General features: G+C 34.9%; 9 protein-coding genes and 6 long non-coding RNA genes across 43 annotated transcripts in view; 8 read left to right on the plus strand and 7 right to left on the minus strand.

Moving 5' to 3' along the window:
- Nucleotides 1–362, plus strand: part of si:ch73-383l1.1 — a 262,319-nt gene extending 261,957 nt beyond the window's left edge. Inside the window, exon 27 of the mRNA XM_087236667.2 lies at nt 1–362. This exon is cut by the window's left edge and continues 549 nt beyond it. Coding sequence (XP_087092793.1) covers nt 1–227 — 227 coding nt within the window. The 3' untranslated portion in view covers nt 228–362.
- A 27,094-nt stretch (nt 363–27,456) lies between these two features.
- LOC147846673 (uncharacterized) lies at nt 27,457–30,744 on the minus strand. The gene is made up of 3 exons (XR_015476193.1): nt 29,124–30,744; nt 27,961–28,003; nt 27,457–27,823 (listed from the first exon to the last, which is right to left on the minus strand). It is a non-coding gene; the product is annotated as an uncharacterized LOC147846673 (long non-coding RNA).
- Nucleotides 27,461–69,209, plus strand: LOC141384472 (uncharacterized). 6 transcript variants are annotated; one of them, XR_015476171.1, is made up of 10 exons: nt 27,461–27,825; nt 29,098–29,226; nt 30,196–30,284; nt 54,476–54,560; nt 55,108–55,198; nt 56,394–56,512; nt 59,381–59,464; nt 62,658–62,813; nt 68,876–68,936; nt 69,027–69,209. It is a non-coding gene; the product is annotated as an uncharacterized LOC141384472 (long non-coding RNA). The 6 variants fall into 6 exon arrangements; XR_015476172.1 differs by lacking the exons at nt 27,461–27,825; nt 29,098–29,226; nt 30,196–30,284; nt 62,658–62,813; nt 69,027–69,209 and adding an exon at nt 32,546–32,644; XR_015476173.1 differs by lacking the exons at nt 27,461–27,825; nt 29,098–29,226; nt 54,476–54,560; ... (1 more) ...; nt 62,658–62,813; nt 69,027–69,209 and adding an exon at nt 32,525–32,644.
- Nucleotides 69,210–70,397: 1,188 nt separating this feature from the next.
- On the plus strand, nt 70,398–94,497 carry lancl1 (LanC antibiotic synthetase component C-like 1 (bacterial)). Of its 7 annotated transcripts, XR_015475727.1 has the most exons (15): nt 70,398–70,458; nt 71,554–71,651; nt 75,369–75,486; nt 76,219–76,426; nt 79,666–79,813; nt 80,455–80,601; nt 81,153–81,335; nt 82,648–82,824; nt 82,981–83,458; nt 83,502–83,794; nt 89,504–89,712; nt 90,029–91,667; nt 91,751–91,895; nt 93,829–93,878; nt 93,977–94,497. XR_015475727.1 is itself a non-coding variant. In NM_001009891.3 (11 exon segments), coding segments are annotated over 9 exon segments (1,218 nt in total). In that variant the 5' UTR covers nt 70,416–70,458; nt 71,554–71,564; the 3' UTR covers nt 91,666–91,667; nt 91,751–92,677.
- Nucleotides 94,498–99,302: 4,805 nt separating this feature from the next.
- Nucleotides 99,303–107,318, plus strand: mylz3 (myosin, light polypeptide 3, skeletal muscle). Its single transcript, NM_131619.4, is given in 6 exon segments — nt 99,303–99,376; nt 99,694–99,724; nt 103,508–103,651; nt 103,740–103,910; nt 106,540–106,617; nt 106,848–107,318. Coding segments are annotated over 6 exon segments (456 nt in total). The 5' UTR covers nt 99,303–99,373; the 3' UTR covers nt 106,877–107,318.
- A 941-nt stretch (nt 107,319–108,259) lies between these two features.
- Nucleotides 108,260–109,912, minus strand: LOC147846674 (uncharacterized). The gene is made up of 3 exons (XR_015476188.1): nt 109,790–109,912; nt 109,653–109,683; nt 108,260–108,440 (listed from the first exon to the last, which is right to left on the minus strand). It is a non-coding gene; the product is annotated as an uncharacterized LOC147846674 (long non-coding RNA).
- A 10-nt stretch (nt 109,913–109,922) lies between these two features.
- On the plus strand, nt 109,923–114,193 carry pcnp (PEST proteolytic signal containing nuclear protein). Of its 13 annotated transcripts, none has more exon segments than NM_001326719.2 (6): nt 109,923–110,007; nt 112,767–112,841; nt 112,914–113,070; nt 113,193–113,267; nt 113,379–113,434; nt 113,528–114,189. In NM_001326719.2, coding segments are annotated over 4 exon segments (309 nt in total). In that variant the 5' UTR covers nt 109,923–110,007; nt 112,767–112,841; nt 112,914–113,001; the 3' UTR covers nt 113,637–114,189.
- Nucleotides 114,194–115,370: 1,177 nt separating this feature from the next.
- Nucleotides 115,371–123,267, minus strand: mxa (myxovirus (influenza) resistance A). Its single transcript, NM_182942.5, is given in 12 exon segments — nt 115,371–116,289; nt 116,372–116,635; nt 118,315–118,391; nt 118,957–119,115; nt 119,336–119,477; nt 119,585–119,707; nt 119,792–119,870; nt 119,998–120,196; nt 120,291–120,429; nt 121,286–121,440; nt 121,510–121,647; nt 122,985–123,267. Coding segments are annotated over 12 exon segments (1,899 nt in total). The 5' UTR covers nt 123,184–123,267; the 3' UTR covers nt 115,371–116,064.
- Nucleotides 123,268–125,682: 2,415 nt separating this feature from the next.
- Nucleotides 125,683–156,621, minus strand: mxb (myxovirus (influenza) resistance B). 2 transcript variants are annotated; one of them, XM_087235255.1, is made up of 12 exons: nt 135,626–135,931; nt 134,873–135,010; nt 134,220–134,374; nt 133,988–134,126; nt 133,714–133,912; nt 132,746–132,824; nt 132,540–132,662; nt 132,317–132,458; nt 130,306–130,464; nt 128,578–128,654; nt 127,802–128,050; nt 125,683–127,717 (listed from the first exon to the last, which is right to left on the minus strand). In XM_087235255.1, exons 1-12 carry the CDS (start codon nt 135,822–135,824, stop codon nt 127,493–127,495), a joined length of 1,884 nt encoding a protein of 627 aa, XP_087091381.1. In that variant the 5' UTR covers nt 135,825–135,931; the 3' UTR covers nt 125,683–127,492.
- Nucleotides 156,622–184,781: 28,160 nt separating this feature from the next.
- Nucleotides 184,782–212,979, minus strand: efnb2b (ephrin-B2b). Of its 4 annotated transcripts, none has more exons than XR_015475503.2 (6): nt 212,504–212,979; nt 203,085–203,374; nt 190,220–190,312; nt 189,763–189,873; nt 186,413–187,960; nt 184,782–186,095 (listed from the first exon to the last, which is right to left on the minus strand). XR_015475503.2 is itself a non-coding variant. In NM_131808.1 (5 exon segments), coding segments are annotated over 5 exon segments (1,005 nt in total).
- LOC147846675 (uncharacterized) lies at nt 198,607–201,684 on the plus strand. The gene is made up of 3 exons (XR_015476192.1): nt 198,607–201,027; nt 201,067–201,198; nt 201,623–201,684. It is a non-coding gene; the product is annotated as an uncharacterized LOC147846675 (long non-coding RNA).
- LOC147846676 (uncharacterized) lies at nt 206,046–212,999 on the plus strand. The gene is made up of 3 exons (XR_015476189.1): nt 206,046–208,618; nt 208,662–209,116; nt 209,194–212,999. It is a non-coding gene; the product is annotated as an uncharacterized LOC147846676 (long non-coding RNA).
- A 2,137-nt stretch (nt 213,000–215,136) lies between these two features.
- Nucleotides 215,137–228,649, minus strand: arglu1b (arginine and glutamate rich 1b). Its single transcript, NM_200162.1, is given in 4 exon segments — nt 215,137–216,085; nt 223,237–223,320; nt 225,643–225,868; nt 228,047–228,649. Coding segments are annotated over 4 exon segments (810 nt in total). The 5' UTR covers nt 228,382–228,649; the 3' UTR covers nt 215,137–215,920.
- A 5,827-nt stretch (nt 228,650–234,476) lies between these two features.
- On the plus strand, nt 234,477–238,520 carry en1b (engrailed homeobox 1b). Its single transcript, NM_001013498.2, is given in 2 exon segments — nt 234,477–235,257; nt 237,725–238,520. Coding segments are annotated over 2 exon segments (825 nt in total). The 5' UTR covers nt 234,477–234,752; the 3' UTR covers nt 238,045–238,520.
- A 12,563-nt stretch (nt 238,521–251,083) lies between these two features.
- LOC141384475 (uncharacterized) lies at nt 251,084–256,894 on the minus strand. 2 transcript variants are annotated; one of them, XR_015476186.1, is made up of 3 exons: nt 256,809–256,894; nt 255,190–255,322; nt 251,084–251,607 (listed from the first exon to the last, which is right to left on the minus strand). It is a non-coding gene; the product is annotated as an uncharacterized LOC141384475 (long non-coding RNA). The 2 variants fall into 2 exon arrangements; XR_015476185.2 differs by lacking the exon at nt 251,084–251,607 and adding an exon at nt 252,254–252,424.
- Nucleotides 256,895–288,358: the final 31,464 nt, after the last annotated feature.

Genomic DNA, 288,358 nt, shown 5'->3' on the forward strand with positions numbered 1-288,358 from the left:
AGATGTACAAGAACAGCTTTGACAATCCGGAGTATTGGCAGCACAGCCTTCCTCCACCTCAAATCTCCCAGGACTCTTCTTCGGCGGTCTGCAATAACAAGTTCCTTTACAAGCAGAATGGCCGCGTTCAGCCTCCTGCGGCAGAAAACCCTGAATATCTGTCTGGTGTGAAGCCGGGAATGGTCCTGCCGCCTCCTCCGTACCGGCAGAGGAACACTGTGGTCTAACGTCCAGGTCTCCATGCTCTGTAGAGCCTGGTTCTTCTACCAGCACCTTAAATGTCTTTCCGTTATCCTCAAAAAAATATTGAATATGAATAATGTAAGCCACTGAACTGACGTTATAAGACAAAACAAAACAAACATTGAAGGAAAAGGTCAACTCATCTCATCTAAACATTCATCCCCATTCACCTCGCCGGTCACCCAAGAACTTTTTGATTTTCCTATCTACAGGTATTTTAATAAGCCTCACACAGGATGTCAATGAAGATCTGAAGCTACACTGATCGAACACTCAGTCCACACTGGAGTTAGCAAACTCAGAGAATCTCTCATCCACACTGAAACAATGGAACATGATGAAATCCTTGTATTGAAGGATCATTGAAATAATACTGACAGGCCAGACATGGGTTTATATTAGGGCTGCACGACACTGGAACCGTATGTGATATTTGATGTTGTTGAGTATTGCGATATTAAAATTTCTTACGATATTATGTTTCTCTAGAAAAAAAAATGCTGTTTTTATTAGCTGTTTTTACCTTATTTATTTATTTAAGAGTATTTAAATAAACATGCACAGGATATTTTTTTCAGATCTAATTCAGACTAAAGAAAAGTAGCTGCCAACATTTGTCTCAGATATTCTGGGAGATTGGGGGAGGGGGGATGGGGTGGGAGTTAAGTCGTGGTCTCACTAGACTTTTTGCGCCATAGACTTCTAAACACAAGCTAGTGCGACAAGATTCGCAATGGGCTATATTAACACAGACTTTTAATTTTCACCCAGGCAGCCCGGCAGCGTCCAGTGACCTGTCTTTCTACTACAAGATTGTCACGTTTAAGATCTGATTTCTTTAAAAATCAGCAATCTTCACTGCCTGTTAGATATATGATATGATCTCAGATCGGACAAGAAGCACTGCTTTAAATTCCATTTCCCCCTGCCTTGTCTTTAATATATGATTTTACCCAAGTATTTTCAATGGAATTTCTGCGCTAGCCTGTTACTAGGGATGCAACAATACAGTTAGCCTACGGTTCAATACATACCTCAGTTTTTTTAACAAGGTTTTCAGTTCATTCGGTTTGGTTCTGATGGCTTAACAAGTGTGTTTCTATTTTGTTACTCTTTGCTTAGGCAATAGGAACAGTAAGAGATTAAGGGAAAAAACTATTAAACGATATATTGCAATTTCACTTAAAAGCCAAAAAAGTGCACTAGTTCCAAGTGTACTGTATTAAAAAAAAAACTCTGAAGGCTCACAGCTTCTGGTAGACTGTGTACAAACTGGGGAACACATAAAATCCTACATTTTGAAAATAAACAAACATGTGATGTTAATAAACATAAATTGACCACCTTAATTATCTCAGTGCTGAAAAAAAGTGCGAGACAGTGGTCTGTGATGTGGATAGAGTGCTTTTATACAGATCCCATTGTTTTCCGGGAATTCGCGATTGCTGAATCCAAAGCAAAATTAACAAAAAGTCAGAAATTTTCGCGATCCTGCAAAATTCTTAATTAATTAATTGCGCAAAATAAACGCAAAAATGTAAATAACATCAAATCCTAAACCATATAATCAAAAGATATTTATTTCAGTTTGCTATTAAATGTTTTACATGACTTATAGATGTTTCATACACAGCGCACCTGATGTATTTAAGTGTCTCTCAAAATGACATCTCACCTGCGCCCTCACAATCGTTACATTACATGGATGTCAAAATAACGTTGTCCTTAGACGCTGCCTAGACATTGAATTTTGGTCACCTGACATCATGACCTAAGTCTAATATTAACGTCTTATGATGTTGTGTGCCTCCTGGTACTGGTCTACGTCATACCCAATACCTGAGCTACCTTAATATTTATTAATAAAGAGCTAATTGGGAGGTTTTTAAAGCAAAAGTCATAGTCAATGGATTGCTAATCGCGAGAAGTGAACCTCACAATGAAGTGTGACTATGAATTATTTCCAAACAATGCTATTTAATCAACTGTATACAGTATATCGCTATATATTTTGCTGAAAACTGAAACATCACAATGTCACATTTTTCCAATGTCATGCAGCCCTACTTCACAGTCCACAATACCGCAAGACAATTGTGTTTATAGATTGATCAACTTTGGAGAAAACTGTTTCAGTGTGGATGAACAGCCAAAACAGAGAGAAAAAAAGCAAACATACACAGATCAGTGCATATTCAGAGTTAATAAAATCATTAATTTGCTGAATTTAGATATTGAGTCAGCCATTTTGAAAGGTGCTGGCAAGTCCTTCATTGGAGAAGACCATGAATGAGAAGTAAAAATTAAAATTTTAAATTTTAAGCGGACGGAGAAGTGAATTAAAGGGATTATGCACTTGTGTTTTATATTTGTCGTGACTGGAACACTTGCACTTTTGCTGCCCATTCTTCATACCGCTAAAACTGCTGCCCTACTGTACACGGACGACTACTGTTAGACTTGAGAGGACTGGGAAATTATGGACAGTTGAGTTCCTCAGCACAATGAGTTGAATGGGAGGCTGATAAAAGCACTGGGAGACATTTGTTCATACTGAGAATACAATAGAATAATCTTCAGTGAAAGTCAGGGGTGGTGATTCCCGTTTAGTTCACCTGTTGAGAGATATGAAGAGCTCATTTTCGGGACGAGCAGCACTGAATGGTTTACAGGGTGTTTACATAATTTACTTTATCAGTACCTGAAGTGAATACGCTTTGACAAAGGGTGTCTAGGAACTTCAAATCTTCTTTGCAGGAATTTTAAACTGCGACTTTGTGTTTTTACTGGTCAAAAGTCTTTGATCAATATCGTTTAAGTCAACATGAAATTGGCCTTATTTGCTTTCTTAATGCTTCATAATCATTCAACACAATGGATTTGTTCCACATCTGAATTTGTTTTACAAATAACCAAGTAAACAATAAAACGAATTATCCTTAAAAAAGATATTTGAAATACATTTTAGAATTAGATTGTATGCCTTTCTACTTCAAATTTTCACATATAAATGTTAAAGGGACAGTTGACAGACTGAAACACACTAGGAAATACATGGAGAACATTGTTGGGGAAGTTACTGTTAAACTTGAAACTAGTTACTCACCAGAATAATTTGCTAAGGAACTGTCAAAAACCAGAAACCAGAAGTTTGCATACACTAAAAAAGGAGCATAACCATTTTTTTAAACGTTTGATTGTAAATCATACTAAACGTTTACTATATTATGTCCGTTAGGCTTACCTAAATGGTTTACATTTGCTAAATGCCAGAATAATGAGAGAATTTATTTATTTATTTTTTATTTTTTTTATTAATTATTTTTATGCAGTCAAAAGTTTACATACATTTGCTTGTTTTTTTTTTTTTTTTTTTTTTTTTTTTTGCTTTTAAACTGTATAACTTTGGTCAAATGTTTTGGGTATCCTTCCACAAGCTTCTCACAATAGTTTGAAGGAATTTTGGCCCATTACTCCTGACAGAATTGTCTCTTGATTGATGAAATCAAGTCTGAATGTGACTTATCTGTGGATTGGCCTTCAGCATTGAGACTTTACTCTGATCTGAGCTAAACTACACTCAAAAAAAATGATGTTTGCTGCTTGTTCAAACTATTAATGTAAACTGAGCTCAAACAACACAATTCTTGAGTTTTTTGGGGGGACGTAATCCAATCCACATAAATTTTGAAAAAAAAAAATGAGGTTAGCTTAATTTCTTCACGTTGGCCCAACAAATCAATTGTGTGGAACCCAACTATTTTTAGTAACTCAACTTCATCAGTGACATTTATAATAAAATGAGCTGAAGCAGTTTGAAATTAACAATTCAAAACATAATGTGGCTTTAAAGGATGGCACGGTTGCTTAGTGATTAGAACTTTCGCCTGACAGCAAGAAGAGTCCCGGTTGGGCCAGTTGGAATTTCTGTGTGAAGTTTGCATGTTCTCCCTGCGTTGGCGTGGGTTTCCTCCAGGTGCGGAATAGGTAAATTGGATGAACTAAATCGGCCGTAGTGTACAAGTGTGAATATGAGTTTGTATGGGTGTTTCCCAGTATTGGGTTGTGGCTGAAGGGGCATCCACTGCGTGAAACATAAACTGGATAAGTTGGCGGTTCATTCCGCTGTGGCGAACCCCTGATAAATAAGGGACTAAGCTGAAGGAAAATGAATGAATGTGGCTTTTACTCTCTTTTCTGCATCTAGTTAACCTGCTTTGATACAATCTACAATTATAAAAAAGCAAGATAAAAAATAAAGATGAATTTATTTAATTACCATCACATTTTGAAAGCAAATTGTGGGTTGAAACCCGTTTCATGTTGATTTTAACCAAAAAAAAAAAAAAAAAGTTTCAGTGACATATTTTCAAGATAGCTCATGTGGACTGCGTTCTAATTCCAGCTAAAGACAGCCAATCAGATTAGTTTTAATCTGCTATAGTTAACACATACAATAGTGCAATTCAACTTCTCAGTCCTGAGCCTTTGTCAAATCTGTAATTGGAAAATGGAATTTGGGCACAACATGATTATTCTTTTGTTGTCTATTACTATTACTATTTATTCACAATGGCTGCTATGCATTTATTATTTAGGGCATTTCATTACTCATTTTCTGAAGGTTTTCTTGATTAGGCAAGTTGGATGCTGTTAAAAAACAAGAAAAAAGAAAAAAAAAAAACATTGATGTTCCGCTCATAAGCACTAACATATCTCAGAAATCTGTCAGTGGTCTGAAGTTGTGTTTTATTTCTGTTGTTGTCTGTCTATTATCTCACACCTAATAACAAGTGTAGCACAAATACAGTACCTGTACATGTTGCCCCTGTAGTTTCCAATCTGCTAGTTTCAAGTTTCTGTGTGGAGTTTAATACTGAATTGTGAAAAGGCTTGTTTGTAGTCGAGATTAACTTCATTTGGTGACATCCTGCCTGATTTGTGACATATAAACAAGAGATATTATGTTGCAACAAAATACATAAGCATTTCAACAGTCCTAAACTGCCAAATATCATAAAGCCTGGTCCTTAGGTACCATTAACATGAACATGTTTATTGATGCCATTTACAGCATGGCCATATTTGAGGTATTTATTTGTGCATTGCTAATATTTTTATTATGTTTTGGTATTCATATATGAGAAAGTGTTCAGTTCGAGTATTATAAAGTGTAAACCCTTCTACAGATTTAGTGTAGTAATTATCTGTAAATTGTATTGTACATTTTAGAAGTAATATTGCAGTTTATTTTATTTTATTTTTATTTATGCTTTCAGAGGCTACATTTATTTGATCAGAAATACAGTAAAATAGCAATATTGTGAAATAATATTGGCATTTAAAATGTTTTTGCTTTTAGTAAATAACATTTCAGTGATAATATTTATAATCTAATTTATTCCAGAAACCCTCATTTACTAAAACATTTCAGTAAAACTTTACTTGAAGGGGTGTTCGTAAGACTGTCATGAAACCTTAATAAGCTTTAATGATGTTAATGAGATTTTATGCATGCTTATGACAAATGTTAAGTGTCATTTGCTCAGCTATGTCATTTTAAATGCAAAGATGACATAACTTTGTCATGACAACTTGACATAAATACTTGTTCAACTTGTCATAAATATGAATCTCATGAAGCCATTATAAATGTGTCATGGGTATTTTTCTGATCACATTTTCAGTGGAACAAACTGTATTTGTCGGTAAAATGTCTCATTAAAAGTTACATTACTCTGTCAAAACAGTGTCATTAATATTTAATGACATTTTAATTACAAATTCAGCTTGTACCACTGAAGTTGAGGACAAAAACATATTTATATGCTGTCATAAAATTCATGACACATTTAAAATGGCTTCATGACAATCATGTTTATGACAGATTTATAACAAGTCTTGGTAATGTCAAAGACAAAAACCGGTTGTGACATATTTGTGTATGTCAAGTTGCCATAACAATGTCAACTTTGCATTTAAAATGACTTAACTAAGCGAATGACACTTAATAATTTATAAATTAATAATATGTTCAAAATATAAAGGAATAACATGAACAATAGAATATCATTTTTCCACAAAAAGAAATTTGTCAGCCAATCAGAATCCACTTGGAGACTAGCAGTTAGAATGGCAGGCAAAATTACATGATTCTGGACTTTTATTATCCAAAAGGCAGTCTTGCACTGATGTGGATGCACTAAAAATGCTGGGTTGTCGCTTGACACTAAGAAATTCTGGGTTATTTAAACTTAAACTGGGTAAAATATGGACTAACCCAAACATTGGGTTAAAGTTGACCCTATCAATGTAATTTTAAAAAAGTTTTTAGAGTGTTTGGGTAAAAATGGACAGACCCAACCTTTGTTTTTGTTTTTTGTTTTTTAAATGCATTTTAAAAGAAAAAAATAACCCATTTGGATTTTTCTATAGTCAATATATTTAAAATAAATTTGTCAGCCAATCAGAGTCCACTTGGAGACTTTATCATTTAGAGTGGCAGGCAAAATAACATGATTGTGCATTTCTATTAGGCAAAGTGCAATCATGCACTGATGTGGATCCTCTAAAAAATCCTAGGTTGTCCCTTCAGTTTAAAAAATGCTGGGTTATTTAAAACTGGGTAAAATTTAATTTAATTTAATTTTGGTCCTATTAATGTAATTTTAAAAAATGAACTCAGTTGGGTTAGTGCTTATTACACTCAGAATTGGGTTAAAAAAAATGCATTTTAGAGTGTTTGGGTTAAAAATGGATAAACCCAAGCTTTGGGTTTAAAAAAAAATTACATTAAAAATTAACCCAGTTGGATTTGTCTACATTTAATTACAAAATATGTGTGTTTTTTCAATGTCCTTATAGTTTTTGGTGTGAACGGATCTTAAAGTTGTTATAAAAGCATGCATAAAGTCTTATTTACATGACTTGTCATGTAATGATTATAAAGGTTTAGCTCTTCAAGTAAAGTGTTACTAACGTTGTCTAATTGTCCATGTTGAAATGTTGTGATGCTCAGTATTTTTCTGTGAAATACTTATAAATACTGTAATAGGACAGCATTTATTTGTCTTTTATAGCATGTCTTTACTGTCAGGATTAATCAATAGGATCAATTGTTAGTAGTACATTCTTTCAAAGAACGAGTAGTGTGTAAAAGGGTTTACAGTTTACATACTAGCTACTTCCACTGAATACTAATGAGATCACATTGAGTGAAATACTTAAACCATATTTCATATTTCACTGCAGGGAAGCATCTGTTTATACAAATTCAACCTTTTTACAGACTGCCGAGAATCACACAGTCCTTGACTTTTAATGACCTACCAAACCATGTGTACATATATGACAAAAAACGTAGTAGGAAAACACACTTTTTTTAACTTACAACAATTTGCGTGCAGTGAAATGTACTGTATTTCTGAGCCATGAGCGTATACAGGCATCAGTTACAAGTGTGTTGTTCTAAAGAAAAGTGAAGCGTATTTTTGTAGAGCTCTGAAAGATTTATGGGAAAGTGTAAATATATAAAGACTGTTGCATCAAGACTTTTTTTCTCTATTTTTTTGTGTGCCATGAAGCGTTCAGTTTTGTTTAACAAGCACTGTCTGTATTACGGTCTGACATTGTGTCAGTAACTTTGTATTCGTGACGTTTGATTTGATCTCAAGTGATGTTCTGTTTTCCTCGGGCTTGTTTCTCCGTGTGTCATGCTCTGTTTTTGTGGATTTTCTTCTCTTGCTGCTTCTATGGTTAGTTGTGGCCCTTTCTTTCTCTCCCGAAGTGCCCATTTTCTCGATTCTTTATCTTCTTTATCGGTTGTAAATATGACTGTTTAAGACTTACAGCATAAGATTAATAATCTACTGTACTTCTGTCAGCCTGATTTTAAAACCCAGTACTGATATTTATCTAGAGTGAATTATCTTTGTTATTTATGATGGACATTTTGTTTTGTATGTCTGCATTTGGTTTGACTGCTTTTTATTATTGGATTTGATCACATGTACATGCTAAGTTTTGAAAGAAATTCTCCAGATGAAGCACTTGCATTTTTACTGATGGTGGTATGTGCTAAGCTAAGTAGAAATGTCTAAGTTCATTTGTAATAGTTATTTTGGACACTGAAGTCACACTTAAGATGAATTTTAGGGCATTTGGTAACAAAACATCACATCAAGTGGCAAATGCATTGATGATAAAATAGAAAAATTATAATTGTTCTATGAAATAATAAAAAAAAAATGTTCATAATTTTTGCAACCCAGGCTTACTCTGAAACTGTATGGTTACATACATTTCTGGAGAGCACCAAAAATGTCCCAGGAGGAGTGTTTTTTTTTTTGTTTTTGCAGTTTTGTTTTCATAAATTCACCAGAGGCCGCTGTTTAGGCTTTTTGAGATCTCAAATTTCTCTTACGAGTGCCGTTTGCTCCTGCTCTTCTCACATAAGTTCCACCAGAGGCTGCTATCGACTGACTGACTGACTGACTGACTGACTGACTAACCCACCCCCCTCTTTCAATAAACCCAACCAATAGTGTTTTCAAAAGCACCGATTGACCAGCCCTCACCCACTTCCCTAAACCCAACCAACAGTTTTAAAAAGCAGTCCAGAAAAAGAATAACTCTCGCTTAATTTTTACTACGTTTTCAGATTTTACCACATTCTCAACATGTTTTTTACTTTTTTGGCTTATAAGATAAATTTTCCTGCTTTCTGGAACTGTTCTTGACTGGTCTCAAACCCTGCTGGTCTCGAACTCCTCTCTGCTCCTCAAGTCTACCGATACATGGCGAGCTACTTAACAAACTGGTAACAGTGGGAAAGTCGTTCATATGGAGGTAAGCGGTCAGCTGGTAAGCGCAAAAAGGAACAACGTCATTGTAATGAAGTTTACGGCTCTTTGGCCGCAGGGAAGAAGGAGGTGGAGAACCGACGGAGCTTTAAAATATTTATTAATAACTAAAACAAAACAAACGGACGACAGCTCCTCACGGAGACTGCCATCAAACTGAAAGCAAAAGTAAAATATGTCCGGGCCCGGTCCTCTCTCGGCTTCCTCTGCCGTCGTTCCTCCTTTTATCGTCCAGAGCTCCTTCCGTGGGATCTGAAGCAGGTGCGCACCGCAGGTGTATCCACTTACGCGGTGGCCTCACTCCGTTCCCACGGCTCTCGGCCACGCCCCCTCGCCACAGTCATACTGCCCCGTAGCGTTCATTTTAAAGACGAAATGCTGCCAAACATACCTCTGGCTACATAATTCAAAATCTCAAGTTTTCAGAATGAGCCTGTTGCATTTTTATGCAGTCAGTCACTTTCTTCCTTAAATATATATATATATATATATATATATATATATATATATATATATATATATATATATATATATATATATATATATATATATATATATATATATAGTGTTTTATTAAATATATACACTGTATTTTTATTTATTTTAAATTTTTTTGAAATTGCTTCTTAACTTGAAACCTTGCATTTTTTGTGTAAAATAAATAAATGCCACTTGGTTTGATGTTTTGTTGTTTAATGCAGTATTCAGATATTTACAAAGACCCGTTCAAACCAAGAACCATACGATATCAATAAGTAAGTAGTTCTTAATATTTTGAAATAGCATGAACAATGTAATATTGTTGCACAAAATGAAAATTGTCAGCCAATCAGAGTGCACTTGAAGACTCTTGCGTTTATGACAGGCAAAATAACTTGATTGTGCACTTTTGTTAAGCAAAATGTAATCATGCACTTATGCGAATCCTCTTAATAATACTGGGTTGTCTTATCAGTCTAAGAAAGGCTGGGTTATTTAAACCCAAACTAAATAACATGTGGACTAGCCTAAACATTGGGTTAAATTAGGTCCTATTAATTTATTTTCTTTAAATGAACCCAGCGGTTGGGTTAGTCCCTATTATAGCCAGAATTGCATAAAAAATGCATTTTGTAACCCAGTTAAATTTGTCAATTTTTTACTTTTTTAAATCTTTTTTTCATCATGGTTATAGTTTTTGGTGTGAATGGGTCTTAAAAGGACAGTTTACCCAAATTAACATTTCTTCATTCATTCACCTTTCATTTGTTTCAAATCTGCTTGAGTATCTGTTTTCTGATAAAAACAAAAAATAGATATTTTGAAGAATGTAGGAAACCGGTACTCATTGGCTACTCATATTATTTTACTATTGATGTCAATGGGAACCAAGGATATTATAGTGAATGAAATTGAATGAAAAAAGCAAAAACTGAAATTTAAAGTTATTTTCGTTAATTGAAGCAAAAACATTTCGTCTTTGTTAATTTATTTAATGCATAATCTTACTGTAAGCCTTTTAGAATTAAACCTATTTACTTTGAACTGCAGGTGTTTGACCGTACAGCACCTCAGAGTCTGTAGCCCTGCTGCCATTGGTCAGGTCGAACCGGTTCTTCTCCAATCATCCTCTTATATTGCTCCTGCGACAAAACCAGTGCACATGACAGCAGCACGGTGACAACATTAAATACAGAGACTTAAAACTGTTACTTTAACACATTTGTGCCCAATAACGGGTTTTATTTCTGCATCTGAACAAATCTTTTTAACTGGATCTTCTAAGTGAACCGGTTGAACTAGTTCACCAAATCAAAAAAGTAAGCACTTTTCCACAAACTACTTAATTTTTAACAAGCCTAATACCCCCTCTGACTCTAAATAATCAAATATATACTTTAATTCAGTTAGAACAGTAACGTTACTCTGAGATTAAATTTGAGAAGCGGTGAATTGATATTCTTGCACATGCGTGATTCAGTGAACCGAACACAAACAACAGTACATGACAGCTTGCTGTGACTGAACTAAACTTAAACTTTAGTGCGGGTAAACCAAAGGCTTAATGGGAGGATCTGGCGAAAAAACAGAAAATCGTAATGGAATTTAAATAAGTAAATGACACTTCTGTTGGGTTGCAAAACTTTACTGCAATACATTTTTCTGATCATGGTGACTACATAATCTTGGTGTGTTGAGTCCTAACATCTGCATTAAATATCTGAACTTCCCATCACTACCTCGTATCTAACCTAAGCAGCCTTGCACACATATTGTACGTAAGGCTGCTATCTTGTGTTGTATTTAAATATGGGTAGATAGATCATAGTGTCCATGTGTCCTCTGAATACAGGTTTCAAAAAATGTATGGCTCAGTTTTTATTGTACAATATTTATTGCTGATTTTGAGTCTTGCACCTGACAAATATCCCTATTTAGAAAAAAATATATTCTGAAACTAAGAAAAACTAAACTAAATGAAATAATTTCAAAATATAGAAACTAATAGAAACTTGTAAATCTGCTTCTAAAAACTAATTAAAACTAACTGAATTTGAAAACAATAAGTCAAAACAAAATAAAAACTAAAACTAATGAAAAATCCAAAACCATTATAACCTTGATGGGTACAAGTTACCATCATTCTTCAAAATATCTTATTTCAAGAGTTTACACTTAGATATTGCTCAACACTATTAGCAGGTTCGACATGCTGTCCCAGGAGAGAACCCTGGGCTTCTGCCTGGTCAATTAGCATGTAAGGGGTTCCGAGATCAAGTAGATCTCAAGAGCTTCTCCTAGTAGGAGATTCTTCCAAAATAAAAATAAGGCAGTATGGTATAATCAGGCTATTTATTGTAGACTTGGATCAATCTGATTGGATTATTGCTGATTACAGATGAGAGAGCAGCTGCGATCAATCATATGATGAGCTCCTCTCGAAATTCGTTTGTAAAACTTCACTTTGTGAGCAGCAAAAAAGAAACTCAAGGTCTGGATGCACAAGAGAGTGAGTAAATGATGAGGAAATGTTCATCTTTAGGTAAACCATCCCTTTAAGTGTGTCCAGAATGTGTTGGAGCTTAGCTTTTGTCGGTCGTGTAGATTTATTTCCTTTCTATTATAACATGAAAACACCTGAAAAAACATTAGGATCAATGGTTCAGACCATTCCCCTTTCTGTTTCCATTTGAAGTGCTAGTGACCACCCTCCACCAACCCGAATGCCAACTGAAAATAATTCACATTTGTTACATGATCCTGTTACAAAGTATATTTTCAATTTAATATGAATAAAGATCAGATGAATTTGAATGAGAGCGTGTGTGGTTTACTGCTAGGAATGCATGATGCAGTGTTTGTTCAAATGCTAAAAAAAGGGGTATTATCAAAAGCTAAATGCTATTGCTTGTGGCTTTTGTCATTAGCGTTAGCATTATGAGGTGGTTGCTGATGCCTTTCATAAATGTTTTTTTAACATGCACATCATAGACTCCAGCGCAAAGTTTCCCCTAGATATGTGTACGAGTATCAGCAAAGTGATCTTCTATTCAACAGAAGTCTTTTGCTGAACTCAGGCTTTCACTGGAGTCATAAATAAAACACAACTGTCCAATGCAGGGATACCTCTCTGAAGTTTCTGAGATTAATACTAATCAGCCAACTGCATGCTGGGTGCTCAATGTGTTTATGCAGTAAAACCGAGCTTGTTTTATCAAAGAAGTAACAAAAAAAGAACGCCAGTTGGTAAGGGTGTTGCCATGTGGTTGCTAAAAGGTTATGCATGGTTTTCAGCATTATTCTGGTTCCTCTGAAAAAACATACCTGCACAATTTGATGCGTCACTCGTGTTTGTGCAGCTAAAAAGGACGCATGACTCTTAAAATGCCCCATTATGCTTTTCCCCCAACATCTATTAGGTGACGTAGTTTGCAGTACAGTGCATGAAAAAGTGTGCAACAAAAATCAAAGTGCTGACAAATTGAGTTATGTGTTGTATCCAGATTCATCCCATTAAGCATTCCCTTTATTAGACCTCTAATAATCCATTCACAGGAGTGAATGAAAACAGAGAGAATCTGAGTACTGTTTTGTTTGTGCTTTGCGAGTGATAAAATTAAAATAATAATTTTTACCCTGTGATAGCTATTTAAAACCCATGTGAAATCAGAATTGACAATGTTTAGTTATTCTTAAAATGCACAATTCATCCATGTACATTTATTTACTGAAAGAAAAAAAGGGTTTGGGTTATCTTCAATCAAAGTCTGACAATTTTCTTCTGGATTTGGAGTGTTGGTCTGTCTCTGATGTTGCAATATTTTTTAGCCACACCGCTCTTATTGTTAGTTTGCAATGAGAGGACGATGCACAAAAAGAAAGCTCCGCCCCCACCTCAATATTCAGTTTCAGTTGGAAGTACATCAACATACTAAACTTAAAGTCTCAGAAAATTCCTATTCATGCAGACTTGCATGTTCTCAGAGGCTGACTGGCCATGGGAGCACCGGGATTCGAAATAATAAATAAATAAATAAGTAAATAAATAAATAATTAAGACTTTTTCTAGAAGAAAATATATCATCATTAATATTGTGAACATTTCCTTGCTCTGTTTAACATCATGTTTAAAAAAAAATCAAAAGGGGGGGTGGCTGGGCTAAAAATTCTGCCTTCAACATATTTATGGTGGTTGTTTTTTTTTTTTTTTTTTTGCTTTTTTTTTTTTTTTTTTGCTGCTTTGTTTTTTCAATAGATCTTCTCCATAGTTTATATACAGTATTCACTCATCGGTCACTTTATTAGGTACACCTTACTAGTACCAGGTTGGACTCCCATTTGCCTTTAGATTAGAACTACCTTAATCCTTCGTGGCATAGATTCAACAAGGAACTGTAAATATTCCTCGGAGAGTTTGGTCCATATTGACATGATAGCATCACGCTGTTGCTGCAGATTTGTCAGCTGCACATCCATGATGTGAATCTCTTGTTCCACCACATCTCAAAGGTGCTCTATTGGATTGAGTTCTGGTGACCGTGGAAGCCATTTGAGAGGAGGCCATTTGAGTACAGTGAACTCATTGTCATGTTCAAGATACCAGTCTGAAATGATTCACGCTTTATGACATGGTGTGTTATCCTGCTGGAAGTAGCCATCAGAAGATGGGTACACTGTGGTAATAAAGGGATGGACATGATCAGCAGCAAAACTTGAGTAGGCTGTGGCTTTGACAGGATGCTCAATTGGTACTAATGGGCCCAAAGTGCATAAAATCCCCCACTCTGTTACACCACCACCAGCCTGAATCGTTTCAAGGCAGGATGGATCCATGCTTTCATGTTGTTGACACCAAATTCTGACCCGACCATCCGAATGTTGCAGCAGAAATCCAGACTCATCAGCAACGTTTTTCCAATCTTCTATCATCCAATTTTGTTAAGCCTGTGCAAATTGTAGTGTCAGTTACCTGTTTCTTAGCTGATAGGTGTGGTACCCGGTGTGGTTTTCTGCTGCTGTAGCCCATCTGCCTCAAGGTTAGAGGTGTTGGGCTTTCAGAGATGCTCTCCTGCATACCTTGTTTGTAGTGAGTGGTTATTTGAGTTACTATTGCCTTTCTATCAGCTCAAACCAGTCTGGCCATTCTCCTCTGACCTCTGGTATCAACAAGGCCCTCAGAACTGCCGCTCACTTGTTATTTTCTCTTTTTTAGACCATTCTCTGTAAACCCAAGAAATGGTAGTGCGTGAAAATCCAGTGGATCAGCAGTTTCTTCCCCAATTCTGATGCTTGGTTTAAACTGCAGCAGATTGTCTAGACCATGTGTGCATGCTTAAAATTGAGTTGCTGCCATGTGATTGGCTGAGTAGATAATTGCGTTAATGAGCAGTTGGACAGGTGTACCTAATAAAGTGACCAGTAAGTGTATATCCATAACCTAAAAAAAAAAAAAATACAGGCAGGAATACTGTCAATAAAACAAAACAATAATTACAACTCCAGCTGGATTTTATTTTATTTAGTTTTTGTTTTCTTTTCTTTGTTGCTTCATTTTGTGTTTTCCTACCATCAATGGAGGAAAGGTAAGATATGTTAAGGCTGCTCCATCTTTTGGAAAGGGGGTGGAGAATAACAACATATTTGCATATAAAAAGCCACACACAAAACCAGCATACGCTTCTAATTAAAAATAGGCTTTAAAGAATTAGGAGATATTAAGTAAGATAATTAAGAAGATATTTATTGATATGTGATCTACTTTTAGCTGAAAATAAAAGACCAATTCTGCTCAGATTTACAATAAATCTCGAAATGTAAAAACTGGAACCGAATATTAAGTAAGGGGGCGTGGGCTTTTCTTTCTTTATCAAACTAACAGTAATAGGGGTGTGGTTACAAACATTGTGACTGAAGAAAATGATCAGACTTTTTCACTGCATTGACTTATTAATGGTTCACCTAATTAATAACAATGAGTGCTAATAAAATAAACATTGTCAATTTTGATTTCACGCACAGACTTTAAAATAGATCTAAGGTAGTCTAATGTCAGGCTTGAAAAGGTCTGACGAGTGCATGTTGTGGAGAGGGAAAAAAGCTTTGGGAAGAAAGAAAATGTGTTTATTTAATTTACGTGCAAAACAGCATCTTGTAGAATGAAGTGTCAGCTCACCAAGACACGCTGTGTTAGATCTACGGGCCACGCAATTATACTAAATCAGTCTGTATCCACCGCTCTGATGACAGCATTGTTGGACAACAATTGGCGTTTAATTGGGGTTGCCACACTGACAGGCATGTTACTTCTTTAACTGTCAGGTGGCTGTGTCATTAAAGCTGTTTTGGACGTGCTTGTCAAGTCTTAATTATCCCTTGACATCTCTGCATACCAGCCTGTCCTCTTTTCCCCACTCTCTCTTATTTGTATTTCGCTTTTGCAGTATATTATGAAGGAACGAAAGCTTTGAGTAACACAATATATTTTTCTAATCAGTTCGTCCCACCTAGTCTCGTTTGTTACAGACAAACTGTCCATCTAGGCTGTATCTGTAGGCTAATAATGCTACATTTGTTCTCAAAGCTAAAAAAAAAAACACTTCAGTTTAAAGTTGCTCTAACTTTATTGCTTATAAAAGTTCAAGTTTCTTAGATTTTATTTATTTATTTATTTATTTATTTATTTATTTATTTATTTATTTATTTATTTATTTATTTATTTATATTTTTGCAAGTTTGTCAAATAAATAAGTTTTGTTAAATACAAATGTTTGAAAAAAAAAAAAATTCTATTTCCAGAGTGCATTTTGATTTCTAACTGTGCCATTTTGAAAAGTATAAAAGGTTTGCTTGTTTGTTATAAGTTTTTTTTTTTTTTTTTCAAAAAATATAAAAAAAATATTTATTTAAATTTTATTTTTTGTTTATTTTATTTATTTATCGCATTATTTATTGCTGTTAAATGCAATAAATGTAATGTTAGGATTTTATTTTTTATATTTCCAGTGTGCATTTTAACTTTATACTGTGCCATTTTGAATAGTCCAAGAGTACTTAAAAAGCATAAAGAAACAACATTTATTTATTTTTTCATTTGTTTTGTGTATTTATTTCGTGCATTTTTATGTATGTATTTTTTATTTGTTTTTTGTTTAAATATTTTTATTTATTTATTTAGTTATTCATTTTAATTTATTTTTATGTATGATTTTTTTATTTTGCGGGTTTGTCAAATACATTAAATGCATCCCATATTTTCAGAATGCATTTTTATTTCATTTTTGTTTTTGCAGGTTTGTCAAATACATTAAATGCACCCCAAGCTCTTTACTTATATTTCGGGAGTGCATTTTTACTTTATACTGTGCAATTTTGAAAAATAAAAGTTTGCTTGTGTTGCAGTTGTTGTCAACTATTTTTTAAAAAGTTCAAGAGGACTTAAAAAAAGCATGTATTTATTTGTATGTTTGTTTGATTATGTATTTATTCTTTTGTTTGCTTATTTATTTATTTTATTTAGATTTTTTTTATTAATTAATTGTTTTTGCAGGTTTGTCATATACATTAACTTTATATTCTGCCATGTTAAAAAGTAAAGGTTTGCTTGTTTGTTGTTTGTTGTTGTTGTTTCAACTTTTATCAAAAGAGTCCAAGAGTACTTCAAAAACATCAGCTTCAGGAAAAATATAATAATTTTTCCATGCCTTGCTTTTGATTAGTTATTTTTTCTTTATTTATTTATTTATTTTGTTGTTGTTGTTGCTTTTTTACTTTATAAGAGGTGGTAGAAGAGTTGCACTAATGGCTCTTGTGAGGTACAAGTCTTGGATTGCATTTGCATTACTGGCACAGTTCATCTAACACACACACTTTTAGTTTTGAATGCATGCTATTTTTCATGCTTTCATGCTTGGTTGATCGGTATGTAGAAGACCTGCTCTCATGCTCCATCTCTGTCCTCAAGTGTTTTGCTCTGGTTGCATATTCAGGCTTCAGTTTTTTTCTGTCCAGCGTCTCACACTAGATAAGAGACAGAGATGGAGAGCTGTAATTTCCACAAAGCTTACGAAGTTATGACATGGCAGCCTGCATTTCCTGTGCTGTAACACTGTTCTCATACACAGGGGTGGATTTAGTGATTTGGGGGAAATTACAGCGCAAGCAATTCCAGCCATGGGGCCCAACAGGCCTAAAAGGCACTTTCAACTTTTATTTCATGTTATTTATGCTTTCATTTTATTTAGCTGTTTATTTGTTTTTGTTTTTTTTTACTTTTCTATATTTCATCTTAATGCAGTCTCCACATTTTAAATGATTAGTTTTCTTCAAATAAATTTATAACTAAAATAAAAAAAATTAAAATTTGACTGCTGGACTACTTAATGATTGAGGGTCGTGGACAAATTTGTGCAGATGTAATAATAATATTTTATATGTATATATTATCATAAATATATATTTTATATTTAATTACATTAAAATTTTATTTGTTTGACTTTCACCTGCCAAAATATGATAGAAAACAACATTATACTTAGTTTAAGCGGCCGGTTACCTTGCTCATTACTTAATTCCAGCCCTGCTCACAGAGATGCATGCCAAATCCAGTCCTTATCAATGCTATTATTTATTATTATGTAACAAAACTAGAAAATAATACACATATCATATCATATAAAATGCAAGTAAATTATCTACTTTGATGTTTAATGTTTTGGAAAATATAAAAGCTACAATATATCTGAAATAATTGTACAAATATAAACAAATGTATTTTTATAAAATTATACAACAGACTTACTCACTTTAATGTATTAAAATATATATTTTTAAAAAATCAATAAAGAATATAATTGACAATCAATTATTATTTCTGAGCAGAACCATGTTTCTTGAATAAAGACTTTAAATCTGTCATTGGTTTATACATTTTTAGAAATACACTGGACAAGATTTGCAGGTCATGAACAATATACCGGAATGTAATTTTGTTCATATACAGGTATTTATACAACAGTTCTGTCTGGTTCTCGAATCTGATTGGCTGATAGCCGTGATATATTTAAGTAATATCAGCACCCTTAAAGCCTCTTTACCCTTTGTGTATCTCACAAAAAAGATGCTTGCTCAGCTGTTTAACTGTCAGCTTATGATTTAAACCAACGCGGAAGAAAGTAGTTCCTCATACAAAAGGGATTTTGAGACTCTCCATGTTTGATTTTGTTTTTATATACATAAAAATGCTGCCAAACTGTTGTATAAACGCAAAATTGGGGCACTAAGGCACTAGGCCTCCCACCAGTGCTGATATACAGCCATATCACACTGCTACTCATTTGTTATTGATCATATATATATATATATATATATATATATATATATATATATATATATATATATATATATATATATATATATATATATATATATATATATAAATATATGTGTGTGTGTGTGTGTGTGTGTGTGTGTGTCTGTCTGTCTGTCTGTCTGTCTGTCTGTCTGTCTGTCTGTCTGTCTGTCTGTCTGTGTGTCTGTCTGTGTGTATAATCTTTTTTTATCTATGCAAACATTTTTTTTAATTAACAACAGGGAGAAAATAAGCTTAATGCAAATAATAATTTATATAATTATATAAATAGTTCACACTACCTGACGAAAGTTTTGCCATCAATCCCAGTTGTAAGAGCAACAAATAATAACTTGATGTCATTTGGAAAAGTGGCCGAAGGTAGATTTCTCAGATGAATAATCTGTTGAATTGCATCCTGATCAAATACTGCTGCAGACCTTTTGGAACTCGCATGGACCCAAGATTCAAACAGAAATCAGTCAAGTTTGGTGAGGGTAACATCATGGTTTGGGGTTGCATTCGGTATGGGGGCAACATCAACAGCTTGAGGTATCAAGACATTTGTGCTGCCCATTACATTGCAAACCACAGAAGAAGGAAAATTATTGCAGGATAGCGCTCCTTCTTATACTTCAGCCTCCACGTCAAAGTTCCTGAAAGCAAAGATTTTTGAAATCCAAGATTGGCCAGCCCAGTTACCAGATATGAACATTATTGAGCATGTCTGGGGTAAGATGGAGCAGGCATTGAAGAAGAATCTAAACAATCTTGATGAATTCTGGGAGTCCTGCAAGAACGCTTTCTTTGCCATTCCATATGACTTTATTGATAAGTTATTTGAGTCATTGCAGAGATGTATGGATGCAGTCCTCCAAGCTTATGGGAGTTGGACACAATATTAATTCTCTTTGCACTGCACCCTGATTTTATATTCTATACTGTACATTATTTCTGTTAAGTGACAAGACTTTTGTCTAAGCAGAGTCAGACCTTACAGTCCTAATTAAATAATTCAAAATCAAGGCATGATGATATTTTATTTTGGTAAAATAATCATAATCTCGAGGCCTTTACTTTTCATATAAGCCACTTCTGATGCCAAATGATCATCTAGAAGTCAAGTTATTATTTGTTGTTTATAAAACTTGGATAGGTGACAAGACTTTTGTCAGGTAGTGTATAATTAAAGAATAGACAAACAGTTATTCATATTTAAAAGCAACATTAAAATAATGAATGTTGATGTTTGATTTTAAGAATAATAATCTAATAAAGTTTAAGCAAACAAGATCTACTGAACAATCTAAAACCAACATCCTTAAACAAAACCACCAATTTCCCAGTATTAAATATATATTTTATAGGAAATCTGCTGATGACATACTTCTTCATGAACTCATTTGCAACCTTTTTCCTGTACAAACTCTGAAAGTGCTGCAGAAGTGGTGATAAGCACAAAGTGATGTGATCTCTTTAATACTTTCTGTGCATTCATTAATTAGCTCATTAATTAAACATTAAATGTAGTCCCTCATCCTGCCGGGCATAATGTTTCCACAGTGTAGTGATCATAGTTTGAGACTGGATGACCATTAAAGGAGGTAAACGCATGCTTCGGTTGCAGTTAATGAGTCCCCTGCTAACTGTGGTTCTCCCCTTGTCTCTGATTTCTCAGTTTCTCGGTGTGAAACCCCATTAAGACCATCACACTTCATCCCACACTGACTTTATCCACATGGGGATATTACCTGTGCACCATCTGAACCCTTACATACTAAAAAGACAGTATTTACAGGTGCTATAGGTTCTTAAGCAAGTGTGGTCTTATAACTCTAAATTTGGCTTTGCGTCACTGACTAACTAAGCTGATTAGTAAATACTGCTGTTTAGCTTTAATTGCTTCAGCTTAAACTATATTCCATCAAGCTCTTTAAGGTCGCAAATATCACAAATGTTGGTATAGTACAGAGGATAGCAACGTCCACCAGCATTTTTTTCAGACTTGTCCACAAATAATAGTCTTCCTGAAAATATTCAGTTTAGACACGCTGTCCAAATTGAAATCTAGATTAAAGATGCATCTCTTTATTCAAGCTTTCACACATTTATCAGCTATAGATCACATACGGCTGAGGCTGGAGGTTAACGAGAAATATTGATATTATTTCTTAAATTTCCCATTAATTGTATTTTATTAATGTCTACCCCCACCCTAAACCCAACTGTCACAGTGATGTGAAAACAGATCTGGATCTGGAGTCTTCCCTATTAGTATAGCTGATTAGCCATGTGAATGGATGACAACAGCCTTATCAGCCTACTATTAGGCACAGAAGACCCTTACTGGTAAAGATCTGTTAGCTAATAAACACTGATAATGCCCATTCAATCGAATGATAAGCTAATGTTCTTACAGGAGAGGCTAGAAAAATATTCAAGCTCTGCTTTATCATTATTATTTTTTTAATTGCTATTTAATTATTATTATTATTTTTATTATTATTATTATTATTATTATTATTATTATTATTATTATTATTATATTTTTATTACTACTACTACTACTACTACTACTAATAATATTATTATTAATTTATTTAATTATTATTGTTATTGTTATTATTATTTTAATAATAATAATAATATAATTTATTATTAATATTATCACTATTACTATTATTATTATTTATTATTATTGTTATTATCACTTTTATTATTATTATTTATTACCACTATTACTATTATTATTATTATTATTATTATTATTATTATTATTATTATTATTATTATTAATATTATTGTTGTTATTTTAATTATTAATATTATTATTATTATTACTACTATTAATATTTTTATTATGATTATTATAATTTTTATAATTAATATATTATTATGTTATTAATATTATCATTATTTTATTTTTATTAATATTATTATTATTATTATTACTATTTTTTAATTATTATTTAATAAACTCTGACTGGGGAAAGTTGTTTTTTATTTGCCTTTTAAATAACAATAGGGGTTCATCCTGATGGTTCATCCTGCTGTGGCAACCAGATTAATACATGGACTAAGCTGAAAAGAAAATGAATGAATGAATGAATGAATGAATGAATGAATGACAATAGGCTTCTCTTTCTTTTTTTTTACTATAACAGATTGCTTTTTAGGGCAACGCAGTGGCGCAGTAGATTGAGCAGTGTGTCGCCTCACAGCAAGAAGGTCGCTGGTTCGAGGTTTCTGTGTGGAGTTTGCATGATCTCTCTGTGTTCGAGTTTGTTTCCTCCGGGTGCTCCGGTTTCCCCCACAGTCCAAAGACATCCGGTACAGGTGAATTGGGTAGGCTAAATGGCCCGTGGTCTATAAGTGTATATAGATGTTTCCAAGAGATGGGTTGTGGCTGGAGGGGCATCCGCTGCTCAAAAACGTGCAGGATAAGTTGCCGGTTCATTCAGCTGTGGCGACCCCAGATTAATAAAGGGACTAAGCCGAAAAAATATATATGAATGAATCAATAAATGAGATTCCTTTTTATTTAATTTTTTTGTAATGATTACATTTTATCATTATTGTTATGATTATTATTTTATTTTTATTATTTTATTTTTATCATTAATATTATTATTATTATTATTATTTTATATTATTATTTTGTTATTATAATTATTTATTATTATTATTTTATTTATTTATTTATTTTATTTAATGGACAAATTCTGACTGTGGAAAGTTGTTTGTTATTTGCCTTATAAATAACAATAGGCTACTCTTTCTTTTTTAATTTATTTATTTTTTTTTATTTTTACTTTAACAGATTCCTTTTTATTTATTTTTTTGTAATGTAATGATTACATTTTACCACTAAATTGTTGTGACTTCACAATTAAATAGAAAAGGAGGCGAATAATTGAAAAAAAAAAAGTCCACTTATTGAGAAAAAAGAACTCTCTGCTTTCAGGCTGGCTACGCTACTGAAGCTACAATCACAAACGACTGTTAAAAACGGCACAGTGTGAATCTGTCTAAAGGTTACAGATGGAGCTGTCCATGGTGCTACCACCTTTGTTTTTAACTACAGCGCTGTCCGTGGTGCTGATAACCCACTATATATGTATGCCACGCAGGCATCCCCATCCATTTAAAATTCAAAAGGCCATAAATTAATGAATACTTATCTGTGCACCCCTGGCCCTGGGTTTTTTCTTTCCAGCTCCAGGCCCTGTTATGTCTAATAATGGTGGAATGCGGCAGGGTTGCACGGCGGGGTGAGCGAAAGACTCTTTGTGGCTGTCAATGTGGGTCCTCTCCTCTATCTCTCAGCTGCAGACAGACAGATAGGGAGCATCACTATGCAGTGTGGCAGAGCTGTTTGTCTGGGGTGGTTGTGACACCCTCCGCTTGGGGGGGGATTTTAATGAGCTCCCCTGGGACAAGCATTAGTCATTTAACATCCTGAGGAGAGCAGGGGCATCCTAATGCACATATACCTGTAACTGTCCAAAAACTATGAGTGGACACACATACACTCGTACATGCTGGCAAAACAGTGAACTGCAGAGAGTGTGTTAGTTTTAGACAAATTTTAGCTCTTCTGGTTCATGTTTTACTCTAATATTGTAAATTTGTATTAAATTAAATAATATTAAATTATATCATATCATGTCATATATATTATATTATATTATATTATATTATATTATATTATATTATATTATATTATATTATATTTTATTGTATTATATTATATTATATTATATTATATTATATCATATCATATCATATTATATTATATTTTATTGTATTATATTATATTATATTATATTATATTATATTATATTATATTATATTATATTATATTATATTATATTATATTATATTTTATTGTATTATATTATATTATATTATATTATATTATATTATATTATATTATATTATATTATATTATATTATATTATATTATATCATATTATATTATATTATATTTTATTGTATTATATTATATTATATGATATTATATTATATTATATTATATTATATTATATTATATTATATTATATTATATTAGATTATATTATATTAGATTTTATTATATTATATTATAGGGCGGCATGGTGGCACAGTGGGTAGCGATGTCGCCTCACAGCAAGAAGTTCTCTGGATTGAGCCTCGGCTGGGTCAGTTGGTATTTCTGTGTGGAGTTTGCATGTTCTCTCTGTGTTGACGTGGATTTCCTCCAGGTTTTCCGGATTCCCCAAAAGTCTAAGGACGTGCTATAGGTGAATTGGGTGAGCTAAATTGTCCATAGTGTAAGTGTGTGAATGAAAGTGTATGGGTGTTTCCCAGTACTGGGTTGCAGTTGGAAGGGCATCCACTTTGTAAAACATATGCTGAATAAGTTGGGGGTCGTTCCACAGTGGTGACACCTGATTAATAAAAGGACTAAGCCAAAAAGAAAATGAGTGAATGATTATATTATATGTGACCATGAGGCACATACTGTACATAAGTGTGAATTTGTTTAAATTGAAATCACATGAAAGCTGAATAAAAAAGCTTTGCATTTATGTATGGTTTCTTGTGATTGGACAAAATCTGAGGGTTAAAAAAATCTGAAGTTACTTAAAGCTAACATGTTTCTCTCTTGAAAAGCTCACATATTTTTGCTTGATTAGATTTCTTTTTTTAATTTTAATTATATATATATATATATATATATATATATATATATATATATATATATATATATATATATATATATATATATATATATATATATATATATATATATATATATATATATATATTTAAGAATTATTATTTATTTTTTCCATAAACCTGTCTGGGGTATGAATAATTGTAAAACCTTGAAAAAACTCAATAAAGACATGTTATACAAAAGAAATAAATAAAATATACTGAGAGCTTTATGAAATCACCTTTAAAGCTTGGCATGCTAAGCAATACACATTACTTGAGTTTCATATATTTACAGTATGAAAATGACTAATTACCTTCATGTAAAATGATCTTTATTTAATGTTATAATAATTCTTGGCCCAGAATCTAAAATTACAATAGTGATTTTTGACCAATGCAATGAATTTTTGGCAACTGTCAAAAATATACCCCTGCAAAATATAAGTCCATAATTATTAAGCAACATAAATTATATTTTTAAAATGTATATATGTAAAACATATGTTGGAACTATTCAACCCCTGATGAATAAAGGACTAAGCCAAAGGAAAATAAATATTATATTATATTATATTATATTATATTATATTATATTATATTATATTATATTATTAATATTATATTATATTATTAATAATTCATTCATTCATTTTCTTGTCAGCTTAGTCCCTTTATTTATCCGGGGTCGCCACCGCGGAATGAACCGCCAACTTATCCAGCAAGTTTTTACGCAGCAGATGCCCTTCCAGCCGCAACCCATCTCTGGGAATTATATTATATTATATTATATTATATTATATTATATTATATTATATTATATTATATTATATTATATTATATTATATTATATTATATTATATTATATTATATTATATTATATTAATTATATTATATTTTATTATATTATAATTTATTATTTAATATTATATTGTTTAATGTGGGTAAATGACTTAGTCATCTATATTCATCGCCTGTCAACAATACAAATAAAGATTCATAATGTTATTTTTGACAGTCAGTTCTGTCAGTTATGACCAATGCAACACCACAAGCTTCAGTCATGCAATATGTAGTCGTTCAGCACATAACTATACACCAGATTACAGAACTGTGCATTTCTGCATAGACAATTCTTTTTTGTAACAAAATACCTTTTTTTGTTTTGTTTCCAATCACAAATGTACAATTAAACGTGCTTCTCAATCTGCCCGTACAGCCACCAGTGATAGGTTAAATGACTAGTGGGGAGAACAACAAGGCCGATCTGATTTTGTTTATCTTGGACAAGCTAATTAAAGTGTCACAATTCATTATACAGGCCGTGCCCCACCTTGTCAGATAGAAAATAGGAATATCAATCATTTTGTGGCCCGGCTCAACCTTTTCCCTCAGCGGATCTCATTGGTGGCTGCCGTGTCAAGTCTGTTCGAGACATCAGTGAGAAATGGGTTTCCCCAGAACACATGTCAATTTTCTTTGCCTTTGTCAGAACACTGTCATGTAAGCGTGACCTCCCATATACCGCAGAGAACAGTGTGTGTGTGTGTGTGTGTGTGTGTGTGTGTGTGTGTGTGTGTGTGTGTGTGTGTGTGTGTGTGTGTGTGTGTGTGTGTGTGTGTGTCATTGAAGGGTCTTTTACCCTTGTTTTGGCATCATGACATTATGGACAGTGAATGGAATATGATGTCGCCTGTTACCCAGAGTGAACTGTCACTTGTTTGACAGCTGATTTTGCTGCCTTTATTATGCATTTTTTTTACCAAAATGTATTTCTATATGCTACAAACAAGCAAGCAAACAGAGTCACTATGAGCGTATGTGCCAGATTTTGTCCAGAGCAGCCGAGTAAATTCATTTTACATGTTTAGTGTCAAAAATGTGCAGACAAAAGCCAAGCCGACAGCTCTGACAAGCTATTAATGTCCACCACAGGTTACAGAGATGTGTTTTGCTGTATATTATTATGGGATGGAAAGGCACCTTTGTTTAGAGAATAAGGCCACACGAACACAGGTATTTTCAAAACTGCATAGTTTAATTAATGTTTGTTTTCATTTTTTAAATGAATGTACTGTATATGCACAAAGACTTTTTTAATAGTTTGAATAGCTAATGTTAAAGGGATAGTTCACCCAAAAATGTAAATTCATCATTGAATTTGAGTAAATGTCATTATTTATTCAACCTTTACTTGTTTCAAACTTATATGAGTTTCTTTCATTCGTTAAACACAAAAGAAGATATTTTGAAAAATGCTGAAAACTATAGCATTTATTTTTCTTTCTACTGACCTTATTCTTCATTGCTGAAGTGCGCTTGTTTTCACGATTGTTTTAGAACTTCCGATTCAGTTGCCTACGGGAGAAATGACTAGGAATAATAAACTGTGGAAAACGGTCAAACTACTCGCTCTACAAACAGGTGTTTGCATGACTGTACAGACAAAATAGAAGAATATAATAAGAAAATATCAGTTTGCAACATCAAGGAGCAAAACGAGCTGTCTTTAACGTCTAAAAATAAATGGAAGTGAATGAGAACAGAAGTCTCGAGCCAAAAAGATTCAAATGACTGCGCCCGCTTGTACGCTGAGAATAAGGTGAAACGCTGTGTCTCATTTCAGAGGCTGCATCAAAGGATGCATTCGAAGTGTGCAGCGTCATCGCGGCACAACGAAGGCTGTCTCATTTCAAAAAAATTCAAAGGCTCCTTCAAACGCAGCCTCAAAATGTATCCTTCGTTTCCCAGGTTTCGCAGCCTCTAACGTCCCATAATTCATTGCGCGCTGCTAACGGCAGGACGCTTTTAAAAGAAAACTTAATTGTTTAAGTTTAAATGTATGAATTAAGTTTAGTTTACTTGGATATCTAAACACATGTTAAATAAACAAAAAGAGTATGACATGCCTTACGAAAGAGTGATTTTAAAGACAGTTTACATGTGTACATGTTTGGATCAAAAGAAATATATTTCCAGCTTTTATAAACCTTGTTTTGCCTTCAGATCGCTTAAAATGACTTTTAAAATCACTTTGAAAAAAGTCAGTACAATTTTTATTAGCACTTATTAACAGCAGCTGTTCCATCCATCCATCGACGATGCAGCTTCTGAAATGAGACACACAAGTAACGATTACAGGTTTTCAGCATTCTTCAAACTATCTTTTGTGTTCAACAGAAGGTTTGGAACACTGTGAGGCAGAGTAAATAATAAGTAATTGTCATTCTTGGGTGAACTACCCCTTTATTGTTCGAGATTATGTTACAACAATAGTTTTATTTATGTCATGAATAATATATCCACAAGAACACGAGTACTTTTTTCCACGCGGTTTCGCTGTTTGTCCACACGAAAACGGAGTATCAGGGGCCTCATGTATCAACGCTGCGTACGCACAAAAACATTGCGTACGCAAGGTTTCACGCTCAGAATCGCTCACGTTTGGATTTACTAACAATGAACTGAACGTGGGAATTTGCGCAGGTTCACGGCAGCTTTTTGGCAGGCGTACGCACATTTTTTGTGCGTGTCTGTTTTATTTCCATTGGCGACTCCTAGAGGCAGTTGTGTTAAATTCTTCTCTACAAAGTGTCTGAGCCTTGCAATGGCAGCTGTATGAGACGGGTTCATCTAGTAGGTATGTAAGATTTCCATACCATACAGTTGACCAGCTAAACATTAAAGCACAATTTGCAGTGGTCGCCTGTTTTCCCAATGTAATCTGAGCGATCTACCGCACGCACATTGCTATAAAGACACTATCTGAAGATGAATTTGCAAGCGTGAATCAGAAACATTTCCATTCAATAAATGTGCAAATAAAATATGATGCACAAACTTATTAATGATTCCTACTAGTCTTTCTCGTGATAAATAGTAGGCAAAATCTGATATGTGGCGGGGGGAAAAAAGAAGAAAGAGTTCATCAGACGCTGGATTCGAGCCGAGTTCATGCTCGAACGTGTCAAAACATGTTCACATGTGTCTTACGAGCGCGCCACTGAGACTGTTTAGAGTGCTGTAACATTTTACAGATATAATAATATTGAATGGAAATGTTACTGATTCACGCTTGCAAATTCATCTTCAGATAGTGTCTTTATAGCAATGTGCGTGCAGTAGATCGCTCAGATTACATTGGGAAAACAGGCGACCACTGCAAATTGTGCTTTAATGTTTAGCTGGTCAACTGTATGGTATGGAAACCTTATATACCTGCTGAACCCGTCTCATACAGCTGCCATTGCAAGGCTCAGACACTTTGTAGAGAGCAATTTAACACAACTGCCTCTAGGAGTCGCCAATGGAAATAAAACAGACACGCACAAAAAATGTGCGTACGCCTGCCAGAAAGCTGCCGTGAAGTTGCGCACATTCCCACGTTCAGTTCATTGTTAGTAAATCCAAACGTGAGCGATTCTGAGCGTGAAACCTGGCGTACGCAAAGTTTTTGTGCGTACGCAGCGTTGATACATGAGGCCCCTGGTGACTGAAAATGAAACTACCTAAAAACCAAGGTGAAGACTTTCTGAAGCTCCGACTAGAGTGTGCTCGTGTGGATACTACAATCGGAGTTTTTGCCTACTAACAAGTGTACGTGCTGTTTTGTCCTTTCTTTTTGGCCAACATGGCTGGGTTCACTTTACAGCGCGGAAAACAGGAATGAGGTAAATACCACACGTTCGCGCCAAACCTATCGCGGGCCACAGGAATCGTATTTTCACGATTGCATTGAATTTGCATTGAAATTGTATGCAATTTACTAACGAAAAATATTCCTGCTTCATTTGGTGTAAACTCAGCATAAAAGTGTCATTATTTCCGCATGTGTGCCCCTTGGCATGAGTCACAGACTAAATTTTTGCGTTTTTATGGACGGATTGTTTATTTTTATATTTTTTTACGAAAGCGGGAAAAGCTGTTTGTAAAAACGTGTACCTTTAGACATGACCTAAGAATGCAAATACTGTGGATATCAGTAAATAACCTAAAATTTCTTCTATTTTGAAGTCACTGCTTGAACATTTTAGAAGTTGAAGGCACACAACATCATCACAAGACATATATTAGGTTTGATTTATCGTAACGTCATGTGACCAAAATTCAATGTCTGGTCAACGTCTAAGAACAACGTTATTTTGATGTCCAATAATGACATCAAATGATGTTGATATGTGGTTTATTTTACTTGCGTTGGAAAGTGCAAGATCCATGTTGAGCCAACATCTTAAACCAGCGTCATATTGACGTCAAGTACTTCATCAGGTATAGCAATCAGAATTCAATGTCTGATAGACGTCATAGTGGTAACGTCAACACAACGTCAGGATATTTAGTTGATTTTAAATTCAGGATATTTAGTTTATTTTAGATTGTGTTGGAAAGTGACCAAAATCCAATGTCAAGCAAACACCTTAAACCTACATCATATCATTGTCAAACACTAACATGTATTCTTCAGATATGGCAATCAAAGTCCAACGTCTGATAGACGCCAAAGTGTAACGTCCACATAACGTCAAACTGTAACATCATTGGTTAAAGATTGATCTTTGATTTTAGGTTGGACATTGACGTTGGCCTGACGTTGGGTTCTGATGTCACCCTGATTTTCATTTCCAAACTAAATGCGACGTCCCCACGACGTTGAGGTAGGCTACAACATCAACCTGACATCATGGCAATGTCTTGTGCATTCAGGGTAACAGGGTAAAGCAAGCAGTTTTAAAGCATTCATTCATTCATTCATTTACATTTCATGAATTACCTATAATTTGCAGTACAGTATAAAAAGCATACAAGATATTTAAAAAAGAGCAATGATCAAAAATTGAAAAAATTTTCAGAGTCCTCCCAGTTACTGGTGTTAATCTGGCAACTTATGGTAATTTCCTAAATTAAGGCCTATTTGACAAACCCTATTTAAAGGGATAGTTCATCCAAAAAAGAAACGTTTCTCTTAATTTACTCACCCTCAGGTCATCCAAGATGTGACTTCATTTATTTAGTAGAATATTAAAGAGGCTTTTAGCTGAATCTTTGTCTTCTGCAGTAATTCATATAATGGCAGTCAATGGTCACCCATTTTTGAGAATAAAAATAAATTCACACAGACAAGATTTCTTTTTTTATTATTTAATGTTTGTGTATTGTTGTTTATTGTTAATAATAGTGTCAATGTTTGACATGGAATATCCTTTTTTGATTGCCATTTTTATTTGTCTTGTTTTACATCTATTATACTGATCAGGAGAAAAACATATATGTATATTCAGGTGCAGCGTGTAACGATAGGTAGTTTGAAAGTCACTTAATTATCACAGTAATCATTTTCAAAGAGTAAAGCATTAATATGCTATGTACTGAATCAGATTTCAGCATATACGAGTAAAAGACAGAAAGTAAAACTCTGACCTCGCCGGAGAAAGTTTTGTGTAACCTTAAAGAGAAATACGCTGACACTTGCCTATAAAACTCAAGCACAGATGTAAGAAATAGGGTCATAAATTGTTTTCATTGATCCTGTCATTGCAATCTTGTAAAACACACTATTTCATAATGGAATTCTTGTTCGTAATCCTTGCTCTTTATGTCTGTAGTCTGAAATGGAGAGATGTCCTTTGAGATTTGATAAAAAGTACAAGATCAAAAAGCTCAGAAACAAATCGTACTGATGAAACAATGTACTGCCACATAAAAATATCTTTCCTTTGAGAAGTACAGAGTTTAAGTGCAGGTAACACGGAGCGTTCGTGGATCATTTTTTTATTCAAAACTGTATGACTAAATTTTTAAAATTACTTTGGTAGACTATAAATCATGTCTGTAAATAAATGTAGACATTACGTAGAGTTATTTTAATGAATACAAATATTTGTGGACATACTTGTTTGCATTTTGTAAATTAATGTATATCCAGAAAGATTTTTTTTAATAATTGAATAGTTGATGTTAAAGGGGTAGTTCACCCAAAAATTAAAATTCGTCATTGAATTCATCATTCAAACCTTTATCAGTTTCTTGCAGGCTCATTCTGAAAACGTATTGCTATATACATTTCTAGAGAGTGCCAAACACGTCCCAGGAGCGATGTATTTTTAAGTTGTTGTTTTTTTTTGTGCCGTTTTTTTTTCTCGTATCCACCAGACGCTGCTGTGTAGCCTTTTTGAGATCTCAAATTTCTCTCGTTTAGTGCCATACATAAATGCTGTTCTCACACAAATCGCTGTCGACTGAATGACTGACTGAGCCACCCTCCTCCTTCCCTAAACCCAACCAATAGTGTTTTCAAAATCACGCATCGATGAATTTGCTCTTCAGTGTTTGGACTCTCAGTAATGATTTTAAACCACACTGAACTGAGCTAAACTGAACTGAACTTAAACAATAAAAACTGAACCACCCTTATCCAGTTACTATGACCATTTATGTGAAACTGCTTTGACACAATCTACATTGTAAAAGCGCTATACAAATAAAGCTGAATTGAATTGAATTGAATTGAATCATTGACCAGCTCACTGCCTCTCCTAAACACAACCGACAGTTTTAAAAGCAATTCAGAAAAACAAAAGCCCTCGCCTGATTTTTACCACGGTTTCAGATTTTACGAGACACTGCTCGCTGCAGAGCCATTTGAGCAGAGCTGAGCTCCAGCGAGGGGGAGCATGAGCTCTCGCTCATCCTCCTATAAGCTGTTTTAATGCATATACCAACCCCACCCCTAACCCTACCCGTGACATCAGTCGTAGAAGAAGTGCAAGAAAGGAGGAGCGATAGCTCAAGCTCCCCCTCGCTGGAGCTCAGCTCTTCCCAAATGGCTCTGCAGTGAGCACCACTTGGATTTTACCACATTCTCACCCTATTATTTACTTGTTTATTTTGTTTTTAGGCTTCTTTTTTTTGTCTGTAGCATCTTTTTTGCCACTCCTCTCTGCATCTCAAGTCTGCTGACATACATTACAAGCTAACTGGACAAACTGGCAACAGCGGGAAAGCTGTTCACAGGGAGGTAAATGGTCAGCTGGTAGGCTTGAAAAGAAACAGCGTCATACTGCCCCGTAGTGTTTGTTTTAAAGACGAAATGGTGCCATACATACTTCTGGCTACATAATTCGTGATGTCTAGTTATGTATATAGGGCTACGTTTTCTGAATGTGTTGGTTTCTTTCGTCTGTTGAAGAACAAAGAAGATATTTTGAAGAATGCTTGAAAACCATTGACTTCAATAGAATGTGTTTCCTACTATAATGGAGGTCAATAGTTTTTGAGCATTCTTCAAAATATCTTCTTTTGTGTTCAGCAGAAGAAAGAAAACCACTTGAGACAGAGTAATTTATGAATAAATTGTAATTTTAGGGTAAATTATCCCTTTAGCTTTGACAGTGGTTATATTTTTTCAATTGCTTTTTTCTCAATTCTCAATTGACATTTTTATTTTTCAAAATAATAAGTTTAGATCGTTGAACAATTAGCTTCTTGTTCACATCAGATTGACATTTCTTATTAATTTACTGTAACTGGATTGCAAATGCTTTGGCACATTTGTGCAAACAGTACAATTGTCTGTCGTTTGGACAAAAACGAATTGCATATGGCTTATTGATCAAATCTGATGAGTCAATTCTCATTTAACCTGTCAAACTCTTCACTACTTCTTAATCATTTTCCATCATGTTAGCCATCACACTCAAAACAATTTATTCAATTATCAAACATTTGTATATGCACATGTTTAAACCGTAAATATCTGATATTGACATTGTTTGTAATGCCTGAATAATTGATAAATGACCTCTAACTGCTGTACAATTTGCATCATTTAAATAAAATAAAGTTCTCAAGTCCCAGCAAACCATTTTGACTTTTGCACTCATAGTTTGGAGAATGTTTAGACTGTTTAAAAAAAAAAATTGTGCCAACGCAATTGAGAAAAACTATAATAGTAACAGCGAAATGCTTTTTAAAATAATATGTTTAATCATCCTTTGTATCCTTTAAATATGCACCTATCTTGAATATGAATTGAAAGAAAATGTATCAACATGTAAGAATAATCCTCTACTTGTCCATGTGCATAAATAAGTGTTTAATCAGTTCTTGTTCGGATATTATTTCATTATCTGAGAGATTCGTTTTACAAGTGTACCACTTGCACTCAAAAGAATTATGTTATTATGATTATAATTTTCATAAGAACATCTCAGTGTTTGATTGATCAGAGAAGAGCATGAATCAGGCTTAAAAGGATAGTTAAACAATGAAAATGAAGAAATTAAAGGAGAATAATTATTAAAGCAGAGTATCAAAAGAGATTTTTTGCTGAAACCACGGCTAATGTAATTCTACAGCCACAGGCAATCTGAGAGTCAGACAACAGATATAGTAAAAAAACAAAATTACAAAATCTGTAGATAAAGTTGTAAATCATTTTCAGCTTTTTTGCACAAACTGATCGTTTCACTTCTCATGATCTTAATGTATCGTCATAAGCACTCCATGCATACCATAAGCCACAGACAAAGACACAAGGCAAGTGTTTAACTACTATTTAAACAACGTATTTTACATAGTCTAGGCCACTACACTGTTTATAATTGTCATTTTCTGTTGTTTATTTCTCATTTTTTTATATAAACAATATTTTAAACTATTAACCATTAATATGATTGATATGATTGATTAATATGATAGTGGATAGAATGTACATATACAATAACTGGCCACTATATTTGGTACACCTGTCCAACTGCTCGTTAGCGGTAATTTCTAATCAGCCAATCACAAGGCAGCACCTCAATGCATTTAGGCATCTAGACATGGTCAAGACGATCTGCTCCAGTTCAAACCGAGCATCAGAATGGGGAAGAAATGTGGTTAGAGACTTTGAACGTGACATGGTTGTTGGTGCCAGACGGGCTGGTCGTAGTATTGTAGAAACTGCTGATCTACTGGGATTTTCACGCACAACCATCTCTAGGGTTTACAGAGAAAGGTCCAAAAATATCCAGTGAGCGGCAGTTCTGTGAGGCGCAAATGCCTTGTTGATGCCAGAGGTCAGAGGAGAATGGCCAGACTGGTTTGAGCTGATAGAAAGGCAACAGTAACTCAAATAAGCACTCGTTACAACTGAGGTATACAGAAGAGCATCTCTGAACACACAACACGTCCAGCCTTGAGGCAGATGGGCTACAGCAGCAGAAGACCACACCGGGTGCCTATCCTGTCAGCTAAGAACAGGAAACTGAGGCTACAAGTTGCACAACCTCAACAAAATTGGACAATAGAAGATTGGAAAAAAACGTTGCCTGATCTGATGAGTCTCGATTTCTGCTGCGACATTCAGATGTTAGGGTTCAACATGAAATCATGGATGTGCAGCCGACAAATCTGCAGCAACTGCATGATGCTATCATGTCAATATGGATTAAAATCTCTGATGAATATTTCCAGTACCTTGTTGAATCTGTGGCGCAAAGGATTAAGGCAGTTCTGAAGGCAAAAGGGGTCCAACCTGGTACTAGTAAGCTGTACCTAATAAAGTGGCCGATGAGTGTATGTGGATACAGTATATTCATAATAACATTCTGCATTTACTAATGCATTATTAAAATATTAATATTATTACAAATTTTATAAAAAATGCATCAACTAACATGAACTAAAATAACCTTATTGTAAAATTGTACCCATGTTTTTCCTGTGGACTGTGTACAGTAAATATCTTATATCTGAGGTTGATGCTGGAAATTGTGCACATTTATTCTACTTTGAAGTATCCATGTTTGTTTCTGGACAGGTTACGAGGCATTAGGCAATTCAGCATGTCATTCTGTGTGCAAAAACACAAGAGTATCAGAGGTTTCCTGCTCCAGGAGCCAATTCAGTTTGAGTTTGAAAAGTCAAAGGTAATAATGATGAAAACCTTGGTGCACTGCACTAACCCAATTTGAAAGCTTTTTCCCTCTTTGTTGTCCTGAAATGATTAGAATATGTTTGAGTTGGTTCAGTTTTCCTCTCTAAAACCCACATTTTACACTAGAGCAAAGCAAAGCAAAGGCAACACATATTTTATAAGGATGTTTGTATTACATTTTTGTAAATCAGCCAAAGGGGAAAATTAAGAGTATGTAGAATTTAGCAATAAGGGAGAGCTATTAAGGCCCTTTTAACAAGACGTAAAATAAGTCTATGAAGTCCGGAGTGCGTATGTGATCTTTCAGCTCAAAATACTCTCAAATAATGTTTTATAACTCTTTGAAACTAACCCTTTTTGGCTTTGATCCTAATTGTGTTCTTTTGGTGACTGTTACTTTAAATTCAAATGAGATTGTGTTTTTTTTAAAAGAGGGTGGAGCTACAAATGCCTATGTGTCAGCATATTGTCAGATTCAAAAGCAAGGCTTAAGTCTTATGCTAATGAGGGAGAGATTGTCACCAATAGGCGGGGCTTAACCCCTTTCATGACACGTACAAATGGAGAATGTCAATTAAAGTGTTTCCGCAGACTGGTTTTATGAACTGTGATTATAAAAAATGTATTTATTTATTTATTTTTTATCATTAGAAGCTGGTTATATTCACAGTCTTTAGAGTTTAAACCCCTTAAAGAGTGATTTTTGCATAATAGGTCCCCTTTAAAGTCTATTTTCCCATCACATATGTCTCTACAAAAGTACTTTTCCTCTGGAATCAGTTTGGAGGCTTGCTCTGTGGGCTGTCAGGACAGTCTGACATGCTGCTCAGGAGGCTCTCACAGCTCTGGGTATTTCTCATGAAACATTTAATATAGTACACTTTGTACTGTTATTTGTGAACTAATTTAGTTGTGAATTGAAGTATAGCAACAAACCAGACCAGTAAGAGCTAGGAGTCATTTGCCCACTTACTGTAGAGTCCAAACAGAAGGTTTAATCAAAAATGAAGGTTATTAAAAGGATTTTTTCCCTTTTGATATGCTACTTATACAAATAGACAGCAAATGAACTCTTTACAATAATGTCTTTGTTGATGTTATTTATGCATAACATGACCTAACAATGGCAATTCAGATATTTTGATAAATATGTATGTTCAGAGTGGTTCATAGTGCAGTAACTACTGTTAACAGATTCAGCCAAGTCTTAAAATTGGCACACACCAAACACTAAATTGGTGTTGCCAAGTATATAAAAAAAATGTGTTACTAACCAGTTGGCTGGTAGCCTTTTTTATTCATTATTACAATGCCCCTGAATGTGATATGTTCCTTATTGTCATTGCTACTTCATATATAGTATTAATAGTTAATATTAAGAAATTAAATGTCCTTGTTTCTTTTGAATTGCTTATACACTTTTTTTCGGAAAATTCGATGTAGCTATCAGAACAGAAATGTGTGAATTAATCATGGAACAAAGGTATTAAAACATTTAGACATTTAAAGGCCCCGTGAAGGGCTTTGAAACATGCATTTTTATTCAATGTTTGACATAATTTCATTCGAAACACAAAGAGAGGGTGGGACATAATGTAGCCCCGCCCTTTTACACAAAAGAAGCCAATAGCAGTTTCTTTTATCACCACTCTTCCAGTGAGAGTGGTCGAGCCCAAGCGCATCAAATAAAAGCATCTTGATGGGGGCGGAACATGTCAGATACTACAGATCATTTGATTGGTTATGATTCGATGACAAATTCAGGTGATGTGAATAAAACCGTTGATCCATTAGACAAACTGCAAGCTTTACATGTTTATATCAGTTTAATATCTACTAAACACCAATTTTGTCACTGTTTTGGAGCACACTAGCTCATAGATATCCTAAAAACTTAACAATACTGACATTTAAACAAACTTTTTTTTAATTTCTTGGGACCTTTAAGGCAATGCAGATAATACAGGCACATTGTAAAAAAAGGTTTACTTAACTTTTTAGTTGGCTCAACTTGCATCAAGTAAAATGCAGTACTTGGGTTAAAAGTTGAGTCAACTCAAATAAGCTGTTTAGCAAGTTATCTTACAAATTTAAGTTGAGTCAACTTTTTAAAGTGTATATAAATATTTACCAATTAACTGAGTGATTTGGAATTGTGGAAATATAGCAATTTGTAAAATAAAGGTTATACTTACTCTGACAAAAGTCTTTTCATCCTATAATAGTTCAGTTTAAGAATCAATTCTCGTTATTAACCATTGGCACTATCTATTATTAATATGTTGACTGTTTATTAGTACTTAGAAAGTACATGTTCTGCGCGATCTTAATCTACGTCCCTAATACTCAATCCTAGCTACTAACCTAATAGCTATTAATAAGCCGCAGATTAGAAGTTTAGTGAGCTAAAAGTCCGTAGGTTCCAGCTAGACTCGATGGTGTTTTAGTGAACAGCTGTTCTGTTCCTGTCAGCGAACTCCAATAATGTCCAGCTACATACCCAACTGCCTTCAGATTCAACAGATTTAGAGTGTTTTAATGGTGTTTTACTTTTATTTTGAATGGATATGAATAGTAGATCAATAGATGAATAGTAGTAAGTCTAATTTAAAGCAATTTCCTGTCAGGTTCATTTAATGAAGAAAAGGCCTAAATACTCTACAGTTGTAAAGAATTTCTGAAATAAAGAATTCATGAGCTTTGAACCTGTCTGTGCATTTATATATATATATATATATATATATATATATATATATATATATATATATATATATATATATATATATATATATATATATATATATATATATATATATATATATAAATATTATGTTTTACATATTTTATACATAAATATATAAATTGTTTAGTTTTTTAATATAAAATTATGTAGAAAAATAAAAGAATAAGAAAAGGCAAAAGAAATGTTTTGCTAATAAACAAAGCTTTATAATAAGCATTTTCTCTAGACAATCAGTTTGGGCCTTCAAAAGATTTTCTAAGAGGGAGGTGGGCCTCGAAGTGAAAAAAGTTGGTAACCACTGCTTTAGGGTACACTTTTGTACTTTTAAAGTTGACTTTTGTACTTTTAAGGTATTGTGAGGTACACGTTTGTAATTTTAGGTATAAATATGTACCTTTTAAGGATCTGTTAGAAACAAAAACTGTACCTTTTGAAAAGGCAACACCCCACTGACAGATTTTATTTAAATTGTTCTTCATGAATACCCTATTCTCTAAGGCCCCGTTTACACTAGTGCATTTTAGTTTTAAAATGGCTTTTTAGAAAGAAAACAATCCGCGTCCACACTAGCGTTTCACCCAGCTCTCCGTCTACACCAAAACACTGAAAACGCACATCACGTGACCACACACACACACTCTCTGGCATGCGCTGCAGCCTATCTACCCAGATGAGAGCTGTGCGCTTCGGAGTGTTTATCAAGGATCTCCCACTGGATCTAATTGCACTATATTTGCTAAACGTGAAATTTAATTCATCTTGTTGTCTATACAACATATTCCCCGACTTTGGTCTTTTGAATCTATTACTTGTTCTCAGGTAACGTGTTTTGGCTGAGCGCAAAGATAAGTTGATCATAAATCTAACCACATTCTGCATATTGAGTAATTGCTTGCCTTTATTTCCTATAATGTATAACCTTATTGTTCGTTGTACTTTTATAATGGCCATTATTGATTATTAAAACTGATATTCAGCAAAAGAGAGGGCATTCATAATTTCAATGAAAATGAAAGGAGGCAGTGATGTTATAGGCTCCGTTTTATTATGTATACGCATACAGTGAAGATGACGCTCATATATGCAGCACAACGCCTCAACATTTCTGCTGTCTGTTAAGTTGTTAATATCAAAATGAAAATAGCAGTTCATCATGTTTTCATTTTATTGTTAAGATAGTGAAACAATGTAGCCAGGATGATGTGAATAAGGTTATAAAGTACACTGTTCCCTTTAAAGATTTACCCGACATGTCCTCGGTGGTCTGTTTTCCATATCAAACTTGCGAAGTCTGAACTTACAAGGAGAGGATGCAGGACTGAACTGTGTGTGTGGGCTACTTAATATTGAGGTAAAGCCCCAATCAGATAGGCGAATGTCGGCAGCCCCGCCTCCGTTTTCAGATGTCTCTGTTTCCCCCATCCACTCTGAGACGGAGCAGCAGCGTTTTAGGATGAAAATGGCCTCTTCAACGTTTTCAAAACGCTCCGTTTTCGGCGCTCACCAACTCCGGCGTAACCGTAGCAAAACTTATGCATTTTCAAACTAGATCGCATTAGTGTAAAGCCTAAGGGGTTCAGAACATCATCACGGGTACAATTAAGTTTTTGTTTACAGTATCGTTCATTAAACTGTTGCAATCACACATTTCGCCGTCTGTGAAACATATGTGTCATCGCACACCTCCAGTTGAGAAAGCACCATGGGCTAAAAGAGTCATTATTGAAGTGAGACTGATCCCACTTACCCCTCAGGTCTCTGTAAAGACGCACTGTCAACCTGCGCAGATTTGCTCATCAGATAAGCGGCTCTGATTCATTTCTGCTGACCTCGGGGAGTCTCAAATGATCCCACTGCATTTCAAATACATTTAGTTAGTTTTTTGTAGCAGATTAATGATTGTATTACAGTATTAACACAAGCTGGCCTGTAGTGTTGACATCATAATAAGTCGTAGGCTGTTTGATGAAGTATATGGCAAGCCATTTAAAGGTCTCGTGAAATTATAAAGTCTTAAGTATATCTATTAGCTATAGTGTGCTCCAAATCAGTGACAAAGTTCACATTTAGAAGACATTAACATCCAAAGCTTGCAGTTTGTCACTTCAGCCTAAATGGATCAATGATTTCTTTTACATCACCTCATACTTCAGTTACTCATCAATTCTTAAGATCAATCAAATGCTCTATAGTATCTGACATGTCCCACCCCCTTCAAAAGATTTGCTTTTGTTTTGATGCTTTTTATCTCAAACACTCTCACTGGCAGAGCTGTGATGAAATGATATGCTATTGGCTGTTTTTTAAAGGGGAGGGGCTTCTATATGTTACACCCTGTCTTCATGTTTCAGTTGAGATTGTCAAACATGGAATAAAAAAAAAGCATTTATGGGACCACTAACTTTCATAAAAACTAGTGTATCAAGTAATACTATTATAATTTTTGTGCCATTTGCACTCTATGACATTGCTGGGGGGAAAACTCTAGAAACCTTTTTTTTTAACGAGCGTTGCTTAAAAAATGCGTTCAGAAAACCTGCGCATGTCCATGTTTGCCAGCTCAGCAAAAAGGCTGGATGATGGTCTTCTCCATAGGGATTACAGGGAAGCCCTGGAAGGAAATCCTGCATCGGTTCCACTCTGATTAGCCGTCAAACATGTAGAAGCACGACCACTATCACACAGAAGCCAGGGTAATTTGCTTTAATAGCGAGACAACCCTGGGTCTGTTCAGAGTAATGAATACACAGAGTGTGCCAGAGGCCAGAGAGCGTGAACAGCCTAGGAAACAGGCCAGAAGGACCTGTGAAGTCAGCCTTGTAAATACAGACTAACATGTATTTCCTACTCTAAAGCATTAGAGAGTTACAAATAGATGCTGTATATAAAAATATATAAAAAATATTATTTAAGGGGCACACAGTAGCTTAGTGGTTAGCACTGTCGCCTCACAGTCGGATGGTCACTGGTTCGAGTCCCGGCTGGGAAAGTTGACATTTCAGTGTGGAGTTTGCATGTTCTTGCTGTGTGGGTGGTCCGGTTTCCCCCATATGGTAGACATTTGTTTGGTGAATTAGGTAAACAAAATTGGCCATAGCTGTTAATAGTTGGTGGTTCATTCCCCTGTGGCGACCCCTGATAAATAAAGGACTAAGCTGAAGGTAAATGAATGGAAAGATTATTCAGTAAGGAAATATTTTTAGCAAGAATCCATGATAAGAGCATCAGTAAAATGGAGACTCTCAGATTGTTTGTTTGAGTTGGCTGAAGTTTGTTATATTTTCCATAATCTAACATCTTCTGTAATTCGATCATGTCTGATGTTTCTCCTTCTTTGACTGAATATAAAAGCAATAACTTTGGATTAGAGTCTAAATATATTATACATATTATAAGACAATGAAAGTGTTTTTTGACCATGCATGCATATCAGCATGTTGATGGAGACCCCCAAAACCAAAATATGACCTTTTATAATGCACAATAGGGGCTATTAAATAACAAATGTCTTAAAATTGCAGCTAGTCCCTTAGCTGTTAAGCAGTATTGCTTTTTTTTTCTTTTATAATCTATTAAATTGCTAATTGTTTATCATCACAATAAAATCCCTTTGGGGGATTTCATTAAACTCTGCTGTTCAAATTAAACAAAACAATAATTAATTATTATTACTGTTGTATTTTAATAAACAGCTGTTGATCTCAATGACACATGATTTCCATATAATTATTATTTATTTATTTAGCAAAACATTTAATCCGAAGCAAAACGCCATTAATGCGAATCAGATCCTTGACCTTGTGATGTGATGTGACCTTTAAGCTGCAAAATGTTTAAACGTACAAAACAACACAGCCTAAAAACAAATATATTTCAGAGGCATTGTGTTTGGCCACTATCAGACAGCCTTGATTTGCAGGTTCGCGCTGGATGATTATGTTAATGCAGTCTCAGCAAGCCCTTCACAGCCTCCAGCAAGGAAATTACACCGCAATGAAATAATTAAAAGGAGTCTTTCTTCGATGCCAGTATTGGGCTCACAAATTATACATGAAACATCAAGCCTGAAAAATGCTGCTTCGGTAGATTTTAAGGCACAAGCCACTGTGCGTCATCTTGCAACGGTTTGACTTCAGTGTGAGGTTTTCCGAAGATTATTAAAATGGTGCAGACCTCTGTGAAATTGTAAGTAAATCTGTCTCCTGAGTGGTTTGGTGCAATGCATGCGAGTGGATATGTAATACCTGGAGAAAGCGTTTGGTTAGCTTTGCCATCAATTTCCACTGGCGTAGATTGCTAACAGAATTAATCCACCAATCACTCGGCTGCAACTTCATAGTATTAGGCCTGTAGAAGTGGATGAGATGACCTGCTGGAGTTCAAATTGAATGCAATTAATGCAATAAATAAATGCAGTTAATCACCAGCATATTACTCTATTCTTAAACCTAACCCCAAGTAATAACATCGTCACACATTCAGTATTAATCCACATTAGCAAAAGTTAAACTGTTTTGAAAATTGATCGCGCATGCGTGTGTGTAGGAAGGGTGTAGCAGTTGATTCTGTTCTATTGTAGAATTCTAGTTCCCCCTCTACTTAGCGTGTCCACTAACAGCATATGCAGACACACCCAAACACATCTGGATGTACGAAAAGCAAATAGATTCTAAAAGTATGTATTTTTCTCGAACTTGAAAATGAAAAGGACTAACACAACTGTAGGCCAGGCATGTCCAAAGTCGGTCCTAGAGGGCCGGTGTCCTGCAAAGTTTAGTTCCAACCCCAATCAGACACACCTGGGCTAGCTAATCAAGCTCACATGCTGTGTTCACACCAGACGCGGAACGTGCGGATAAATCGCGCTATTCGTGCGTAAATATTTGAGGTTACTCGCTTCATTCGCGCGTCAAATTCACTCCAGAACAGACACGGATTCGCGTGATAGGCAGAGCTTCTGTCTGCCCGGTGACTGTAGCTTCGTTGCTAAATGGCTAACATGGACTTTATGAAGAAAATAACAGTGTTTATGTACTTTATGAAGGCTGAAAAACAGCGTTGATACGTTTAGGACCGTGTCTGAGTCCACTACATGCTTTCAGAGGTGCATCCAGCTCTGTGAGCTCATAAACTCCTCCAAAAACTGAACCTGGACCACAGAGGCTTTCAACGGTGCTTCTGACTGAGCCAAGCCCAGTTTGATGACTTGTTGTCGGTGTCGCCTGGAGGATTTCCCCTGGGACACCATCAACAATCACGCCCCCACAAGAGCAAGCTTCTGATTGGTTAACGCAACCTACACGCAATTTTGGGTGTGTCTTCATTCGCGGACACGGTTTGTAGAGGGGGAACTGGAATTCCAGAAGTGAACAGAATCAACTGCTACACCCTTCCTACACACACGCTGCGCGGTCAATTTTCAAAACAGTTTATCTTTTGCTAATGTGGGTTAATACTGAATGTGTGTCGATGTTATTACTTGGGGTTAGGTTTAAGAATAGAGTAATATGCTGGCGTTTAACTGCATTTATTTATTGCATTCCTGCATTGGGCTCTCATACCACCACATAATACTCTCATTCATAGCCGTGGTGGGCTTTTCTCTCTGTCTCGTGTTGAACACAGTTGACCAATCGCAACAGATTGGGTCATCGGTCCAATCACTGCAGATTAGCTTTGTGCTAAGGAGGGGTTTGGGAAAAAATGAATTGCTGAACAATTTATATGGCAGTCGCTGGGATAATTGGGTAAAAATAAATGCATTATAAGGCAATGAAAGTGTTTTTTTGACCTGCTGGAGACCCCTAAAACCAAAATATGACCTTTTTTATGCAAAACAGGGGCTTTTTAATGACTAATTTGAATGGAAACCAGACAGTTAGGACACATCTCTGTCTTATTAATTGCATTGCAGTCCAATAAAAAGATGCATTACACCAACTGAAAACTGCCACCAGTACTCCGCCGTTACTGATCAATACCTATCCGCTCAGCATTTTATGAGGGAGATATTGTGGTAGATGAGCCGTTCCTGAGAGCTAGATCACTGGAGACGCAAGGCAGCGTTCCTATTGCAAACCACTGAAGCAACTCAGCCTCTATCCCGAGCCAGCTGACAACCACCTTATATATTGCAGTCACCCCAAACCGCACAGGCAAGCATTCAATTACAGTCTCACGCAGGTCAGCAGAGTCCAACGCCAAACGCTGCTGGAGGCTTGTCATGTAGACATACGGTGGTGGCGTCCTACCATGTCCGACCTGTAAAAGATGAGCAGCGCAGCATTCACAGATGTGGATAAAGATGGATGTGGTATTCCCAACAATGAGGTGCTGTGAAATGACTTGGATACACATATTCATACGTAGTGACAGTCAGCGATGCAAAGAGAGCTGAAAAATCAAAACTGTATAAAAGAAGCATCACTTACACAAAAAAAGTTACGTAAAAGTATCTGAGGTAAATATTACACAAAGCTTGAGTTAAAAGTTGGCTGTTTAAAAGTCAATAAGGGTGCTTTCACACCTGGGAATCGATTAATTTGTTCTGAAACAGGGATTCGAATTGTTACATAAGCCCCTTTCACACATACAGACCTTTCTTGCCGCTAATTTTCCGGAAAGGTTGTATGTGTGAACAGGTCCTTTTTGAAAATACCGGTAAATTCGTTCTGGCTATTTTCCGGAAAGAGAAGTTGTAACATTACCGGTAATTTGCCGGAATGCTGCGCTGTGTGAATGCAGAAGGAAGATTGCCGTAATAAGCGCGTCCACGTCTAGAACGGGCTGACGTGAGACGTCTGCTTTAGCCAATCACAACAGTCAGACGCATTCACGTGCGCGCGGTTTATGAGAATAAAAGCCTTTGAATATTTTTTCCAGACACCTTTAGCTGCTAGATGTTAGTCAGATAATGTTTCTATGTTCCTTCTTAATGCTATGTAAATAATTATCGATAAAATGTTTATGATAATCCGTTGTTTGCTTACCTTCAAGCTTTGCGTGTGCCCGTGAGCGCCCATAGCGCCAGCACACACACATATCAAAGTGTTTCCCTATGTTTTCATTAGAGTTGTACTCAATACTGATCCATTCGAGGAGTTTGTAATGTAGTCAAATGTTTACAAACAGAAGCGCAGCCGTTTAGAGGTCATTTCTGGTTAATGATGTCAGAATTTACCGGCATTTTGCGATGCATGTGTGAATGCTCTTTTCCGGAAAAATTCCGTAACGTCCTCGCCTGTGTGAACAGCGTTTTTTTTAATATACCGGTAAAGTAGTTACGGAAATTTTCCGGATATTTACCGGTATCACTGTGTGAAAGGGGCTATTGTTGCTCTTTGGTCTTGTGTGGTTTGCTTTTACACGGCAAAGTTTCTAAACGGACCAAAATAGCTAAAACAAGTCATGTGTGAGTAAACTCTCCTTACATTGTGGATAATGCTGTCCCCTCACAGCAAGAAGGTCGCTGATTCAAGTCCTGGCTGAGCGGGTTGACATTTCTGTGTGGAGTTTGCATGTTCTCCCCATGTTGGCGTAGGTTTCCTCCGGGTTTCATAATTCCCAATATCAATGTTTTAAACATTAACTGAGCTGAGCTAAATGGCACTGTTGTCTTATGGTAACTGGTGATTTTTGTTCATGGCATTATTGATGTGCTATTTAATCTATATTTAATCAGTATTTATACAGTTAAAGTCAGAATTATTAACCCCCCTTTGATTTTGTATTTCTTTTTTAAATATTTAACAAATTATGTTTAACGGAGCATTTTCACAGCATGTCTGATATTATTTTTTTTTTCTGAGGTAAGTCTTATTTGTTTTATTTCAGCTAGAATAAAAGCAGGTTTGGATTTTTTAAAAACCATTTTAAGGTCAAAATTATTTGCTCCTTTAAGCTATATTTTTTCCGATTGTCTACAGAACAAACCATCGTTATACAATAACTTCTTTAATTACCCTAACCTGCCTAGTTAATCTAATTAACCTAGTTAAGCATTTAAATGTCAAAATAAATCAGCTATTAGAGACGAGTTAATGATACTATTGTATTCATAAATATGTTAAAAAAATCTTTTCTGCGTTAAACAGAAATTGAGGAAAAAAATAAAACGGGGGCTAATAATTCTCAGTTCAACTGTATATATATATATATATATATATATATATATATATATATATATATATATATATATATATACACACAAAAATATCCATTCATCATTTATTTTCTTGTCGGCTTAGTCTCTTTATTAATCCGGGGTCACCACAGCGGAATGAACCGCCAACTTATCCAGCAAGTTTTTAAGCAGCGGATGCCCTTCCAGCCACAACCCATCTCTGGGAAATATACAAAAATATATTAAACAATAATAATGTTTCAACAAATAAGCAGTAATAAAATATTTGTACAAAAAATAATAGAAATATGATAATAAAATAATAAAAATAGTAAAAGTGTCAATAAAAAATATAGTAAGAAATTGCACGTTTTATTATTATTTTTAATGTATTGTTGTTGTTATTTAAGCAAATAATAAAAAATAAAGAAAGAAACGTTGCAATAACAGGCCTACTACTGAACTATAAATAACTATATTATAGTTTATTTAATAATAATAAATAATAACATTTGTTTAAGGGCATCATGGTGATTTGTTTAAGGGCATCATGGTGGCGCAGTGGGTAGCACAATTAAAATGAATTAAAATAATAATAATAATAACAATTCATTTATTCATTCATTCATTTTCTTTCGGCTTAGTCCTTTTATTATTCTGGGGTCACCACAGCGAAATGAACTGCTAACTTATCCAGCATATGTTTTTTTCACAGTGGATGCCCTTCCAGCTGCAACCCACAAGTGGGAAACACCCACATGCACTCATTCACACACATACACCACGGCTAATTTAGTTATTCAATTCACCTATATTGCATCTCCGGAGCACCCGGAGGAAAGCCACGCCAACACGGGGAGAACATGCAAACTCCACACAGAAATGCCATCTGACCCAGCTGAAGCTTGAACCAGCAACCTTCTTGCTGTGAGCCGACAGTGCTAACCACTGAGCCACTGTGTCGCCCCATAATAATAACAATAATAATTGCAATTAGATGGTTTTTCAACTTATTATTAACTGTATTATTTATTTATTTATCTATTTATGTTTGTTCAATTATTCATTCGTTAATGCTTTTGTTTGTCCGTTCTTTCGTTTGTTTGTTTATTCGTTTATTTAAATAGCAAGAGTGGAAGATTTTTTTCAAACATTTAAAGCTTTTATTTTGGCTGGAAAATCAGCAAAACTTAAATTAAAGCTTTTGTTCAGAAATACATCACAGTAGAGAAGACAGATTTCCATTTAACACTGACCTCAGATGACAAAAATAAACTTCAAAATCTCCTTTTCAATTCCTAAACTTCACTGTACAGAACAATTTACAATATCCACACAATCAATAAATAATAAGTGCAGTATAGCTCACGGCTTCAAACGCTTGCACAAAGGTTACCAGCAGTCGTTTCAGAGAGGGAAGAGCAGTCTGTGTTTTTGGTATTCAGGCTCTATCAGTGGAGAAGCATCTATTGGGAAGAATGGCTCCCCATTAGTATGCGAGTGGTGGACGGCGCCTCATCTGCCGGGCCCTCAGAGGTGTCCCGCGGGCATGCTCATGGTCAACATCCCCTCACAGGTGGAGGAGAAGCTGACACGCACGTCACAACAGGCCAAAGCCCCTCGGCTGTTCAACACATTCTGCAGCACTTATGCAGATTGTCTCGGAGATGTAGTTCAGGAAGGGTCTGCATGAGAATCGTTCATTAGTCGCCTACACACACACACACACACACACAAACCCAAAGTTTGAAAATAAGAGCTCTTTTTTTTACTGGTGAGAACGTGAGTCATGGTGTGTGTTAATGTTTTATGGTTTGCCATTGTTAAGTATTAAAAAAAATAATAGTAATAGTAATAATAAAGTTGTTATTATTATTGCTATTATTATTATTGTTATTATTATTAATAATATTATTGATATTATTATTAGTCGTAGGAGTAGTAGTATTGTTAATATTAATATGCTTAGTAGTAGTAGTATTGTTTTTATTATTATTATTAAAAATAATAATATTGTTGTTATTTTTATTGCTATTATTATTATTATTAATAATAATAATAATAATGTTGTTGTTATTATTCTTGCTAGTAGTAGTAGTAGTATTGTTATTATTAATATGCTTATTTTTATTAATATTGTTTTTAATATTATTATTAGTAGTAGTAGTATTGTTAATATTAATATGCTTAGTAGTATCATTGTTATTGTTATTAATATTAATAATAATAATACTGTTGTTATAAGTATTGCTATTAGTAATAGTAGTAGTAGTATTGTTAATATTAATATGCTTATTATTATTATTATTATTAATGTTATTGTTATTATTATTTGTAGAATTGTTAATATTAATATGCTCGTTATTAGCAGTAATATTATTCATTCATTCATTCATTCATTTTCTTTTCGGCTTAGTGCCTTTATTAATCTTGGGTCGCCACAGCGAAATAAATCGCCAACTTATCAAGCATATGTTTTACGCAGCTGATGCCCTTCCAGCTGCAATCCATCACTGGGTAACACCCATACACACTCAATCACACATATACACTATGGCCAATTTAGCTTACCCAATTCATCTATACCACATGTCTTTGGACTGTGGGGGAAACCGGAGCACCCGAAGGAAAAATGCCATTGAGGAAAAAAATGTTGATTTATTTTTCTATTAAGGTTTATATTATTGGAGAACATGATATTTTAAAGTATGTGTACCAGGTTCAGTCTTGCTGGAATCAATATACAAATTGACCTCAACCTGGCAATTAACAACCAATTTTGCTGTTGATTAGTTAGATCTCTAGCATCTGTTGTGGAAATGGAAGGAGAAGAGTCAGGTGGTGCTCTGGCAAAGAAATATTAAGTGTAAAATTTAACAATGGCTGGACGAAAGAGTTTAATTTCTTGTCTTGATGCCATGTAAACAATGCCCACGCATCTCAGCGTATTCAGTCACAGTGGCAGATTAGCGCAGCTTATGCGCTATAACAACAACCCACAAATGGCTTTCATTCACAAAAAAAGGGGGCATTTTTGGTACAATAAATCATTCATTCATTTTCTTTTCGGCTTAGTCCCTTTATTAATCTGGGGTCACCACAGCCGAATGAACCGCCAACCTATCCAGCATATATTTTACGCAGCGGATGCCCTTCCAGCCACAACCCATCTCTAGGAAACATCCACACACACACACACACATTCACACTCATACACTATGGACAATTTAGCCTACCTGTACCACACGTCTTTGGACTGTGGGGGAAACCAGAGCACTCTGAAGAAACCTTCAATAACGCAGGGAGAACATGCAAACTCCACACAGAAACGCCAACTGACCCAGCCAAGGCTCGAACCAGTGACCTTCTTGCTATTAGGCACTACCTACTGTGCCACGGCGTCACCTACAATAAATCAATATCTTGAAAAAAATGGCAATGATATGACTCCAAAACAAAACACTTTAAATAAAATACTATTTGAACTGCATGTGATATGACCATAAAACAAAACCAAAAAACTGTGAACATGCAAATGCGCTTTAGAAATCATATCAACTATTAACTAAAAGGAATAATCCAGTTTACAAAATCAAACTAGACAAATTTTATTACCCTCTAGTATTAAACCATTTTTGAATCCATTCAGCTGTTCTCCAGGTATAGAGGGAGCACTTTTAACTTAACTTAGATCATTGAATCAGATTAACCCGGTTTAGTCAAAAATGACCAAATTTATTCTTTATTAGGTACACTTGTCCAACTGCTCTTTAACTCAAATTTCTAATCAGCCAATCACATGGCAGCAACTTAGACATGGTCAAGGCGATCTGCTGCAGTTCAATCTGAGCATCAGAATGGGGAAGAAAGGGGATTTAAGTGACTTAGAACGTGGCATGGTTGTTAGTGCCAGACGGGCTGGTCTGAGTATTTCAGAAACTGCTGATCTACTCGGATTTTCACACACAACTATCTCTAGGGTTTACAGAGAATTGTCATAAAAAGAGAAAATACTGAACTGAGACTACAATTTGCACAGGCTCACTGAAATTGGACAATAGAAGAAAACATTGGAAAAACATTGCCTGGTCTGATGAGTCTCGATTTCTGCTGCAACATTCGGATGGTAGGGTCAGAATTTGGCATCAACAACATGAAAGCATGGATCCATCCTGCCTTGTTGGTGCTAGTGTAATGGTGTCAGGATATTTTCTTTACAATTTGGGCCCATTAGTACCAATTGAGCATTGTGTCAACGCCACAGCCTACCTGGCTGGTAATGTTACTGACCTTATCCATCCCTTTAGGGCCACAGTGTACCCATCTTCTGATGGCTACTTCCAGCAGGTTAACGCACCATGTCATAAAGTGTGAATCATCTCACACTGATTTTTTGAACATGGGTTCACTGTACTCAAATGGCCTCCTTAGTCACCATACGTCAATCCAATAGAGCAGTTTTGGGATGTGGTGGAACGGGAGATTCGCATCATGGATGTGCAGCTGACAAATCTGCAGCAACTGCGTGATGCTATCATGTCAATATGGATATCCTCAATATCTCTGAGGAATATTTCCTGTACCTTGTTGAATCTATGCCACCTCGAATTAAGGCATTTTTTTAGGGCAAAAAGGGTTCCAACCCGATACTAGTAAGGTGTACCTAATAGAGTGGCCGGTGAGTGTATATACCTATTTTGTATCCGTAATACACTGTGATATAGCCTGGTTTGTTAGTTCATTGGATTGTATTGCTTTCTCACTACAATCGAACCCCATCCAGAGTTCGTTTCCACCGAGCCAAAACCACCTCATTCAGGCAATCTCAGACCGTTTTGGCATGAATCAGGGCACAATTACCTAGTTCACATATTCTCAAATGAACTGAGCAAAGGGGCAAACGTGCTAGTTTCCAAAACAAACATCTAGATGTGAAAGCAACTAATCTCACATTCACATGCATCTTTTTAAAGATCTATTTGTATTTTTTTAGCAGTAAAACTCCCTTAAAAGTGCACCTTTAAAAATGCACCTAACTCAGTTTCCCAGATCTGGAGCTAAAATCAGAAGAAAAAAAGCCTGAAGTTGATTGTGAGCAATGGCTGGAACACTTAGGAAGCAGACAGCAGCCATGCTGGTTTGTGTCTCGCTTCTCTTCATCTCACCTCCTGTTGTGTCCCGCCACCATAATGCTCATCATGACGGGACCTCTTGACTGGGCACGGAAGGCCAGCGGGAGAGTGAGAAACACTGCTGAGACCCGGACTCTGAGTCACCAGCGCTTCTGTCCAGAACAACAGCATCCGCAGGGGCTGCTTCAATGAGAACCCGAAAAGTAAGGGCCGAGATTAAGGAACTAAACATAACTGAGAGCCAGTGCCTGCTTGTTACCGGCTGACCAATCGCTGGCGTTTGCTTCATGTCAGCAAGTTCTTGTGGACGTGGTTTAACCCATAATGACAACAGCAGAGGTTTTTGGCTGGCGGGGGTGTTTTATGTGGAGCTCGACCCTCGCTGTGAGCCCAGCTTCATCATCAGGAGTGTTGGGCATTTTGAACATCATCAGCACCTCCACCTGCTGCTTTACTGATTATTAGCAGACACATCAATGTAGAATGCTTGAAATCAGGCTGAGGAAAGGGGAAAAGATCAGTCTGAGCATATGGAGAGAGAATGATTAGTCTGATTCATAAGGGAACCAGACATTAAAATCATATTAAAAAAATAATTATGAATTTATAAATTTGTAGTTAATGTATTTTTTTGTAATATATGTAATATCTTTTTTTCTATCTTTGATGGAAAAGCTGGTTTTTCAGTGTCATTCCTGCAGTCTTTAGTGTCATTCTAATATGCTGATTTGGTGCACAAGAACATTTACTTTTGTTATCAATATTTTATTTTATTTATTTTATTTTTTTATTTTTATTTTTTTATTTTATATATATTTTTTATTTTATCAAAAAAAAACTTTACCTTTATTATCAATATTTTATTTTATGTATTTTATTTTAATAATTTTTCATTTTATTATTTTTTTATTTAAAAAACTTTACTTTTATTATCATTATATATATATATATATATATATATATATATATATATATATATCTTATTTTTTAAGTTTTTTTCTTCAATTTTTTGTAAAAACAACATTGCTTTTATTATCAATATTAACTGTGTGTGTGTGTATGTGTGTGTGTGTGTGTGTGTGTGTGTGTGTGTGTGTGTGTGTGTGTGTGTGTGTGTGTGTGTGTGTGTGTGTGTGTGTGTGTGAGTGTGTTTATATTTTGTATTTTTTATTTTGTTTAATTTAAAAAAAATATTTTTATTTCACTTTTTAAAACTTTACTGTTAATATCAATATTTAATTATATATATATATATATATATATATATATATATATATATATATATATATATATATATATATATATATATATATATATATATATATATATATATATATATATATACTGTATATTTTTATTTTATATTATTTTATTTTTATTTCATGTAATAAAACTATATATATATATATATATATATATATATATATATATATATATATATATATATATATATACATATATATATATATGTATTGTTATTTTATATTATTTTTTATTTTATTTAATTCATTTTATATTTTATTTTATTTATTTTATTTTATTGTTAAAAAACTTTACTTTTTATCAATATTTGATTTTATGTAATTATTTTATTTTGTTTTTTATTTAATTCAATTTTTATTTTATTTCAAAAACATTTACTTTTATTATCAATATTTTATTTTATCCATTTTCTTTTCAGCTTAGTCCCTTTATTAATCTGGGGTCGCCACATCGGAACTGCCTACTTATCCAGCATATGCATTACGTAGCGGATGCCCCTCCAGCAGCAACCCATAACTGGGAAACATCCATACACACTAATTCACATACATGCAAACTCGACACAGAAACACCAACTGACCCAGCAGAGGGCTCAAACCAGTGACCTTCTTGCTGTGACTCGATCGTGCTACCCACTGTGCCACCATGACGCCCCTATTTTATTTTATTTTTAGCCCTAATGTGAATTTTTTTTATTATTTTTCAAATATTTCCTGATGTTCTTTTCAACTGAATACAGAACAAACCACTGCTATCCAATAACTTGCCTAAATGACTTGTCTTGCCTAATAAACCTAACTTGTTTAGTTAACATACACCTTTAAACTGTACCAAACAATGTATTGCAAAGTAACTAGAAAAGGTTAAGAATAAAAGTTAAGGATAAAAGTTAAGAATAAAAATGACTATCATCCTGGCAAAAAAAAAAAAATGCTATTAGAAATGTTACTATGTTTAAGTGAAGTTTATTTATAAACAAATTTCGAGAGGATCACGTGCTTATGATTGTTCACAGCTGTTCCAACTTTAGCTAATGACTGATTATCCTATCAGATGATCCTTAGCTCACCATAAATAACCAGACTTTTCTCATCTCAATATCTTCGTCTTGAAGAAACCCTTCCACCCAACCCTACTTTCCCTACGGGCGTCAAGGTGGCCAGCGATTAGCGCTGTTGCCTCACAGCAAGAATGCCCCTGGTTTAATTACTTTCCAAACCAGACGGCATTTCTGTGCAGAGTTTGCTCGTTCTCTCCGTGGTCGCGTGGGTTTTCCCCGGTTCCTCCGGTTTCCTCCCACAGTTCAAAAACAAGCACCCTAAACAATTAATCCAAATATTTTAGCTAAACTCTAAGTACACCTTTCAGCATCTATATCTGACACTTAGCTACAACAAGCAAGAGGGGGAGTCATCGAGATCTACCTGAGCTCAAACTCCCCTCTCGCCTTGCAACGGGATGGAGCCCAGGGCTTGAGGATCTTATAAGCTCAGGGCTCTCTCCCAGGACAGCACGCCAAACAAGCTTTATTATCAATCATCAGCTAAGTGTGAACTCTTGAAAACACGTTTTAAGAAGCCTTCTCTTCATTAAACAGCACAAGAGGGATACAATTTGCATTCATTCATTCATTCATTCATTCATTCATTCATTTTCCTTCGACTTAGTCTCTATTTCAGAGGTCACCACAGCAGAATGAACCGCCAACTATTTGAAGTTTTATGCAACGAATGCCTTTCCAGCCATAACCAGGTATTGGGAAACACCTACATACAGCCAATTTAGTGTATGCAGTTTACCACATGTCTTTTTACTGTGGGAGAAACCGAAGCACCCGGAGGAAACCCAGAACGTGCAAACTCCACACAGAAATGACAACCGGCCCAGCCAAGACTCGAACAAAGTAATTTCTTGCTGTGAGGCGAAAGTGCTAACCACTGAGCCACCGTGCCCCCATTGCATATACAGTATAGAAGAAATAAGCTCTAACAATTGCATGTAAATATCATTTCAGGGTTGAGAAGTGTTCCAGCATTTTCCTGAATGTTAAACATGTTCACTTGGCTTTTAAAACATGCATTCTTGACCTTAAAAGAAAAATGAAAAGCTACAGCTGAAGGCTATTTTTGTTTTACAGAATAAAATAAAAGATCTGACCAGAACAGACTAAAGTGTTAGAGTTCAGGGTTTGCTCTTATGTTGATGCACTCTTTTTAACTACAAACAGCTTCTGAGTATTTCATATAACAGTTCAATTGCACATTTGTTAAAGATGTCCATTAAAGATTTTTTTTCCTAGGCCACAGAAAGCCCAGCAGAGTCTGAAAGGTCCAAACCACCCTCTTATAAAAGCTGCTCGAACAGTGAAAAGCATTGGTTTTAATCAAAAGGTGAGGGATTGCTTTAATTCTTCAAAGTGTGGTTAAACGAGTGAGTAAAAAAATGAAAATAATGTAAAAAAAAAAAAAACTGGAGGTACTTTGTTAAAGAGCCCCTATTATAACTTTAAAAAGGGTCATATTTTGGTTGTAAGAGTCTCCAACAACAGGCTGATATGCATGCAGGGTCAAAAAACACATTTATCGTCTTGTAATCTGCATTTATTTTTACCTAATTATCCCAGCGACTCCCATATGACTCGTTCAGCGATTCATTTGTTTCCAAACCCCTCCTTAGCGTGAAGCTAATCTGCGCTGATTGGACCGATGACAGCCTGCTGTGATTGGTTGACAACATTCAGCGCGAGACAGAGTGAAATGCCCAGCACGGCTTATCAACAATTTTGAAGTAGTCAAAGTGCATAGTGTATTTGTAAGCATACCTGCCAACACTCCTGTTTTTCCCAGGAGTCTCCAGCAATTCAGGCCCATCTCCAGCCACCCATCCATTTTATTATTTATTCCGGAAAAGTCCTGTAATTTCAAACAGATACAGTACAAGCGGTTACAGGTAACAAAACATAGTTTGCAAGCTAGAGAACACAGGAAGGCAACCATTTTAATCGCACTTACTTACACTTGTGAAATGGAAGAAGAAACTGTACCAATGATCCATGTTCTGACATATTCCCTTACATCAGTAGTCTTTTCTGATCCTTCCATTAACAAACAGCCAATGAATGCCCCTGTTGTAAGTGGGATTCCAGAAGCATTAGAACAGCACAAGGCTGGGCTATGATGCTGATTCAACCGGCGTCTGCTACAGTGTGTGTCTTCCTCTTTCTCTTTGGTACTGTTTGTGGGCGGGGTCACAGGTTTTAATTTCCCCAGATAAGTTTCGTATGACCCTGATGATTCATTTCAAGAACTATGAGTCGACTCTTTTATAAATGAATCAATAGTTCTCACATAAAACCACCAGAGGCTGCTGTTGACTGACTGACTGACTGACTGACTGACCCACCCTCTTTTTTTCCCTAAACCCAGCCAATAGTGTTTTCAAAAGCACTGATTGACCAGTGCCCACTCATTTTTCTAAACCCAACGACAGTTTTAAAAAGCAATCCAGAAAATCCTCACCTGATTTTTACCACATTCTCACCCTGGTATTTGCTTGTTTTTTGGCTTTCCCGCTTTCTGGAACCAGTCTTCGCTGGACTCAAACCCTGTCATTACGATCAACTTCTCTCTGTGTCTCAAGTTCGCCGACATACATGGCGAGCTACTGAGCAAACTGGTAACAGTGGGAAAGCCGTCCATACACAGGTAAGCGGTCAGCTGATAAGTGCGAAAAGGAACAGCGTCATACCGTCCCATAGTATTCTTTTTAAAGACGAAATGCTGTCATAGGTACTTCTGGCTACATAATTTCTCAATCTTCAGAAATGTATATAGGGCTACGTTTTCACAATGAGCCTGTGTTGCAACCATTCGAAAATGCTGATTTGCTGTTTAAGCATCTATGAATATCCTACCCAATGGATTGCTTGTTATTACACAGATGACCAAAAGTCTTTGCAGTATATTCTAAGAAGAACGTCCAAGTGATAAAAGTCTGTGTTTGTGACAGTTGCAGAAACCATTGTAAAATCATTCTGAGCTGTTTATTTCTTAAATGACTGAAGAGATTGGGATATCTGTGTGAAGTGTTTCCCCTGGAATACAGAAGATGGCTAATTTTTCACGCATAAAAGAGATTTGAAAGCTTTAGTATGCAGGCTGTGATGAAACACATCAAAACAGCGTTCAGAGCTGACGACACTGATTCAGTGTTTGAACTATAGGCTGACTTTCTTTAGAGCAAGGGGAAAGTCGGACTATTTCAAGATTCTTCTTGCCTGAGGATAAAACAAACCTTATTCACCTGTGACCTTGTGTCCTTCATCTTTGCATGTGGATAAATTCCATGTAATGGCTACAAGAGACATAATCATACACTCTTAAACCATTTAAGTAGGTAAAATATGGATTTTTTAACTAAATAGCCCAAGTGATATATAGTCTATCTAGACCAAATTTGACTTTTTAAGTAATTAATATATAACTAACATGTTTAGTAAATATTATTTGTAGGCTAATATCTGTTATATTTATTTTAATATTTATTAGGCAGATTTTATATATATATTTGATTACACAATTCATGATTTATTTAATTTTGTGAGCCATGCAGCAGATATTTTTTTGGATCCAAATGATAAAACAACAGATTTTTATTACAGTTACTATACAGCAACTTAACAAAAAATAACCTATGGAGTTAGTTTTAACAACAATCAAATGTGTAATAATACATTAATGTAAATTGATTCCATATAATGCCAAGCAACATGGGTGATGCGGTGGCGCAGTAGGTAGTGCTGTCGCCTCACACCAAGAAGTTCTCTGGTTCGAGCCTCGGCTGGGTCAGTTGGCGTTTCTGTGTGGAGTTTGTGTGGGTTTCCTCCAGGTGCCTCCGTTTCCCCCACAGTCCAAAGACATGCGGTACAGGTGAATTGGCTAGGCTAAATTGGCCTCAGTGTATGTGTGTGAATGAGTGTGTATGGATGTTTCCCAGAAATGGGTTGCAGCTGGAAGGGCACCCGCTGCGTAAAACATATGCCGGAATAGTTGGAGGTTTATTCTGCCTGGTGACCCCACATTTATATAGGGACTGTGCCGAAAAAAAAAATTAATGAATGAATGAATGACAAGCGACATAAGCAAACACTAAAAAAATAAATAGGTCAAATATGCGCAAAATCAACAGATGGGTTAGTTTTTAACTCTGTTTATAGCCCAAATGACAGTCTATATTTAACCCAAATTTGACCTTTTTTCCATTTATGTTTTGTATTATTTCATTAAGTAATTCATATATTACTAAAAAGTATAATGTAAAAATAAATAAATTGAAATAAAATGTAAACATAAAATGCAAATATACAAATATATTTGTAATATTTATTATATATATTACACTAGTATTTGTTTTTTACTGTTTCTGATCACAAAATGTATGGTATATATATATATATATATATATATATATATATATATATATATATATTTATATATATATATATATATATATATATATATATATATATATATATATGTGTGTGTGTGTGTGTATGTGTATATATATATATATATATATATATATATATATATATATATATATATATATATATATTGAGCCATGGATCAGATATTTTTTTAATTTAAAAAATGACAAATAACTGATTTTTAGTTACTACACAGCAACTTAACCTATGGGTCATATACACTCACCGGCCACTTTTTTAAGTACACCTTACTTGTACCGGGTTGGACCCCCTTTTGCCTTCAGAACTGGTCCATAATGACATGAAAGCATCACACAGTTGCTGCACATCCATGACACCAATCTCCCATTTCACCACATCCCAAAGTTCTGTTCTGTTGGATTGAGATCTGATTGACTCATTGTCTTGTTTAAGAAACCAGTCTGAGATGATTCACGCTTTATGACATGTTGCGTTATACTGCTGGAAATAGCCATCAGAAGATGGGTACACTGTGGTCATAAAGGGATGGACATGGTCATCAACAATACTCATGTAGGCTGTGGGATTGACACGATGCTCAATTGGTACTAAGGGGACCAAAGTGTGCCATGAAAATATCCCCCACACTATTACACCACCACCAGCCTGAACCGTTGATAGAAGGCAGGATGGATCCATGCTTTCATATTGTTAATGTCAAATTCTGACCCGACCATCCAAATGTCACAGCAGAAATCCAGCATCTAGACCAGGCAAACTTAATTATTTAGCTATTAGTTAACCCATTAAAAATCTATAGCAATTAAGTTATTTCAACTCAGATTTTGGTTAAATAATGATCAACAGCTGGATTATCTTTGTATTATTATTAAATACATAGCCCAAATCATATTTTACTTAGATCTGACCTATTATTATGTTATTATTATTATCTTTTAGAGTGTATGCTTACATGTCTTGTAGTCAGTTATAGGAAATTCATCCTCTTGAATTTGTTTTTACAGTATCATCATCTTATTTGAATAAAATGATCTTGCTTCAGACTTCAGACAGTTTTTCATATTTTGCTCTCCAGTAAAACCCCTAATCTCACATTTGTCTGTAGAGTTTTGAGAAGATCTTAAATGTCACAAACCGAGCTCTGATATGTCAAGATGAAAGAGCGAGTTCTGAGCAGTTTTTCCTTTGGGTGAGTACAAATTTATCTGATAAATTTTTAAGTGTGTTGGGCTACCTGATACATGAACCGCTGCACGGCACTGCGTCTACTGTTACTCTATAATCAAAATGAACGAACCACTCATGAGAGCCCTGCAACACTTTTTTTGACAGTTCAGTCTTGCCCTTTTGTCTCTTCGTCCAATTTTCACATATTTCTTTGGTTCAAATCAAAGTTTGTGATGTTGTGATTCACCTTGCAGCACCTCGTGGTTTGGTTCATGGCTTTTTACGCTTTTACAAACGCTTGTTTTAAATCCCTTTTGAGTTTGAAAAATATTTTTAAAGAAACAGTGCTGCTGAAAACTCACACTGCACTGTAAGTTTAGCTTCGCATGTGATTTGGGGAGTTTTTAATTTGGCAATACTTTGCAATTGCATAATGGAATTCAGATATTGGGCGGCATGGTGGCTCAGCAGTTAGCACTGTTGCCTCACAGCAAGAAGGTCGCTGGTTTGAGTCCTGGCTGTGCCAGTTGGCCTTTCTGTGTGGACTTTGCATGTTCTCCCCATGTTGGCATTGATTTCTTCCAGGTGCTCCAGTTTCCCCCACTGTTCAAAAACATCCGGTACAGGTGATGTGAATAAACTAAATTGACCATAGTGTATGTGTGTCATTGAGTGTGTATGGATGTTTCCCAGTGATGGATTGCAGTGATGGCTGGAAGGGCATCCACTGGGTAAAACATATGTTGGAGTAGTTGGCGGTTCATTCCGCCGTGTCAACCCCTGATAAATCAGGGACTAAGCCGAAGGAAAATTTATTAATGAATTCAGGTATTCGCTTTGACGTTTGACGAACAAACTAGAACAATGTGACTTTTATTGACCTTTTGGTAGTTTGAAGCAACATTGTCTGGATTGTTCATGTAAATAATGGTGTATATGCAGTACTTTTTCTGCAGTTTTATGTATGTATATAAATAAATATATATATATATATATATATATATTTTTTTTTTTTTTTTTTTTGTCACTGTTTTTCAAACAATGTCAATAAAATACATTTAAATAAATTTAAATTTGCAATGCTTAAAGTTGCTTAAGCAGAATCCAAGGTTCCAAAATACAATTCAAAACATAGACGTATAATACCAGTGAATCTCGAGCTAGACTGTGCATTGGCAGATTTTATTTGCATTGTGATTTATACAGACCAATTTATATAAGGCTACTGCTTATTATATTTACTTCTTATAAAAGTAAGAGATTCCCAGTACTGGGTTGCAGCTGGAAGTGCATCTGCTTTGTAAAACATATGCTGGATAAGTTGGCTGTTCATTCTGCTTTAGCAACCCCTGATTAATAAAGGGACTAAGTGTATGAATGAATAAATGAGTTCACCCAAAAATAAAAAAAAATTCTGTCATCATTTACTCTGCCTTTACTTGTTCTGTTGAACACAAAAGAAGATATTTCAAGCTCATTCTTAAAACGTACCCCTATATACATTTCTGGAGAGTACCAAATATGTCCTAGGAGCTTCGTTTTTTGCAGTTTTTGTTTTCACAAATCCCCCAGAGGCTGCTGTGTACACTTATTCAAATCTCAGATTTCTCTCGCGAGTGCCATTTGCTCCTGCTGTTCTCACATAAATCCACCAGAGGCCGCTGTCAACTGACTGACTGACTGACTGACTGACTGACCCACCCTCCTCCTTCCCTCAACCCAACCAATAGTCTTTTCAAAAGCACTGATTGACCCGCCCACCCACTTCCCTTAACCTAACCGACAGTTTTTAAAAGCATTTCAGAAAAAGAAAAGCCCTCATCTGATTTTTACCACGTTTTCAGATTTTACCACATTCTCACCCTGTTATTTATTTGTTTGTTTTATTTTTTGGCTTCTGTTTTTGTCTTACCTGCTTACTGGAATTGTTCTTTACTGGACTCGAATCCCATGGTCAACTCCTCTCTGCATCTCAAGTTCACCAATGTACATGTCAAGCTACCAGACAAACTGGTAACAGTGGGAAATCCATCCACACTGAGGTAAGTGGTCAGCTGGTAAGCGCAAAAAGGAACGGTGTTACACCAACCTACCATTCGCTTTAAGGACGAAATGCAGCCATACGTACATCTGGCTACATGATTTACTATCTCCAGAAATATAGACAGGGGTACGTTTTCAGAATGAGCCTATGTTGAGATATTTTTAAGAAAGTTGGAAACTGGTAACCATTGACTCCCAGTTTATTTGTTTTTCCTACTATAGAAGTCAGTGGTTACTGACTTTAAGATTTCATCAGAGTATCTCCTATTGTATTCAACAAAATAAAGAAACTCACCACTTGAGGGAGAGTAAATAATGAGTCAATTTAGTCAAGAACTTGCCTTAAGCTTTGACTCTGACACCTACTAACTCAATAAAAGTCCCATTGTTGAATTTCTCAGGATCAAATATAAAAACAAAGATATTAACTGCGCATTAGTCGCTAAGAATCGTTCAGTTTTTCTCTGTTCAAGTTTAGCATTGAAATTCAGGGTCAAAGGCGCACTTCTAAATTATTAGTTTGAAAAGTTCCCCTTCCACATTTTTTTATTCCATTAATTTCATTTCAAGAGTTCCCACTTAGATATGCTTGGCACTTATAGAAGGTTTGGCATGCTGTCCCGGGAGAGAACCCTGAGCTCGGAGATATTTGAGCCCAGGGCTCCCGCCCGGTCTAGAAGCATATCAGGAGAACTGAGATCAGGTAGGTCTCGATGGCTCCCCCTTTAGAAGGGGAGAAAAAGGAGGAGATGGGGTGGAAGGGGGGATTCTTCCAAAACGAAGATAGTGCAATAAGGAGAAAGTGATCCATTTATATTAAGCTAGGATCATTCTGATTGGATTATTACTGATTACAGATGAGTGGCCAGCGGTGCACAATCATATCACTTGCTCCTCTCGAAATTAGTTTATGAAACTTCACTTCACGCTACCTGTAGCACTTATCCAATCAAAAGTAACAACAGTTACAACTGAAACTGACCACACAGACAAACACATGAATAAATGACAATGCCAGTGGATATATCAATGTTCAGTCAGAGGTCCAGATCAACTCCAGAGAGCCATTCAGATGAGTATAAAACATGACAGTATTGGCAGGTCCCCAGATAGAGAAGTGCTTAGCTTTCACAAAGCAGGATTCATAATAGTGCTCTATACTTCTATACCAGGCCCATATTGAGCGCTTGTGACACATGAAACTGCCAGTCCATGATGAGAAATAACCACTGTCAGCTTTTATCCCAGCTTCAAAAGATTTAAACCCCAGCGGAGAGATTGGACAGAGCGAGGCTGAAGCGGAGCAGAAGAGATCACGTTTAACGGAGGTGGGTCATTTGCCAAATCGCACTCATTGTTTTATCAATTTCAGATTACACAGATGGCGCTACTACAAAGACGGCAACTATGAGGATGTTTATGTTGTATATTTTAAAGGAATAGATGACCAAGAAATTAACATTTTGTCATCAATTACTCACCCTTGAAATCATTTTGGGGTTTTTTCAGTTGAACACACAAGAAGATATTTTGAAGAATGTTGAAAAAATTTTTACAATTGACTTCCATAGTGGGCAAAACATGGGAAGTAAATGGTTACAGGTCTACAACATTCTTCAAAATATCGTATTTTGTGTTCAACCAAAAAACAACAAATAAACTCAAGTGAAGGATGAGTAAATGGCGACAGGGTTTTATTTTGGGCAAATTATACTTTTAATTTACACAGTTTGTTTGTGCATTTAAGTGAAGTTTATTTATAAACTAATTTAGAGAGGATCACATGCTTATGATTCCTAAGTTCCATATAACATATAAGTTCCATATAAGTTCCATATAACAGCCATCTTCGTTTTGAAGAATCTCCCCTTCCACCCCAACTCCTCCTTTCCTAGATGGGTGGCACGGTGGCCCAGTGATTAGCACTGCTGCCTCACAGCAAGAACGTCACTGGTCCTAGTCCCTACCAAGCCAGCAAACATTTCTGAGTTTACACGATTTCCCCGTGCTCACGTGGGTTTTCCCCGGGTTTCCCGGTTTCCTCCCACCATCCAAAAAAATGCAACTTAAGTCAATTGACTAATTCAAATTGGCACCTAGTAAGTAGTTATCTCTGAAGAGCAATCACTATCTGTTCATTAGCTACTACAGCAGGGGAGTTCTCAAGATCTACTTGAGCTCAAACTCCCCTCTCGCCTTGCAAATAAGAGGGAGCCCCGGGCTTGAGGATCTTATGAGCTCAGGGCAGTTGATTTGACTTATTGAGTTTTACAGTACTAAGTTGGTTTGAGTTCTCTTCATTTATTGTTTTTTTCTGCACTGTAAAACCCAAAAAGTTAAGTGTAACTCGTTTGAGGAAACTGATTGTAACAAGGCATTTGAGTTAAAAAAAAAAAAAAAAAACTAATCCAAATGAGTACTGAGAACTTAATCCATTTGAGCAATTTGAGCCCAATTTGAGCACAGTAAAACCTGATAAATGAAGAGAACTCAAACCAACTGAGTACTGTAAAACCCAACAAGTTAAGGCAACTCAAACAGTTTGAGGAAACTGATTGCAACAAACCATTTGAGTTAAAAAGCTAATCTATATGAGTACTGTGAACTTACTCCATTTCAGTTGAAGTAATGAGGTATTTAATTAACTCATTATCTTCAACACTGAGTTCAAAACTGTTTTCAAATGAGTAGAATTAACTTTCAGTCAGTTCTGTGTTACTTACACTCATTTTATTTGATAAAGTTGACTGTTGGATTTTACAGTGTGTGCTCAAATTGCTTCATTTCCTCAAATGGATTAAGTTCACAGTACTCTTTAGGATTGGTTCTTGAACTCAAATGGTTGGTTGGAATCGGTTTCCTCAGACGGTTTGAGTTGCCTTGACTTACTGGGTTTAACAGTACTCAGTTGGTTTGAGTTCTCTTCATTTATCAGGTTTTACTGTGTTAAATTGCTTCGTTTACTCAAATGGATTAAGTTCACTGTACTCGTATGGATTAGTTTTTGATGGTTTGTTGCAATCGGTTGCCTCAAACGGTTTGAGTTACCTTAACTTTTGGGGGTTTACGCAGTGTAGCTAATAATGAGGTCAATAAAGGCCAAGATAAAAATAAGTATCGTTATTCGTACGTACTTTATTTGTACCATTTAAATATACTTAAATATATATAAAATGATACTAATAAACCACATATTCTCTGTGTCCTCATTTTGTCAGCAGAATTACGTTTTGAAAATAACGAAGACTTCAATGATATATTCTAAGGGGAGAAGCTACATTGCATCTCGCAATGTCTGCATAATTAATTTCTAATTGATTTTCATTTTTCCATCAAGCGTGCAGCAGTGTGTGTCTATATTTTCTCAGGGAAGTTTGTGAATAAGTTCTCTCTCTCTCTCTCTCTCTCTCTCTCTCTCTCTCTCTCTCTCTCTCTCTCTCTCTCTCTTTCTCTCTCTCTCTTCTCTTTTCTGACTGACAATGTCCTTTGCTCACATCATCCCTCATACTCCTTCACTGGGGCTCCACTCTCTCTCTCTCTCTTTCAGCCTGTGTGCATTCAGAATCAGGTGTCTGGTGTGGAACAATAAATATGGCTTTACCCCTGATTAAGAGTTCTCCCATCGGGGCTTTAAGACGGGGAGCCTCATCCCCCCCATGCAATTAAATCAAGTTCTTTTTTTAATGAGGAGTGTGTTTATTAAGTCCATTCAGGGACTCGTCCACAGAGGCTGTTAGCATTGCTCTCTGATTAGGAAGGCTAAGCAGTCTCGAGAGCTGGGAGCGAGAAAAGCGCCGAGTCCTATTTGTTGTTGTTGTTTTGGGGGGCAGAAGTTGTTAATATGGGAGGTATGGTAGCTACACAATCTATTTTCTAGCAGTTAGCAGCTCGGCTATAGTGGCAGATTGACGGGGAGAAAGAGTGAAAGACACTTCAAAAGGGAAGGAGGATCCCAGTCTGGTAAATGAGAAGGCAACCCGTCTGGTTTCGGGGTGTGTGGCTCGCTGATATCACAGGTGTAGTTTCAGAGAGTGAGACACTTTGTTGAGGGGAGACAAAGAAAATGTGGGAGCGAGGAGTCGGGCCAAATAAAGCTTGTGTTCGGCGCAGGCAGAGATTTTAGATATTGTTTATTATGGCAATACTGCCACCTATAGGCTTACTATGACAACATCTAGAGAAGGGATGGGAAAAAGGGTCCTGAGTCGTCATATTTGTTGACCCAGGAATAATATTTTAGTTATCCAATCAGATTTGAGGAACATGTTTAAACTTTATAGTTTATGTCGACTTCAGAGGGGATATTACATCATTGTTGTTGGCCATTCTCAAAAGTAAAGGTACAGCAGCTGTCATTGGTGTGGTACCTATAGACCAATTACCATGTTTGTAAACATTCAGGATGCGCGCGCAGGGAGGTGGCAGAAAGCAACCGGGAGCCCTAGCATTCACAGCGAGGAAATGACATCAGATGCGGTGCAGAGTTTGTTGTTGTCTTAGAAATAAGATATATTACTTACATATTATATATATTATTTACAGAATGCTTACAGCATATTATAACAGCTCGTCACCCAGTGACAAGCACAGTGATTCAGCAACCCTGCTGAAAAATCCAGCTTAAACCAGCCTAGGCTGGTTGGCTGGTTTTAGCTGGTCGACCAGGCTGGTTTTAGGGGGGGGGGGGGGGGGGGGGGGGGGGGGGTTAGCCTGGTTTTAGCTGGAAAGGCTGGGAGATGACCAGTTAAAACCAGCTTGACCAGCCTAGCCAGGCTGGTAGCCCAGCCAAAACCAGCTATGTCAATCAGCTAAAACCAGCCAACCAGCCTAGGCTGGTTTAAGCTGGATTTTTCAGCAGGGTTCTAATTAGCTCCTTACTTCATTCAGCTCCCATTTAGCCAAAGACGTCTGCAGTCGGTAGTAAAGCAGTGTGTGGTGTATGGTAAAAGTTAAGTTTTCTATTTTTGGACTCGAATTCGGCATCCTACCGCACAACACAACATCTTTCCCATTGCAGCCTGTTCTTTTTTTGCAACCGGGGACCCGTGTGACGTCATGTGTGACGTAGGTTGGTAATTGGTCTATTCATTCACTCACTAATTCACTGCTGAAGAATCCAGCTTAAACCAGCCTAGGCTGGTTGGCTGGTTTTAGCTGATTGACCAGCCTGATTTTAGAGGGTTTTGGTCATTTCCGGGCTGGTTTCCAGCCATTTCCAGCCTGGTCTTAGCTGGTCAGGCAGGAAAATGACCATATATTTCATGTCGGTTGCAATATTTGCATATACACAAACTATTAATCAGACAACAATTTTGGTTCAGCCTTAGAAATCTGCAAATAAAACACATAGATTTAAGGTTAAGTAATGTTTAGTAAAGCAGAAAAACATGCCACATGACTGCATGTAAATCACTTGCATATAATCATCTCAAATGATGAACTTTCTCTAGAAAATAATTATAATTCTAACTCACTCTTTTTACAACCAAACATCCTATTTTCCATCCTCTTAACACAATTCATGTCTAGCTCTCGAACCCTTATCCTTTGCGTGAAGGAACACACACTTAGGGCTTTTCACAACTCTTAATATTCATCTCCAAGTGCGTCTGTTGGATATTTAAAACTTTTCTGAGTGGCGAGAGACGGGGATTATATACCTGTGGCAATTACCTCTTAGATCTAGCCATTGTTCCCCAACTGCACAGTAATTATACAGGTGATTGCCACCAGAGAAAAAGCCATTGTTCAGACTACAAATTCGCTACACCGTCGTCATTCACAGCGCTTAGAGTTAGCCATTGACACCAACAGTAATCATCTTGTACATATTCAAACATAATGACCACCCACGCGCTCAAAAAACTCATTCAGTGACACCGTAATCACAAACAGAACAGAACTATTCTTCTTGGTACTGTAGGTCGCTGCGCACAAAGAACGGAGCTGAACTTTGTCCTTTGAGGGTTAGCGAAGAATACAGAGGAGATCAGTATTCAGGCTGAGTTCCTGCCATGCTTCTATTAAGTGGGAGAGTGGCAGTCTGATTATCCACATTGTTGGCAGTGGTGGGAGCGCACTGTACTGGGCCGTTTTTGCATTAACGTTCTGATCAAATTTTCATAACTCAATTTGGCGGAGGTTTGCATGTTGAGGATTGAGCGTCGGTGGAAAAGCTCTCTGGTGCCTGCCTTTGCCCGTGCCGTGTGCACCTTTTTCATGACATTGATGGTCTCGTGACAATATGATGAGGCTCGCTCAACTCATGCTGCTCCCATTTCATCTACCCTGCACTCTTAAAGGGATGGTTCACCCCCCCAAAAAATTTAAATTCTCTCATCATTTACTGTTCGTGTCAGAATTATAGCCCTCCTTAATTATTATTAGCCTGATCCTGTATATTTCTGTTTTTTTTTCCATTATATATTATTATTTAGCTTTTTCATAAGTTAACAATACAAAACATCAAAACTAAGCAGCAAACAAACTAAAGTAAAACATACACAGTATTTAAAATAAATAAGTAAAAATAAATAAATAAAAAGGAAGGAGATACAGTCTAAACCAGTGGAAAAAAATAACTATTGTGTCAAATCAAATCTGTTTTAATATATTATTATTTTCCCAAAACTTAGGAAGTTGAACTTGTGTTAATTCTCAATCAATAAATTAGGTAATTAACATTTATTATTATTTTATTTTTATTTTATGTTATTTATTTTTAGAATTTATTTTATTTTATGTGTGCAATATTTTACCAAACTTGTAAAGTTGAACTTGTTTTTATTCCCAATAATAAATAGTTCAATAACATTTATTATTATTTTATTTTATTTTTAATTTCATTTTATTTATTTATTCATTTATTTATTATTTTATTTAATTTTATTTAATTTAATTTTATATTATTTTATTTTATTTTATTATTTTATTTTATGTGTGCAATATTTTCTCAAAACTTGGTTTTATTCCAAATTAATAAATTAGCTAATTAACATAAAATTGTATTTTATTTACTTTTCATTTTATATTTATTTTATTTTTATTTAATTTTGTTTTATTTGTTTTAATTTATTTTTTATGTCAGAATTATAGCCCTCCTTAATTATTATTAGCCCTCCTGTATATTTCTGTATTTTTCCCATTATATATTTTTATTTAGCTTTTTCAAAAGTTAACAATACAAAACATCAAAACTAAGCAGCAAACAAACTAAAGTAAAACATACACAGTATTTAAAATAAATAAGTAAAAATAAATAAATAAAAAGGAAGGAGATACAGTCTAAACCAGTGGGGGGAAAAAAACTATTGTGTCAAATCAAATCTGTTTTAATGTAATTAAAAAATTAAAAAATATTATTCTAACTTATGCTTTTTCTTTCCTACAGGATGAAGAAGTGTGGATCACATTACATTAGAGTGTCTTGAGGGAGATTTTGCAAAAGAAATGTAAAAAAATATATAGCAGTTATCTAACAACATTCAGCTGCTCAGCACATAATGGTAGCTCGCATCTCTAATTATAGATATGTCATGCAGATCACAAAGATTATAAAAGAGACGCATAGCACAGGTGTTATAAAAGATCTTCCTTCATTCTATTCATGCACTGCCATCATTTCATGACCAATCACCTGTCAGCTATAACATTACTGAGGAAACTTCACGGCAAGAGCATTTCTTCCTGTCAACAAAGGCCTGAAAATCATGCAAATTAATAGAGTAAAACAGACTTTTTAGTATTATTTATTTTTAGTTGTATTCATATCTGAGGGTTTATTTTGGGGGTTGTGCCTTATTTGCAACATCCAAACACTAAATAATTGTTATGATATACAGTATTAACATGTACACTGCAACAGGTTTGTTTGTTTTTTTGTCACTAAACATGATCACACTCTTCACTGTTTCTAGATCTATCACTAAATTTAATTTAATCTTTATATTAGAAAAAAAATATATAAAATTTATATTGTATTTTACATATTATTTGATATCCATGACAGCAATGATTTAGCATTGTTTTTATTCCCAATAAATAAATTAGTCAATTAACATGTATTATTTTATTTTATTTTATTTTATTTTAGGAAAGCATGCGTCCAATATTTTCCCAAATATTATATATATATATATATATATATATATATATATATATATATATATATATATATATATATATATATATATATATATATATATATATATATATATATATATATATATATATATATAATTAACATTTATTATTATTTTATTTTTATTTTATGTTTTTTATTTTTATAATTTATTTTATTTTATGCGTGCAATATTTTACCAAAACTTGGAAAGTTGAACTTGTTTTTATTCCCAATAATAAATAGTTCGATAACATTTATTATTATTTTCTTTTCTTTTTAATTTATTTATTCATTTATTTATTATTTTATTTGTTTTATTTAATTTTGTTTAATTAAATTATATATCTATCTATATATATATATATATATATATATATATATATATATATATATATATATATATATATAATTTTTTTTATTATTATTTTATTTTATGTGTGCAATATTTTCTCAAAACTTGGTTTTATTCCCAATTAATAAATTAGCTAATTAACATAAATTTTATTTTATTTACTTTTCATTTTATTTTTATTTTATTTAATTTTGTTTTATTTATTTTTATTTTATTTTTTATGAAAGCATGTGTGCAATATTTTCCTAAAACTTTAAAATAATCAGATCAATTAATCATCAAAATAAATTTAAAAAAGAAATAAATCTACATAGACCTACCGTTCTAGTATTTATTAATTATCTAGTATAATTAATAATAAATAATTATTATTTACCTATCACAATGATGACGACAATGACGATGACCCTCCTGAACACTAGATGGCGGCATTGAGTCAAACCAAAACAGCGTGTCCTGAGATCAGACGAGAAGAATTCAACAGTGCAGCACTCGAACGGTATGTTTACTGTTATAAAATAAATGTTAGGAAATTGTTTTGCCAAGAGCACATGTGATTGCAAACGCCTGCTGTTGCTGCGCGAGTATTAAGCCAGAATTATTTCCTGCATGTTTTGTTCTTCACGCATTCTTGTATTGTCGGAGAGTAAAGAAGGGGGCGTGTGTTTCTCGGCCCCGGTTTTATTTAACTAACTGTAACTGCAAATATATTATTGTAGATTCATAAAACGAATAATTTGGATAGTGTTCCCATTATACAATTTGTGAGCTGAACATCTGGGTCTGTGCGGATTTATTTTGTAGGCCCTAATCGCATGCTTCAGTATCACAGGATTTTGGTGCGTCATAAGTTTTTATACACAGCAGATGACTCTACATTACAGGTCTGTAATTCAGATAAACGTTCAACGTAAAGTATTTTAGACGAATATGAGGCCCAGAAATATTAAATTCAGGGGTACAAATAATAACCTTAAATATTCGACACGAGTATTTATTATGTAAACAATAAAACGTTTAATTTAAACCTGCAAATTATAACAACAACAACATTCATATGTGCATCTGAGTGGCTAAAAAAATGTATGAAAATATTGGAACACGCATGTTGTGATTAACTAAATGTTTTATTTCCGTGTTAAGGCCAGGCATCACCATCGTGGCCTAAAATATTATTCCAAAATGGAGCTGCCATCTTTTTTTTTTTTTTTTTTTTAATTATGCTCTTTATTAGTGCGACACGGTGGCTCGGGGGTTAGCACTGTCGCCTTACAACAAGAAGGTCGCTAGTTTGAGCCCAGGCTGGGTCAGTTGACATTTCTGTGTGGAGTTTGGACGTTCACCCCGTGTTGGCGTGGGTTTCCTCCCGGTGCTCTGGTTTCCCCAACAAAGACATGTGCTATAGGGGAATTGAATACTAAACTGGCTGTAGTTTCTGAAGAAGTGTGTATGGATGTTTCCCAGTTCTGAGTTGCAGCTGGAAGCGTAAAACATGTGCTGGATTAGTTGGCGGTTCATTCGTCTGTGGCCAACCCTAATGAATAAAGGGACTAAGCCCAAGAAAAAATGAATAATTGAATGCTCTTTATTTCAGATCTCTTCAAAATGTCTGAACAACGAGCCTTGAAGAATCCTTATCCAGATTACACTGGGCTGGGATGTGCACAAGACTTGTTTGACATGCAGGGAAATGTGAGTGATTAAAAATAAAATGCATATACAGTGCTTAGCATATGTACAGTAAGTACACCTCTCACAAATTTCTCTTTAAAATTAATATTTTTAATAGGAAGCTATACAATATTATATTTGCGTATATACATTAGATTTGTCAGACCTGAAGACAAATCTGGAGCTTATATAACAAAATAACTTATGATAACAGTCCAAAAACTAGTACACCTTAATTTATATGTTAAGGAAAAATATTAAATACAAATTTTAAAAAGAGGAAAAATCAATAGAAGCAAAAATATGAATAAATTTAGATGAAGTTTTGTAGGTTCTAATTTTGTTTGCAATATTTTGCTTGCATTTATTTGTATTATCTTTAATTTCTACATATGTTTGGTGATTAAAATATTATTGTAATAATAAAAAATCTGTTTAATAAATCCAGTTTAGTTTAAATGCACCAAAATACATTGCCTTCACTGAGAAATGGATAAAATTATTAATTTTAAAAATAGGGTGTACTCAATTATGCTGAGCACTGTATATAGCATACCTATATATATATTAGGAGCGTATAAATATTTGAAACCACAAATACCATCACTGTTATGCATTAATAATCTGCTTTCTTACCTTATCATATCTTGTTATGAATTATTTCAACTGTATATGTTTTATATTTGTAAATATTTGTTTATGAAGTCAGAATTATTAGCCCTCATGAATTATTTACCCCCTGTATATTTCCCCCCAATTTCTGTTTAATGGAAAGAAGATTAATTTATTTGTAAACACATTTCTAGTTCAAGTTAATTTCAAGTTTATTTATTTATAGAGCACATTTAAAAACAGTCACAAGACTAACCAAGGTGCTGTACACAAGGCAAAGTAAAATAAAAAGACAGATCATAAAAGCATAAAAATAAGACAAGAAAAACAACTTAAAAAAATGTAGGACTATTAAAATTCTATTAGAAAGCCAAGCTAAAAATGTACGTTTTTAGGACTGGTTTAAAAATAGATAGTGATGGAGCCATTTAGGGCTGTGCAATTAATCGCATTTGCAAAAAACGTGATTTAAGCATGTGCAATTTCTAAACCTCATAAGGCTGCAATTTTTATCTGTTAATTTATTTAGAATTTAATTGAGAATATGTTCTTGTGCGCATGATTTTAAAATGTCAACCCATCAGACCTGACGCTGCGCACTGGGCAATTACAGCTAAGCTGAGCGGGAGAAAGATGTTAACCAGCTAAAGTTAAGTGGGAAAACCGAATAGGCGAGCAGGAGGAAAAAACATAAATTATTATTGCAGGTCAAAATAAAAATGATTTGGTGCCAAAGAGAAATTGAACATCAATTGTTTGGAGGTAATAAGATTCAGGAGAGAAGATGTGTGTCACAGAGCAAGGTAATTTGCAAGACTTGTGAAATGATTATTCAAACAAAACGGAGCATTACTACAAATCTGTTCCAACACTTGCGTCATAAAAAACTGCTTGATCAATGCATGTCGACAAAGTCCATCGAAACAAACTAAAGCACACATCAAAGCCAGCCCAAACAAACTGAACGAGTATCTATTGTTCAAGCATTTTCAAGCGTCGTGCCTTATGAGAAAGGGTCAAAATGGCACAAAGAAATTACTGACGCAATCACCTATCATATATGCAAAGATATGATGCCAGCGCACATCGTCAGTAAAGATGGCTTCCAAAGACTAATACAAACACTTGACAAAAGATACCAGCTGCCATATCGCACTCATTTCACACGATTTGCTATTTCTGAAATGTATGAGAAATGTAAGACGGGCGTTGAACACGAGCTCAAGCAGGTTTACTCAATACTTTGCCACGATCACAGATTTGTGGTCCAGCAGAACAATGGAGCCGTACACGAGTTTAACGGTTCTCTCTATTAATGCCTACTTTGAAATGAAAAGTCGATGTTTGCAAATGAAAAGTGCAAACAGCATTCTTCCCAAAAGATCACACTGGAGAAAATATATCTAAGGTTTAAAAGAAACTTTAGCATCTTGGGGAAGAGCAACAAGTGTCTATCACCACATTTATTTTATGTTGTCTGTTTTAAAGACAATTTTCCTACAGTTTTGTTTATTAAACTTAATACTATGTTATTTCATTGTGAATTTTTTTTATTATGCGCTTCTTGTGCACTAAATACATAGAATGTATGTATGTAGTTTGTTTGTAAAGGCAAAACCAGTTGCCAAAATCGCAAATACAATCGCAATATACGTTCATAAAATCGCAATATTCAATTATAAAATCACAATATAATCGCAATATACATTCATAAAATCGCAATATAATCGCAATATTCATTCATAAAATCACAATATAATCCCAATATACGTTCATAAAATCGCAATATAATCGCAATATACATTCATAAAATCGCAATATAATCGCAATATACATTCATAAAATCGCAATATAATCGCAATATTCGTTCATAAAATCGCAATATTCGTTCATAAAATCACAATGTGATTCATTTGTCCATATTGGACAACCCTAGAGCCATTCTAATCTCAAGGGGCAAGGTATTCCGTAACCGAGGACCCGCCACAGAAAAAGCTCACAGAAAAAGAAGTAAACCAAGGTTACTCCTTTTATTCGGATTTAATACGAGTCTTTTGTGTCTCCAGAATGTGTTTAGCTTTACACTCGTTTTGCACGCAAATGTGACAGGATATAGGTTAATCTCCACTGCTGCATGGATGTCTGTTATGCTAATGTACAAAATAAACCTGATTTAACGTCCACCGACTGGGATTGAAGCGTCTTCTTTTATAATTGTTCTGACACGCGGCTGTGCTGATGAAGTAAAGCTGAAGTAAATTGCTGTAATTCATTACACACATGCACTGTTTTAAAACATTTTAAACTTGTGAAACTCACTCTTCTTGATGACGATTGATGATCCTAGCAAACTGAACAGACCTTTTATTCCCCGTTGCTTTGCGCTCGTCTTTTCTTGTTGATCTGATTATACATGTGACTGCCGGGACATGTTAATACGCAGCTGTCAATCAATTCGGTGGGCGGGGGACTGCACTCCTACGTCAAGTTGCGGTCGGCTTAAAAACCGCTCCAATTGGTCCACCGTTTTTATGCTGTTAAATTAAAGAAAAGCACTGGGTGTGTTTATATCACTGCAATATGACGGTCTATACGCTATATCTACACAACCTGTCTGTCTAAACAGCTTTAAAAGTCACCATAGGTGCCCTTTAAATACCTAATTTCCAATAACTGATTTGTTTATCTTTGCCATGATGACAGCGCACAATATTTTACTAGATATTTTTCAAGACACTAGTATTAAGCTTAAAGGACATTTTAAATGCTTAATTAGGCAAGTTAGGGTAATAATTAGGCAAGTTATTGTATAATAATGGTTTGTTCTGTAGACTATCGAAAAAAAAAAAAGCTTTAAAGAGCTAATAATATTGACCTTAAAATGTTTTTTCAAAAATTAAAAACTGGTTTAAAAAAACGAATAAAACTTTCTCCAGAAGAAAAAAAAAATTATAGGAAATACTGTGAAAATGTCCTTGCTCTGTTAAACACCACTTGGGAAAAATTTAATAAAGAATATAAAATTCACAGGAGAGCTAGTAATTCTGACTTCATCTGTATGTATATGCATGTGTATATATGTGTGTGTTTATTCATTCATTAATTTACATATTTTGCTCTGTGCAGTTGACCCAGCATTTCGCCACCAGTATAAGCAGCAAGATCAGTGAGCTTTTGGCCATTTTGGAGAACGGGCTGAAGAATGCAGACCCCAGAGACTGTACTGGGTACACTGGCTGGGCAGGTGATAACACACTTTAATACTGATGTATTAAAACTGAGCTGTTAGCACATATTCAGTAATTTGATGTTAATTTGATTCTTTTCAGTAAATTACTTTTCCTTTGGCTTAGGCCTCATTCACACTAATATGTTGTAGTTTTAAAACTCATAAGTTTTGCTACAGTTATGCCTTCCGTCCACACTAGCCCGGAGATCTTTAGTGCCGAAAACGGATCATTTGGGAAACTCTAAGGCTATGTTCACACTGCAGGCAAATGTGGCCCGAATCTGATTTTTTTTCCCCTCATGTGACTCTGGTGATGACAGTGTGAACAGCCCAAACCGCATAGAATCTGATCTTTTCAGGTCAGATCTGTGCCACTTTAATATGTAGTATTAAATCAGACACAGATCTGATGTTTTGCAATGCGACAATATATTTCCTGTTGTGTCGGATTTCATGTGACTTTTACATAATCTTTGAGCGACATGCGTCATCATTCTGTGCTGCAAACATCATCTACTCCTCAGTGCAGGACGATTACTTTACCACAGTTCAGTCTGCGGCTGCTCATTAACCTTTGATGAGTTAATTACACTGGTGGTCAGAGCGCCATGCACCGCAGTTGTCATAAATCACAAAGGATCAGTGTTTTCAATCACAAGAGACTTACAGTATTTTAGGTCTCAAATGGCGAAATACACATTAGTAGTAGCAGAACAACCCTTTACAGTCTCTGCTTTGTGACTGTAGGAATTGCCCTGCTGTACCTGCACCTCCACAGTGTGTTTGGAGACCCGACTTTCCTCCAGAGGGCTCTGGATTACGTCAACCGCAGCCTGAGGAGTTTAACGCAGCGCTGGGTGACCTTCCTGTGTGGAGATGCAGGACCGCTGGCCATCGCAGCCGTGGTTTATCATCGCCTCCAGAAACACCAGGAGTCTGATGAGTGTCTGAACAGGTCTGATGTTGTCTGGTGGTTTTAGTTCAAATTGTTCATTTTGATATACAGTTGAAGTCAATATAATTCGCCCTCCTATGATTTTTTTTCTTTCATTTTCAAATATTTCCCAAATGATGTTTAACAGAGCAGGGAATTTTTCACAGTATTTCTTATAATATTTTTTCTTCTTCATAAAATCTTATTTGTTTATTTTGGTTTGAATAAAAGCTGTTCTTACATTTTTAAGATAACATTTTAAGGTCAATATTATTAGCCCTCTTAAGCAATATTTCGATAGATAGTCTACAGATCAAAGCATCATTATAATAACTTGCCTAATCACCCTAACTTGCCCAGTTAACGTAATTATCCTTCTTAAACCTTTAAATGTCACTTTAAGCTGATCACTAGTATCTTAAAATATATGTAGTAAAGCATTATGGACTGTCGTCATGGCAAAGATAAAATAAATCATTTATTAGAAATTAGTTATTGTCGGCGCAATAGCCTTGTGGTTAGCGCGCTGACATATGGTGCAGTAGCACTTCAGGGCGTCCTGAGTTCGAATCCCGGCTCGAGGATGTTTCCCGTCCCTACCCCCTCTCTCTCCCACTTCGTTTTCTCGTCTAAAATACAATTCTATCCACTTAATTAAGGCAAAAAGGCTAAAAATAAATCTTTTTTTTTTTTTTTAGAAATGAGTTATTAAAATATTATGTTTAGAAATGTGTTGAACAATATTTCCTTTAAACAGAAATTGGAGAAAAAATATACAGGAGGGCTAATAATTTTGACTTCAACTGTATGTTAGAATAAAGTTCTTTTAAAAATACAATTTATTCACCCAAAGCTTAAACAGTTATCACTCCAGTTTTCAGTGTCACACGAATCTTCAGAGATAATTTGATTATACTGATTTGGTTAGTTTATGTGAAATAAAAACAAAATGCACTCCTTATGAACAGTCACTTCAATTGAATGTATTCTTGCTGAATAAAACTACGGACTATCTAAACAATGATACTGACAACAAACTTTTTAACAGTAGTGCATTTTTTTTTTTGTCTGAAAAATATTAAGATGATTTTTAAACATGCAATTCTTTTGAACAATGACATGTACGAAGTATTGAATTTAAGTGTGAAAATGTGTGTAAAATATTCACAGCTTAAATAAACAGCTACATTAATTTTTACAGGATCTAAAAAAAACAACTCTTTCCATTAATTGTTAATTGTTAATTAAATTCATATATTTTTTTCAGTTATTGCTATTCAATATACTTGGTTTCCATTACATAGACTTAAATGCGTAGTTTTAGAATCAATGTTGTTTATTTTTTTCAGATTTAAAAGTCATTTTGATTTTGATAGGTTTTTTTTTTATAGAATTCAACAAACCAGTAGACATCTTATTAAAAGACTGATGTTTAAAAAAATAAATAAATAAAAAATAACAGTGAAGCGGTTTGTCAGTTTGAGATCAAAATTTCTGACCAAAATTCAGAAAAAAATAGACACTGACTACATTTACATGGGCATTAGTAATCAAATTATTTGCCCTAATCTGAATAAGACAATAATATAATTAAGGTGTTTACATGAGTGGCTTTTTAAATGTTTCTTTTAGGTCCTGTATTATATGTTGTAGCACACAGATTAATTAACGATAGATAGATAACCGCGCTGTCCACATTTCCTCTGGAGTTTCATGTAATTTTGGGTGTTTCACTTTTAATTTGTCGACTTTAACTGCAGTTTGGCACTTTCACTTTCATACAGTAACATTTCATGCATGTCCCCTATGAAAAACTGATGGATTGGATGTGAGTAAGAATTAAGGACTGGTGGAAGAGTGTTGTTTTAATGGAATTTGATCCTGCACGACGAATGGGAGAAAAAAAAACTCAGCATTCGTGTCTGTATGTGTCTGTGCTCCATTACTGATTCGATAGGTGCAGACGATAGTGTCAAAACAGCCATTTGTGTATGGAATATCCTGTCACAAAACTCGGCGAAAGTCCTAAATGACGGTAATAGTTTGATTGCGGTGTTTACATGTCTGTACTGCACTTCAATAATGGCACTAAAACCGGCATACTGCATGTCTTAATTCGATTACTGTTTAGTTCTATTATGACCTTTTTTGGATTTAAATAATCAAAAATCGCTGTTTACACGGTAGACTCTTAATCAGAGTATTGTCTTAAACATATTAAAATTGGATTATTGGTGTCCATGTAAACATAATCACTTAGACATTTAAAAAGCTGTTTAGAAAATTAATATTAACTTAGAAAAACAAAATTTACAATATAGTAATACAGCTTTAATTTTTATGCCTGTATGTTTGACAATGTCCTGTTTAAAGGTTTCTCCTTCCCTGAGTATAGCAGTGAAGCAGTTTTGTCAGTATGAGATCAAAATTTCTGACCAAAATTCAGAAAATGTCCCTGAAGAGATCAAAAATAGGACACATTTAGACATGTTTGAAAAGCTATGTAGAAAAAGTGTGTGTAAATATATATATATATATATATATGTATATATATATATATATATATATATATATATATGTGTGTGTGTGTGTGTGTGTGTGTGTGTGTGTGTGTGTGTGTGTGTGTGTGTGTGTGTGTGTGTATATATATATATATATATATATATATATATATATATAAAATTTTTAAAATATTTACAATATAGTAACAGCTTTAATTTTTATCCCTGTATGTTTGACAATGTCCTGTTTAAAGGTTGATCCTTCCATGAGTATAGCAGTGAAGCAGTTTAGTTAGTATAAGATCAAAATGTCTGACTAAAATATAAAAGATAAAAAAGAAAAAAACTATTAAGAAAAATATGTTAAAATAAATCATTTTAATTTAATAAATAACATTTTTATCTGTATTTTTATTTTTTAAATGAATAAATATAACATAAATTACTATATCTCCTATACACTGATATACTGAAGAAACAACTATTGAAATGTATTGTTAGTCATCAGCTGTCCATGCTGGATCTAGTTTCATTGTGTGGATTTGCTATTTCATGTCGGACGCTATTGGAATTGGCCTGGAAAACTCCCAAGAGCTGCTGTTCATTAAAGAAAAAGACCTCATGATTCCAGAAGAGGGTGAAATGTGGAGGATTTGAGGGCAGCTCCGCTCTTTCTGTGTCCTGCTTCTCTTTCTCAGTCTTGACAGAGTTTCATTCCCTTGGGATGTTATTGTGATGGGCTTGCTGGATTGTTTGCAGGCTGTTGCAGCTGCAGCCATCAGTAGTGCAGGGGAAAGGAAGGCTGCCTGATGAGCTGCTGTACGGCAGAACGGGCTACCTTTACTCCCTCATTTTCGTCAACCAGCAGTTCCAGCAGGAGAAGATCCCCTTTCAGTACATTCAGCAGGTCAGACGGCATTTATTCATTCTAACCAACTTAGACCTGAACCATTTCATGAGCTGTGTGTGATAAAAAAAAAAACTTCCCAAATTTCTGTTTAACACATTTCTGAACATAATAGTTTTAATAACTAATGTCTAATATCTGATTTCTTTTTATTTTTGCCATGATGACAGTACTTAATATTCTACTAGATATATTAGTACTAGCTTAAAGCGCAATTTAAAGGGTCAACTAGGCACATTAGGGTAATTAGGCAAATCGTTGTATATCAGTGGTTTGTTCTGTAGACAATTGGAAAATATTGCTAAGGAAGCCAATAATATTGACATTAAAATAGATATAAAACAATTAAAAGCTTCTTTTAATCTTGCTAAAATAAAACAAATAGGACTTTCTCCAGAAGAAAAAGATATTATAGGAAATACTTTGAAAAATTCCTTGCTCTGTTTAACATTATTTGGGAAATATTTAAAAAATAAATTCACAGTAGTGCTCTAAATATAAGGCAGGTTGCAAACCCCAATAGTTAGCCCATAAGATATTAAGAATGCTTAAACAGAACTATGTTAAATATAAAGATGTTTATGCGTTGCCTTTGATTCAGCACTTTGTTTTTACTAAACATGCAAGTGTGTTTATTTCAGATCTGTGATGCTATACTGGAGTCGGGACAGATTCTTTCTCAGAGGAACAAGATCCAGGACCAAAGCCCTCTGATGTATGAGTGGTATCAAGAGGAGTATGTGGGCGCTGCTCACGGTCTGTCAGGGATCTACTATTACCTGATGCAGGTCAGCACACTCACTATGGAAACAGTTTGAACATTTAATCTAAACTTATATGTATTTTCACCTTGACATGAATGAGGAACTAGTATCTTAAGAATAAGAACTAGTATCTAATGAATAAGAGCTTGTATCTAATGATTAAGAACTAGCATGTAATGAATAAGAACTAGTATCTAATGAAAAAGAACTAATGAATACCAAATAGTATCTAATGAATAAGAACTAGTATCTAATGATTAAGAACTACTATCTAATGATTTGGAACTAGTATCTAATGAATAGAAACTAGTAATGAATAAGAACTAATTTATAATGAAAAAGAACTAGTATCTAATGAATACGAACTATTATCTAATGAATAGGAACTGGTATATAATGAGTAAGTATTGGTATCTAATGAAAAAGAACTGTATAAAGCTACAGTAGCTTGTAAATAAGAACTAGTTGCATTAAAATAAATATTAAATGTTTTATTAGCTTGCCATATATTCACTCTTGTTTTATTGACTGAAATGAACAGTAAATGAACATTAAACTGATTTTGTCTCTTATAGCCTGGTCTTGTTGCTGGTCAGGACAGGGTTTTCAGTCTGGTCAAACCCAGCGTCAATTATGTGTGTCAGCTGAAGTTTCCATCAGGAAATTATGCACCGTGTGTCGGAGACGCTCGAGATCTTCTGGTGCACTGGTGTCACGGCTCTCCTGGAGTTATATACATGTTAATTCAGGCTTTCAAGGTACAAATTTCACTCTGTATATTACAATAATTAAATTAAGACATCTCTTATACTCAGGTAATTTTTCATAAATGTTATTCATTAGATGAATGAATAAGAACTAGTATCTGATAAATAAGAACTAGAATCTAATGAATTAATACTAGTATCTAATGAATAATAACCAGTATATAACAGATAAGAACTAGTATCTAATGAATAAGAACTAGTATCTAACGAATAAGAACTAGTATCTAACAAATAAGAACTAGAATCAAATGAATAAGAACTAAAATCTAAAGAATAAGAACTAGTATCCAATACAGGCCCGTAGCCAGCCGGGTGAAAGGGGTGGTGTTGTTTTTTTTCTTCAAAAAGTGGACATTTTTGCAGTTACATGCCTCAGTTTCTATTTAACTATTTAAATACTGCATTTTAGTGACATTTTAAGCAGTTTTTCTTATTTTATTTTTTTTTTTTTTGCTGGATTAGCTAGTCAGATGTCATCATAACCACACTTTTTGATGTACTAAAAATATTTCTAAAAATTAAAACAAGACTAATTTTTAAAATACAAATTTATCACATCATTTATCAGTAGGTACAAATAGGAATCTGTTAAAGTTTTGAAGTAAAAAAAAAAACTATAGCCTACTGTCATTTATAGACAAAAACAAACTGGTCAGTGAGGGGTGGATGTTGCATCAAAGATTCAAATGCCACTCAGTGGGTTATATCACGTGACTCGCGTCACATTATTGTGGCTTTGAGGCTCCATGGGAATTCGAATTACTGGCCAGAGTTATTTAAAATTGCACTTTATTGCAATTTATATTAAATATAAATATATTAGATTAATTAAATAATAAATAAATTGTATAATATTCAATTAAAAGGACAAATTCTGGACCTTTTGGCCCTGGGGGGTTATTCATTCGAGCCACCCGAACACCCTCTGGCTATGGGCCTGTAATAAAAACTAGAATCTAGTAATTAAGAACTAGTATATAATGAATAAGAAGTAGTGTCTAATGAATAAGAACTGGTATCTAATGAATAAGTGCTAGTATCTAATGAATAAGAGCTAGTATCTAATGAAAAAATACTAGTATCTAACGAATAAGAGCTAGTATCTAATGAATAAGAACTAGTAACTTTTAAATATGTACTGATAGATAGATAGATAGATAGATAGATAGATAGATAGATAGATAGATAGATAGATAGATAGATAGATAGATAGATAGATAGATAGATAGATAGATAGATAGATAGATAGATAGATAGATAGATAGATAGATGAGAGTAGAGTCTAAAGCTGTCGTTTGCGCAGGTGTTTGGCGTGCGGCAGTATTTGGAGGACGCTTTGCAGTGTGGTGAGGTGATCTGGCAGAGGGGTTTGCTAAAGAAGGGTTATGGACTCTGCCATGGAGCTGCTGGAAACGCTTACGGCTTCCTGGCCCTTTACAAGATCACGCAGGATCCCAAACACCTCTACAGAGCCTGCATGGTGAGTCCTACCACAAAATTACATATTTAAAATATCTGTAGGGGAAGACACGGTGGCTCAGTGGTTAGCACTGTCACCTCACGGCAAGCAGGTCTGGGAAATGTATGCATATTCTGTGTGACCAATGGAGGATGTTATAAATCACTGTGCTGGCAGGAGGGGATCCGTCATTGCCTGTTGTGTGAACAGAGGCATGATGGGATTTGATGTCTTCTCATCTGCAGTTTGCAGACTGGTGCATGAATTATGGGAGACACGGCTGCCGGACTCCAGATACACCGTTCTCACTGTTTGAAGGTAGAGTAAATATACTTGCATATCTACAGAATTATGAGGTTTGTGAGATTTTATTTGATTTGATTAATGTTTTATGCTCATCAATGCTTTATTTATTTGATGGCAAACACTGTGAATTACTGTGAAATATTATTGTTTGCATATATTTTAAAATGTTTCTTACTTTTGTTAAAAGAATCTGTCACACTTTACAATGAGCTTTCAGTAGTTAATTTATTTACTAACATGAACTAATTATGAACAATACTTTTATTGCATTTATTAATTATATTTCAGCATTAAATAATGTAATATTAACATCCAAATTCAAGAACTAGTATACAGTGAATAAGAACTAGTATCTAACAAATAAGAATTAGTATCTAACGAATAACAACCAGTATCTAACGAATAAGAACTAGTATCTAACGAATAAGAACTAGTATCTAACGAATAAGAACTAGCATCTAATGAATAAGAACTAGTATCTAATGAATTAGAACTATTATCTAATGGATAATAATTAGTATATAAGGAATTAGTGCTAGTATCAAACTTTTAAGGTCTAGTATCCAACGAATAAGAACTAGTATCTATTAAATAAGAACTTGTATCTAACGAGTAAGAACTAATATCTAATGAATAAGAACTAGTACCTAACGAATAAGAACTAATATCTTATGAATAAGAACTAGTATCCAGTGATTAAGAACTAGTATCTAACGAATAAGAACTAGCATCTAATGAATAAGAACTAGTATCTAATGAATTAGAACTATTATCTAATGGATAATAATTAGTTTATAAGGAATTAGTGCTAGTATCAAACTTTTAAGGTCTAGTATCCAACAAATAAGAACTAGTATCTATTAAATAAGAACTAGTATCTAACGAGTAAGAACTAGTATCTAATGAATAAGAACTGTAAGGCTTGAAGCTTACGCTGCTATTCTGAACCAATAATCGGAAACAGGAAGCAGTTGAAGGATGGCGTGTTTAAATCCATTATTTATCTGACTCCATTGTAATTAATCTGACTCCATTAAAGTTGTTATCATCATTGATAAAGAGAAAGAATCTCTACGTCTTAAAGCAGGCAAAGTTGTTTATTAAGTTACATGATCAAATATACAGACATTAGAATGACACAAACTAACATACTGTATAAAGAAATTAGCTGTAACGTATGCACTGCTGAGCAACAAAGACAGTGAAACTGCCTTTGTTAGCATACGAGGCTACGCACTGGTGTGCGGGAGATGCAGAGTAAAAGCCATTCTCCCAGATCAACAGTTACCTTTCCCTATTATACCCTGAGCAAAGCATTGTCAAACATGAGTGAAAACCAACCCCCAAAACCAGATGAACATGAGAACAAAGTTGAAGAGATGAAGTGGGGGAGAAGTACATTAACATACTCTCCTCAGGCCATGACCCAACAATAGTAAATATATTGTAGATTGAAACACAATTAATCAATGTCTCTGTTGATTTCATCACTACAACACTGAAGTCATAAACTGTCAAATAACACCAAACATGACAAAGTTATCTGAAAGAAGAACACAAGCAGATGAATTGTGTATGGTGAAGAGCACATGGTTGCTGTAAGCAAATGGCAGAGATGTGTATCGGAGCTGTGAGGAACTCTGCCTCACCAGGAGGACCCATCCCATGCTTGGAATGTCTCAGTAGTCCTTCATTAGCATAGAAGGAAAAATATATAATATTTTCTCAGCTTACAGTCCCCTCTCAGGTTCATTGGACCTCAGAAATTATAAAAGGTCCACATGTGACCTCAAATAAAAGCTGAGAAGAGTAATCCAGTGTCTCCTTTGGCAGAGCAGTGCAGACTGATGATGATCATTGTCAATGACGCTCAGAAGATATACACACAGAACACCTTTTCCTGTCAGGTGTAGGCATAGTCAGATAATCACATGGGGACACTTGTCAGGATGTCTTGTCTAGATCCTAATGTCCATTTCACAAGATGTATGTCCGTCTCTGGCTTAGGAAGCCAAGTAAACTCTGATATCTGTGGGATTTAGTATATCTTGTGGAGGGCGTCTTCAATTCTCCAGTGTTTGTGTTCCACACTCAAGCTGCCTTTACCTTCATGCACAGAAAATGATTTGCAAAGGAGAGCAACCCATGAAAACTGAAAGAGGCATTCATTGACGATGTATAACTGGTGACAGAACAGCAAAAGAATAACCATGGCAATGAGAAGAAAAACATATCTGCAAAACTGGCATATGAGGTTATATGGCAATATAAGCATGTAGTAGTTCAAATATCAATATAATGGCATTTCAAATTAAAACTCAATGTCCGAAGACAAAATAAATGACATATAATGTAATGTTTGCTCAGAATATAATGAAGGGAAAGTAACAACATGATAGGGATTATAATCTTTCTGGTGTTTAGAAAGAAAGCAAATAAAAATAAAATAAAAACAATTTGGTTGATTATGAAGTGGCCAAATTAAAAACGTGAAAAAAGTGAAAAGTGAAAAAAGTTGTGAAAAGCAAGACAAATAAATGGGACCTTTGAAAAGATTGAAATATTGTAATATATGTTGATTCCAAACCCCTCTCTGATAGTAGGAGCACCAACAATATAAATGAATATGGTGTAAAAACAAAAAATGGGACTTAATGTTTCTGGAAAAATGTACGTGTCTTTGAAAAAATCAACCATTGTTGACTTCAAACCCCTCTCTGATAATAGGAGCATCATCTAAAAAACATAAAAGACACCGTTAATGTTTCTGAAAATATTCGTCTTTATCAAAATTTGGTTGATTTCAGGACTTGCTTTTATAGTAAGAGTATAATATAATTAATGTGATCAAATTCAGAAATTTCAAAAAATTGCCTTGGTGATGACTTAACTGTAAAAATAAAAAGTGATCTAAAAAGGTTAAAATGTCTCAAATGGAGAAATAACATGAAAGTCCATTCAGTTATTGAAAACAAAAAATGCTGTGAGAGCATAAAAAAGATTCAAAAAGGTAAAAAGCAAAATGGTTTAGATGAACAAAAAGTAAATGGAAATTTTCCTTATTGGAAAGCACATCGCTGATGTAGGGCTTTCCAATATGAAAATATTTTAGTTAAAAAGAAGAGTTTAAGTTGTCTATATGTAGAGAGACAAATGGTGTTGTTTATGTGATTGTATTTAACTGTGTGAATGTGTTGGTGTGACCATGCTCCGACCAAAGGTAACAAAAGTTGCTATTGACAATTGTGATGCAAATTTGGTCCTGTTGTTTTAACAGGAAGCCCTTGAAATGTAAGATGGGGTTGTGATCGGGCTCAAAGATCCACACCTTGGTTTGTTATTAGAGCATGGTAAAAAGGACAAGTGCACTGATACTGAATCCTGCTGGAAGGAAAGCATTTTTATGTTAATGCAATTGTGAATAACACTGTAGCCAGGTGGCAAGTTTTGTGCTCCTGTTTTATGGTTCAGCTGCAGCTATATGGAAAATAGCAGAGCGGTCCATTTAAAGGAGACAATCAAATCCAACATTAACACAGTTCACTAGATATTGTTTAACAATTCTAGTAGTCTATGTATACATGTAGTAGTACAAACAACTATTGTGTGTTTATGAGGAAGGCTGCATGTTTAACACAATCACAGGTTTGAAAATGCAAAAAGGATCAGTGCAGTCAGGGTGTAATATTATTAGGTTATTTCAATTGAGCTGTTAGCCCACTAGCAAATGACGCTAATAGCTGGAGACCTTGCATAGCCATATTTGTCAACTCAGTAATAGTTTTACTTGAAGTTGAATTTTGGCTGCTTCTAGAGTGTTGTTCTGTGTCCTTAGATTGAGACTGTCTACGTCTCAGGAAATAGGGCGGAGGTCTGCCTCTGTTCAGAGACCAACACTTTTGTTCAGTGTGGCCCATTTTTAAACAGGAACAACAGAATCGATCTTGTTTCTTGCCAGGTATTTTGCTAGAGTGTCTATTAGCTTTAACATCTTTATGACACCCTGATGCTGCTAATTCACTATGCATTTGTCTGCGTGACTCGACCTTTGTTCCCCAGTTCACAATGTCTTCAAATGTGTTTTTTGGAGGACTAGCACCAGCCATGAGCGCTTTCTGAATGTGGGGCCCTGCATGTTCAACCAGTAATCCCAAAAGAATTGGATTGTTGCGTGTAACATCATCTATGCCAGAATATTCTTCAAAAAGTTCAAACAAATTTTCTGCATATGTTTCAAACGATTCTGCATTATTCTGTTTCCGGTTGTAAATCAACTCCCATTCAGCAGGGCTTTTACCACGCATGTCACAAAGGCAGAGTTTTAGTCTGTTCAAGATCTCACTCTCAGGCTCATTGGGGTGTATTGGCTGTAAAATTGTCCCTTCAATTAAGACTTGTGGGGCCTTATAGATTAGAACATTTGGAAATGAGGTTAAAACAATTTGCCAAATGTCTTTTGGTTCGAGTTGAAATGCATGTTTGTGCCTAACAACTCGCCTCCACCATGGTTGGAAGGGCCCTTTAAGAGGGAATGGTCCAATCTCTGCTTTAAACGAGTTACATTCATGTACTGTTAAAGCACGTTGAATGTTTGTCTCTGTGCCATTTGGGTGTTTCATAATCTTTAAAGCTGAAACAGGCACCTTTTGCAGAGATATGTCATCAGCTTTCTCTGATTCTGAAGTCATATGCTTGTTAGCTTTTGTGTTTCTGACAGGCATTAGTTTTTGCACAATCAATTTGTTTTTCAAATCTTCAATTATGTCCATGTATTTCTCACATCTTTTAGCCAATGCTAATTGATCTTCTAGTAGTTTGTCTAGCTGTGATTGGAGATGTTCAATTTTTTCCTGAGACTTTAGTGCTTCAGAATCTGCTGTGACCAGTTGTTCAGTTTTCTCCTTTAAATTTGCAAACACCTTTTTTAGGTTATTGCGTATGCTAGAGGCATTCAGGTAATTTAAAGCCTCAATGATTTCTTTGTGTTTACATTTCTTTTGTTTGATGCCCACTGTTTTCCACCATATGGAAATGTCCTCACTAGTAGCGTCCAAATCAAGGCCTTTTCTAGTGAGTTTGTACAGTACAGGCTCAACATTTTCAGTCCATAATGTAAACAGATCATACTCATTATAAGTATTCCACTCCATATTGGAGGACATTTACTTGGATTTCACAGTGAGATGATTATCTAGATTATTCTGATACTTCTAATTCCTGTTTCACACAATTCATGCAAATGGAGACTTTCCCTACCATGCCATGAAGCAATGAAAACAGACTTACCCACTCTGTGGTTAGAAGTTCAGCTTTAATCCACTCAGAAGAGTTCTCATTCTGATGACCATCGTGTGTCCAAGAGTAAAATAATCCATTTCCAGGATAAGCAAAAAGATGTTGATACAAAAAGTATCTTGCGATTAAAACTCGCCAAAATTATATCGCGTCGGGTTCGCCAAATTGTAAGGCTTGAAGCTTACGCTGCTATTCTGAACCAATAATCGGAAACAGGAAGCAGTTGAAGGATGGCGTGTTTAAATCCATTATTTATCTGACTCCATTGTAATTAATCTGACTCCATTAAAGTTGTTATCATCATTGATAAAGAGAAAGAATCTCTACGTCTTAAAGCAGGCAAAGTTGTTTATTAAGTTACATGATCAAATATACAGACATTAGAATGACACAAACTAACATACTGTATAAAGAAATTAGCTGTAACGTATGCACTGCTGAGCAACAAAGACAGTGAAACTGCCTTTGTTAGCATACGAGGCTACGCACTGGTGTGCGGGAGATGCAGAGTAAAAGCCATTCTCCCAGATCAACAGTTACCTTTCCCTATTATACCCTGAGCAAAGCATTGTCAAACATGAGTGAAAACCAACCCCCAAAACCAGATGAACATGAGAACAAAGTTGAAGAGATGAAGTGGGGGAGAAGTACATTAACATACTCTCCTCAGGCCATGACCCAACAATAGTAAATATATTGTAGATTGAAACACAATTAATCAATGTCTCTGTTGATTTCATCACTACAACACTGAAGTCATAAACTGTCAAATAACACCAAACATGACAAAGTTATCTGAAAGAAGAACACAAGCAGATGAATTGTGTATGGTGAAGAGCACATGGTTGCTGTAAGCAAATGGCAGAGATGTGTATCGGAGCTGTGAGGAACTCTGCCTCACCAGGAGGACCCATCCCATGCTTGGAATGTCTCAGTAGTCCTTCATTAGCATAGAAGGAAAAATATATAATATTTTCTCAGCTTACAGAACTATTACCTAACGAATAAGAACTAATATCTAATGAATAAGAACTAGTATCTAATGAATAAGAACTAGTATCTAACGAGTAAAAACTAGTATCTAATGAATAAGAACTAGTATCTAAAGAATTAGAACTATTATCTAATGGATAATAATTAGTATATAAGGAATTAGTGCTAGTATCAAACTTTTAAGGTCTAGTATCCAACGAATAAGAACTAGTATCTATTAAATAAGAACTTGTATCTAACGAGTAAGAACTAATATCTAATGAATAAGAACTAGTACCTAACGAATAAGAACTAATATCTTATGAATAAGAACTAGTATCCAGTGATTAAGAACTAGTATCTAACGAATAAGAACTAGCATCTAATGAATAAGAACTAGTATCTAATGAATTAGAACTATTATCTAATGGATAATAATTAGTTTATAAGGAATTAGTGCTAGTATCAAACTTTTAAGGTCTAGTATCCAACAAATAAGAACTAGTATCTATTAAATAAGAACTAGTATCTAACGAGTAAGAACTAGTATCTAATGAATAAGAACTATTACCTAACGAATAAGAACTAATATCTAATGAATAAGAACTAGTATCTAATGAATAAGAACTAGTATCTAACGAGTAAAAACTAGTATCTAATGAATAAGAACTAGTATCTAAAGAATTAGAACTATTATCTAATGGATAATAATTAGTATATAAGGAATTAGTGCTAGTATCAAACTTTTAAGGTCTAGTATCCAACAAATAAGAACTAGTATTTAATGAATAAGTACTAGTATCTAATGAAAAAGAGCTAGTATCTAACAAATAAGAACTACTGTCTAACAAATAAGAACTAGTATCTAATGAATAAGTACTTTAATGAATAAGAACTAGTAGCTAACAGATAAGAAAGGTGCTGAAAACCTTAAAAACTGCTTGAATTTTAGTCTAGTGTTTTCATGATTTGAAAAGTGCTTAGATTTTAGATAAAGTGCCTAAAAATTTGATTTATATAACATAAGTTATCTTCTTAAATAGGTAATAATAATAATACATAAAATAGAAACTCTGTAGTCTTTTTTTTATCTTCACCCTTTGAAATTGGCGTGGGTTTCCTCCGGGCGCTCCGTTTTTCCCCACAAGTCCAAAGACATGCACTATAGGTGAAATGTGTAAGCTAAATTGTCCGTAGTGTGTATGTGTGAATGGGAGTGTATGAGTGTTTCCCATTGATGGGTTGCGACTGGAAGGGCATGCGCTGCATAAAACATATGCTAGATAAGTTGGTGGTTTATTCCGCTGTGGCGACCCCTGCGTAATGAAAGGGACTAAGCCGAAAAGAAAATAAACAAATTTAAGATAAAAGATACATTAAATAGACATTTAAGATGTGAGGAAATTACATATAAGAGAGTAAATGACAGTAATTCAGTGAGGAATTAGGGACAAACATGCCATCAAAAATGTTTTACTATACTATAGCAAATAGTAATATGTGATATAATGTGATAAAGTATGTATATGTATGTAAATGTGTAATTTGCCACATTTGTAAAAGGCTTGAATAATTTGAAGTTTCACCTGGAAAGAGCTTGACAAGTGCTTAAATTTGAAAAGGTGCAACAACCCCATTCAACAATAAATAATTAGTAATGAATTTAAATATAAACCTATTTCAGTTTATATTCATTTTTAGACAACATGAACGGTAAAAAAAGTCAATATTTGATGGCTTCAGCCTGCTATTCAGTCACGACAAATGAAAACATTTGTTATTTTAACCAATAAATGTCTGACGAACATAAAAATACTGTAAATAACAGGTTTGACTATTAATACATTGGTTTTTAAAAGCATCGTTGTTTATCATGTTATTGTTCTGAAAGAGCTTTAAAAGTGCTTAAGTTTGAGTTTGGAAGAGGAATAAGGAACCTAGTTAATAATAAATAATTGTTTAATAATAAAAAATTACAAAAACAACTTCAGTTAATATTCATTTTAGAGAACAGGAAAGCTCAGGATGGTTAAAAAAGTCAATATTTGATGGAATAAGCCTGATATTCAGTCACGACAAATGAAAATATTGTTTATTTGGCCCAATTATCGTCTTAAGAATAAAAAAAATAAATGCTTCAAAATAAATTAATAAATGAAAATATCAGGTTTGACCATCTGAAAGCATCATTTACTGTATGTTTGTTCTGAAGGGATGGCGGGGACAATTTATTTCCTGGCTGACCTTCTGCAACCAGCTAGAGCCAAGTTCCCCTGTTTTGAGGTGTAAAGGTAACTGCATTGCTTTTTCCGCCACTCTCCAGACATTAATACACAATAAAAGCTGTTGTTAACTTCAGTTTGTCATATTGCAGGTTGTTCGAGGATGTATGCAGAGTTTAGCCTAAGCTTCTCCAAGCTGGATGGAGTGTCCTCTGATGGTGGATTAGTACTGTCTCGCTCTGCATGTGCGTCTGCATGCCTCGGCCCTGTCTCAATTCATGCTAAATCTTACGAGAGGTGTGTATATGTGGAGAACAGTGCTTTTTTTTCTCCCCCCATTAGAAGAAGGTGGATGGGTTCTTGACTATATAGATGAGGGTTAATTTGAAACTATAAAGTTAAAGGGATAGTTGACACAAAAATAACAATTCTGACATTAACTCACTTGGTTCAATACCTTTTTGAGTTGTTTTCTTCTGGTTAACTTAAAAGATGATATCCTAAGAAAATGCTGGTCGCTGCCACCCATTGACTTCCATAAGATTTTTTGAGTGCCGACAATCAACATTCTTCAAAATATCTTCTTTTGTGTTGAGCAGAAGAAAGAAACTCATAAAGGTTTACAACAACATGTTCATTTTTGGGTGAACTATCCCTTTAAGCTTTTAAAATAAATGTTTAATATGTTTAACAGATTGCACTGATTTTTGTTGTACATTTGTTGATGTTCTTGAACATGTGTTTGGTATTATATATTACTAAGACTCATTGAACATTTATTATTTTGATGTATCTGTTAGGATAGGATTTTTTTTAGGTTTAGAATATTGTGATATGACAAAAAAAAGTGTAACTGCGTTTTGAAACTAATAATTGCATTCATATGCTTTGAGTAGGATTAATGCTTTGCTTTCTGTATTAAAATGAGTTTATTTTGATAATACTAATAGTGGTATCAGAGGATGTGCTGCAAAATTGTTTGTTTTTTAAAAGATGGTAGTAAAATATGTTAGCATTTGCCTTTTACAGTATAATTTGTACATTTTCATCTGCACAGCAATAAAAATAACAAAACAGTATATGTTATCTGGTAACTGTTCTGTTTACATTAAATTCCTGGGTGTCCGCGGGGTTTTAAATACTTGTAGATTTAAAAAACTAAATTTTAGACCTTATAAAGTCGTGAGTTTGCTGAAATATTGTCTTGTAGGTCTTAAATCATTTTAAGAGGTTTTAATTTTCCTATATCCTTGTAAAGAAGGGGTGTCCAAAGTCGTTCCTAGAGGGCCGGTGTCCTGCTGACTTTAGCTCTAACTTGTTTCAACACACCTGCCTGGAAGTTTCAAGTATACCTAGAAAGATCTTGATTAGCTTGTTCAGGTGTGTTTGATTAGGATTGGAGCTAAACTCTCCAGGACACTGGCCATCCAGGACCGAGTGTGGACACCTCTGATGTAAAGCTTAGACATCCGTCTAATCGCTGACATTCCATCTCAATATAAGTTTTAACTAAAGATTATTCTTCTTACAATGACAGTTCTTTTTAATGTTTTTAATGTTATAACCAATGGAAAAAATCCTTAGCGTTTAGTCTTGTGTAAAGTTGTAGAAACCCTAAATATCACATTAAAGGCATAGTTGACGCAAAAAAAAAAAGAATAAATAACACTTCAGAGTTTTTATCTGCACTGACAGTTGTGGAGATCAGCCCTCCTGTGTAAAATGTATTATTTTTAAAGTATTTTTCAAGTGATATTTCAATGATTAAGGAAATATTCACAGTATTTCCTATAATATTTATTCTTCTGGAGAAAGTCTTATTTGTTTTATTTTGGCTAGAATAAAAGCAGTTTTGATTTTTTTTAAAAAACATTTTAAGGTCAATATTATTAGCCTCTTTAAGCAAATGTTATGTTATTGATAGTCTACAGAACAAACCATCGTTATACAATAACTATCTTATTACCCTGACTTGCCTAATTAACCTAGTTAAGCATTTAAATGTCACGTTCATCTGAATACTATAATCTAGTAAAATGTTATGTTCTGTCATCATGGCAAAGATAAAAGAAATCAGTTATTAGAAATTAATTATTAAAACTATTATATTTAGAAATGTGCTGAAAATCTTCTCTTCGTTAATCAGAGGTTGGTAAAAAAATATAAAAGAATTTAAATTTAATAAGAGGGGTAATAATTCTGACTTCAACTGTACATGATTATGCGACAGGAATCTTGTGCTCCAGACTGTCATGATATCGCTCAGGACGTGGATTAAAGGTAATAATGTTATTAATAATGTTCAGTTTTGTGTCATCAGGATCAGGAGCGGCTGGAATTAATTTGATTTTGTCTGTATGTGTTTTTGACTCTCGTAGTGCTGGTAGACATTGACTTGCATTATATGAATCGCCAAGGACCGCGGGTTCAGCTAAAAACCTTGTATGTTCTAGTCACCCACCTCTTGAATGGCCTGAGGGTGAGTAATATAGAGTGAACTGTCTTCTGGAAGTGACTTGCACAAACATTTGTTTTTCCACTAGGTGGAGCTATAGAACTCTACAATTGAATATTGACTAGTAGGAAAAACAAATACTGTGGAAGTCATTGGTTACCCGATTCAAAATCGACTTTTGTGTTCATCAGAAAAGAAAGAAACTCAAACAGGTTTGTTATAAGTGAAGGGAGAGTAAATGACAGACATTTCAGTTTTGGGTGAACTATCTTTGAAGATAGACTTCTGACTATCATCAGAACGGCAGAGTCGCTCGCTGTTTTCAAGAAACGACTAAAAACTCAACTGTTTAGTCTCCACTTCACTTCCTAATCTGCAATTGCCTCTCTGGATATACCACTAACTGTACTAAAAAAAATAAATAATAATAAATAAAAAATAAAATACTAATGCTTTCCTTCTTAGACTTTACAGACCTGAAACTTGCCTATAGCACTTATTCATTGTTGCTCTTATAGTTGTGTAAATTGCTTCCTTGTCCTCATTTGTAAGTCGCTTTGGATAAAAGCGTCTGCTAAATGACTAAATGTAAATGTCTAAATGTAAGTACTGAACATGTACTTTCTTTCAATTCTGTAAAAGGAAATATAAAACAAGGCAGTTGTGTTATACAGGGGTTCTAAACCTATATCATTTAGAGGCCAATTTTCTCTCCGAATTTAAGGCCCAAACTGGTTGTCTAGAGAAAAAGGCTTATTTTATTAGCAAAATATTTATTTTGCCTTCTATTATTCTCTTACTTTTCTACATCATTTTATTAAAAAAAATTTAAAAACGAAAGATTGCGCATATATGTATATATATGCACAAAAATCGGCGGATGAAAAGATGGCTAATGGCTACCTGTTTCCAGCATACTTCGTAATATTTTCCTTTGTGATAGATAGCAAATCAAACACGTTTAAAACAAGTGGAAGAAAGTTCGATATTTTTGGGTGGACTATATATCCCTTTAATTGTGTAAACAACACTGTAAAATGCTGGGTTCTGCACAATAGATTTGATAAAAAGTTAACTTGTTATTTTTTTCAAATTTAAGTAGATTAAACATAAATCACTTAAGTTGTCCCAAAAAAAATAAAAATCAAGAATGATGTTGTTTCAGCTCCTTTTAAATAAGTAGTTTGAACAAACATCATTCCTTTGAGTGAATCTGAATATTTGTCTTCTCGTGTCTGTGGCAAATCCAAATAAGGCTGGTACGTTCTCAAGGGCCGATGGACAATGCTTGGCCCGTACGACAGCTTTTTTTAAACTCTGGACTCCTCAGTGCCTCTTCCAACTGATCTGAGGCCAGTCTCTGCATACGCATAACCTCAAACATCTAAGAAACTGAAGCCCAGCAGCGTAACTTGAGTAGCTGCTTTACGATATGCAGTTTGGGGTGTAAGTCGTGTCAGCCACCCTTGAGGTGCTACTGTCCCGCTCAGAGGAACTCTACACCCCCTGGAAGAGGGGCTAAATATAGAGGTCATCTGTGATGGGGCGCGTCTGCAGCTTTTAGAGCGAAGAGTCCAGAGTCTCAGGCCAGGAATGGAATGTCTTTGCAATGGCTGCTCCGCTAGTTTGTAGTAACACATTTAATTGCATGAAGGACAGGGGGGAACTACACTGCAATATCACGACTGAACAAACCTTAAGAAATGTTATGATTGAAAGCTGTACATTGTAAAAAAAAAAAAATCAAGACATCAAATATTTTGATGTTTTTAATAAGTTAATCATGTTCAGCTAATTTATTTACGTTTCCACTTCATATTTTTAGTCGGTTTGACTTATGTAAGTTAAGTAGTCTCCAAAAGTTAATTTGATTCAACTACAAAAAAGCAGCAATAATTGTTTACTGTGTATGTTTAATTGAGTATTGTTTTTTAAATCTATTCAGTTCCTATCATGAAGCGTACGTGGTTATTTTACTTGAAACACATAATTAATATTGGTTGTTTATTTGTTTTAAGCTTCAGTAGTAAGCTGAAATTAAAAGTATTCACTGAAGATTTTATTTAAATATCCTTGATCAAAGCACGTGCAGATATGACATAATAATAAATAGATATTTACTGGATTTATTGGGTATGAGTATAAGTAAAAAATTTATGTCTTATTCTGTAAAGGTCTGATAACATTTCTTCCACATTTTAAATAAAAATAGTCATTTAGTCATAGTCATATTTCTTTTTTTTTTTTTTTGTATAAAAAAACAAAACAAAATCAATTTGTTGTGATGGAAAATAAAGCTTATTCAACCAAATGTTGATCTCTTAATGTGACAAATCATACTTTTCATAGTGTGTTTTCATATATTATATGTATTTTAATAATTAAAGTAGGTGTTAAGTCACCCAAAAATGATACAAATGTTTTGTAAAAATTCATTTATATTTAAATAAATGCATTTAAAGTTTGTATTCATCAAATTGTGTGTTGAAAACAGTTTGTGCACAAACTTGTAATGTTGCATCACAACTTTTTTTAACATTAGTCATAATAAAAAATGCTTTGATTTCTAAAGGATCGTGTAACACTGGAGTAATGATGCTAAGATTCAGCTTTGCCATCACAGAAATAAATAACAGTTAATTTCAATTCACAATAATAATTCTGTCGTGAAGCTTACATGGTTATAGTACTTATAATATATTATTAATAATAATATAATAATTTACTTTTTAAGTAATACTTTTACAGTATTTACTAATTATAATACTAACAAAATTTATTTAAATTGCCTCAACCAAAGTACATACAAATAATACAAAATAGTAATAATAATAAATAGACATTTTTAAAAAATCTTTAATTCTGTGAAGGTCTGAAAACATTTCTTCCACATTTTGAATAAAAATAGTCATTTAGAGTTTTTTTTTCTTTTTTCTTTTTAATAAAAAAATAACAAAAGTTCATTCGTTGTAATAAAACATTAAGCTTATTCAACCAAATTTTAATTTCTTAATGTGACAAATCAAACTTTTCTTAGTATGTTTTCAAGTGGCAAGTACAATTAAATGAGTCACAGGAACAACTTTACTTTTCTAAGCAATTTTTTGCAATGACATTTTGGTTGTGTTCAAGTTCAGTCATGTGATTAAGGTAGGACACCCTGTTGAATTTCATGGTTTTCTGTATCAGGACATAATAAAAGAAAAACTATAAAGTCCTTGGTATGTCTTTAAATTTGGAAGATAAAACCACAACATCACATGACATCCCACACAGTCTCATTATTTATTTAACAAAAATAAAGCCATGATGGAAGAGCCATTGGTGACACTTAAAACAGTTTATGATTCAGTCTGTTGATCAGTTTTTAGCAGAAATTACTCGGTCATCATTGTCTGGATAACCTTCTCAGTCTCATAGAATATTCTGGAAGAGTCTTGGAGGTTTTCGTTTGCACAGCTCTCTCCATTTCAATCAGGATGAAGACTGGTCTTTAAACTATACAGTTGAAGTTAAAATGATTAGCCCTCTTGTGATTGCTTGTTTCTTTTTCATATATTTCTCAAATTATGTTTAACAGAGAAGGACGTTTTTTACAGTATTGCCTATAATATTTTTTTTTACTCTGGAGAAAGTCTTATTTGTTTTATTTCAGCTAGAATTTTTTTTTTTTTTGAAAAGCCATTTTAAGGTCAATATTATTAGCCCCTTTAACCAATAAGCTTTTTTTTTTTTTTTTTGATTGTCTACATTATACATTGACCTGCTTAATTACCCTAACTTGCCCAAATAACCTAGTTAAGCCTTTAAATTGCTCTTTAAGCTGAATACTAGTATCTTTGAAAAGTACTGTCATAGCAACGATAAACAAATCAGTTATTAGAAATGAGTTATTAAAACTATTTTGTTTAGAAATCTGTTGGAAAAATCTTCTTTCGTTAAACAGAAATTAGGGAAAATATACAACGGGCTAATAATTCAGGAGGACTGATAATTCTGACTTCAGCTGTACATATTTAGATTTGGTCTTTTTTGATCCAGATCAAGACAACCAATAAACAAGGGTTAGCATAGTTAATCAGCTGGTGTCAATACAGTTTAGTGAATCTGTGCTACAGGACAGGCATCCTAAACGAGTAGCAGAGGTAACATCATCACATTACATTAACTATGAACATGAGCTTGTCAGTTAGTCTCGTGTCTAAACACATTGCGCAACCGCATTCATGACTACCTGGGTTCGATTCCCGCCTCGTGGTCCTCTCTCCTTCTACCCCAGCTTTCTTGTCATATCTCTACCGTCCTGTCTGCACAGCATCGAACAATATGAATACAAATAATAATAAAATAATAGTAGAAATATGAACATGAGCCACTAATCTTTGACATTTATGTAGTGTTCAGGTTATATCTCCACTTTATTGATTTGACAGCTTATAAAAAAAACGATACGTAATTTTGAGTTAAAGGTGAAATTACTGCAATCTTACTTTTATTTGTGATTATTTTCAGTGTGTGTGATTCAGAAGTACCATTCTGAACATAGTTTACCTTTTAAATGTGTTAAATTGCCACTCTCATTATTACATAACAAAGTATCTGCTTACATTATGATCATTTTTTTGTTATAGAGGAAAAATGTTTAATTATACAGATCTTTGTAGTACATTTTAGTTTACAAATTCGATGCATTCCTTTCAGCGCAATTATTTGTAAAATATAATTGCAATTTCTGAGTAAAAATTGTGTTTTACACCTATTTTTTTAATCAATAAAAATCTTCCAAAGTGTCTAAAATGCAAATTGATTTATTGCTGTGCAAACATGTCCTGAGGACTGTTTTTCCTCAGTCTTCCCGTATAACCATAAGTGGCGGAGACCACCATATGCAAGTTAAAAATATCAACACTGTAATCAAAAGCCTTCCTTGAGCCGCTGCTTCCTTCAATACACACACAGAGCCCATAACAGGTGACTTCATAATTTACATACAATCATGGCTAAGGATGAAATAAATACACAGAAACCCTGAAAACAAAGACAACGCAAAAAACTAAAATGCTGACCGCAGCCAAGAAGTCTTAAAAGCAGCCCTGGAGCACAAAATCTAAAAATACCACGTACACTGGAGAAAGCGGCAGCCTTCCTTCCAGCTTGACCTAAGAAAGTTAAAGAAGCTTTGCGCATCACAGGCTCCGCCCCCGTGACATCATTAGCATAGCATAAATAAGAAGGGGCTGCTCCATGTTTCAGGACCACTCTCCTGGGACTCCGGCTTCTTGACTTCTGCCCCTCCGCTCCTGCGCCCCAAAACTACATCATGGTGTGTACTTGGATTACGCTTTTGCTATCCTTTCGTACCTTTTTCATGTTCATCTGGCTCAGAAAAAGAAAAAAAAAAGAAAAACTGGCACTAAGCCCGCTGAAATGAAGTAGGACGCCTTCATCAGTTTGCATATTCACTTTGGATTAATATAAGAGCTCAGATTAAAAAAAATATATATATAAATATCATCCCCTGGTGGATCTATGTGTGCACAGTTTTGCTGATGTCCAAAGAGAGCTTGGGTTTTCCAAATGTTAAATAATGTCAGACGAGTGTGTTTAAGTGGGACTGATTTACTGTTGTCTTTCTGGCAGGCTGGAGAATTCACTGCTGACCAGATTGAGGGTGAGTTTTCGCATGTTGGACTTTATTATGACAGAAAAAAAAATGATTTTATATTCATAATCATAATCACTGCTGGGTAATTACTGAGTAATTGTAGTCCAAATGAGTTACAAACAGTTAGTTGTAGTCAGTAAAGTAATCTGTCCAACTACAGTCATGTAATGGGACTACTAGCTTACTTTTAGATTAGTTTTTACCAGATACTTTACTTTTAGATTACTTTTGACAGATTTGATTTTGATTTATGTGTAATGTACTCTGTCAAACTGCATATATTCTGTCACGTAATCGGACTACTAGATCTACTTTTTACCAATTAATTTATAACTGATTTTATTTTGATTTACGTGAACAAACATAAATCATACGTTAATCTATTTAAAATTGTAGTCTAAGTGACTAAATGAAATTTGGGGTTAGTAATGTAATCTGTCAAACTACATGTTTATGGTCATGTAATTGGACAACTAGATTACTTTTTACCTAATTAGTTTATGACAGGTTGGATTTTTATTAACGCAAACAAACATAATACAGTAAATGTATTTTAAATTGTAGTCCAAGTGACGAAATGAAATTAAGGGTTAGTATTATAATCTGTCAAATTATAGTTTTCAGTAATATAATTGTACAGTTAGATTACTTTTAGATTAATTTTAGCCTTCGTTTATGACTAGTTTTATTTTGAATTACGTGAACAAACATAAATCAAACGTAAATCTATTTAAAATAGTAGTCCAAGTAACTAAATGAAATTTGGGGTTAGTAATGTAATCTGTCAAACTACACGTTTTTAGTCATGTAATTGGACTACTAGATTGTTTTTAAATTACTTTTTACCCAATTCCTTTAAGACTTATTTAATTTTGAATACTCAAACAAACATAATACAATAAATGCATTTAAAATTGTAGTCCAAGTGACTAAATTAAATTTGGGGTTAGTATTGTAATCTGTCAAACTATACAATTTCAATATATATAATCGGACAGTTCGATTACTTTTAGATTACTTTTCCCTTATAGATGGAATTGATTTTGAATTACATGAAAAACATAATGCAGTAAAATATATTTAAAAGTATAGTCCACATCACACAACTAATGGAATCTGTCAAACTACACATTTTAGGTAATCTAATCTGAGTATTAGATTACTTTTTAGATTACTTTTTACCTAATTAATGAATGGCAGATTAAATATTGAATTACAGGAACAAAGATAATACAGTAAATGTAAAAATATGTTGTAAAGTTTTTAAAGTTTTTATTTATAGCTAGTAAACATCGCTGGATATAATAAAGATGTGGCATTTCTCATGTAATTGATAAAAAAGTAACCGTTTTCTGACTATTTTAAAATCAATTTTACAAGCAAGTCATTTTTTGGACTCTCATTACATACTTCGGATTACATGTTAACAGTTACTATTCGGTACTGACTATAATTCACCGAAACTTCTGTTACAAATGTAATAGATTTGTTGAAAATGTATAACACCAAAATAATAATTTAGGAAGCTCTCAAAGATATGAATACATAAATATAAACATCTGAATAACAGGTTGGTAAAAAATCAATATTAAAAAAATAAATGTGTTAGATAATATAATCTATCAGTAATCTTTAAAAGCAATTAAAACCTTACTATTATTTTGGAGATCGTTATTTATATACAAATTATTTATTTATATAACAAATTGTATTCATAATTTGAAAAAGATTTAGAGCACAGTGCTAACTATTCTAGGAAAATTTATTAAAATTTTAATAACACTGGAGGGAATCTATGCTCTGATTTGATTTGTACCATAGCAAAACCTGATTAATTTAAGCAAAACAGGATCAGTGGAGTACTTATAAATGGAGTACAATCCAATAGTTTAGTCTAAAAAAAGAGGGAATTATTTCAAATAGCAAAATACAGTAGTCAACATTTGAAGTGGATTAAAAAATATATGAGTTTGTTTAATGGTTTTAAGGCAATTTTAATGGAAAGTGATGACCCACTTCAAATGTTGACTACTGTATGTCTAATCCAAAGCCCACATTTACTTCCCTATAGAAAGAATTGATGGGTTGCAGACCCTTGGAGCAGTTCACAGCATGGTGTTGCTCCTTTAGGTGCAGAAAGTATGCAGTCGTTTGTGGGTGTAGGTTACGTTGCTGTCAGCATTCTTGAATTTGACTTGGGTCGATCGAAGAGTGCGTAACCATGTATGGCGAGGGCTACTTTCTCTGAGGGTATCGCCTGTCACGGCACGCATTAAGAGCCACCTTTGAGCAACGGCGAGGCACAGCTGCTGGAAACAGAAGTCGTAGGATGCTATTTTTCTTTCAGCAGATCACTTTCAACTTGGTGTCGCTCACAGGCCAAGGAAATGCGGTTGCTAAGCTGTTTTTAATTTTGCCTCCTTCCTCCTAGGCTGCTTTACTGTACAATTGGCAAAGGATGGAAAGGGGAAGGCACTTACATACAGGACATGCTTTATTGAGCTTGTTTGTTTTATAGAGATGTTGTCCTTGGACTGTTGTAAAAATATATATTTAATTTTTTAATAATAATAATAATAAATTTGGATTGTACAATAATACAAATGCAGCTACCAAATATGATCACCAGCACCATGCAATGATCACCCATCATAAAATGTAAAGGGCAAAAGGCAACTATACAGTTTCTTGCAAATAAACCCAATTTACTTTGTGAAAAGAATATATAAATATATATTTAAAAAACATATTTAGCCATGTATATAGGTATGTTTTTATATTATAAATGTCTAAAGTATTATTTAGAAAATATTTGGTTTCTAAGTTATATCATTACACATTTTTTTTCTGCTTATTACAATTTACTTATTTAAATCATTATTGAATAATTTTAATCTAATTTGTATTTTTTATTTGGGATATTTTGGATTTTCGTATTTTTGGATGATTTATTTCTTTCATTATTATTATTGTTTTTTATTTAGCAATTTTTTATATTAAGCATGATTTGTATAATAATGTTAAATATTCAATAACATTTTTATTTGTTTATATTATAGTAAATATAATATATTTATATATTAATAAATAATATATTAATAATAAAATATATAGTTCTTATTTTTTATATTATGCTAATTACTTTATTAACACGTCCTTTAGGGCCCTTGATAGCAAACATTTTTGGTCTGAAGCCATTTTATGAGATACAGTGCTCAGCATATGGTACACCCTATTTTGAAAATGTATATTTGTATCCATTTCTTGTGAATATAGGTCATATATTTTGGTGCAGTTGAACAAAACAGATTTATTAAAAATATATATTTTTTAAAATAACATTTTAGTCACCAAACATATTTAGAGATGGAAAAATAATACAATTAAATTCAAGCAAAATATTGCAAAAAAAAAAAAAAAAAGACAAACTACAACATTTGAACATAATTGTATATATTTTTGTTTCTCTTAAATTTTACTAGTTTTGAAAATGTTATTTAATATTTTTCTATAGCATATACATTTTGGCTACTAATTTTTGAACCATTGTTGTAAGTTATTTTGTTAGATTAGCTCCAGATTTGGCTTCAGTACTGACTAAACTAATGTATATGCACAAATATAAAGCATCCTATAGAAAATATGAATTTAAATGAGAGATTTGTGAGGGGTGTACTCATCTATGCTGAGCACTGTATATTGTAACTACCAACACCTGCTGCTTTGTGCATGATTACTCCTGTTTTGTACCGATCCACCCTACTAAAGTCTCATCCATGCTTTTTTCAGACTTCAAAGAGGCCTTTGGTCTCTTTGACAGAGTTGGTGACAGCAAGGTTGCCTACAACCAGGTTGCCGATATCATGCGTGCCCTGGGTCAGAACCCCACCAACAAGGATGTGAAGAAAATCCTGGGTGACCCATCTGCTGACGGTAAGACCATTGCTTCATATTAAAAACCAATGAACATCATTTATAAGCTCTTTTAGCTGACACTTATTTGACTGCTGCTTGTGCACAGACATGGCCAACAAAAGAATTGACTTTGAGGCTTTCCTGCCAATGCTCAAGACTGTTGACGCCAACCAGAAAGGTACCTATGATGACTACGTTGAGGGTCTGCGCGTCTTCGACAAAGAGGGCAACGGCACAGTGATGGGCGCTGAGCTGCGCATTGTGCTGTCAACACTGGGTGAGTAATCAGAGTGTCTGCGGTGTCTCAAAAAGTCTTAAAATGTCTTAAATTTTAAGCTTTAAAAAGTCTTAAATTCACTGAGATATTGTGATGCATTTAACAAGTCTTAATTTTCTTATGTTGTTGTAAAGCTACCCAATCAGGCTAACACCTATCGAATCACTAACCTTCCTTCTCAAAAGTTTTAATAAAGTTTATTTATTAACTCGATTTACCAATATGGTTTCATTATCTTTCTTACAATAACATTTGTTTTTAATGGGTTTTTTTATATTTTAATTGGGCCATAAGAAAGAATCCTTAGCATTTAGCCTTGTGTAAGTCTGAAATTTCATTCATAGTGGTTTTTAAAAGTCTCAAACTTGACTTGAATAACCCTGTAGAAACCCTGGAAAAGCTCAAATTACAGTTTAGTTTATATATCATGGGTGTAAAAGAAAATGACTTGTACATCTATTGGATCTGATTGGTCATTCCCACCATCTAGTGCAGTGGTCACCAAACTTGTTCCTAGAGGGCTGGTGTCCTGCAGATTTTAGCTCCAACCCTAATCAAACACACCTGAACAAGCTAATCAAGATCTTACTAGGTATACTTGAAACATCCAGGCAGGTGTGTTGAGGCAAGTTGGATCTAAACCCAGCAGGGACACCGGCCCTCCAGGACCGAGATTGGTGACCCCTGATCTAGTGGTTTGTTGTTCCATAATAAACTGATAAAACTGGCTCAATGCGCTATATACTTACTTACTCCCAGGGTTATTTGTATTAAAGTTGATATTTAGCCGCACCATGTTGGTGTTGCTTAACATCTGGTTTTTACGAGGTTATGTTAGTACAACGCTCAACTGCCAACCTGGAGGACCAGGACATACACACATACACTCTGGACAATTTAGCTTTGCCAATTCACCTATAGCTAGGGCCAGACAGAATCTGTGGACATTTTTTGCTATTTCTGCTCAGAACATAAAAAATCTGCGGATTTATGTCGAATTATTTTGGGTGTATCATAACTAAAAACTTATTATGTTAAATAAAAAAAATAAATTATACATTTTTAACTTTTATATTTACAATGCAAATCCTATTAGATCCATTTATTTGGTAAACAAAGCAAGTCTCTCATATAATATATCTACCATTTATCTACTAAAAGACAGAAATTATTATTTTACAAACTATATTGTTAGTAAATCATATTATATTTCATATTAGTCAATAATATTTCTGAAATAATTAAAAAACTGGATATATATGAATTTACACACATTCATACACAACTAAATAAATGGACTTAACGATTGGCTGAAAATCTGTGCGCGCAGATTTCATGTGGGCCTACCTATAGTGCATGTCTTGGGACTGTCTGGGAAACCGGAGCACCCGGAGGAAACCCACACCAACAAGAGAGAACATGCAAACTCTACATAGAAATGCCAACTGTCGCTCCAATACGCTATATATGTAGCTTTAATTTCAATTTGACGTAATATCTCACTAAATATGTAGATTATAATGAAAATTAATAGGAATTAATAATATTGTAATTTTGTTGATTTGTTCCTCTCCTTGCATAGAAAGTAATGGATTGTGATTGTGGTATAAGATTCTGACGGTATGATAACCTTGGATAAAAGTAAAACAGTTTCGCGTTGTCATGGTATTGTAATTACTGCTTTAAAATATGTTGTTTTTAAATATTTGGGTAAAAAAAGAACAACATTTTCGCCATTGAACACAATATATTGTATTTTAAGAAACATTTAAAATATTTTTGGAACGGTAGCTTTTGATGTCGATGGTCCTGTTTTTAGCTGGAGATATTGTTGCCCTAAAAAACTAAATAAAATTGTTGTAAAAAAAACTAAGTAAATAATAAAAAAGCTTACATATATCGTAGGAATGGTATAACAGTTTTAAAACCTTGACTTTTCAAACCACTGTAAACCTTGAAAACGTTTATCGTCCCGTCCCTAATTGTGATATAATAAAAAGATATTAAAAATTGTTTTCTAGTGAAGTAAAAAGTAAAACTGTCTGCAGTTTAATTCTGTTAAATAACCGCATGTACATGTTAAACACACACATATATTTTTAAAATATGTGCTACTATTCAGAAGCTTGAAGTTGTAGTAGTTTTTATTTTTTATTGGTCAAGCATTTCCAGTTCTGACTGTTGTATATTTGATCCAAAATGAAAGGAAAAGATTTGATATTATTCTAAATTATAAAGACTGATTTCTATTTTAATATATTTTAAGACATCATTATCATTATGTTATTCCACTGCATATTTTTCAGCAGCCAATCTTCCAGTCTTCAGCCTTTTTTATATTGTCACTGTTAAAAAAACAGACCTCACTGACCTCAAAAATTACTTACGGCTTCCATTTTCAAGTTCTCAACTTTATTTTCAAGTGTCTTTTTTTATATGTATTATTTATAGATATCTGCATTTATATTATTAATTCAAAATGAATAAATGACTGATTATCCTTATGAATAATATAAATATGATTAAGAACCAAATATCTTTGTAAATCTAAAGTCATCTGGCATTGCGATGTTCATAGCACATTTTTATGTCAGATTTGTCCTAACTACAATTTTCACGGCATCCACAGGTGAGAAGATGAGCGAGCCAGAGATTGACGCTCTCATGCAGGGACAGGAGGATGAGAACGGCATGGTCCACTATGAGGGTACGTGTCAGGTTAAAGTCGCGCAGATTAAACCCATCATAACTTGTTTTAACACACATTGCATAATGGCTACAGTACTGACAGTATCTCTGGCACTAATTGACATGATATAATAAGCTCACCTGTCACAGACTCGTTACGATGGCTATTTTTAGAGGCCACCTCTGGCCTTGTATGGCGAGCCAGTAGGGATGATATTTCCTTATGCACTTCTGCTCCTCCTCTTACAGCTTTCGTCAAGAACATCATGTCCGTGTAAGAAGTCATCCGTCTAGGGAGTGGTGAAGAAGGCTGAATTACATCTGCAGACCCCACGGTGTCAGGACATCCATTTTGTTTTGAAGACCAATCACTAAAAAGGACTATGGGATGTCACTTCTAAACCATTCTGTTCTTTTTTTTTTTTTTTCCTCACTCACCCATCGTTTTGGAAGTCACATCGTCCTCATGCAGTCAACCCACCTCGCCTTCTTGTTCCGACCGGTGGCGTCTGTCCACAGTGGGATGGAGACCGGGGAAGAAGGAAAAGGCCACTCATGAAGTGAGGGTTGCTTTCCTTTTTCTCCGCCCGTCCAGGGTTTCGACAGCACCTCTTAGCTGTGTGTTAAAGGCACATGACGTTACTGTGGCCAGGCTGCCAATATTCCCCCATCCCAATTTTCACACAGTCATTTCACAATAAACTTTTTTCCAAAAGTACACTGAGTTTTTCCTTTGTATGCTACCGGACCATCTGTTCAAATAAGAGATGGTGGCTAGGCATGTGATGGTACGGCAATGCTAGATCAGTGGCAAAAGTTCAAAATTAAACACTAAATGCTGATGAATAAGCATTTCTTAAAAAGTTGCTGATGTTGAAGATGAAAATCATCCACACATGCTAATCTTTATGAAACTATTTAAAGGTAAGTTGTATAAGGAAATGTAAAGCCACAAATAAATGTAATTACAAATACAATACAGTTGGAGATGAATGAAGTAACACAAAAGCATTTATTCATTTTAGTTTAAAATAATTTCAGCTTTAACAAAAACTAATTTTGTTTGTAAATATAAAATACTAATTATTTCATTATATATATATATATATATATATATATATATATAAGCAATATGATATATAGTGTGATATGGCTGTATATCGGCATTGGTGGGAGGTGTACATTGGCTTGAGGCCGCAGGCCGAGTGCCTTAGTGCCCGCCACCAGTGCTGATATATAGCCATATCACACTGATACTCATGTGATACTGTGTTTATACAACAGTCATGGCACAATGTGTGTATAAAAAAATAAATCAATCAAACACAGAGAGTCTAAAAAAAACCTTCTGTACGAGGTACTACTCTCTTCCACCATTCATACACATGTGCAGCAGAAACCGTTGCCAGTTCACCAGAGTCACTTTAGCTAGTGTTTGAATGATTCTCTAGCTTGATATCTAAAGTGATGACAAAACAAGTGATTTTGCTCACATTATAAAATTGTGAAGCTACAGAGATTTTCTAGTATTTCTGTTGCAATCGGGATTTCTCAATAATTACTACAAAAAAAAAAGCCAAAGCAAACACTACCAGTTTCTGTGGTGTAAATACAGCACTACAAAATACAAAAGAAAGAGATCAACTTAGAATGCCACTTACCTGATTTTTTAATGATTTGTTCAGCTGTAGTTTGAAACTTAAGCTGAGCAAATGCAGTTTTTTCCTCCCCTAACAACTTATTATGCGGTCTCTGTTGCCATCTTATGGTGGAACATAAACCGTCACTTTCTTTGGTCTGCTCGGACAGGCTGATGGTGGCCAATGCAGTGAATCTGATGCTCTGAAATGATAAATATTTTAAAATAGGCACTATCCTTATAAATAAACTGCATGGTTGCAATCTAAACTACAATCTTGACTAAAAAAGCCTCAAAAGTACATTGTTGCCCAACAGCAGTAATATTGTCAAACTGTAGATTGTCCTCTGCTTGTCGCTGTATGTTGGCAGAGTAAAACACAATAATGAGGGGTGAAGAGGCTGTACAAGTGCTGTTACTTGCAGAATATTGCACAGCTTGTTGTATAAATTTGTACATTTTATCACATACTTAAAAGATTTATTTGTTAAACAGATTTGTGTTTTAATATGAAATATATGCAAACACTAGTTATTTCATTAGTTAGGAAAATGAAACTATGAACAATATATTTGAGAGCATTCATTAACCTTTGCTAATGTTAATTAAAATGCAGTTGTTGTTTTTTTTTGCATTATCAGTAAAGCTGAGAGAACACCAATAAAATCTAATCAACTAAATAGTATCAGTAGGTTATATTTATTTTGTTTTTATTGTTTTTTAGGGTTGATATTCAAATCTAGGCATATTGGATATAGGTTACATAACATTATAAACCTGTAAGTGGACAAATGCAGGTGAAGTTATTTTTAAAATGTTGCTTATGTTGGTTGTGAAAATCATCCACTTGCTAGTCTGTCTAAAACCATATATGAAGGTAATGAAATGTAAAGCTACATGTAAATGTAATCACAAATACAATGCGGTGGGAGATGAATGCACATTAAAGTAACGCATCTAAAGCATTTATTCATTTAACTTAAATTCATTTCAACTTTACCAAGCACACATTTTATTTGTAATTATGTATTATTAAAAATATTTAAAAAATTAAAAGATCTGTGTATGTTTGTTAATCGGATTTATGTTTTAATATGAATTACGTGCAAACACTAGTTATTTCATTAGTTAGTTAAATTTCACTATGAACAATATATGTTAAAGCATTTGTTAACCTTTGTTAATGTTAACGTTAGTTAAAACATACTGTTACAGTTGCAATATCTGTAAACCTGTGAGAACACAATAAAAAATATTATACAGTCTCCAAAAAGAGAAATCAGCAGGTTATATTTACTTATTGTATTGTTGTTTAGAATTGTATATATGCTACATAACATTATAAATCTAAAAGTAGACAAATTTGACTATAGTACCATTAGCCTGTCATTGATTTTGGAGGTTACACAATTTACCTGGCACGAGGGATCCTCCTGTAACGTACACCTAAAATCCATCAAAATGTCAGCTCACGTTACAAAATTGTATACTAGCAAATTGTTTGTTTTATTAAATTCATTTTTAAACATTATAAAATAAGGGAAATGTTAACATTTACGACACCACGCTCGTTTGCTCTGTCTGAGCGAGCGCAAGATGGCGCCGTTTCTCCCTCCGTCGAATGATGTTTGCAGGCTGAAGAACTGAAGCGACCTTTTTTTTTGCGACTGCAGAGGTATTTTGTCCTCTCCGGTATCCGTATGTGCCTAAAATAGAGTCCTGCGATGGCGAATGAGAAGTACAGCAGCGAAGGCCCCTCTCAAGAAGGAGGTGAAACTGTCAAAACTGTTTTTATTTTGCTGTTAATTCACATGTTGAAGTCTGCGAGAATATATAGAGAACTCGCATCTGTCCACGTAGGTATAATATTTAGTTATAGCCGAGGAGTTGGACTTCGTGGCTAGGTTGAGCAAGCTAACGTTAGCTGTGTTCGCTAGTAACGGACTGTTTTTTATTGTTTTATGTCACGTTAAATGTGTAATGTTTAAGGCTAATGCTTCATTTAAATGTAGACTAAGACTGACGCATATTTTTGTTCAATTTTTGTTTTGTTTAACTAATTTTTTGTTTTGTTTTACTTGTTAAACCTTTACATCATGCTATAAAGCGAGGTCAAAAACTGAAACGCTTAACGTTAAATGTAAATACGGTGTGGTGTGTGTATAACGTTGTATACATGAGGTGCGTTTACACACACACACACACACACACACACACACACACACAGTTATGGAAAAAAAGAGCTCATTAAAACGCCTAATTGTGGATTTATAGGTGTGTTTGAGTGAAACATATTTTTTGTTTCATTTTGTAGTGTAAACTGCTGAATAATTTCTTTCAAATGTAAATACAAATGTAATTTAAAGCAGTTTTGCTGGATATTGTAACGTAACAAAGAATTGCAACATTTATTTTTTGACATCCGTACATTGAATTTACACACTCCAGTATAAAATATGATTCTACCCATGATCTGCCATAATAACATTTCCAAATGTGGACAATGACAGTTTCTGTGGTATCAATAGGCCTGTCACAATAAGGATTTTTTGTTGTGCAATATATTGTTACAGAACTTCTTGGGATAAGCGATAATATTGTCATTTTTAGATAATTTTATGCTACTGGTTATATAATGATTTAGGGTGTTCTTAAAATGTCTTAAATTTCAAAAACAAAATTTTAGGCCTTGAAAAGTCTTAAATTCACTGAAATATTGTGTTGTATGACTTAAATAGTTTTAAACGGGTTTTAATTTTTCTCTGTCCAAGTAAAGCGACCCAATTAGGCTGACATCTATTCAATCACCAACAATTTATCTTATTAAAATCAGGTAAAGAAATCTAAAAACACTTTGTTAATGTAAATCGCTTTATGTTATCTTTCATTCAAACAAAAATATTTACAGAAATAAGGGGAAGTAGACTAGACAGAATATTTATAAATATAGAAATACATTTATAAATAGACATTAAACTTAAGGTTTGAAAACAGAAATACATTAGGTTGAAAAGTTATACTCGATTTGCACCAAAAATCAACAGATATTTGCCTCCACAATAAATATACTTTTAATAATGTTAAACTTTTCAATTAAACAAAATGTATATATATATATATATATATATATATATATATATATATATATATATATATAATGTTTAAAATAGTGCATACAACTTTTTGTTATTGTTTGTTTTGACACGTTTAAGTATGTCACTAAGAAATTTATATACATTTGATTTTTGGCAAGCAAAAATAAATAAATAAATAAATCTGATGGCCCAATTGGGCCATTAGAAATATTCCTCAGTGTTTAGCCCTGTATTAGTCTAAAATTTCATTCATTATGGTCTTAAAAAGTCTTAAATTTGACTTTATTAAACTTGCAGAAAACCCTCATCATTATTTCATAATATAATAATGCAAATAGCCAGTAATACTTTTCATTCTTAAAATTATTTAGATTCTATAGTTTGATCTTAAAAAGGTTCTATTATATATATATATATATATATATATATATATATATATATATATATATATATATATATATATATATATATATATATATATACTACTAAATTTCTATTAGGTAAATGTCCAATCATCAGCCCCCTAGTTTCTTACAATTTACTTGTGTTTTTTTTTTGGGGGGGGGGGGGGGGGGGGGGATAAAAATGACTGATTTTGTGGTGTTAATTCACAGACGTTTGCGGACAATTCTGCAATTAAACAAAATAAATAAATTATTATTATTATATTATTTACCATATAGCCTACTATGTTAGGTGTGCACAAATCACAAAAATAAAGTTTGTTATTTTGGTCTCTTGTCAAGACGGGATTTAAAATGGTAGGGATTAAACCAAAGGTAGGTTGTATAATTCTTATTTTTATCCACAATCATACTTTCTCTCAGATTTCACTCCCCGGAGTTGAAAACACACAAAATGCCTGATTTCGCGCCACAGGATCCCTAATCCAATCTTTGCATTGACTTCACATGTAAACCTCTCTCATGTAATGTTAGAATTGTGAGGGCGCAGGTGAGAAAAGACACTCGAATACATCACGTGCGCTGGGTATACAACATCTGCAAGTCACAAAAAACAATAAATTGCTAATTCAAATAATATAATTTGATTATATAGTTTGGAATTGGATGTTTTTTTTGTGCAATTATATGTTTAAGAATTTTCCTGGATCGCAAAAAAATCTTGACTTTTTGTTGATTTTGCGTTAGATTCAGCGATCATGGAATCATGAACCACTGGGGGGTCTGAATTATAAACTTTGACAGCAGTGAGGTTGAATGTTATTGCCATTGTAAAATGGCTTTAATGTTATTTGTGACATTTTAAATGTATATTTCAATGTCAAAAAATTAAGGTCATCTCCAACTATTGCATGATAAGTCGATATATTGATTATTGTGACAGGCCTAGGTATCAGTTAGTTGAGACAGTTAGTGAAATGAATCAAACTAATCGATTAGATTTTAGACTCAACAGCGTCTCTCTGAGCAGGTCCTCCTGGCATCCCTCATCTTTCAGGTAACTGTAGCTCACCTTTGGTCTCCAAGGCATCAGTCGCTCACCTTGGTAAGTTGTTTCGCCTCCAGCAGGACCGGAAGAGAAGGGAAGCAGTGTGAAAACTAAGACTGTCTCTTCCAGCAAGGCATCAGGAGACAGTCTGCGAAAGCGGCCTGCTCGTGAGATCGACCCAGAAGATGAGTCCAAAAGCACATCAGCTCCCCCTAAAATGTTCAAGTCAGGGTTTAGCATGACAGCAAAGAAACCTATGGCCATCTCTATCAAGCTGGGAGCAAATGTATGTATATATATATATATATATATTATATTTTCTTTTTTGTTTGACATTAAAATGTTTTTTTAATTTTTTTTTTATTTAAACGTTTTTAAAATACATTTTTATTCCTTGTCCTATTTTAGAAACCTAAAGAGCCTCCCCCTGCCATACCTCCCAAGAAATCTGGACTTGCATCTGTTTTTAATGAGGACGATGATGTATGTGTCATTCTTTGATTAAGCTGCTGCCTTTGTGTTTCTTGCATATGTAAAATCATGCAAATAAATATCTAAAATAGACATTTCCTTGCTTTGCATTTAATGTTTCAGAGCGAGCCTGAAGAAATGCCACCTGAGGCAAAGATGAGGATGAAGAATATTGGCAGGTTGGATTTAATTGGAATTGAACATTTTGTTTTAAATTTAATTTATGGTACTGTTATTTAAAGCACTGTTGACAATTTTATTTTGATTTTCAGAGAAACGCCCACATCAGCTGGCCCCAATTCCTTCAACAAAGGAAAGCAGGGATTCTCAGACCATCAAAAACTGTGGGAGAGGAAGCTTAAATCCCACACAGATCAGTAGTGTCTGCTTGCTTTTTGGCACTGATTTTTATTTTTTGTTTTTGTTTGATGAACATTGTACAGATGTATATATGTAATGAATGTTTACGCTAAAACCATCTTTTTCGCCATGCTATGGTTAAAAAATGCCTTCCTGTGTAGAGTGCAAACATAGAAAATTAGCATAATCTTTATCACTGTACAATATGACATGTGCCACACCAGCCTGTTATCATTTACAGCTTAGTTGTTATACAGAAAAGGAATGTGGTGGTGCAGTCATTTAGGATTGTTTAAGATTCATTCATAGCAAGGAAAAAAAAAAGTCTATGAAGTAAATAATAAATAGGAGATGTGGCATCCATTTTAAGAATGTTTTCCCTCATTCATCTAGTTGGTGTGTTTGTCAGGTTGTGAAAGCAGAATTAAATTATTTCATTTTCAAATTTAATTTGCTCACCTTCATGGAATTTACAAACTTGTATTTTGTGGAAAAGAAAAAAATTATACTTGTAGGGTTTTCCTTTTTGTTCTTTTTTGTTACTGTGTTAAATTAAAGGAAAACAGAAACAACATGAATCTGATTATTTGAAGTCTATTTATCGTGTCAATAGAACAAATACCCCAAGGTTTTATGTATTATTATTATTATTATTTTACAGTATCTTATAGTGTGTACATATGTCTATAAGTCAGAATTATTAAACCCCCTTTGAATATTTTTTTTCTTAATTTTCCAAATTATGTTTTAACAGAGCAAGGAAATTTTCTCATTTAACAAAAGTTTGTTTTGGCTTAAATAAATGCAGGTTTTAATTTTTTAAACACATTTTAGTCAATTATTAGCCCCTTTAAGCTATATATTTTTTCAATAGTCTACAGAACTAACCATTGTTAAACAATAACTTGGCTAATTACCCTAACCTGCCTAGTTAACCTAACTAAGACTTAAAATGTCACTTTAAGCTGTATAGAAGTGACTTGAAAAATATTGCAAAATATATTTTACTGTAATCATGGCAAACTTAAATAAATCAGTTATTATAAATGAGTTATTAAAACTATTATGACTAGAAATGTGTTGAAAAAAAAATCTCTCCAGGGGCTAATAATTCTGACTTAAACTAATATATATATATATATATATATATATATATATATATATATATATATATATATATATATATATATATATATATATATATATATATATATATATATATATATGTGTGTATATATATACACACATATATATATATATAATAAACACACACACACAGTTTTGTTGCATTGATTCAGGTTAAGTTAATGATACTTATTATATTTATTGCATAACTATATCAAACTACAAATTATGGTGTTTGTATTTTAGAAATGCCTTACACATATGTTTGGTGTAATTGCTATATAAAAAAATACAGTATAAATTATAATTTGATATACCACAGAAATAAATATAAAGTCTCAATAAGGAACTTGCAAAAAAAAGAACAGCATTGTGCACTTGACATGGGCCAGTGTAAGATTCTGACGGTATGACAACCTTGCATAAAAATATCAGTTTCATGGTATTGTGGTTACGGCTCTAAAATAAGTTATTTTTAAATACTGGGTAAAAAAAAAAAATTCCCCCCTTTGATCACAATATATATATATATATATATATATATATATATATATATATATATATATATATATATATATATATATATATATATATATATATATATATATGAGAAACATTTAAAATATAAAATATTTTGTAAAACATTTAAAATATTTTGTAAATATTAATATCTAAATTCAGTAAATATGTCCAGCTAAATAATCCAAATGAATTATTGACTTCTGCTGTCTTCATTAGTTCCAAAAACACAGATTTCTTTAAAATTTAAAATGGTATTTTTGGATATATTTTTTTGCTGGACATACTGTTGTCCTAAAAAAAAGTAAATAAAAAAATCTTACACATACCTTAGGAAAGGTATAACAGGAAATGTTGACGGTTTTAAAACCATGACTTTTCCAAACCATGGTATACCTCGAAAACGGTATTTAAAAAAATATCTGTTGCAGCATTTCTGGTACAAAGCACTAAATAGTTTATCAATTTTCGAAACATTGGTTGTAACATATAAACATTAAATTGTCATATTTTTTTAGAGTACTGAAATGACATGAATTTACTGAATGTTCTGACACTTCATCAATTTGTACTTAAATAAGAATACCATGTCCCAAAAGTCATATACAGCATCTGACACTGGTCAAGACGCACTTCAAATAACAAAGGTAGCTTTGAAAAACCATGTTTCCTCAAAGGAATATTTCTTTAAAAAAAAAAACAGCATGAATGTTTACTTCTTTGCTGTCAATGCTGATAATTTTCTTCAGTACCAGCATACGATTTCATTGCATTAAAATGTTGCAGTAATCTATGAAAGTAACTTCTAAAAGGTGACCAAGAGGCTGCGTGCCTTCATTAAACGTTTCTGGCGGCTCAGTAAGTTTTCTCGCTTTTGGCCAATGTCACAGTCCTCTTTAAGCAGGTTGTCTACACCGTCTTTATCTTGCAGCAGCTGTAACATGTTCCTTTGCAGCTCCAAAGCAGCTTCCTGCAGCAGCATGTAGCGGATCACCATTGGGATCTGGTCAGCTAGACGCTTGCTTGCAATCTGTTACGGTAGATTAGACAGCATCTCAGATATACATTTAAAATGAATCTACCTCTGCATAGAAAGTTTATTAGACACTTACTGTGTAGTAGGATTTAAGGTGCAACCTCATCTCACGCAAGGTGGCATGATTGTCTGTGCCAAGGTCGAAACTCGAAAGTAAGGGCAGTTTTATTTTCGGTTGTGGCCTTTCTTTTTCCATCTCCTCCAATTTATCCTTTGCATGCTTTAGACTCTGGCTGTATGTGCCATCTTGGCTGTAAACGATGAGCTCCATCTTGAATTGAGTTTTCAGCATAGATTCTGCCAGGGATTCTTTGTTTAGCTTAATGCCTTCAATCTTAGTCTGTGGTTGTGTATAAAACATGTTATTGTCAACTGTAAAAGAACAGTTTCTCTTCTAATCAAATCTAATTAAACTAGTAAGCTTTATATTCTAACCACTCAACATCTACACAAGTTTATTGAAAGACTATATACAGTTGAAGTCAGATTTATTAGCCCACCTGTTTATTTTTCTCCCCAATTTGTTTGACGAAGAAGATGTTTTCACGCATTTCTAAACATAATAGTTTTAATAACTCTTTTCTAATATCTGATTTATTTGATCTTCGCCATGATGACAGTAAATAATATAAGACTCTTCTATACAGCTTAGTGACATTTAAAGGCTTAACTAGGTTAATTATAGGCAGGTTAGGATAATAAGACAAGTTATTGTATAACGATGGTTTGTTCTGTAGACTATGGAAAAATATATAGCTTAAAGGGGCTAATAATGTTGATCATAAAATGGGTTTTTAAAAATGTAATACTGCTTTTATTCTTGCTGAATTAAAACAAATAAGGCTTTCTCCAGAAGAAATAATATTATGAGACATACTGTGAAAATTTCCTTGCTTTGTTTAAAATAATTTGGGAAATATTTAAAAAAGAAAATCAAAATCACGGATGGGGGGGCTAATAATTCTGACTTCAACTGTATGTATACACAAGTATAAGTTTATCTTACATTTGACACTTTAATTGCTTTTATGCTTTAATTGCTTATAATTGCTTATATTATATTGCAAATATGAGTTTAGAATACTTTGAGTTGCAGAGGAATTCGGGAAAGGAAAAGAAAGCCATGTTAGTTCTCAGAGAATATAAAGCAAACACAACTGAACTATTCACATGCATGTTTAAACTAAAAGATTAAAATGTTCACAGATTTTGCACACTAGTTTACACATCACCTTTTGGTGTGTCCTCTTTTAAATGGGTTAGTTTCATAATGATATTTTCCACTTGTTCCTTTTAACCTGAATGAGTTTCTTTCTTATTTATACAGTTGCAATCAGAATTATTGAACCACCTGAATTTTTAGCCCCCTGTTTATTTTTTTTTTCCCAATTTCTGTTTAACGGTGAGAAGATTCATTCTAAACATTGTAGTTTTAATAACTCATTTTTAGTCACTGATTATTGATATCTTTGCCATGATGACAGTAAATAATATTTTACATTATTTTTCAAGACACTTCTATACAGCTTAAAGTGATATTTAAAGGCTAACTTGGTTAATAGGCAGGCCAGGGTAATTATACAAAGTTATTGTATAATGATGGTTAGTCCTGTAGACTATCGGAAGAAAATATAACTTAAATGGGCTAATAATATTGACCTTAAAATGGTTTTAAAAAATTTTAAAAACTGCTTTTATTCTAGCCTAAATAAAACAAATACGACTTTTTCCAGAAGAAAAAAATATTATCAGACATATTGTGAAAATTCCCTAGCTCTGTAAAAAACATAATTTGGGAAATATTTAAAAAAGAAAAAAAAAATCAGGGGGTTAATAATTCTGATTGCAACTGTATATAGGTATAACACATCAAGCTTACTGACCGACATAAAATAGTCTGTAAATTACACAAAACATCTATTGCAGAGTTCTATCATTCAGGTAATTACAGCTTCTGCCTATATAATAATACTCTTACAGATGAACCACATCTACCAGAAAGCACACATAAAATCCTACCTTTGCTATTTTCAGAAGATTAGGGAATCCAATGAAACTGCACTGGGCCAGTTGGATGAACTTCTTTCTAACCACATCTGTGCAAAAACAAACACACTGTTGATTATAACTTTTAATTTCAATCTTGATCATCCAGCAAACCCTGTTTTGTTACTGTTATTACTCTGTACTAAATATCTAAACCTTTACCTCAAATAAATTTTACAGTGCCTTTAAAACAAAAACATCTTGAACAAACTTGGGTTACATCAAGGTCTTCAGTTCATTGGTCACTTTACAGGCAACAAAACTGTACCTACAAATGTATTGTGCCAACTGAAATGCTGTGGTTAGATTGTCATGTTCATTGATTTGTTCCATTGATTTGCCGTTCTAAAACTTTACTTTTGAGTCTGCATACTTGGGACATGTAGTGCATTATGAGAATACAGTGGTCAGCATATAAAGTGGATCCTTACTCTTTATTGAAGTTGTCCTATAACAATTCAACAACACATGCTCTCCTGACTAATGACTATTTAGAAATTTTTTTGATCCACTTTAAATATTGACAACTGTATACTCGTATATAAAAGTGGCGTCAGAATAGCCTTGCAACATTAAGCAACTGAAAATGGATTCGAAATGCAAAACAATGTTAACCAGAGACGGTCTTCAGTGTCTTTAACGCAGGTTCCTCCAACAGCTTGATCTGGTCCCTGACAAGCCCCTCAAAGGTCTTGTAGTTGATGAATCCTGGTAGCTCTCTTCCCCGGTACTTGACTTCGTAGTTATCAACTTCTTTCTCAATCTTTTTGTTGACTGCAAAGGGTTTTTGAACACCGTTAGAAAATAAATCGCATATCTCAGTTATGAGCATAGCTTTTCAAAGTGCTTCTAATTTAGTAACTTAGGTTGGAAATTAAAATGGAATGCATCAGATGAGAGAACTTTTTTTAAAGCTAATTTAATAGTTACTTAGATAAAATAGCAGGTTAGCCAAAAACAAAAGTGCAGTCAAGAGATGATATGCTTTCCTCACATGAATCCCCTGAACGATCCAAGATGTGACTCCATTTTGCAAATTCTTGCCGAAGTTCTGGGAAAAGCAGTAGATCTGTAGTACATTTAACATCCTCCCCAGTCGTCAGGTTCAGCATATCTTGATTGAAAGCTGTAACTTTCTAAATTTGGAGATGATATTTGAAAGATTTAAGTAACTTAATAATGTAAGTATAACTTTACCAATCAGTTATATTTAAAAAATTATTTCATTTCAAATTACACTCACGTCAATGAAAAAGCTGAGTCTTGCTGCTGGTTCTGATGGAGGCCCATTGCCATATGCCTCTAGTTCCTTCTGTGTTTCAGCAAGCTTTGTCTCTATTTGCTCTTCTAGGCGAGGTAGAGATTTCTACAAAGGCAAATATAAAGTTGAGCTATTTTTGTCATGCATTTAAAAATCCTGTTTGGTTCATTTGATAATAAAATGATTCACCTGAATGTGATGAACCAATTCAATTGTTAGTTTCTCTGCCAACTTGGGAATAGTAGCAAAACCCTCTTCATAGAGTTTGCTGTGAAAAATGCATAAATATATAACATGATATATAATGTCCCTTATATAAATTAAGAGTCCAAATAAAATGTACCGTTCAGCTGTTTTTCGTTTACATGAATAATGAGATGTGACCAGTTTAGTACCTGAAATGAGGATGGTCTTTGAAGAAGGCACTCTCTGTTTCTGTAGCCTCATTTAGAGTGACCTGATCCATAATCTCTTTTTGCCCTCTGCACCTTACAATCATGTAGCCTTTAGTGAGGTGAATGACCTCATTGTGGACAATGTCTACAACTGTCCCTTCAGTGCCCTTGTCCACCAGGTCTGGCTTTGTTAAGATGCCTGTAGCAGAGATATAATACAACCAGACATTGCGACACATGATTTTAAAGAGGATGTTTGAATTAAAGCATTAAATGTAGAGAGTAATGCAAACCTAAAGTCCTTTCGCCATCAGGATCCTCTGCCTGAGCCATCTGCAATGCTTCTGTGGTGGCGATGTCAACATTGCATGGCACCACGACCAGGTTGATTGTCTCTTGCCTTGTAACAAACTTCCTGATTAGTCTTTTAATCTAGAAGAAAGGCATTTAATTAATGTTTATAACACAGCAAGTTTATTTGTGTGTATTTAAAGATGCCTATTAGAAGTCCAAACTAAGACAAGACTAACGGCCCGTTTACACTGAGTGGTACGGTTTAGTGCTCTTTTATGGCCGTTTCCACTGTCAATAGATAGCAAAAAGCAAACCATACCACTTTTTGGGTACCCTTTTCGAAAGGGTACCTAGCACAACAAAATGGTACCAAAAGGAGGAGCTAGACGCACAGCTGAACGCTATTGGTTTACAGAGATACGTCACCAGCTCATGCACAAGCCAGGAGAATGAAAACAAAGGAAGTGACATTTTTAAAAACACAGCTGAGACATTACATTATAATAATATATACATATAATAACAAGCCGTGGTCAACCCAAACAAGCCTTACGTTTACTAACCAAACTAACCTTTAATTTACAGCTTTACTTTGACATTTTCTCGAGCGAGAATGACATCGACTTAAAACCATTAGTACCCTTTTGGCAGGGGAAACGCAAGCCTGATAAAGGTGACCCGTACTGATGCGTACCGTACTGTATCACTCAATGGAAACAGACCATAAAGTTGGCCTGTCAATAAAAATAAATAACATAAGTCCAAATATAGACCAGTCATAAAATAGACATGAAGGAATGACAATGCATGTGTCTATTTGATTACTAGTCTATTTTTGGACGTCTATTAGATTTTCAATGACAGCCAAATTTTAGCTTTGTTTTAGCCATGATTATGTCATGGACATCTATTACATTTCTTTCAAAACACAAAATGTCTCACAACAATCTTTCCAACAAAATTTTTGAATGAATTTAGGTTAGTAAATCTTTACCTGATCTCCAATGTTCTCAGGTTGACCCTTGACGGCCACTCGTGCAATGCCAGGGAGGTCAATGAGAGTGAGGTCAGGAACATTGGCAGAGGTGATCTGCAGACTGATGAGTTCTTCACTGATACCAACACCTGCTCCAGCCATCTCATCTTGGGCTGCAAACACAATAGGAAATAAGATATTAACAAACTAAAAGTCCTAGTTTTCATTTAAAGCATTTTTACCTTGGCGGATCTTTTTCTCCACTTCCGCTGGGTCATCGAAGTCCTCCTCATAGGTTTTGTAACTGATTCTCCCATGCCACTTATCTTGGTCTTTAGTTCTTATCATCTTGAGCTCGAGAGGGCACCGTGTAACAATCCCTGTGCAAACATGAAAGGGTGGTTTTTAGTACTTGTTTCATGGTGTGTCTTTAAGGGTTTACCCAAAAATTCTAATTTGTTGACCATTTACTCAGTCAAATGATTCTAAACAGTTTTTTTTTCTTCTGTTGAACACAAAACCAGATAATCTGAAGGATGCTTGGGGTGTTGTGGGGTGGGTGGGGGGGGGGGGTGAATGGTTGACATTCATAATTAGAGAAAAATAACTTGAAATCAATGGCTGTTTTTTCCAACACCCTTCAGTGTTTCCTTTGTGTTCAACATTGGAAAGAAACTCAAACAGGTTTGGAACAAGTCAAGGGTGAGTAAATGAAACTGAATTTTTACTCTAGGTAGGCATGAGCTGGTATAAGATTCTGAAGATTTGATAACCTTGGATAAAATTTCTGTGGTATTGTGATTACTGCTCTAAAATATATACCTTTTAAATGTGTCTGGGTGAAAAACTAAAACATTTTCCCCTTTTGAACACATTTTATTTTGGGATACATTTCAAATATTTTGTAGCAGTAAACATGTCAGGCTAAATATCGCAAATCAATTATTGACTTCTGCTATCTTTATTTGTTTCAAAAACACAGATTTCTTTCTTTTTTTTTTTTACAATTTAAGATGGCATCTTTGGATATTTGTTTCTGCTGGAGATACTGTTGTCCTAAAACTTAAATAAAAATGTTTTAGAACATTGACTTTTCCGAACTGCGGTATACCTTGAAAACAGGTATTGTCCCATGCCTACTTCTAGGTAAACTATTCATTTAACCTAGACTGTACAGTGATGTCACAAATGTAGACCCGGTGCAGCTGCAGGCTGAGCTGCATGCAATTCTTTTTAACCCTAACCATACCCCATCACAGTGACGTCAGTAGCTCCATTGAGTGCAATTTTGATTGCTTGTCTCAACTTGCATATGCATATCCATTCAGATACTATTGCAAGTAGTTTTAAACTAGAATAATTAAACTATTGCAAAAAGGTAGGTAAACTTGTAGGGCTTATAACAAATGATAAAAAAATGCATTCATGTTTTGGTAACAGTTACAGATAATGTCATAAAAGCAATATTTTAGTTGCCAAATTAAATCCCTAATGGATATGTGTAGGGCCACTGATTGTCAACGTTGTCTTGTCATCACAGAGCTTGTAACCGCTTTATATGAATAAGTCATCCTGCATTCTTAGACCTTAGCGGCCTCTCCGTGATTTTACTATGAAGTACATACACAAATGCCAAACAATTATAGTCTGTAACAACAAGACATACATATATATATATATATATATATATGTCTTGTTTTTAATGTGTTGTTCTCACCACTGCCCCTGGGTAACGGAACTCCTGACAGCGCCTCCAGAACCGAACTCTTTCCCGAGCTTTGGTCTCCTATGACGGCGATGGCAGGCAACGCGAGGTCCTTTTCGACTCCCAGAGACCGTAAATTATCGATAGTGTCGATACAAGGGCGAATTTTCTCCTCATATTGCTGACTGAACGTGTAACTCAACTTCTCCATCCTTAATAATGTCCAAAGACAAATCCTTATCACAACAAAGTTTCAGATTACCCGACTGTCTGAACTAATGATGCTCGGCTTGCTTTACCGGTAAAGTGAATGCTAGGAGGAGCGCGCATGGATCAGTAAGTTTCATTTCCTGCAAAGCACAATGGTTTCGTTTCTCCAATGGTATTCAGTAAGAATTCATTGTTCAGTAGATGGAAAAACACCTAGCCTATATTGTCTTTGTAGCGACTCTGAGTACCGTATTTTCCGTATGTTGTTCTGTTTAGCTTGGATTCAGTGTAGATACTTGGATAACCATTTTACTAAAATTGTTTGTGCAAACTCGCCAAAGCAAACGACTTGGTAACAAATGACGCATTTCTCTAATAAAGAAATTTTTAGAGTCGTTTTTAGAGAGATGTTGATGCACATATTTTGCATATACTTTCAGTGGATTTATTTATAATGAGATTTAATATATTATTTTTTAAACTTTTTACAATGACCATTCAATTCAATTTTCTCTGTAAATGTCTGAGTCAATGCCAAAGACTGGTCAGTCAATGCTTAGGTTCTGTTAAGTCGTTTTCTTCATATCACCCTCTAGGGGGGGCTGTTTATTCATAATCAGATACCGAGATGATGCGGTGACCATGCAGAACATCACTGTTGACTTGCAGGTCTTCTGACCGTTTCTGTTGTTCATTGGTGTAAAGTAACAAATTACAAATACTCAAATTACTGTAATTCAGTACTTTTTTCCCAGCAATTGTAATTTACTAAGTAGTTTTAAAAATGTGCACTTAAGCTTGAGTGCTGTATGTTCTTTTACTCCACTATTTTCCCTCAAACTGCAGTCATAACTTTATTTTTTCTTGTCTATGGAGATTGGCTGAGTGGAAAAATCAGTTCTGTTATTCCTGTCCAATCAAATCACACATGGACAGTAAATCGCATCATACTAAACAACCTCAAGACAAGGGTGCTTATAAATGCAGCAAACCACTTGATGTCTAAAATCTTCACACACAATGATACAGGGACCGTTTAGACTGCATGTCACTGATGAGAGGATGGTGGCGGATGCTTACTGTATGATGACTGAAACCAGCAAACAGTCTTAATCACTAAATGCACTACAGAATGTTACGTTTATACTCACATGCACGAATCAAATGTAACCTCAATAGCATTTCACAGTGTACTCACTATTCTTGAGTACTTTTAAAATGGCAACTTTTTACTCGTACTTTGAGTAATATTTACAACAGATACTTTTACTACTTTGACTACATTTTCGGGCAAGAAATGGTAATGGTCTATCCACCACCAATGTTGTTCAGGCACAGGAAAAATTAATTCTTAACCATGTGGTATGCTTTCACTTCTGTATTCAGGCTGTAGGATCTAAATGTTCGTATGACACAAAATCTGCAGAAACTGATTGCTTTCAAGTAACAATAATAATATAAAGGAACTAAGCTTAAAATAACATTAATTATTAATAATATGGCTATTTAATCGCCAAACTTCTTGCTGCCGTGCACCTGATGCTGAGCAAAGAGAACAATTTCTGAGCAGCACCTGGTTTGCATGATTGTTTCAGAGCTACTGATACATAGATAGGTCTCTAACATGGGACACTCACATGAATTGGATTTGTGAAAAGCTTTACCAAATACCTAGGAAGGTTACGGTTTTATGATGTTGGCAAGAAATTTGTTTACATATTTTATTAGGCTGTATTTGAGAGTCATCATGGTCTATCTACATGGAATGGCAATCTTTCTGTAAATCTGAAATCAAAAAATGTTAATATCAGAATTGCTATGAGACTAATAGGTTCAAAAACTTTTACAAGTATTTAAACACTTTACGAGAAATGCACTTTAAATGAAGTGAAAATCATTTTAAACAATCCATCCCATGTACTCGTCCTATTTTATGATCTTTTACCTTCTGGTAGAAAATACAAAACCTTCTGTTGGAAGAAGAACAGACTTAATAACTCTTTTAACCCTTAATCCAGTGTCAATCAGACTGTGAATGCTGATAGATAGTGCGCATGTGTTATTCTTGTATGTAATCCCTTTACAGGGTTGCTTATTTTATCATTTTCTTTATTGACAGAACTTGCTGAAGTGCTCTGTGTGTTCACAGAAAATTTCCCCTTGAGGTACAACAAAGACTACAAGCAAACTCTTGGCCTAAATAATAATAATAATAACAACAGGCTAATAATAATTAATATTGTTTATTGAATGTTTTTTACTGTTCAGTTTTTTTAAATAGTTGTTAGCAGGACCAGAATAAGAACACATTGGGCCCTATGGCTATACCCTTTGTTTTTATTTTATTTTCTCCTATTTGAATGATCTACTTATCTTTTTTTTTTTTTCTTTTTTTTCAACTAAAAGGATGTAAGAAATCACAGAAAAAAAGAAAAAAAATATTTGGGTCTCAGGAGGATAGTGTATATAGATCCTTTGGGTTAAAAAAAAAATTCTACAATTTAGAGTTTATACATTTTGTTTTTATTTTTACAGCATGTCCACTGTAGTGGACCAAAGGACCATTTTAGTTTAAAACGACCGCCAAACTCAGACAACAAAACTGTACAGGATATGCCTGTAAAGGGCTAATAATCCAATATTAATGTAACAAAAAACTAAACAAAAGTTATTTTATCCTTTTGTTTCGAAATTCCTGAAACAGTTTAGTCTGAAAGAGAAAAAACTAAACAAAAACAACAAAAGAAGTGATGTAAATCCAAAACAAATTTAACATAAAAGTGATTTAAAACTGATTGTCATTCCCTAATTGTCAGACTCTAAATCAGAGTCACCCTCAACTATCTTAAAAAGAGTCCTCTCGGCTTCAGTTCTGCCTCCTACAACATGCAGTCATTAATTACATTAGGATGGTCCAGTGTCCACTATAGTGGACATTTAAAAAAGGATAATATTTTGAAACACAAACAATTTAACAGCTTTGAAAGCTAAATGTATTGTTTCTGACACTTTAATATAAACAAATATATATGTAATAATAATAGTAAAAAAACATTTTAAAAACTCAATTTTACATGCCTCTCCATACCATAAAATGTGCTTGTTTGTATGTCGACCATTTTGGATGCAGTGTAAAAAGTGGTTCCTAGCATGCCAGCCAATTAAATGACACATCACTAGAAAGCCCAGGATGTCCTCTGAACAGTCCAACAGGACTTGACAGAGTAGCTCAAGAAATTCAAAGAAAAATCATTAAAACCCAACGTCCACTACAGAGGACACAAGTCAAAGGGGGGGTCTCAGGGATATATATATATATATATATATATATATATATATATATATATATATATATATATAGGACTTAGTTTGAGGGGGACGTAACAAGCTTAAATTTGGTTGACCAATCAGAGGAAAACGGGCGTTTCAGCACCGCCTATATGTGTATAATGAATTTTAAAGTCTTTTATCCATTTTCCTACCCTAAACCAAAAGTGAAAATTGAGCCAAAATCTCATTTTTAATTGTTTTTGTTTTTGTAAGCGAAAGAAAAAAATGAAAAATGGCTGTTTTCTTAGTTTGCCTTTTTTTTGAAAACTACAGGGACCTGGAAGGGACGTGATGGTGGAATATTAAAAATATATGAGAAATATGGGAAAATACTTAATGATAGGATGATTGTGGGATAGAATGGTAAAATATAGGAAAATTTCGGCAAACATGGGAGGGTTGACATGAATGAAGAGAACACGGTTGTGGAAAAGACGGTTGTTTTGCAAGATAACGAAAAACATCTTTGCGAGAGAATGCAAAAACTTTAAAAGAATTTGTTTTCCTATCACACAGTTTTTTTTTTTTTTCCTCCCACCCAGTTTTTTTTCTTTCACCTATTTTTTTCCCACCATCACGTCCCTTCTAGCTCTCCGTAGAAAACGGATATGGAATAGACGAAAGATACACTGATTAACATAGAACAATCTAAAATGTCCGATCAATTAATGAATAAATAACATTCGTATACAAATTGTTGAAAAGGTTATTAAATGCTTTTGCGATTGATTGAATAAATGAATACAATGCTAAATTATTTAAGCTGAAAGAACCAGTTTAATGAATATAAATGAAAATAACCAACATTTGAGCTCTTAAAGCTACGCATATGCAGATTGCTGCAAAGAATATTTACATCTCTGCATGTTTCTTCAACAAATATCGCGTGCAAGTTTACACGTTTGTTCCATGTGCTACATTTTTCAAGCTATATATAATTTGTAGCATTAAAACAGTTATAATTGACTATGAAGAGAATCCTAATAGGTAGCCAAGAGGTTTTGTGCTTTCATTAAACGTTTCTGGCGGCTCAGTAAGTTTTCCCGCTTTTGACCAATGTCAAAATCCTCTTTAAGCATGTCGTCTACACCGTCTTTATCTTGCAGCAGTTGCAGCATGCTCCTTTGCAGCTCCAAAGCGGCTTCTTGCAGCAGCAGATAGCGGATCACCATTGGGATCTGATCAGCTAGACGCTGGCTTGCAATCTGTTATAAATAAGACCGCACCTCAGATAGCTGTGCATTACAGTTTAAATTAATCTGCAGAAAAGCTTTAGCTGAAACTCTTACCATGTAGTAGGACTCGAGATGCAGCTTCATCTCACTCAAAGTAGCATGATTGCTTGTGGCAATCCCTACAGTCATGCAGTCAAAGTTTTCTGTGTCTTCCTCGTCCTCTTCCCGCTTTTCTTTTGAGCGAAGTAGGCTCTGACTGTATGTGCCATCTTGAGTGTAAACTATGAGCTCCATCTTGAATTGAGTCCTCAGCATGGATTCCGCCAAGCACTCTTTATCCTGCTTGATGGCTTCGATCTTAGTCTTGGAATGTATACAAAGTTTTACAAAACACATTTAGTTGAACTAATTTAAGTATATCAGTAAACTAAATGTGTCACAGTAGTGCAGGGATGACAAACACAGTTCTTGAGGCCCACAGTTTAATTCCAACCCTGCTTCAACAAACTTACCTGTAGGTCTCAAACAAGACTAAAAGACTCAATTCGTTTGATCAGGTGTTATTAGGGTTAAAGCTAAACTGCAGATCTGCGGCTTTCCAGCAACTGAACGGTTTAGTTCCAACCCTGCTTCAAGACAGTTACCTATAGCTTTTAAACAAGACTAATGGACTCAATTTGTTTGATCAGGTGTAATTAGGGTTAAAGCTAAACTGTGCAGAGCTCCAGGAACTGAGTTTGACACCCATGCTAGTGCTATTCAAATGTAATAACATTCAGTAAATTGGTAAAAATGTAAAAGGATGTAGATTAATATGAACATTTGAGTGTTGGAATATGTCTACTAGCAGAAACATTGACCTAAACACACACACACGCGCACAAAAATACCTTTGCTATTTTTAGAAGAATAGGAAAACCGGTGAAGCTGCTCTGGGCCAACTGGATGAACTTCTTTTTAACCATGTCTATGTAGAAACAAGCACACTGTTAATTAGGATATACAGGAATCGGAGAGTGAATTTTAATACCTTTTAAGACCTCATTACCACTTTAGGTTTCAACCCATAACTTGGCGACATTTTAACTTGCAGTACATTTACTAAAAACAGTATTCATTTGCAGGCAACACGGTGGCTCAGTGGTTAGCACTGTCGCCTCACAGCAAGAAAGCCGCTGGTTCGAATCTTGGCGTGGTGCAGTGCTCCAGTTTCCCCCACAGTCTAAAGCGGTGGAGTCTATGCGGTGTAGGTAAATTCAACTAAATTGTCCATAGTGTAAGTGTGTGAATGAGTGTGTATGGATGATTCCCACTACTGGGTTGCTGCTGAAATTGCATCCGCTGTGTAAAACATATGCTGGATAAGTTAGCGATTCATTAATTTGGTTTGCAAACTGAAGAGTGGGGGTGGTTGGGTGGGGTTCGCAAAGTAGCAAACTGAAGAGCGGGGGAAGGAGGGGTCGTTGTTGAGTGGTCGCAAACTGAAGACTGGGGTCCCTGGTCAGTATTACCAAGGTCGGAAATCTGGGGACTGTACCAAAAAGCAAAAGGGGGGGTGGGTGAAATTCCAGGAGTTTTCTGGGAGACAAAACAAAACAGGAGATGGGTCTGAAATACAGGAGACTCCCTGAAAAACAGGAGTGTTGTGAGGTATGGTGGCAACCCCTGATGAATAAAGGTACTAAGCGGAAGAATTAATTAATTAGTTATTTGATGAATACAAATGACAATCCAGCAGGTGGCACCTATAGAACAGTGGAAAAATTAATGTTGACTTTGTTGCTGCAGTAAACAAAACATAGACGTCAAATCTAGTAGAATTTAGTCTATTTCATAAACTACACAGCATCCTGATATTCGCCAACTTCATCATGCAGCAATAGATTTTATAATCCAAAATGATACAAAATTGAATGCCTTGCAAAATTGCATTTAAGACTTTTGATTACTTTTTAAAGGGTCTTGTATTTCTCTAAATCAGCTTTTAATACTTAAGACCCTTCGCTGACACCCTGTTAATGCCAATCCTTTTGCAACCTTTTACCTGCAAACTTGATTGTCCAATGAATCCAGTTTTCCAAATGTCAAGAGAAATTGCACTGCATTATCTGCTAAGTCATGTTTTGGAGAGGGAAAATCTACCCTGAATAACTTATGGTTGCTTGCATTTAGGCCAGGGGTGACAAAACTCGGTCATGGAGGGCCAGTGTCCTGCTGAGTTTAGCTCCAACTTGCTTCAACACACCTGCCAGGACGCTTCTAGTACAGTATCTAGCAAGAGCTTGATTAGATGGTTCAGGTGTGTTTGGTTAGCGTTGAAGCTAAACTCTCCTGGACACTGGCCCTCCTGGACCGAGTTTTGTCACCCTTGACCTAAATGAAAACAACCATAAGTGGACACCCCTGATTTAGGCCTTCAAAATATATTCTTTTATGTTTAACAGAAGAAAAAAAACTCATAAAGGGTTGTAACATTTTTGGTTAAACCATCCCTTTTCCGGTGATATTTATCTTCTAGGTGGCAAAAGTTTTTATCCCAAAGGTGAAGACCACATTTTTAATTAAGAAACTGTGGGAATAAATAGGATATTGTTAAAAATATACAGAACAAAACAAACCAGAGACGTTCTTCAGCATCTTTAACGCAGGTTCCTCCAACAACTTCATCTGTTCCCTGACAAGGCCCTCAAAGGTCTTGTAATTGATGAAACCTGGGAGTTCTCGTCCCCGGTACTTCACTTCATAGTTATCAACTTCTTCTTCAATCTTCAGTTTGACTGCAAAGGTTTTATGAGTATTGTCAGAAGACGCTCTCATGTTTGCATTAATACAATAAAAAGTTTCTGTGAAGCGTGATGATTAAAATTTGTAGACATGCTGAGGATTTGATGCGTATGGGCTGCTGTGCGTAAATTGCTCATTTAAGCAGAAAAAATGCACTGTTACTGCTAGATCTCAATACTAAATCAATTAAAAATACACAGTGCATCCGGAAAGTATTCATAGCGCTTCACTTTTTTCACATTTTTTTTTTATGTTACAGCCTCATACCAAGATAATTTAAATAAATTTATTTCTTCAAGGTTCTACACACAATATTCCATAATGACAATGTGATTTTGTTTTAATTGTTGCAAATTTATTTAAAAAAAAAAAACCCTGAAACAACACATGTATGTAAGTATTTACAGCCTTTGCTTAATACTTTGTTGATGCACTTTTGGCAGCAATTACAGTCTCAAGTCTTTTTGAATATTAAGCCACAAGCTTGGCACATCTGTCTTTGGGAAATTTTGCTCATTCCTCTTTGCAGTACCTCTTAAGCTCTGTCAGGTTGGATGGGAACTGACGGTGTACAGCCATTTTCAGATCTCTCCAGAGATGTTCAATAGGATTTACGTCTAGGCTCTGGCTGGGCCACTCAAGGACGTTCACCTAGTTGTTGTGAAGCTGCTCCACTGATATTTTGGCAGTGTGCTTTGGGTCATTATCCTACCAGAAGATGAACTGTCACCCCAGTCTGAGGTCAAGAGCACTCTGAAGTCTCTGTACATTGCTGCATTCATCTTTCCCTCTATCTTGACTAGTTTTCCAGTTCCTGCTGCTGAAAAACATCCCCACAGCATGATGCTGCCACCACCATGCTTAACTGTAGGTATGGTATTAGCCTGGTGATGAGCGGTGCCTGGTTTTCTCCATAGCATCTGGCATTCACTCCAAAGTGTTCAGTTTTAGTCTCATCAAACCAGAGAATTTTGTTTCTTATGGTCTGAGAGTCCTTCAGATGCCTTTTGGCAAATTCCAGGTGGGCTGCTATGTGCTCTTTACTAAGGAGTGGCTTCCGTCTGACCCCTCTACCATACAGGCCTGATTGTTGTATTGCTGCACAGATGGTTGCCCTTCTGTAAGGTTCTCTTCTCTCCACACAAGAACGCTAGAGCTCAGACAGCGTGACCATCGGGTTATTGATTACCACCCTGACTAAGGCCCTTCTCCCCAGATCACTCATCTAAGATGGCCCGCCAGATCTAGGAAGAGTCCTGGAGGTTCCAAACATCTTCCACTTACAGATGATGGAGGCCACAGTGCTCATTGGAACTTTCAGAGCAGCAGAAATGTTTCTGTAACCTTCCCCAGCCTTGTGCCTCGAGACCATCCTATCTCTAAGGACTACAGACAGTTCCATTGTCTTCATGCTTGGTTTGTGCTTTGACATGCACTGTCGACCCTGGGACCTTATATAGACTGGTGTATGCCTTTTCAAATCATGAATATACCTCAATTTAAAGCTTCACAGCAAAGGTAGTGAATACTTATGTACATGTGATTATGTCATTTATGGATTATTGTGTGTAGAATGTTTGGGAAATAAATTAACTTAATCCATTTTGTAAAAAGGCTGTAACATAAAAAAATTTGGAAAAAGTGAAGCGATATGAATACTTTCCGCATGCACTGTATGAATAACTTTTGAGTTATTTCTGCCTAATAAGGACTTGTTAATAAAATGTTAATTTAGTCATTCAGTGAAACTATAACAACACAGGAAAGCATAACAGATGAAAATAGTCTCAAGCAAATTTTAGAAGGTAAAACTTGGGTGTCAAGTACATTATTTGCTGTACTTACAAGAATATCCTGAAGAGTCTAAGAAGCTATTCCAATAGGCAAATTCCTGTCGAAGTTCTGGAAAAATCAGCAGTTTTGATGCGGATTTAACCTCCTCTCCAGTCGTCAGGTTGAGAGTGTCACATGTAAAAGCTGTAACTTTCTAAATTCAGTAATGTCAAATATTTTAATTACTGGGGGATGTTGTTTACACTTTAATAAAGCATTTTGATGCTGTACTCACATCAATGAAAAAGCTGAGTCTTTCTGCAGGGTCTGACGGGGGTCCATCACCATACGCTTCCAGTTCCTTCTGTGTTTCAGCAAGCTTGGTCTGGATTTGCTCTTCTAAACGAGGTAGGGACCTCTGCATAACAGATTGGTTATATGATTGTTACTTTTAGTCTAAAGATTCTTCAATGTCTTTTTTGTCAGTATATATTATTTTACCTGAATGTGATGAACCAACTCAATTGTTAGTTTCTCTGCCAACTTGGGAATAGTAGCAAAACCTTCTTCATAAAGTTTCCTAGGAGAAGACATTACAAATACATCATGTCGCTTCCTTTGGCTCTGTTCCCCAAAAAAAAGCATGAACTGATAATATGTGTCTCTTAATGGGTTAAAGTGTCTACCAAATGCATTAATGTACGTTTTAATCATGTTACCTGTAGCTGGATACAACAGTCCTGGTTTGAATTAGATTTATGCGCAAAACTAGCATATACATGATACATGTGCGAATAACATTTTTTTTCCATCCAATGAGTTGAAGAGAAGAAAAACATCAAATATCTAAAAGAACAAAATTTGTTTGCTTTATTAGATAAAGGCAGTGGGTGCCTTTATTCATATATATATATTAAATAACTTGCACCTTAGAAGATGAAGACAGAACATAATAAATGTGTGGTGACTTTTTGAGGTGTAAGATGCTCTTTGGAAGAGCATATGCTTCACACAGTTCTGGATTTTGATGGTTAGGAATTATGATTTTGATGAATTTTTAATTTTTTAAAAGGTATTTTAGAATGTCTGTAATTTCAGATGTACAATGTGGTCAATCCACTGGTTTGTCCATCTATGCTTTAACATTGCACCTATTTTGTTATCACATGATTTGCTTAAAAAAAACCTTGTTAAACTAATTAACGTAGTTAAGCCTTTTATTGTCATTTTAAGCTGTATGGTAGTGTCTTGAAAAATATCTAGTCAAATATTATTTAGTCATCATGGCAAAGATAAAATAAATCAGTTATTAGAAATGAGCTATTAAAACTATTGTTTAGAAATGTTTTGAAAAAAAATCTGTTAAACAAAAATTGGGGAAAAAATAAATAGGCGGGCTAATAATTCAGGGGGGTTAGTAATTCTGACTTCATATATATATATATATAATTACATTTTTATTAAATCACCTGAAATGAGGATGGTCTTTGAAGAAGGCACTCTCTGTTTCTGTAGCCTCATTTAGAGTGACCTGATCCATAATCTCTTTTTGCCCTCTGCACCTTACAATCATGTAGCCTTTAGTGAGGTGAATGACCTCATTGTGGACAATGTCTACAACTGTCCCTTCAGTGCCCTTGTCCACCAGGTCTGGCTTTGTTAAGATGCCTGTAGTAGACAAATAATGGTTTTACAATTCTGATGGACTCTTTTTGTATAACAAGTGCACTCAGTAATGCACACCTAAAGTCCTTTCGCCCTCGGGATCCTCTGCCTGAGCCATCTGCAATGCTTCTGTGGTGGCGATGTCAACATTGCATGGCACCACAACCAGATTGATTGTTTCCTGCTTGGTAATGAACATCCTGATCAGTCTCTTAATCTAGATAAAATAAATTTGAATAATGTTACTGTCTCACTCTCAATGGACCAAATGTACTTTTAAAATGATTTTTTTTAGGTGTAAAAGGTTTACCTGATCTCCAATGTTCTCAGGTTGACCCTTGACAGCCACTCGCGCAATGCCAGGGAGGTCAATGAGAGTGAGGTCAGGAACATTGGCAGAGGTGATCTGCAGACTGATGAGTTCTTCACTGATACCAACACCTGCTCCAGCCATCTCATCTTGGGCTGCAAACACAATTAGATGAAAGATTCAAGCGGTGTCCTTAATCATGAGTTCATGTAATAATGTTGCTGTTTGCGCATTACCAGCATCTACAACCCTCAAAGTTGCGAAGATATTTTCTTTTGTAGAATTCATGCTTTATTTTATTACAAATCTAGAGTTTTTGAGAATCTTGCATTTCAGTACGGGGCCTGAAAGCTGGTAAAACAGTGTCTGATATAATATTAAAAACTGTATTGGACATAAATCTAAACCTTTGCATGTTATTAGATTTGTTTTATTAAAACTGAATACATATTTATTATATATAAATAAAAAATAGACTGAATGACAGACTCAAAAATTCTGTGGACATCTGCAGGTGTCTGCTGACAGATTCTGTGTTGTTCTGCAAATGACTCAGTTGGACTTCCTCCTGGGTTTGTGACATTACAAATCCTAAAATTTACATAAACCCTCCCCCGCCCCCTCCCCTTGGCAACCCTAAATTGCATTTCTACCTTCACGGATCTTTTTCTCCACTTCCGCTGGGTCATCAAAGTCTTCCTCGTGGTTTTGGTAACTGATTCTCCCATGCCATTTCTCATCCTCTTTACTCCTTATCATCTTGAGCTCAAGAGGGCATCGTGTAACAATCCCTGGACAAAAAGTTATCATTTAGATGTCATACTTTTACCATAACAGCTAGATGACGTCATACTGCTCTCAGCACTGTTACCATGCCGCACTGATCAAAACACATTGTGAGATGGTCATCCTACATTTCTGACAATGGTAGAAAATCTTTCGTCATCTTGCATCTCAGACAGCCACATCATAAATTCCTGGTGAATCATTCAATGTTATACAGAAATTAGGTGTGTCAAACCCAGTTGTTCAACTTTAATAAAAACACAAATTCCAACCAATCCATTCGTTTCAGTTTATTAATAACGTTTATGTTAAGTTGGAGAAACTAAACTGTGGACAACCAGGAGACGATTTATTTGCCACCCTGGGTAGAGAGTAGTATCAATGTCCTTTGGTTCATTAAACGTTTTAGTTAGAATGTACTTATTAATTATGCAAACACAATATAATTTAGCTATATTCAAGTTTAATATAGCTTGAATATAAATTAAATATAGCTATATGCATATTTTACTTTGTTTAAAATTATGTATATATATATATATATATATATATATATATATATATATATATATATATATATATATATATATATATATATATATATATACTTTTCCCCTCACCACTGCCCCTGGGTAACGGAACTCCTGACAGCGCCTCCAGAACCGAACTCTTTCCCGAGCTTTGGTCTCCTATGACGGCGATGGCAGGCAACGCGAGGTCCTTTTCGACTCCCAGAGACCGTAAATTATCGATAGTGTCGATACAAGGGCGAATTTTCTCCTCATATTGCTGACTGAACGTGTAACTCATCTTCTCCATTATCAATGTCCTATGTCAATATGTTAATAAAAATAAACCCTTCTTTTCACAACACAACAAAATACCAGATGCTGAGCTTTCCTCGATGATTGTCTCCCAGTGATGCTCCTGGTGGATGCTACAGCTTTTATGCTGCAGGTTAAGTTTCAATTCCTGGAAATGTCAACAGTTTCGCATTTCGGTTTCATCGTTCAATACATAAATTATTATTAAAAAAATTACTTATTATAATTTTCTGTTGCACAGTTCTCTTCTTCTGCATCCTGTTTCTATATAGATAAATAGCTTGTTCTTTTTGTGTTAACATTTCCCATATTTAATAACTAAATCATTTCTACCACTAGTATTGTGCAAAAACAGAATTAGGCTTTTACTTTTTGAATGAATATGTTGCATGACATCTAACAGAATTTTAACCATGCAGGCCTACAAAAAGTAACTGCAGTAATTACTTTAAAGTAGTTTTTCATTAAGATACAATGGGTTTATATATATATATATATATATATATATATATATATATATATATATATATATATATATATATATAATCAGCCCACACCAGAGGAGAAATTGTAAAAAAAAAATTTTATTAATTCTAATAGTCTTGTGTTCTTGAAAATATCTAATAATCATCCGCACACACACTATTATATTATTATAGTATTATTAATATAATATATATTTCCAAGAAATGGGTTGCGGCTGGAAGAGCATCTGCTGCGTAAAAACATGCTGGATAAGTTGGCGATTCATTCTGCTGTGGCGACCCCGGATAAACAAAGGGACTAAGCCGAAAAAAAATGAATGAATAAATGAGTAAAATATATAATTATTGTAATAGTCATCGATACATTTCAGTTTCAGTTCTAATGTTGAACGGTAATGCTTCTGTTTAAATCGTTTTCAATAATATCCTCTAGAGGGAGGTGTTTATCAAACTACTGAGATGATGAGGTGAACAGAGCATCACTGTTCGACGAGCTCTTTAGCTCTTTATTGCAGTTCAAGCACCATAAATCGACTTTTAATCTTACACTGGATTATGTATGACAACCTGTGGGAAAAACAATGTGGGAAAGAAAACACTTTAAATATTCAACCAGCTTGCCATTTGTGCAAATTAAATACACACACAATTGGTTAATCCGTTTTTTGAATTTGCACCTCTAGGTGTTTTTTTTTTTTTTTTTTTTTTTGTGGGTGCCGTGGTTTTAATGGTTCTTTAGTAATTCCTTGGGGTGGTTAAGGTTTTAAAAATCACCATCTTTAAACATATGTAGCACATAAAGTAGTTTCTATATGATTACTAGTCAAAGAACCACTTTTAGTGCCATTTAGCACCATTTAAATGCATTTTAGCAAAAACAAATTGTCATTTTTATAGTGTAGCTCAGTGGTTCTCAAACTTTTTTCATCAAGTACCACCTCAGAAAAAAATGTCTCTCCAAGTACCACCAAAATGAGCAGTATTAAAATACAGTAGCGTAGTAGGCCCAGTAAAGCAGCTACAACTCTGCAGTTAAAAACGTGGCAGATTACCTCAGAAATATAGGCTATATGTCATATATGATATGAAATGTGTGTAGCATGTATACAATATATTTAATTTCTCCGCGTACCACTAGAAGGAAGCCTGCGTACCACTAGTGGTACACGTACCACAGTTTGAGAACCACTGGTGTAGCTCACAAGCTCATCTTGGCAAGTGTTCTTTGTTACTCTGCAGGTCATCACATCATTTCAGCACTGTAAACTGATATAAACGACAGGAATTCTTCCATCAGTATACTGTACTCTGCATAGTTTCAAAACAAGATGTTTCTGTAAACTGTCCATACTGTTTGTTTATCGAAAACAGCTTCAAAGAATTGTTTTGATTCATTTTGTGCTTTCTTTTGGACCTCTTTCCTTCTCAAAACCAACAATTAAGGCACAAGTTCAAAGTAATGCACAGATCTCAGCTCGATGCCTCAGTGGACTGTAAGTATCACCGCTGGCTTGACGGTTGTTTATTGACCAGAACACACTTTCAGGGACATTGAGAGATGTTATAAATATTGTTATAAATGAGCTTTTAAAATATTTATTTTGTGCCAGATATTTCCCATTACACGTGGAGTGTTGAAGAAGCATTGTTGTGACCTCATGTGATCGTGTGACTTTATACATTAGTTAATTCCCAGTGCTTTAGTATTAGCATTAGAGGCTGGACCATAAGTTTTGAAAGTCAGACAGATTAAATGAATCATAAACCTTTTTAAGGGTGGCACGGTGGCTCAGTGGTTAGCACTGTCACCTTACAGCAAGAAGGTCGCTGGTTTGAGTCCCAGCTGGGCCAGTTGGCATGTCTGCATGGAGTTTGCATGTTCCGCTTGTGTTAGTGTGGGTTTCCTCCAGGTGTTCCAGTTACCCCCACAGTCCAAAGACAAGTTCTATAGCTGAATTGAATGAAAACTAATCTAGACTAAGCTCAAAGTGAATAATTAAACCTTCTTAAATGTTTAAAATCCTAAAGTTATTGTTAATGGAAAATGAGGTCCAGTTTTTGAGTCAGACAACTATTTATTTTATAAATAATGTAGATAAAGATATTTTGAGACAGCATTAGCATGTTTAAAATGTTATCCTGTTGCATTCAGCTGATTGAGCATGTTTCTCTAGAGCTGTAGTTCCCAAAGTGGACAATTGACAATAACGAGGGGGCTCTTGGTGATTTCCAAACTCAAATAAATGTGATTAAACTCGTAGAATCACCATATTTTATCTATAACCCACAGAAGATAGTTAAAGAATACATTAAAGAAACTACAACATACAAATACATTTTATCAGCCTTTCCTTTATTTATTTTTTATTTTTTTCCATTGGAGTGCAACCCCTGGGTGTTTAGATTAACCACACAGCAATAGTGTCAGCTGCAGCAGATTGAAATTATGGGGTCAGGTTAAACTTTCTGACAACCTATATGGCACTCTTATACATTAAAAGTATGATGTTTGAGGTTAAAACTAATTAAATTACTTTTAAAAAGTAGATGGTTATTAGACTGTTGCACTTTTGTGTTATCAATATGTCCATGCATAGCATAGTTGTGTGTGCAACATTTGTATGTTTGTATATTTATGACCACCTTTGAGAAAAATGGGGGTCACGAGTCACTGACATTGTTATTGTGGGGGTCATGGGCTGAAAAGTTTGGGAACCCCTGCTGTAGAATATGTTGTACTTTTCAAACTAGGACTTTGTTGATGAAATGTTTTGGTTATTTTTTCAAAATATTTCAGCAAGCCTTACATAATTTATAACTATTAAGAACTTATTTTTAATAAATAATTTATTTAGTCTTCTTAGCCATGATGACATCATATTTTACCAGTTATTCTCCAAGACTCTATTATAATAGTGTCATTGGACAACAGTAGTCTGTTTTTGTAGGAAATCGAAAAAAAGAAGGCTATTGTAAACTTTAAAAAAAACTGCTTTTATTCTAGCCAAAATAAAATAAAAGCCTTTCTTCAGAACAACAAAAAGATTATATGAAATACTGTGAAAATGTATTTATTCAAAACATGATTTTTAAAAAGAATAAAAATTTCTAATAATTTTGTCTTCACCTGCATACTGTATATATTATTCATTCATTAATTTTTTTTCTTTTCGGCTTAGTCCCTCTACTAATTTAGGGTTGCCACAGTGGAATGAACTGATAACTTATCCAGTTACGCAGCGGATGTTTTCCGCAGTGGATCCCCTTCCGGAGCACCTGGAGGAAACCCACGCAAACGCAGGGAGAACATGCAAACTCCACACAGAAACGCCAACTGACCCAGTCTAGGCTCGAACCAGCGACCTTCTTGCTGTGAGGCGACAGCACTACCTACTGCACCACTGTATATATTATTATATTATTATTATTAAACTGTACTTGTTTAAAATTGCTATATATCTTGTTACTATTCTTTATAAATTTTGTGCAGTAGACTGTAAAAGTGCATTTTTATATTCAAACCACTCTGTATAAATAATGTTATCTTATTTTCACAGAAATAGTTAATAGAAATTATTAGGAGTTTATACTGTATGCTTAACCTATATATTTATGTTATCTCTAATGTATAGCACCGTGTCAATATACACTCACCGGTCACTTTATTAGATACAACTGCCCAATTGCTCATTAATGTAAATTTCTAATCAGCACATGGCAGCAACTCAATGCATTTAGGCATGTAGGCATGGTCAAGTAGATCTGCTGCAGTTCAAACCGAGCATCAGAATGGGGAAGAAAGGTGATTTAAGTGACTTTGAATGTGGCATGATTGTTGGTGCCAGGTGGGCTGGTCTGAGTATTTTAGAAACTGCTGATCCACTAGGATTTTCACGCACAACTATCTCTAGGGATTACAGCGAATGGACAGAAAAAAGAGAAAATATCCAGTTAGCTGCAGTTATGTGAGTGCAAATGCTTTGTTAATGCCAGAGGTCAGAGGAGACTGGCCAGACTATCAGCTCAAGCTGATAGAAAGGCAACAGTAACTCAAATAACCACCCGTTACAACAGAGGTATGCAGAAGAGCATCTCTGAACACACAAAACGTCCAACCTTGAGGCAGATGGGCTACAGCAGCAGAAAACCACACCGGGTGCCACTTCTGTCAGCTAAGAACAAGAAACTGAGGATAATAGAAGATTGAAAAAACGTTGCCTGGTCTGATGAGTCCCGATTTCTGCTGCGACATTCGGCTGGTAGGCTCAGAATTTGGCATCAACAACATGAAACATGGATCCATCCTGTCTTATATCAACGGTTCATGCTGCTGGTGGTGGTGTAATGGTGTGGGGGATATTTTCTTGGCACACTTTGGGCCTATTACTACCAATTGAACATCGTGTCAATGCCACAGCATGCCTGAGTATTGTTGCTGACCATGTCCATCCCTTTATAACCACAGTGTACCCATCTTCTGATGCACATGACAATGAGTTCACTGTACTCAAATGGCCCCCACAGTCACCAGATCTCAATCCAATAGAGCACCTTTGGGATGTGGTGGAACCGGAGATTCACATCATAGATGTGCAGCCGTCAAATCTGCAGCAACTGCGTGATCTTATCATGTCAATATGGACCAAAATCTCTGAGGAATATCTTTATGAATCTATGCCATGAAGGTTTAAGGCAGTTCTGAGGGCAAAAGGAGTCCAACCTGACACTTGTAAAGTGTACCTAATGTACCACTTGTAAGTGTAACAGCAATAACAAATTATTCGTTTGAGTATGACCAACCATGCTTTCTCTACAAACACACTTCTTTTCCTAACGTCTTTGGTGTAAAACTTTGCTATTCCACATTTATTTTGCACGCAGATGTTATTTTTTCAAGCACACTGGACCACATGTTTGAGTAACCTACACTGTCCAGTCTGTTATTACTTGAGTCTTTCCCATGCAAATGAAACGCACACATACACACACACATCTTCCCCTCATTGAGACTTGCTTCCTTCCTTTTCCCCCAGATCCTCTTGTACGGAGAGCCACCCAGTTATTTAAAAAGTCCATTAGGCACTTGTTTATAGAGCCTGAGATTAAAAATAACAAAAAACAGACATGCCAGCCAACGTCACATGTTGCGTGCTGAATATGTTTAGACGTTTGTACAAAATTCACGGGGAGACGGAGAAAAAAAAAAAAGAAATCTAGTGAAATAACACAAATTAAAATCTATATACAAAGATGTTTCTGGTTCAAAGTTATTATCTAAAACGGTCCGATTGACTTTGACAATGGAAAGAAGACTAGGCTAAGCATATGGCCCTCCTCAAGGGACATTTTTATCGTCAAGGATGTCAGCTTAATCACGGCTGAATTTGACGAACACCAGAAGTGTTGTTTTTTCTTTGTTGTTTTTTCCTTTCTTTTTACCACAACCCAAAAGCAATGCATAATGACATTGGTTTTATAACCCTTGTCACAGGCAGCAACATATTTAAGAAGAAAAAAAAAGGCATCAATTTGGACTCTCTGTGCTTAAATGCACGAGTTTGGGTTTAAAAAAACCAGAGGCTGCGTAATCCAGCAGATGCATGTTTTTACTTCCATTTTGGTGGTTGTTTTAGTTTAATTCTACCAATGTCAGTGATGATGCATCTTCGTTCCACAGTCTATTATAAGAATAAACAATGCAACAGTTCATTGTAGCATGTCTTATCCCATAGACTTCTTTACCCTCTTGTCGCCCACCGCGCTGAGTGAAGGTCCCTCAGTTGCCTGGGATCATAGATGCTGGCAGGCTGAAAATGGGAGGCATGACATAGTCCAAGAAGCATGAAACAGTCTCACCCACGCGCTTCTGCCTGATGGAGCCCACGGAGACCATGCTCTCCTTCATATTGAGATTTTTCTAAGCTCGAACATTATTTTTGTTCGCTTGTTATGCATTTCAGGTTTACCTAATGTGCTCTTCTTAATTTTCTTACCCTCACTAGGTGATTTCTTTGCCCCCAGAAGAACATTGAGCTGTGATTTTTAGATGAACTGTTGTACTTGGTGATTAATAACACGTATGGCGATGGCTGTACCTGCAATTTGCGAACCAAAAAAACATATATATGGGCAAAAGTAAAATGAATACCTGTTGCTTGCTCATCATGATGATGATGACATTGTGGTCTTATGAAGTGAAAGGATTGGCCTGCGCAGGAAACTAAGTATTATTTATAACACTGTAACTATAACACAATAATTATTACTAAGAGCACATTTATGACACTCTGGAGTGCAGGATTCATGGCACATACACTGTAAAAAAAAACAATAAAGAACATAAATTGGCAAAAATCAACAGCTGTAATTGCAAGAATTTGTTTTATCATTTATATACCATAGAAACTGTAAAAGAACTTTCTAAATTGTACAGTAAACGACTGTATCTTATTAATTCATCATGTTAATGCACCAATATTTTAAAAGTACTAAAATCTAAACATCTTACCTTTGGTATAAAAGAATCAGAAAGATTCATTGCTCATCACAAAGAACTTATACACTATTAGAGAATCATGCTAACACATTGAAGGTGCGATTTCAGATGCAGTCCAAGAATTACAATTTAAGTATGCATGGGCGTAAACTTAAATATATACAGTTGAAGTCAGAATTATTAGCCCCCCTTGGAATAATTTTTTCTTTTTTAAATATTTCCCAAATGATGTTTAACGGAGCAAGGACATTTTCACAGTATGTCTGATAACATTTTTTCTTCTAGACAATTTTAAGGTCAATATTATTAGCCCCTTTAAGCTATATTTGTTAACTTGCCTAATTAGCCTAACCTGACTAATTAGCCTAGTTTTAAATTTCACTTTAAGCTGTATAGATGTGTCTTGAAAAATATCTAGTCAAATATTATTTACTGTCATCATAAGATAAAATAAAACAGTTATTAGAAATGAGTTCTTAAAACTATTGTTTAGAAATGTGTTGAAAAAAAATCTTCTCTTTGTTAAACAGAAATTGGAGTAAAAAAATAAACAGGGAGGCTTATAATTCTGACTTCAAGTGTATGTTGTAACATCCACACACTAAATTTTTTTTTGAAATGGTTCTTGACATGTTAAAGGTCTTTTTAGAAGTGGTTCTAGTTTATGGTTCCACCCTTAATTTCCCGACTTTTTTTCAAATCTGTAACTGTCTAAGCACCTCATCACTGGTTTTCTCCTTCCTCTAAATAAGTAACATACATATTGAATATAAAATCCATAGTTTGTTTTTATTATTATTTGGTTTGATGCATAAAATAACATGTAAAGCTGTCAAGCCATGTGTATTCAGCTTCATTCATTCATTTTTCATTTATTCATCAGGGGTCACCACAGTGGAATGAACCGCCAACTTATCCATTATGTTTTATGCAGCGGATGCCCTTCCAGCTTTCACATTCACAAACATACACTACGGCCAATTTAGTTTATTCAATTCACTTGTACTGCATGTGTTTGGACTGTGGGGGAAACCGGAGCACCTGGAGGAAACCCACGTCAATACGGGGAGAACATGCAAACTCCACACAGAAATGCCATCTGGCCTAGCCAGGACTCAAACCAGCAACCTTCTTGCTGTGAGGCAACAGTGCTTACCACTCGAGCCACTGCGACACCCCTACAAACTGAATTTAATAGGTGATACGTATGAGCAGTATTTAAAAAATGTTAGCCTAATATTTCCCTTGAAATGATAAGAACAGACATGAATGTTATCAAGACTCTCGCCCTGGAAATCCTGGTTCAGTTTGGCTGACCAGAAATATGTTTTGTTCCTCATCTCCTTCTCTGCTTTTTTTTTTTTTTTTTTTTTTTTTTTTAGCTTTGGCAGTCTTTAGTGCCCTAAATGTTTTTTTTTCTAGTCTTACTGATTAGCACTGCCCAAAAACACAACAAGAATTTATCATTTTCAGCAGCAATAATCAGCAAAATATTTGGTTTGATTTTGTTTGGTTCAGTTGCATTGTTTACATTCTAACCATCCAAAATGGCCGACTGATAATGCATGGATGTAAACTTGAACTTACGCTTTTGTTTACAATTTTTCATTGTAACATCCACATTCTAAAAAAGTTCTGTAATAGTTCTTGACATGTTAGAGTTCTTTTTAGAAGTTCTTTTAAGTCACAGGCTCTTTGTTTGATAGTTTATGGTTCTCGCCTTAAATTCCCGCCTTTTTGTTTTTCAAATCTGTAACTGTCAAAGCATCTCATTCCTGGTTTTCTGGTGCTCAACAATCAACTGCAAAGATTGTTACCATAATCTGAACAGTATATCTTTCTTAAAAATGTGACTCCTTTCCATACTAGACATTTATTTAAAATATGCAAGTTTAACCAGCTGTTCAATTAAAGATAACTCCACTAAATATGTAACATACATATTAAATATGTTTTTTTTAAATTATTATTGTTATTTGGTTTATTGCATAAAAACACATTTAAAGCTGTCAAGCCATTTGTATTCAGCTTAAAACATAAAAAGATGGTTTGAGCTTCAGTAAATTAACAGTAAATGTTAGGGATGCTACGATTAGGATTTTTGAGGCCAATACAGAGTATCAATCTATAGTCATTGTGATCGACTGCAGAGTACGGATTCTGATGCTTCATGCTAATGCATAAAGAACATTTTCCCTTGAAGTATGATATTTAAGTGGAGATCTCGCCTTACCTAAGAGAATAAATAAGGTTGCATATAATCCCTTAAACATGTCTCTTTTAACAGTTTAATATGGAAATGTCATGTCAAGAAGCAGCTTTATAAAACAAAATAGATAAAAAAAGACACAAAAAAATGGTAGGAAAAATAACTGACAATGCAATGTAGAAACATTGCAAATGATAGAATAATCATTTAACATGTCTCACTGAAGAAAATGTTTGAAGTAGTTAAAATGCACATCTAGAAATGTATGACTTCTTTACTAAATTAAAATAGGCCTATAAACTTTTGTTTATTGCAATAAATCTATTACAAAAAGTTATCTTTATTCATTTAACCCAACAAATGTAATGCTTAGATTATCCTTGTGCATCTCACGATCTGTTCTGTTGCTCATCCACTCTTGTCGCCTTGATTTGCGGGTCTAACGAAGCAGCTATGAATATGCGGGAGACTCACGGAGCTTCTGGCAAAGGTCATACGGTTGGAGGAGACACTATATATTTTAGCTGCTGTGTTGGGAGCTGTTGTAAAATCGCAAACAAACACTTGTGATTGGTTTGTAAGATCGGCCAGATAGACGAGTACTGATCGAGTCATAAAATGTGATTATCGGCGGCCAACACCAATCTTTAGCTGATTGGAGCATCACTAGTATTTTATTTTTATTTTGGGGGGAACTGTCCTTTTAAAGATATCTTTATTGTTTACAGTTTAAACCTTATAGCAATATGGAAACATAAATATATGGAAAAAATACTTCTGAACAGAATGCCTAAAGAATTGAGGAGAAAATGCATTCAAAGTCTAATTTGTTCAATGCTTATAAGCTGAACTGCTTCTTTTATTTGTGCATTCGTTTAGTCGCTGTGTCAAAACCATCTGAATGAGATCACCACTTTTGGCAAAGTAAATTTTAGTTCGTCTGAACAGGCTGTATTTTTTTATGCTTTTGTCAACCGCAAGCTGTTATTTCTTTCTATTAGAACATGAAACACCTCATTCGTTGTATGCGCGCCGGACTGTTTTGTCGTGATTTATGCGATGAATATGTAAAGCTGTGCATTAAAAGAATTCTCTCCTGATTAATCACTGTTACACTGTCATAAGTCATTTGCAATAACAACTGCCAGTTTGCTTATGTTGCTGTCTGTGCTGTAATATAGAATGGTCTCATATTGCATGGCAAAGAACAGATGTGTTCCCCTTTGCTGAAAACGTTATACAACAACGTCTTTCAAATGATGTTCGAAGGAAACACTGCAAATGTTGGGGATCTTTAAAGGAATGATTTGTTTTAAACTCCTAAGTCAGCTCTGGAAAAAAATTCTTTTTGTATTGTGTAAATAATAAATACTAAAACAACCTTGAGTAGAGTGCTTGCTTTATGTTTAATGATTACATTTTTTTAATAATGGTACTAGTTTAACCTTAGTGAAAGTTTAATGCAATGCATATGTATATTTGCCATCAGCAATTTTTAACAGGTCACCATCTGCTGAAACAGGACTGACAGACCAATTGCCTTGGTAAACATAGTTGTCTGATTCAACTACAATCAAAAAGGATATTGAAAACTAACATCTACTGTCACATTGTCACAAAAAGTTACCAAAAAAAATTTTGTGGCTGGATGTTTTAAAGTTTGAAATATTGAAATGTTCGCACAATCACAGGCCTTAAATGGACAGTTCACTCAAAGATTAAAATGTACTCACTATTTGCTCACACTTCACTTGTTTCAGTACTATTAGGAGTTATTAAATTATATTCTCTTTGTGTTCATTTAAAAAAGAAAACTCATAAATGTTTGAAACAAGTGAAAGGTGCACTGAAAATCTAATGAAAATGTAAATCTCTTTAAAATTGCATGCATATGATAACTGTTACTCCATTATGATTAAACTCTATTAAACTTTGCAGATCCAGATCCAACATTGCATATCCTGCGTTGTGACTAATGCGGACACATTGTGATATCGATGCTGAAACGATATATTTTGCTGCCCCAACTTAAATAGAGGTTAGTTGTCTTTACTTCTTTTCTGTCCTTGGCCTAAAACTTGCTCTCACATTGTTAGTGCTGTGTAAGCATTAACAAAATCTATTTTACATCGATATTAAAAAAATTGCAAAACAAAACAGACGATAAACGGTTGAAGTCAGAATTATTAGCCCCCCTTTGAATTTCTTTTTAAATATTTTTTGAATTCTTTTTTAAATATTTCCCAAACTATGTTTAACAGGACAAGGAAACTTTCACAGTATGTCTGATAATATTTTCTCTTCTCGACAAAGTCTAATTTGTTTTATTTTGCCTATAAATAAAAGCAGTTACTAATTTTTAAACACCATTTCAAGGACAAAATTAAAGCTCCTTTAGGCTAATTTTTTCTGACTGTCTTCAAAACAAACCATCGTTATACAATAACTTGCCCAATTACCCTAACCTGACTATTTAACCTAAATAACCTAGTTAAGCCTTTAAATGTCACTTTAAGCTGTATAGAAGTGTCTTAAAATATCTAGAAAAATATTATTTACTGTCATCATTGCAAAAAAAAAATAAATCAGTTATTAGAAATGAGTTACTAAAATTATTATGTTTAGAAATTTGCTAAAAAAAAAAAATCTTCTCTCCGTTAAACAGAAATTAAGGGAAAAATCAACAGGGGGCTAATAATTCTGACTTCAACTGTATGTAGACATTACATGAAACATTATGTCATAAAAATGTACTTGAAAGTTCTGGAAAAGTCTTGAAAAAGTCATGAAAGTTTAGTAGTAAAAATATGTATGAACCCAGCCAAAATGTTCATATGGTAAATTCTTTATGTACTACAATGACTGAAACAGAGAAAAGAACTGGGTTTTTAAACTTTCCCCAAATAAACAAAAAGTGTTTTAGTTCCCCTTCAATAAAGCAACTGTACATTAAACAGTTAGCAACACAAACAATGTCCTCATTGCATGCAAACCCATTAGCCTAAATAATGAAGACAAGGCTTTTCCGTGTTTAATGTGCACAATAGTCTACATGTTTACACCACGTTCGTTTCCCCGTCCAAAGTTTATAAATGGTACTAAATCATAAGCGTCTGCCATGCGGTGGTATTTGGTGCATATGGCAATCACCTGTTTACAAAGTATTGTTCAAGCCCATTAAAGTGAGTTTTTGTGTTTGCGAGAGCTCTGTACAACACGATGAAGAAAAATGGCTTGTTTTCTCTCACATGAGAACCTCCAAAGGTTTGGCATGGTGCCGGCAGTTTGATTTGTGTGCCGTGTTGCAGCCCACAGTTAGATTGACAAATTCCCTCTCCCCGTCCCCGCTCTGTATTAAACACAATGCATTTCGGGGCAGGACTTCCCCTATTGTCTGGGGCCGGGTGTGGACCAGAGCTCTCTGTCGCCACATTGTGCCTCTTTTCCTCTCCTCCCTCGCTGCCTTCATGAGGAGCAGAGGAAGAAAAAAAGTTCTGCTTCTTCCACTTCTTATCTTATTTGTTGTGGAGTTAATTAAAGAAATCCAACAGCTGATAAGCAGATGAAACCAAGATGGAAACATGTGGTTTGTTTAGAGATTTTAAGATTTGTATATGATTTATATTACACACACTTTATTTTAAGGCACAATTCTTGCTATTAACAGACCATTAAAGGACTCCTATTTTACCAGATAAGATTTAAGATAAGGCTTTTGTGTCTCCAGAATGAGTCTGTAAAGTTTCAGCTCAAAAAACTCATGAGATTATTTATTAGACCTTTCCGAATGTTGGAATATTCAGCTCTGAGCATCTTGTAGCTGTTTTTGTTGCCTGTGCCTTTAATGCTAGTTCTCCCCGCCCACCGTTCCCACGTCCTGTCAGAATGTGCCTCAATCTTCCCCTCAGCTGCATCAGATAAACAGCACAGTGACAGACATAAAAGAAGCTGATCACATGTAATGTTTGTGAAATACCACAGTAAGATCTTTCCCAATGATGTGATTTGATGAGTCACGCACAATGTCATTACAAAGTTCACGCACACACACACCATGCGCATTTAATTCTACACTATTTTTGCATGGCAAATGTGACAGAATCATACCTGTCAACCCTCCCGTTTTTCCCGGGATTCTCCCGTATTTTACAGTTCTATCCCGCTATCATCCCGTAAAGGTATTTTCCCGTATTTTCAGTGTTTCTCTGAAGGGTGGCAAGAAACAAGCAACCCATACAGCCGAACCACCAGGGGCCGCCACTTGCTCTTACATGTGAGTCTGTTCTGTGCTTTTGCTTTGTTTAGGGATGAAAACACTTTGAATTAAATAGAAAAATGGTGCGATTTCCCTTCCTTTTCATTACAGGTGCCGTCACCCCTCCTATGCAATCCTTAAAACAGTCACATAATGGTGCATGATTGTCAGCTGACGCACTAGTGATAAATAGACGGTGTTTCCCAAACGGATTCTGTACACACGATTTAAAGCGGAGCGAAAGTCTGGCTTTTGGGTGAGTGTGTCGATCTTGGTGTTTTTTTTTTCTAACACAACTAATTTTGTCTTAAATGAGCATAAAAAGTTAGGAAAGCAGTCGAATGTCTTCATTATATTGTTAGATGTGTGCATTTTTAAAGTGACACCTGTTATTTAATGTAATCAAACGAAAAAAATCTTAATAAGAGATTCATTTGTTGCTCTTTAATCAGAATGTGTACAGGTTCGCGGCGATAAGCGGCGATGAGCAGCGCGGCGCGTCTTCGCCGGCGTGAGCGTCGAGGAGAGTTGAAATGTAGTCAACTTTATGGTAATGAGCTATGACGCGGTTCGGCGGCAAGCAATCAGAATGAAAACGTCCATCACTTGATAGCAGTTCAGAGAACACAGACCAGTGAACTTTGGTTCCGACCACAGTTGTTCCCAAGGGTTTGATTATTGCGGTCGCCGGATTTCCAATTATTAACAATTTTTTCCTACAGGAACATACATTAAATAAGTTACTGGCGAGTTACTGATGTTCATTAATGTTATATAAATTTATCTTTAAAAAGCGGGAATCTCACGCGATGTGACAGTACAAAACAGTACTGCTGCTTCTGGATATGGATGTTCAGACGTATGGACACATATTGGATAAAAAGAGCAAAGCCGCTCCACACGCAACTTTATCTTCCATTGTTGTATGAATTTGATAAGAAGTGCGCAACATTTTCACGCTAGAAACATGTTTTATGCAGGAATGTAACTGATATGCTGCAACGGCTCCTTTAAATTTGAGATCAATGTAGCGAGTTTTGACGCTCTCGCTGCAGGAGCTGAAGGCAGAGAGCGTTGTTGCCAGGGCGGCAAGAGCGACCTTGGACGCTCTCGCCGCTTTCGTTGTGAACGTACGGTAATGAGATTTGATAGCTTGATTCTATTTCATTATAACAGCCATTAATTTTCATAAGCTGAACTGTTTGCTGATGTATTTGCTGCTAATGTATATATATATATATTTTTTTTTTTTTGTAAATATTAATAATAAAACATATTACTGACCTTTTAACTGTTTATTTACAACGAAACAGCTCCAAATGAACATATTTAGTAATTTGGGGATGTTTTAAAGGAGGAGGGAGAGGGGGGTCCCTTATTATGGTCGGCATATCCATTATTTTATCAAAGGTGCCCTTTAACATTGAATTTTAGCTCAAACTTTTAATTTTCAGCTTATTAATAGTTATCAAGGTTAGGGATGTAGATTAAGATTTTCATAGGTACAAATATACAAGCAATTTCTTCATAATAGGCAGGAAATAAGTCACAGGTTAATAGTGGTAATTGCTACTTAATCTAAAGTGTGACTATATGGTCAGACTTTATTTTAAGATACAATTCTTGCCATAAACAAACCATTAACTTTGACTTTAGACATTGACTGTATTACTCGCTGAAAGCTGTTCCTCGCTGAAGGCTTCATAATGCCTAAGCACATAAATTATGTAAATAAACTTTTTGTAGGCGACACGGTGGCTCAGTGGTTAGCACTTCCAGTTGGCATTTCTGCATGTTCTCCCCATGTTCGTGTGGGTTTCCTCCAGGTGCTCCGTTTTCCCCCACAGTCCAAAGACATGCGCTATAGATAAGTTAAATAAACTAAATTGGCCGTAGTGTATAAGTGTGTGTGAATGCGGGAGTGTATGGGTGCTTCCCAGTACTGGGTTGCAGCTGGAAAGACACCACTGTGTAAAACATATGCTGGAATAGCTGGCGGTTCATTCCGCTGTGGTGACCTCTGATAAATCAGAGACTAAGCCGAAGGAAAATGGATGGGTGGATGGAAACATTTTGTAATAATAAACTTTTGTCAGTTGTGGAAAAGAGCATGTCTTCGGGACCATCAACTGTTCATGTTATATTCTAAATCAGGGGTGCTCAATCCTGTTCCTGGAGATCTACCTTCCTGCAGATTTCAGTTGCTACCCATATCAAACACACCTGAACCAATTAATTAGGACCTGAACACTTGATAATTACAGGCAGGTGTGTTTGATATGGGTAGCAACTGAAATCTGAAGGAAGGTAGATCTCCAGGAACAGGAATGAGCACCCCTGCTCTAAATAATAAATGTACGCGAGCAGACTCTGGGGTGGTAACCTTTTCAAAGGGTACACATTTATAATTAAATTATAAATATTGGTACCCTAAAAGTATATATTAGTACCTAAAAATTTTAAGAGGAACACTTTTGTACTTTTTAGATACTAATATTTACCCTTGAGGTATTAATATAGACCTTTTAGCTACAAATTTGTACCTTTTGAAAAGGTACCACCCCAGTGAAAACTCGCGTACCTTCATTTCTAAGTGTACATGGAGGAAAATGGAGGGAAAATTGAGGTGAGAAAAATAATAGTTTTAAAGTTTAAATTAAATAATTTAAATTCTTGAAAAATGTAAAAAAAAAAAAAATTACATAATTTATTTCTATGATATTATGATCAAATTTATGAAAATCTATCAAAAACTATGATCTTATTCTTTTTTACATATATGAGTTTTGGCCATCAATGCTGCAGTTTTCACACGTTCCATTAAAAATTAATCTGATTCTGACCTCTAATGTGATGCTTGAGAAACATTATTAACTTTTTAAGCACTCATATATCGGCTCATATATCTAGGTTCAATGCATCGCCATAATGATCAGCTCACCATCAATCAAGCAAAGCATTACATCACACTTCCGTGATGGAGAGTGTGAATCTGTGTTTCTGCCCCTGCCTGCACTTTGCGTTTGTTTGCATGCGAGCACTATTTACGTACAGTCACTGCACATCAACATTGTAATCTGTATTCAAATTTAGGGTCAAAGGAACGTTTGTGCTTCAGGGCAACAGCTCTTTCAAACTGCTGAGTTATAGTCCTGCTCCATTAGCAGAATCTGGCTAATGCAGTCTTGAAATAATACAGCGGGCCTCCTCTGGGGCAAAATCATTTTTCCTGCTCGCTCTTTCGCACACATCAATGCCATACAGACCTTTCAGCAGGCAAACGGAAACTTCGGCGAGCACAAGCAAGCCACATGCTCAGTGTGTACATTTTGACATCAGTAATCTTGTCATTTACCTTATTCTGAATAAAACAATATTATGATTAAAGTGTTCACATCAACTGCTTTTAGAAAATTCCTTTCATGGTCCTGTTTTACATGTTATTCAGCTTAGTCTGCAATGCGGAAGTAAGCTATACTTTCTCCTAATGTGTTAAGACTTCTGATACATTTGCCTAAGGGTAAATGACTAAGAATAGAGAGTTTGCACTTACATCAAGATTTGGTCAATTACCCATACGCAATGTGTGGTCATACTGGTGATACTCAGATGTAAACAACAGCATACATTTTTCTGTGTATTTATGCTGAGTGACCCCAAGAAAAAAATATGTGGGAGCTGCTAAATCATAGAGAAGATCTTAGTCAGCAAATATTTTGACAAATTGAATTTGATAGGTGGTAAAATTATATGTATGAGCAGCATTTCAATGCTAGCCTAATATCTCCCTTGAAACGATAAGAACAGACATTAACAAACATCAGCTAGGACAAAATGCAGCTGTTCCTACTAGGTCTAGAAGGTATGATCATATCACCCCAATTTTATCTTCCATACACTGGCTGCCTGTTAGGTTTTGTATTGATTTTAAAATGTTGCTTCTTACATATAAAGCTTTAAATAATCTAGCTCTGGTATATCTAAATAAGCTTCCGTCTCGCTACAATCCAACTCGCTCTTTAAGATCTCAAAACTCAGGGCTTCTGGTATAGAATAGCAGTCAAGTAAAGGAGGTCGAGCCTTCTCGTTTATGGCTCCTAAACTCTGGAATAGCCTTCTTGATAATGTCCGAGGCTCAGACACACTCTTGCAGTTCAAAACTAGATTAAAGACCTATCTTTTTAGTAAACCAAATACTCAGTGCATCACATAGCGGTATGATACATGAATGTGCTCCACACAGTTTTCTTCATCTTGTTTATATACACTATGAACAGCAGCCACGCTAATTATTCTCTTTATTCTCTATTTCCATCCCGAGGCCCTTAGACTATGCAGCGCCACTGATGCAATCCAAGACCTGCAACGAGATGATCCCAAGTTTTTCATAATCCTGGACCAGGCTGTATCCTGAGAAGCTGCTCTGGTGGTCATGAAGGAGTGAAGAGCATAAGACCAATTCCTGTAACGCTTCAGTGACAGACATGTTCTCCAGCCTCTGGTGCCTAGACTGCAGCTCTGCACAAGATGTTTGGCCGTAGGAGAAATGGTTATGACCAACTGAGCCTGGTTTCTCTCAAGTTTTTTTATCCTTCACTTTCGCCAGTTGGTGAAGTTTTTTCCTAGCTGCTGTCGCCACTGGCTTGTATGGTTTGGGACCTGTGGAGCTGTGCATCGATGGATTTGCCTTTCAGTGTTTGGACTCCCAGCAGTCAATATTAAACCACACTGAACTAAGCTAAACTGAACTGAACCTAACCTCTAAAAACTGAACTGACACTGTTTCAAACCACTATAATCTTCTATTTTAAGCTGCTTTGACACAATCTACATTGTAAAAGCACCATAGAAATAAAGGTAAATTGAACTGAATAGAATTGAATAAAATAGAATTGAATTGAATTGAATTGAATTGAATTGAATTGAGTTGAGTTGAATGTAATCAAGATTCTCGCCCTGGAAATCCTGGTTCAGATTGGCCGACCACAAATATGTTTTGTTCCTCATCTTCTCTGCTTATTATTATTATTTTTTGGCAGTCTATAGTGCCCTAAATGTTTTTTCTTGTCTGACTGAATAGCACAGCTTTTCGAGAGGATTACATGCTCATGATAAGCACAGCTGGCACATCATTAGCTCCATAATCTGCCCTATTAGATAATTATGGAGGCATTATAAATAACCAGAGTTTTTCACTCGTTATCTTCGTCTTGAAAGTTCCCCCCCTTCCACCCCTACTTCCCGCCCTTTTTTCTGATAGGGTGACACGGCAGCCCAGTGGCTTGCACTGTTGCCTCACAGAAAGAACGCAGCAAGTCCAATCTCCTATCAGGCCGGTTGATGTTTTTGTGCGGAGTTTGCATGTTCTCCCTGTGTTTGCATGCGTTTCCCCTGGGTTCCCTGGTTTTCTTCCACTGTCCAAAATCATACACCATAGCCAATCGACTAAACTAAGTTATCAAATAAGACAACTTTAGTTTACACTTCTCACACGGCGATAAGCAGGGGAGTTCTTGAGACCTACCTGAGCTCGAACTCCCCTCTCACACTTCTAACGGAACGGAGCCCCGAGCTCGAGGATATTCTGAGCTCTGGGTTCTCTCCCGGGACAGCATGCCAATTACGCTTTATTGATTATCAGCTAAGTGTGAACTCTTGAAATTTAATTTGTAATGACCACATGAGAAATGGCACACATCATTATGACACTGCACAGTGTTATCCGATGTTCCCTTAAGTATTTTATGTATTAGTATTTCAGATATAACTCTAGGTGTTACATTTTAAATTTGCGAAAGCTTCAAGTGCAGTTAATTTGTCATATATACATGAAAACAGACATTCACAAGTACAAAAATATGCTTGTGTTTTCTACGAAATCTTGACAACTGCCATGTGTGTGGATTCTGCTGCAAAAAAAGCTCAACATGACGGTAGCCTACTGTGACGTTGTGAATGTTAAGTCTGCGTGAAAAAGAAATCACTTTTTTTTAACCTGTTGTGACAAATATCTGAGTGAAATGGTTTCTGAAATGAGGAAAAAAATGTAGTGTGGGGCTTAGTGTTGCACGATATTGGAAATTGCGATATTTTATTTTTCTAAGAGAAGATCGATGGAATAGCACTGTTTGATAGTTTTCTAGGAAGTCTAACAGTGTTCAAGTGCAGAAATTTAATAATCACACAAAAAAAATGCTGTTCTTATATTGTTTTGTCTTTTTTCAGTTTAAATATAAAAAAATTCTTAGAGCAAGTAAAAACAGCATCAGAAGAAACGTCACAATTAAGAGATTTTACTTTAAAATGTAGACATTTGACCTAGAAACATGACAAAAACTGCAAGTAAGATTTATTTTTGCATGAATCATATAAATTCTGTATAAATACAATGATTAATTACAATTCTATAGTTCCTGCTCAACTATAATTCAGATTCAGCATCTTTGCGATGTGACTATTGCAGATGCGCACATTACGATATCGATGCTAAATATATATATTGTGCCGGGGCTTAATTTCATAATTTGGGAATTGATTGGAGTTTTGAAAGTTGCTAAAAAAAGGAAGATTTGAATACCAGTTTGCACTCTCAAATTGCCAGCACAATACAATGTTTTATTCGAGGAGCACAACAATGATGGTAGTAACTAAATCGAACAGAAAAAGTTTTACGTATTCAAAGCACCGAGGTAGGAGTGGGGTAGGAAGGATGATGTATTCAATTAAAGATTATGAGGGCAAGGCACACCAATTTTTTTAAATAATTCATTACACAGATAAACCATTAATAACAAACACTACCATGTTATATATAAATTGAGAATTGTATATATATATATAGCCCAAAAATGAAAATCGTCATCATTTACTCAGGCTTCGTTCAAATCTCTCTCTTTTTTTTTTTTTTTTTTTTTTTTTACTGTTGAATACAAAATAAGACATTTAGAAAATGTTGAAAACTTGTAACCATTGACTTCCATACATTTTTTTCATTAATTAATATGGACGTCAATAGTTATAGATTTTCAACATACATCTTTTTTTGTGTTCAACAGATGAAATAAACTCATAAAGGTTTATAAATACTTGAGTGTGAGTAGGATGAACTATTTTGGTTGAGCTATCCCTATGAGAGGTGTCAATACTGCAGCTAAAATAGCCAGTCTACTCCACGAGAAATACTTCAAGTGTGATTTTGTCCAGACTGAGGTAATCAGAAATCTCTGTTTACAAGGTGTATTCTTAATTAGAGCATCTAAATCATGTCTGAATATCGTCGTCTATGTAAACACATGCCCAAAGTGCCCACCTGACACAACTTACAGCATCTCCTCCGCGAGTTCACAGAAGTTCGGACGCAGAATCACACGAGGATCTCACAGCCACATTGTCAGATCTGTCATAAAGGAACGGGGTTGAAATAAACCATCAGGACCCGAGGCAAACACACCACACTGTAATTTATGGCCGCCGAGGCGAACGCCGACTGACTAGTCAAAGTAAAGCGGGAAGGCAAAACACAAGCTGTGAAAAGCATTTATTAACTTTCACTCCCTAGACGCTCCGAGCCCGCGCTTGTGACAGCGAAATGTTTTGTTAACCCCTTTTTGCGAACGCAACAGTCTGAAACGATTTTTGTGACTTATAATTATATATTTTTACAGATATACACCAGCCATTTTTCTCTGACATGTTAAGAATGTCCCCCCATACAAAATATACATTCTGTGCGATTAAATTGGAACCTTCTGGACTATGAAATGGTCCCCTCACGGCAGGCCTGGAAATCCATTTACGTCCACAGTTCACTATGAACAACTGCCACACAAGTGGAAAAAGGTATTTAAGTGCAAGTGCAAAGCTCAGAGAGACTTTTGAGGAAAGAGAGAAAGGAAAATAAGGTCAAAATAACAATCAAAAGAGTGTAAAACTAGTCTTCTTCTGCTTACTGGTGGAGCCACTATCCGATATCTTACTACATAGCCTATTTATTTTTTAACACCACATGAATTAGCATAAATTATGTAACACTAAAAGTCTCAGGTATGTGGCTTTTTGCCACAAGACCTCATTACTCTACATGTTTAATTCAGTGAATGGCTTCTAGTGCTGTCAAGAATTTTATTTTTCAATCAATTCATGTAAATATTTTAAATCTTAGGTTATTTAAAATTATATTTTTGATACAGAAAAAAATCATGTCCAGGTTATTCAGATCAGTCTATAAACCTTTACTTTTAAGCATGAGATGCCTGGTGTCTCATTTTACATGTTAATTATAAATGTAGTCAAATTATGCACATTTATTATGATCATTTATGCTTATTTTAATAAGTGGATAAAAAAGTATGTTGTATGTTTGTGTGTGTGTGTGTGTGTGTGTGTGTGACTGATCATATATATATTAGTAAGAATTTTACAGTACTTTAAAAATACTCATAAAATTCTGTCCGCGTTTCAAACTATTTTATTTAATTTGCCAAAATCACACAAGTGGCAATTTCACAGCTGTCACATCCATAACGGAAAAGTGTCACATCCATAACGACACTTTTTCCTCATAAATGCAAAAATGTCAAAAAAAAAAAAAGAACAATCATTTTAATTCTATAGTTAGCCGATTAATATCAGTTTGATTATCATTGTTTCTTTTGAGTTGTGAAGTTTAATTGACATAATTTCTACAAAGTCTGTTTTAGACAGTAAACTCCCAAACTTTATTTTGTCACATCCATAACGCATGTTTATTTTTAATTTAAAGTTATTTTAAATATTAAAGTAGGAAAAAAAATCTATAAAATATATATATATATACGACAAACCCAACCAGTGGGATATTAAAATAATTTTTGAAAAATGAAACCACGTGCTTTGCATTTGTTGAGTTAAAACAGCCTAGCATTTCTGAGCTTTGCATGTTTATAATTGCTTTTGTATATGTAATTTGATGTGGACAACAAAAGGAGATGCCTCATATTTGACCTATACATATATGTAATATATAACTTTGCTTATTTCTGCTCATATATAAATATTGTGATACTATTACATTTTTGTATTTTTATGTTCATTTTTAATTCAGTTTAACAATGTTAACATACTTTTACTACATTTTAATCATAATTTTTGTGTTGGGTTTATATTTTAAATTAAGGTAAATGTTATTCATTCCCGCCACGGCTACATTACAGCTTCTTTAATTTAAGGCAAATGTAATTGTTAAAAAAAAAAAGCTGTAAAATTTTTTCAAGTACATATAATTTTATGTAAAATAAAAGCCTAATATTCTATCATATTTTTGGTTATAAATAATCAGTTTCATAAAGTGTATTTACCTAATAATTTTGTTTTACAATTTCAAAATGTATATCTTTATAAGTAGCTTGGTGAAGTAGAGTTTACTAAGCGCTCTACAGTGATGTGAATGCTGTATGCTTACAGTAAGAGCTGCCATGCTATGGCATGATGTCAGTTTTGGTGCCGCTCCGCTCTTCCCTTCCCCCATGCTGGAAAAGCCCGTCACAGGAAATTATGTTTTTTTTTTAAACAAAATATTTTCCAGGCTCTTTTTCTTTTTGCTCTTTCCCTTTTTCTTTACTTCTCTAATTTCACTCTCTCTCTCTCTCTCCATCCCTCACATTCATTCACAAATGACTTGTTTTTTGCCATTTTCAGGTGTTCGCAGGACGCATGTGTTGCATCTTCTCAAGCAGCAGGCAGATGTTTGTTTCTTTTAGCTTTGGGCTGCAGGCAAGCTCCTTCAGCACTGTTGATACAAAGTCTCTCCAGGACCAGAACTACTGCTGGCTCTCCACACATTAACTGTGTGTTTTGGAGCCTCAGGCAAACCTAACAGGGGATCTTGGAGAAGAATCAGGCTCCAGAAATGTACCCATGCAACTCCACTGTTGCGTGGACACACCCTGCCAGCAATCGACCTTTGCCCCACTGCCTTCTGGGTAAGTTTAGGAAGACAAAGACTATGAGAACACACACACACACTGAAAACAACAACAACAAATGTTGGAGATTCAATAGAACTTGTGGATGGCCATATTTCAGGAAAGCCTAAACGCTAAAGGAAAAATAAATTAATGTACAGTCAGATTGTGTCTTTCATAATATATATTCCCTTTGACAGTGTACACCAACACAGGCGTTCCACACATGCTCCCCAAAAAGATTCATGGTCGTCCAGTGTCTGTACTTTTTCTCTTCAGAAGTTATGAGCAATAAAAATGTCATTGTATTCTTTTGAAATAGTCTTGCGTGTATCTTTTACACATGGGTCAAGGCCTCCATCTGTCGCCATCTTCATCCATCTGTTTGTACCCTTATTTGTTTGTTTGTTCTTTCAGACAATGCTCAGTATTGACATCTTGTGGACAAACCAATTAGTGCAAAAACAGAGTTTGTAGAAAAAGTAGCTTGTTTTATATTTATAGGTTCTTAAAAATGTTTAGGTTTTATGTTGACTACATTATATTTAAACTTATAAAATAAAAAAATATCTTTTTACCCAATAATAACAATAAAACTGGCGCAACGTTTGTTTATTAATTTAATGATTATATATTGGAAGTACTATGTACACAGACAAAAACGGTCTAATGATAATCCTAACATTTACTTGTTTAAAAATGATCTTAAGCATTACATGGAAACCCAAAAAGACATTAAAAATAAAAAGCTATAAGGATGTATGCAATTTTGGAATCATTTTCTTATGCAGATTTCTTGTAATTTATATATTCCCTGAATTTTTTCTCTATTGATTTGTTCAATTAAGGTGAAAAAATTGTAAGTACTGTGTTCTTCAATATATATATATATATATATATATATATATATATATGGGTGCTCCAGTTTCCCCCACAAGTCCAAAGACAAGCGGTACAGGTGAATTAGGTAAGCTAAAATTGTCCTTAGTGTGTGTATGTGTGTGAATGAAAATATATGGGTGGTTCCAAGTGATGGGTTGCAGCTGGAAGGGTATCTGCTGCATAAAACAATTGCTGAATAAGTTGGTGGTTCATTCCGCTGTGGTGGCCCCAGATTAATAAAGGGACTAAGCCAAAAAGCAAATGAATATATATTCTTACACATACACAAGGGTATTTGTGCAGTTGCACTGGAGATTTTGTCAGCAGAACAGGATCCATTTATTGTAAACGTGCAGCACAATTTTTCGTCATCCTACAGAAAGAAAAAGAAATATATGGGGAGGCACAAGGGCTCAGTGGTTAGCACTGTCGCCTCACAGCAGTTCACTGGTTCAAGTCCTGGCAAGGTCAGTTGGCATTTCTGTGTGGAGTTTGCATGCTGCTCTCCCTGTGTTTCGCCCACAGTCATGCGCTATAAGTGAATTGGATGAACTAAATTGGCCTTAGGCGAAGCAGTGGCGCAGTAGGTAGTGCTGTCGCCTCACAGCAAGAAGGTCGCTGGTTCGATCCTCCGCTCAGTTGGCGTTGCTGTGTGGAGTTTGCATGTTCTCCCTGCGTTCGCATGGGTTTCCTCCGGGTGCTCCGGTTTCCCTCACAGTCCAAAGACATGCGGTACAGGTGAATTGGGTAAGCTAAATTGTCCGTAGTGTATGAGTGTGTGTGTATGGATGTTTCCCAGAGATGGGTTGCGGCTGGAAGGGTATTCACTGCGTAAAAACTTGCTGGATAAGTTGCCGGTTCATTTCGCTGTGGCGACCCCGGATTAATAAAGGGACTAAGGCGACAAGAAACTGAATGAATGAAATTGGCCTTAGTGTTTGAGTGTGAATGTGAGTGTGTATGATTGTTTCTCAGTACTGGGTTGTGTTTCTTAGGGCATCCGTCTTGTAAAACATACGCTGGAATAGTTGGAATAGTAGCTCAATGAACTGCGGCTGAAATGAATGCATAAATATTCATTCTTCCATAGCCGGGCGCAACACCAAAATTCATTCCCGCCACGGCTACATTACAGCGTCTCATTTAAAACCTTCAGTTGTTGCTGTTTATTTATTTTGTACTAATTAAGCAAAAGCAAACAGGAAAACCAAAACTAAATTAACATCCGTGGCTCCCTGCTTTAAATCCACAGCCTCTACAAACTGTCCTATGTGCTTCCTGTAGCATATAAAGGTATCATACTGTTAAAAGTCAGTCTTTCCCATTGAAATGACACATGGGAATGTAATCTCACTTTTTATATAGGTTGCAGCATCCAAGATAAGCACAAGAACTATTTTAATGAACAATGCAGCATATGCATCCTCCCTCTCCATTGTCTGGAGCACAAGCTTCCTGTTGTATATAATGATGTATGTGAGGGCACAAACTCACAGTATGTTTACTGCAGAGGCCGAGGACGCTTATATTGCATGACTTCATGTGTGAGGGGAACAAGATATCGGTGACCGTTTATCAAGTGTGTTTAATGACATTTTTATTGTACATCAATTTGGAAGAGAAAAAGTGCAGACACTGGACATGGATGAATATGTCTGATGTTTATGTCAAACATCTATACTGAAAAATAAATATTTATTGGATATGCTAAATTATTTTAAGTTACAACTAAGTCAGAATTATTAGCCCCCCTTTGAATTTTCTTCTTTTTTAAATATTTCCCAAATTATGTTTAACAGGGCAAGGAAATGTTCACAGCATGTCTGATAATCTTTTATTTGTTTTATTTCGGCTAGAATAAAAGCAGTTTTTAGTTTTTTAAACACCATTTTAAGGTCAAACTTATTAGCCCCTTTAAACTATATTTTTTTTCTGGTAGTCTACAGAACAAAGCATTGTTATACAATAACTTGCCTAATTACCCTAACCTGTCTAGTTAACCTAATTAACCTAGTTAAGTTGGGGGGAAAATAAACTGGGGTAACTGTAAGTGGTTGCAAACAGTTTATATGGGCTGAATATAAACATAAACTTAAAAAGTTAAATATTACTACATTTAACGTGTTTGTTAAATTCAGCCCATATAAATTCTTTCTTTCAAAAACAAAATTGTAAATCCAATGAATAATTTTTTCAGTGTATGTTTTGGTGGTACAGTACGATATGGTATGGGTCGTTACAGTTCACCTTTACCAGGCTTGTGTTTTCACTGCTAAGAGGGTACCGATGGTACTGTTTTGGTGGGCGTGGTGTACGACAGAAAATTTCAGTCAACGTCATTCTTGCTCGAGAAAATGTCAAAGTAAAGCTGTACTGGTCGTTCACGTATCATATGAGAAGCATTTCTCACAAAACAGATGCTTTATACACATAAATACTTGTTTACAAATGTTCATTACTAACCTTTCTATGAACATGATTTGATTATAACTGCAGATCGACAAAATAGCCTACTGTAACGTCTGAAATTATATAAAATAAATTAATAAATAAATGCAACATATATGAACAAATTTCTTTTTTTTACATCAGTCTCGCGTTTGTTTGTTTCTGAAAAGATCAGATGTCAGAAGCACTTCAATAATCAAGTGCACGTTATTATCATCAGCTCAAAAAGTTTTTATTTCAAATGTAGAAGCGCAGCAAGCGCAAGCGAGAAAGTGAAACTGCTCGCACTTTAGATAGGCTTGTAAAAAACTACAAGGTGCAGGGTACATTCTGCTCTTCTTCTTGGCTCTGTGGCTGTTTATTAAGACCACAAGATTTGTTTAAGCTCAAGGCGACCATGGCTAGTTATTATACGTATATATTATTACAGTGTAATGTCTCATCTCGGCTGTGTATTTAAAACATGGCGGTTCCTTTGATTTCATTCTGGCTTGTTGCACAAGCCGATACGAGCGTATCTCTGTAAACCAATAGCGTTCAGTTGCGTCTCTCGCTCCGCCTTTTTGTACCCTTTTGTTGTGCTAGGTACCATTTGCAAAGGATACTCAAAAAGTGGTACAGTGTGGTTTGCTTTTAGGTACCTTTAGACAGTGGAAACAGCCATAAAAGCGTACCGAACCCAACCGTACCGTACCACTCAGTGGAAACCATACCACTCAGTGGAAGCTATTAGTGTGTTCGTCAACTGGCAGTGCATTTGACTGTATATGCATTTATAATAAATGAAGTGTACTTTGGGCTTCACTCACACTCCATGTATAATTACTGGAGTATACTTTGAGCTTAAGAGCTATCATAGAGCAAAAAAAAGAAGCTTTTCCATATTCTGACGAGCTCAAAGAATAAAGCCATCATAATTACTAATTAGCAGCCTTGTACATGAGTATCTGAGTTTGTATCTCAGTAACCGAAGCAGGATGGGCATGTAAAGTGGGCTATATGTGGCATGACTGTGGTTTTCTGTGATTCATGGGTTTTTTAGACACAACACCAGTGGTCTCTTTTTCTAAACAAACACAGAAGCTGTAGATTTAAACAAAGTAAAGACGGTGGTTGTGGCTAAGCTGGAAAAATACTGTGGCTTTAAATGTTTTCCCAAGCTTGATGGATCGAAAGTGAAGAGGAGTATTGACATGGCCAGAGCATTGCTTATTTTAGCATTTTTTGCAATATTGGCTTTGATTAATAATTACTGTCAGAGACAAAAATGAAAACAGCTTCTTTTTTTTTTTTAACTTTGGCTTGGTTTGATTTAATATCCAACCTGTTTGATTTACTTTTTCTATGTGAAATCAAAAATGACTTTGTTTACTTTTTTAATACACATTCATGGCCATATTGTGAATGATTCATCAGCACATTTTTCCTGGAGAAAAATTGTTTGTCTTTGTAATTCTTCATCCACCAGCAACCTGTCATATAAAGTCAACTTTTCACTATTTAATCATGTCTCTGTATATAGGGGGAAAAACCCAGTGCTATTTTTTTCCCTGAATTTCCTCCTTCACTTAAAAGTATGTCATGTTGACATAATAAGGGCCTTCCAGTGCATTGTAATGGTTTAATAATTACCTTGCAATTTAAATGGGGTTTCATTGTGGTCTAAAGTTGCAGCAGAGTTCAGGACAATTCATTTACATTTACTTATGATTGACTTCAAAGCTTGCAAATCTGTAGAACTCTATTTTGTGTGATTTATTGTACTTTTTAATAGGCCTAATGCTGCATATTTACGGTTCTATCAAATTAAGATAACATTAAATTAACCAAATGTAACTTTTTCCTTGAGATAATGATTCAACTTGAATCAATGAGTCATTTTACAAACGGTTCATTGGGAATCAATTTGCTAAAGTAAATCTGACCTTCCAAAGACTTATGAACTGATTCACTAAAATGAATGAAAATTGAGGATGAAACTATGAACTGAAGAAAAAAAAAAACAAAGAAAAAAACATGACAATATTCTATTCCCATTAAAAAAAACATGTAGTTAAGATGTTGTATACACAAGATTTACTATTTACTAGAAATAAGTTGTCATCAAAAGCATTTTTTTTTTTTTTGCATAAAATAACCAAAATTAGGGGTGTAACAGATCATGGCTGATTCGTACGCATCACAACCCAGAACACATGTGACCTGCAGATTGATACTTTTTAAATTAATATAAAATTTGTACTGATCACAGAGAGATCGCCTCTCGCGTCATTCAAATCACATGTATGAAAGCATGTAGGCTTTCCTGTAAAACATAATGACGACGGAAGAAGTTGTGGTAGGTTATTCGGGATGTGGTGGGTTTCTTAGGTTATTAAAGGTGTTTTCTGTCACTACTTGTTTAGCCTGGATTAATGCATTCAGTGTAAGCTGCATGATTAATCATTAAAAGATCAGGATCTCAACACCCACACAACATAAATTATAAATGATGGTGATTTACATATGTTCATTAATCCTTCGAATTGCTGCATTCAAATCTGTGTTTAAAAAACACAAAAATTAAAAAAAAAAAAAAAAAAGAATATTGTCCCTAAGGGCAAATTTTACTGGGCATTCTTACTTGATCTAATAGACTGAAAAAAAGCCTAGATATTACTGCATAAGTACTGCGTTCCCAATAAAACAAAAGAAGTTTATTTTTAAATTCTTCATAAAAATATATTCAGTGAATAGTACTTTGGCAAAGTATATGGAGGTTATAATATTATTTAGAATAGAATATTTAATTCAGTGTGAAAACAAAAAGCTTTTGAAATAGCTTATATCTTCATATAGGTAATTACATTGCTTCTTCCAGCCCCTTTCAACTTCAAGTTATTATTTGTTACTATAAAGGTAAAACCGATTTACCAGAGAACTACATTACTAACTTTTTTATTTTGTATGGAAAATATTTTATTTACAAGCAAAAATTCTGAAATTCGTAGCCTTCTTTTTCAAAAGTTGTAATTAAAATTAATGTTTTGATGAAATCTTTTAGATTGGTTAAAAACAAGAAAGTGATAGATTCTTGGAGTATTATGATAATTATTTTGGAAATATCACAGATACATACTATTAGTTACTATTGTCTTTTTTTGCATAAAATCAGATTTTGTATGTTTGTTATTGAGGTCAATAAAAAATGCAATGAAACATGAAGTTTAATGAGTGAAAAACTGAATCATTTATTAAAAATGAGACTAAAAATGAACATGGGTTATACAAATTATAATGTTAGATCTATACATTTAGTGTTATCAGCAAGTTGTAACTGAATATTTCACAGCACTGAACATTATACTATTTATTTTATTCAGCTGATTATTTCAATAGCCTAGTGGTTAGCGTGCCGACTTTTGGTGCAGTAGCATGTCAGGGCATTCCGAGTTCGAATTCTGGCTAGAGGACATTTCCCAACCCTACCCCCTCTCTCTCTCTCCCACTTTGCTTCTTGTCTCATTATTGTCCTGTCTGATAAAGGCAAAAAGGCCAAAAATAAATCTTAAAAAAAAAAAAAAAAGTTTCTTGCTGTGGAATTTTTTGTAATAAATGGAAAGCAAATTACATTAGTCTCCTCCCCTTTTTGGCTGATCCGTAACTAAAAAACCATAATCCGAACCGTGAGATTTGTGATCCATCACACCACTAACCAAAATATTCTCAAATAATCATCGATCCTTACACGGTAGAATGTCAAAAACCAGCTTTACCAACCTACAGTAGAATTAGCCCCCAAAGCTGCATTTTGTATTTGTATCGTGCCTATAAAGCTAAATAATCCAGACTAGCTAAATCCTGCTGCGGTCCAAATCCATCATATTCCTCCTGAAACCCTGTAATCCCCACACGCAGTCCTCCTTCGCCAACTCGGGATGGATTTTGTCATTTGCTTAAATTATTCATCATCGTGTCTTGCCGTGTTGAATCTCTGGAGATGGCAGGAGCTGGAATGATCGCTCTGGTGTCAAGCAAATGTGGAGCGGATGCTCTGATGTTTCCTGGAAGCCGCGTGTGTATCGTAGCGTTAACGTTTTCTCCTCTCTTCTCCAGCCCGCTTCCCAGGGTGCACACAGAGACTTCGTCAGACTGGAGCGTGTGGCAGATTGGGTGGACTAATTCAGGATTAATTGCATGCTTGTTACAACAGGGCGCCCATATGGCCTCAAGCTCACTGGAGTGGCACTTTTGTGTCAAATCGCACATTTGCTTGAGGAAAGGGAGGATGGGGAGGTTGGTTTGCCGGTGAAGTGACTTGCAGTTCTGTCGATTCTGCAGAAACATCCAAAATCCTGCTGGCACGATCTTCCTGAATTGCCAGCGGCAGTTTCCGCGAAACTGAAAAGGATGTGATTGAACATTATCCCAAGGCGAAAAACGGCTCACAATGGAGAGTGATAGGTTACACTGTGTATTCAATCAGAAATCGAAGACGCTGGAGATGAGGGAATTCATGAGCACGTGAAAGGCACGGTGGAAGCCATTTAAGCCTGTTTAGAGTCAATGTCACACAGATGTTCGGGATGGGATCCGTTCCTCGGCGGTAGAAAGCTATTAGAATCAAAAGCCCCCTAAACGCTTGTTAACTCCGTGGCCATAAATCCATGATCCGATTCAAATTTGGAGGAAGAATGCCGTCATGATCTATATTTCACTCAAGAGGCCACTTTTGTTTCAGAATGCTGCAATGATGATCAGTTTTGGCTTTTAGCAAGCGCACAAAATGAGAAAATGTACTCTGGTGATTGCTGTACCATTGCAGATCCTCTTTGCTTAAAGAGACGGTTCACCTAAAAATGTAACTGTAGTCATTATTTTATCACCCTGCTGTTTTTCCGATGCCATATGACCTTCACTTTTTTCAGAAAAGAAGGATTTCAGAAAATGTCTTGCTTGTACTTGTCCACAAAACTAAATGGCAAGCATGAGGCCTTTAAAAAAAAAAAGCAAAATAACAGTCTCAACTATAAAGACGACCTTAAGTGTTTGTCTTTGTGCACAATTATGAGGCTTTCTCAGTGCACGTGATGATTTGCCAAATTCAATGCGATCCTGGATTAACATCTGTGTTGAACCTGGAACAGCATTTTTTGTTTGAAAATGTAATCCATCCCCATTCCCTACCCCTAAACCCAACCATAACTGTAAATTATTTCCAAAATCAGAGGGGAATAATAGTTAGATAATACTTATGTAGAAGTACATAAATTTATAAGTAGGGCCAGACAGAATCTGCAGACCTTTTTTCCTATTTCTGCTGAGAATTTCGATAAAAATCTGCAGATTTCTGCGGAATTATTTTGGGAGTAGCATAACAAAAATTTTTATTTGCAAAATAAAAAAAAATCCCTTTTTACCTTCTATTTAATGTTTAAAATGCAAATCCAATCAGATCCACTTTATTTGGTAAAAAAAGCAAGTCTCTAATATAATATAATATATATATATATATATATATATATATATATATATATATATATATATATATATATATATATATATATATATACTGAAGTCAGGAAATATTACTTTACACACTGCATTGTACATAAATCAGATGAGCATTTTCATATTAGTTAATAATATTACTGTAATTAATTTAAAAACTGAATAAATATAGATTTACACACATTTACTTAAGTAAATCAACAGAATCAAAAATGGGCTAAAAATCTGCAGAAATCTGTGGAAAATCTACGGAATTATGTGTGCGCAGATTCTGTGTGGGCCTACTTATAAGTCTAAACCTATTTGTAATAAACGTATTCTTAATTCTTATTGGCTGATTGGAATGTTGTTCCAGGATTAAAATAGATGTCAATTCAGGAACATGTCCTACTTGGTAAAATCTGATTAAGGTTAATCAGCACTAAAGTTCACTCCAATTTAAATCTTGATCAAGAGTAATAAAACATGACACGCAGTGCACCTACATACTTGAGTATCTCTAGAACAGGGGCCTGTTCTTCGTACCTCGTTTAAATGTTCTAAGATGATTTGGCAGATCCTAGATCTTTTATTCTTGATAACTGATCTCTGAAGTAAATTAATACAGTACAACTGGATTATGAGAACATATATCACTCCAGTCAGGGTAAATAAAATGAACCAAAGTATCCCAGACACATGCATCAAATGCTCAATTAAGAAAGGTAGACTTTGCACTATATCTGGGACTGTCCGAAGGTACAGGAATTTTGAAAAGAAGTGGCTATGTTCATTTTTAAAATAGTATCTATTATGAAACCAGAAATGTTTATAATGGGAATTACTTGTGAAAATATTGATTGCCACAGCATTATATCGATATAAGTATTCTCCATAATTCCCTAGAAATCATTCAGAACACACTTGGCAACAGAAAAGAACATTCTAGGGTTTTCTGTGCTACCTCTTCAGAATATACGATACCAGTAGCTTCATCTGTCATATTTCATCTAAAAAAACAGGGTTAGCACATCTTGTTAGCTTCAAATGTCCATCAGAATGAACTATCTTCTTGAAGAAGGGTGTAAAAACAGGGGTAACACATTTTGTCAGCTTCAAATTTCAATCGGAATGAATTACCACTCTAATAAACACATTAAACTAATGAAATAAAAAAAATGAAGGCAGTAGTTTACTCTGAGAGACATTTGAAGCTGTTATGCCTTTTTCTACATTGTAAAAAAAAATTCAGTAATTTTACAGTTTATTTCCGGGAGCTAGGGTGTTAAATTACAGAAATTTACTGCAAAATAACGGATATTAAATGAAAGAAATTTACATAAATTGAAATTTCTGGTAAATTTCTGTAATTTAACGGTCATTATTTTACGCTATTTTATTTCCAGAAGCTGGAAATTGCAGATTTTTTTTTTTTACAGTGTACATTGTTCAATAGAGTAGTAGTTAATTTTGATAGACATTTGAAGCTGACAAGATGTGCTAACCCTGTTTTTTTTTTTTTAAATATGATGAAAGATGAAATATGACAAATTAAGGTACCGTTAGCACATTCTGATGAGGTAGCACAGATCGTCAGAACACCTGAAAATAATGCACTCCACTTTAAAAGCATGGCAGATAGCATATTCTGCACAAGAACGCATTAATTACACTCTTCACAAACAAAAAAAAAAAAACCTTGATTAAATATAAACAGCCACAACACAAAGAACAACACCTCTAAATCAAACCTCAATAGAGAGACTAGCTTTGTATAGAAGTGTGAAATGTTTGCAGGGAAACAGGTGAGAGCCAAACACGCTGTGAGAGCCTTACGGCACACCACAAACAGCCCGCCTGCCACCTCCAGCTCGGCCCTCACAGCCAACTGGTTTGTCTGCTGTCACTTGCTCGGTAAATCGCTCTTGCTAGCAGATTTCACACCCAGATATAAGCAGCTCTAATTGGAAGTGTGTGGACCACAAAAGAAGATGACACCTTTGAACATTTGCTCTTACAACACTGCAAACCTTTTGTTTGCCACTCTCTAATTGAATTAAGGCCGTCCCGCATGTTTTGATGATAAAAGTTAGCAGATGGAAACCACTGTGCAAACATCTGCTGCCAATAATCGCCATTTCTTCAAGTGTTTTACCAGTTTCCATTCGAAGCTGATGGTGCTTCACTGTGACAGGTAAAAGATTGGAGGGGTTTTCTGGTGGAGCTCACTTACTCATATGTCACTGCCAAGTAAAGACTTGATTGTCTTTGTTGCGTGTGCCATTAACCAAGAAGGTTAAATGTCACATTTAATATTATCGGCCAAAATGTCAGCGCGTAAATATAGAATTGTCAAAACAATGAGTAAAATTAAACTTGGCAATTTTTTATGCTCATGATTTTTCATGCTTTGCAGATGTATACGTAGGCATACCTGCCAATAGTCTCTCTCCTGTATTTCACACCCATCTTTAGCCACACCTCCGATTTGATATTTCTCCCAGGAAACTCTTGTAATTTTTATGGCCCAATCAATTTTTTTAACAATTCTTTTATTAAGTTATAAAAATATGACAATATAACATCGCAATCATATTTACATCTGTGTGAGAGAAGTGTGAGTGGGCTGAATTGGGCCCAGGCTTGGTTCCCTTGGCTGGCCCTGGACCGGTTGGAAGAGGTGTGGCTGAGTGTGGTTCACTTGGGCTTTGGCGCGGTACGCTTGTGTGTGAGTACAAAATGCGCCACGAGTTTACGAGTAAACTCTATACACAATAAAATAACTTGTTAAAAAGTCGTTTTCATCATTCAATCCACTTAAATTTGTAAAAAACTTAAAAGTTAACTTAATCAATTTGTGTTGGGACAACATGAAGAAACCCCGCATTATTTACAGTGTAGTAAGACAATTTTAAATGCGCTAAATTTTAGATATCGCCTATGTTGCACAAACAGTGTCATACAATTTTCACAGCAAGTTTTGGGTAGCAAATTAGTAGCAAATTATGCAGCCGTCGCAGAAGCGGCAGCACTAAATTGTGGTGATGCTTGCTTTTGCATGCCCCACTAAACGTGGAACAAACCAGATTGATAGATTGATAGAGGAACAGATTGTCTCTTTGGCGATGTGATTAGATATTCATCCCCTCCCGCCTCTCATTCTCTATAACGATCTGTAACAAAATGCAATCAGATGGCTTTCTAATCCCTGTTTTGTGAAAGGCCTGAATGGGTTACGAGGTCAAGGTTCATCTGCGAGCGGTTGAACTCCTCTAATTGTTTCTCGAGAATGAGCTCTACGTCTCTTTCAGACCACATTCATTGAGTCACGTTTTGAATTCTGTGCTTTTCAAAGGCTAAATTACAGACACCGTGAATGAAAGCAGCAGATACTTAAAATGTAAAAAAAGGGCCTCCAGACAGGGATGTCACATCACAGCTTTAACAGAAGGGGAACTCCACACCCTTGGGCCAAAGGCTTTCTAGCGCCAAATAAACGACAGACAGCACATCTGGCTGTCAATGTGCGTTCCTTTCAGCTGAATGTGGCTTTGCTTTTACTGGGTGGTGGAACAAATGTAGAAGCTTTGCAATTTTAACACTAGTTGCGGTGTAGTTGCATGCTGCGCTATAACCTGAACGCACAAGACTCCTTGAAGGAAAAACGATTTCTCATTCTCTTTATTCAACCAAATAAAAAACAGTTTAATTAAAAATAAATTAAAATCTCTTTTACGAGAGTGACCTGGCCAAGAAAGCAGCCATCAACAAACAACATAGTACAGCCGGGGATATAAGTATTGAACATGTCATGTTTTTTTCCTGAGAATAATATTTCTAAAGAAGCTGTTGACATGGAATTGAACCTGATTTTGGTACAAACCCAAACAATACAATTTAAAACAAAACGAAAAAAGCTAAAATGTGTAATTACAATGAAATGACCCAAGGAGAAAGTGCTGAACTACTGAAACATATTCAATACTCTATATTAAAGGCTTTTTTGGTGATGCAGCTCAAAGACGTCTCTCATATAGAGAATTAAATTATGCATTGCTCAGGTGCAAGGTTTTTCACAGACTTGAACAGAGTGTAAAAGTCCTGATGATTCTTCGGGTCTTGTCTATCAAATCTGATCTTTGTTTAGCATTCTATATTGGAATCAGGTCAGGTGATTGGCTGGGCCATTCTACAGCTTGACTTTCTTTCTCTGAAAGCATTTCCACACAATCTCTTCATGTCATCCCACAAAAAAAACTCAAGAATTGTGTTGTTTAAGCTCATTTTAGAAGAAGCAGCAAAAAATATTTTTGAGTGTTATTGTGGGAGGTGTCTAGCCGCATAAATAAAAAAAAATTATAAAAAAGACTAACCAATGGATGAAGGCAGAGCAGAAACAAGACACATCCTGATAGTCCCGCCCCTTAAGGCCTTCCATGTGACCAGAAGTGCAGAAAAGTTGTTTCAAAGGGGGAGGGAAGGTTATGCTATTGGATTAATGATTCTGAGGGCAAATGATTTTTACTAAATAATCAAGTGCACAGATACACTGTATAAAATGCAGGCTTCCACACAAACTCTTCATGTCGTCCCAGTGCAAATCGATTGAGTTAACTTAATCGATTTTACAAATTTAAGTTTATGAACATTAAACAATTAAATAGTCCTAATTTTTTTTTTCAATTTAGTTTCTTGAAGATAAAACACATCAGCTGTCCTACACACACACACACACACACACACACACACACACACACACACACACACAAAATCAAGAATTGTGTTGTTAAAGCAAATTTTAAATCAGTAATTAGAACAAGCTACAAAAGTATATTTTTTCAGTATACATCTATTAAAAGATTACTTAAATTTCATTGGACTTTATGCAATACGCATTTCATTGTTTTACATCTTGTAAATAAAGTTAAAGTCTGAATTATTACCCCCCTTTGATTTTTTTTTATCTTTTTTTTTTCCAAATGATGTTTAACAGAGCAAGACATTTTTACAGTATGTCTGATAATATTTTTTTTTCTTCTGGAGAAAGTCTTATTTGTTTTATTTTAGCTAGAATAAAAGCAGTTAATATTTTTTTAATAAAAATTTTGAGGTCAAAATTATTAGCCCCCTTTAAGCTATAATTTGTTTTTGATAGTCTACAGAACAAACCATCATTATACAATAACTTGCCTAATCACCCTAACCTGCCTAGTTAACCTAATTAACCTAGTTAAGTCTTTAAATGTCACTTTAAGCTGTATAGAAGTATCTTGAAAAATATCTAGTCAAATATTATTTACTGTCATCATGGCAAAAATAAAATAAATCAGTTATTAGAGATGAGTTATTAAAACTATTATGTTTAGAAATGTGTTGAAAAATCTCTTCATTAAACAGAAACTGGGGGAAAAAAATAAACAGGGGGGCTAATAATTCTGACTTCAACTGTATCTCTTGTTAACCTTTTAAACCTAAGTGCTAATTTGTTTTCCGCCTGGTTTTTGCCCATCATTGAGTCTATTTATTTAGTTGTGTTTAAATGTGTATATATTTATATTTATTCAGTTTTTAAATTCATTTTAGTAATATTATTGACTAATATGAAAATGTTGATTTACTTACAATACAGTTTGTAAGGTAAGATTTTCTGTCTTTTAGTAGATTTAGACTTGCTTTGTTTCCCAAATAAGTGGGTCTAATTGGATTTGCATTGTAAACATTAAATTAAAGTTAAAAGGTATTATGTTTATTTTATTTTTTTATTTAATTTTTAGTTTATAAAAGAAGAAGAAATAAAAGAAATAGCTAAAAATGTCTGCAGATTCTGTCTGGCCCTACTCATCGCACATGTACATACAGTAATGTACATTGTGTATCTGTACACTAACAATAAAAGGCATTCTATTCTATAACAAGGACTACTAAATACATACAAAAATCCTGATCATTTCATTCTGACTTTAAGTTTTCAGGTTAATTTATCAAAACATATCACTTTTCTGACCTTGAGTCTGATGGCGTGCTGATCCAAAACGGCGGTCAGATTTAATCAAGCTTTTAACCTTGAGCATTAAGTGTAGGTCTGCTTGATAAATGGATGTATTATTAAATGTTTTTCTCACACTTTGTTAAAAACTTTTCATTGCGGGATGCGCCTAACCGTGCCAGAAATGACGCTAACACTAACAAGTGAGAAAAGAGATGAAGGCGCAATCAGAAACGGTGACAGTGGGGCTCGGTGGGACTGTTAGTCATCTGCTGGGTGAGGATGCTGGTGGAGAAGGGGGGGGGCGAAAGACAGAGGAGGCGTTCCTCTTTCTCCTTCTCCATTACTTTAATTGTTTCCAAACCATTTGGCCTTGAACGTGCGCTAGTCTATACTCAGCGCACATGCTTCAACCACACTTAACATTCCTCGGTGCGCAAGCCCTTAATCTTTCCTCCACTTTCCCTGTCACTTGAACGTAAGGAGGGTGATATATGGCGCTGAGAGACACACTGAAATTTGGGCGAACTTTGAAGGCTTCATCCGCAGGCACTTTGTCTGCGGGTCTGAGTGATTGCTTTTTGTCCTTTGTGTGCGCCGTTTTATTTGCGTCTTGCGTCGCACTTCATAAGTCTGCATGATTTTGTGTAGAATAAAAACATTGATTTGTGGTGGTGTTCTGTTCAGTTGTTTCCTCAGTTTTTAGGAAGTTTAACTGTGGCTGCACTTCTTTGTTTTTCAAATCAGTCGTGGCCTATTTGTGTTGGTTTGCTCCCTTTGTTGGCCACAATTGAATTAAGCATAAATTTCAAGAGTTTACAACTAGCTGGCATGCTGTTGCGGGAGAGAGCCCTGAGCTAATAAGATCCTTGAGCCCAGGGCTCCCTCTCATTTGCAAGGTGAGAGGGGAGTTTGAGCTCAGGTAGATCTCGAGAACTCCCCTGCTGTATTAGCTAATGAACAGATTGTGATTGCTCTTAAGAGATAACTACTTACTAGGAGCATGTCTATGGTGGCGGATTAGTCAATTAAACTTAAGTTGAACGTTTTTGGACGGTGGGAGGAAACCGGGGAACCCGGGGAAACCCACGTAAGCACAGGGAGAACATGTAAACTCCGCATAAAAACATCAGCTGGCGTGGTAAGGACTAGAACCAGTGACGTTCTTGCTGTGAGGCAACAGTGCTAACCACTGGGCCATCGTAAGCACATGATCCTCTCGAAATTAGTTTATAAATACACATCACAACGTAGTACAAAACTGAATTAAAGTTGTCAGAATTTTTAACGTTGGATGAGGATGTCTTCTTTTTCTGCTTTAATAACATTCTGTGCAGGAAGAATCTTGGTGTTATTCTGGAGTCAGATATGAGTTTCAGTAGTCATGTCAAAGCAGTTACTTAATCATCATACTATCATCTCGAAAACATTGCAAGAATTAGATGCTTTGTTCCCAGTGAGAAACTTATTCATGCTTTTATCAGCAGCAGGGCGGATTACTGTAAAGGACTTCTCACTGGCCTCCCTGAAAAGAAGGTCAGACAGTTGCAGCTCACCCAGAACGCTGCTTCCAGGATTCTGACCAGAAGCAGGAAACCAGAGCACATCACACCTGTCCTCAGGTCTTTACACTGGCTCCCAGTTACATTCAGAATAGATTTTAAAGTATTATCAATTTAAAATGGCCTAGGAACTCAATACATTGATATGCTCACGGAATACAAACCTAGCAGATCACTGTCCGGCTTGTGCGCTTCAACAACACATCTTATTATGTTTAAGAATGACATCAGTTTCATGCATTATGGCAATGTACAAAGATTCAACCCTTTTGGGAATCTGTGTGAAGACAGTTCGGTATGTTAGGGATTTAATATCCCTCTCTCACCCAGGATATGCCTTTTAGGTGACAAAACTGAGGTTTCACATGTTACAAATGATAAGTTCACCTTTATAATTTTGGGCATTTCCACAGCAGCACATAAAATACTGAGGTTTTGGAAGGATACTCAATGCCCTACACTTAAATTATGGATGGAATCCATGATTGAGATGAGGCAGTGGTGCAGGAGGTAGTGCTGTTGCCTCACAGCAAGAAGGTCGCTGGTTCGAACCTCGGCTCAGTTGGTGTTTCTGTGTAGAGTTTGCATGTTCTCCCTGCCTTCGCGGGGGTTTCCTCCGGGTGCTCCGGTTTCCCCCACAGTCCAAAGACATGTGATACAGGTGAATTGGATAAGCTAAATTGTCCGTAGTGTATGAGTGTGTGTGTGTGTGAATGAGTGTGTGGATGTTTCCTGGAGATGGGTTGCGGCTGGAAGGGCATCCGCTGCATAAAAACTTGCTGGATAAGTTGGCGGTTCATTCCGCTGTGGTGACCCCGGATTAATAAAGGGACTAAGCTGACAAGAAAATTAATGAATGAATGAATCCATGATTGAGAATTCTTTACATGAGAAAATGTTGGCCAAAATGAATGGTGATTACAAGGAAATAGATATGTGGGAAATTTTCATGTCCTCACTTGAAATATAAATCTTTCCTGTTATGCTCTGTACTATTTTTTTTTTTGTATTTCTATACTTCTAAAACAAATTTCTAAAACAAAAGTTGGATCCAGGATGGCAGACTTCAAAATGGCCACCATGGTCACCACCCATCTTGAAAAGTTTGCTCCCTTGCATATACTAATGTGCCACAAACAGGACGTTAATACCACCAACCATTCCCATTTTATTAAGGTGTATCCATATAAATGGCCCACCCTGTATATTTATATTGTATGTTATATCAAGAAAAAACATTTAAAAAAAAAAGAATGACATCAGTAACAAAGTGTAGGTGCTGTTGTGTGGCAGTTCCAACACATTCAACTATATGACTGTTTACAGTATACGAAAGCAATCCAATCACATGCAATTTCATGAAAGTGTTCACATTTTAGACCTTGTTTACACTTGCATTAATCATCGTCCATTTGTGAGCAGATCAAAGAAAACACATCTTGATACCAGTTGTAATATAAGAGTATTTAACGTCTGCTCAGGCCTACTAAACATAGTATGATACAGGCTAAGCGACCTCATGCCGTTTAAGGAATTCAAACCTGTGTACAGTAGTGTATTCAAACAGGGCCTTTGTGACAGGTCTGAAATGATCTATGGCTCTCCTTCGGCGCAAAAACACACTTGAGGCCTTTTCCTCCCTTTTCTTTTCTCACCCTGCATGACAGATGTGTCTACCCTCCCCCTCCGACACCCCCATTTTTCCCTCACTGGCCTTTTATTTCATCCTACACGCCTTTGGTGGGGAGGAAATGTGCCTGCCACATGATGATATCTTGATTTTTTCCCTAAAACTTTCCCATTTCCTGCGAGTTCTGACTCATGGATGTTAACAAAAAAACGCGGCACAATCAACCACGTCTCCGAAAGTTATTCAACATGGCATAGAGCATTGTGGTCTCTGAGTAATTGTTCCCCATTTTTAAGCAGCTGTAAATGTTTGGGGCAACTAGAAAAAGGTCTTTTGTCATTTTCGAGTCCAGATGTGGGCTTTCTTCCGGACATGAGACTTCAGCTGTTCGCTCTGATTTAATGATCCATTGTGTGCTGCGGATGATGTATTTCAGTCATTGTAAGTCGTTTTTAGGTGAAGAGAGTGGAACAAAAACTCTCCCGAGTTATCCATACATTAGTCTAGGAGAGCACATGGCAGAGCGTTGGACTGTTCTGTGGAGTAAATTCAGGAAACTGTGTCTCAAATTAGGTCTTGATAAACGGATTTACCTTTACAAAAATCTCAAATACTCACTGTTGTGTTGCTCCAGAGCCATAAAACATTAGATTATTCGGTAACACTTTATGATAACTACACACTATAAATCATTTATTAAGCATAAGCAAAGAGTGAATTCATTATCTGTCAAGCATTAACTCTACATTAATAAGAGTTAGTCAGCAGTTCATAACTGCAGCTACAAATGCTGTATTCTTGACTTACAAACACATTTATACTGTGCTTAATAATTTTACTTTCATACTTTGTTAATGATTTATTTTTCATTACTAAATTAAGCATCGCATTATTTACAAACCATTTGTATTTAAGAGTAGTTGAGGGTTTTTAGGATCATTCAGAATGAGTTAGTAAATGATTATTAAACTATGGAAATCAACGTTTATATGTCCTATTTTTCAGGCATATTTTAATGGTTAATTTGTATGTTAATTAATGCTTTTTTAACTCAACTTCATGCAGTTTTGTGAACTGATCTAAAGTGAGGACTATTTATGCTTTATAAATCCCTTATAAATGACAAATAAAGGCTCAGTTAAATTCTAAACAGGAAAAATGACAAACTATATTACTCAAATGAAACTGTACTTCAAATAAAAAAAAAAAATCTTTGCAACCTTATCTAAAATCAGTGTAGAGTTTAAACATTGAATCTTATTATATTGTTAAATTATTATATTTTTGTTGTTGTTTTATCCAGTTGGATGTCGGATTTTGATACTCCTGTTATTCAGCAATGTTTAAACTTTACAGTAATTTTACTTTTTAGAAAGATTGCAAAGATTTTTGTTCATTTGATTCTGAGCCTTTAATTGTCATTTATAAGGGATTTATAAAGCATAAATAGTCCTCACTTTAGATTAATCACAAAACTGCATGAAGTTGAGTTAATAAAGCATTAATTAACATATTAGTTAACTATTAATATATGCCTGAATAATAAGATATATAAATGTTGATTTCAATAGTTTATTAATCATTTACTAACTCATTCCGAATTTTTCTCAAACCCCTCAACTACTTTTAAATACAAATGGTTTGTAAATAATGTGATACTTAATTTAGTAATGAAAATAAATCATTATATGAAAATACAACTAATAAGCATGTTATATAGGTGCTTATAAGTCAAGGATAGAGCATTTATAGCTGCATTTATAAACTGCTTATTAACGTTTATTAAAGTAGAGTTAATGCTTAACAAATAATGAATTCACTCGATGCTAATGCTTAGTAAATGATTTATAGTGTGTAGTTATTATAAAGTGTTACCGATTATTCTCTTATTAACTCTCCTGTCATGTTCCCATCTAACCTCTTACTTTAGTGTTGCCGGTCGAAATTGACCGGTCTGTTTTAACTGCTTTTAAATTAGCATGAAAACATTATTCTCCACCAAATTTTTAATCAACATTATTTAACTGTGAACTTAAAGTAACATTACTTAACATAAATTTATATAGTTAAACATAAAACTACTGCAGTAAAAATACAAATAGCCCATGAAAATGTATTACAAAAATGATGACAGAAATCAAAATACTTTGCTTCATTACCAATAAACAGCTCGCTAAAATAACTGTCACAGGGTCTGACCAAAGAAATTAACATTTTAATCTATTTGAATTATTTATCAACTGGCAAAGCACCAACAAACTGTATCCTTTGCTGTGTATTGAGTGCTCAAATTTTCATTCAGCCTTCAATTGCACTATATTAGTGGACTAATGTAGGGAATAGTGAATGAGGGTATAAACATTGATTAAGGACACAGCACTAGTTATACCTTGGCCATTTTTGAGCGAGATGCTAATGGTCTAATTTTTAACTTAAGCTAAGCTAAAAGTGCTCCTGCTAGACCCAGAGATTGGTATCAATTTGTACGGTCTGATGAGTGAATATAGTCTGGATACACCAGTCAGTTCCTATGGTGGTCATTTTTGACCGGGAACACCACAAGTGTAAGGTTTATTAAAACACTCAAAATTTTATGAAAGAGATGATCATCATATGTTCAAGTGCATAGTGTCAAGGATATCATAAGGCCTTGAGGCAATCAGATATAAAACATTATATTTATGAGTGTTCTAAGTTGTAAACTTAAATTTGACCCGAACACGACTGGAAGGTTAATGTAAATGTACTGATCAATCACGTCTCTTTGCTTAACGTTTTAACAGGATTACTTATACAAGCTCTATAACACTTTGAAACAGAAATCTCTCATGTTTTATTTATTTATTCCTTAACCTCTTAAGGCCCAAGCTGTTTTTTTACATGCATTTTTATTTCTCTTTGCTATTTGGGCTTATTGGAACCTAATTCGAATAAAATTTAAGTATCATCTTTTAATATGATGTACTTTTAGAGAAAAAATGATGTCCACATATGTGGACTTGTGGTCTGAATTTCCATAAAACACAATGAAGTCACCTTTGTGTAATAGAATGAAAAACTCCTTATTTTCTGCCATGAATACAGCATTTTTTGCATTAATAACATATACACACATATTTTTTTGTTTTCAGTAAAAACAATTATTTATTTTTTTTTAAATATTGTTTGGGACATTTCATATTCTGCAACAGTTGCAGGATGATTGTATGTCTGTAACAAATGCATATTTATATATCGTAAATAATTATGATGTATTGGCATTGAACAAGTGAAGGTGCCGAGAAGGGGTGGGGACATTGACAGACTTTTATTACAGAGGGAAGCGTTTACATTTACACACTAAACACTTTATCTCTGAGAGGTTTAAATTTAGATTTTGATTAAAAATTCTTTTTGTATTTATATTCTATACTGTTGTATACTAAAATATGTGTACACAATTGTTTTCCCCCTAGCTCCACTGGCCTTGATTGATGTGATTTTGTGCAGGTGTGATGCGCTATATTTATATATTGAATACTCTGTCTCCGAGGAAGTTAAAATTTGGATTTTGGATTTTTTTGTAATGGTATGTATGCATCTCATATTGTCATATTTATATTATTGTATGTAAATGTTCTTGTATATTGGCTTGTTGGCTGATTGTGATGATTGACTGCCGGTGCAGCTGTTCCACTATTTCTTGAGTTCTCCCATTTGTAATGCTTTAACTGATGAAGACAATGTCGGTCGAAACATTGTGACATTAAAGACTTTTTGAGAGCTAAAGTGGCAGTGTGCTAATATTCTTTGGATCTTTTGTAACAAAATATAAAACATAAGAGCTAAAACATGCTGTCCACGTCTGTGGCCACTAAGCCCTAGGAGGATAAGTGTAGTTTATTTATAAACTAATTTCGAGAGGATCACGTGTTTATGATTGACACTTTTGGCCCCGCGTCAGCCAACGCATGATTTACCAATCAGACGATTCCTAACTTAGCATAAATAACCAAAGCATCTTACCTTAGTTATCTTCGTCCTGAAGAATCCCCCCTTCCACCCTCCTCTCATTTCCTCTATAGGGAAGCACGGTGGCTCAGTGGCTAGCACTGTTGCCTCTTAGCAAAAATGTCTCTGGTATGGGTCTTTACCCGGCCAGTTGACACTTCTGTGCAGAGTTCTTGTTCTCTTCGTGTTCGTGTGGGCTTTCCCCGGGTTCTCTGGTTTCCTCCTACAGTCCAAAACATGAGACATAAGTAAATTGGCTGAACCAAATCAACACCATAGATGAATTTCACCAGCAGCTTACCCTCATAGCAATCCTGAAGCAGCAGAAGGGGAGTTCTCGAAATCTACCTGAGCTCAAACTCCCTTCTCGCCCTGCAAATGGGAGGGAGCCCCGGGCTCAAAGATCTTCTGAGCTCAGGGCTCTTTCCCAGGACAGCATGCCAAACAAGCTTCATTATCAATCATTAGCTAAGTGTGAACTATTCCTCAGGTTTTTCCAAACGTTTAAATAAAAAACGTTCCTCCATTCCTACGGCTGTTGCAACTTCTAGCCAAGAACTCTTGATCATCTGGTTATCTCTATGATCACGGATCATAAAGATGCCTGTACAGGGATACTGTTTCAGACAAGATCTCTTCAGAGTGTTTCATATTCAACTCAAATCAGTTGCAGCGCCGAGCACTGTTTGCCCGAGTCTTAAAAAATAATCATGCGGTCTGCCAGCCCAAATCATGTCACAAACTCTGTGATGACATCACATTCGCAGCACGCACTTAAACGAACTTGTGAACGCATCGAGTATAAACCAGGCTTTACTAGGAACATGTCTATGGTGGTGATTTAAATTAGTCCATTAACTTGAGTTGCATATTTGTGGACAGTGGGAGGAAACCGGGCAACCCGAGGGAAACCCACGTGAGCATGAGGAGAACGTGTAAACTCCACACAGAAATGTCAGCTGGCTTAGTAAGGACTAGAATCAGTAATGTTCTTGCTGGCAGGCAACAGTGCTAACCACTGGGCCAACGTGAAAGGAGGAGGAGTTGGGATGGAAGGGGGGATTCTTCAAAACGAAGATGGCTGTTATATGGAACTTAGGGTGATTTATAGTGGCTTAGGAATCCTCTGATCAATGAACTATGAATTGAATGCAGCACCGGCTGCAAGCAATCATAAGCATGTGATCCTCTCGAAATTAGTTTATAAACACACTTCACGTGTAAGCAGCAGAGAAACACACATAGGCACTAACAATTATAAGAGTAAACAAATTGAGTTCATGGCTTCTAAGTGATTGTGGAAATGAGAAAAGTACATTTGACTTTCACGAAAAACACCAGAGATGAGCACATTCCAGGATGCAGGATTTAGCAAAAATGACAGAAGTGTTTCTTTTGGCCGTGTGTGACAGGCAGCTGGCTTGACTTGTAGATTTACCACCCCATTGTTCTGTCGCTCCATAACAAAAACACAGCGTTTCCTGCTCCGCTTTACCCATGCTTAGTATTAAGGGTGGAATATTGTTTGTGGCGTAAAAGGGGAGAGGAAGGGCCGCCGATAATGTGTTGTGGAAGGTTAGAGGTCTTTATCTGAGTCTGTAAGAAAAAGTGCAAACGCAGTGTGAGAGAACGCATGTGTGTGAGAGACAGTGGTGTGTGTGTGTGTGTGTGTGTGAGGTGTGAGTGCTTCTTTTGAAATGCATCACACACACTCCCCACCGTGGGAGAGGGCTGAGTGTCCTGTGACCCAATGCGTCATTTGGAAATCAAGCCAAATGGTATGTGCTTCCTACTCAGTCACCAGAGACGTGAAAAACCAAACGAGCGGACGAGACTTCTGAGCTCTTTTCGATTATTGCTCTCAGGTTGGAATTTGGCGATTATTGATGCATGCAGGAGTAAAACTCAGAAAATATAATTGATTGTACAAATACCTACAGTTAAATTCAGATTAGCTTCCGGTTTATTTTTCCCCCAATTTTTGTTAAACAGAGAGCAGTTTTTCTGCAAATTTCGAAACTCATTTCTAATAACTGATTTATTTTATCTTTGCCATGACGACTTTGTTTTTGACATGACATGATGTTTCAAGACAGTTCTATACAGCTTAGAGTGACATTTAAAGGCTTAACTAGGTTAACTACACTACTAGGTTAGGGTAATTAGGCAAGTAATTGTATAAGGATGGTTTGTTCTGTAGACAATCAATAAAATTAATAAAATATTAAAGGTGCTAATAATTTTAACCTTAAAATAGAGTTTAAAAATAAAAAACTGCTTTTATTCAAGCCGAAATAAAACAAAACTTTCTCCAGAAGAAAAAAATATTATCAGACGTACTGTGAAAATTTCCTTACTCTGTTAAACATCATTTGGGAAATATTTAAATTCATTCATTCATTTTCTTGTCAGCTTAGTCCCTTTATTAATCCGGGGTCGCCACAGCGGAATGAACCGCCAACTTATCCAGCAAGTTTTTACGCAGCGGATACCCTTCCAGCCACAACCCATCTCTGGGGGAGATCCACACACACATTCACACACACATCAATACACTACGGACAATTTAGCCTACCCAATTCACCTGTACCGCATGTCTTTGGACTGTGTGGGAAAACGGAGCACCCAGAGAAAACCCACGCGAAGGCAGGGAGAACATGCAAACTCCACACAGAAACGCCAACTGAGCCGAGGTTTGAACCAGCAACCTTCTTGCTGTGAGGTGAGAGCACTACCTACTGCGCCACTGCCTCGCCCAGAAATATTAAAAAAGAAAAAATAATCAAAAGGGGGCTAATACTGACATCAACTGTGTGTGTGTGTGTGTGTGTATGTGTGTTTGTGAGTGTGTGTATATATTTATACATATATATATATGCATACATACATACATACATATATATATATGTATGTATGTATGTATGTATGTATGTATGTATGTATGCATATATATATATATATATATATATATATATATATATATATATATATATACACACATTAACAATGTTGGGGAAAGCTACTTTTTAAAATAATGCATTACAATATTGAGTTACTTCCTTAAAAAAGTAGCTAGCTATGCATTACGTTACTTTTGAGTTACTTTTTCTTTATCTGAAAAAGTTATTCAAAGATGATTCCTTGGACTTACTAATTAGTTTTAAAGGTGCAGTAGATGATCTGACAAAACGCTAACCGGTTAGCATAATATCTTTGAAACAGTCCCACCCCTGTCGTCCAAAGCCACATCTCTGGAAATTGTGAACGTGCGCACCTTAAAAATGGCAGCAGACAACCCACTAGATCATGTCATTTGCCAGTTGAAAAACTTTACAGTACTTAATAATACTACAATTCCGAATGAAAAACTGTATTATATCTAGCACGTTTTCAGTTGTGTAGCAAGCAAAACTTGTCATTATGTGCAATATGTCATGCTTAGTGGTTGGCCGGCGGCTGCAGGAATCACACTTGTTATTAAGCCATACTCACATGCTATTTCAGAGTGAATACTGGGCCCAAAGTGTGACCCTGTCATATTGTTACAGATTATTTCAAACCTATATCCCAATGATCTCTAAATAACACTTCATCAAGACTTTGTGTTTTGACAAGAGGCCGCTTATTTTATTGCAACAATACAAAACTTTTCATTCATTCATTCAAACATTAAAAAAATAAGAGAGCAGCACAGGCGTCTCGTTGAATCGATTCATTTGACCTTGTCAGCCATCTGGAATGTGAAGTTTGCTCAACACACTATTGGCTAGAATCAACAAACAACTTTAACAAATGCAAGATTCCCAAAACCAAAATAAAGTCCTTTATGTCCAACATGCCGTTTCACGTCTGCTGAATAAAACTCTTGCTGGATTTCAACAAAACCCCACGATGAACAGACGAGCAATGTCCAGATCCATAACTTAAAGCACAATTGAAACGCTTGCTTATTGTATTTACATTTCCAAGTCAACGACGGATTGCTCTGCATGTTGATCTTTAGTTTTGTTTGTTTGCTGTTTGAATAAATGTTTGAGAAGTTATAAGCAAAATGGGGATAAAAGAACCACATGCGTTTTCGACCACACCGGCTCGCACGTCAACAGCATAAGGGCTACAAATGTCTGATATGCAATACGCATCCGTCAGGCCAGCTTTCGGGATGCAGATGTCCATATGATCAACCTGAAGTCACACGGTGCGGGAATCAAGGCCTCGTGCATAAACGTTCAATAATCCACAGACCTGGGAGTTGAGAAACGCAATAACACAAACAATAAATTAAAAAAACAGTCACTTGAGATGCTTATTCATCAAAACACTGCAGTTCTTCCCTGCAAGATTGCTCTCGGCTCCAGTTTTCACGTATTGACCTTATTCTTCATGTACGAGCAGGTGCAGACCGGAATCTTTTTGACTCAAGACTTCCACTCACATTCACTTCTGTTAATTTCTACACGTTAAAAACAGCTCAAAATGCTGCTTCAAGTCCCTTTTATCAGGGATCACCACAGCGGAATGCACCGACAACTATTCCAGCATGTGTTTTAGGCAGTGGATGCCCTTCCAGCTGCAATCCAGTACTGGGAAATCTGCTTCAATTTGCAAACTGATATTTTTATTCATTCATTCATTTTTTTTTCCCGGCTTAGTTCAATTATTAATCAGGGGTCACCACCGCGGAATGAACCTCCAATTGTTCTAGCGTAAGTTTTATGCAGTGGATATTCTTCCAGCCACAACCCAGTACTGGGAAAGCTGCTTCAATTTGCAAACTGATATTTTTATTCATCCATTCATCTTCTTTTCGGCTTAGTCTATTTATTAATTAGAGGTCACCGCCACGGAATGAATCACCAACTTTTCCGGCATATATTTTACGCAGTGGATGACCTTCCAGCCACAACCCAGTACTGGGAAAGCTGCTTCATTTTCCAAACTGATATTTTTAAATTTCTTTTCAGCTTAGTCCATTTATTAATCAAGGGTCACCACCGCGGAATGAACCGTCAACTATTCTGGCATATGTTTTCATAGTGAATGCCCTTCCAGCCACAACCCAGTACTGGAAAAGCTGCTTCATGTTGCAAACTGATATTTTTAATAATTCATTCATTTTCTTTTCGACTTAGTCTCTTTATTAATCAGGGATCGCCACCGTGGAATGAACCGACAACTAATCTGGCATATTTTTTACGCAGGGGATGCCCTTCCAGCTGCAACCTAGTACTGGAAAAGCTGCTTTATTTTGCAAACTGATATTTTCATTCATTCATTAATTTTTTTCAGCTTAGTCCATTTATTAATCAGGGGTCACCACAGCGGAATGAACATCCAATTATTCCAGCATAAGTTTTATGCAGTGGATATTCTTCCAGCCACAACCCAGTACTGGGAAAGCTGCTTCAATTTGCAAACTAACATTTTCATTGATTTTTAAAATTTTTTTGGGCTTAGTCCCTTTATTAGTTAGGGGTCGCCACAGCGGAATGAACCGACAACTAACCCAGCATATGTTTTACACAGTGGATGCCCTTCCAGCCGCAACCCAGTACTGGGAAAGTGGTTCATTTTGCAAACTCATATTTTCATTCATTTTCTTTTGGGCTTAGTCTCTTTATTTATCAGGGGTCCCCACTGTGGAAGGAACCCCTAACTATTCCAGCATAAGTTTTATAAAGTGGATGCCCTTCCAGCCGCAACGCAGTACTGGCAAAGCTGCTTCATTTTGCGAACTTGTATTTTCATTCATTCATTTTCTTTTCGGCTTAATCCCTTTATCAATCAGGGGATTGCCACCGCGGAATGAACTACCAACTAATCCAGCATGTTTTACGCTGTGGATGCCTCTCCAGCCACAACCCAGTACTGGGAAAGCTGCTTCATGTTGCAAACTCATATTTTCATTCATTAATTTTCTTTTCGGCTTAGTCCATTTATTAATCAGGGGTCGCCATCGCGGAATGAACCGACAACTAATCCGGCATATGTTTTACACAGTGGATGCCCTTCCAGCTGCAATCCAGTACTGGGAAAGTTGCTTCATGATGCAAACTGATGTTTTCTTATAGTGTTATTTTACTTTTTTATGTATTTTTATGTTTTTAGAGGAAGTAGTTTGTCCGTTTTATGCCATTTATTATTCCCAGTCATTTCTCCCATGGGCGACTAAATCGCAAAAACGATCCGGATCGCAGAATAAGGTCAATAAACACATGAGTAAACTCCCATGTGCACCAACATCTAATCCAGAATCTGCTGTCAAGACCAACAGAGAACCAGACCAGACGCATCTCCAGCGGCATCAAAACACTGATGTCCATCATTTGGAGCAGCCTCTATTGGCCTTTCAGTGTCCGTGGTTTACTGTCCACGCTCCGTCAAACCTTGTAGTAAATATTTGCCGGATTCTGCGGTGGCATTTCTTGGACGATGTACACGGGGTGTCCGTAGTCTCCGCTAACCTTCTCGTAATGCGGGCAGTACATGCTTCCTGAGGTCCGGATAGGAAAGATGATGTCGCTGGGCTCGGAGCCGTTGTTGTTGCTGCCGCCACTGGCACCACTGCCACGTTTGGGCAGCGTGTTTAAGGGCAGCTGTCCGGAGCACTGCGCCGAGTGCTTCTGATGACGCCGATGCAGAAGTGCTACAAGTGCGATGATGATGAGGATGAAGATCACAGCCCCGGATGCGACGCCTGCAAACAGGGCCACATCAGACCCAGCAGATCCCACAGACTCGCCACTCTTCCCTCCGGATTCTCCGTTCTGCATGGAGTCTGAGGAACATAAAAGAGTTTAGGATCAGATGGAGTTTATACAGGAATTCCGCCAGGAATGAACCGCCATATATCCCAGCATATGTTTTATGCAGCTGATGCTCTTCCAGCTGCAACCCAGTTCTGGGAAACACCTATAGACTCACATACGCACTTATACACTATGACCAATTTAGTTCAACCAATTCACCTATAGCGCATGTGTTTGGGCTGTGGGGGAAAACGGAGCACCCGGAGCAAACACAGGGAGAGCATGCAAACTCAGAAATGCCAACAGGACTCGAACCAGCGACCTTCTTGCTGTGAGGCGACAATGCTAACCACTGACCCACCATGCCAATCCAGACTTTAGATTACATTTTTTAATTACATGTTTATATTTCACCCCCAATTTTTGTTGTAATTTAGACATCTGGAATAAAACAGCATCATAATATATAATAGAGTCACAAAGTTGTTATACATATTCAATTTAGTAACGTTAATAAAAAGAAAATCAAAAGGTCACATTATTTTAAACCTCTTGCTATCAATAAACATTAATGTAGACTATTAGATCAATACATTACAAATGTTCAGCTTAGTAATTTAGTAAGGTAGTAGTTGGGTTGGTATTGGACCGGAATAAGGATGTAGAATAAGATTCTACTTTATACGTACTCGTACTACTACTAGCCAATATCTTACTATTGGACAGGTAATAATCCAGTAGTTAATGAAGGAATTTGGTGATTAGAGAAGTATAAAAAAGTGACTTTTATTAACTTTTTTAATAATATATATACACTCACTGGCCACTTTATTAGGTACACAGTACTAGTACCGGGTTGGCCCCCCTTTTGCCTTCAGAACTGCCTTAATCCTTCAAGGCATAGATTCAACAAGGTACTGGAAATATAACTCAGAGATTTTGGTTCATATTGACATGATAGCCTCACGCAGTTGCTGCAGATTTGTTGGGTGCACATGCATGATGAGAATCTCCCGTTCCACCACATCCCAAAAGTGCTCTATTGGATTGAGATCTGATGACTGTGGAGGCCATTTGAGTACAGTGAACTCATTGTCATGTTCAAGAAACCAGTCTGAGATGATTCACGCTTTATGATGCGATATTCTGCTGGAAGTAGCCATCAGAAGACGGGTATGCTGTGGTCATAAAGGGATGGACATGATCAGCAACAATACTCAGGCTGTAGTCCATCCGCCTCAAGGTTCGATGTGTTGTGCATTCAAAAATGCTCTTCTGCATACCCCAGTTTTAACCAGTGGTTATTTGAGTTACTGTTGCCTTTCTATCAGCTCAAAACAGTCTGGCCATTCTCCTCTGACCTCTGGCATCAACAAGGCATTTGTGCCCACAGAACTGCAGCTCACTGGATATTTCCTTTTTTTTGGACCATTCTCTGTAAACCCTAGAGATAGTTGTGCGTGGAAATCCAAGTAGATCAGCAGTTTCTGAAAGACTCAGATCAGCCCGTCTGGCACAAAGAACCATTTAGTTCATGCTCAGTTTGAACTGCAATGGACCGTCTTTACCATGTCTACATGAATAAATGCATTGAGTTGCTGCCATGTGATTGGCTGATTAGAAATAAGCGATAACGAGCAGTTGGACAAGTGTACCTAATAAAGTAGCCGGTGAATATATATATATATATATATATATATATATATATATATATATATATATATATATATATATATATATATATATATATATATATACACATTTATACACAATGTACTTGATGTGATTTATGATATTTAGTGTGATTTCCCCCATATGCAATAATACCTACCAATCTGACTGACATCATTTTCTTTGCTGAAGGTATTTTGGTCCTTATTTTCAGGGTATTTTGGAGGATTTCTTGTGGGATGGTTTTTCGCTGAGAATGAATCTGTAGGACCTAAACAAAAAACAGAAGAGAGAGCTAACGTAACCTGTGGAGAAAAGCTGTACAAAATGTTCAGCGGACTGAAAAACTGATCTGAACACGATATCGGACCACCCTTACATCGTTCTGGCTCCGAGGCATTAAGCCCCAGGTTTTGAGAGAGAATTTAATGAATTGGCGTAAAGCTGCAAGTATCTCTCCATAAGCCCAAGGAAGGGACAGCTGGCATAGCCATAGGAAACAAGCTCACATGACATTTCAATTACACGCTGAGGAACACGAGCACGGACACCCACGACATGAAAGACTGATGGAGACGCTGCTGTTCAGCGGTGCAGGTGGAGGTGTTGGTACTTACTCTGGCCAACCCGCAAAACCAGCTTCATGGATTTGCTCCTGCAAACGCCACCATGGTGGTTGTCCAGTCCTTCAAAAGTGCTGTTAGAGGTGGCTAAAAGATGGAAAGAAAAAATATTCAGCCATTTTCTTCACAAATGCAATAACATTTTTGAAAATATAAACATGCCTGCTTAATAAACACTTCAAGGCAAATTTATAAGAAATGGTAAGTTTTTTTTCCACATATCTCCCCAGTGATGTTGAACAGAGCAAGGAGATTTTTAACAGTATTTCCTAATACATTTTTTTTTCTTCTGTAGAAAGTCTTATTTCTTTTAGTTTGGCTGGAATCAAAGTAGTTAAATTTGTGTATATTTTAATAAATAAAAGTGTATATTTTGAGGTCAGTATTATTAGTTCCATTGAATATTCTTGATATACACTTGAATATTAAATATTGTCTAATAAACCAAACCTGCCTAATAGTTTTAAGTGTGTTTATTTAGTTTTTCTTTGAAATGCTCAATAAACACTTTCAATTTTGACTTAAATTTCCCGAATTTTGATTTTATAAACTTAATACCATAACAAGAATCTACTAAGAATTAACACAAACATGTGTATGTGTAACCAAAAACATGACAATTTTGTTAAAGGAACACTCACTCCACTTCTTTTTTTTTTTGGTATTAGGCTCATTTTACAACTCCATTAGGGTTAAACAGTAGATCTCCGGGTCTGGCGGGAACACTTTTAGCTTAGCTTAGCATAAATCATTAAATAAGATTAGACCATTAGCATCTTGCTCAGAAATTTCCAGAAAGAGTTTTGATAATTTTCCTATTTAAAGCTTGATTCTTGCATAGTTACACTGTGTATTAAAACGGACAGAACATTTAAATTAGCTAATTTCTAGACCAATATCATTAGGAACTATACTCTCATTCCAGCATAATAATCAAGAAACCCTTCTGCTGTACCATGGCTGCAGTAGGCACAATGCTATTACGCAGCGCAGTAACTACGTTACCTAGCTAGGGACTGTTTTCAGGTGCTACATAATATCATATCAGATGCTAATGGTCTTATTTGGTACAATGATTGATGCTAAGTTAAGCTAAAAATGCTCCTGCCTAAATAGCCAAACCTGCATAATTTCCTCAGTGCAGTTTGTTTAGTTTTTCTTTAAAATGCTGAACTTAATATTGCAATTTTGACTTTTATTGTCAGAATATGAGGCTTTACAAACTTGACAATACAACAACAAGAATTTACTAAGAATCAACAGAAACATTTATATGCGTAACAGTAACAACAATTTTGGGGGAGAAAATGAGTTTGTTAAAGGAACACTCAATTTTTTTTGGAAATAGGCTCATTTTACAACTCCATTAAAGTTAAACAGTTGAGTTTTACAATTTTTGAATCCATTAAGTCGATCTCTAGGACAGACGAGAGCATTTGTAGCTTAGCTTAGCATAAATCACTGAATTAGATTAGACCAGGCATGTCCAAACTCAGTCCTGGAGGGCCGGTGTCCTGCAAAGTTTAGTTCCAACCCCAAACAGACACACCTGGGCTAGCTAACCAAGCTCTTACTAGGCTTTCTAGAAACAACTTGCATCAACACACCTGCAAGGATGAAGCTAAAATCTGCAGGACACTGGCCCTCCAGGCCTGAGTTTGGATACCCCTGGCCTAGTAGAAGGTTGATTAGCTAGCCCTGGTGTGCCTGACTGGGGTTGGAACTAAACTTTGCAAGACACCGGCCCTCCAGGACTTAGTTTGGACATGCCTGGATTAGACCATCAGCATCTTGCTTAAAAAATAGTTATGATAATTTTCCTATATAAAGCTTGACTCTTCTGTATATACATGTTAAACGTTGGTATTTTCTAGATGTGAACTATACTCTTATTCCAGCGTAATGAAGGAACTTTGCTGCTGTACCATGGCTGTAGTAGGCACAATGCTTTTATGCAGTGCTGTAACTAATTTATCTATCTGGGGACTTATTTCAGAAGCTGCATACTATCATATCAGATGCTAATGGTCTAATCCGATTCAATGATTTATGCTAAGCTAAGCTAAAAGTGCTACTTCCATACCTGATCGGATGAATGGATTCAAATTGTTAAACTCCACCACTAAACTCTTTCATTCATTCATTCATTCATTCATTCATTTATTCTCCTTGGGCTTAGTCCTTTATTTATCATGGGTCACCACAGTGGAATGAACCGCCAACTATTCCAGCATATGTTTTACACAGCGGATGCCCTTCCAGCTGCAACCCATCACTGGAAAACACCCATACACATCCACACAAACACACTAAGGCCAATTTAGTTTACCCAATTCACTTATACCACATCTTTGGATTGTGGAGGAAACAGGAGCACCCAGAGGAAACCCACGTGAACACGGGGAGAACATGCAAACTCCACAAAGAACTGCCAACTGGTCCAGCTGGGACTCAAACCAGCGATCTTCTTGCTGTGAGGTGACAGTGCTACCCAATAAGCCAGCATGCCGACCTCTCTGTTAAACTCTGTAGAACTTAATTTAGCCTGTTTTTAAAAAGTGTAGTGTTCCTTTAAAAAAAGAAGAGCACATTTTAATTTTCTAATGAAATTTAAATTCTGGAACTCATTTTTTTGTATAAGATTCCCCCGTCCAACATTTACTATCCCACATTTGTGATGCTGCATATTTAAAGGCCATCATCCATCTTCAAAACTCCTCCATGCCACCAAATTATTCTCCCCCCCTCGAGGCTCATTCCTCTTACAGTCGTCCTGATGTATTTGGCCATATAAGGTTTAGTAGCACCAAGTGAGCTCGTTTATGACTGGGTCAACTTTCCACATGTGCTCTCGCAGGTGCTTTAAAACCTCTAAAGTGTCCCTCGCGGACATTGGAGTCACATGTTCATCAGTCACTGCGTATGTGAATGCAGAAGGTGAAGGTTCAACTCGCTCACACAAAGAGAAAAATCTCACTTTTGCAGCACAGCAAAGCTCCTTAAAAGCTTGTGTTTGTTTGCTTGTAAATCCTTACGAAGAGAGAACACACACACATTCACGTGCGCGTTAATTTAGAAACCCCTCATACTGTGAGTAATAATCACACAGGTTTGAACTTTACAACATATTACCGAAGCCTTAGCACAGAATATCAAGGATTTGCTTTGGCTGTCAATCCCGGGATAGTGGAGTGGCTTGCTGGAACAATTTAAACTCTATTGTGCTTTGGCACCCATGCTGTGTCCTCTGATAGCAGGGCTAAAGAATTCCATTGGGCCGTAATCTCTCTTTCACTGCGAGGATTAAGACCAATCCCACATGAACAAATGGACTTCCCATCCAAACTGCTTAGGGCACAGAAAGAGCCAATGACCAGCAAGTGAAAGGCAGAGAGATGTTGGGGGGTGGGCAGTAAAAATGGATTAGACGCTAATTTTAGCTAGTACAAATGTAAATAAACTTTCATTAGAAATTTTAGGGTCGTACAATGTTTTAAAAGTTTTTTTTTTTGCCTGTTTATTCAATGAAAAAGGTATACATTTAAAATATAATTTTATTTTCGATTTTAAAAATACACTTAAAAAATGGTAAATTGTTGCAAACAATTGATAAAGGCTGATTTTAAGCAAACAAATGTAATTTAGTAATGTTCTACTTTGTTTGTTTAAATTCAGCTCATATTTGCAACCACTTACCTTAAAAAAAAAAATAATAATAATTATATATATATATATATATATATATATATATATATATATATATATATATATATATATAATTAAATAAACAAATAATTTAATGAATTAATTAAATAATTACAAATTTGTAAATCATTTTATTCAGTGTACATAGAAATGTTTCCCGTTTTCCAGATGACATTGTTAGTTGTTGGACAATATCGCGCTCTTAGTAATGCGTTACCGGCATTACTATAGACAGTAACTAATACTGTAACACGTTACTTTTTAAATATATTAACTATGTTATCCCTACAATATAATGTGTTTGTCCGTTACTTGGTAAATTAATTCATTTTGGCTGCAGTCTAGCCTACATCTTCCTGTTTACAACAGCAACACATTGTGGGATTGGTGGATGTCAACAAACTACCATAAAGAAGACACACTTATGAAGTGCCTTAGTCGTGTACGAGGCGCCAGACTGGAAAAAAAGTAAAGTGAAAGCAGAAAGACTGTGAGAGAGACCGAATGCAGGCGAGGTAGACCGATTTTGTGCACGCGTGAGACCGAGACACTATTAACGTTACTATTATTAATTACTATTACTACTACTATGTTTGTTGTTTCAGATAAATAAGCACACATTTGTTATCTGTATACAAAACTGATTTGTTTAGTAGACAGAACACATGTTATTTAAAATTTTTAGTGTTGTATTGCTCAGAAAAACGTTGTGATTTATTTATTTATTTGTGAGCTGTTATACAACGGCAGATTTTGCACTTTGAATATCCACAGCTTACTTTTTATAAGCTGCTGACATACCACGTTTAATTTGTGGTTAGTTTGAAAAGAAGCTAATTTAAAGCACATTTAATCAAGTTTTCATTTGAAATTTTAGGGTCGTACAATGTTTTTAAAGTTTCTGTTCACCTATTTCTTCTGTGAAAAAGTGATTTATCTAAATATTTTATTTTCTATTTTGAATATACACTGAAAAAAATGCTTAATTATTACGGGCTAAATTTAAGCAAACAAATTAAATTTAGTAATGTTGAACTTAACTTGTTTGTTTAAATTCAGTCCATATTTACAACCTCTTACCTTAAAAAAATTGAGAAATATTTGTAAATCCAATGAACAATTTTTTCAGTGTACATTGAAATGCTTCCCTTTCCCAGATTACATTGTTAGCAACAGTGTTAGGCAATAACGCATTACTAGTAATGCGTTACTGTAACAGCATTACTTCTAACAGTAACTAATGCTGTAACGCATTACTTTTTAAATATATTAACTCTGTATTTGTTACAATATAATTGAGCCTAGCCAGACTGGACTAGGTAAAGCGAAAGCAGGAAGACTGCGAGAGAGGTCAAGTGTGCTCGCGAGAGAGACTGAATACGTGAGGTCGGTCAATTGTGCGTGCGAGAGAGACTATTAACGTTACTGTTAATAATTACTATTATTACTACTATGTTTGTTGTTTCAAATAAACAAGAACACATTTGTTATCTGTATAACAAAATTGATCAGTTTGGTAGACACAGACACATTTCTGTTATATTTCAGAACACGTTATTTAAATGTAAAGTGCTGTATTGATCAGATAAACGCTGTGATTTATTTTTAGTTGTTTTACATATTTTATAGCTGTTATGCAACAGCAGATTTTGCACTTTGAATATACACAGCTTACTTTCCATAAGCTGGTGAAATGCCATGTTTAATTTGTCTTTAGTTTGCAAATTGTTGATTGATTTCATATTTGAGCAGCTGTTATGTTTTTGTTTTGTTTAAAATGCATAACATTAATGGTTGTCTATAATAGCAGTTTATAGGTGCTGAGTTTCACCAAATTAATTGAAATTAATATGAAATCAATAAATAATAATACATTAATGGGAGCATTAAAAAAATGTTCTTTGGAAATTTACTTTAAAATTACTTTAAACTGTAATGCATTACTTTTTGGTGGAAGTAATTGATGAAGTAAATTAGTTACTTTTTGAATTAAGTAAGTTACTATTTTTCATCAACTACCACAACACTGTTTAGAAATCATTATACATGAGCCTTTGGCGTCTCGCAATCCTTCAGAAATCCTTCTAATAAGCACTTTAATATGCTGCTTAAACAACAACATGAAGAACAACAATGAAAAAACTCCTTAGAGCAGAGAAAGAACCGAGTGACCAGCGAGTCAAAGGCCAAGCGAGTGGGGGTGGGCAGAGAAAATGAACATGCCACTAAAAATTAATAAGGAGCTGATATTATCTAGTACAAAACACTTACTGACTCACTTTACTTTAGCTTATTCTCTTCTTGATCAGAGATAAAGCATTTGGGCATTTAAACCCACATAGGCGCATAACAAACGCGCTCTGCGCTGGACTTTAGTCCAGCTTTAAGTTGTCATTTCTGTTCTTTAAAATAGCAACGCTCCAACAATGCGCCTTAACACACCTCCTTTTTAGACCGGAATACCTATGAGTCCACAAAGTGTCGCAAATGGATTTGCTATTTAAACAACTTAAAGGAAAACGTGAAAATTAGGATTGCGCTGGTCTGAAATTAGCAAAAAAATAAATAAAAAATTGTCGCATACATGTCTTGCGCCTTATTGAGCTGGGTGTATGAGAGGGCCCATCTTGTTCATTTATGCTTGCAATTTCATCAATTCACTCTGCTATAATATTATTACAATCAATCTAAATTAATGATTTGATTCCAAATAGAGCTATTCAAGTTATTTGTTGAAATTGTATTTATATCACAATATACCCAGGTAGCAAAGAATTCTGGCCCAGATTTGGCATAAAGCTGGCACAGCAGGCATTCGTCCGGCACAGGCATACAACATGTATGCCAAACATAGCCCATGGCACAGAGGTGGCACCATCTTTAAGGTGGCACACAAGACTTTGGCCAAATAGCAAATATAGTATTTGGCTCAGATGATAAAAATTGTATATGTAGGCCACATAAGTTTGGCCAATCTTGACCCACTTTTATATTATTTTTGAGTAAAGAAAAAGATTCTACCAATCAGATTGCATAGAAAGAAAGTGTGGCCATAAAGCGAAATGCTTCATGGGTTTATCAAATTTGTTGCAATCGTGACACACCAACATATCTGGCCCAGTTCAGGCCCAGTTATGGGTTATTAACTTGGCTGAGACTTGGCCCAGATATGATCCATGTTTGGCCCTTGTGTGGAAGCCAGAATTGGTCCAATCAAGTACTGTAATTCACTGCAGCATTTGGGCCAAGCAAAAGCTGATTGTGTGGGCCAGATCTGGGCCAGAGACATTTTGCTATGTGGGTATTTCACAGAAAAATAAAATGTCAGATTTTTCCAATACTGTGCAGCCCTAATATATATATATATATATAGATTTTTTTGAGATATATTAAGAAATCTTTTTTTCAATTGGCTACAGAACAAACCAGTGAACCAATGACTTTAAACTGCACTTTAAGTTCAATACTAGTATCTTGCTAAATATTATGTACTGTCATCGTGACAAAATATATTTGTTATTAGAATATAATTATTGAAACTATTATGCAAACAACACTTGGGGAATATCTGAAAAACAATTTCAATTTCCCAGCAGGGCTAATAATTTTGCCTTTACCTTTTATATACAGATGACAGTTGTCTCCAATGTCACAATCCTTCAGAAATATTGATGTTTGGAATTTTTTTATTATAATCAGTACAGAAAATATTTGGGTAGCCATTTACTACTAGCTTATTGCTATCATTAAGATATTAACTGTTTATTAGCATTAATAAAGTATGGTCTGGCAGCAGAGTGCTCCGACTCGGCCCCCCCTGGTCCATAAAATATGATATTATTTTACAACCCAATACCCAAACTCAACTACTACCTAACTAACTATTAATAATCAGCCAATTAGTAGTTAATTGAGCTAAAAGTCTTAATTTATGGCTTGTTAATAGCGATTAAAAAATAGTGTGATCAACATCTGCGCTGCTTAGTATTTTCTAAGACCAATCCCACACGAGCAAATGGACTTCCCCTGCAAACTGCTTAAGGCAGAGAAAGGACTGAGTGACCAGCGAGTGAAAGGCCGAGAGATGTGGGGGTGGGCAGAGAAAACGAACAAGCCAACGAGAGAAAAAAAAAACAGAGGGGAAGAGAGAGAGAGTGATAGAGAGAGAGCTTTTACCCAACATGTCCCAGTTCCCTATAACCGTTCCCACATTCATCTAGATGTGACCCGACTCTTCGGCTTGAATGAAGGCCGCTCATTTCCTAACCACAACAAGCACATTCAGCGCCTCGGGCCAGCGCAGCTCAGCCAGTCGCGAAGTAAAGCCAGCAAAGACACAAAAAGTGGAGGTGGAAAAACTCAAGTTTGCGAGCACACAATAAAACAAGTGTATCTGAACAGATGTTGGCTATTTTTAGCAGACATTAAGAGATCCTGATATCCAAGTGATCGTACGTAACCACACGCTCGCTGTGATTACTACATATGATATATCCTGTCTGCATGTACGTCTGGAAGAAATGCTAATTATTTGTTGTAAACCGCTGAAGGCTGGGATATCTTGAATGGGTTGTGATGATATTAAAAATAAGTTTTAATGGGTTTGATTAGATATTATATAACTTGTATTCAAGTGCTATTCAACTGCCTGTAATATCCATAAATTAGCTTTTTTTGTGACTCATGATTTTATGTTTTTGATTTGCATTATGGGACTTTGATCTTTCTTCCAACAACAATTATTATTAAGTTAAAAAGTGACTTTTATTAACATTTTAAATTTTAATTTTAAAGTGGTATATTGAGTTGGTGTTGTATATTACACTACAAAAACCTTAATAAACTGTCAGTACATTTTCTGTTATTTAAAAGATGTATTTCTCTATAAATTTTATCATATACATTGTATTAGGGTTGCACAATATTGGAAAAATCTAACATTGCAATATTTTGTTTTTCTGCGATATACACTCACCGGCCACTTTATTAGGTACACCTTACTAGTACTGGGTTGGACCCCCCTTTTGCCTTCAGAACTGCCTTAATCCTTTGTGGCATAGATTCAACAAGATACTGGAAATATCCCTCAGAAATTTGGTCCATATTGACATGATTTGTCGGCTGCACATTTATGATCCAAATCTCCTGTTCCACCACATCCCAAAAGTGCTCTATTGGATTGAGCCCTGGTGACTGTGGAGGCCATTTGAGTACAGTGAACTCATTGTCATGTTCAAGAAGATGATGGGTACAACATGGTCCTAAAGAAATGGACATGGTCAGCAACAATACTCAGGTAGGCTGTGGCGTTGACACGATACTCAATTGGTACTTATGGGCCCAAAGTGTGCCAGGAAAATATCCCCCACTTACACCACCACCTCCAGCCTGAACCTTTGATACAAGGCAGGATGAATCCATGCTTTCATGTTGTTGATGCCAAATTCTGTCCCTACCAGCCGAATGTCGCAACCGAAATTCATCAGACTAGGCAACATTTTTCCAGTATTCTATTGTCAATTTTGGTGAGTCAGTGCCAATAGTAGTCTCAGTTTACTGTTCTTAGCTGACATGAGTGGCACCAGGTGTGGTCTTCTGCTGCTGTAGCCCATCCGCCTCAAGGTTAGACGTTGTTGTGCATGTGGAGATGCTCTTCTGCATACCTCTGTTGTATATTGCATATACTGTTATGTGACTATTACGAACACAGACATTGGTGGTGAAATTATATATTGTGCATTTTATAGTACTAAAATGTCATTAAAAGTCACTTTGTTAAACTGTAGAGTTAAATTTTCAACTTAAAAAATCCACAGATTAGAGATCAACATCCAATAATGCAATTCACAACCGGAAATAAAGCGAAAACACTTAGAAGATTTAACATTGAATGACTTTTACTAACTAACGTTATCAAAAAACAATATATACTGTAATAAATTTATTATTATTATTTTTTTAAATGTCTCAGCTTTGTTTCGAATCCTTTTTTATTTATTTAAAAATTTTTTGGCTACGTTGTTGTCGTGTTACAAATACAGAAACAGTTAATTAACAGATATTTTTACAGTGTGGTATATATTTCAGAACTGCAATTTGTAAATAATTTTAAGTAAAGAAGCATTTTCCTAGTTTTTTTTACAGTTATTTTAGAATGAATTGTTCTAAATGTTAAATTTAGAAGTAATTGTATCTATGACTCTCTCCATGTTATATAAACACGGCTAAATTACAATACTCGCATTGATTCATAGACATAAAATATACTCACGACTTGATAAAGAAATGATAAATTTGGAGAACATTAATATATATTAATTCTTTACTGTGGAAGTCATGGTATTTTATTTATTTTAGTGTCTTTACTGTCACTTTAGATCAAAATAATGGATCTTTACCGAATGAAAGTATTTATTTCTTTAAAAGTAAATCCAGACTTCTGAACAGTAAAGTACATCAAGACTTTCCAACAAGCCTAAAAAGAGGTTTTAAAAAAATGGTTCTGTTCCTCATTTTGTCAACTCTCCCACACATCACAGTTACATGCACACGTTCTGACATTTGCATGCGTACAAGACGAACACACGCACACATACACAGAGGTAAGTCTCTTTGCAATCATTTAGGTCAGATATCCGTGTGCCTCGGGCTACGGGCCAAGCTGCCTTAAAAAATCAAATCAAACCGATCCGTCTCATACCGGCAAAGGATTGAGGGATTTGGAGCGTGTAAATCTTAAAATCACATAAACGGCCATTAAGGAATGTGCCAGCTGAAAATGGGCTGAGATAAACACACGCTAAACTGAACAATAACCCCCTTTTTTTTAAGTGGTTCAATGATACTAATAACATCCATGTAAAGGGCCGTCAACAAGCCTTCCTTCACAGAAATGTTTCCCTTACTCACTGTAGAGGAAGAGTACAAATGTAGGCCTTGGAGAGACCACACTATGTGTTGAAAATGTATGTGCGCAGAATTATTAACTATTAAGGAGTATATTAACTAATATTTGTATATAGCATTTACTTATTTTTCCAGAGCTTTCTCGTTTACTGTTCCTAGGTGGTGGTTTAATGATTCAAACCCAATCTGAAGTACATAATCCTTAAATACTGTATTCAATAGAGTAATAGAGTACTCAGGAGTATTAAATAGAGTATTCAAGAGATGACTGAAAATTTTCTAAACTATGTCTGAGAATATATTTACATGACAAGAATTTAGCCCAAAAAATATTAAAGTTTTTCGCTTGCATTTTAAAAAAGGTTTTCTAAGACGCTATTCGTTTTCGGGTGTTTACAAAGACATGACAATGGCAGCATTTTCAAAGACATCCACTTTAAATAAAATTTTCAGATCTATGCATATACAGTCACTAAAAGGCTGTTGTCATGTAAACAAGCTGGCAAAACACAAAAAAGGTTCCCATTTTTGGCTAAAACAGTTGGCTCCTGGAACTTAGTTTATTCGCCAAACAACAAGAACGAGTATATAGCAATCAATAACTTTTCCAAAAACTTCTCGTTCACTGTTCCTTGGTGGTTGAAACCCACTCTGAAATGCATAATCCTTAAAAGTGTTCAAGAGATGGCAGAAAACTTTCTAAACAATGTCTGAGAATGGTTTTACAGGACAACAATATTGCCAAAAAAAAAAAGGAAAAATTTTTTTCTATTGCATTTAAAAAAGGTTTTCAAAGACGCCATCATTTTCAAACTTTCGGTTTTGGGTGTTTACACAGACATGGCAATGGCAGCATTTTCAACAACTGCCACTTTGAATCCTGTTTTCAGATCTATGCATTTACACTCACAAAAACACTGTTGTCATGTAAACGAACAGGCAAAACAAAGCTTGCAGTTTTTGACTGTAAATGTCATGTAAATGTCTCCTGAAACTTTGTTTTTTTTCGCATATCAACAAAAATGAATATATAGCGTTCAATTATTTTTCCAGAAACTCCTCATTCACTGTTTCTTGGTGGTTGAATGATTCAAACCCAATCTGAAATAAATAATCCTTGAAAGTTTTCAGGAAATGGCTGAAAACTTTCTAAACAACGTCTGAGGCTGTTTACACGTCAACCATGTTGGCAAAAACTGGCTTTCTCTTGTGTTTTAGAAAAAGCTCCTAAAGTTGCCATGGTTTTCAAAGACTTCCATTTTCGGGTGTTTACACACGAACTGGCAAAACACATCAAATTTTTTCCATTTTTGGCAGAAAATGTTGTCATGTAAATGGCCCCTGAAACAAGGTGTTTATTCGCCTAGCATCAAAAATTGGTATTTCAAGAGTTCACACTTAGCTGATGATTGATTATAAAGCGTGTATGGCATGCTGTCCCAGGAGAGAGCCCTGAGCTCATAAGATCCTTGAGCCTGGGGCTGGCTCCCGTTTGCAGCGTTTTGAGTTTGAGCTCAGGTAGGTCTGGGCTGTGTGTGTGTAAGATGCATATCTGCTGTTGGTAGTAATATGAAGTAAATCCACACTTTGATAATGAAACTTTAGCAATGACTTGAGGAACAACAACACTACCACATATTCTGCCGTTGTCGTGTATGTTGGTTCATGCTTGCCTTTAATCTAAACTTCCCTAAACACGTACTACACATGACGTCATCGCTTTCAAAGACTTTCGTTTTTTGGGTGTTTACATGGACATGACAACAGCATTTTAAATATCTTTATGCATTTTCAGTCATAAAAAATGTTGCTGTCAAGTAAAACGAATAGGCAAAACGCATAAAAAGTTTCCCGTTTTTGGCTGAAAATGTAGTATAAATGGCCCCTGTAACATTGTGTTTATTCGCCTCTTCATGACAAATCGATTTTATCGCTCATACGCGTCTGTTAAATGAGTAAGGACATCTTGTGTGGTAAACGCTCTTGCCAAAGCATTTAACACATTTCCATTCCCATCAACTTGATTTGTTCTTTATTTTTTGAGGGCTACATTATTCAGTCGCCTTCCCAGACGAAAACAAGGAAAAGATATCTTGGGAGACAATGCCGGAGGCTGCAATTCCCCCGGGTGGGATCAGTTGAGCATTTGGCTCCTTCTGCATAGTGTTACAGCTGGCAAGGGAGGTGAAAACTGATCATGAATCAGCACCTGAGGTAAATTCTTGAAAGAGAGTGGCAATAAACTTACAGATGATGTGATAGTCCTTCCCTCTTAAGAACTCCAGGCCCCACAGGTTGGGGCTGAACTCTTGAAACTTGAAGGTGAATTTGACGTCCTGGTCCGGCTTGTCACAGTTGAGCAGTAACATGTCGCTTTTAGTAACATGGCAGGTCTCGAGTTGTTCTTTGGGAACAAGATAGACCCGGAAGTATTCAATGTTCGTCTGCTCAGTGGAGCCTGGCTTGATTCTTGGACACACAATGTCCATTTTGTCTCCGATCTGAGGGTATAATACTACACCTCTTCCTGGGACAAACCTGTGGGGAACAAGGTGATGTTAAATATCTTATAGAGTTACAGAAATGGAATAAAACAAACTGATTAGCATGCATAATAATGAATTAACTCTCAATAGTGTATTCATGAGGCGTGAGAACTTTAAAGTTGTGTTTGGAGTAGTCGGTTTATCCCCACAGCAAAAGCGTTGGTGTCTGGAGGATCATTTTAAATAAGAAAACCAAGTTGTCGTTCTCTAAGAAACATAAAATATTTTAAATATTGCATCAATTTTGAAAATGTTGTCGTGTAAAAATTTTATTTTTAAATAAATAAAAAAGGATCCGAAGCAAAAAAAATAAAAAATAATATATTTATTACAGTATTCATTTTTGATGACGTTAGTTAGTAAACGTCATTCAATGTTAATTTGTCTGAACACACAATGAATAAGCTAAGGTTAACAAGCAAAACTTTGTGCTTTGTAAAGGCGCGTCATCAAGCCTTCCTTTACATAGATGTTTCCCTCACTCACTGTAGAGGAAGAGAACAAATGCAGGCCTCAGAGAGTCTTAATTAAAAAAAATTGTAAACATGTATGTGTGCAAGATCATTAATTAAATGTTTATAAACTAAACTTTGTATTTAGCATTCAATTGTTTTTCCAGAAACTTCTCGTTCACTGTTCCTTGGTGGTTGAATGATTCAAACCCAATCTGAAGTACATAATCCTTGACAGTATTCAAGAGATGGCTGAAAGCTTTCTAAACGGTGTCTGAGAATTTATTTACATGACAACAGTTTAGACAAAAAATTTCCCTTGAGTTTTAAAAAAAGTTTTCAAAGATGCTATTGTTTAAAGTGGTGTGTTTGGAGCAGTACGTTTATCCTCACAGCCAAAGCGTTGGTGTCTGGTGGTTTATTTAAATAAGAAAACCAAGTTGTTGTTTTTTTAAGAAACTATTATTTTTTATTTTAACTTTTCTATATATTATATTAGAAAAAATTATATTTTAAAGATCATATCAAATATCAATGTTGAAAATGTTGTCATGTAAATGGACCTGTTTTTATTCGCCTAACAACAAAAGAGTATTTAGCATTCAGTTATTTTTCCAGAAACTTCTCGTTCACTGTTCCACGGTGGTTGAATGATTCCAACCCAACCTGAAATACATAATCTTTAACAGTATTAAGAGATGGGTGAAAACTTTCTAAAACATGCCTGAGGCTATGTTTACACCAAAAAATGGAAAAGGTTTTTCTTTTTTTTAGGGGAATCTATAGTGGCCGAGAGAGCTAAACATGCTGCAATTTAAGAAAAGATGTGCAATTACAAAAAAAAAACACCAGCAAATTGAGAAAAGATCTTCATCAGTTTGACAGCACACATGCTGCAAATCGTCACAATGCAAACACATTTTTAAAAAACACGCTGCATTTTCACACCATGCAAACAATTAATAAAACGCTCTACATTTTCTCACAATGGAAATGTTTCAAGGAGACCCCAAAACGTGATTGACCATTTAGGTTAAGGTTATTTAGGCTTATAAATACTAAAAGACACAGGAATTGGAATATTAAAATAAATAAACAAAAACATCATGTTTCAAAGATCATCTACAACTTCACTAAGCAATAGGCTGTGTCCGAAATCACATACTTCCATACTATACAGTACGCTAAAAACAGTATGCGAGCTGAGTAGTAAGTCTAAATTCATAGAATTTGAAAAACAGTATGTGAGAAGTACCCGGATGACCTACTACTTCCGGCGAGATTCTGAAATGCGCATCAGATTGATGCTACACTATCCCATGATGCACTGTGAGAAATTCATGAATGGGAGTGAAGCAACTGAAGTGATCATGAAAAAATGGCAGATGTAGTTCATCCGAGTTCTATTCATACTGCTCACATTCATACTGTATAAAACGTACTTATCTAATGGCTGAGTAGTACATTTAAATTTAAATGCAGTACCTACTGAGTATTAGGCAATTTCAGACGCAACCATAGCCATAGCACAGCGGCGTCCGTCACATTTTTGGGTCTCCTTGAAACAATCCCTTGTGTTTCGTTCTTTTTGTTTTGTGAGAAAATGTAGCGCGTTTTATTAATGTTTGTGTTGTGGGAAAATGCAGCACTGTTTTTAATGTGTATGCATGTTGAGGATTTGCAGCATGTGTGCTGTCAAACGGATGAAAATCTTTTCTTAGTTCGTTGGTGTTTTTTGTAATTGCATGTTTTCTTTAATTGCAGCACGTTAAGCTCTCTCAACCACCGTAGCAATCCAAAACAGAGACATTTATTAATAATAATAATACATTTATTAAAGTATTTATTCATTTTTGTTAGCTAGTTCAATTTTCCAAGTAAAAGTTCAATATTCATTCTTCTTAACATTAGTCCATTAATGTCAACAGCACAACTTTGTGTTTTAATAACGCAGTAAATTATAACTAGGTGGAATCTGCGGACATTTTTTGCTATTTCTGTGCGGAATTTCGTTAAAAATCTGCAGATTTAGGCGGAATGATTTTAAGAGTACGATCACTAAAACCTTAATATTTATTATATGAAATAAAAAGTAATACCTTTATATATTTTATTTAATGTATACAATGCAAATCTAATTAGATCCACTTTATTTGATAAGCAAAAGCAAGTCTCTCATATAATATCTCTACTAAAAGACAGAAAATGTTACTTTACAAACTTTATTGTAAATATATCATATGAACATTTTCATATTAGTCAATAATATTACTGAAATTAATTTGAAAACTGAACAAAAATGAATTTACACAGGTAAATAAACAGAATCTGAAAATCTCAAAATGCTGTATGAGTATTGCTCATTCTTAGTTTGTGTTAGCAAATATATTAACTAAACTTAACTAATGGAAGCTCATTGTAACATGTGAGCACTATCTTTTAGTTAAACTACACAAAACAGCCACAATCGACCAGCCTCCATTTATTGCCACTTAAAGAAAAGTCTGTAAAAACAGCTTTAAAAAGTGAATTAATCAATTCATTAATTATGCATTGCATTGTGTTAAAGTTGTGTCAGTTAATGTCTGCCAATTCTCTGTCAGGACATTTTTCTACATTTTTTTTTCCTTTCCTTTACAGTGTAAAACAAGCAACGACTTAAATGAATTGAGACAAGCAATTTCCCTTTGGCTAATTTTCAGACTTCTGTCTCAAAGCAGAATGCAAATGCATCTAGAGCGCTTGGGGCTCACACACGCTTTTCTTTTTTCTTTGACTAATGTCTGCAACTTTGTAGTCTTCCTAATTTTTTTCCGCCATTACATACTTCCCTACTCTGTAATGCATTTGCGCAATTAACAATCACTCACTCCTGACCGCTCGCTGGCAGTCCTTTCGCTGCCCTCCATGTTTATTACAACCTCACCATGGCTTTTATTACGATGTAAAACAGCTCTGATATTGACCTTTGATTATTTGCAGATCCTCATTTTGAACTGACTACTCATTAAACACACTGATTCAATTGTAATCAGGCTTGTGGGCATTGGAATTACCCTTTTAAATCGTAAACCCACCATGACAAAGTTAGATGTGCTCTCATTCCCGCTCGCGCTTCCCTAAACGCCATAAGGCAGAATAAAAGAGTCACTTTCTAAGACCAGCTTCCATCCTCATAAAGTCATTAAGACCTGGAAAGAAAGGGACCCTCGAGGTTTTGCCAGGGGTCCTGAGAAGACAGGAAGCTTTAGTGCCCCTCCTTTCGCCCCCTGCCGCACCAACTTCTGTGTGGCTCTAGTGGAGAACAAACCCAGGATGGGGGTTGGATTGTGCCTTCATCCCTGTGCAGCTTTTGTCTGCGGAGCTCTGTGACAAAGATGACCCACTGAGCTACTGGAACTCATGAAAACCGATTACAACCTGCAGCAAAGCTCCACTACACTGCAGCTTAGCATCTTAAAAGAACGTTATCCTGCATCTAAACAAAACTGGGCTGATTTGAATACAGGTTCTCTACTGTGAAGCAACTGCCATGATGGTATTAAAGCAACCGGTTTCACTCGAGCGACCAAATTGAAGAATGTAAAAAAACATAAATAGACTTAACATTAAATGCACTTAATGACAGTACTGTAGTGTTTGGTAAAACTGTTAGCAAAGAAAATGTTTATCTATATAACTTATGCAAAACATTGCATTTTTTAGTTTAATCATAAAAAGTGTTCTCAAAAATGTCTAAATGCATTTTGTCTGAATAAGTTCAAACAGCCTCACAGCTGTGGGTTCACATGGGTTTCCTCTGGATGCTCCGGTTTCCCCCCACAGTCCAAAGACATGCGGTATATGTGAATTGGGAAAACAAAAACTGGTCTAAGTGTATGAGTGTGTGTGTGAATGTGAGATGTTATGGGTGTTTCCTGATCCTGGGTTGCAGCTGGAAGGGCATTCACTATATGCCGGAATAGTTGGCGGTTCATTCCTGATAAATTAGCAACTAAGTGCGTACTCACACTATGCTATATGAACCGTGCCAAAGGTAAACGCGTGTGTGTGTGTGTGTGTGTGTGTGTGTGTGTAAGACAAAGGAAAATGAATGAATAAATGAATGACTGAATGATGTTCAGTAAAATTGCTTGGCATAATCAAAAATTATGCAGTCAATAACGTTGAAATAAGTTTCGAAACATGCTTGGCGTAATAGAAATAGTGCTGTCACTAATGTTAAATAAAAGTGAAAATGCTGGCCTTATTCAGAAATAGTAATGTCAATAATGTCCAGATAAATTTGGTAAAAAAATCCTTGTCATAATCATGAATAGTGTTGTCAATAATGTTGAAATATTTTTTGTAAAACTTTTATTGATAATATTCAAATAAGTTCGGTGAAAATTCTTGTCATAATTATAAAAAGTAATGTCAATAGTGTCCAAATAAGCTTTGAAAAATGCTTAGCATAACAAAAAATAGTGCTGACAATAATGTTAAATAAAAGTGAACATGCTTGTCTTAATCATAAATAGTAATATTAATAATGTCCAAATAATCTTTGTAAAAATCTATGTAATTATGTAATTAATTTGTGTAATCATAATAACAATGAGAATGTCCAAATAATTTGGTCTGCCATCATAAATAGTCAAATAGTTTGGTGAAAATGTTCAACCATAATCATAAAATCGGTTGTCAATCTTTAGATACTTTTGGTGAAAATTCTTGCTATAATCATAAAAAATAATGTCAATAATGTCCAGACTTACTCAAAATGTTTGCCACAATCATAAACAGTGAATTAAATTTGTTGAAAATGATTTTCATAATCATAAATAGTGAAATTAATTTGCTGAAAATGATTGCAATAGTCATAATAAGCGATGAGATTGTCCAAATAATTTTGGTAAAAAATCAAGTGTGTCAAATAATTTGGCAAATATACTCGACCATAATCAAAAAATTAGTTTTCAATAATATTCAGATACTTTTGGTGAAAACTCTTGCCATAATCATTAAAAGCAAACTCAATAATGTCCAAATTTGGTCAAAATGTTTGTCGCAAATCATAAATTATAAATTTAATTTGTTGAAAATGGTTGTCATGATCATAGTGAAATTCATTTGATGGAAATGCTTTCCATAATCATAAATAGTAATGTCAATAGTAATGACAAATTTGTGCTGAACATGCAGTCTGTCTTCTTAAATAGTAGAAGTAATTTGCTAAAAATGCTCCACCATATTAAAAAAAAAAAAAACATGGTTGTCAATAATGTTCAGATACTTTTTTAGTGAAGATTCTTGCCATAATCATTAAAAGTCAATAATGTCCAGTTTTGGCCAAAATGTTAGCCGCAATCATAAACAGTAAATTCGATTTGTTGAAAATGGTTGTCAATCATAAATAGTGAAAATTATTTGTTGAAAATGATTGCCATAATCAAAAAGTGATAAGAATGTTCAAATAATTTTGGCAAAAATACAGTCTGTCATCATAAATAGTAAATTAATATGATAAAAAATGCTCCACCGTAATCTTAAAACAGATTGTTAGTAATGTTTAGATACTTTTGGTGAAAATTCTTGCCATAATCATAAAAAGTCAATAATGTCCAAATAAATTAGGTCAAATGTTTTCCGCAATCATAAACAGAAAATAAATTTGTTGAAAATGGTTGTCAAAAATCATAGTGAAATTAATTTGCTGAAAATGATTGCCATAGTCATAATTAGCGATGAGAATGTCCAAATAATTTTTACAAAAATGCAGTCTGTCTTCATAAATAGTCAAATAATTTAACGAAAATACTCGACCATAGTCAAAAATGGGTTGTCAATAATGTTCATATACTTTTGGTGAAAATTCTTGCCATAATAATAAAAAGTAAACTGAATAATATCCAAATTTGGTCAAAATGTTTGTCGGAAATCATAAATAGTGAATTAAATTTGTTGAAAATGATTGCCGTAATCATAAATAGCAACGAGAATGTGCAAATAGTTTTGCAGAAATACAGTAATGTAGTCATAAATATTAAAATAATTGGCTGAAAATGCTCGACCATAATTATAAATTGGGTTGTCAATAATGTTCAAATACTTTTGGTGAAAATTCTGTAATCAAAAATAGCATCGTCTCCAAACATGTTTGTTGAAAACGCAAGCCGTAATCATAAAGTTAATCACAGATGTTGTAAACATCCAAATTGTTGGTAAAAATGCTTGCCATACCCATACATAGTGGTTTCAATAATGTACAGTAAGTTTTGTTGAAACTGTTTGCCATCATCATAATGAAAAGTGACCAGTAGTATCCATAAAGCCCAAATAAGGTTTCCGTAAGTTCACCAAATAGCAGGAAGAGAGAATGTGGACCACTTTGGCAGCTGAGAAAACACTAGGATTTACGTTTTGGTCCCAGTTAAGAGCATTTCCCTTTCTTCCAGCATAGTACACTGAAACTATTTGTCCTGACCCTTGGGAACAGATGCATAATTGTCATAAGACTTTAGGAGACACACTTCACAGAGGAAAAAAAAGAAGCTCAGGCAAACGATCTCTCTATGGCAATCAGCGAGAGGCTGTAATCCACTCTTCAATTTAACATTTCTCAGCTTATAATCAGTCCTAAATTTAGGCTGTGGCTCAGCACTCTTACACGATATTAACCATGATGTAAGGTCTCCACAAGTTTGATTGCTCTAAGTGCAGATTCATCCTGCAGCTTTTCCTCAGAAAATACCAGGGTGCTTTGGGTTTGCAAGATATGACCGTATAATTTCTATAAATCATTGCGTTTACCTGCAATTTCTGACAGGGCGCGCACAGGATAATTAGCTAAATTGTGTAAATACACCTAAATTAACATTTACAAACGGTGGCAGTGTGGAAGCAAAGAATAAACCAACGGCTCTGTTTCGAGTTTGCATGGTGATCTTCTTGAAAATGAAATGATCTCACTGACTTGCATCTTAATGTTGCTGCCAATAAAGCATCATTGGAACTAATTCCCTGCTGTCTGAAAAGGTGGGTGGTCCTCCAACAAGATGCTACGGATTATGAATATATTTAGAGGGCTGAATTGTGTTTAGATGACTATGGCTTGGTATTAAAAATCAATGCAAGCATCAACAAAATAAAGGAAAAAGCAAATATACTTTTAAAATCAACAGTATTCTGTTGGTCTTTGCTACACGATAAGAACGCACAAGTAAGGTATTATTGGTTTTTGCTAATCTTGAGGGGTATTTCAGAGATCTTTTCTATCAATTGACATTATTTGAAGCTTCAATAGATATATTAATGAATATTAACTTATACAGGGTTGTTTGGTTAAGATGTTAAATGGAAAGTTCTCCCAAAACTGACAAATATGTCATCATTTTATCCCCCTTCACTTGATTGAGTTTCTTCTAAAACAAAACAAGTTATTCGGGAAAATGCTGGAAACCTGTACCCATTGACTTCCATAGTAGAACAAAAAAACAAATACTCTGGAAGTCAGTGGTTACAGGTTTCCTGCATTCTTCAAAATTCCTCCTTTAGCGCTCAACAGGAATAAAGAAACTCGTGAAGCTTTGGAACCACTTGAGAGTGAGCGCAATTTAATTTTTCATCACTCTGATTAAGTGGGAACTTATTTCCGTACATTTGAATTATTTCTCAGTTCTATCCCTGTTGAGTCTTAGAATCTTTTTAACAGCAGTGTGATGTACCAGCTACAATTTAATGGTAAAAAATATTTGAATTATTATAATTTAGCCATTTAAAGTCGTTAAAGCATATGACAAGAAAAAAGATACTGCGACTAGCAACAGCTGGATTACACACATCTGTCAAAAACAAGCATTAGTAAAGATTCCTATATTATTATTATTATTATTATTATTTTCATTAAGTTACGTGTCTCTATTGGGGCATTAATGAAACAGTATCTTGTGAAGAAACTGACCGGTTTAATAGTTATAGTTTAAAAGAAAAAGAAAATTTCTTTAAAAATTTAGCATTATTATCAGGCTCCTGTGTGCAGGTTCAGAAATTTCACTTTTACAGCAAAGGATAAGTCATTTTCATGGTCTATAAAGTGAAATAACTCAACATAAACAAAGGAGGCTGAGAAAAATGTTCATTAGAGGTTTTTGCATTTGAACGCTTTAAATATTTGCATAGAAACTAGTGTTAGATACTAATACTGTAATACTTTTAGAGTGTTTGAATAAAATAAATGCATTCTTTTTGTGTTAACTGTTTGATGCTTGTAGAAAAATCAAGATTAATGTTTGTACAAAAGTTTGTTTTTGAAGAATTTAAGAAACTTAATATAGGTACAACAATGTTAGCATTAAAACACAAGTTTCACTGAATAATTGTAACTTAAAATATTGTGTGGATTATTAGGATACGTAATTTTTTACTTAAAACAGGTTTGACGAACTGAAAACTACAAGTTGATCAAATTAAGTTGATGTTACTTGAAAGTGGCAGTCTATAGAACAAGCTAAAATGAGTTTGAAATACTGAACAGGCTGATGGAAATAGTTGCCTCAATTTTTCAAGTAAAACATACACAATATATTTTTAAAGTGTAGCAAGTAAAAAAACAGTACTGAGTAACATTGGTGTTGAAGAAATAATGTCAAAATTCTCCGTTTTCGGTTTACTCCTTTGAGTGTACTTACTTGGTGTTGGAAGTATTCCAATATATTGATTCTAAAACTGTTGATCGAGTCAGTTTTACCCGACAAGCGAACACGAAGAGACCAAATATATAACTCCAGACAGTCGCATCCATTGCGATGGAGAAACAGTTCAGCAGTCCGAATCTGATTAGAAGTGAGAGCTCCGCAGGCACTAAAACGAGCACAATCCGATGCTGTTAGTCGCTCTCATCTGCAGGATAAAACGTAATCATAAAATAAGAGCTCCTTCGCAACTGGCAATCTATAAAGTCAATTTAACACAACAGCCGGACAACGGGTGATAATCCATGTAAACAGGTTCTTTTGGCATTAATATGTCTCAACACGCATCCTTCATATGTAAACAGTTAAAAAGCGCAGGCTCCGCGGAATGGCAGCGTCGCTCTGAAACTCGGATGTTGAGGTCTAATCTAAAGGCAGGATCAGTGCTTCTCCTGTTCTTCGTCTTTGCATTCAACTCTGCCAGTCTTGGAGTGCCCTCAAGACGTGCTCGGAGACTTCTTAGGACAACCCCAGTGTTGGCTTTAGATCCCGCCCACCTTACTCACGATTGGATGACGGCAAATGATTGACATCTAGTCGAATCGTAACAGGAGTCTGGAAATAGTACGGCTACATTAAACAGACTACTACTACATGAGCACCAAGTTTACCTGAGCAGCAAAGGTCTAAATACAGTGTTTTATTTTAAACAGGAGACAGCATAGTGACACACTAGAGGGCATCCGAGAACTTAATAAACAAATATTAGGCTACAGTATTTTAGCAAATCGTCCCTTCAACAACTGTTAGTAGATCTATAAGGTTTGTATTCTATGGCTGGCCCGTAGCCAGCCTTTTTAAAAGGGTTGGACCTTTTTGCAGATATTCGAAGTCAATATTCTGCGTTTTAGCATTTACAACATTAATTTGTGCTGGATTAGTTTGTCGGATGGTTATCATCACACTTTTTTATGCTACAAAAATACTTTCTACAAGTGTTTATCATACTATTTATTTTGCTTACAAAACTTTTATTTACAAGATGTTACAATTTCATAAATGTAATCAGATTAGAATTTCAGAAATATGAAAAAAAATATTTATTTTTAAATGCTAATTTATTATCTTCAATCATAAAAAAATAAAACATGTTTTAAATTAAAAACTGCAACCTAAATATAGTCAAATAACAAACTGGCCAGCTCATTTCCTCTGTCAGAACTTGTCCATTTAAATAATATAAGCCTTCTTTTATTGGTTATTCTTCTTACAGCCTTATGATATTGGTTATTTTCACAATTTATGATGGCATACTGTCAAAAATGGAACAAATGAGCTCATATAGGGGCAAAGTCTTTCAAATGCCGGCTATGGGCCTGACAGTGTTTTTTTTTTTTTTTTTAATAACTAATTTAAGATGTTCAATAACGTTCCATTTACCTCCCTTTAAGAAAGAATAACCAAATGTTTGTTTAGTAAAAGTATAGTAACCATGAAAATTTATTATACCTTTTGTATAACCAGAGATTGACTAAAAATGCTGTGTTAAAAATAGGGTTATCATAAAAATGAGTTATTGCAGTTAAATCTGGGGCTTTACTATGCACCACTAACTTTATTCATAGTTTAGCCATGGTGTTTTGTATGAAAATATTAATAAATACGACAAAAACGGTTACTACAACAAAGCCATGGTTCGTTTTCGCAAACCATAATAATAAAGCAAACTTTTACGTTGATAATACAGTAGGAAAAGTTGCGATCTATTGCTAATATTTAGCCTGTAGTTAACTTTAATACTTTCCATTTCTGAAAGCATTGTTAATATCTTTGCTCGCTGTGATTTACACGAGCGCTAATTACAAATCAGAATTGCACTTAAACACTGTAAATAATCACGCGAATATGGTGGCGTGCGTTTGAAATGAATTAACTAATATTTTCTTTAATCTAAACCTGTATTAAAGCTTGTACTAAAGGCATTTCACACGAGCTTAATCCGCTTAGTCGTGTAAACCTCAAAAAGTCTTAATAATCTGTATTACTCATACGAGTGCGAGCCATTCCGTCATCCGTTTGATGCAGAGGGAAAAAAAAGCAAAAATAAAAGCCTGACATGAATATTTCGGGGAAGAAATCAATGAACCATTTGTTAGAACAACTTTTGTTTATTGTGCTTTGCGTGTTTGAACAGGAATCAATGGGGAAAACTAACAGGTAAGGGATAATTGAATGTCGAGGTGTAAAGGTGTGATGCGTTTGCACTTTCATCGTCTGGTCTGCGAAATCAATTGTGTATTGGTCAAAACAAGGGGTGTCAAACAAACTATTAATTAGGTTGAAGATTGAAAGAATTAGGTGATGGTGACATCCAAAAATCAAAATGTTAACACGCTTAGTTATTGTCGGTCACATGTCTTGCAGACTTCAGCTTTTGCTTGTCAGTTTTTGTGCCATTCATCGTCTCTAATTTCTATTTGTTTTAATACTTGAGCTTAATCAAACTAAAATTTGGTTTGTGTCAGGAAAAACACATTTTTCATTAATAATTAATTCCAATTTAATTTGGGTTTATCCAATCATGCAAACATATTTAATATTAAATATGCAAGCAAGTATCAGAAACAGGACACATTCATGGATTTATTGGAGATTCTTGACATATCCTTGATAACTGGGTCAAATATTTAACCACAAACACAAACTCCGGCCAATCAGCAATCTTTCACTCAATCGCCTCTATAAAAGCATTTCATCACTAACATAGAACGCAGCTCATTGACATGCAACAACCAGGTACCCTTTCTTACAGCATCTCTTTACCTCTCGAGTCTACATTACTTGAAAGTATGTATGAGTGTATTAAAGTGAAGGTAAAAATGGTAAAAGGAGGTTACTGTTGTTTTATGATGCTTCTTGCTCGGACTGGTTACCTTTAAATCAGATCTGTGCTAATCAAAATAGAGGGATGGACTTCAAGTTCAAGCTGTTTCCCTGCCAAATTCATTCTACTTCCATTATACTATGAATAAACTATTAAAAAAAATAAAAGTACTTCAAATTTTCGGTAAGGAAAATCAGTTGTGGTCTTAAATTAGTGAAACTGGAATTCATATTGTACACTTGGATGAAAGAACAGGCCAGGCCAGCTCTTTTTCACTCTACTCGTGTCGTGCACCAAACGTGGTTGCAGACGCTACATGGAGGACAAGTGGAGGTTATCTATACAAGAGTCAGCAATACAAAACAGACAGTTAAAACCTGGGAGAAAAAAACTTAAGGGTATTTGACAAAATGATTGTTCCCATTGTTCTGAGAATTTGAAATACCACATGAGACCTACGGAGAACTTATCGCCTCACACGGAGAGTGGTCTGGAGAAAGTCTGGAGAAATCCTGGCCACGTTGTTTTTGTCACTCAGAAGCCTTTAAAGAAAAAGAAAGTTTAGGCCTTGACTTCCCTTTCCCCAAAATCATCTTCTGTTCTTCTTTCTGCTGTTTCTGTCGCTCTTGCTCCAGCTTCATACGCTCCTCGTGTATTTTTCTTTGCTCTTCAACTATTCGTAGCTGGTCCTCTGCCTGTAAGACAGTGAAAAAAAGAGGAGTTTGTTAGTGTGGTAATCTAGAGGTACCGAAACCCAGTGTTGATACCTTTGCAAATAGAATGTACCCAATTATAATGCAGATTTCTGTGCGAATGAAATCAGAGGTCTGGGAAGTAGAAGATTGGAAACAAATCTTAATTAAAAAAAATAAATAGGCTACAAGCAGGGCACGACAGAATATGTGGACTTCTTTTTTGGGGGGGGAGGGATTATAGATTTAATCTGGATTTATGTGGAATGATTTTGAGAACATAGGAGCTGAAAACTTTAAAAGAAACAAAATACATCTTAGCTTTTATTTAAGGTATTACAATGTAAAGACAACCCTAAAGTAGGTCTCTCATACTGTATAATACTTCCACTAAAATAAAGAAAAACCCTACCTTAGCAAGGTATTATAATTATTTTAGTCAAAGAACATCTTTAGAAATGACAATTTCTTTATTTATTCCTTTTCTTTAGGAAGAAAATACATTTCATTTAACTCATGCTAAATATTGCAAACAAAAACTACAACCTACAACATTTCAACAAAACTGTATATATTTATATGATTTTTTTGCTATTTTTTAAAATTGTATTTAATATTTTTCATATAAATTAGAACATATAAATTTGGTCTACTAATTTTTGAACTATTAATATAAGTTATTTTGTTGGATTAGCTCCAGATTCGGCTTTAGTTCTGATTAATGTATATGCACAATTATAATATTGTAAAGCATCCAATAGAAAATATTAATTTAAATGAGAGATTGGTGGGGTGTGTACCTATATATGCTGAGCACTATATATATATATATATATATATATATATATATATACACACACACACTCAACAATCTGTTAAAATTAGCACATTTTTGCTGTTTTGGGCTTAAAACTATTCAGTCCTAATACATATTACAAATATTGCACTGTGTTCTCTATTTATTTCCTTTTTGACCAGTAATGTAAAAGCAAACAAAAATATATCTAAGGTCTCCAACAAATAATTTTACATCCATCCACAGTCTCTGAAATGGTTCTTTCAAGGATATGGTCTATCTAAACCCCACTTTTGTAAAATACTACACTGCTCTGATTGGTCTGAAAAGGTTAGGTTTGTTGTGACTGGTCCACCAATTACAGCATGTCGCCAATTACCATTTCTCAATTTCAGCAATGGCATCGGGTCGGTTTTACCAATATCACCTAAAGCCCAAGCCTTTATTCTATGCAAGAGCATTTAAGATGAAATTGCTTTAATAGCACAAAAGTGTGTTCTCATGTGAATGTCAATACCCCTAACAAGCAGACAGTTATGTACAGTAACTGTTTATAAAGCTTACAAGCATTGCAATGTTTTGGAATGCTAACAATTTTGCAGCAGAACAAATTAATACAAAAACCAAGACAATTTACGCAAGAATTCTCACAGGACATTGTCATAATATATTAAGAAATGCGTTTATAATCACTACTCCCACGCTTTGATTAAAAGCTTCAAGCTGTTCTCTGTGATGTTTAATATAACGTACATGAGCGTTTTACTTACAGTTCGTTTCATTTTGAATCTTGCATCATCTGTGATGTGTAGGACATTCATGACAAACCGAATTTTGTGAAAGCTGTCTAGAAGCGACCGCATCTGTCGGCTCACTTTCACATGTTGACAGGACAATCTTGACCTTTATAGCTCTGAATTGAGAAGATCTCCTATATAACGTCTGATTTGTAAGATTCATCAGGACCAGAAGTAAACACTGTTCTTCTTTTGGTTTAAAGTGCAATTGAGAAGGAAAAACTCCACAAAATAAAACATACTGGAAGTAGTCCATACAGTGCAGAGGCCATTCATTCTATATGAGAAGACTGTAAGATGCCAATGGAGTGCTAATTAAAAAGGCTTCAAGGTGCTTAAAACTTTTACAGTACTACTCACTTCATACAGGAATTCTTAAATCACATCCATGACACTAATTTGTGCTCAGTGCAGAGTAGATTATATGTAATCTGGATTACGTAGCCAGATTAACAAAAATAAATCTATACTTGTAATTAGATTATATTACATTTTAAAATAGATTTAATCAGATTAACTTTTTTGTGGAATAAATGATTACAAATTATATAATCGTGTAATATTGCAGATTTTTTGTTAAAATATCCACAATATTGAATGGTCCTTTAAAAGGATATGGAAAATTAACTCAATTCATTTCATGTCATGGTTTTATCTTATTTAACTTAAAAAAATTACATATACATACACAGAAACACATATATAATATATACAAACACTACACACTGTAAATGTCTATATATATATATATATATATATATATATATATATATATATATATATATATATATATATATATATATATATATATATATATATATATATATATATATATATATATATATATATATATATATATATATATATATATATAATATAAATAAATATATAATATACTTTAAATGTAATAGAAGTATTATTATTTGCTAGTGGTTTTGATTATATTTGCTGCCATTTATCATTTTACAACTAAATTATTATCAAAAAATAAAATTAATTGTAATTGGAAAAATTTAATTAATGATTCAGTGGCCTATTTTTTTAATTATAAATTGCACTTATTTTATTATTAGATGTATAAACATGAATAAAGGAAGAAAAAATGTAGGATTAGGGGCAAATACATTTTAATGGTTGCTTGTCACCACCTACTGGGGATCTTTTGAATTAACAACTTACTCTTTTACTCCATTTTTGTATCACTATGGCAGACATTGGTGTTTAAATCTGAATTATAAACTTACACAGTTCAGTACAACACATCTGTGAACATGTCAAGGGTTTAATAAATATTTAGCAATAAGACAGTGTGGGTTTCTGAATCCAGTTTTTAATCAAATAAAGCAATGTGTTTAAATTCATTTTTCTATTAGTATTTAATTAAAACCTATAGATTTTTTAGCAACTCATGAACAGCTCCAAAATTTGTAGCGTGCAAAAATTTTCACTTATACTCACCAAGGCTAAAATTACAATGTAAAAAAAAAATGCATAATGCAAATAAAAAAAAAAAAGTAGTCAAATATAAAATACGATTTTCTATTTTACAGGGTTCATCCACATTTTTACTACAAACTTCCATGACTTTTCCAGGACTTGAATCAATTTTCATGACCTATTGTTTCATGTAATGTCTATGTATAGATGGCAAATCATAAGAAAAACAATGCACGTATAAATTTATTACAGCATATCATAAAATCTCTTTAGTTTCAATAATTTTTATCTATATAAAATAGATGACGCTTACACAGTAAAACTACTTCTATTGTAAAGCAGAGATTACACTGCACTTTTTGCTCCTTGGCCTTTATTCATAGGCATGCAAATGCAGCAGTCCAGAAACGCAAGCAAATTTCACTGCATTTGAAAGATCAAGCTTTGTGAATTCTTATCACGTGATTGCATTAGACCAATAGAAGATCATTTAAAATAAGAAATTTAAAATATGGAGCAATCGCTCACTATTATTAATGTCTAATCATATTGTTTAAAACCACCCCTTTTCACAGCGCCATACGACAGAATTCCGCAAGCACAAGCTGTAGTGTGACCGCAGCTCAAGTCGCTTAGGACAAAAAACGTCTGCTAAATGTCAATGTAAATGTAATTTTTATGATTTTTCCAAAATCTTGTGGGTTTTTCTGTTCCAAAAAAATGTCCAGGCCTGGAAAATGCCACGTCAAAGTTCCATGACTTTTCCAGGTTTTCCATGACTGTATGAACCCTGATTGTAAATAAAATTCAATCCAGTCACACCAAAGCAGAATTTCCAGCATCATTTTTAAGTTTCACATTCAGAAATCTTTCTATTATGATGATTTGGCACTTCATGTTATTGTGATTCTTAATAGTTTTGTGAAAATGATAACTTTTTTTTTAGGTGGTCAGTGTTTCCGCTAGGATTTTTTCTAGCTGTGGCGGCAGGTCTTTTTTTCACACAAATCTACCTGTAGCGTTATTTCAATGACAAATGTCGCGAGCGCATTATTAGAAGTCGAGATTGCATTATGTAATACAGGGCTGATAGTGGAAAAAATTCCTGAGCCTGAACTTTTTTTCCTTGCCCCTGAGGTGAGTAGGTGTGGGGGTACTATGTATGCAACGCACTTTTAACACATAACTTGTGGGCCCCTGGGCCCAAATATATTAACAGCCTATGTATAACCCTGATCATCATTATTGTCAAGTGGCTCTTTTTAGACATGCCAGTAATGTCAGTGACACATGCCAGTGTCAGTGATCTTGTGACATTTGCCAGTAGGTGTCAGTATAAGCACGTTATAAGCACATTAATCTTATAAGTCTCTTTGCTTTAATATTTAAAAATCATTAGGCAAATGACACCTGTTATCTTTCATGCATAAATGTTACGAGTTTTCAACATGCATTTTATTATAACTTTTTAAAGGATATTATTTAAAATACCTTAAAATGAAAATAAGTTAAACAATAAAATAAATGAATGAATTAAAAACATAGAGAAGTCCATATTGTAGGGAACAAAGGAACTGCCAGGATGCAATAATATACAGTACAACAGATAAGTGTAACCCCTCCCATACATAAGCATGCCACAATAAATTTGACTGACATGTACTGTCAAATGACTATATTACGTACGGAAGTATGACTACGAATACATCAAATAAATGCGTTTAAATTAAAACATCGTGGAGTAGCTCAGCAAATAAACTAACTTGCGACGCGATAAATTAGGTTAAAAGTCGCGTAATGATTAAATATAGTTTTGCTCGTGTTAATTAATGTCATAAGCTTCGCCGGGTGTCGATGTCACTGCAGTGACATGCAGCGCGACACTCTGAGTGACACAGGTCACTACACATGCCATTAGCGAGTGACACATGACAGTGGAAAACCTGACGTGCCACCGGAAGTGTCACTACACTCAGTGGCATGTGCCAGTGTCATCTGTACGTCAGATGTCGTGTCACTCCATGTTAAAACTGCTACTGTGAATCCGCGTTCAAGCGCACACAATAAGCTAAAACTCGCCCCAAGCACCGGCAAAAACAAATAACAATGAATGTGTCGAGGAAAGAGTAAGGACATATCTTAATTATTTATTAATAAACTTATTCTGAGTCAGTGTCGCAAAGATCCTGACTGGCAATCTCCTCTTGGACTCGCCTTTAGAAATTCATCTTTACGGATTACATGAAGGAGTTTTTTTGTTTTCGATTTGTTTTATTTCGTCAAGCAATAATTTAAAGCTTTCTATAAATATATTTATTATGTCTGTGAGGCATATACATTTTGCTTCATTTTGTTAAGCGCTCCTGTTCAAAAACCAGACGACAGAAAGCGCATAATTTTGGTTTTCTTTATTTTATAAAAACGCTGTAACGTTTTTTAATGTATTACTCGTACTTTGTGAGCAAAAATGACGGATAACTTTAAATTGCTCCCACTGAAAAAATGCAAGTTATTGCTCTGGTGCCTCGATGTCCAGCAAGCTTTTTATAAGCAAACTATGCGCCTAATAGCACACATTCTTTAACGTTTAAGCTACCATTGTTTTATACTTGAACTGTTTTATATCTTTTATTTTAGGCAAGTCGTGATGATCTGAGAAGGCAAACTGATCAAACAGACAATGATGGTCTTCCGCTGGGCGCTGTTCGTTAAAAAAAACAACTTATTTTTAAAATGCTCCAAACGTTTTTCTAAATAAGCTGAATAAAAAAACGAAACTAAATATAAACACTTTGACATTAGGCTACATACAAAACTGAACTATTTCATAGCTGAAACACTATTGTTTAAGGAGAAGGGGGAAATATATTTTTGTCCCGTCTATTAATTGCTTCACCGTTATTTCGAGAATAAACCCAGCGTAAATATGCAGATGTCATTCCCAAAACATATCAGCGTATATGTGCCGAAAACGAAAGTTTCATACAAATTCTGAATGGATTATAGCCTGGAAAGTGCAAAGCACGCTCCTCTTATTATCACTAAAAAGCGTCACTAATCTTAGTTCATAGAGATCTCACAAAGATCCGTTATAATTTATAAAGCTCTCTAAATTACACAATTAATCTTTTATTTACATGGCGTCTACACTCAAAAGATGATTCACGAGCACACAAAATGGCACTTAATAAAACCAATCCGGCGCTTTCAGCAGTGAGTGAATTCTGTGAATCTAGAGAAATGACAGATCAATATCCGTGAACCTGATTTTTTTCCCCCGCAGCCACAGTACGCCGGAAATCCGGCGTGGTGCCGGAACGCTATCACCCCTGGTAATAGTCTACAGCATGCAGATCTCTTTGCTTGCGTGCCAATTTCCTCTGCTCGTGCACAAAACTTCTTGCATGCCTCCTAAAATATAAGCCGCTTCAAGAGCATGCAGATCTTGTGCTCCTCTCAAATAATTGCTGCTGAAATGTGATTTAGTGCGTTTATGTAACGAGTATGTCTCCAGCATTTATTAGATTTGCTAGGAATATTTATGAATGTCTCCCTAATAAACCTACAGATCGATATTCATGCGTCGTGAAACGGCTATACATCGTGTTTGCTAGCCCCACGCATCACGCGCCTGTCAGCCAGTCAGCACGTCACCTTAAAGGGTTAAACAAATGACACACAGCACTACTACGTTTACAGAGAAGTTTGCGCTGTTACAATTCACTTAATCTTTAATACATTTTGGTGCGATCATTACCCGCTATATTAAAAATAAAATGTTTTGAATGAGAAGCTATAATGTATCCGTGGAGGGATGAATTTTGGCGTGATGCCGCGCCATGGAAGAATGAATGTAGCGGAAACCATGGTGTTGATTTTCCAAATAATAGCATTTACATGAAATATACATTGATTTCTTAATCTATACATTTTCACAGCCTCTTTAAATCATTCTACTAAGTAATAAATCTACTTTAACATCTTTAAAATGTATTGCTTCAACTATAATCTTTCTTTGGTTCAAACGAAAAATCTCACATGAATTTTACCAGTGATCATTTTCTCATTCTCTAGCACTACTCACAAATCTGACACCATTTGATCCTACTTTAAACAACACATACCAGTTTAGCTTGAGCGTCGGCTATCTTGCGATTGTTGTCCACCAGGATCTTCTCCAGTTCTTCGCGTTTGGATTTCTCTTCCTCCTGCAAACGCAAAACGCTTCAATGAAGTTGCAGTAACCGAAATACTAATCATCAACATGAGAAAACACATAAATGATAAAGAAGATACAATCAGCTCACCAGAAATGGGTAAACCTACAGTACACTTGTCCTTCACTCACCAATAAAATTCCTAGAGAAGTCAGTGTCAAATTGGGTATATGTTCTTGTTTTTTGTTGTTGTTTTATTGTGCAGTGTACCACCAATCAGCAATGGAGGGTCTTTAAAGCTACTGACCTGTGTTCTCGGTACTTCTCTACTTACATCTCACTCTCAGAAAAAAGGCCACACAGTGAAGTGCCGTCTGAGCAGCAGTCAGCTCAAATATAGGAGTATAGGAGGAACACAAGCGTGAACAACTTTCATCACTTATATTTAGAAGCAACTGAGACGAATAGTGAAGTTCAGGCGGATAGAAACAAAGACTTGTGGAACTCATGAGCTGTTTGTTAAAGAAAGCTGTCAAGGGTGAAAGATTCAATTTAGGGATACAATAGACAGTATATCTAATACAATATAAAGAGCAGGGCCTAAAATGAACACCATAAAAGCACCAAATATTCGTTTAAATTGTCATTAATTGTCAGTAATTGAATCAATTCAAACAATGATTGTGATATTATCGATATACAAATGATCAAACTGTTGTTGTTATACAAGTATGTAATCTGATACACTGTGTTTCACTGTAATGTTTTCACCACATTAAGTGTCTCTGAGCGGTTTGGATCACATTAAATGGAGAACCTCTTTCTTGCAGGTACTTTTGAGTCACTTACAACGAGTGTTGGAGAAAATTACTTGGAAAGTAATGCTTACAATATTGAGTTACTCCACAAAAAAAGTAACTAGTTTCGTAAATTTCTTTTTATGGAAAGTAATGCTTTACATTGCTTTTGAGTTGCTTTTTCTCAGGCTTGACCTCTTGCAGAACTTTTCCCTCTTAAATAAAGAAGCTCTGCATTCAACAACACACTTTATAACCTTCATTTACTTTTTTAAAATCACATAAAGTAATAAAAATTTATGATATTATCTTCTGAGAACTTCCAGACCCCAGAGCTACACAGACATAAATAAATAAATAAATAAATAAATAAATATATATATATATATATATATATATATATATATATATATATATATATATATATATATATATATATACATATATATATATATATATATATATATATACATATATATATATATATATACATATATATATATATATACATATATATATATATATACATATATATATATATATATATATACATATATATATATATATATATATATATATATATATATATATATTATTGAAGTTTAACACAGTGTTTTTGCTACATTTGCACTTTTTTTTTTAGTCAAGTAAAATCCCTGTCCACTGTCCATCCCTGTTTCATCAATGCATTTAAATTAATAAAAATACTTGCAGTATCTATCTTTGTTTCTGTCTTTTTCCAGGGAAGCACATTCTCTTATTGAGTGCATGATTCAATGTGATAACATCAATTTAAAGTTGCCGATTTATTTTTTAAAACCTAATTAATTAAACTAAAAACAAACTCACATTAAAAAACTCTAAATACTTTTTTTTTAAAGTGATGCATTATTTTACTCATTACTTAGAAAAGTAATATTAATATTGCTCTAATATTACTATTGCTCATAAAATGCATTTGAAAAAGCTGTAAATTGTACAAATAGTGACTAAAAATTACAACAAATGCAATAAAATCATTAAAAAAAAGTTTTTCATTTTAATTTTAACTTTATTTTAATAGAACAAGTAGTTCCTTTAAAAATAATAATATAAACATAATAAGAATAATTGTAACAATAATTAACAATATTAATTATTATAATGATATTTAATAACTTAAAATTTGTTGGCTTGATGAATCTTTTCAGTGAAAATGTAGGTTTATGAGCCATAAAGAAATTCTAAAAAAAAAAAAAAAAAAAAAAAAAGATATATATATATATATAATTTATTTTTATTATTGTGCATATACACCTACAGCATCATATGGGAACAAAATGTTAATTTTAGGCCCAGTTTAAAATTTAAAAATTATAGTAAAATAAAATCAGTTTCATGTTGAAAATGTCCTGTTTTACAACACGATTTCATGCAATGCATAAATTTAGAGTTTCCACTTGAACCACATATTTATAATGTTGAATACTTTCATGTTTGTGGTGTGAAACAGGAACAATTTTAACAAAACTCCAGCAAGACTGACCAATCGGATCACAACCAATAATTATGCATGTTTGCTGCCTTTTCACATTACCTCCCGAGCTTTCTGAGCTGCGAGCTCTGCGTGTCTCTGTCTCTCGAGCTCCTCCAGCAACTGCTTCTCCATGATGCGCTTGGCCTCCTCCACCCGTCGCAACACTTCTCTTTCAATCTCATCCTTTCGCTTTTCAAGTTCCTCCTCCACACGTTTGGCTACAAGTTCCTCAACACGCCGCGCTGTCTCCTCCTCAATCAGCCGCTCCTCGATCTCCTGCTGTCGACTAAGAATTAACACAGAGCTTTCACTCAGCATGCTATCAGAAACTGCCCACAGGATGGATCGCTTGTGTATAATTTTAGGGTATGTTCACACTTGGCAGTTTACATTTGATTAAAACAACTGCTCTGTTTGTATGGTTAATTTGAATAAGTATACACACTAATAACTGAATCCCAGTGCACAAAAAAAATCACATACTATCTTACAAGATTAAATCACATTTTTAATTATGCAAATTCTAATGCTTACCTTACAATGAACTTTATTGTATTTTATATACAGGCTTAATACACATTTTTACTTCTATAATTCGATGATTTTTTCAAGATTTTCAAGTAAATTTTCATGACCTAATGTTTCATGCAATGCCTTTATATATGTGGCAAAAGAAAAACAATGTGTGTTCAAATTTATTACAGCATATCGGAAAACACACAACAATCTATTTAGTTTAAATTTATATTTCACATATTTAATCGCTTTTCAGCTTAGTCTCTTTATTAATCTGGGGTCGCAAAAGTCGAATGAACCGCCAACTTATCCAGCATATGTTTTGCACAGCGGATGCCTTTCCAGCTGCAACCCATCACAGGGAAACATCCATACACATTCACTTACACAAAAACAAAACGGTCAGTTTATCTTACCAATGCACCCATAGCACATATCTTTGGACCGTGAGGGAAAACGAGCAACCAGAGGAAACCCACGCGAATATGGGGAGAACATGCAAAGTCCACACAGAAAAGCCAACTGACCCAGCCGAGGCTCGAACCAGCAACTTTCTTGTTGTGAGGCAATTATTCTACCCACTGCACTATATTCAAGTATACAGATATCTTTTTTACATTCATTTTCAAAAACTTTGTGGGGTTTGTTTTTTCATTTTTTCCAAAACTTTTCCAGGCCAGGAAAATGCCATGTCAAAATACCATGACTTGTCCAGGTTTCCCATGACTGTATGAGCCCTGTATATAGTTCTACAATCATAAATGCAAATAATTATATTGCAAACACATTTTTTTTGTATTTACATAAAATTATTAAAAAATATTTACTTTCAATTTCACATTCACTTATTAAAAAATAACTACTTGAAACAAAAATGAAGAAAGCAGAAGGAAATTATTTATTTGAATGGTTAAGCCTGACATGTTTACTCCTTCAAATCTTATACCGGTCCATGCCTATTTGACACGTGGACTGAAAATAGAGCCTCGTAAATATCCCTGTACTAAAATTCGTACATTAAAGGGACAATTCTCCCAAATTGTTATACTTATACATTATTCACTCCCAGTCAACAAAATAAAGATATTTTGGAAAAATCTAAAAAACACAGACATTTAAAGTAGGGTAAAACACTGAGGTTGGTTTTATATTCCCACACTCATAACTAATATAATTTCAAAAAAGTATTCTCTGCAAATGTTAAATAGAGAAATCATATTAGTAGCCAATGACTATCAAATTACAACCCTGTTTAAATAGTGCTAATGCTGACTTTATGTCATCCTTACACGCCATTTAGACCGAATATTCACAGTACAGTTATAGGGGCCACAAGTTGTCACTGTTCAGAATTTAACGAATGTCTGAATATAAAACCAAATTTACCTCAATTAAAAAACAAATACAATGGAAGCCAATGTTTAGTTTTACATCTTTCTTCAAAGTATCTTCTATTGTGTCCAACAGAAGTAAGAAACTCACAAAGGATTTGAAACGAGTGAAGGAGTAAATGATGACTGAATTTAGATCTTTGAGTGAACTATCTGACATGGATCGAAGAACAATTGATTAAGGTAAAGTTGGTTTTATATTCACACATTCATTCAGTGACAACTTTTAACATGCTCATATATTGTGTACTGTACTTTGAATATTTGGTCTGAAACCACATGCGTGTTCGACTTAAAAACATTAACACTATTGACTATGAACAATGTTACTTTGATAGCCATTAGCTGCTAATATGATTTCACTACTTGGAATTTGCAAAGCATACTTTTCTGAAATTATATTAAGGAAAACGTCCAAATGTTTGAATATGAAACGATTTTTACCCCAATGTGAAATGGTACTTAAACAGTAACTTTTAAAGGCTGTAAGACTGAGGTGTTGTTTACTGTACATTGGTAACAGATTTATTTGATGAGAGAGCAGGTCGGCTACTCACATTCTCCTCTGTCTTTCCATCTCGACTTTCTTCTCTTCCTCTTCTTTCTTCTGCTTTTCATCCACAGCGCTCCTCTTGCTCAGCGCCCTGCCGAAAATGTCGATCCTCTCTGGCGGAGATGCGGCTCTCTCTCGGTCCCGCCGAGACGTGGCCGTGTTTGATCTGGACCGGGAGCGCGACTCTCTCCTGCGGTTCCTTTTGGACTCTCGCGACTTGGAGCGCCTCTTCCTCTCCCTGTCCCGGGATCTCGATCGAGATCTGCTTCGCTTTTTGCTGTGCTTACTGGTTTTGGAGTGCTTGGAGCGGGAAGAGCTGCGGCTCCTCGAGCGACCCATTTCAGACGCCGGTTGAGTTGCAGAAGCCAGGAGACTGAACACCACTAAAGCATCGGACTGACGAACACACACACCTGCTAGACCTTCACGCTAACCCCAAATCGCACATTTAAGGAATCAGCGCAGACTGCATGACAATAATCTCGAAGGCGGAACTCTTATTTGGAAGTAAATGGTTTAATAACAATGGTATTTTATCTGCAGCATACAATTTATCTTGTATAGTTAAAAAGCAAGATGGAGGATGGCTGATCTCAGATCCCAGCATGCAATTCCTTGTTTTTCTTTTGTTGTGAGGATCGAGGCTTGGCCACATAGACGATTGCCATCATGTGGCGTGGAGAGCAAACGAGTGAATTGTTTGGAGTTCATTCAATGAACCGATTTGCAACCGAGTCATCACTCTTATTTCACTCTTGCATAACAAAGCTCTAATTTGAAAATGAAATGTAGCCACATTTTATCATTTTTGTAAATTAGCCTTTAATGTTTTTAGATTATTTTAAAATCTCATTAAAGTAACTGGTCATTAGCTAAAATGTACAAAAACATTTATGATGGATTTCTTATATTGTTCCCCTACATAATGTTAACGTTTACTATTAAATAGAATTAAAATGTGTCATATCATACAAAAATAACTTCATGTATTTTGAATATATATTCCCGAAAATGCACAAATCAAAAATCTGGAGCAAGTTGGCATCAATAGCCTAGTGGTTATAAGTGCGGCGACATATAGCACCATGGTGCTCATGGCAACCCTAGTTCGATTCCCAGCTTAAGGTCCTTTGCCAACCCTTCCCCTCTCTCTGCTCGAAATACTTTCCTGTCTGTAACCTCCACTGTCTTATATCAAATAAAGGTGAAAAACCTTTTTTTGGAGCAACCGCTTTTCCTGGGCTGGGTTGCAGGGGCAGCAGTTTTAGGAGAGAAACCCACACTTTCCTCTCCCCAGACAGCTCCTTCGGGGGGATCCCGAGGCGTTCCCAGGTCAGTCGAAATAGTCCCTCCAGCGTGTGCTGGGTCTTCCACGAGGCCTCTTCCCGGTGGGACATGCCTGGGACACTTCCCTAGGTAGGCGTCCAGGAGGCATCCGAAACAGATGCCCGAGCCACCTCAGCAGACTTCTCCCGATGTGGAGGAACAGTGGCTCTTCTCCGAGCTCCTCCTGGATGTCAGAGCTCCTGACCCTATCCATAAGATTGCACCATGCCACCCTTCGAAAGAAACTCATTTCGGCCACTTGTATCGAAGATCTTGTCCTTTTAGTCATGACCCAAAACTCATGGCCATAGGTGTCGTAGGAATGTATTGATCCGTAAATCGAGAGCCTTGCCTTCCGGCTCAGCTCCTTTAACACAACAGTCAGATGCAACGACCGCATTACTGCTGCTGCTATACCAGTCCGCCTGTCAATCTCACGTTCCATCCTTCCCTCACTCGTAAACAAAACCCCGAGATTCTTGAACTCATCCGCCTGGGGTAAGAACTTTCCTCCAACCTGGAGATGGCAAAGCACCTTTTTCCGGTGGAGCTCCATGGCCTCGGACTTGGAGATGCTGATTCTCATCCCAGCCGTGTCACACTCGGTAGCAAACCAATAATTACTGTTTCAAAGCAGCTTTACAAAAGGTGATGTCTATATGTACATATTTAATGAAGTGTATGAAATTAAGTGCAACATTGAAAAGCTTAGTCTTTGTCAATATTATATAAAACCACCACGACACCTGCTGGTAAAAAACATCTACAGCAACTCAATGCAAAATACTGCAAGGCCAGGTTTACGTCATCTAACTCCGCCTAAAAACTATACGTCAGCATGCGAAAATTTGTAAACTCAGCAGAAGTATAAGATTACTTCACAAAATTTACCCTTGCAAGGTAGCGTTATCTAAATTTATGGATGTTGACAATACTTGCGCATTTTGTAATATGTAGACTTATCTAATGTTTTCTTTTTTGTGATGGCTTTCTTAAATTTTGGTATGATGTTAGTGACATGTAATTCAGGCAAAAAAAAAAAAAAAAGAATTAATAACAGGCTCTCTTTAAAAGATGTCATTTGCTTTTTCAAACACACACACACACACACACACACACACACACACACACACACACACACACACACACACACACACACACACACACACACATTCGAGTTTGTTTTACATCTTACAAGGTAAATATTTTATTTATAAACAGAAGTTCGCGAAGTGTATACCAAATTGCAATTTATTTTTTAGTAGAAATGGAAACTTTGAAAAAGTCTCTAATGCAAATTAATAACAAAAATAATGACATGATGTTACATTTCATGGAGGATTTGTTTCTGGTATAGGCCTACTGATCCTCTGCTGTAAAAAAAAATAAAAAACAGTAGTATAAGATGAAAGGATGGAGAAACCACGAAACCCAAACGTTAAGTTTCATCTGTAAAATACCAGTCCATGGTAAAAAAATAAAACTTGCAGCGACAAGTTTTGACAGCGTTAGAAATAGTAGGTATTGGCTTAATCTTTGGTTTAGTATGCTACTCTTATGTCTTATATGCCACTTTTTTCCCATTTCAATGTTGGCACGATGTGTAGTCTAGCCTACATGAAATATATATAAACAATTTCTAACGTTGTCAAAACTCGTGTGGACATAATTTATTTACCACAAGATGGCAGCCAAGGATCGCCAAATAGTTGAATGAGAGTTTTTGGTCATTTGGGAAATGGGTTGGAACCTTTCCACTGCTTTTTTTGTGTGTCCCAGCCTAAATTATTTTCTCATGATAATATTCATCGCCGTGGAGCGTTCACAAAAGCCGAAAACCATTTGCAGTAGCAAAAACGTCCGTTCTTGTATTAATATTCGCAAGTACGTTAAATACGTAGTTTTAATAGATTTCTCCTTGTTGTGCACAGAGCATCCACTGGGAGGCGTTCAGTAATCGATGAATATAAAAACCGCTTGATGGAAAAAAAAAAAAACTTTTAACTCACACAGCAGCCCTTCATGTGTTCAATGCGGTAGCTTTGGTTCACACCGGTTCACCCACACATAGTTTAAAAATTTATCTATTAGCACGTTACATATATAGCTAATAATAATAATAATAATAATAATAATAATTACAATAATAATAGGCTAATAATAATAACAACAATAGATTAAAAAGATGAAATTTAGCCCAAGGATGTAATGACTCTTTTTGTGACTAAGACAACACTATATTTAGTTTTTCAAATTTGCATTAATTCAATGTAATTTCACTGAAGTGCAACGTGTCAAAACTCGTTAATAGTAACATTAATAATAGCGACATATTTGCTGATGTGAGCTAAAAAGGCACAGTTAATATAGTTTACATTTATTTAGCTTTAAGTGAACCATTGCCAAATGCACATCTATAAACTACGCTTTTTACTTTAAAAATTAAAAGAACTGCAAAACTTGAAATTTAAATAAATGTATTATACAGTATAAATTATTAGCACCCATGCTGCGCAGAGATTGATGACGAAGGCTTAAAAAACAAGACGATCTTACAACTTTCAAGGAGCTCTCCTGAAGCTATTTCCATGAAAGTCTTATTATTAACCTATCCAGAACTGTTTACAAAGTTGCATGCAGTCAACATCTTATAACACACAGTTGTTTCCCCCAAATGAATAGGATAAGCTGTTTCGTTAAGGGGTGGTCTGATTTTGTTGCTTTGACTTGGCGGCAGGTGCAATGACCTTCTATGACTATTGTCTTCTGGCTTTAAAAAAATATGAGATAACGGGAAATGCTTCTCTTATTTTCTTCGAGAAATACACGTCCAAGTAGGCTACAGCATCCCCCTAAGTGGTTTCTACGCGTTAATTGAAATAGTAAATGCGACTGGCAGCGTTTCACATTGATTTATTTTTCACGACAAGGCTTAGTTATTCTTGTAGTTTCATACTTTAATGAAAGCAATTATGATATTAACTAATTGGCAGAAATAATTCTGAAAAGCACAACTAAGGCAATCCATAAAACACCTGGGACGAAAATTTGCTGACAAATTTTAAATATGAGCGTAATTTTAATAATAATTATTGATATTTTAACTTACCTGATATTGTGCTTTTTCATGTGCATTTTTATAATCAGTGTCGTAAGCGTTTCGTTTTTATACATTATCTAGCCTATTGTTTATGCACCAGCATCCAATTGTATTGTAAGATTAGTATGAGCGACTTTCATTGCAACAGAGCAATTCAAGACCAGACAATATTTCAACCTGTCCATAATGAAATTAAAATAGTTACAACTTCGATTTTTACATGATTTTTGAGACATTTAGAGAAGGGCGTGTGTATTACATTCAATAATACGAGGTACGGCCCGTTGGCACATTCATCATCCCATTACTGTACCCAATCCAGGTCCGATACGTGAAGGGTAAAATGAATTACCGACGTTAAGTCGTCAATAAAGTCATTTCAGTAAATGGTGTCTCAGATGACTCCGGCATTATTCAACGGGCTTTATCAGCACTGGGGAAATTACGTTGCCTCTACACCTCGTGTAATACGGCCCTGCTTACCTTGATAAAGCGCCCTGCCAGCGGGTAGTGACAGTGCTTTTGACCGGCTTTTATTCACTCGCTAGTGATGAACGCCAAGCTGATCAGGCGGAATGGGCGCTAATTAAAACCTATAAATTATCTTTTGCAGTCCCTCTCAAGACGTCGCATGCAGCCGAGATAAGAGCTGGAGTGCTAATTTACCGCCTGAAAAGGAGCGTGGCTCACAATGGCTACTTGGCTCAAATAGCATATTGATAGTGTCCTAATTAGAAATTTATTAAGTACCCACTCGAGCTTTTCGAATAAAGATTTCAACCCAACCTGTTTTATATGAATAAATGCTGCATGTACTAAAATTTCATGTTTGCACTAATTATTATTCTAAGTGTTTTGTGAGTGGTCCTTCTTCATTTTTGGCGTAACGTTAGAAAGTCTATTATTTTGCATAATTGGCGAAAAGGAGCTTGAATCCTTACTTAAGATTTCAAAGAATTTACTTGTTATTAACACGTCCCGCTTTGCTAATGGGATTTCTTTTGATGATGCCCATCCGTTTGTAAATCATTTTTCAGGTGTCCTTCCATGAAAGCATTCTGTTAAACGGTGTGTTGTCCTTTGTTTTACACATTGCACAAATGCAACCTGAATGAGGTTAAATTGATAACATCGAAATGCACATGCAATTAGCCTATATCCTTTCAATATATATATATATATATATATATATATATATATATATATATATATATATATATATATATATATATATATATATATATATTCAATGTGGATGAATGACCATCACCACATTAGGTTACTACGGCAAAATGGTGTTCAATTAATGACTATTTCAGGTAGAAATTTTTAATGTAACAAAGAAATACAAAAACAAGAAATACGCTCTTGTCTGTTGTTTTGCTGTTGTAATTTGAAGATATGAAACAATATAAAATTATTTCACTAAATCGGCTGCAAACATTATTAATTAAATGATAATAATAATAATAATAATAATAATAAAAATAATAATAATAAATATTCTAAATAATAATTTCGGTTTCTTAATAATTCCTTTCCTATGACAATAGAATAATAATTATTCTCACACAGAATAATAATCTTGCTCAGATGTGATGAAGCCTCACCCCTGTTTTCTTTAACTCCGTCAGCCGCCTATAAACCTACATTATAACGATCTCAGAAAAGAGCTATTTGCGATGTTATTAGGGTCTAGTTTTGGCAACACAAAATACAAAGGAGCACCTAAATACTGAATTATCTGTCTGCAATTTAGGATCTATCTGTCAAAGCCAGTGCCTATCCAGAAACATCCAGTCCTCATTAGAGTGGATTTAACATTCTCCGGCTTATTTGGTCTTGGAAATCCATCCATTCTTTATTTGCATAAGATCGTAAAATTCTATTGGACATTCTCTTCTTGTGACACCAAGGATGTTGGTACCCCATTGGTCCATCGCACGTGTGTCTCTCTCACGTGCTTCCGGTTAAGGAAAAAAAGTATGTGAGGGGCACAGTGATTTTAGAAAGAGTTTGTTAAGCGCGAGCTGTCACACGGGGCAGCGAGTCAGGGACTGCGGAGCATCGCGCGATGTATTGTCTGACATGAATAACGGGTGTGTTTTGACACTTGAAACGCCTTGATCGCGGAAAGCATTCCGATGCTATGACAGTCGCTTCTTTTAAGGTATTTCGTATACCTTTAATTTAACACTATAGACTGCATTCTTGTTTGTTGTTATCCGGATACTGTTCATTGCAACAAGTGGAATTTTGGTGTGCAGACCACGATCCAGCTGTCATGGACGAGCAAAAGGATCAAAATAGTCGTGATTCGACTGAGTCTGAGAGCGTCTCGCTCTCACCCAATATACCATCTCCTCCGATTTTACCTCACCAGGCTGCGCAGCAAGCCCACAGAACCACGAACTTTTTCATCGACAATATTTTAAGGCCAGATTTCGGCTGCAAGAAAGATCCTGGGAGTAGGGATCGGGCGCAAACGTCGGGTAGGGAGAATGTTAACCCAATGGTAATAAGGCCGTCGCATAATAGCAGTCTTTGCCAGGATTCAAACTGCAGTAGTGACAGCACTTCTTCGTCCTCGTCGTCTTCGCCATCCTCAAAGCAGTCCTCGGTAAAGCATTTCGAAGGAAATGGATCTACCGCAGCAAGGAACGGGGAGAATACGCCGTCGATAATGATGGTGAACGCCAACGGGGGAACTCCGCCAGCTAAAGAATCACAGCCTTTACTATGGCCTGCGTGGGTGTACTGCACCAGGTACTCGGACAGACCTTCATCTGGTAAGGCGCTAGTTTCTTAATTGCACAGTATGATTCACGAACAGCGATAGACTATGCACGCGTAAAACTTTGTTAATTTTTTTAGGCTCAGTGGATTGTGACTTTGTTCTATTTGTCGGACACTGTGTGTTATAGTAATTTCACTCGTTTTACGGAGAGTCCGAAGCTTTCACTTCTATTCAACACTCTTGTGTTGTTTTGCGGTATGAGCGAACAATTGCCACTTAGCCTAGGCCTTAAACCAAACTAGAAACACGTTTTGTTCACGTGTGTTGACGGCATAAACATGTAAAGCGAGTTGATGCATTCAAAACGTAAAAAAAACTATCTAATTTTGATTGCTGTACAACATTCTAGCATTTTCTAAACAAAATAGTGATACTTTAGGCTAAAACAAACAACCAAAATTAACAATAGCCGAGTAGTAGGGTATGCAGGCTGTAATAATTATAGGAATACAAATATTTGTTAATTTGTAAAATTATTGCTTAACACAATGTGCCTGCATATTATGGTCGTTATTGGTGCTATTATAAGTTATGATGAGTAACATCTTAAATAACATTTAATTATTCTTTGTCTGTGACCACATGGGTTTAATGTGTTAATGTGAAAGAATTTGAGTTTATTGTGTAAGTACATTATAGCCAAAAGAAAAAGCGGCAAAGTGCCAGGGCAAGTTTGTTTTGAAACGTTTGTTAAATCCACGATGACCTAATGCTGATAGCCTTATTTGTAGTTAACTTTTGATTTTAGGAAATTCGTTTACATGCACATAATAGTGTTCAAAGTGTGTTTAAAAAAACACTGGTTTTTGCCAAACCAGTTTAGGATCAGATAAAAAGATAAATTATCTGGTGTTTTGAATCTCCTTAATATGCTAGTCAGGCTGTACCTGAAACGTGTTCAGTTTCTATCTCTAGTTATTTTATTTCTACCTGCTCTTGACACTTAAGCCCAATGTAATAATTTGATATCAGAGATTTTAAATTATCTGTGTTATCTAAAAACCAGATCGTTTCGATGATAACACACGAATTAAAATTTGAGACTATCCGACGAAACATTTTACAGTGCATACCTGACACAAAGTCAACTGGGCTGTTGGAAAAGATGCTTTGATTGACTTCACTGATTGACTTACTGATTGAGCTATCAGACACTGGACTTTCACAGACGGCAAGCAGAATTTTGATCATCCCAGTGCAGTTTCCTGAAGGAAAGACTATGGGTTCTGTTCAGTAGTTGATTGCTAATGCAGGAAATTGTTTTCTTGACGTGCGTGTTATATCACATATGCGTGGTGATATTTACTTTGCATAATATCCTGTAAGCAGGTCTTTTATTTCTTTAAATTGCACTACTGTGCATGGATGAGCTTGCATATAGGCGCTGAATTTTTCATAAACATTAAAAGGAAATATGTAGAACAATAACACATCTTACAAATGCAATATTGTCTATGTAAAATATTTTTTTATAATACAAAAATACAATTATAATATAACTTCTTTTCAGTACATAGATATCTTATTTATTTTTAAGTATTATTTTGTGCATTATTGCATTATGTATCTTTCAAATCAAAACAAATAGTGGCTTGCATATTAAAACGTTTTATTTATTTAAAGCATAGAAATATGTTTATACCCAATAGTCAGTTTAAGAGAGGGACATCAGAACTTAAAAACTGATTACCTATCGATTAAATTTTCTGTGTGACCGACAATAACAACGCCATTTCGAATTCGATGTGCCATTGTTGTAATACACATGGAGAACTGCTAATGTGTCGACATGTTGTCGTTTAGTTTTATTAGGCTACAGTATTCCAAGAAAATAAGTAGTGTTATAAAAGAAAATTATGCTTAACGTTATTCTTTCTCCACTCCATTCATTTATTGCAACCTAAAAAATTATATGATGAATAGCTTTTGTAATAAGCAGACTTGCTCAAAGACTGCCTCGGCTTTACAGCTCTGATCTGCGGGTGAAAGCCTTTCTGACAACCGAGGACTGAGGCCTACATGCTAGCTTTATCGCATGCCTGCATATTGTTTATGATTAAATATCTGTTTAATTTACAACACATTTAAAGGTCACAAATAATGTAGTTTGCTGTTTAGAAACATGACTGACTCTATTAATTCAGCAACATTTTCCTTCCCCGCCTTTTTGGCAATTACACATGTACATGTCAGCCGAGGTCATTGCAAACACCTATTGTTTATTCAGCAATGAAATAGAGAGCGCTGCATAATGAACTGCAGTATGAATTTTTTATCGACGTTTCTAAAGAGAGTGCGGCTAAAATAGCTTGTCCTGAAATGTCAGGTAGGCCCTTATGTTAACACGGCATCAATCGTTTCACTCACCTACCGAGGTATTTTCTGTCAGGTATGGGTGTGTAGTGTTCATTCTGCTTTGTGATATTTATGTCTTCGTTTTATTGTTGTTTCTACACTAGGCCCAAGGACACGAAAATTGAAAAAGAAGAAAAGCGAAAAGGAAGACAAGCGACCGAGAACTGCTTTCACGGCTGAACAGCTGCAGAGACTTAAAGCCGAGTTTCAGGCGAATCGGTACATTACGGAGCAGCGAAGACAGTCTCTGGCCCAGGAACTCAACCTCAATGAGTCGCAAATAAAAATCTGGTTCCAGAATAAGAGGGCCAAAATCAAAAAGGCTTCTGGCTATAAGAACGGCCTTGCTCTTCAGCTCATGGCTCAAGGACTCTACAACCATTCCACAACCACAGTTCAAGACGAAAAAGAAGATAGCGAATAAAAATGGCCCGGCTCCTGTGTTTTAAGAAGGTCATGGACGCTGACCCCGACAGAAGTGATTTTTCATATTTTTTATGAATCAAATGAAAAGGAAATGTCTTCGAATTCTGCGAAACGAAGATGCGATATTTAAACAAATTTCTGTTTATCAAACACTATATGGACATGCATCTAAATACGAACACTATGAAAATTTATATATAGCCAAAACTGTAAGATGTGTATATTTAATTCCAGGTAAGGGGATGTCTATATTGCTCCTTACTTGCTGAATATTTCTAACGTTTCTTCTCCTTTCCCAATGTGGTTGCTCACCGTTCCAGTAGGCCTAAGTGTCAGGCTTGTTAGTTTTTGTGATAGCCCTGTCTCTTAAATCCCTTATCTCACAGTTCTTCAAATGCGTGACTGAACCAACGCTTCAAGCCAAAGATTTTAATATGTTCAGATTATGTTGTCTGAAATAAAAAGGTAGAATGTGCCATTGCTTTTTTTCTTTTTCTAGTCTACAGACCCACAATTACACAATCTGCAGCTTTTTAACATATAACAAATGACACATGACCGTAAGAGATTTTTTAAATAAATGCATCACAATTTATTACTTTTCTGCGCTACTCTATTTTTTTAAATAAGGTAGTGGAATACATTGCAACAATAATGTTTTACGTATAGTCCAATGTTAAGTAGTTTTATGATTTGAGATCCTTTCTAGGAGTCTATTTTAAGGCTAAGTTTGGCATTTAATATAAAGCAAGGGAAGTGTGCATTTTTTCCGAGTGTGTAACTTTTAAAAACGTTCTCATTATAATTGTTATCATTTCCAAAATGAATAAAGTAATATATAAATTCATGATGTATTAAGGACGAAAAGTTTAATTAACTATTTAATTAACAAATTTAATTGTAATATTTCCAAAATACTATCTTGGCCTGCAGTGTATTTTATTTTTCCACGCATGCACGCACACACGCGCGCACACACACACACACACACACACACACACACACACACACACACACACACACACACACTTTTAAAATGAAACTGTTTTGAAAAGTATTTTGTTGTCATAGGCAAGATGATCGGACACATTATGTATCTAAATTATGAAGCTAAATTCTGCGGTATTGCCAAACACATTGTGCTCTGCAAACATGCCAGGCTTATTGAAATATAAGACGATGCAATATCTACTAATTAAGATGAGTAATATTTAACCCTATGGAAAAACATCTTAGATAATATATTTTTCGCGCGCGTGTGTATGCGTGTTAAGGCCTAGTGTCACATGCATTAATCTCCATATTTGCAGGACTCGATTTTAGTCAACTATCAGAATTCGCATCGACGTATCTCATGTTTGACCGCAAATAATTTTTAATAAACTGTTTGGATGTCGATTGCAAACCATAAAAATATTTTTCTCATGTTGCCGTCACATATCTGAATTCTTGCGATCACATCAGCAGTGCAGCAAAGCAGCGCTCGATTGGCTGCGGATAGAAGTGTCTTTGCGTGGCGGTGTGCAGGAGTCTAGGGATCAAAGAACTGAATCGGGAAACTCGAGGTTAAAAGGTCAAGTTGAGCAGTCAAAACAAAATCATGCATGTTTCAAAACACTACATTCTCTCTGAACAATTTACGCATTGTGTTAACGCGAAGCAGCAGGGAAGCCATGCTTATCAAAATAGTAAACGTTTTGACAGCAATGAAGTATCTGTTGTGAAAATTTAGCGTAATAGAAGAAGCTGCCGGTCATTGAGCCGTCAATGCTGATATTTAATTATTTGCGTGAGTAATAATTATATATTTGTCTTTATGTAAAACATATGCGATTATTAAAATAAAGACCAATGCAAATCGTTAACAATTGCGGACAATCATTTAAACTAACAGAGGGAATAGAAAATATATATTACTGCAATGGTTTATAGCCTCTCTTATTTTTCGGATAATGCATTAAGTTCAATGTACACGCATTTTTATAAAGTTTAAAAATATATAAATAATTAGTCCTGACAGAAAATTGTTTTTAGGTTATTGTAACTTATTAAAGTAATTTAATCATGTTCTAACTTAATTTTATTTTAATTAAGTTACGCAAGCTGTTTTAAGTCAGTTTAACATGATATAAGTTCAATGGACTCATAAGGTTAATTTAATTCAGCTTAAAAATTAAAGGCAACCAGGATTTTTTTTACAGAATACAGCAATTTATCAAGGGACGAATTTCTACAAGCTTATCTTAAGATGTAATTCACAAAATCCTGAAGTAAAATTGACTAGTATACATGTATTATTGAGAAGAGACGTTAATGGGGCCCATTCCCTAGAATAAACAATAATACATTGTAAACGAAACAACTACAATAGGCCGTTTATAACGCTTTCTTCGCATTTATGAAAAAAACAACAACTATTTGCTAGTTCACCAGGCCTCGCAATTCTATAAAGACAATGTTTTGACTTAGAAATGTCTCTAAACAGGGCAAGTCAATTCAGATGCATCATTATTTATTGGTCAGAATAAATTATTTTAGAATGTTGTCAGTAGTTCGTAAAAGATGAATTGTTTTTGTCATATTTTTTTCGTTTGAGTTTATCTTTGTGTCATACCAAAAGCTTTTTGTACGCTTTTTGAACTGGTGTTCTGCTGGTGCTGCTTGGATTTAGTTTAGACGATGAGTCATTATGAGATGTTGCAGACGTACTGACACAAATCGTGTGGAATTCCCAATTTTCTGCATGAAATTGCTGGTCAATTGTTTTTGCACGACTGTAAACAGTTCTTTAATATGAAGCTGTTATTATAGGTCATTATAAAATACAAATGGAAACACACGCTTATTGACATTAATGTGTTTATGATGGTGACAAACTTAAAGGTCAGTGTGTGTGTGTGTTATAGCGGCATTAAAACTAAACTAAATTACAGAATATAAGGACGGATAAGTAGGCTAGTGTAAAGAAGCGCAATGACAGTAAATTTGCGTTGGTATTACATTTTAATTGTTATTACGCAGTGTTATTCCGTTTTAGGATACTACATTTTATAACTGCTATTATAACTATACAGAGAATAACAATAACTAAAAGACTTTCAATATAATAGACTACATAAAAATATCATCAAATCCTTATTTTAAGAAAGGAATTTGTTGATTTAATAAATATTTAGCCATCCACAGTGGAATACGAGGGGTTTTCCAAACACAGAAGCCCGCAGGCGGCTTATATTGGTTAATTATTCTGCTGTTAATGGAACTGCTGCATTTAGCGAATTTAATTAACGCACCCACAAATAACACAGAGAACCATTTCAAAAACACCTGTACATTAAATATTAATTGCCATAAACCGATTGACATTACTTATTAAACACAATAGAACGATGGAATTATTTCATTACATTTAGAGCAGCATTCATTATTTGAAATTAATTTGCTTCGTATGGACGAACCAATCCCTCGTGTTTTTTCTGTACATGTAGTAAGATGGTATGAAAGCGCTTTTATATTGAATTTAAAGAACAAACGAAGTCCATGTCTTTAAACGTAGGCTATGGCAAATGAAATCATAACATGCGAGATATTATGTGTAAAATTTGTTTTATTTCTCTCTCTCTCACACACACACACACACACACACACACAAAAACATGGCAAGGCCCAGCTACAGTCGCGTAGATATTACGCACAATAGACAGTTGTCTATTTTACTGTTAGGCTTTATTTTATTTATTTGTTTATTTACTTGTTTATTTTGAAGGCTTGGCATTTCATCAAATATTTTAAACGCATTAATTTGCTAAATGCTTTCGTATAATAAACTGGAGTTAAAGTCTTTGACACATCATTCAAATAGTATAATATTATGCAATTGTTTAAACAATAAACTTGCATCACTAGGTTTTTGTAAGAACTTTTAATGATATTTAAAATAAAGAGCCAATAGAGTAAAACGCATTTCAAGAGCAACAAAAGGCAGACTAAGCCATAAAAATAAATTGGTGTTCAAAATTTGTTATTATTACTAGTTATTAATAATAAAATTGTATTGCAATAAGTTATTATTTACAATCGTTTTTTTTTTTTTGTGGTTTAGGCGTCTAGGTTCGCAATGCTCATATTTTTTTCCCACATTTTGCTGATGTGGGCCAATTAGAAAAATTACCGTATATAACGAACCTACTCAATGTCGGTTTTTCATCACCTTGTAAATATATATAAATGCCGCATCAAAAAAGGGACAAAACCGCCGTGCTTCGTTCAGCAGGTGCTTAGCTAAAAACAAAAGGCAGCTGAGATCAGCGCGTGCTCAATAGCCCACACTCTGCCCTACAGCTAGCATGCACCATCATGTATTTAATATCTATGCAAATGAAAGCAATACAATATAAAACTACTGAGATTATTTAGCAGAGTAGTTGCAACTAGAAACTTAAGGTTCTCTAAGAGAACGACAGACTATTTTCAAAGTGAATTGAAAATGCGTTGCGAAATGGCAAGTGCACAGAGAAAGCAATAGAAAAGGCGAAGGCCATGGCACTAGGGTTGAAGACTGGAAAAGCTTGCTGCATCGCCGGCACAAATTTCACAGCCTCGCTTGGTTGTCTCGGTGTGTGCCCTCGCTGACCAGAGGCATCGTGCATCATTGATCAAAGAACAGCGGAAGAGGCCAGTGACCCTGAATAGGACTAAAGGATGCAAATATAGGAGCTAAGTGATTGGTAATCCTATTAGAACACGCTGTGGGTGGGGGCCAGCGGTTCAGGGGCTATTCGCGTCACAACACTACAGCCTCGACGCCACTGCAGTGTGCTTGTACACAGAGAACATGTGATTGTGTTGTGCGCACGCTGCAATCACAAACTGCGACTGCATCAATGCTTAACTTAAAAATAATCCCCCATGGAATTTAGCCATGCGTGAAGTAATCAGTTTGGTTTTCTGGGAAAGTATGATATCAGTGACACTTGCACTGGAAACTTATACAATTAAACACTTTAGAGATTGTACAATGCTTGAAGTTTTTTTTTTTTTTTTTTTAATGGGAAACTATTTCCCATTCAGTGTAAAAGGTGATTTAAGGTCAAGCAAATGCACAGTCCTATTCTAAACCTGTTCCCCCTTCCTTCAAGGTCCACATCACTTCAGTTTTTGCTGTTGAAATGTGTGACAAATGTATACAGAGGCAATACTGGTGGGGCGACTCAACAAAGAATGGTATTGAATGCTGAAACCTCCCAATGCGCCAGTGTAGGCATTAGGACCACTGGGAGAGCAGCCACAAATGTGGGAGCAGATAAATGAACATTACATGGTGGATACATCCAAGTACCTTCATTCCCCCCCACCCCAGTTGGTCAGCTGCACAAAGTCAGACATAAACGCACTGCTGGAGGCTTTGCAAAAGAGGAGTATGAGCATAAACCACAGCAATCGAAAAAGTTCTGGTTTTGGTACAACTTTGTATTTGTTGCATATGATTTTAAAGGGAGTTTTCACACGTCAATCATCAAGGATATCAAAACGATAAAATTTAGAAAAAATAATATTTGTACAAATAGCGGTCAAATTCACGTAGCTCGAGGCACAGCCAATCAGTCAAAAAAGTTTCAAAATTATTAGGCTTTTATTATTTTTTTTAAATTAGGCCTAATTGTTTAGTTATTAAAATGAATCAATTAAATAAATAATGTCTGACAAATACATGAAAGTAATTTAGGCCTAATCATAATGTTATTTCTTTAGTATACAGGCATTTTTAAACTTAAACAAATAAACAATACAAAACTTCAACAATCTGAGTTTAGCTAACTGCGTAGATTTGATGAAGTTACTAGACTCTAATTTCCAGTTTTCACACAGACAGACCCTTGAGTTATGAGGCAGTCACATTATGTTCTCAAAATTCGTATTGTTGTCTTGTTACATCGCTTTGCAATTAGAGGATTAAAACAGTTTTTAAAAAAATGATTTCTTAACACTCCATTGTTATTAGGATTAGTAGGTTAAAAAAATAATCAAATTAAAACAAGCAATGCTTAATGACAGTGCCAGTGTCATGTGACAATGACAAACTTAATTTTTTGCCATTGCAAATTAATATTGCTCGCCGGACAGTTATCTCTCCCCACAAAATCTTAATATAATCAATATCACCTGTAATTAATTGACTTTATTTCTTAGGCTATTTTTTAAGTAGCCTATTTTCGAAAGACTTAATATACTCGGACAAAGTGTCACGTCATTGACCCATATATGAAAAGAAGAAAAGTTGACGAGAATTCTAATTACAAACAGAAGGGGTCCTATCGTGGGACAACAGTGGGTGTTCACCCCGTTCACAATGGCATCTGCTGTGCAGATTTTCAGAGCCCATCCCTGTCAGGCCGCTTTTTTATATAACGAAGGTACACGCACAAAGAGAACAAAGCGCGGGACACCTGGTATCATCATATGCGATGGGTGGTCAAGAGGCTCTTCACTCCGCGTGCCTCTCACATGTGGTATTACTTTACCGTCTCCAGCAGACGCAGACAGACAGACAAGGCCTTCCACGATACGCGCTAGCATTAGCGGCTATGTTTTCACCGTCGGCCTTGCACTTCAAAAGGCGGAGAAATCGCGAAATCTCCTTCTCGGTCTCTCATCGCTGGCTCTGGAGTCCCGAGGTGGCGAGAGGTGAGCCGGAGAACAGTTCGTCATATTCAATTAGCACACGGCTGTCACAGCGGCTCTGCGCGGGCCGTGATGTCATTCCCCGCGAGAGAAAATGAACGATCGTCCCACCTTTGAGGAGACAGGATCCGAGAAGCGAGCATTACCGCAGAGCGTCAGTGAAGAAGCGGAATATTAGAACAAAACGCCTTTGAATAGGAGATTATACTAAAGGAGAATTTTTAAGATCAACTATTCTTAAAGAACAGATTATCAGAAATCGTATTGCTTTTATTACTTGAAAACATGTTTGGCCTAGTTAGCCAGGCCTATTCTTTACTCATTTAAGGTTATTTTAAACTTGTCTCTAACCCCAAAAACAAATGTCTTCTTTTTTTAGAACCAATGCGTTAAAAGTGTTAAAAATAGCAACTATATTGTTTATTAATCGAAAGCATGCCAAGGCCATGGTTAAACTATTTCCACGTTTTGATAAAAATAAATTGTTATAGAAAATCAAATTTTAATTCAATTAAACAAAGTTGTCAAAAGAAACAAATGGTTTAAGAATATAAATGCATGACTATTCTAATACTTTGATTGTATAATTTTATTGGTCATGTTTAAATTAAAAAGGAATCACTGATAATATTAATTCTACTTTACCCTGAGAATTAATCCGAAAAGGGCCTCCTTACAAAACTTATTTCACTAAACTAACCACAAATACAAGCCACAAAATTAAAACTGCTGTTTTCAGTTAAGAAGTATAACCCTTAAAACGATGTATGACTGAACAAATGTAATCAGATTGGTTTGTCATTAATTGTCATTTATGAATTGAATAATGGCAGTTTATAAGTGTTGCAACAAAAAGCATTTTTAGGATGATAAAATAAGACATTGCATCTCTGTTAATTTGAGCAATAAGAGCAAAACCACAACATTTTCCACTCTCTCTCTTCATACAGTATGTGATGGCTACAGATCAGTGACAAATTTGGCAGCCTATTGTTCTGTCTCAGCAAGGAAATTTCATTTCTATTCAAATAATGCAATTTAATAGTTGACATCATATAAAGGGTCATTTTAATTGCTTAAAAAAAGGATGTTTGCAATTTAAAATGGTAAAGTTTGTTATTTTTTTTTTAAACGGATATAAAGAGATAAGCCTGTTAATATATTATATATGTGTCAGTGCTGAAACATCCCTGTCAACGCATCTGCATGTGCCTGTATTATTACCAAATAAGGTCCAGTTCAGGAACTATACTTTAACCTCACCTAAAATCCATATGATAATCTGTTATGGCACCAGCCTGTTCCACAGCTCCATGATTTACGGTTTTGCGTCAGCCCCTAGCCCTCCTGCACTGCAAAGTTAAATGACCCGAAAATAACATTAATATGTACCAGGGACTGATGGAGTACTGTACAGGAGGGGTGGTCTGCAGCGTCGGCTTTCACCCGCAGGAATATAAACTGGAGGGTCGGTATGGGTCAGGGGGCGGCATCAACTTTACAGCTGAAGTGTAAAGCCGACAGAAGAGGAGAAAAGTGTGGAAATTCATCCTTAAGATGATTTCATTTAATTAGAACAAAAGTTTGAATTCTGAATGGTGATAACAATAAAATAACTTTTACAAACAGACCAACATGCAATTTTTGTTCATACAACTGTCTTATAAAAGTGATTTTACTTAGTAACAATGAAGTAACAATGTGTTACTTGATGTCTTTGCAAAACTACACAACCGGTCAAAAGTTTGGGGTCATTTTTTTTTTTTTTAAAGAAAATGATTTTGTTCATCAAGGCGGCATTTATTAAATTGAATGTTTATTAAATGTTTATTAAATTGTTAAATATTTATTACAATTTTAAACAACTGCTTTCTTATTGTATGTAGTTTCAAATTAAATTAATACTTTACTCCAGTCAGTCAATTTACTACTATTACCATTAATAATAATAATAATAATAATAATAATAATAATAATAATAATAGTAGTAGTAGTAGTAGTAGTAATATTAGAGTGATTTCTAAAGGATCAAGCCTGGACTAATGAAGCTGAAAATTCATCTTTAAAATCACTGGAATAAATTATTAAATTAAATTATAAACTACTTTTGAACATTACTTAAAAGTACAATAACATTTCACAATTTTACAATTTTTTACTGTATTTCTGATTAAATAAATGCAGCATTTGTAAGCAGGATGATCTTATTTTAAAACATTTAAAAATCCTACTGACCCCAAACTTTTGACCGGTACTGTGTGTTCATGTTATTTATTATGTATCAATGTATTTGTGTATAATTATTTTGAAAAGCATCCCTCCAGCATTAGAGCTGACAGATGTTTACTATTCACTGAATAAATGAATGAACGAACTAAAGGTAGACAAAGAGAAAAATAGCCAAATAATTAAATACATTAATGACACAAAATGAAGAGAACGCATTATGTGTATACGTTTCAAATATGCATGGCTACACTTTACCATATGGTTAATAATAGTTAGAAGTAATGCATTATGTATCAAAAGTTTGTAATTAGGGGCGACACTGTGGCTCAGTGGTTAGCACTGTCACCTCACAGCAAGAAGATCACTGGTTGAGTCCCAGCTGGGTTAATTTGCATTAATGTGGAGTTTGCATGTTCTCCCCGTATTTGTGTGGGTTTCCTCTGGGTGCTCCGGTTCCCCCCACAGAGTGTGTGAATGAGTATGTATGGGTGTTTCCCAGTACTGGGTTGCAGCTGGAAGGGCATCAGATGAGTAAAACATATGTTGGATAAGTTGGTGATTCATTCTGCTGTGGCGACCCCTGATTGTTTAAGGGACTAAGTCGAAGGAAAAGGAATGAATTAAATAATTTTTAAACCATTTTTGTTTATTTTGGAAGGAAATAAACTATTTTAATACAAAGATGCATCACATTCATTGGAAGTGAATGTAATTTTTTTTTTTTTAATATTAAAATATTTCAACTTTTAAAAAAGTCAAAGATTGTTCAACTGATTCGGCAATCTATTTCAGAACCAATAAACCACACCACCTCCACTTGACTCATTCACTTCCTCACACACACACACATACAACATAATAGATAACATTGTGTGGGGCTAACACGTACTTCGCAGCTAGTAAGGCTGCTGTCATATTCACCAATTATAAAGGACATCCTCTCAGTATCAGTAAAAGATGAGGAGGTTAGTGTTGCGAACGTGGGAACAAAAGCTTCACTCACTGAATCTCACATTCACTCACTAACTCACTCACTGACTCACTCACCGACTCTCACTCATTTATTCACTCATTGTCTCACTCTTTCAGACGTCAGGAGCAGCTCAAGACACTGAGTGATTTCTGCGGCAGCCGCACAGCATTGAGCATGAAGAAGGCCTTTTACACAGCCCCCGATATGTGTGGTCCGAAAGCTGCTCTCCCATTCCTCTTTTTTTGTCTTGTGTATAAGCTCTCTATGTGTCTGGCCAGAAAAACACACACACACTCACGCATTACAGCAACAACTGTTCCATGTGAGTAAATCATCTTATGGATGTTCAGGAAGTTTGTGTTGGGATCAGGGTGGGATGGCTGGACGAGCGTAAAGACGGTTAATGCGCTGGAATGCATCAGGGTTTATCGGAATCGCAGGCTGATCTGTCCCATGACAACAGGTGCTGCTGTTTGAGACACCTGTAGTCCTGACTAATTTTCAGAAGCGGATAAATTGTGCTGTGCTGGCAGTTTCTTCATTTGAAAGAGGCCTGTGGTTGATACTAGTTACAGACAATTTTCAGTCATGAAATTTTAGGAATGTTATCATATAATGGAAGTACACTCAAATATACACGGTAAGAAATATCATAGTAGTGTTCCGTATTTTCTGATTCATGTTTTTTTTGTTTTATTTATGCTTTTAAATTGTATTAATGGACCTTGACCTTTTCTCCAACAACTTTTAACCTTGAAAAGTTGTAAATAGTGACATTATGAACATTTTTTATAGTTAAGTGATGCATTGTCTGGGTTGTGTTGTGTATTACGTTACAAAAACCTTGTAATAAACTGCCAGTACATTTTCAGACATATTTCTTGAAATGCCAACTGTCCCAGCCAGGGCTCGAACCAGCGGCCTTCCTGTTGTGAGGCGATTTTGCTACCCACTGCGCCACCGTGACGCCACAATTTTTTCTCTATGCAATATTTCTTATTCATTAATTAATTTTCTTTTCAGCTAAGTCTCTTTATTAATCTGGGGTCGCCACAGCGGAATGAACTGCCAACTTATCCAGCATATGTTTTACGCAGTGGATGCCCTTCCAGCTGCAACCCATCACTGGGAAACACTCAAACACTCTCATTCAAACTCATACACTGCAGATACGTACAGTGCATGTCTTATGACTGTGGGCACCTAGAGGAAACACACACAAACACAGGGAAAAGACGCAAACTCCACAAAGAAATGCCAACTGACCCAGCCAACGCTTGAACCAGCGACCTTCTTTCTGTGAGGCGACAGCACTTCCTACTGCGCCATTGCGTCACCATTATTTCTTATAATTTCAAACTACTTACAAGTCACTGCTAAACTGTACAGTTAAATTTCAACATCAAAAGTCAATAGAGCAGAGATCAACATCCCATAATGCAATTCACAACCATAAATATATGGAAAACACCTGTGAATCACAAAATACTAAAACTGTTAATAAACAGATATTTTTGCTGTGTAATAAAAAGCTAGTGGCAGATACAAAACAGTTTTTATGTATATTGCATTTGTTTTCAGTTTTCAGTCACAAACCCATCTAAAATCAAATATTTCCTCAAATATTCATTTTGCCCTAATATAAAGTGCTCAGCATATATAAGTACACCCCTCACAATTCTATCTTTTAAATGAATAATCTAATAGAAAGACAATATTATATTTGTGCATATAAATTAGATCAGTCAGCGAAATCTGAAGCCAAATCTGGAGCTTATCTCTTATTTGCCAGCAGCTAGCTAGAGATCCCCCCTGTGCTTTTGAGTGTCTAGAAAAGCACTATATAAATGTAAGGAATTATTATTATTATTATTAATTATTATTATCTAACAAAATAACCTATGGTAACACCCAAATGTATGTTATAGAAAACTATTAATTACACATTTTAATAAGAGGAAAACTCAAGAAAAGCAAAAAAGAAATAAATAAATTTAGTTGAAATTTTGTAGGTTGTAATTTTTATTGCAACTCATTCTGCTGTGGCGACCCATGATTGATAAAGGGACTAAGCCGAAAAGAAATTGAATAAATGAATGCATTTTGCTTGAGTTCAATTGTGTTATCTTTCCATTTCTAAATTTTTTTGGTGACTAAAATATAATTTTGATAAATATATCTTTATTAAATCTGTGTTGTTTAAATGCACCAAAATACACTGCCTATATTTACTGAGAATTGGATCAAAATATTCATTTTCAAAATGGGGTGTACTCAATTATGATGTATTTGCATTTTTCCCCATTTCAAACGATGCATATTCTGCATTCTACTTACAAATAAAATATAAATACAAATCAATTTTAAGTTTACAAAAAAAAAAATAAAAAAATTCATTCTGTCCTGGTAAATAAACTGTCAAAACCTAAAAAAAAATTGTGCTGAATATTTAACATTATCTACAAATTCATTTTTAAATCACAAAGCAATGTCAAAATAAAGTAAACCAAATTTATTTTCATTCATTTACCTTTGGCTTAGTCACTTATTTATCAGGGGTCCCCACAGCGGAATGAACCGCCAACTATTCTGGCATATGTTTTACGCAGCGGATGCCCATCCAGCTGCAACCCATTACTGGGAAACACTCATACACTCTCACATTTAGACATAATCATACTCTCTGGCCAATTTAGTTCATCCAATTCGCCTACAGCGCATGTCTTTGGATTGTGGGTGAAAACTAGAGCACCCAGAGGAACTAACCCAGGCGGGACTCGAACCATGGACCTTCTTGCTGTGAGGTGACAGTGCTAACCACTGAGCCACGGTGCTGCCAAAATGATAGTTTATTTCTTTTTTAATCTTGTAAAATAGAAGTGAAAAAAGTGCTTGAATAATTTGTTTAATGAATAAACTGCCAATTTTTTGGTTCTTTTCACAATTAATTTTGTCACAGAGCAAGTGAAATGTTTTTAATGATTATCTGTAGTCCTGCGGATTTTAAGAAGTGGACATATTACGTTTTATCAGCAGTTACCTCCTATAAAAGAGGCCTGATAATATCATTTGATAATATTTACCATCAATTTTCTGTCATAAAGCAATGACTAAAATATTTACATTTTCTTTTTGTTTGTTTGGTTTTTTTTTTGCAATTGTATTTCCTGATTATTAATCAGAAGCTTGTGACACACTCATGGTGGTGAAGAATCAAGCGAAATCTACTGCGACGTGTTAAAGAAGCCGAGACGACTGGTTAAAAACACGTTTCCATCGAGCGGTCGCAGATGTCTATGAAAAAAAAGAGATCCTGACACACACAGCTGCTGCCCAAATCTGCCTTGAATCAACGGACGAACTGTGTCACACACTTCACACATTCCTTTCAAAGTCACTGTTATGCATGCAAACACTGTTTAATCATGACCAAATCCCCATTAGACAAGTACAATTTTTGCATAAAAAAAATGAATGAAAATATTTTATCTTATGATTTTGTAGCGTTGGAGGACATGGAAATACTTGTGCAGGAGGCCCGGATGTCAGTTCCCCCTTATGCCCTTCACTGAATGGACCTCCGAGTAGCGTGACATTACTCCATCAATCTGTGTTTAAAGAGCAGTGTGTCCAGTGCAGCATGTTAACAGGCATCTCTCTCTCTCTCTCTCTCGTTTCCTTCATGTTCAGGCACACACAAAAACACACTTTACATGCTCATCTACACTTACCGGCCACTTTATTAGGTACACCTTACTGGTACCGTGTTGGATCCCTTTTATCTTTAGAACAGCCTTAATCTTTCATGGCATAGATTCATCAAGGTACTAAAAATATTCATCAGAAATGTATTGATCATATTGACATGATAGCATCACACAGTTCCAGCAGATTTGTCGGCTGCACATCCATGATGCAAATCTCTCGTTCCACCACATTTCATAGGTGCTCTATTGGATTGAGCTCTGGTGACTGTGGAGGCTACTTGAGTACAGTGAACTCATGATCAAAAAACCATTGTGAGATGATTTGCACTTTATGACATGGTGCGTTATCATGTTGGAAGTAGCCATCAGAAGATGGGTACACTTTGGTCATAAAGGAATGGACATGGTCATCAACCATACTCAGGTAGGCTGTGGCGTTGGCATGAGGCTCAATTGGTACTAATGGGCCCAAAGTGTGCCAAGACAATCCCCCGCACTATTACACCACCAGCCTGAACTGTTGATACAAGGCAGGATGGATCCATGCTTTCATGTTGCTGATGCCAAGGTCTGACCATTCGTATGTTACAGCAGAAATCGAGACTCATCAGACCAGGCAAGGTTTTTCCAATCTTTTATTGTCCAATTCTGGTGAGCCTGTGCAAATTATGGCCTCAGTTTCCTGTTCTTAGTCGAAAGGAGAAGCACCCGGTGTGGTTTTCTGCTGCTGTAGCTCATCCGCCTCAAGGTTGGACATGTTGTGCATTCAGAGAAGCTCTTCTGCATACCTTGGTTGTAAGGAGTGGTTATTTTAGTTACTGTTGCCTTTCTATCAGCTCAAATCAGTCTGGCCATTCTCCTCTGACCTCAAATTAACCTCTGACCATAAACAAGGCATTTGCGCCCACAGAACTGCCACTCACTGGATGTTTTCTCCTTTTTCAGACAATTTTCTGTAATCCCTAGACATGGTTGTCCATGTAAATCCAAGTAGATCAGCAGTTTCTGAAATACTTAGACAAGGCCGTCTGGCACCAACAACCATGCTATGTTCAAAGTCACTTAAATCACCTTTATTCCCCATTCAGTTTCAACTGCAGCAGATCGTCTTTACCATGTCTACATGCCTAAATGCATAGAGTTGCTGCCATGTGATTGGCTGAAATTTGCATTAAAAAGCAGTTGGATCTAATAAACTAGCAGAATTTTGATGAATTGCAGTTTCAGTTACTTCCGCATTTGCTTCACGAGGGAGAGCGGGAGGTTGCCTCTTAGTTCGGACCAAAGCGATCAGTGTGGTGTGAAAAAAAAACCAAAATCGGCAGAAAAATGCTACAATGTATTATTTGTTTCCCTTGGTTCAGACCAAATGAATGGAACCACAGATGTGAAAGCACCCAACTTTCTTAACTTTCACCAGAAGCCTAATGAACCCAAGACCTCTTGCAAGATAGATTTTTCAGATTTTTTTGTTTTATTTTATTTTTATTTTTGGATGGTTTGGGTTTTTACAAATATCTGGTTCAATCCCATGTTACCAGCTCAATTTGGAATATTATTCCTAGCAAAAAGCATGAAGTATTTAATACTACACATACAGTGCGCTGATGAACTGAAACATCATTGTATATGCATAAAACGTGCACTCCTCCATTCTTCAAAAACTCGATATTTGTAAAAAGATCAATCAACAAAGTATTCCCTATTCCTCAGGTAATGAGCTGATCATATTAGGCTGCTCTTATTTATAAGCTCTAAATGCTTTAATGGGGTTGGCTGACCAACTGCTTTTCCATTAGTGTAAACATTAGGCAACAGGTCGATCCTCCACTCATTAGCCATTACCCTCAAGTCATTAACTCCAGCAGTCGATCACAATGGTGCAGAGTTCAAGTAAACACACACCATCTCACACTGAGGAATCTTAATTAGCGCACACCTACAGCGCACTAACAGGACAGTTACAGGATACTATTTCACACTCCTCGCAATAATCACATTGCATCCACAACAGATATTGTTTGTGAATGTGCAAAACATTTGATTTATTGTATATATAAGAGTGATAAAGTGTAACTATTTTTACTCCAAAGAGAGTATTTATGATTACAAATGAACAGTTTGTTTTAAACATGTTCAGGGTGCGAATTACAAGGGGGTTTAGGGGGGATTGACGCCTCTAAATAACACTTGATGCCCCTGATGGACATCAATACAAGATGTATGGAGAGTCAATAGTTTAATAGTGATAAATAGTTTTCTCTGATCAGTGTCTGTATCTTAAATAATAATATTAATAATTAAAATAATAGATAGTACAAATATGACCACTCCTATAATGGTTCATACCATTGTGAATGCATAATCTTGCCAATCAGTCTATGTGAGAAACAATTCATTAAACAGTCTGAAAGCCGCAGATCTAGAGCAGGGGTGGCCGACCTTGTTCCTGGAGAGCCACCTTCCTGCAGATTTCAGTTGCTACCCATATCAAACACACCTGAACCAATTAGTTAGGATCTGAAAACCACGTTATAATTACAGGCAGGTGTGTTTAATATGGGTTGCAACTGAAATCTGCAGGAAGGTAGCTCTCCAGGAACAGGGTTGGCCACCCCTGATCTAGAGCATCGACAGACATTGTAAATCACAGATAGAAAATGTAAAATAAACTTTTCTTGCAAACAGGTGTTTGTATCCACATATAGCCTACGAGTAAAGTAAAATTAGATGCAAAACGTTGAAATAGCTAATCAGTGGTCACTGAGGGTCAAAATACAATAAAAATCCCGTAAAACATTGAAAACTTAAATAAGTTTTACTAAGAAATGAGTTGTCATTTAAATAAATAACATACATTTGATTCACTGAAGCATGTATTACACAAACCAATGTTACCGCAATATTTTATCCCCATGATTACCAATGTATAATTCACACCCTGTACAAATTTATATAATTTTTTATATATATTGGCCACCAAATTAGATATATTCCACCAATTGTTGCTGGAATAACGTATATTTTCCATCAAACTAAATAAAAGCATTTGTTTGTTTTTTGACCTATTATTATTTTCTCCTTAAAAAAAGAAAAATAAAAGCTCTAAATTAGTTTTTTTATTTGAAATTTGGTAGAAATGATTAAATATTAGCATTCTACTCAAATCCACACATAATGAATCCAGAGAAACTGAGTGTTTTCAAGTGGTATCTTAGTTTTTTCTTTTCATAGCAGTGTGTAATTTGGATTATGAAAGTAATTAAGCACTAATAATTATACAATATTACATTACTTTAATTTAAAATGCTCATAATCAGATTACATATTCTTATAGAATAAAGGACTACATAATATTTACACAAACATAATTTACTGATTGTCCCTAATTATTTCCCCCCTTTCTAAAAATCCGGGGTGTCCTACTTGATTTGATCTGAATATTTCATTCTATATTATGGAACGGCTATGTAAATGTAATGTAAATAAGTGTGGAAAAAACACCTTAACCATGTGAGAAACAAATCATTATGCAAGTAAATATTACACTTACAGTACATGTTGATTTGTAGGTCAGGACAAAAAAAAAAGTCAAATCTGTAAGACTTTGGACATGCAACATCATTGATGCTCTCGTGTTTCTGAGTGCTGGTTCATGGAAATGATGTCAAACGTCAGCCAACCACCTGTGAAATATAAAAAAGTTAAACAAAAACGTCAGTTATTTTACAGCACTTTCAAATGTTGATTAATAGTCACTTACATTGACAAAACATTTCAAACATAAACTTAATACATTTTAAACATAATATTATTAGTTTTTCTTATATAATTTTTTTTTTTTTTTACATATGATTTATTTAATTACCATTTTTATCAACTCAAAAACCCTCCACACGTCATAGGTCAAAAAAATCAGACATTCTATATTTATGTGCTATAATCTATAATCTCCAAGAGTTGAACAATCTCCGGCTTGAAGAGTACATTTTGGGTTGACAAAACCAGACAAATCCAGAGTTTGCATGTTCTCCCCGTGTTGGCGCGGGTTTCCTTCAGGTGCTCCGGTTACCCCAACAGTCCAAAGACATGTGGTACAGATGAATTGGGTATGCTAAAATTGACCATAGTGTATGAATGTTTTCCAGGGATGGGTTGCAGCTGGAAGGGCATCCTCTGTGTAAAAACATGGATAAGTTGGCGGTTCATTCCGCAGTGGCAACCCCAGATTAAAAAAGGGACTAAGCTGAAAAGAAAATGAATGAGGCATTGCTGATGCAGCAAGTTTAAAAAAGTAACTTTAAGAAAATAAGTTATTATTATGTCTGCGCAATTCAATCAACTGATTTTATTAATGTGGGTTTACAAATAGCTCACAACAAAGTCATTTTAAAAGCAAATAGCTACTAATGTCTAAATTCTAAGATACTTGATTAATGTCAATTTTAAAATATTTGAATATATAAGTTAATATAATAAACTTTATTTAATTATTCATTCATTAACTTTTCGGCTTAGACCCTTTATTAATCTGGGGTCGCCACAGCCGAATGAATCGCAAACTTATCCAGCACGTTTTTACGTAGCAGATGCCCTTCCAGCCGCAACTCATCTCTGGGAAACATCCACACACAATCAATCACACTCATACAATACGAAAAATTTAGCCTACTTAATTTACCTGTACCGCAAGTCCTTGGACTGTGGTGTAAAAAAGAGCACCCGGAGAAAACCCACGTGAACGCAGGGAGAGCATGCAAAGTCCACACAGAAATGCCAACTGACCTAACCGAGGCCAAAAAGTCTATTTATATAAAATAAATATATTATTAACAAAAAAAAAACGACATTTTGCATCAGATATTGGTAAGTCACCATGGCAACAATGACAAACTAACACACATAACGTTACTAAACATAAACTTTACCAACTCAAACTCATTGCTCTGTTTATCGTTATTCAAAAACCCTCACACTGTGCATTATTCATGAACACATCTTTGTTATATAACCTTGTATCAATAGTTTATAAAAAGGGTGATGGCCTAACGCTGATTTGAAGAAGCAGCAAGTCTTTTACAACGGAGTAAAATTGTTAACATGCTAGCGTTTGTAAATAGCCAAATCAAACGTTACTCTCTACAACATCGCTAGCCCTGCTTATCCACTAACCGTAAACGTCATGGTTCAGAGTATAAGTTGTTAGTTCTTCCTCTCCATCATGATGTGACTCTAGTTTGAACGGCTAAGATACTGGTAACTACACTACTGACGGTTTTAGCTTTAAGAATTGTTTGTTGCTTCTGTCGATGATCGCCTAATGGCTCCGCCCAAGCCTGGAAAGCAGCAGCTCATTTCTGAAGACGTTACATTAAATTAATAACCTAGACTACATGTTATTAACTAAAATGTTCATAATGTAATCGGTAATTATTAGCAAACTACAGTTTCAGAAATAATTTACCCAGCACTGCAAACATCTGCACATGCAGTCAGTTTTCATTTTACACTTTTAAAAATGCTTGGTTGATGTTAACCTAACTATATTGGGTAAAAATCAGTTTAACGTCTATTAGACCTTTTTCACAGCGGAATTGAACACCGGAAGCGCCCTTCGAAGCAGTGTATCGATATTTCCGGGTTCGCTATGAGTCGCAGAGACATGACAGCCTCGGGACAGCGGATGACTTTCTCACGGTCAACTTTGCCATAATTTGGACAAGAAAATGTTGTTCGGTGAATGTGTAAAACTGCCTTAATAAAACAACTTTTAAAAGATGATACCGATTTGCAGAGTTTGTGCAGAAAACGTGTCTTACCGTTTGCGTTTGCAACGTCAGGTTCCAGTAAGGTGCACAGCCAACAGCATAAAATCTGCTCATTCAAGCCATTCGTAAACTAGATTAACCTGGCTATTTAACATCCAGCAGGATGAGTTTAATGTCAGTAGTCCCGTCTGTAAACTGTGCTAACCCCTTCCTTCCTTTTTATTCAGAGTCAGATATAGTGAATGGCGAGGTAAGTTAGCTATACAGGCGAGTTGCTATCGGTTAATACATTACAGGTTGTTTAATGCTCGTGAGGTTTTCTCAAGTCTGGAAACACATTAGCTCCTACTCGTGGATAATATTCATTTTTATTATTTATTTAAAGAACAGAAAATAACATTTTACAATACAAAAATGTACATACCAGGGGGTAATTATAAATAAAATACAAATAATCAAAATGTAATATAACATAATAATGAAATACATTGTAGAGGTCACACATTTTAAAGTGGGTCGAGTTTCTTGTTTAGAGAGTTGATACTGGTATTGTACAAGCATATTTCAGTCATCAATACCTTAAAATCTGGTTTCATATTAGTAAATTTATATTTATGAATGTACAATTTTGTTAACAACATAAGCAAATTAAATAAATAAAACTATTTTCCCTCTAGATTGGGATAATCAAGTAAAGCCCAAATGTACATTTATCCATAATGAAAGAGGTTTTGAACACAAAAGAATCGTTATTAATACATTTTGCAACTCACCCCATAAGCTGACTATGTACAATGCCAAAATAAGTGTAAAACTGTCTCCTCATATTCGTTACAAAAATACAATTTACATCAATCCCACTTTTAAATTTTTGCAAACAATGTTTTGCTGGATAAAACCTGTGGATGAGTTTATAGGATATTTTAATTCTATTTCTAACATGATATTTCTGTGGTAACAGCCACACTTTTCTTCAATTCACCCTTTAATAAAGACATATAATAAAATTTAATATAAGGTACAGTATTGATTTATTTTTGGAAAAGAGTATGAATAGCTCTATCATTACTCTTGGTATTTAGTGAAACAAAATTTGCCGACATAAGATTTAGTAATATCAAAAGACGATGCATCAGAAGGATGGTCTTATTAATACCTCTAAATAACATAAATGAATAACATGTCTCTGCAGGAATTGAACCAATAACAGTTGAAAACTTGCTGGGTTTTGTAATATTTTGATTTTGTAATAAAGGACTTCATTGTAAGAAAAGTTTACCATCTTTATTATATAACTGACTAAACAAATAATTTTACTGTCAAACCAATTAAAAAAAAAAGAGAGATTTGCATTTGTATGAACTGTCTATTATTCCAAAATAACAACAATGTAGGGATAAATCATGCTTATAGATTAATGACCATGATGAGCACTTGTTTGTGGAAGGCAGATAGCTTAACTGGAGTTTTGTCTATATTATAATTACTCATCAAAATAAACCATAGACCACCAGTCTTTAATGAAACATGATAATCTCCGCTTTGAAGTGCATACAGCATACGAGCGTACTCCCACATATAACTTGAAACGGCATTCAACCCCCTTTAATATTGTCATCCATGATTTTCCCTGTCCTTCGTCTTTCGGGAGATCGTGGTCATTAAAGTAAGAGTGTCGTTTTTGAGTTGGAGCAGCTGGGAACGCGGCAATCACAGCGATGAGATGACCCTGCCATTCTTTCTTGCTCCGTCGCATTGAAACCGGATGTTGTGGTACACTGCTTCGCTTACCGGAACCAGGAAGTGTGAAAAAGGCCTATATATCTGGCTCATTTACACTTAAAGAGACACACACTGTCTGAAGACGTTACATTAAATTAATAACCTAGACTACATGTTATTAACTAAAATGTTCATAATGTAATCGGTAATTATTAGCAAACTACAGTTTCAGAAATAATTTACCCAGCACTGCAAACATCTGCACATGCAGTCAGTTTCCATTTTACACTTTTAAAAATGCTTGGTTGATGTTAACCTAACCATATTGGGTAAAAATTAATGTAATTGTAAATGTAAAAAAAACATTTTTGAATCTGATTTACTCAAAATGTTATCAACTGAGTTATTTACGATAGTTATTTACAAAAACTGAAATTGATATAAAACTTTTTTTCCTTACAAATATTTAAACATAAAAATAATGCAAAATTTGTCAATTAAAAAAAAAAAAATCTGATTTTCTTATATCGTCACGTTGGAGTAAGCTTCTATCTGCATTCTAAATGATTTTGAGACATTGAGCTTTAAAATTCCAAGTAGCAAACAACATGTATGTAACAGTTCTCTCTTATTAACATGACAGAGACCCTAAATGTTCTCTAAACGTAAATTATCAAAGTTCTCTTATATTTGCAAATTGGAGTAAAAAAAAACACGGTAAACGCAAAAAGAACCTTCTGAAAAATAATTTTCCACTTAAAATTATAAGGTTCTATCTGGCAGATCATCCATTGAAGCATTACTTTACAGGAAATACTATCAAAAATATCAAATTTGGTGTTATAACAATATGTTGTTGCTTGAGAAAGTTACATTTTTCTTTTTTATAACATTTATTTCATGTTTTAGGATGATTTTTTTTTTGTTCAAATTAAACATACAAGACTGGGTTAAGTATTTTGTCCAGTACAGATGTTAATTTTGTCAAATTAATATCATATTTATAAGATTTTATGCTTTAAATGAATTATTGAATATTGTATTTATTGAATTATTTCCCCTTCAAGGCTTAATATGAAATTTAAAGATTTTGAAAGAAAACAGACAATGAGCAAATGAGTTTATTAAACTTATTGTGAAAAAAATGTTTCAGTGACTATATATATATATATATATATATATATATATATATATATATATATATATACAAATAAAATATTTTACACGTTCAAAGTCACTTAAATCCCCTTTCTTTCTCATTCTGATGCTCGGTTTGAACTGCAGCAGATTATCTTGATTATGTCTACATGCCTAAATGCGTTGAGTTGCTGCCACGTGATTGGCTGATTAAAAATATGTGTTAACAAGCAGTTGGACAGGTGTACCTAATAAAGTGGCCGGTGAGTGGGGCATATTTACTTTCTGCCCATGGCTCTCAATGATATTTGATTTTTGGTCCTTCATGAGAATAGGTTTGGGCACCCCTGCACTAATGGAAATATAATCAGCTATACAATAAAATAATGCAGATGATAATAATATTACAGTATATTAAGTTGATATACACTGCAGTTTTAAATTAGAAGTTGACTTTTGACAAAGTCACTTTGTGTGTACTTAGTCTCAGATCAGAGGCAGGAAAATAATGATGAAGTGTCAGTGTATATTTCATGTAACACTTATTTTGTCATTTACACCTTGTAGTGCACTGTTCTAACATCTGAAATGCCTGAACGCTTCAGCACATATTACGATCTGAAAAAACAAACAAACAAACACATAAATAGATTAAACAGAATCTGTCATACACCAGGGAACGTCCTGAGAGATGCTGGAAAGCTGCAAACCTGCTTGAGAATATTTGCAAAGGTAAACCCTGAGGAATAAGCGAGGCGACATGGGAGACGCTAGAAAAAAAGCAAAGTGAAGCAAAAAACAATGTGGGGTCTGGAAACACAGATGTTCGGAGACACTTATACAGACTCGAGGGCTGTGCAGAAACTCCCTGCCAGATGTGGATGCACACCACGTAATTTCACAAAAACTAACTCCACTCAGTCAACGTGAACCGATGAGTAGCCGCTCACTCATGTGCTTCAAACTACATAATATTCCCAAACAGTGGAACACACATTCAGGGATAATGTCACATCAGAAGCTGGTGACAGCGCCGAAGAGAAAAGCTATCATCTTATCTCAACTGCTTTCATGGTTTCTCTCATTTCATGTTTTCTCTAAAATATCCTGGAACATTATTCTTATGGTAAAAGGTCATTTACAAGTATGTGCACATATAGAAAGCTGATATATAAATGCAAATTACACATATATATTTTATTTACATTTTATGAACACATATTATACATATATAAACACACATATAACATAGCTGACATATAACTTTATTAGGTACACCTGTTCAACTGCTTGTTAAATTTCTACTCAGCCAATCACATGGCAGCAAATTAATGCATTTCGGCATGTAGACATGGTCAAGGCGATCTGCTGCAGTTCAAACTGAGCATCAGAATGGGGAAGAAAGGTCATTTAAGTGACTTGAATGTGGCATGGTTGTTAGTGCCAGATGAGCTGGTCTGAGTATTTCAGAAACTGCTGGGAGTTTCACGCACAACTATCTATCGAGTTTACAGAGAAAGGTCAGAATAAGGAAAAATATCCAGTGAGTGGCAGATCTGTGGGCGCAAATGCCTTGTTGATGCCCGAGGTCAGAGGAGAATAGTCAGACTGGTTTAAGCTGATAGAAAGGGAATAGTAACTCAAATAACTACTCGATACAACCGAGGTATGCAGAAGAGCATCTCTGAACGCACAACACGTCCAACCTTGAGTTGGATAGGCTAGAGCAGCAGAAAACCACTATGGGTGCCACTCCTGTCAGCCAAGAACAAGAAACTGAGGCTAAAATTCACACAGGCTCACCAAAATTGGACAATAAAAGATTGGAAAGTTCCCTGGTCTCATGTGTCTCGATTTCTGCTGCAATATTTGGATGGTAGTGTCTTGGTAGGGTCAGAATTTTAAGTAATGGCGAGGGAGATGTTTTCTTGGCACACTTTGGGCCCATTAGTACCAATTGAGGCTCATGTCAATGCCACAACCTATCTGAGTATTGTTGCTGACCATTTCCGTATCTTTATGACAACAGTGTACCCATCTTCTGATGGCTACCTCCAGCACGATAATGTGCAGCCAACAAATCTGCAGCAACTGCGTGATGCTATCATGTCAATATGAACCAAAATCTCTGAGGAATATTTCCAGTACCTTGTTCAATCTATACCATAAAGGATTAAGGCAGTTCTGTGGTCCAACCCGGTTCAAGTAAGGTGTACTTAATAAAATGGCCAGTGTACATATACATTATAGGAACACATATAAAACATTATAGCTAATACATTTGAACATATGCAGAAGATAAAATGAAAACAAACTTTTGTGATTTTCAGGGTAGAATCAAAAAATATTCAGGTACAGATTTTGAACATTAAAGTGTAAAATAACATTAAGCATTTACGTGGAGCGGAGTTGACTGTGATGACGGGTTCAAACCCAGCAAAAAAGTTTCCAGAAAGCAGGGTAGACAAAAGCAAAAAATAAAATAACACGTAAATAACGGTGAAAATGTGGTAGAATCTGAAAATGTGGTTAAAATTAAGCTGTCGTGATGGTGGGGGTGATCGGTCAGTCAGTCGATCAGTCAGTCAGTTAGTTGACAGCGGCTTCTGGTGGATTTATGCAAGAACAGCACACACAAATGGCACTCGCGAGAGAAATTTGAGATCTCATACACAGAAAAAAAAGCATACACAGCAGCTTCTGGCAGATTCGTGAAAACAAAAACTGCAAAAAACATATCTCCTGGGACGTATTTGGCGCTCTCCAGAAACATATATAGGGGTACATAATCAGAATTAGCCTGGGTTTCATAATCCTGCATATTTAGTGTATACCCATAATCTCATTAGTTTCCTTGCTTGTTTTAAATTTATGAGTCAATCAATCTATCTATCTATCTATCTATCTATCTATCTATCTATCTATCTATCTATCTATCTATCTATCTATCTATCTATCTATCTATCTGTCTGTCTGTCTGTCTGTCTGTCTGTCTGTCTGTCTGTCTGTCTGTCTGTCTGTCTGTCTGTCTGTCTGTTTATCTATCTATCTATCTATCTATCTATCTATCTATCTATCTATCTATCTATCTATCTATCTATCTATCTATCTATCTATCTATCTATCTATCTATCTATCTATCTATCTATCTATCTATCTATCTATCTATCTATCTATCAATAAAGAAGATATTATGAAAATGCTGGTTGATTTCACCCATTGACCTCCATAGTAGGACAAAAAAATACAATGGGTACCATCAACCAGCATTCTTCAAAATATCTTCTTTTGTGTTTAACAGAAAAATAAGTTTTTAACAAGTGAAGGCTGAGTAAATGATGACAGATATATATTTTTAGGTGAACTATCGCTTGTAAAACAAATTAAACATCAATAACATATTATTAAATAAAAACAGCTGTCCGTAGGCCTGTGTCCTCTTCGATGACCACGTAAGATAAATATTTTCTTTGATAGGACTGATTGCTCCAGGAGCAGACAGCGTAATTATTCATCTGATGTGCACACATTCACCTGATGCAAAGTAATCGAGCGCTGTTTTCATGTCTAAGCCTGACTAAGTAAACAGGTCTTGATTGGATTGCTAAGGATTTGAACGGGCCGCAGAATCACTATTGATTTTTCTCTTAAACGATCAGCGAAGAGGTTTGATGAAAGTTGCCCAATTAAAAAAATAAATAAATAAAACATTTGATCACTTAGGAAGAAAGTTTGTCTGAAATGAGTCTGCACCATATATTGTTTCAGCATCAATATCTCATTGTGTGTATCCACAATAATCGCAGGATATGCAGTGTTAAGTTGAGATTATGGTTGACCAGAAGCCACAGTTTAAAACCTTTGAGGAGATACTGCAGAGTTTAAACATAATCATGTTAAAGTTTATCATTTGCACATGTTTTTAGGCATGAGAGAGAGTTTAAAGCATCCAGGAATTTGAAATGTTATCATTTGTAACTTTGATAATAATTAATTTAATTGAATCCTGTTATAGACTGTAAGAAACGCTGCGGTTTCACAAAATATTTTTCATGTTGTCCCAACACAAATCGATTAAGTTAACTGTTTTTACATATTTAAGTGGATTGAGCAAAGCAATTAAGTTGTCCCCAAAAAGATGTAAGAATTCCGTTGTTTCAACTCATTTTAAGTAGTTTGAACAAGCAACAAAAATATTTTTTTAGGTGTAGTAAATAATTTTTAGTGTTAGTGTTTCTGCGTGGAGTTTGCATGTTCTCCCCGCGTTCGTGTGGGTTTCCTTCAGGTGCTCCGGTTTCCCCCACAGTCCAAAGACATGCGGTACAGGTGAATTGGGTAAGCTAAATTGTCCGTAGTGTATGAGTGTGAATGAGTGTGTATGGATGTCTCCCAGTGATGGGTTGCAGCTAGAAGGGCACCCACTGCATAAAGAATATGCTGGATAAGTTGGCGGTTCATTCCGCTGTGGCGACCCCAGATTAATAAAGGGACTAAGCCGAAAAAAAATGTTTAAAGGAATGTTTTCAATTTCTGGGCGACACAGTGGCTCAGTTTTTAGCACTGTCACCTCACAGCATGAAGGTTACTGGTTGGTTCGAGCCTCCGCATTTCTGTGTGGAGTTTCTATATTATCCCTGTGTTGACATGGGTTTTCTCCGGGTACTCTGGTTTCCTCCTATGATCCAAAGACATGCGCTATAGGTGAACGGAATAAACTAAATTGGACGTAGTGTGTGTGTGTAAATTTGAGAGTGTATGGGTGTTTCCCAGTACTGGGTTGCGGCTGGAAGGGAGGTTTTTCCCTAAAAAGTCAATATTCAATCTCTCTACCTGTTAAATAATACTGTTTAAGTATAACGAAAACCAAAGCACAGATCTTTGCTTTACTTTTATCTTTCCTTTTTCAAATTTACATATGCTTGTCATTTTTTTAATAAAATTTTATGCATGATTCAAAATAATAAATTATTTTCAAAGAGCATTAATTTGTTTATTCTTTTTTAAAATATTTATTTCCCAAGTAATGTTTAACGAAGAAAGGACATTTTCACAATATTTCTATTATATATTTTTAATTTCTTAAAACAAATTGTTAAATTCTTGTAAAATTTTATTTCTTTTAATTTGGCTAAATGAAAGGCAGTTTTTAGTTTTTTTATATCAATTTTTTAAGGTCAATATAACTAGCCTCTCCTTTAAGGGCACATATTTTATCTCTTCTATAAGATGTAAAATAAGACTTTGGTGTCTCCAGAATGTGTCTGTAAAGTTGCAGCTCAAAACACCCATCAGATCATTTATTATATAATGCAAAATCTGCCCGTTTTGGTGTCTGAGTATAGTGTAACAGGGTTTTTTTAGCCAGTGGCTTTAAATGCAAATAAGCTGCTTCTTCCAGCCCACTGTTCCGACATGTGTGTCCACTTCTCATGCGTTATGTCAGATAAACAGCAGTCAGTTATAGACACAGACTCGGATGAAGCTGAAATCTATGCATATATTTATTACAAACATGCTCTGTTTTAAAAACGTTTTAAACTTAAATATGTCTTACGTCACATTGTGGTCAGCCTTAAAATCACTGGGATTTGGATCCTATTTTAAAGTAAAAAAAGGGGACTAATTGTGTTTATATCACTCCAATATGACCGTGGACACACTATACCTACACACAGAGATGTATAGTAACGAAGTAGAACTACTTCACTACTGTACTTAAGTACTAAAAGGCAGTATCTGTACTTTACTGGAGTATTATTTTTTTCTCCTACTTCCACTTTTACTTAAGTACATATTTTCCATGAGTTTAATACTTTTACTCCGATAGATTTTTTATGTGCTGCATCGTTACTCGTTACTAGGGGTGTCAAAATGATCGATATCAGTTCAGTAATAGATCATAAACGGTTATTACGTGATGACGTCATTTATCTCCTATGCGCGATGTCGCAATACTATGGCGGAGGACGGAGGCGCGGTGAGGCGGCACAGCACACAAGCCGCTATTTCACTATTATGGAGAAATGTTGTAAAACTTCGCCTCTGCCTCTCTCTTTCTCACTTTGGACATTTGACCCGCTGGCCTGTTTGTAAGGTAACTTTTCCTCTCTTCTCGGCTGTTAAAGCTGTGGATCCATCCAGACACGATGTGTCTGATGTGCAAGTTTTCTCCACTGTGTATATTACCTGTGATAATCGCGTATTCTTCCCGCCATGGCTGAGCAGCGCTTCATTTCTAAAGCCCTTTCTGTTGAGCAGGTGAAAAGTAACCAATCATAAGACCTCGCCTGTCAGTGCTCAAAAAGCAGGCGGGATAATATTGACATGAGTTTATTAGCTGTAAATGCTCATGCAGTCTTCTGTGCATGAGTTTTGTTTGGTCAAATTAAAGGTACGGTTCATATATCTGACTGCTGTATTAAAGAACGAAATTGTATTACAAAAAATCCTTTAACTGTCACACCAAGACAACAGCAATAGAATTTTTTTGATTGCATTTCTCCTAATGTCGCTAATTTAACACAATCAATGCATTTTTTTTCTCAACACATCCCATAATTTCTAAAATATCAGCCTCTACCAAATGGTTAAGATGTTGGTTTATGGTAAAAGTACCAGAATTAATAAATATACTACAGAAAATATTAAGTGTAAGACAAATTTAATTAAAAACAATAAAAAAAATTAAACTAAATCATAGCCATAAGCCATGAAATATTTCAGATTTTCATTAAACACAGTAATATACACACTTTCCTGTTGTTGTTTTTTTTTTTTTTTTTTTTACAAAAAAATCCAAATCAAGTGAATTAGTGCAACAGGATTTAGTTTGCTTGTTTAGTTTAGTTTCACGAGTGCTTCCAGAAGACAGAACTCCTGTTTATTGTGATATTAACCAATCAAACTTCAAAACTCTCAAAGTGTGAGTGTGTGTTTGTGTGTGTGTGAGTGTGAGTGAGAGTGAATAATGTGTGTAAGAGAGAAACTGTGTGATTGTACCTGTGTGTGTGTAAGAGAGAGTGTATGAGAGTGTAAAAGAGTGTATTTATATGTGTTTGTGTGTGCCCATGTATATGTATAACAACATCGGTATTACACGGATGTTATGAGGAGATGGTGAATTATGTGGATATTATTTATAAAATTTAATCACACTAAATGTTTTTTTTTTCAGAAAGTAAAACTACACATAATTTCCTGTAAGGTTTGGATTTAGAGGTTGGATTTGGGGTTAGAGCAATCGAAAGTACAGTTTGTAGAGTATAAAAACAATCGTAACCTATGTAATGTCCCCACAATTCACAAAAATGTGAGTGTGTGAGAGAGAGAGAGATAGCGAGAGAACTGTGTGTGTGTGTGTGTGTGTGTGTGTGTGAGAGTGTATGAATGTGTGAGAGTGTACATTTAGGTGTGTGCAGGGCAGTGTACGTGTGTGTGTGTGTGTGTGTGTATGAGAGAGAGAGAGAGAGAGAATGTATGTGAGTGAACATGCTGAATAATCTCATCAGTGAGAGGATTTTCTGGCAAAAGGGCCTGACGTTGTGAGTTCTTGTACCATATAAACTATTTACAAAGAAAAACAGTATCATAAGCCAAGTTTCTTTTCGTTCTGCTTAATCAAGTGTCCCCAAAAAAGATATTTAAAATAAACAAAATAATATGATGTCTTTTGACTTTGACTTTCTTTAATAACTACATTACACAATACTTGTACTTTTACTTTCAGTACTTGAGTAGTAAATTTTGAAATAAACTACTTGCAATACTTAAGTACTAAAAATGTTGAATACTTTAGTACTTCCACTTAAGTATGGTGCTTAAAGAGCACTTCTACTTCTACTCAAGTCAATTTTTGATAGAGCACTTGTACTTTTACTTAAGTATGGGTCTCTAGTACTTTATACATCTCTGCCTACACACAGTTCAGTCCAAACAGCTTACAAAAGTTGATTTTCGGCTTCAGTGTTCTCCAATGTCTGTTTAACCAATTAACCTTTACATTGCAGATTAAATGGAATGGTAACTTATAAAATAACTATTAAAATATTATGAACTATCATTACGGTAAAGACAAATAAAATTGGATATTAAACTATTATGTTTAAAAATATGTTGAAAAAAAAAACCCTCTGTTATTGAGCATTTTCAAAATCCATTAAACATTTGCATTTTAACAGGGGGGTGAATAATTTTGACTTCTGTATATCGTAGAAAGACAAAACGTTGCAGATTTCATCTGATTTTTCCAATATCATGCAGCTCTAGTCTGAAATAGGCCGGCGTGTTTGTTGTGCAGCCTCACATGTGATGTCTGAGGGCTGTGAGAGAGTGTGTGAATATCAGTTTGCCGCACAATGAGTGTGTGTCTGTGTGGCATTAAGATACATCTGCATCAGTTTAACCCATTGGGAGCGTTTCTCAGCAAGTAGCTGTGCTTTCAGCCTCGGGTCGGCACAAATCATCTGGACAGGCCGGAGCGTGAAATCTGTCCAGGCCTGTTTTCCAGCACTCTCTGCCCTCTGCAGGCCTACAGAAACGGCTCTGCTGTCTGATCGCCTCTGCATTCAGTCTGTGTTGTTGATGTTGTTTGTCTCGCAGGCATGTCTGATCAGAAAGATGTTCCTGTCATCTGCTCGAAAGGATATATAGAGGACTGGATTCAGCATTTGATGCAGTTTTAGGCTGGTACTGATGTTTATTGAGTTTTAAACTGTTAAAAATAAGGTGTTTTATAAAGGTAATGCCTTTTTTGGTTACCTAAAGAACCCAAAGCTTGTGAGTGTGTGTGCTTGTGTATGTGTGTGTGACATTTTATTAATTTGAAAAAGATTAAAACAAAAAAAAGTGCAAAAGATACCTGTTTTGCACACATTAAAAGTGTAATAGTGATTAACAGTTTTATTGATTCTCAGGCAGGTTTCAGCATGGAAATATAATAAAACTCTGAAAAGAATCAACATTTTTTTTTTTGCCCTATTACAAACCCACCCCAAACTAATCCCTAACTACTACTTTAAGGTTCAGGCTTGGCTATCATTAATTACAATTAATTACAATCTTATATAATGAAGAAAAAAATTCTGATAAAATACAATAAAAATTAAATAAAACATATGAATGGGTAAGTTCGGTCAATGACATATAAAATTTACACTGTCGACATCAGTATATTTCTCATACATTTATTACTGTTCCATTTGCAAACAGTTTAAGTACTTGGACCATTTTTTTAAAATATAGGTTTAGCTTGTCCATTTGCTTATAAGACATTTTTTTCAAATGCGGCCACTCTAGCAAGTTCTACTGCCCATTCTTGGAAGGAAGGGGCCTCCTCTGATTTCCAGCTCCTAAGAATTATTTGTCTGCCAATCAGTAAACTGGTTTGGACCCAAAATTTTATATTTTTATCTTTTATTTCGTTGTCTGTCCAACTACCTATAAACAGTCTAGGACATAGTGAAATGTGAAAGTCTAAAACTGAGCAAATGTGTTCATGAACTCTTTTCCAGAAATCCTGAATTTTTGTACAAGACCATAGAGCATGAACTAAATCACCATTCTCGATCTCACATCTCCAACAATAAGGTGTATTTTTTAACCCGAGCTTAAACAGTCTGAAAGGAGTCCAGTAGAAAGTGTAATTATAAAATACTTGACCTAAATATGTAAAATAGTTTGAACAGGTTGGTTTAATAATTAAAGTAATATTTATGAAAATATATAATTTCTACCGATATAAATATGTTTTAGTATTCATGCCATTTATTTTAAAATAAACATTTCAACATTTAATGTATTTATTGTAATAACATGTCATTAACAATAATTATTAAAATGTAAACTTTCTACCAGCGTAAAAATATTTGATAATTTATGCCACTTATTTTAAAATAAACCTTTCAATATTTAATACATGCATGTTATATTTAATACAAATAACACAAATTAATTAATAAATTGTATAGTTATATAAATTATGATAAAATTGCATTATTTAATGTAGTAAACATGCCATTTAATCTTAATCCAGAAACCAAATAATATATTCAATTACAGCTTTTAAATTAAACATCTTCACTGTTGTCTGGATTAAGTGTAAGTATCATGTTTAATAAATAAAATATATTTAAATTAAATCGGCTGGATGGGGTCGGGGATCACAGGATTTCATCTGTTATTTGCAGACGATGTTGTTCTGTTGTTCATCGAACATGGATCTTCAGCATGCACTAGAGTGGTTTGCTGATGAGTGATATGCAGCAGGGATGAGAATCAGCACCGGTGGTTTGGCATCTCCAGGTTGGAGGAAAGTCCTTAGGTGGAGAAGTTCAAGTATCTTGGGGTTTTGTTCACGAGTGAGGGAAGGATGGAACGTGAGATTGACAGGGGGATTGGTGCAGCGGCAGCAGTAATGCAGCCGATGTACCGGTCTGTTGTGGTGAAGAAGGAGCTAAGCCGAAAGGCAAAACTCTCAATTTACCGGTGGCAGGGAGCACTCTTATAAATAAGGTGAGGAGCTCTGTCACCTGCAGGAGGAGCTTGGAGTAGAGCTGCTGCTCCTCCACATCAGGAGATGTCAGCTGAGGTGGCTCAGGCATCTGTTTTGGATGCCTCTTGGATGCCTAGAGAGATGTTCCAGGCATGTACCACCGGGAGGAGGCCTCGGGGAAGACCCAGGACACGCCAGAGGGACTATGTCTCTCGGCTGGCCTAGGAATGCCTCGGGATTCCCCCGGAGGAGCTGGAGAAAGTGTCTGAGGAGAAGGAAGTATGGGGTTCTCTCCTATAGCTGTGACCCGGTCCCGGAAAAGCTGTAGACAATGCATGAATGAATGAAAAATGTCTAATCGATTTAATTTAATTATATATTTTCTTTCTATTCATTCGTTTTATTTTATTTTTGGCTTAGTCCCTTTATTAATCCGGGGTCACCACAGCGGAATTAACTGCCAACTTATCCAGCACATTTTTACACAGCGGATGCCCTTCTAGCCACAACTTATCTCTGGGAAACATCCACACACACTCATTCATACACACACTCATACACTACGGACAATTTAGCCTACCCAATTCACCTGTACCGCATGTCTTTGGACTGTGGGGGAAACCGGAGCACCCGGAGGAAACCTATGCAAACGCAGGGAGAACATGCAAACTCCACACAGATACGCCAAGCCGAGGCTCGAACAAGCGACCTAGCGACTACGTACTGCGCCACTGCGTCACCTAATTTCTTTCTAACTAAACAAACAAAAATAAAATCAATAAAGTGCATAAAATAAGCTATCTGAATCATTGATAATTGTAATTTTAAAATAATTATTTAAATGAGTGTAAAAAAATAATAAGTACTATTCTTTACTCTTCTTTTCTGGGAGTTAATAAATATATTTAATTCAATTATGTTTAAAGAAATAATTAAATAATTTGAACTAATCGGATGACAACAAAAAAATTAATGTAGAATTATACATTTAATGCCATTTATTAAAAAAAGGAACATGTTATTATTGTTTGTTTGCTTTAATTATAGAGCAAAAATAACAGATGTTGACCAAAGTGCTTTACAAAACAAACAACATACAAGATCTGTACTTATACAAAATCTGTATACTGTATATACAGTTGAAGTCAGAATTATTAGCGCCCGTTTATTCCCCCCCCCCCCCCCCCAATTTCTGTTTAACGGAGAGCAGACTTTTTTCAACACATTTCTAAACATAATAGTTTTATTAAATCATCTCTAATAACTGATTGATTTTATCTTTGTCATGATCACAGTAAATAATATTTGACTAGAAATTTTTCAAGACACTTCTGTACAGCTTAAAGTGACATTTTAAAGGCTTAGGTTAATTAGGTTAACTAGGCAGGTTAGGGTAATTATTGTGTAATGATGGTTTGTTCTGTAGATTATCAAAATATAACTTAAAGGGGCAAATAATTTTGTCCTTAAAATCGTTTAAAAAAATGAAAACAGTTTTTATTCTATAACCGAAATAAAACAAATAAGACTTTCTCCAGAGGAAAAAATATTATCAGACATACTGAGAAAATTTCCTTGCTCTGTTAAACATCATTTGCGAAATATTTAAAAATGAAAACAATGTCAAAGGGGGGCTAATAATTCTGATTGCAACTGTATATATGTATAACAACATTTGTGAAACAGATTAAAATGAATTAATTACATACCGACTATTTAAAAAAGAAAACATTTGTTAACCCATTAATTATAAATATATAATTGTTATTAAATTGTTTAAAAAAAACAAATTCATAAATATAAACCATTTATCTACAACGCAACATGATTGAATAAATATGTAATTATTAAAATATTGATTACAAAATAAATAACGCTAACAAATATATTTAGAAAAATATTGCAATAAAAATAACTGTAACACATATTCTAAAATGTAAACAAACAGTACACTCCCAAAAGACAGGACTCCTAGCATTCCTATCAAACTCTGACACCTTGAGCTCCAACATGCAGTGCGCAACAGCAATCAATTACACACAAGCATTTAATCCTCTCATAATCCGTGGTGTTAGAGTGGTATTAGTTCCCACAGTAGAGACTAGACATGGCTGCTCCCCAGAGTCCCTTTCCATTGACAGCATCTACTTCAGCTTCCCTCGAATCCTCACTGGAGACCACAGAGAGACCCGACTGTGGGTCACTGGGTCAAAGGTTAAGCACGAGGACAAACCGAGGACCACATTATACCAGCATGACAGGGAAGTGTTGCTTTCGTTAGACACTAAATGTTATTTTTGTGCGTTTACCCATTCAACTACATGAGTCTACACTAAGGTCAGGGATCTCATTTATAAAACTTTCCGTAGAAACCTTTCTAAAAGCGAACATATGGGAGAATACATTATAATAAGTTGATTAATCAATGATTATGGCTCATGTGATGATTTAAAGTGGTTCAGTTAAGTCAATGTTTAAGTTAAATATGTTTACTTAGAGTTTAACTATCTGAGCACATTTGTGATTAACCAAACTGGCCGTAGTGTAGGTAGGTAGGTAGGTTACTTTATTTATACCTGAAGGTAGATTTGGTTTGCAGTCAACAGTCCTCATTTCATAACAGTACCACACAAAGGAGCTCAAATAGTAACAACAACAAATGAACATTAAGACATAAACTGTAAACATAAAGAGTAAATAAATAATCACTTTAAGTGTCCACGTATACAAGTCACCAAAACATCTCTGCTTTATGCCTTATTTAAATGTCTAATGGCTGCTGGTATGAAACTATTTTTGCATCGTTTTGTTCTACAGCTTATTAATAGAAACCTGCGACCAGAAGGAAGGAGCTGAAGCTCTGAGTGTAGGGGATGAGCCGTGTCACTTAAAATTGAATTTGTGATTCTCTTTAGCTGCCCGGTGTACACAGCTTCTAGATTGGCTAGTGACACCCCGGTCAGCTTACTGGACCACTCAACTATTAGGTTTAGTGAGTTTTTATTCTTGACAGAGAGATTCCCAAACCATGACACCAAAGCAAAGGATAAAACAGATTCAAGAAAAGCATGATAAAATAGAATCATCAAGTGTTTATCAATTTGGAAATGATTTAACTTGCTCCAGCAAAATAGTCACTGGTGCCCCTTTTTACACACCGCTGCACAATTCTCATCAAAGGAAATGTATGTATGAGGAGTGTATGAGTGAGTGTAAACATGTCAGAGTGTATGGGTGTTTCCCAGTGATGAGTTGTGGCTGGAAGGGTATCGGCTGCGTAAAACATATGCTGGAATAGTTGGTGGTTCATTCCCCTGTGGCGAGTCCTGATAAATAAGGTACTAAGCATGAATGAATGAATGAATGAATGAATGAATGAATGAATGAATGAACTTTTGCGTGAGACGTGAAATACACGTTTCCAACCCTGCTTTGTGCGAATATAAACATTTTTTGCAAGTAGAAATTTCATTTGTCATGGATTGTTTAAAGGTAAAAAAAAACCTTATATTTTATTTTGTGGTGTTGCATGATATATTGATAAATGAAATGGTATTGGCTACTGTATGTCCCAAACACCCATGTCTTCATCCTTAAATTGCAATTTAAGATCATTTATTAAAATGAGTCATGCTATTATAATGCAGTTAATTTGTTTTTATAATATATAGATAAATGAAATGCTGTTGTTTTTAAAGGGGAGGAGCTACTATATGTCCCACCTCGTCTTCATGTTTCACATATTCTATTCTATTCTATTCTATTCTATTCTATTCTATTCTATTCTATTCTATTCTATTCTATTCTATTCTATTACATTCATTCATTCATTTTCTTGTCAACTTAGTCCCTTCATTAATCTGGGTTCGCCACAGCGGAATGAACTGCCAACTTATCCGGCATATGTTTTCTGCAACAGATGCCATTCCAGCTGCAACTCATCACTGGGAAACACCCATACACTCTTATTCACACACATACACTTCGGACAATTTAGCCTACCCAATTCACCTGTACCGCACGTCTTTAGACTGTCAACAAGAAGGTTACTGGTTCGAGTCCCGACTGGAGGGGCATCCGCTGTGTGAAAAATACGCTGGATAAGCTGGTGGTTCATTCAACTGTGACGACCCCTGATTAATAAAGGGACTAAGCTGAAGGAAAATGAATGAATATTAGCTTGGTAAAGTCACAACTAAAATATCTACAGATATGAATCTTACAATACTGTACAGATGATAATTGTGTTTATATATATATATATATATATATATATATATATATATATATATATATATATACACATATATACATATATATATATATATATATATATATATATATATATATATATATATATATATATATATATATATATATATATAAACAAGGGAATTTTCACAATATGTCTGATAATATTTTTGTCTTCTGGAGAAAGTCTTATTCGTTTTATTTTGGCTAAATAAAAAAAAAAATATTTTAAGATTAATATTATTAGTCACTTTAAGCTATATATTTTTTGATAGTCTAAAGAACAAATCAAACAATAACTTGCCTAATTACCCTAACCTGCCTAGTCAACCTAATTAACCTAGTTAAGCCTTTGAATGTCACTTTAAGCTGTATAGAAGTGTCTTGAAAATATCTAGTTAAATATTATTTACTGTCATCATGGCAAAGATAAAATAAATCAGTTACAAGAAATGAGTTATTAAAACTATTATGATTAGAAATGTGTTGAAAAAAATGTCTCCCCAGTAAACAGAAATTGGTGAGAAAAATACATTTTGATATATATATATATATATATATATATATATATATATATATATATATATATATATATATATATATATATATATAATACTGTTTAAAAAATCACAGTTTCTGTCTGTCATTTCTGTTAGTTTATTTTAGCTCCTGAATTATGTTTTTTTTTTCAATTGGCTACAGCAGAAACCACAGTTGTCAAATGCCTTGCCTAATTAACATACCTTGCCAAGTTAACCCAATTATCTTGTTCAAGTCTTTAAATTGCACTTTAAGCTAAATACTAGTATTTTGCAAAATAACCAGTAAATTATTATGCACTGTCATCATAGCAAAGACAAAACAAATTAGTTAATAAAACTATTAAGTACATTTTTTTTTTTTTGGAAAAAATCTTCTTTTCAATAACCTGGAAATTAAAAATAAATAAATAAATTAAAATAATAACCTTGCTTTGTTTGTCTGAGACTGCATGTGCAAGTCTGCAGCCAGATACTGTTGAATGTATCCAGTATAATGCAGTTCCTCTTAGTCTGTATGTACTATGCACCAAAACGTAAGGCGTTCAGAATAATGGAGTCTCTTCAGCAGCGAGTCAGTAAAGGCCGACGGCTAAAATATGCAGCCAATATGCTGGTGCTCCTGAAGCGCAGAAACAGGCAGTATGGTATTTCTCTTCCCGAATAGTCTGCAACATGACCCTCCCTTCAACCAGAGCTTCATATGTTTACTCACAGGGAATCTCTGCAGCTACCAGTGTTCCCACTGATTGAGATAGTGCTATCTTTGGCTATTGGGATGGATGGCTTGATGTCCTAATAGAAGGCAGGTGTGTGTTTGTGTTAGCGTTCGGGCCCCACTGAGAAGAGAAGGGTGAAAAGTTGAACCACATGGGCTCAGCTGATAATGAGGAGACTGTACGGCTTTGGCTTCTAGACCAAGAGAAACATGCAACGTACAACTACTTTGTCATCGTAATTTGCGTCGAGACAGTAAAATAAAGCGCATGCCGTTTTTCTGTCATTTTAGATTTGCAGTGAGCTCATGAATGCTAAACCGATGTCACACTTGCTCATTATCATTTAACCGCTAGCACATATGAATCAGCGCTGTTATTCAGTGTCAAATCAGCAATTTATTGTTTGTTTTTTTATTTATTAGATTACACGTGAAATGTTAGAGTCATTAAACTTGAGAACCTGGCAACATTTGTTGTATAAACTTAAACTTTTCCTTTCTCAAGCAAATTCACAGCTTAAGACTTTTAAGATTTTTTATGACACATTTAAGACTTATTTTCTACAATAAAAGGGTCTGCTTTAATTAATAAATAAGTAAACAAATGCATTTTGGCCAAAAAAATGTTTTTGTTTTTCAACAAATTTGTAGTTTTAATAACTGATTTCTTGTCTTTGACATGATTACATTCATTAGTTAATTTTCTTTTTGGCTTAGTCCCTAAAGACCAAAATATCTACTGAATAATCTACAGAATGACGCTCTGTGACAAAATTGGTGCAGAATTTGGGATTTGTCAGTACATCATCTGCTAACAAACAGGCCTGAGCATTTCTTGATGCGGAACGAAAGCTGCTGGCCAACTTTAAAATCAACCCAGTGACATTCCTGGCTTGTTAACCAATCTGTCTCCAATCGGTTAAAATAGCAGAACAGACACAACCATTTTACAGAGGCTTATAAACATAACATTTGGACTGGATGATGACGATGATGTCATAACCATTCGCAAATGCAAGCATGCGCATATGTGAACGCTCAAAGGCATTATGGAACATGCAGTGAATAGGCATATGCACCATCATCAGAGAATTAAACACAAAAAATAAATACAAAATTTTAATTTGACATTAATTAGATGTTGATTAGACATTTTATTCCACAAACATTTATTAATTTTTTATTCCTGAAAAAAAAAAAGTATATTTTTATCCCCTATTTCTGAATCATAGCCTGAAATAGAGAGATTTCCAAAATCTCCTCTGTAAAATCCTGTTAAAAAAAAAAAAAAAAAAAAAAAAAAAACTCACTTTTATTCATTGGACCAGAGAGATGATGTCTAGTCTTTACCTTGAAAAAATAGATGCTCTTTGACAGGATCAGGTAAACAATTCTATAAGATATGGCAGCCTTTTATTGATTATGTTGACCATATTAAAGGTGCAACTGGTGATTGCTGGTGACTGGTGATTTTTGTGCTGGTTGAAAGTCTCTTCACATTCCATTTGTAATGATTAAAGTAAATGATCTAAATGTATTTATATATTTTTTATATTCTGGCTAAGGCATTAGACTATAAAATGTTTATCCAATTAAACATTGTCGGGCTGACAATTCCCATTAGTCCAATAAGTAGCCCAATCTGTTCTTTTCTTGCATGCATGAAATATTACAAAATTATTACAAGTTTTGCTTGCTACACAACTGAAAACTTGCTAGATATAATACAGTTGTTTATTTGGAATTGTAGTATTATAAACATCCATAAGGTTTTTCAACTGGTGAATGACTTGATCTTGAGGGTCTCAGTAATCTTTAATGTGCACGTTCATGATATCAGGAGACATGGCTTTAGACAGCGGGGGTTCAAAGATATTTTGTGTTTAAAAGATCTCAAGCAATTCCCTACAAATGTATATGCATGTGTGTGTGTGTGTGTATAGTTGAAGTTGAATTATTATCCCCCTTGTTTATTTTTCCCCAATTTCTGTTTAATGGAGAGAAGAATTTTTTTTAACACATTTCTAAACATAAGAGTTTAATACATAAACATAACTCATCTCTAATAACGGGTTTATTTTATCTTTGACATGATGACAGTAAATAATATTTGACCAGATATTTTTTAAGACACTTCAATACAACTTAAAGTGCAAGGCAAGTTATTGTATAACGATGGTTTGTTCTCTAGTCTATCAATAAAATATAGCTTAAGGGGGCTAATAATTTTGTCCTTAAAAAGTAAAAAAAAAAAAAATGCTTTTGTTCAATCCGAAATAAAACACATATGACTTTTTCAGGAAGAAAAAACATTATCAGACATACTGTGAAAATGTCCTTGCTCTCTTAAACATCATTTGGGGAATTAAAAATTAAAAAAAAAAATAAATAAATATATATATATATATATATATATATATATATATATATATATATATATATATATATATTAGGGATGGGAAGATTAACCGATATGTATCGATACGCGGTCATGTGCGTGCACGATGCGAGTGCATCGGTTGAGCAGCAGAGGATGAATGAAATTTTGGAAGCAAATCGAGATGCATCGATTTTTCCGAGATACAGCTTATATTTTTAATATAGAATGTATTTTTTATTTATTAACAAGTGTTGTCAACCTGTTTTTGGCGCATAATTTAATCGACCTACATAAAGTAAGCCTTAGCAACGGATTTGCGGATGTGCACACACTACATCTCAGTGTATCAGGTGTGCGGATGAAGCTAGTGGAGCGCCCTCAGAAAGCGCGAGAAGCAAAACAAACATTTTATTCCCCACTGAGTTTTAAATCTAAAGTATGGCAACATTATGGATTTAAGGATGGACGACATGACAGGACAGATGCAAAATGTGCCGCGCATCTGTAAAATACGCGGGCAGTACGACTAATCTAAAATCTCACTTGAAGCGGCGCCACGGTGTTGTTGTGAAAGCATCTTCCAGTGTTTCTGCATCCCCAGCTTTCGCACTGCTTCTTCAACCAGCTCCAAAAGTGGTGAGAAAAGCATTGCAAGTTTTTTTTCCATGCGCAACAGTTCTGCTCGCTCTACGCCAATAACGAATGCTATTGCATTGTTCATCTGCAAAGATATTCAGCCTAGTGTCACGGAGAACGAAGGTTTTAAACACCTCCTCCTGTTCATTTTTATTTAATTATAATAATAATAATATTAATAATAATAATGATAAAAATAATTGGGTGTCACGGTGGCACAGTGGGTAGTTTGACCACCTCACAGCAAGAAGATTGCTGGTTTGTTATATTTTTATTAGCCTGTTGTTTACAGTGACAGTGATGTTTCAAAGCAGCATAACACTGCTAGTTCACGACCTTAAGTTTTGAATAATAAGTGGCAAAATATATCTTTGTAAAACTTGTTTTCATAGTTGAAAAGTTAAATCACAATTCTTGTTGTGCAATGCTAAATTTATTTATGTTGAAAGAGTGCAAATATATATATATTTTTTAATATATATTGCACTTATACATTCTGTTTATCTTGAAAATACTTAAATAATATCTGCTATATGTTCTAAAATGGCCCTCTACTGTAAACTGACACTCTGGCTCTGAGAGAAGAGCCAGTTTGAAAAAAAAGTCTTGGTTTTGCTTGGTTAATAAATAATCAAACTCATTTAATGGCACAGCATCCTCTTTCACATCATCTCATAAACTTGATCTAATTAGTTAGTGCTGAAATATCGCATCGTATCGTGATATGGGTGTGAATCGTATCGTGTTGCATCGCAATATGTCACAAATGTATCACTAATATATCGGATCGTATTCTTTGTATCGAGATGCGTATCGGATCGGCATTATAGCTTAGATGCCCAACCCTAATATATATATATATATATATATATATATATATATATATATATATATATATATATATATATATATATATATATATATATATATATATATATATATATTCAAAGGCGGGCTAATTTCTTCTGAAATAATTGACAGCTGTGTTTTGTTCTAGTCCTGTTAAGGACTATAGGTTTTGTGAATGGATATATTGATATATTTGAAAATTATTAAACAATATTCAAAAAAAAAAAAAAAAAAAACATATTGAACCTGACTTTATCCATTCATTCATTTTCCTTAGGCTTAGTCCTTTATTTACCAACTATTCCAGCATATGTTTTACTCAGCGGATGCCCTTCCAGCTGCAACCCATAACTGAGAAACACCCATAGACACTCATTCACACACACCTTCATACACTACGGCCAATTTAGTTTATTCAATTCACCTATAGCGCCTGTCTTTGGACTATGGGAGAAACCGGAGCACCCAGAGGAAACCCACAAGAACACGGGGAGAACATGCAAACTCCACACAGAAATGCCAACTTGTTATATTTGGATATTTGTTTTTGCTAACAATGTGTGCAAAATAGCAAACCTCACCTTTTTTAGCATAAAAAATAAACATTTTAGAAAACTTGAAATACCAAAGATGTTCACAGTTTTTAATATAATCAGTTAACAGAGATGACTAAGTAATAAATATTACTTAATATTTGTACTCTATTAACCTGCAGGGTTTCCCAGTGATGGGTTGCAGCTGGAAGGGCATCCACTGCGTAAAACATATGCTGAATAAGTTGCCGGTTCATTCCGCTGTGGCGACGCCAGATTAAAAAAGGGACTAAACCAAAAAGAAAACGAATAAATGAATAACCTGCAGGGTCTTGCAGTAATAAACAAAGTCTCCAATATTAAAGAGAGCCCATTGTTTGTTGTTCTCTTTGTTTTTGTCTCTTCCAGGCAGGAAGGCTTGAGACAGAGGAACTGTGAAGCGCATTACCACACTGCATTCATCAGGCCAACTTACCAGTCCACACACACACACACACACTGCTAATGAACTGGTGAGCGACGTTTATGAGGAATCAGTTACCAGGCGGGCAGATCAGTAACAGATGCCTGCTGGCACACAAGGCCTGGTGGAGCCGCAGCCGAGACTGCGTGTCAAAATCTGATCTCTTAGCCAGACACTATACCCATACACACCACACCTGACAGAAGCATCTTAAAGAGACAGTACACCATAAATGACCACATAAAAAAATGCAAAAACAAACAAACATGCAAACAAATAGAAATAAAATACATAAATAAAAATAATCAAATACATTTTAAACTTTAAACAAACAAACTAACTAACTAACAAAATAAAAAACAAAAAACAATCAAACAGATAAACAAACAAACAAACAAATAAATAAATAACAATAAATGCTGCAGCATTAAAAATAAAAACAAAAAAAAAATAAATAAATAAAATAAGAAATTAATCGTGAAAAATAAATAAAATAGGGCAATATAAACTGAATAAAATATGTAAACAAACAACCAAAATCTAAATAAATGAATGAATAAATAAATAAACAAATAAATAAATAAAATAGGGAAATATAAATTGAATTAAATCTATAAACCAACAACCAAAATGTAAATAAATAAACAAACAAACAAATAAATAAATAAAATATGGAAATATAAATTGAATAAAATATATATAAATAAATATAAATATAAATAGGATATAAATAAATAAAAGCATAAATAAACAAATAAATAGGGAATATAATTGAATAAAATATATAAACATGTAACCAAAACAGTAAATAAATAAATAAATAAATAAAATATGGAAATATAAATGGAGTAAAATATATAAACAAACAACCAAAATAAATAAATAAATAAATAAACATAAATTAAGAAAAAGAAATGCAAAAACTGCAGTGGGTAGCATCTTCGCCTCACAGCAAGAATGTCGCTGGTTCAAGCCCCGGCTGGGTCAGTTGGCATTTCTGTGTGGAGTTTGCATGTTTTCCCTGTGTTGGAGTGGGTTTCCTCCGGGTGCTCCGATATCCCCTACAAGTCCAAAGACATGCACTATAGGTGAATTGGGTAAGCTAAAATTGTCTGTAGTGTATGAGTGTATGTGAATGAGTGTGTGTGGATGTTTCCCAGAGATGGGTAGCAGCTGGAAGGACATCTGCTGTGCGTGATAAGTTGGCGGTTCATTCCGCTGACCCCTGATTAATAAAGAGACTAAGCCGAAAAGAAAATTAATGAATGATTGAAAATTAAGAAAATGTGTATTGAATAAAATATATAAACAAAAAAATAAAAATAAAAATAAAAATAAATATATAACACAAAATTAAACACGCACAAAAAATCCAGAGTAATAAGGACATATTTTTTAAATACGAAAACAAACAATCATATTTGTACATAAATAAAAATATTGGAATGCAATTAAATAAATGTAAACAATAAACAAACAAAAAACAATAAATGCTGCAGCATTAAAAATAAAATCAAAAAACAAAAAAATTTTTTTTTCAAAAAACAAAAAATATATTAGTTGTGGAAAAAAACTAATAAACATAAAATAAGGAAATATTAATTGAATAAAATATAGAAACAAAGAACCAATAAATAAAAACAAACAACCAACCAAAAAATAAATAATTAATTAATTAGTTAAATAAATAAATAAATAAATAATTAAATAAATAAATAATTAATGTTCATTCATTTTCTTTTCGGCATAGTGCCTTTATTAATCTGGGGTCAGTACAGCAAAATGAACCGCCAGCTTATCCAGCATATGTTTTATGCAGTGGAAAACAGGGAAATATAAATTTAATAAAATATATAATCAAACAACCAAAAAAGTAAATAAATAAATAAATAAAATATGAACTGAATAAAATATATAAACAAACAACCAAAAAGAAATAAATATATAACACAAAATTACACATGCACAAAAAAAAGCATATAGTAATAAGGATTTTTTTTAAATACAAAAACAAACAAGCATATTTGTACATAAATAAAAATAATGGAATATAAATAAATAAATGTAAACAATAAACAAATAATTAAATGCTGCAGCATTAAAAAAAAAATATATATATATTTTTTTTTAAAACAAAAAAAAATTATTGGAAAAAAATACAAAAATAAAAACAAATAAACATAAAATAAAGTAATATAAATGTAATAAAATATAGAAACAAACAAAAAAATGCATAAATAAACAAACATAAAACATATGATAAACATAAATAAAATATATAAAACAACAACCAAAAAATATATAAATAAACCAATAATAAGTAAATAAATAAAATGAGTCACACAAATGATCTCTCATCAGCTTATTCCCTTCTTTCAAAAATTAATAAAATGAAAGAATAATGAACTATCGAACCAACATCTCCTTTTTTTTTTTTTTTTTTTTTTTTACCAATAACAGATTGTCATGATTGTTGTAGTTTTTTTTAATAACACTATTTTATGCAATAATGCAATCATTCATACTATTAATGCATTATACTGCAAACTTGAACAAGGCGGCGGCTGTTAAAAAGTCTGCAATCTCTACACAAATGTAACGCTCAATATTGTTTGCATGTGGCCTCCGTATGCCATGTGTTTAGAGGAACTTCAGCGATGGAAGATGAGCATGAAAGGAACTGATGATGAGCTCAATCTTTATAACGTCACAATCTGCTTTGAATTACACTGGTGCTTCAGTCCATGCTGAATCTCCCTGCACCGGCCGGGTTCACGACTTCCTTCCAAAACACGGCAGAAATCATTAAAGTTCCTTTCTGAGGTATGAGACATGGCAGATATGCTAATGCGCAGTCCTGTGGCACAGTATTCTGCCCCTCTAGTCTCCTTTGAGGAATGATTGGTTAAGGGATATTTGAGAAATCTAATAGATTATTGAGGTACAGATTAAGTTTAGAAAAAAAATAAGTCCATGTGAAGCCGGAAGTTGACTTTTATTTCAGTGTAATATTTAGACATATTTTCTGAAACTGAAATTAAATATTGAATAGGGGCGGGGTTTACGTTTGTGTCAAACTGATGTCATCAGAAAAGAAGTGTTATTCCAGAGTGGAATCACATGGTCAGGTTTTCATTAAAGATGATCAAAACAAACATTTTTTTTTCAATTAACATGGATTAATTTAAAATTGACAATGTTAAAAGAAACTTTGAGGAAACAGTAGCTGTGTCTCATTTCAGAGGCTCAAAGATGAGTCCTATGAAGTCCACACAGGCTGAGGCGAGCCTTTTGAAATGACACGATCTAGACTACAGACGACAGATCTCGCCACCAGTCAATCGTAACAGCTGCTGTTAATATGCTGTTAGAACATTTGTAATGACTTTTTAAAAACTTATTTTAAGAATAAAACTAAAAATTAAATAAAAAAAATTTTTAAAATAAAATAAAAGTAAAATAGCAGCTGAGATTCAACTGAGATGTTCAAGCAATACACATGCAAAAAAAATATATAATTCAATTTCAATTTCAATTTATAAAATAATAATAAAAAAATAAGTAAAATAAAATAATACAATAAAATAAAGCAAAATAAAATAAAATAAGATTGCAACTGGGATTCAAATGAGATGTTCAAGCAATTCACAAATATTTTAAAAACACATACAAAGCTTAAATATTTTTGCAAAACGAATTTAATTCTTTTCAAATATTATCTGATATGAAATCAAATCAAATAAAATAAACAAAATAAAATGAAACATTATTAAAATATAATAAAAAACGAATAAAACAAAAAATAAAATAAAGTAAAATAAAATAATAAAACTAAATAAAATAAAACTAAATAAAAAATAAAAATATTATAATAAAACAAAATAAAACAATAAAACAAAATACAACAATAAAACAAAATTAAACAAAACAAAATAAACTAAAATAAACAAAAAAAACAAAAATAATTAAATAAAAAAATGTAATAATACATAATAAAACAAAATTAAGTTAAATTAAGTTAAATAATTAAACTAAACTAAAAATGTAAAGTAAAATAAAATCTTATTAAATTAAAAAATAAATAATGAAACAAATAAATAAATAAATAAAATAAAAAGAAATTAAACAAAAATAAAAAAATAAAAAATAAAATAATTTAAAATAAAATAAAAAATAAATAAAATAAACTAAACAAAAAATAAAAATAAATAATACAAAATAATAAAACAAAATTAAACAAAATTAAATTAAATGACAATAAAAACTAAACTAAACTAAATTAAGAATATAAAGTAAAATAAAAATTTAATTAAATAAAATAAAAAATTGTACAAAGTAATAAAACAAAATAAAACAAAGCAAAATAAAAATTAATTAAACTAAAAATAAAATAAAGCAAAATAAATAAATTAAAATAGCAACTGAGATGTTCACACAATACATTTACATTTACATTTAGTCATTTAGCAGACGGTTTTATTCAAAGCGACTTACAAATGAGGACACGGAAGCAATTTACACAACTATAAGAGCAACAATGAATAAGTGATATAGGCAAGTTTCAGGTATGTAAAGAAAGTGTAAGAAGCAAAACATTAGTATTTTTTATGTAGTCAATGGAGGAGTCAGCGAGGGAATTGCATATTAGTAAGGAAAGTGGAGGCTAAATAGTCGAGTTTTTAGTCAATTTACACAAACAATCCATTTTTCACATAAAAAGTTTAAATATTTTGACAAAATAAAAGGAAGCAAAGCAGATTAACGAAAATAAATACTATGATTAAGTGAGTATGTGTGTATGTGTGTGTATCCGCTGCTCTTTAAGCTGGGCAGTGATGCTACATCATAATCCTCCATTACTTTACACCACAGATGCAGCGAGACAAAATCCTTTCTGTGATTTCAAAAGCCATACAAATAAGTTATTAGGTGTGATGACAGTGGTTTCACCCTTTAGAACCCATAGAAAATTTATGCTCCCTCATTAAAAAAAGCCGGGTGCATCTTTGCAACACATGCAGAAAACGTGTGAATATGCTGGTTGAGATCACTGTCTTATCCTAATTCATTTGTCAGGACTCGACTGATGTAAATATTGTTATTGCAGCCCTCCACCCCATCTGTCTGTCTGCCCTCGATTTCTCCATCCCGTATTCACATATACTATCCACATGCCCCATATTTAAGATTGGCAGGCTCAATTGCATGCACATGCCTAAAAGTCAACTTTGCTTAATTTGATGACTTCTGAGTGTCGAGCTCTGCTGCAGGATCACGATCCCAAATCAGACTTAGTAAATGTCTTCATCCTCTTCCCCAAGACAAACAAATTGTCCACATAAAACTGGAAAAAGCACTTCGCGGGCACATCTGCTCATATGAGACGCTCTTTTATGGAGTGCAACTCTTTACAAAAAGAAAAACAGGCCTAAGAGAATAATAAGTGTGGTGGAATTTGTGTCAGGCCGGCTCAGGAAAATAAGATATCATGTCTTTCTGTCGGCCTGATGTCAGCTCTGCAGATTCAGACCCGAACGCTTCATCTGTGTGTGAGCTCCTGAAGCACAGTCTGCCAGAGTCATCGGTTCAGCCAAAGTTCAGACGTCTGCAAATAACCAGCCCTCGCTCACTTCACTCATGTCTATATGTCTATATATGTGTCTTTCTGTCTATCAGTCTATCTATCTGTCCATCCAGCCCTCTGTGTGTCCATCCATTAATCAATCCATCCCTAAATTCATCTATCTATCTATCTATCTATCTATCTATCTATCTATCTATCTATCTATCTATCTATCTATCTATCTATCTATCTATCTATCTATCTATCTATCTATCTATCTCCATTCATCAGTCCGTCCATCTGTCCGTCCATCCATCCATCCATCCATCCATCCATCCATCCATATCTATCTGTCCTTCTGTCCACTCGTCCTTCCTTCTATCCATCCATCTATATCCACCCATCTGTCTATCCATTCATCCATCCATCCATCAATATCCATCCATTTATCTACATCCATACGTCATTCTGTCCATCCCTCCATCCAACCATCTCCATCCGTCCATCCATCCATCGATCTATCCCTCTGTCCGTCCGTTCATCCATCCGTTTATCCATCCATCTATATCCCCCCCTCTGTCCATTCGTCCATCCATCCATCCATCAATGTCCATCCATTTATCTATTTCTATCCATCCATCCGTCCAAACCTGTGTCCGTCCATTTATCCATCTACCTATATTCACCCATCCGTCTGTCCATCCATTCATCCATGCCTCCATCCATCTCTATCTGTCCGTCGGTCTGTACATCCATCTGTTCCATCCATCTATTCATTAATCTATCCGTCCGTCCGTCCGTCCGTCTTTCCATCCGACTCCATCCATCTATCTATCCCTCTGTCTGTCCATCCATTCCATCCATCCATCAATCTATCCATCTGTCCTTCTGTCCATCCGTCCATCCATCCATATATCCATCCATACATCTATCTATATCCATCAGTCTGTTCGTCCATCCATCCATCCATCCATCCTTCCATCCCTCTATAAGGTTTTTCCATCCATCCCTCTGTCCTTTCATTCATCCATCCCTCCATCTATCTATACCGTCTGTCCATCCATCCCTCTGTCCTTTCATTCATCCATCCCTCCATCTATCTATACCATCTGTCCATCCATCCCTCTGTCCTTTCATCCATCCATCCATCTATATCCATCTGTCTGTCTGTCCATCCATCCATCCAACATTGTATCTATCTATCTATCTATCTATCTATCTATCTATCTATCTATCTATCTATCTATCTATCTATCTATCTATCTATCTATCTATCTATCTATCTATCTATCTATCTATCTATCTATCCATCCATCCATCCAATTACCCATCCATCCATTCATCCATCCATCCAATCACTCATCCATCCATCCATCCGTCTACTGTATCTTCGTCTGTATGTCCAGACAAAGACTGATACCTTCGTGTGTTTCTTTCTTATTTTATTTTATATTTTGAAGAATGCTGGGACGCATCTACTTTGATTGTAGGAAAAATACTATGGAAAAGGTTTGGAACAAGTGGAAGGTGAATAAATGATGACAGAGTTTTCTTTTTGGGGCAAATTTTAAATAAAAAAAACAGCTAATTTACTTTATTTAATTTTTTTCTGAACTTTGCCTTTAACTACACTCCTTGTGGTGGTAACAGGAAGGAACGGTCCATAAAGTGTGG

The sequence above is a fragment of the Danio rerio genome, chromosome 1 (genome assembly GCF_052040795.2).
Source record: "Danio rerio strain M-AB ecotype USA chromosome 1, GRCz13ab, whole genome shotgun sequence".
NCBI classification, from domain to species: Eukaryota; Metazoa; Chordata; class Actinopteri; order Cypriniformes; family Danionidae; genus Danio; species Danio rerio.

Coding starts and splice junctions, on each gene's coding strand:
- mxb (XM_087235255.1), bottom strand. CDS start 135,824: ATGGAGAAGATGAGTTACACGTTCAGTCAGCAATATGAGGAGAAAATT. Junction 135,011..135,625: donor TCCGTTACCCAGGGGCAGTG/GTGAGGGGAAAA, acceptor CTTTTTGTCCAG/GGATTGTTACACGATGCCCT. Junction 133,913..133,987: donor CGAGGGCGAAAGGACTTTAG/GTGTGCATTACT, acceptor TGTCTACTACAG/GCATCTTAACAAAGCCAGAC.
- pcnp (XM_087235590.1), top strand. CDS start 109,962: ATGGCGAATGAGAAGTACAGCAGCGAAGGCCCCTCTCAAGAAGGAG. Junction 112,794..112,864: donor TGGCATCCCTCATCTTTCAG/GTAACTGTAGCT, acceptor CGCCTCCAGCAG/GACCGGAAGAGAAGGGAAGC. Junction 113,268..113,378: donor TTTTTAATGAGGACGATGAT/GTATGTGTCATT, acceptor TTAATGTTTCAG/AGCGAGCCTGAAGAAATGCC.